The sequence below is a fragment of the Trachurus japonicus genome, chromosome 13 (genome assembly GCF_045865225.1).
Source record: "Trachurus japonicus isolate A0001 chromosome 13, Traja_1.0".
Lineage (NCBI taxonomy): Eukaryota > Metazoa > Chordata > Actinopteri > Carangiformes > Carangidae > Trachurus > Trachurus japonicus.
In genome coordinates, this window is record NC_140919.1 from 30411492 (window position 1) to 30664807 (window position 253316).

The 253316-nt window shown below is 41.3% G+C and overlaps 5 protein-coding genes across 16 annotated transcripts in view; 1 reads left to right on the forward strand and 4 right to left on the reverse strand.

Annotated features, from left to right (window-relative positions):
* Nucleotides 1-5302, forward strand: part of yap1 (Yes1 associated transcriptional regulator) — a 25345-nt gene extending 20043 nt beyond the window's left edge. Inside the window, exons 6-8 of the mRNA XM_085795890.1 lie at nt 492-619; nt 1805-1917; nt 2443-5302. Coding sequence (XP_085652016.1) covers nt 492-619; nt 1805-1917; nt 2443-2678 — 477 coding nt within the window. The 3' untranslated portion in view covers nt 2679-5302. The remainder of the gene's footprint in view (nt 1-491; nt 620-1804; nt 1918-2442) is intronic.
* Nucleotides 5303-7416: 2114 nt separating this feature from the next.
* Nucleotides 7417-40259, reverse strand: maml2 (mastermind like transcriptional coactivator 2). Of its 2 annotated transcripts, none has more exons than XM_085795891.1 (5): nt 38705-40259; nt 14062-15270; nt 9188-9352; nt 8969-9077; nt 7417-8879 (listed from the first exon to the last, which is right to left on the reverse strand). In XM_085795891.1, the coding sequence occupies exons 1-5, from the start codon at nt 39116-39118 to the stop codon at nt 8032-8034; spliced, it is 2745 nt and encodes a 914-aa protein (XP_085652017.1). In that variant the 5' UTR covers nt 39119-40259; the 3' UTR covers nt 7417-8031. The 2 variants fall into 2 exon arrangements, with proteins under 2 accessions (XP_085652017.1, XP_085652018.1); XM_085795892.1 differs by having other exon boundaries at nt 7417-8873; nt 8966-9077; nt 38705-40068.
* A 2385-nt stretch (nt 40260-42644) lies between these two features.
* gab2 (GRB2-associated binding protein 2) lies at nt 42645-77176 on the reverse strand. 2 transcript variants are annotated; one of them, XM_085795895.1, is made up of 10 exons: nt 76780-77176; nt 61051-61351; nt 50089-50317; nt 47739-48334; nt 46864-46961; nt 46410-46689; nt 46162-46252; nt 45895-45997; nt 45640-45759; nt 42645-45171 (listed from the first exon to the last, which is right to left on the reverse strand). In XM_085795895.1, exons 1-10 carry the CDS (start codon nt 76849-76851, stop codon nt 45028-45030), a joined length of 2034 nt encoding a protein of 677 aa, XP_085652021.1. In that variant the 5' UTR covers nt 76852-77176; the 3' UTR covers nt 42645-45027. The 2 variants fall into 2 exon arrangements, with proteins under 2 accessions (XP_085652021.1, XP_085652019.1); XM_085795893.1 differs by having other exon boundaries at nt 45640-45762.
* A 638-nt stretch (nt 77177-77814) lies between these two features.
* On the reverse strand, nt 77815-82904 carry nars2 (asparaginyl-tRNA synthetase 2, mitochondrial). 2 transcript variants are annotated; one of them, XM_085795896.1, is made up of 14 exons: nt 82552-82904; nt 81311-81420; nt 81098-81218; nt 80842-80982; nt 80678-80758; nt 80423-80517; nt 80137-80269; nt 79773-79871; nt 79615-79652; nt 79450-79516; nt 79211-79348; nt 78976-79073; nt 78128-78154; nt 77815-78043 (listed from the first exon to the last, which is right to left on the reverse strand). In XM_085795896.1, exons 1-14 carry the CDS (start codon nt 82711-82713, stop codon nt 77899-77901), a joined length of 1455 nt encoding a protein of 484 aa, XP_085652022.1. In that variant the 5' UTR covers nt 82714-82904; the 3' UTR covers nt 77815-77898. The 2 variants fall into 2 exon arrangements, with proteins under 2 accessions (XP_085652022.1, XP_085652023.1); XM_085795897.1 differs by having other exon boundaries at nt 80423-80510; nt 80674-80758.
* Nucleotides 82905-96677: 13773 nt separating this feature from the next.
* tenm4 (teneurin transmembrane protein 4) lies at nt 96678-241726 on the reverse strand. Of its 9 annotated transcripts, none has more exons than XM_085795898.1 (32): nt 241360-241726; nt 208886-209172; nt 207361-207633; nt 187322-187543; nt 176699-176948; nt 174022-174096; nt 173688-173786; nt 172581-172816; nt 166677-166841; nt 164467-164681; nt 163088-163298; nt 159061-159162; nt 158008-158202; nt 156380-156580; nt 152175-152360; nt 146858-147004; nt 145754-145970; nt 141028-141147; nt 137089-137350; nt 135368-135635; nt 135120-135263; nt 132307-132556; nt 131900-131920; nt 128208-128440; nt 127220-127374; nt 120173-121050; nt 115671-115843; nt 112422-112657; nt 108388-108684; nt 105786-107400; nt 103470-103612; nt 96678-99700 (listed from the first exon to the last, which is right to left on the reverse strand). In XM_085795898.1, the coding sequence occupies exons 2-32, from the start codon at nt 209106-209108 to the stop codon at nt 98942-98944; spliced, it is 8571 nt and encodes a 2856-aa protein (XP_085652024.1). In that variant the 5' UTR covers nt 209109-209172; nt 241360-241726; the 3' UTR covers nt 96678-98941. The 9 variants fall into 9 exon arrangements, with proteins under 9 accessions (XP_085652024.1, XP_085652025.1, XP_085652026.1 ...); XM_085795899.1 differs by lacking the exon at nt 241360-241726 and adding an exon at nt 240849-240868; XM_085795900.1 differs by lacking the exon at nt 131900-131920.
* Nucleotides 241727-253316: the final 11590 nt, after the last annotated feature.

Sequence of the window (253316 nt, forward strand, 5' to 3'; positions counted from 1 at the left end):
TCAACCACAACCAATAAAAAGCTTCTACTAACCACACAGAGTGTGTAGCTGCAATTTTACAAAACATCTCATCTCATTGGCTGCCTCCTTTTTGTCATCTATGACCCTGTAAAATTTTAATGAGATCTCTCCGGTCAAGTAATTCCAGCATCCCGTTCGAGAACTTGGAGGGAAGGAGGTGAAAAAGAACAACATGACTTCATATCCTCCAACCTTATCTGATGCAGCATGTGTAGAAAACAATTGTCTCCAACTGTGGCTGGCCCCTCATGTAATCTGACACCCTGTATGGGGAGAAATGGAGAGCACCATGTTGGCGGTCTGTGTGTAATTCCTCAGTTTAACATGTTATGCAGTGACAGCGGAGGAGCAGGCGAATAAGGCCGTTCTGAAATATTTTCATGACGCTGTAGCTGTGTATAATTAGCCTCTGAGGTCGGGGGTGGGATTGATTGTGTTGCTTATAAGTTTTGTTGCTTTATCGTCCGTAGGAGCTCGCATTAAGGAATCAACTGCCCACCAGTATGGATCAAGATGGCAGCACAAACCCTGTGTCCTCCCCTATGGCCCAGGATGCCCGGACCATGACTGCCAACAGCTCCGACCCATTCCTCAACAGGTTGGTTTCACACAGAAGCCTGAGCATCCCTATATGCAGCAAATGGAGGATATTTTCCCCAAGTGCAGTACAATCGCAGCTGAGGTGCACTGAATGACGTCAGGGCCTCCCACTCTGGTTCAGCTCATCAGACTCTATGTATCCTGTCTGAGGGGACTCTGTGTGCTCGGCTGTTTGAGTTTGCGCTCTGGTGAGAGCTCCCTGAGTTACACAAGTAGTAAAAACACAAGGCCAGTCTCTGGGCTTAACCCTCTTCACATGGTAATGACTCATTCAGACCAGCAGCTCTGTGCTGGAGTTCATTGCACAATGATGACCTCTGGTGTACAACTGCGGCACTGAAGGCGATTGGAACCTAAATGGTGGTGTTACCCTGAAAAGTACAACACCAAGCATAATTCAAAGTGCAGACAGACAGGCAGACAGAGTCCACAACTTGAGTAAACGGCACACAGGACCTGATGGGGTGAAACTAGCCCTGAAAAGAACCGTGATCAGGGCTGGAGGTTTTCTCCTCGCCATCTGTGAATGCTGCTCCATGGCATAATTCCTAGCAGTTCAAGCTCTAGTTCTTCTGTAAGGGGACGGAGTGAGAAAAGGGCTGAATAGCAAGCAGGCCATGAGAACATGTGGTCCAGTCAGTAGACAGGCCAACCTAATCTCCCCTCCTCCCTGTTGCCTCCACTCCCCTGCTCTCACAATGGCCTCATTCATCCTGCCTCTGCCATACTCTGCCTACATATTTTTCCTCTGCTAATTAGTATAGGCTTGTCAAATGTCCTCTCTCACTCCCTCTTTCTCTCTTTTGCCCCTTTCATCGTTGCTCTTTTTCCTATATTCTGCAGTAAAGGGTGAAAAGTGTAGCACGGTTTCACCACTGTCACTGTGGATTAGTCGCCACAGTCGTTCAGATAGATAGAACCGTGGAAACGTGCCTGTGTGCAGAGTGTCGCCGAGGGAATTGAGGCCACACTGTTACTTTTCAGCCTGTGGGCTTTTAATAACCAAGTGTGTTTGTTTTGTGGGATTGTTTAATTAGATTCACGTACTTCCCTTTCAAAGTAGACTTGCGAAGGTCGTTCAGGGCATCCTAAACCCTGCCCAGACCCTATGATGAAAATCATGATGTTTATTAGCAACTGTGCAGAGTTTTTAACCTACATTTCTTCACTTGTGTGCTTTCAGCGGGACCTACCACTCCAGGGATGAGAGCACAGACAGCGGCTTGAGTATGAGCAGCTACAGCGTCCCGCGCACTCCAGACGACTTCCTCAACAGCGTGGACGAGATGGACACAGGTGAATATAATCACTTACAAGACCTGTATCTGATTGGAGAGAAGTGTAGGGAGATGTGGTGATATTGAACACTTTTGCATTATACAGTATTATTTATCTGTCCTCATAAGTGAGGTGGGACAACATGGGTGAAAAAACACCAGCATGATGGAGGGATAAGAAAATGTCCCATTGTTAACTTGGCTCATTACTGCAGGATGGTTAGCAGCCTGTCTAGCCCTGTTGTCATACTTTGTAATTGGGAAAGGATCCTAAAATAACCACTGCATTGCATAACAGATTTCTAGACATTCATCAGCAAGTTATCAGATATAGCCAGACTCTCTGAATCAACTATAGCAGTGTTAATGGTGGATTGTAATTACACTGAACCACAGATAATGTCAGTGACTTTGAATTCTCCATTATGTGGAATAGGAGTCTAATTCAGTAATTAACTCTTAGGTACCAAGCTGACCATGGCCCCAAAACATCCTCTAATTTGCTCTGTCACATATTTATTTTTATTTTTTTCCGGTTTATTAGGGGACCCACTTCCACCCTCCATGGCGACACAGCCCAGCCGTTTCCCTGACTACCTGGACGCCATTCCAGGAACAGATGTGGACCTGGGCACCCTGGAGGGCGAGAGCATGGCGGTGGAGGGCGAAGAGCTGATGCCCAGTCTTCAGGAGGCTCTGAGCTCCGACATCCTCAATGACATGGAGTCCGTGCTGGCAGCTACCAAGATCGACAAGGAGAGTTTCCTCACATGGTTATAGAAGACCCGGGCAGGCTGCTCCTTACTCCTCTCCGTACACTCTGAACTGCTGCCTGCTCTGATCTGTGAAGGATTCATAGATGCTTTTACAAGACATTTCAGCAAGCCTATCTGGACTTCTATCTCTGTGTCGCCGCATAAGGCCAACCTCCTTTGAGGCAGTATTGTTCTGCTCTTTTCTTTTCACTAGCGTGTTATCTCTTTATTTTGTCTGTGTCTTCAAGGCTGGCCCATGAACAGACAATTAAGCAAGGGTCCCCAAATCTTTCACAGTGAATCTAGGGCATCTTTACCTAGAGCAGGGGTCGCTCCTTCCCCTGGTCTCCCCTCATAGCTGGGCGGGGCAGATCCATGTACTCCGCTGCAAGGTCTGCCATCGTCAGGTATTGCCTGGAGTCTCTGGTGCCTCTTTTTCTTGCAATATAGCGTGAAGCAGCACTACATAACTGTGTTTGGGACTATTGCATCTAGCTTGAGTAGCTTTATATTTGGCCTTGTAAGTTTTTCTCTTTTTTTCTTGTTTGTATTCAACGAGCCTGAGAAACCAAAAATGATGTATTTGAAGCATAGAGAACAATACTGATTTGGAGTAAAGGTAATGTGAGGCCCAGTCTGGACATGTTGGCTTTGCTGGGGGAGGGGAGGGAGGTTGGGGTTGGAGCCTGGGGACCGACTACATTGCTGCTTGGCTGTGCCAGCAAGTCTAAGTTAAACCTTTGATAGATCAAGTGCCTTCAGTTGTATTTTTTGAGATGCAAGCACCACGAACAATTATTACGTTTCTGTAATGCAGCAATAAGCATTAAGGCTGTATTCAGCCACACAAACATCAGCCACACTTTCCTCTATCTAATGTTCAATAATCAGAACTGTATTTTTGTTTTATAAACACATTATGAGGGGATTTAGGGATTTTTTTCAACCCTAACTTCTTTTTATCTCAGTCTTATTCAAGCCTAATCCACGATTCATCTTTTATCTTTTTAATATTCTTTTATTTTTAGGTTACTACATATGTATGATAGCTTAGAACAAATGGCATTTTGCTTTCGTTTTTAAATACGTCATAGATGAATTTATACATTTAACAGGGTCGACTGTTATCACAGCACCTCACTTCACCAAGATGAAGTCTGCCAAGGCACAGATTGATTCAGTTTAGACTATTTTTTAACCATCTAGCTGAGTCATCTCTTGTCTCTGATTTACTATATACATATTAGTGTGATTGTTTATTTGTTGATCACATGCAGCTTTTGCTATCGTTCCTAAACATTAACCAAAAAGGCAGATCTCTTGGCTAAACAAACTATAGCTCTTTGATCAATTACACCTTATGGCAACGTACAGTATACAAGAGTTACAATGTTTGAAACTGTCTTCCTAAAGAGGGAGCCGAATTCCTCTGCGCGATGCTGTGCTGTGTGTTGAAATGAGGGGTGTATAGACTACAGCTAGGACAAGTTTAAGCAGGTTTAAGAGTCATGTCGAGGGGTATTGTAGAAGGCCAGGGTTTGACTGACGGTGGTGAGTTACGTGGATTGTTAAAAAAAAACTGTGGAATAATTAAGAAACAATCAGTTATTATCTCAGTCAGGAATTGTTGTAGCAGATTCCAAAGATGTTTTTGTAACACAAACACTTATTTTTGCTTCCATTTTCACAGTCCAGAAACGGTGTGATTTGTAAATCAGCGTCTATATGAACAAACTGTATAAGCTAATGAGAAAATGATGTAGGTTTTAGTGTTGATGGACACGTCTTTAAAAGGTCTAGCTGAGAGATTCTTTTTTATTTTTTAGACAAGATGGTTGTTTTGAGTGACTAACCCTGAGATTTAAGGATGAGGTTTCAGAACAGAGACGCAAGTGTTTCTTCTATTAAGCGCTCACATGTTTACATGCTCTCTGATTAAGAAACTGCTACAGCCACAGTGGAGACAACAACACACATTGACAATTCTCTCATAATCACATTATTTTGATGTTTACACCATGACAACATTTTTTAATTACTGCAGTAACCTTTGAATAATCAGCCTGCCGTACACGCCCTTAGTTGAGGCCTTGCAGGATGTCACCATGATTCTGTTGCCAGCCAATACTTAATTGGTAGCATTAACTTGACGGAACAATTTCTTTTCTTTTTTTTTTTTTTAGATCCGAGAACATGAACTTTTTTTTTTTTTTATTCTGTGTGAGAATTTTTTTTAGTTTTTATTTTAGTAATCATTAAATCATGTGTTGATGGTGGATTAAGATGGATAAACAGTGTTGGTGAGAACAATGCAACTAAAATGACTGGTACACTGCGGTGCTTGTATTGCACGGCTACAGAGTTTTCATTTTGATGCAATGATGCATTTTGTCACACAAACCTGATTTTATGCTTTCTTAGTGTGTAATTGTCAGAGCATACTAGCTGTTGACTGTCATAGTAGCAGTAGAACTAATCACACAATTTAAAAGATTTTGTATTTAGAGTTTTCTAAATGCACATGAAATGATTTATATTCAGTAATGATCTATTCATTTTTGATAGATATGTGCATGTGTTTTAGAACAATAAATTGTTACATATATCTTCCTTCATATGGCCTAAAATAAACTATATACTTTGTGGTAATATTTTCCTTGTGTGGTAATTCATTGTTTGTATTTTGTAGAATTCTAAACTTACTGATACATACCTAAATCTGCCAAAGGATATTTTTATCTGTACCTTACCTACCTACCTTAGCTTTTATTGTTCTCACAGTAACATCATCTTAAAGTCAGTCAGATGCAGAATTGTATTCTAAGTAACTAATCAACAGTTAATAGTTTTATCATCACAAATGATAAAATATATAATAAATAAAGCATTATTGTTGATTGTTGGTGTTGTACAGTAGAATAATATACATGTAATACAATATTGCATCTGGGTTGATTAACTATGCTCTATGGACTTGTGATTATTATTCAGACACTAGATTTTCCATCTAAAGCTTACACCTAGCCACGCCTTAAGTGATCAAGTGTGAACAAGTGTTACACGCTCTCTAGTGGCCACAGTGAGGAACTGAGACGTTAGTCAAGTAGGTAAAGACTTTCAAAACAGAACTACCAAAATTAAGCGATCCATTCAAATTTTGATTTGTTATGAATTGTGTTTTCTTCTATGTTCTTTCAACTGTTCTACTGTTCAATTTGTATATTGAAGCTTTCTTTGTAGATTTTTATTGTCTGTGTTTCTACTAAAAATAAAGCAAAAGAAGAAGAAGAATCTGGTCACATGATCATTTTTTTAATTGTGCAAAAAGCACAATAATATTTCCAGTTAGTACCAAGAATATAAATCGGATCACTACCTACTGTGGCTATACAGAGTAGTGCTGTGTGTGCTCAGCTCATGTGTGAACGCCTTGGGTCTCTTACTTTTGCTTTATTTATACAATATATTGTTCTTAAAGCAAATTCATTGTATATGTATTGTATTTATTTGTATTATTTTTTTACACTGCTTCTACTGAGTGCTTTCCAAATAAAACTCAAAACAGATGAATTGGGAACAATGAACTCCACCACCATCAAGGCAGACATTATAACTCTTCTGGTGAAGACATTCATAATAAACTTTCAACTAGTACTAAAATGTAGATTGGCCATTTTAGAACAAGAATATTAAATGTTTGAAGCAGACGTGCAATGGGGCCTGTGTCAGAGTGGTGAGGTGATGCAATTGGTTTTTGTTATGTAAGTGTCCATTGCTCACCTGTCACGGATGTCACTAATGGAATTGGATCTGCTCCTCATTTAATAATATACATTTCTACCCCACTCCAGACTCTCACCGAATGAAGGAAAAGAAGACACTTGTGTAAATATAGACATGCTTGTAATTTGCTTCAATCAATACAAAACATTTGCGTAACCCTGACACAAGATCATACTCAAGACCTGTTTGTGGACTCATACCAGAAAGTGAGGATTCCATGTAAGAGAGAGGAAACACACATTCAGGAAAATATAAACAAGAGTCAGAAATGTTTCATTCATGCCATAGCTGTACCATCCTCCATGTGAATAACCCTAACCCTTATTGTAGTTTTGATACGGTTAATGTTGCAGTGGAATTTTACAAGCAAAGAGAAGGATAAATTCATTTAGAGATGAAGACCTTTACGTAGTTTCATGTTTATGCACATTTAGCATTTAACCAAATTGTTGCTTATATGAACACATAGCCCTACTGCAATCATTATTTAAGTTTCTTTTGATCATTGAAAGGAGAAGAGCGAAAACATGACAGTTATTTGAAAAAGCTATTGCACACTTTTGCATCATTCAGGCAGGTATGTCAGCAGTGACAGTATAAAGAAGAGTCTCTCGTGATTTGCACCAAATCTACAACAAAAGCACACAAGTTATATTACTCCAAATATTACTCAATGATGTGTGTTCATACACAGTAATCTTGGTATTATTTCAAATCAAGATGGCCAGTATATCATGTCTGTGCAGCCTCAGGATTCACCCCTATGTGGACCAGGGGAAACTGTGGTTATGACCATTCAAATATAATATTTCAGCAAGTTCCTCATTTATATCTAATGTCATTATGATAAGATGAGCAACTTACTGCTAGGAAGCATCATTTATATGTCTGGATTCAAAAATCATGCCATACTAATGACTAGTAAATATAGTAAAACTATGTAAGCCACATAGGAAGAAAACAAACAAAAGCAACACATTATTCAAATCAAGTTTATTAATTGCATGTATTATAATGTTTCATTACTATCCCAATAATTATTAAATATCACATGAAAAAAATAATGGTTACATTATTTGTATTTCATCAAAAACTACCACAGATCGAAAAGCTTGAACAGTAAGTAAGAAAACATTTGTTGTGGCAAGATTCTCTGTGTGCATGGTAGCAAAACTTCTGAAGGTAAATACCATATCATGCTAAATAGTGGATGGAGATTTAGAAACTTTGATTACCAAGATGAACTTGAAAGCAACACAGCAATGTTTTCTCTTCACAGTGTGAATTTGGTATTTTATCCTATAGGACAGCACTACAGTTTGAATAAGACAGACCACAATAACTGTGACTGCAAAGAAAAGCAGTTTCTTGGACAATATACCAGGAACAAAATATGCTGAGTACTAAGGACAGAACACAAATTCCTTTCACAGTAAATACAATATAAAACAATACAGTATACTTGAATAACAAACATTATGAGTTTATAAAATTCCATTTTGTCATTATTTACAAATGTTATTTCTTCCACCTTGCATACATAGCCTCTGTAATTTGAGTTTGGGGTTCGGGTTCTGGCCATCTGTGACCCAAATTCAAGAGTGACTGCCTAGAATCTCGTCCAAATTTATGTCTTTCATCCAGTCGTCATTCCCAGAGCCAGACTTGAGCAGAGAGTCTATAAAGTCTGAGTCTGTGTTGATCCCAGGAACTGTGTTGTCTCCCTCGGGCAGGAAGTCAAAGGTCACGCGGTTGGCTCTGTTATTCTGGTAGCTGCTAGAACTGGGACTGGGCTCCACAAAGCTGCCTGCTGGTACCCTCTGTTCGGGAGAGGCCTGGTTGAGGTTTCCCACTGCTGATGGAGAACCCATGATTGGCTGGCTAGGTCTGGGGCCGCCTGTGTCTCTTATTGAAGGGTTAAGAGGGAGCATCCCAATGTCTGGTGCTACCTGGTTCGGTGGGCCGATATGCCTCTGTTGGTACGGGTGGTTTGGCATGTCCAGCTGCGCTCCCTGCGACTGTAGTGGGTTGGGTAACCGCCTAACACCCAGTCCAGTTGTCACTTGCTTGTTGGCTGAGCCCCAGCCCATGTTGACATTTGTCATCAAGCTCCCGAGACCCTGCCCTGGCACCCCTGAGGAATGCAGGTCAGCTGTCGTTCTCGGATGTTGCACACCTGCTACATTGTTCATCCCGAAGGACCCTCCTTGCGTATTTGGCCCCAGGAACTTGGGTTTATTTTGATTTAGTCCGATTCTATTCTGGCTGTTATGCTGCTGGAACTGGCTGATACAAGGATTCGGATGACAGTCGGGCCCAATGCCAAACCGGCGGTCTGATGGGGACGGACTCATCTTTGAACCAGACCCACTTGGGAGGTGACAAGACATGGACTGGAGGTCGTTCTCTGGGCCATTGCTGGTAGACTGAGAGGAGTTCTGACCTAAAGAGATACCAAGAAAAACTGATTAGAAAAATATTGTCACTCATGAACACCAAAATCATCTCGGTCTTATCAGAAGTGTACAATACCTGTGAAGATGTTTCCTTGCTGAAGTCCCACCATACTCCTTGACTGCTTATAATCAGGTGGTGGCCTCGTGAGATGACGACTGAACTGATCGTGTGTATTGTCTTTGTCCTGCAAAGGTAAGACAATGCTGTGAGTCTTAATTATGTGATTAATCAATTCTTACAAAATCTGAACTGCTTCTTATTTGGTGATGGGTGTACAGCGTAAATGTGTCTTACTGAATTGTTGATGGCATGCTGTTGTTGGTTAAGCTGTCGCTGCATGGCCTGGGTTTTGGCGGGGCCTTTCTGCTGGGTGTTGGGTGCTGGGGGACGTGGCTGCGACTGGCCTGACATGACTCCTAAGCTTCCATTAGTGGGCAGCCTGGGACCAGGGGGAACACCCTGAGAAGGAGACACACACACGACGGTTTTACATTAGTGTCATTGGTGGTACTTTGACATTTTTAAATGCGTCTTTTTGCTTCTTCTCTACTAAGTGCCAGGAGAGCGGAGCTAAGTGCTGTGAAAGCTGTTCTGGGAAAACACAAAAAACCAAAACAATGTAATAATATCAGTTGACCACTAGAGGGCAAAACTCTACAAGACATCACAAAGCTGTGTCAAAGATGCTATTCAACCTCCAGAATGTGGTCAAGGCTACTCCCTCTGCAGATGAAAAAGGGAGACTTGGAGAGGGGATTTTTTTTTTTTTTTTTTTTTGGAGGGGGGAGTGCAAGTCCTCCTCAAGGCCTGCTTCTCCCTTGATAATTGTGTCTAAAGAGAGTGGAAAGAATCCCTGAGACAGCAGGAAATGTGTGCCGATGGGGAGTTAAGCGCCAGCACCATGACTACCTCCATTTAATAAGCTCTCCTTTACTGATCACTGTGTTGTGTTTGGCAAGGAGGCATTCCATCCTCTAGAAACCCATTTGGCTCCTGACACTATCACACTGATTAAAACGTTGTAGTCGTCAGCACTCAAATGAAATTGAGACATCCAAACTAGCTTTTTATTTGAAATCTTGTCCTGAATGTATGCTTTTGCGGACAAGCTCTTACCATTATTCCTGTTTTGAGATGTTATACTTAGTTGTAATTCATATCTGTTTGAGCTTTTTTAGGCAGCTGTGCGGGCCGTCCAGGCACTCCAAGTAAAACCTGTCTGGCTTGTGGACACAAGGACACTCTCACTATGGTCGAGCTTCTACAAAGTACAAGCATTTGTCATGAAAGAGGTTAATGTGCACCAAATCCAAGTCAACACACGCTGTGTATACAGTGTCAGTCATTGTGTTGACTTAAAATATTTCCCATGGTGAAATGGATTAAATCCAACAGTGCATTTAGTAGAAGCTATTACTTAGAGGACAGATTCTTTGCAGAGGACGAATCTCTACAGGGTGGGGACTTTGTGGTCCCAAAAGAAAAACAGAAAGAAGACAGAAGGAAGTGATTGTGTGTGTGTGTGTGTGTGTGTGTGTGTGTGTGTGTGTGTGTGTGTGTGTGTGTGTGTGTGTGTGTGTGTGTGTGTGTGTGTGTGTGTGTGAATGATAATGAATGGGGCTGAAATATGGAGAACTAACGAGACCGGATTAGAGAATGAGGGAAGTTGAAACTCATCAGGAGTCACAAGCCATTTCACATGAGCTAATATTCGCCTTCCCTGCCTGAGTTCAACCCACACAGCAAACCGAGCATGGCAATGAGGTTACACAGGGACTAAAACATCAAAACAGCGGTTTCTCCTCTTACTCTAGAAAGCAGAGTCACTGGCTTTGATTCACTGTATCCAGTTAGTGAGACTGTGAGAAACTGTGGCCATCACAGACATTTTCCCCACAGAGGTACCCTGGAGTGGGCTTGTTCTATCTTTATTGTAAGACAAACCCATTGAGGGGTCTTTTAGCATGTACAACTGACTAATCCTCTCTGTCACCCTGATGTGTCATAAAGCTGTTTTCCATGTTTTTCCCCCCTCTCATTCTTCACAAGCTTGTTGTAAATGAATACCACATGTGGCTCGGGCCTCAGAGAAGGAGCAGAGTGATTTAGTCTCCCATCCTGCGGCAGTGCAGGCAGCTGACAGTGATCCAGGCCCAGCCTTGCCGGCTCTCACACTGCACTTCCTCCAGTCTGGACTCAGGACGCTGTCCCTGGGGAGCGCCTCGGCATCTGGACTTGGCCGCAGCTCCTTTTCCCAGGAAACAAGTACTCCCTTCACAGCACTGCCTGAGTGACCTGGTAGGCTCAACCCCCGTGGCCCAGCTCTTCTACTAACTGAGGGACGTGGTGGCACAAGCTCATCAACAAAGGTTGAGGAGTCATTTATTACAAGTAAACATTCAGCTTCAGCTGCAGTTAAAATCTGGGTTTCTGAATAGTTAAAACAGAGAGCACTTTGTTAGCACAAGCTCTGCAGAAAATGAGCCGAAGGTAATTATTGCACAGTGTTGTCTTATGCTGAGCAGTCACTCTTGCCAAATGTTTAGATCAAATTAGAAATACATGTGTACATTGGAGACCAAGAGTCAACTATACAAATAGTCATTAGATGCTTAAAACAAAAAACTTAATGTGACTATTGGCATTAACACTTTCATAATAACAGGTCCAATTTCCATTGTGAGAATTCTTTTTTTTTCCAAACCTAAAAGACATGTCAATAGCTTAAAAGCTCCTCTGTGTTTCCTTAAAAATTGTCATCTCTGCACCTGCATAGCTATACAGTTACCAGAAAAATCCAACAGATTTTTCATGCTTTTCACAGTAGCAGAAATTAGACATCAATTTTATTTCAGACCTCATAAATAAAGACGATGTGCAATACATCAGGATTGTCTTTGTTTTCCTATTGATGCTTTTGTGTGTGTGTTTTTTCTCTCTCTAGCTTCAACACACAACATAGGCTACAATAGTGATGTGACGTGCAGCACAAAACCTTGTCCTTGAAGTAGCACTGCCCAACAACCACAGTAACTCAGGTTTCATATTGCATTAGTGTCCTCTAGTGTACAGTATGCTGCAAGAGAATGTATTTCTACTGTGTGTGTGTGTGTGTGTGTGTGTGTGTGTGTGTGTGTGTGTGTGTGTGTGTGTGTGTGACCTCGCAGTTAGAGGGTTGCAGAGCGGTGCATTTCAATTTTGACATGTTTGACTCAGCAACTGATTATTAAACTTCGTGAAGCTTCAAACAAGCACCAAAGCTCACATCTCTGGCAGTGTTAGGAAGGTCTTCAGCCTCACTCAGTGGGAGGAAGCCCACTGCTAGTCGCTAGCGTTACACAGGAGATCAGGGAACTCTTTCAGGACCTTTATTTTTCTGGCATTACTAATTCAGGTCACTGTGGGAAGAGACTCCACTCTTATTCGCCTCTCTGTGAGCTGTCCTTTCCTCATTAGTTAGACTTTAACCCTGTCCATGCTGACTACAAAAGGCAAACACCATTATCAGCCTTTTTAAGCACTTGTTCTGAAACTGTAAGGTGGCTCTAATTTCTTCTCCTCAATTCCTACACTATCACCACCTGAGCTTCATGCCTGCATATTTTATTTGTTCAAACTAACTGCACATTAAAGCACAATGTCCTTGGGAAAGTTGTCTCACCAAATCTTTACCCCTTCTGAACTGGAGCACAGCTTCATGTCCTCAGCATCTTAACGACAAGAAGTGACTGAGCTTTTACTTTCAGGAGATTTGGGCTTTGGAAAAGTTTTCATTTTTAATAATTTATCGACATCCATTCAAGGCATTTTCATTATTTGATATCCAGATCCTCTACGTCTCTTCCCTTGCCCTTTCATTATTATTATATTAATTATGCACCATTTTTTTATTGCTTATAATTAAGGGTTTAGAACCAAAGAAATATTATCATAACACATTATAGTCACTAATTCTCATGCTAGTGCTAATGCTAATTCAGGCATACTTTTGATTAAAAACTAAATAAATAATGGAATGCTTATAATTCAGATATGTGAGATGTTGTGAGATGTGGTAATTTATAGTCCCAAAAATGTTTGTTGATCATTTTTAACACACATCACACCTTCATGGGAAGCCACGGATAAATAGGGACTTGAAGGGGTATTTCAGACAACTAATGAATGAGCACAGCCACATGTTCTGTTTAGAGTGTAAATGGCTCTTTCGTATAGTGGTAAAACCGGTTCTGTTACACCCATGCCTGATGATGTGTTTGTCATCCTATCTTGTTTACTTCCATGTCTGTACAGCTCCCTCCCTCTCTCCCTCCTCCCACACTCTCCCAGTCACTCAAGCACTTCCCTTGATCTGTAGAGGTTAGGAGTGCTCTCTTGTGTGGCTTGTATTATCATTTCACAAAAAGACAGCTACAGATACTGTTAGTGCAAAAATGAAAGAGGGGACGGTCTAAATCTCCCCAATCATAACAAATCAGTGATTCAACCTCCGGCACCAGGCTAAGCAGATTACTGTCATTTTCCACCACTTGTCCCTTGTAGCTAACAACCTCCAATTAGCAAATCCCGCTGTGCATATCTGTGCCCTGACGGGGAGCCACCATGACAAGCAGAGAAATTAGAAGTCCTGCATGTTAATCTACCATGCTCTGGCAATCTGTGTCATCGTCAAAACACTTTCAGGGGAAATACATATTCAACAGCAAAGGCTCAGACAGCAGCTAGAACAATGACAAGAAAGTCCCAAAACAAACAGTGTTGCATTGTTGCTGTTTCAGACAGCAGGTTTTCTGCTGCAAGCAAAGTGAGGAGCCCCATGATGAGAAAGACTAAAGTCAGTTAGTTTGACTGTGCTGTGTATCATGTTACCTTACCTTTAGCAAGGAAATGACAACCTATTATCTATTTCATACAGTGCTATGAAAGACACCAGCCAATTATTCACCATCTGCTACAACATAAAATAGTATATCCCTATTTGCATAAGCTAACAGAAAATAAGCCCTCAGTTTTGGCATACATACCATATTGTATGTTTGCTCTGACATATGATATACAGTATATTTCTTAGTATAAGCACATGTTTGAAAACTCTGTTACTCCAATGGCATTTAGCTCCATCTCCATTTATTTTTTGCCATACAATTGCACATATACAGAGCCCTTACCTGTCTCTGTTGTGACAGCTTGAACGGCAGCCCAGCAGGAACAGACTTGGGTTGCAGACAAAGGGCTCCTGACGTAGAGATCTGATGGTTCTGGAAATGCAGAGCTGAATGTGGCTGATTCTGGCCGGTCGTAGGCGACTGTTGCTGCTGGGCTGCGGTCTTGTTCACTGAGCCTCCCATGATAGGCATCGGCTGACCGGCGGAGTGGGACGCTTTGGGGCTGAAGTGCAGTGTGGGCTTGGTGCTCAGAACCTTCATGTCCAAATGATGAGAGCCACTGTGCCCGTTTGACTTAAAGAGGCAGTTGTTGATCCCTTTACTCTGGGTGCTGATCCTCTGTTGGTTAAGTGGGGCCGGGCTGGAGACCTTGTCCTGGGGGAAGGTGCTGGTGGAGGAGTGGGTGCTCATAGCGGGAGCCCAGCTGGTCAGTCCCACAGGTGGTGGTTGGTGGTGGTGATGGAGCAGAGAGCTTGGCTGCTGCTGGTTTGCTGCCATCTGCTTCAGCTGCTCTGCATGAGATATTTCTGGCCAGCAGGGCATGGCTCTGGGGTGTCCCGCCTGAGTGTTAGCTTTCTGTGACGTGGTGGTTGAGGAGGTGCTGGTCAATGTGAAAGAGGGCCCAGCAGAGGCCGGCCGAAGCTGTGGCGAGCCACTGTGAACCTGCCCATAATCTGGAGAGTGCTCTGTCTTGATGGGCTTCTCCAGTGGAGAACACAGACTCGCAGCTGCACCCGCTGAGTTTGGACGACCTAGATCCAAGCCAAATGTATCATCCTGCTTCAGCATCTTCTCAAACTCCAGGTCATTCAGTGGGGGCACTGACTTTGTCAGCTCATCAAATAGATCCTGGAGATCTGGGTCGATCTGAACACCACCTTCCTCTTTAAAGTCAAAGATCATCTCTGTGTTTGACTGGCCACACGACTGGACCTCAGTGGGCTCTTTTTTCATTTCTTTCAGGGTCATGTTGAATATGTCTGACCCCACTCCATGTGGCATCATGTAATTCTTCCTCTGCATGCCCATGGTTGAGGACCCTTGAAGAGAGTGAGACTGGCTTAGGTTGTGGTTGCAAGGCCCATGTCCCAGACCAGCATCCACACGGACCCTCTTAAAGTCTGATCCGGTGAAACCACAGGAGAGCCCATTCTGCTTTGGTATGTGTCCTGGTGCATGTCCCTCAATCTTCCTCCGCAAAGATCCTTGAAGCTGCAAAAGACAAGAGAACTGAATTTTAAAATCAATTAAGAAAGAGAGAGAAAAACCTTCACTTTACCTTCAGTTCATTATTTATTGTTTAGGGTTTTGAGAAAAAAACACCCACAAAAACAGCCTGCTAGAGGATGTTACTTATTGCATTTGACTGTAAGCTGTCTTGTGAGCCAATTTAAATCTTGGCGATAGTTCTGAGTCTCTGTTCATTCAATCTTCCATCCAGCTCAAAGTATCACCATGTAAAGTAATCAAATTTCACAATTTGCTCCAAGGCCTGCAGATGCTGCACCGACTTGTGAAATTTCGAAAGATTACTTTTATTATTAGACAGTGTTTTTTTTTTTTCATTAGAACAACTTTTGATTTGACAACAGTGTTGTTTTCTCAAATGCTTTATACAGATTTAAATTATCCCCTCACAACACTTTAAAAAGACCACGCAGATACATTCATATAATACATGCAAAGCTTAGATTACATGACTTCATTTGACCATTTGCAGTGCAGTGCAGCAATGAAGAAAACGCTGCTGCAGCACTTACAAAATTGTTTTTATATTATGTAGTTTGAGCGCGGAGGATGGGCTGAGAAGATAGTTAGGAATCTGATACAGTCGACAGACCTCAGAGAGAAGAATAGGGCCTTTGTCTGTTTCCCTCATTTGCATACATTATATTTTTGCCCATTGTGCTTCGTTAGATAGCAGAGTTTCTCCTTTGTGGCTTAGATTCTGCTTAACATGCCGGTGCAGATATCCTACTTCCTTTTGTCCTATCCCCATGTCTTCATTTAAGGTACTAAGCACATAGAGATGACTCACAACTCCAAACACCCCGTAAAACTGAGGCATTAAAAACCTTAGCAAAAAGCTTATGGTAACACAGAAAAACCTGTATTATTTATATTTTCAGGTATAAATGTAATTGTTAAGTCAATAAAAATATGCAGTTTCTTTCTTCAACTGAGCCTTTCTGTCAACTCACTGAGAAAAGAAATTGTCTATGCAGAGTCGCTCTCAGGCACACTGTTGTATACACATAAAGAAGTCTGATTATCTGACCATCTCATAATGCGATTCCTGCATGGAAACAAAATGGCTCTGATTATACACCAACCTGATCACAGGAGAGGAGTATCAGTGTGTTGCATATTTCACTGTGGGAACAAATTTGAGTCATTTCCACCTGCTGACACACATTGCATTAAGATGATTCATAGCCTGAGGGTTTGGAGTGAATCTTGTAGTTCACTACATTTCTACCCTGTTCATGTCTGTGTTACTCCTGCTAATGCAGTTGTTCAGAGATACATCCTCACATTTTAATCAAGGCACAAATATCTCTATGACTCACCAAGCCTCCTATATTAAAGCTAATAAGTGGATGGATGATGATGATTATGTTGATGGTGTTGTGCTAAGAAGGAGAGGAGCATACTGAATTATCTATTGTATCCAGAGGATTACACCAGTGGCTTTGCATTTAGCTTCGTAAGTATAAACTGTTATACTTAATATTGTGCAGACCATTTTCAAAGCATGACTGCAAATAGACAGATTAATTTCCCTTTGGTTTATTTTAGTACAGTAGGTAAATCAACTTGCAGACAGTTTAAACTGGAATGAGCTCCACCACAATCACTGTGTGAAGGCAGGAGAGAAACCCAAAGACAAGAGGAGAGCTACAGTACAGCACCGAAGACTAATGTCAAACAAGAGCAGCCAGTTTGTTTCCTTTAGTTTATGCCAACACTATGTTGTCATTGTGTACTACAGCTAAAGGCAAAACCAACACAGTAGACAAACAATAATCATCCACTTACACTGTGCAAACTATTCCATTATTTTGTTTATTAAAATCTGTTTGATATGTGATTCTTAAGTCATCGCATAGCAGTGTCTTTAAATGCTACCAGAGAGACTGTCAATCTAATTTGGTGAAATGAATGTATGTAAATGGATGTGAGAAATAATTCATAGTGTTATATGAATGGTTTATTGATTAACTATTAATGTAAATGCATACATGTTCCTAATGGGCAGCCAGTAAGTGTCCTCTAAGTGTAGTGTGATTTAACCTTTGCCTAACAGCAGCCAAAACATAATAGCCAAGTTAACATTTTGTACATTAAAATGTAAGTAAAAAATGCAATGTTTACAAAAGAAAAGCAGTAACTAAATTAAACATACTTTGACACAGGACTATAGGTCAGTTGAAAAATTGTTAACATAAACTAGAGAGAAAGGAATCTTCTCCAGTGATGTAATGACTGCCTGCCTGGCTGATGCCAAGTTAACACAGAGACACAAACCGCTTTAACTTGGAAATCCTCCATAAGTTCATCCACAGTACGTCTCATTCACCAGCTCCCTTTTGCCATCTTTACTGAGATCCAACCTAGCAAACTATTGGACATCTGCTTTTTGTCCAAAAAAAAAAAACTGATGAAAACTAGTGTGTGCAGCTCATGCACACTTTCTCCCCAGTTTCAGAGTACTCTTTCTGGAGAAGACAGACACGAGTAATCCTCATGGTTCAGGGCACTGTCTGAGAAAACACATCATGAATAATGGAAGGGACAGTGGATGTGTTGCAAAAAGCCACTGTGAGACAGGGTTGCCTCACTGCTGCCTCTGTGCCATTTAAAAAATGGACGATGTTCAAGAGTAATTCTTGGGTTCACAACTGAAAGCAGAAGCTTCTCAAGACATTTTGAGATTTTGTTAAGGTCAGATCGCAGATTCCCATCCTGATATTATCTTCATTTGGAAATAAAAAAATGATATCCAAGCCTTTCTTTTTTTACATTTTACATTACATTTCCAACAAATACAGTATCATCCCATTCACTCAGCGCTCAGCACTCAGAAGTAGTGGCCTCCTAGCTGGCCTGAAATCCTCATGACAGATCTCCAAGTGATCTGAAAATAGATTTTCTGATTAACATTTAATGAGCTTAGAAGCTCTGAATCACTTTGAAAGTGACTCCTGCAGCATGAGAGGCTCAAACATATGTAAAATATACAGATCATCTCAGAGATGAAAGCACAAATGGCAAATGGAATTCACTCATTTTTAATGTCTATGTAAGTAGTGAGCAGAATGTTCGTTTAGAGATTTTATTAATACAAAACCAAGGCGAACATTTGTTTTGCCAGGCGTTCTTATAGCTACAATAAAAATAGCTACAAGAAACACAAAATGACACCTAATACACAATATTTAAATCATTTTGGGGTGTAACTGGACTTACCTTCACCCACTAGTGGATGCAAACTTACCAAGATAAATTCTAATTATTTTAAGAGCTGCTTACTTATTGGCCTTTGACTGTGGCAGTGAGGAACCTGACCTTGGCCCTGTCAACAGAGGCTATGTATTCCTGGGAGCTGGGAGGCTGGTAGCTTGTGTGTCATGGTGAGCAGTGTGGTGATGCTGAGCACTGTGGATGGGGCTCCGGGTGAGCCATAACAGGGCGAAACACCAGGCCTCCTGGTACCATCTGTCAGACCAGTGGCAGAGCCCCTCAGAGCCATGCGTGCTGCAAGGGTATAGGTTTGAAATTGTACGAAGGTTTTGTGCCTGTGCATGTGTTTGAGTATGAAAGCGCGGCTCAACAAAAGCTTGAGCTCGCCAGCCTTTAATCTATTCACCAGAGTCCTGAAACATGTTGCAATCTGCTCCTGCAAGAGTTAGAAACCTTCCTCTCGGCATTTGACATGGAAAAAACAGCCCCAAAATAAAGGAATAAATACGACTATTGTGTTCCTAGGGAGACATAATATTTATGCGGTTCTGCAGGTTGCATACTGTTGCAAGAGGGGATTTCAGCTCGCTTATTGCCAGATAAGAAACAAGAGCCTTCAGACCAGTGCCAATGATCAGCTGTCATACAAAACTCAGATATCTGCTTGCAGAATGCTGACAAAGTGTGGAGGGCTCAGTTTAATTATAGGGTTTCCACTTGCTGTCTAAAGTCGTAAGCCATGATCATATCCACAGTAACAGAATCAAACATCCTGGATAACTTGAAAATGTAAATAATTCAGAGGAAGGTAGGGAAGCTGGGGCTGAATCTGCTGCAACACTGTGTACATTCACACACTCATTCAAGACAATTTATGGTTTTGGTCAAATCAGGTCAGATTCTGCTTTGTTTGTACTGCACCTTTTTTTTTTTTTTTTTTTTAAGGAGGCCATAGTTTCTTTTTATTCAGCATGTGTAAAGTAATTACCAGGTGTGCATGATGCACTTGACAACAATGTGTTCCTGGTTAACCATGATGATTCCATCAGTACAGACAATGCTGACAATTTAGCATTTTCGGTATGAGTTCAAGCAGTTTTTCAATTTTAAGGCTCATATGCATTTAATTTAACGACGTGGGTAAGGGTTAGAAAGAATTTTCACAACACTAACACTAGGAATAAATACATATCTATTGTGTTTTATGGCAATCCAGCACTAAGGAACAACATATCTGTACAGAAGAAAAAATGTATAGCTTTAGTATTAAAGAAATTCTTAAATAAAATCCAGACATTATGATGGCTGACAAAATGATAACATCGAGGCTTAATCCCTTTTACATGAGGTAAATTACAACATTAGGTCTGGAGCAAGAAGAAAAAAAAACATATTTAATCTGTTTCTATAGGGCATGTGCCATAGGGTTGCACAGGGATGTGAGCGCAGGTTCATAGCGTACTTTCCTAATCAGGCTGGCGCGTGTTGGGACGAAGCAGCACACTGCAGAGGTGGGCTACTTTTGGCTCATCAGCACTTTGCATCCCCACACTTCCTGACACAGTTGTATTAGATTGAAGCTGCCCTCCAGAGAGCAAGCAGGAGAGAAGGATGAGCAGCAGCAGCAGCAGCAGGAAAAAAAGAGGCAGCTTTGTGGCAGCCTCTGGGAAATGGGAAAAGATGATAAGAGCTCCTTTGAAGAGAAATCATCCATTATGTTTACTGAAGGCAGATTTTTTAACAGTTGCTGTAGCTCAGCTCCAACATTCCATAGAGAAACTTGCTATTTTAACAAAAGGCAGCCTGCGCACAAAAAAATCCTGTCCGAGACACTTCCCATTCAAATATCAGCTCTCCATTATCCAAATGCACAGATTAAAGCCAGTATTCCAATCAGCCTTTGCTTTGGCATGTCCTTTCTTCAGAATCAAACAGATGAGTTTAATATGATATCCCCCAAGGCTAAAGGAGGCAGCAGGAAGCTGCTCTGAAAATATGCATGGACTCGAGAAGATAATATGTGGGGCCCCTTTAAAAAAAAAAGTAACAAGCAATGCTGGTATGTCTGCAATCACCGGTCACTGAACAACCATTACAATGATGAGGGACCTTAACTGGGGGTGAGTGGACAAGGTATGGAAAACTGGTTCATTTAAAAGCTCATTTAAAACACAACTGTATTGCATCCCTTTCAATTAATTATCTACACAACATTAATTATTCCTGTAGTGGCCAAGTAGAAGAAATGCCCTGTTGTAGATAATATACTGAGTATATTATCCTGCGAGGTACACAGAGTTCACAAGCTGTTTTTCCTGGACCACAGATTCTCAGGATGGCAGGACAGCGGTGATGTGTTGCTAGGAACTGTGTGAGTGTGTGTTTGGTAGGAGGGAGGGAGGCTGAGGGTGGGGGGCACGCTCTGTCAAGGCATCACGGCAGCACCAGCTAGGCCACGCCACTGCAGACGTACCACAGGTTACCAACATCGCAGTGACAAGCTGTCACATCACATCACCCATGGCCATGTGGCTCACAGAGCTCCTGACACTGCTGTCGCCTCTCATCTGCATGTCATTCTTTAACCACAGAGACATTTGCCGAGGAGGACTGAGGGCTCCCCTGCGCTCAGAAGCAAATCTCGTGTTGCACGTGTTGCACGTATCACTGTGGCTTCCAGAGCAAAAAAGGATCCCTTCGATTAATGATTTAAAGCTGGAATCTACAAATCTGCTGCCTATAATACGATGAAAAAATCATTTGCAGGATTTAACCGGACCACAGCATCACTTTTACTTAAAAGACATCCGCCACCTTTGTCCTCACTTAGTCACTGTTAAAGAGAGAAGAGGCAGGATGACATCCCACCATTTAACAAGCCTGGAGCTACTCATAGATAACCATACAGGCTTTTGCACATCAACTAGCCTACATATAGGCTAAGCTGTAGCTCTAAGGGTTTCATTTAGTGGTAACGCAGGCTCAAATTCGCACTCTTAAGTTGTGGAAACACCCTCTATCAATGCTTGCTATTCCACCCCACATCTAAAGTGCTACACACTGAGCCCCAAAAATGACAGGAGATGATGTATCTACCATGATGACATGTTTCTTTCACTTGGTGTGTGTGCTCTGCCTTCTTAAGTGTAAGAGGCAGGAGGTAAGAAACAATTTTCAGGCTGGGAAACTGCTTGAGGTGGGAGGGTGTGGGAGGGTTAAACATAAATCAAGACATTAAAGGATTCTTACCAGCAAAGTCTCAAGAATAAGAAATTTACAATCCTTGCAGACACCAGAGGTCACTGTGAGCATGAAAAGATTGGAGAAAAAAATCCCCAATTTAACAATCGTGGTTGCACATTAAGGATTACTCATTTGCTACATGAGAGAAGGTAAAGCAAGATAATAGCAGCATTGACACCTGGATGCAGCCTGGAGCTATATGGTATTGGTTAACATATCAGTAACTCTCCATGAATTCTTTTGTTTAACTATCACATTACACAAAAAAGCCCAGAGTGCAGAGGTGAAACAAAGACATAGAAATGTGGCCACAAGATAGATGGTCCTGTGATTTTTCGCTCCTCTGCGAACAAATCCCCTGTTAAAACACATCTAAGGCTTTCCAAGCATGTTTGTACCCTTAAAAGGCCATTGCCATACAACCGCAACTACCTTTTCCCAGCAACTGTCAAACACAAGGCCTGCCTCCGGTCATGCCACAGGAAAAGGCCCATAAGCAGGGAACAAGTTCCCTTCCTGTTTTCAAAGACGATTCCTATGGCATGCAGAGCCGTTTCCTGCTCGCTAGGCTCATTTCACCATCTCAAACATCTGGCTGCTCTTCAGCATGCAGCTGCAGCACGGTGAAAGCCAACAGTGCCACTGCTGAGTTGAGCAACACAGTCCTGAGCCATTCCAGTCATATCTCTGGCACAACAAAGAAGGCCATCTTTTAGCTTCACTTGCTTATGTGAGGCATCCTGATAGCGTGCATTATTCAGCCTCTGCAGTAACTACTGATGAGATTATCTTTAATTGTACCGTATTTAATACTTAAAACCTGTTTGCGTCTCATCATTCAGTCATGAATTCCTTGATGCTCCACTTCAAGTGTAGAAAATGCATTTCCAAATCAGGAAACAACATTAGTCAATATCTGATAGGATTGCAAAGTGCTCTTCAGTAACATTGCTGTGGCGATTTCCCACTGAAACAAGGATCCATTTTATATCCCATGGGAAACCTGGGCTGAGTGGTTAATGCTGTGCTAATGCTGCTTCATTCAGCCAGGTTTTGATAAGCCTCATGCTTTTAGAGAAGGGAAACACATTTAGTGCTTTAAACCGCTTCAATGGAGAAAGCTCAGAACGATCCACTAGTTGAAAATGGTGTTACTTGTTGAGTTTTGTCATCTCTCTCAGCTTTTACTTAAATTACACACAGGCGCACATAGGACAGGCACGCAGTCACACTAATCTGCACTCATGCTCTGAAACAATCCTCAGCTAGTTGGGTTTGAAAAGAGACTGCTGCAGCTATAGAGTAAGAAGAAAAAATAAATGAGTGGGAAGCTTTGTTTGACTCCCACTCCTATCAGTTCTGACATTCCAAATAAGGTCTGTGTGGACCAGCGCGAGCCGAGACGCACACAGAAAACACTGCAGAGCTCTCACTGACTCCAACCAAGGAAAAGTGTGTGTGGAGGGGGAGCATTGGGGGATCATGGAGCAGAAAATATGTGACCTCTAAAACTTTATCATCAGCCTGACATTTCCCAGAAGGACAAAAACAAAACACCACATGATATTGATATACTATATCTTAGATATTAGTTAGATATCATCGTCCATGAAAAACAAACAAGTCAGGTTGATTCAGAGTTGTTTGCCTTGATTCTGGACAGCTGTGCAAGAGACAACAACTGGTTTCACACTGACTAGACTAGTTAAAAAGTCTCCGGATTGACATTGCCAAAAAAAAAAAGAAAGAAGAAGAAGAAAAAAAAACAGAAACCCATGGGAATCATCTGGTAGAGCACTAAATTAATAGCTACACTAGACAATTTTACACGCTGCTGGCTCCAATGTTGGTAGGAGGTAACTGTCTGATTTGAACCAAGATACTAGGAAATCATGAAACAAGCTGTCAGTTAACTGCAGATGTAATATTCATCTACAAACTCAGGGCGCTTTGTGATTAACCTTGTAAAAGGAGCTGAATTCTTCTCAAGTGAGAAGCCATCTTGCATTTTTCAAGCAGCAGAGGTTCGGACCAAACAGTGTCTTTGGAGAGAGGAACTGCTCCAGATATGAGAAGCGTCTGTTTTCATATTTGTAAGAGTGTCTTTTGATTTTCCCTCTGAATCGTCTGCAAATAAGCTAAATAACTTCAAAGCTCCTCAGACTGCAGACAGCACTACGTCATATGACAGACAGATGGTTCATCCAATCACCTGCCAAATACTTTTTTGAAAGTGCCTGCCAGTTTCCAACGAAGCCTTCCCAGATGGTTCTATGTAACAAACCATCTGGCATCAGGTTGGTCTGTGATCAGTATATTTAAAAAGAAAACACTGAACCACATTGAGTGTGTGCTTGTTGCTGAGTTTCTCTTTCTATCTATAAATCAATATTTTCCTTATTGAATCAGATTAGAATAATGTGAAAGCACTTGCCCTTACAGTGTTTCCCTTACATACATTCTGCAGCAACAGACCACAGCTGCAAAGTTATTACTGCAGCTGCAACATCATGAAGTCGCAATTACACGACTCTGCAGAGGGCTTTTAATTTGAAACGACTGATAAAGTGGAGACATGTGGCGACATCTGGCCAATGGAGGCCGAGAGGGTGAGAGAGAGAAAAAGGAAAAAAGAGACGAGAAAAAGGTAGACCTAAACCTCCTGTCATCGAATTCTTTTTTATCTACTGATATTCACTTCAACCACCACCCAGGTAGTATAAGACACGCCTTCACACTCGACAAATCATGGCGGGCCAGAAAACTATTGGGCCAGTGGACCGTCAGAAAAATCTATAAAGTTTTATCATCCCCATTATTTCAGTCCCTCTACCAATGCCCAACATTTCCTGTTTTTATTTGCCACTTCCTGTGCGGACAGATATACCTTCTTCAGAACTGCATTTAAGAACAAGCCACTCAACTGCATTGCTGCCCCGTTTTCAAATGTAGGTCACCAAGGCTAGTTTTCATCTGCAACTAAAATGCGTATTCTCCTGCACATGTAGAATGAAAAAGAAGACATTTCATTTCAATTGCTTTCGAATAGAGCCCTGCAGGTACTGAGCTCACAACTGTCTGAGCCAGTGATGGCTCTTACAGTGGCAGGGAGAGTTCAAGGTTGCAGCAGAGCTTATGTCTCTGAGCAAGTCTGTGCATGTTGGCAGCTCCTCTGTGTGTCTAAGTGGGCCTTGTGAACCAACGCTTTAGGTCTTTTTACATGTCGCAGCTGGTGAGACAGAGAGACACGGCGCGCTCTCAGGTAATCTGTGGAAAAAAACAACTTTCCCATAACGTGATGATTGAAATGCATTCAGAGTTAAAGGAAAAACAAAGAAAGCGTTTTGATCTCCATCTGATTAAGAGGCTTTTTGCTCAATAGGCAGATCTCCTAATCTCATCCCAAAACAGTTGAGAGCAGTTAAAAGCAGGTCCGCTGTACCTACAGTGGCATCTGGTCAAATAAACATCTAGTCCGTTGCTTGGAAATAGGCAAACTGTTCTAACCAGGGGACATTTTGTTAGTGGTTTAAAGTCCATGTTCCCATTCTACTGTTCCACTGTAACCAAAACCCATCCACTTTCCTAAATCACTAATACCCAATCACTAATACCCCTAATCATATGAAATTTCAAAAGGACATTTATTATGAAAAATAAAATTTGGCTGCTAATGCGTCAACTTAGATCACAATATGTGTAGGATAATAATACATGACTGATAATTAACTAAATGGACAGTTAGCCCTCAAAATGTAGCAGGACTCGCAGCCATGTGGCTATCGTCACAACATCTGCTGAAGAGGGAAGCGCAGAACATGGCCAGGCTCCCTCTGCCCATTCTGCAGGAACAACAATAACCTAACCAGACGGAGGCAGTCACATGGCAGATAAACCAGCAGCTCACAGTGACAGTAGGAATGAAAATACAAGCTAATCAATCTTTTGCTTGGAGTCTCACTCTCCATAAGTTCCCCAGCGAGCATAAGGTTGTTACTGACAAACTGGACATTTTGTTCAATAAAGAGTAGATATGTTGGAAATGTGAAAAGAAAGTCATTTTTCAACACGTTTGTGTGACAATGTAACAAAAACCTGTGGAAATTGTGTTTTTCAGTTTAAAATGCAGCAGTGTTAGGTTACCCTTGTACACTGTTGGTAGAAATGGCATTCAAACAAAAGCAACATCAAACTTTATTGTCAGTGTGATGAGATTCAGGACATCATTATACATTATGCTGCTGTCACATTATATTACGTCCTGTTGGGTCAAGGCTGTGTACATGGACCTATCTGCATTTCCATCCCAGGATGATATGGTCTGGGTGGAAGAGATTATCCTGCTCGCTTGCGTGGATTTCACAGCTCAACTGGCAAGGCGTCCCTTCACTAGCAAGACAGCTGTTTTCCCCCCTCACTTTAACTACTTCAGGCAAAACAGATGAGCCGGGTGACTCAAACTCAGCCAAAGCAGCATCATAAAGGGGAAAATTCCTTCCAACTAAGGGAATTAATTCATGGGGAATGAGAACTGGGACAAACGCTGATGAGTGTTAGTATTTAAATCATTGCTTGAGTTGTTTTGGTATAATGTGCTAACTATTGTAACTACTGAAATAAGTCTTGGACAAAAAAACAAACAAACAAAAAACAACTCTGTAGGTCAGTGGCCCACTTGAGACCACCTGTTCACTTACGTAGGTACGGTAAAATAAATGGTTACAAATTCAAGGTGAAAAATTGCAGCTAACTTTTACTGTAACATGAACTTGGATGTGTGGAAAGCACAAGCATCCAAGCATATCAGTCAATCATGAGTTATGAGGCATAAGATGATCAATTTGAGGTTTTAATGAACAAAAATCCAACAAAAATCCCCTCTCTCAGGCTTCTTGCTGAAGCTTTAGTAACAACAGGTTAGAGAACCAATCAGAGGACAGGTGGCTTTGGGTCTCTCTTTTAACTGGCTATTTTCTCAGTTATCAAATAGAAAAATAGCAGATAAAAAAATGTAATCATACAAGGTTGAATGATGGGTGGGCCCTGCTTTGTAAGCAAAAACATAAATTTCACTTACATACTCCAGTATACAATATGGAACTATTACATTTCAGACACTGAAACTGAATTATATCCCAGAATTTGCATGTAACATTGTGGCAGGACACTGTTCACAATACAATACACAATACTATTTCTGCTCTTAATGGAGACAGTGCACCCATGTAGGCTGAAGTCAAGGAACTGTGAGCCTCAATTAATTTATCATGTTTGACCATGCCTGTGTGTAGCTGAACCACAGAACACCATGCTGTTAGGTTATGGCATAAAAAAGGCTGGCTTTGTTGCCGGATGTGGGAAAAACATCCAATAGACTCTAAAAAAAGCACAGGAAGGAAACTGGGGGTGGGGTGGCAGTGAGTAGCAATGGGGGTGTGGTGGTGGAGAGTGGGAGTGAGAAAGGAATGTTCTCTTCACTCTCTCTTTCTCCTTCTTGTTATCATGCACACGCACACATAATAACCCCACTTTCTCACTAACAGCTATGAAAAGAATGCAGCATCATGTTTTTTCTCTGTAAGCAGGCGGCAGAAAAATGAGCCTTTACTTGTTTAATGACTGTTGTAACATATAAGACAAAATAATAACATTTAATTGAACCCTGATACAGATATCATACAAACCATAATCATCGTCTTAGTGAATTCAGTTTAGTATGGTCACTGATCAAGTGGAAAAAAGGCATGAAGTTGTATAATTAATTGATTAATGATCGTTGAAGGGGCAGCACTTGACCTACCACATGCTTTCCCTCTTGTGCTTATATGACGTAAGCTTGTTTTAAGGGTCCAGTTCACTTACATAGGTTTAATCAGAATTTATTCCGGTGTAGACAACTCATGCCGGGTGTAAAGGCCAACGAGCGGAAAACACATATGCTCTGGTCTTGACCAAACATTGCAACATTTTGATTTGCTAATTGAAATGCTTACATGTTTATGTTACTTGGATTTACTCCATAGACCCACTCAGAAGTTGTTCCCATGTAGTTACAGGATTTCACCCCCTTGATTGCTGTAAGGCTCAGTCTCATCTTCTGGAAGCCGCATTTACCACCTGGCTTTACCAGATGGCTTAAACATACTCTGCACTTTGAGAGTGGAGAAAATGAGATAAAAACTTCAAAAGCCAAAACAACAGTTTAGGAGAATTAGGAATGCTTTCTATAAAACCACAAGAGAAGAGTTCCCAGGAAGAAAATAAAAAGCCCATCCTGAGTTTCATTTTCACTTACTTTTAGGTGAAAGTGCACTAAATAACCACAGAAGTACACTATAATGCAAATCAGTACAATACAAGCTACAGTCTAAAAAAATGTTTGGGTTTTCTGTTTCTCAGTGCAGCTACATATCAGATACTTACAAAAATCATAAACTTACACAAATCATACAACAGTTACATATGTTGACACAACAGGGAAATCTCCTCCCATCAATCACACAGACAAGACTTACTGCTGTAGTCTGGTACATGATTTCAGTCTGTGAGACATATTCCTGCTCATTATTCCTCATGTAATCCTTTCATGGTAGAAAAACAGATTTCTTTCACTTGTCACGCAAACAAGCAGATGGAGCATTGATGCTGTAAAAACATGATGCAGTGTACGTTTTAATGAAAGTTTAGAATCAGCTGTTTGTGGACATCTCCCTCTTGTAGGAATGCGTAACTTTTGTGTCACGCATTCCTGCAAAGCAAGGCTGCAGCATGTGAATGTTCACACTATGAGAGTTTGACTCATTTGAATTGAGGAACTGTTTCTGTTGGCGGAGCAAAAAAACAGCCTTTGACAAAAAACACACAATAAAGGTTAACGCTTTTACTTGGAGCACCTGGTCTATTTCACATCAAAATTATTACCCCGTGAGGGTAACCCATTAGACCAGTTTCTATTATGTGCCATACCCAGTACAAGCTGAAGCTAGTCTAAAATAGCCACTAAGCCATGCAGCACCTCTGTCACTGTTGGCCTGCTTCCTGTAAAAAGCAGATTGTAGATGATTCAACGGGGCGGATAGAGAGCAGAGATCCTCCCCTAGTTTCACCTCCTGTGTGTGCTGTCGATGCAACAGCAGTGTCTGTGTGCCTCTAGGCAAGGTGGAGAGAGAGCAGGCGCCAGAGCATAGCTCAGCACCGTGACACCTCACCACAGCAGAGCACTAACACAAACATTCCAGCTGCCACTTCTCAACCTTATTGGCAGAGCCGAGGCAAGAAACAAGACCATCTATGTTCCTCTTCTAGACCCAAATCTTATGCTCTGGACTGGCTGGTCTAGCAGTCTGAAACATTTGACAGTTTTGAAATCTCAAAGGCTCATACAGCACAAATCCTTTATTTTGTACAACCAGACAAATATTGTTATGATGTATAAGATATTTAGTTACTCTAAATCTGACCATGATGTCCACAACCCAGCCAAAAATGACAAGCAAATAGAGGGTTTGATCTAAAACTGTCTATGTTCAGTTCACTTGTTTAACCTGTCAAACCATATTTCCAAATAAACTTATCACAACTGTCCAAAATGATGAAAAAATATCCAACGAGTACCAAACCAGTGAAATCCCCTCTAATAACATTGTTTAAATGAGCTGATTGCCCCATTAAGCAGGGTGAAGTAGGACTGTCACCCATGAAATCCATGCTGCCACACTGCATGTCAATGATTTAAGGTATCTCTGGAAAATGAAAACATTCAAACTATATCCAATTCCTGTGTTAAGGCGTGAGTTTCTGTTAAGTTGACAACAGTGACAAGATATGATACTTCCTTACATACAAATATTGGCTCAGGATGTGGGTTTAACTCTAATTCAGACGCTCGTGTTAATGATGGGGCTGGTTTCACCTTGTGTGCTTTGCCAGATATTGTTATTGTCACTGGTGAAACAGGGAGAAGGATGTGCATATTAAAGCTCTTTTCTTCCTCCAAAAAAGAAAAGGAGACATGGACAGAAAACAACTGTAATAATATACTTTTGTGCTGAATTTGCTATTAGTTCCCGACATCCGTTTCTTATACAATGTCAGCAACATGCAAACACTGTCTGTATGAAGTAGGCTAGTGACTTTCACCTTTCATATTTTTCACGTCTATTATATTCCCGAAGGACAACTGTAGCAAAGAACAGAACATTAGAACGATGCAAATGGAGTTGAACTCTGACTTGGACCCCAGAGCACGGGAGCGAGGGGGAGAGAGGAGAAGAGAAGAGAAGAAAAAGTGAATGCTTGTGCCTCTTTTCAGCACTCTGCAACTTTGGAGCCTGGGAACTTCAGCAGCTTGGCCGGGCTCTGAGAAATATCCTGAGCTGTAATGTAAACATGTCTGAACTCTGATCTAGCATGGCCCTACCATCCCTCCCCCCCTCCTGGTTTAACCCAGCATTCTGTGCAAAGGTTTTGCCAGTGACATCAGGAGCCCACTTTCTCATTTCCTGAGCAGGGTAATGACCCTGGGGAGAATAGGCTGTTTGAAGTCCTGCAAATAAAGCTGCTTTGCTATGAACCCGATTGTTCCTCAGCAGAGGAGTGCGATGGTGGATTTCATTCGTGCTTCGAGTGGTTTTGTCTGAGAAACAGATCTTGTTGTGAACTTAAAAATCCTTACGGGAACTCAAGTAAAGAACTCAAGTAAAGAATTGCAGCAAAGGTGAGGACAGAGACACTGTGTGAGCACGGTAACACGTAAGTGGACATCCACCACACCCAGTTCCCCAGTGGCAGCTGGGATAATCAGATCTGTTTACAACATCAGCTACACAAGTCCAGGAAACTCTGACATATCAGGTAGCTGACAGTCAGATAAGTGTGAGAACAGTTATAGATAAGCTCCTGTTTATCTCAGCACACAACTGCTCTAATTCAGCTCCAAAACAAAACCCTCATGTCGTATATCACAATAAGAAATGATCCCAAACCAAACACACAAAGACAAATCAGTGTCTCTTTCCGAGGCCTTGTCCACTTGTAAATAAGGCAAAGTACTTGTGTTCAGTTTTGTTTTGCAGGCATATACCGTCCATGCGCGGCACATAAAATACACCTGAACATGTTTGTTCCCACAGGGTTCCAGTTTCAGCGCTGAGTAGCAAAGCACTTGTGGAAAGACACTCCAAGGCAACCCCCCTCCTCCCCTTCTGTCTTTTTCCTCACACACAATCCTGCCCTCTCTTCAATTAAGTCAAGCAGGAAAAACCTGACAAACCTCAAAGAGCTCTCTCAGCAGAAGAAATCGCATCAGGCATGAACAGAAACCTCTACAAGGCCCCTCAGAAGATATAGATGTATGTGGACATGGTCTTCTCGTATTCCTCCTTGAAGATATATTTTTTTTATGTCCAAATTACAGATGATGATAAGCCATAAATAACATGTTTCCTCCGTCAAATGGATTTAGGAATTACAATACGCTCTAATGTATTAGTCCTCCTAAAATTCCCCATTGACTGCAGTGGCACAGATAATATGTTTCGTGTCCTTAGGTCCACATAATGCTTGAAAATTCAAACAAAGTGCTGGCAACAACGGGAAGCATGCTGAAAGCACAAATCAACAACAAAGGGATACAGTGGGGACTCTCTAATCCGAACCCTTTGGGAATGGAGGTATTTCAACCGAGTGAAATGTTCACATGGATGAAACACTGAATACTGGGGTAATTCATATTCAAAACATGAAACAAGTATCTACGCATATTCACAAGAGTGTACTGCAGAATCTAATTTGCAGTTGGAAGATGAACAAGGAAATTTAAAACAACTGAGCACCATTTTTGGATTTCTCTTTTAAATTTAATTTTAGGTGAACTCATCAGATTACAGGTTAGAGTTCTAGATAAATATCATGTCATAGACACAATTAAGGCCAAATCTAATTGACTGCAAAGTACTTAATCAGGCTTATCACAGTTTCCCAGACCACATGTTATTCAATTAATGATAACATGAAGTTGAAAAAAGCAGCAAATTCTCACACAAAGAAGATGTAACAAACAGATAAGACACTTTAACAATTACCAAAAACAAAGCTGCCATAGATTAATTTTCAATTCATTAATCAAATGTCTCAGCATTAGAGACATCACATCATCTGTGGGTTTTTTTGTTTTGTTTTTGGTCATGTTTTTTTTTTTAAAGAACAAACAGACATAGACGGCCGTTTATTCATTACCACAGTTAGTGGTTTTCCTTACTGAGAGTAAATTAGCAGGTTCAATACACAAAAACAACAAAGCCTGACACCACCAGGGAAGAGATGCAAGGTTGATGTTGATCGTGTATTCTCTGCAGCTTTCACATGGTATCTGAAGGTAAAGCTGTTACCTTGCAAGCTCTGCTAGAGACAGGATACAGGCTACAAGGACAAGGACAGTAACCAGATATCTACAGAGGGAAGGCTTTTTAACCCAGCTAAGGCTGCGGCTCCAGTACAACTACTGGTTAAATTTACCCTGAAGCCCGAGCTGTTGCAGACCTGGCCCACCTGGACCGTCAGAGGTCTGAGCATGTACCCACTTATATTGTATCATCCCTTGAAGACTGAGGATGAGATGGGTCTACTACATGATTTCGGCAGCACTCTTCAAAGACAGATACAGCCTTCCCATAGGCTGCTGAATAAAACATGAGGCATGTGCAGCAGGGTGGGATGTGTGTGTGTGCGCATGTGTGCGTGTCTGTCTGACGGGCGGACGTGTGGTAGAGTGTGTTGGAGTGGGGGATTGTGAAGAAGGAGGGAGGATGAGGGGGTTCTTAAAACACCACAGAGATACTGTATAACAGATGATCCATGAATGCCTTTGATTTGACACACGTCCTCACTGCCCTGCTGAGTGTCTGGAAACTTCCATCATCCTTGAGTCATATGTTGTTCTTTGTTTTCTTATTTCGCGTGTTTGTTTGTTTTGCTGTCATTTCAATGTGTGTTTGGAACTTGTTAACAAAATCTAAATTAGCCCAGAAAAGAATGAAAGCGTACTCATTTCAGGGGAAGGCAAATACAAATCTTGCCAGGTACAGAGATGTCCCAGATTCACAGAGCACTATTTCCACCACACTGCTGCTGCATGGCGCCACATTTGCTGAGCCTTGTCCTTTTTTTTAAAAAAAAAAAGAAAGAAAGAAAGAAAGAAATTATACTGGATTTCTTTTTCCCTCTGCTGACATTAACACTGAGTGCATCATCCAACACCAAAATCATTTCTTTTATCAAAATGGTGACTAAGTGTTAGTTTTATTAGCTAACTCTGATTACAGTGTATAAAAGGCCTGACTGGTCATCTTAACAAAAGACATGAAACTCTTTCCAGCTCTCAGATTTTCCATAAGCAAATTTTGAAGCTTTGACTGAAAGAAATTGAAAAACCAAATACATGGGAATGATAGATAATAACAGAGTTCACACAAAAGGGAGTATGATGAGAATAGTTGAGCCAGATGGGGAAGTTTTTGCAGATTACTCCTGAATGCCCGTTGGTAATCCCACCTGTTTTGCTGCCAATACACCTGTGTCACATTTTTCTTGACATTTTTACAGTTGTTTTTCACTGACTGATAAAGTCTACACGTGGAAGTTCATGTAAACTCAATAAAAGCTCATGGAAGCTTTTACTGTAAATCTGTTGGCCTTAACAGCCAGTGTCTCATAGGTCTCTTCTGGGAAAAAATCCACCGGTGCACAGGAAGTGATGCATATTTTCTGGCATTAACAACATTGTTTAGAGCTGGGTAGTCAGCAGAGCAGCTAGCAAGAATGGACAGACAAATAAAAGAAAGCCATGAAGAAATCCACAGATACATGGTTTGATCTCCGTGAGGTAAAGAAAAGCAGCACTGCGATGACATGCTTAGCTTTGAAGACGTCCTAGAAATCAAAAACCATAGTCCTTTGGACCACACACTGAATTTCCTCTGACATCATCACGCTGTCCTGACCTTTTGCCATAATGACACTGGATGAAATCAAAAGCTGTAGTTTACAAGTCTGGAAATACACTCTCTGATATCTTTAGTAAATGTTGTCATAACTGAATGGGATTGAAAAATAAAGCTCCTCAGAGAAAAGTCTGTCATCAGCGTTCTTTGTTAAAAATCTGGTGACTGGGTTGGCTACCAAATAAAAGCTTGTTGAAGCTTGTACCCTGCTCTCCCTCGAGGACACTGCAATCATGATCACAAAATTTATGTGTAGCTAAGCTGTTTAGAACACATGTACGCTGATGTTATCATAAAACTATGTTTACCGGGGAATAGAGACATTCATTTCATGCACGACTTAGCCAGAAGATGATACAGTAGCTATTAACGAAGTCAGAATCAACATACTGTCCAAACAAATGTCCTGCAGAGGCAGTAATTTCCTGGAAACTGACAGGCCACAGCATTAGCCTTGTGTGTGCGATATTAACCTATACTTCCCTCTTCCTTATAGGCAAACTATGCTTACGTAGTCTAGTTGGTGCTAAAAATTTATGAACTGCCCTTGGATATGACTGTGGAATGTCCAGAACATAATGTCACGTGGCCCCAACTTTTATGACATAGCCTAAGTCAGTAAATCTGGCTGATGTGTATCAGTAAAAAGCCAGCAAAATGTAACAGTGGCCCCTCTCTGTTTATGTGCTGTCAATCAGAAGACAAACAGAAATGTATGCACAGAGAGGTCATAATATCCACTTTTATACTTGAATGAATGAGTATAAAAAGAACAATTTCATAAGCAAACATCATTAAACTTCAATCATCCTCCATAACACATTTTACTCTGGTGCCTGTGGGTCTCATTTTGTTAAATGAGATCTATGGTAACTCTACAAATAGCTGTTAAAATCTGTCAAGCTAACAAGTTTACAGCTTTTATATAAAGTTGTATAATATTCTCAACCACTTACAATCCAGAAGTGCTCACTGCCAATGAACACTCTTCATTCATTAATGTGTTTTAAACTATCATAATAACTAAACATTATCTGGAAACAGAATACTGTCACATTCAGAATGTAATAAAATAAGAAAAAAATATTGAACACATATTCCACAGCAGGAGATGCACTGCACATAAGCAGAATTGGATTGTGGCTGTGTTTAAACCATATCTTGCAATGATGACTAATCCTAAATAGAAGAAGGAGATTAGCAGATGGCTTTACTACAGTATATGGAGGCCCATTTTAATGTCTTTTAATCAGAGCACTATGTGATGCTCAAGTCATCTCACAGCTACAGTCTACACAATGAGACAAGCTTAATCACATCAGGCTTTACAGTGTAGCCACGCTGTCAATAAACAGCACCCGCAGCAATTCTATTCCACACTAAAGGGGACTTAAAGTAATTCAGCATTCACTTCAACTGACAGCCAGCTATCCCAAAAAGAAAAACTTCAGCCTTCCCATGACAACATGGAAATGGTCTGTGGGCTGAACATGGGCCCTTTTTGCATCCACTGGGTTGGGTAAAGCTGTGGGCTTCACTGTGGGTGGCCCCCATGGACCTGGGCTAATTGTTTCACATCACAGCCGAGCCAGGCTGAAATCAGACCACCGGCAGCTCTGATTCAGGCGGTTCAACGGCCAAATAGGGTATGCCAGGAAACACTTACAGTGCACACCCCGCCCCATACTAGCACACATGCACACACTCTTCATCCATCATATATGACCACAAGAGAATACAAGGAATTTCTTTTTCTCCATACTATTTGAGCAGGCTGTCAATCCGCTGGAAGTTGCAGTTACCTCAGTGATGGTGGATACAGAGGTCAGCAATCATGTCATGTTGGGTGAACAAAGTGAAATAGAGAAGGTGTCACAAACATTTAGCAGTGAGAAGAAAATATCTCTTTTGTGTGTGATGATTTTTTAAATTATTATTATTACAGGCTATATAAACATAAACGTTTAATCCTTCAGTGCAGTAGTTCTCCGCCTTTTTGCTCCTGACCCCGATAACTCTCAAAGTCTTGAGGAAAAAAAACAACAACTTTATTTTGTGTTGCACACATTCTTTTTTACTTTCCTGTTAATCAATCTTGCAAGCCTTTCACAAGATTTCTCTTGTAGCGTAGCTGCTTCTGGGGGTCCTGAGCACAAGAGCTGCTGCCATGTGGATGGCACATAGAGTCACGAGTGGGACAGCATAACAAGTGAACACATCACGATACAGAGCACTTTGTGCACATGCTGCTCTAGGCCTATAGTTCCCAGATCTGTTACTACAAGACAGGGAAATAACAAAATCCTCCCAGTGCACACAGGACTGTTAATCACCAGGCATCCCTCGCCTACTGCTTTTTCAAGGCCTGTTTGACTTTAAGTAAACACGTGCAGGAAATGTATTCAGTGGCTCTAAACATTTATATGGGGGCCTTGTGCTTCAAACAGCTTCATGGCCAGCACATCTTTCAAGAAGGTGCTTAGTGAGCCATTTGTTAAACGCATGATAATAGGGCATGACAATGGCATGCTACATGCAGCAAGGCTGTATCAGGCTTATGTTTGTTAAGCTTTTATTTTCTGTACTCACTATCTGTATTGTTGATAGACAATGTAATATGGTTGTTGGCTCCTGATCTGATGAAACTGAATGTCTGTAGATTGTAATACAGGGCTAATGTTTTGTAAGCTCTCCTCTGTGACCTATTTCTATGATGAATGCATTTTCTGATACAGGTATGAAGGGAAATATTGAAAAACTGCTTGTGAATAAACATAATGAATATCCAAAAGCTTTGGGTGAGTTCATGCAAGCATTAAGGAAAATCACTTCCTGAGTGGTTGGATAAGTAAGCTCTCATCTCTTCTTCTTTCCCATTTCTCCAATTTCATCTAAGAGAATATCCTTTGTTAATCTGGTCTCAATGAGCACCGTTGTTAAGTGCTGCTCACTCCGCGCTCCCAGCCGGTCATAATCCATTGTGTTGTTTGCCCCTCACTTGGTGTACATTTCCATCGCAAATTCCAATGTGAACAGTCAATAACATGCACAGATGTGGCCATTGTAGAAGCCTTACTTTTTAATTCAGAAGAATGTAGTATGGTGAATTACAGCTGCACCCCAGGAAATATTGGAGACAAAAGTTTTACTGTCTTTAGAACCAGAGATGATACAAAAATAAGTCTTTTAAATATTACGAGTAATTGCACTTTTTACACATTTCGAATGAATTTAAAAATGAACTGTCTGCAGTGCAAAAGCAGGGTACATGCCATATAAATGCACTGAAGGGTATTTCTGCAATTGCTGCTGTTCTGCTTCACCCAATCATGGTGAGCTGCAAAAAACATATTAACCTCAGGGTTGATATAAACATGTACGCCAGGACTTCATTTCCTCCACACCATCTTGCTGCACTCATCAGTTTTCTGTAGAACACGCTACTCCAGAGTCAACATCAGTTGAAAATGAAACAGTACATGATAATGATGTTCCCTGACCTCTTTTAGACAGTCACTGTAATCCATTGTGTTTCTGTGTATTGCCTCCCATCATGTTCCACAGCTGTATTCTACACAACGGCATGAAAACTAGCTAGAAAGCTAAACGGCACTTTACTGTACTTTAAGACTGTATGGAGAATGTGCTTTTTATAAGCTGATCTCTTGACAAATAAGCTAATTCAGTTACTTAACATGCAGTAGACTGCAGGCCTATCCTGTGCCCAATTCTAATGATAACAATAAATGAACTAACAGTCATCGCTGCCCTTTTATGGCTTTAATGGAAAAAAATATTACATTGTTTATTTTTCCATCCTGCATCTCAAGCAAATCTAGTGCAGGAACATCTGCAAGCTTTCACCCTTTTGACATCATATTGAAACACTGCTTGGGAAATAATTCATAGCCTAGCTGCTGAACTCCCTCATGCCCAATGAAAGAAAACAACAAAATAAATCTCACATCTCACTGGCTGTGCCCTTAACAGATGCTATACAGGAAGTCGGTCCTATCAGCACCAGCAGGCACACAGAAAGCTGTGCTGTGTTTCACAGTAAAGTTTCCCTACCCTATGTTCTTTGTGAGGCTCTGCTGTTCAGGGAAAACATGCAAACTACATTATCCTTCACTCTCAATGCGCTTCACTCAGAGGATTCTCAGAATTACAGACACTCTAAGAGATAAAGAAACCAAAAAGCCTGCTGTACAAAACGCCTTCAGAAACACACTGTTCAACAACAGGTAGCCTTGAAAATCTGCTGATTAATGTCACATACAAAGGAAACTGAATTATCTGTGCTGCAAAATGAGATAACAGTGCATAATAAATGGGTTAAACAAGCCACAGACTGTGCCTGCATCCATCTGTTTGGATCAGTTGCACAGTAGAAGATGTTGACATGGTTTGCACTAAACGTAAAACATCTCCATGACCCAGTGACCCCAAAACGATTTCCTCTGAATGGATTGCTTTGCAAACAAGCTTTGTGATCCTGCATCATCCCATCTACTTCAGGTCTCCCTTTAATCTGTAAAGAATCAGGAACCCAGAGTTTATTACTCTTGTTTTAAAACATTGTTTCATTGCCTGCAGGTTGTGCCATTTGGTCAGGGTTTGGTTGTTCTGTAAGTTTGGACAAAAACCTCAACTATTTGAACAGCAAGTCCCAGCAGAGTAGTTGGAGTAATTTCATGGGAACATTACTTGAAGCATCACTGAAGTAGGCCTAACTACAACTCTCATCTGATTGACATATTGTGTGGCATATCAAGTGCCATACAGAAAAAAGGGTTGTCACCTCTCGTTTTCTGAGTTTTGCGCCCATGGACTATCCTCAGCATTGCCACCGCTTTACCAACATCATATATTATTGGTGGTTATTCATCATCACCATCATCACCAAATGGGATGCCCACCCCCAACCCCACAGAACTCACCGCTATACGTGTAGACAGCTTCTGCTCGCCCTCTGAACCCTTCTGCTCCCCGTTGGATCTGCTGTACTCTGGAGGTTGCTGGTTCGATCCACCGCGACTGCCCTTCGCCTTTCGGTTTCCGGGTCCTTGTTGGACTATGTTGAGCAGGTGAAGCGTGCTCTCGTGCTCCCGGTCTGAGCTCTCGGCCTGACCTCTCTGGTAGCGGTTCTCGCAGGTGGAGTGGTGCCTCCTGCACAGCTCTATGCGGGCGCGCAAACGCTCCACGATGGCGTTGTGCAGCTGTGGCACCGCCGAGCCTCTGGAGGTGGCCACCACCTGCCCGTTCCCGACCCCACCGGGAATAGGTCCTAAACCGACACCCAACATGGGTACGAATGCCCCTGGAGCAGACTGAGCGGGGGTCGCCTCTCCCATGCCCACGGGTCCCCGACAAGTTTACACACACACACCCTGAGGTCCACTGAGGTTAAAATGGACCACAGTACGAGCATGGAAGAAAACAACGCGTATGGACTCGGCTATGATCCCATGTGGAAAGAGCGATACTAGACTGCACGCAAAAACTCACCAGAGAGAAACACGATGTAGCCTATGATATTTGTTGACAAGACACTTTACACAATGATCTGGTCAGACTGATACGAAACGTTATAAGGATATTAAAGGTTATAAACACTTGCCTAAAGTAAGATAAGGTCAGCATGAACTCATGTTCCACAGAGGCGTTCAAAAGTCCCAGTGTTGCAGAATTTGATTAGTGATTTCTTCCTCAAGGGTCGCACCGTGTCAGCTTCTAATTAAAACTGAAATGATTTACCAACATGAAAGGCTCGTGGATTCACAGCTGGAATGGATCCGCTCTTGCTTAACGACTCGACCCCTGCTCACAGTTAAATTATATTCCACATGAATCCCTCACTTCAGTTTCACCGATGGGCTGCCTCCTACATCCCTGGCACATTTTCAGCTTTACTTTACCCCCTTAACGTGCCACACTTATTAAACAGTCCAAAAAAACAGTAAGGCTGCCAGCAATGAATTCAAAGTAAGCGACTGGTCGCCAAAAAAAAAAAAAAATAGGAGAACCTACGAACACACGAAAGCCACTAAACTTCAAGACTCACGGCATTTTTGTTAGGAAATTAGTCCTTTCTCTCTGTGTCTTTCTCTTTCCACCCGGATAAGAAGGATCTGGTTGCCAATTACAAGTGAAAAACCGCGCAGCAGAAACGCAGGGAGCCGTTGCATAAACCGATTGAGATCCGTCTCAAATAGTCCATTGACAATCGTTTGTCCGTGTGGTGCACCGCGGCAATAGCGGAGCCACTATACACAGACCCTCATTGTATGAACATTCCTCTTTTGACATGATACACTCACATGAATGTAGCTGGGTCCAAATGCACACTCTAGCGGAGTGAAGGGTGAACTGTCCTGCCGAGCATGGAGCGTGACAGGAGGAGGGGGCTCATAGCTAATGTTTGAAAATGTGACACTGACTCTGCATCGGTGTCATATAGCTGATGAAGCAATGGCAGATTTAGTAAAAGCCTGTTGAGATAATGGTAATGATAATGGCTGCAGTAGATGCTTGAGATGTTTTGTTTTTTTCCTTTCTACAACACGGTTCCATAATACAATATAATATTATATAATATAATACTATATAAATGCAAGTCACACAAGGCCTTTAGTTTTCTTTATATATAAACATATTTTAGTTGTAAAATATTCATGAAACCTATGCTAATCATGCTAAGAAACAAGATAAACATAAAGAAGCCTAGCTGCAATGAGAACTAACAGGTTTCAGGTTCATCTAAGGGTATTTTAAATTAAAGAAAAATATGAATTCTCTTAACCACTTAAAGCAGCTGATTGGCTCTTGATCTGATGGTATACATGTTGCCCAAATGATGTCTCTTATGTTCTGCTGTGCATTTCAAACCTTTATTTAAGCCTCGAAAACCTTTGAGGTTTCCCTCATTTGCAATGATGTTGAGGTACAACAACAGAAAAATACAAATCAAACAAGATTAAATTAAAACATTAGGAGACAATACCAAGCGCTCTGTAAAACAGGTGCACACTGAAGTGAGGTAGTTTGAGAGCAATGACTGTAATGAGAGTGTCAATCATGAGTATGTTTTGAAGATGTTTCCATGTGGTTGGTGCACAAAAACTAAAAGCAGATCTTCCTAGTTCAGTGAGTGAGTGAACCCGTGGGACTTGAAGTGTGAGATAGTCCTGCATGAAATCTCTCACAACTCTCTTGAAATGTTTCTCTAATGCAGATGGTAATTGCATTAACACTTAAAAAAGTGAAGAATGTCTAGGCTCCTGAAGACCTTTCAAATTAAAACAAGGGTAAAATGTATTCAGTTGGTTTTGCATCTGTTCTCAAGTTAGTGGCGGACTCTCACCACCTGATTATTTAAGTTGAGGATCATAGGTGGCAGTGAACTTCATCATCAGAGTAGATGAGGACTTATCCAGGATGCCAGCACACTAGAGGCTTTAGGCTGAAAGAAGAGACAGGCAATCACACAGACACCCACAGAAACAAGGATGAATGTTTTCATAAAGCAATGGAAACTGAAGCGGAAACTGAAGAGGAAAACCACAAAAACATGAGGGGAACATATAGGAGCCCAAGGAGAAATCAGTCCTGTGGGATGATGACTTGCCTTGCTACCCTTTTAAATAACACTGATAATAACTGTAACAGCAAAAGAGTCATTGAGGGTTCAGCATCCTGCCCTGAGCTGCTTTGACATGGGATGAAAGATTGGCAATTGTCATCACCAACCTGCTGACTCTACAGTTACGACACAATCTCCTACCACACCCAGACCACCTTTCTGACCTGGAAATGGGACCTGACCCACCAGACATCACAATGACTAGCCTGGCCTTTCTGGTTACGATTAGTCTTTAAGACATGAGGTTGTCATTACCACAAACATATGGGGATGACAACAGATGATTTAAATTTGCAGTTTATAGCAGGACTCCAGAAAAACACTCTGCTGGTGGATAACTAAATAAAAATTTATGTTCGAGCCATTTGAACTACAAGTTCAATAACAATGGAGCTTCAGATTTAACATAATACTTTATGGGATCATGAAATCCAATGGGGTTTTGACTTTAAAAATGATTACTGCTTTTGTTGAAAATAAAATAAGACCTCTACAATATAATGAAACTTGTGTAACATTTGCAAACATGTACATCAATACAAATGGATTTTTGAACACAATGTCCCTATGGATCATTTTAACATTGTAAATAAGCAGATTTCTTTCCTGCTCTCTAAACCAGCAGCAGACCAATGTTTGCCTCACTCTTGAGGATCACTGTTGTGCTTGAGAAGGCTTCATTCTCCAGTTGGTGAGTAGCTAAAGTAAAGAAACTGATTTTCTTTGCTGCTTGTTGTTCAGTTAGTCAACTAACCTCTTCTTAAGTTGACTAAGAAATGTTTAGACGATTCGTCTTTTTTTTTCTTAATGGGAAATGACGCACTAGTCATTGGTCATTACTGGAAAATGATAGTAATACCATGAGGCACAAATCTTTCAAAAGGTGGGCAAGTGGACTTATAAAATCATTATTTTTTTACCTGCATTCCGCCAAAATAATATAGTAATACATGGGCAATTTCCAGCACTAAAATTTGTGAGGATTTGGTATGCAAATATTCAATATGCTGGCATGAAAAGTGGTTATTGTATAATACATCTAGCTTTCCAGACCCATGTGGATTGAATTCTTGACTGGTTCGTCATCTAATGAACACCAATGGATGCAACTGCTGTCTTAAACAACAGGGGGCACCAAACATCAAACTTCTGCATACTAATTAAAATCTGTAGGGGAGGCATCAGTTGTGGTCCTTGATGTCAAAAAAGATATTTAAAGAGGAACTTTCACATCAAACTTTCACTTCTTGATTTATTCTATGTCCACAGTTTTAGTCTACCATAATACAGGAATAACAAAATCTTGCATTCTTGTGAATCCCAAGTTAACTGTACCACATTACCATCACACTGGCATTATTTGTCATATTGCTTCACAAAATCAAGACAGTTTGCATACATCAGTGTTAGTAGAGAGAAGGTTTCCTTGTTTGTTTGTTTTTTTTTTCCTTTTTACAATTATCAACTCCAAAACACACAATAAATTAATAAATTAAACACGAGCAATCAGCAAATGCTTTACAGTAGTAGCAATAAAAGTGGTTAAAAAATGAATTCTCTACTAGTACAGTACGTCAACCCAGTGACAGTCTGACAGTAGATCTGAGCAGTGTTTTCAGTGTCGCCCAGCCAGGCTGTCATTTAACATACTACAATTCACAATCTACCACAACACATACACAGCTCTTCTGCTTACGACGGGTCTCTCTAGATAATAAATTACACATCCATTTCACTTCAGAGACTGACAGGGAGACAGGCTTTGCTTCAGTCTTTTCTTTCCTATTTTCGCTCTCGCTCTTCATGAATCACAGTTCACCCAGGAAGGGCTTTGCAAGTGCAACTCAAACCGCCAGTCTCCCCATTTCATATATAGATCATAAAAATGGGACATTAAAAAGGAATAAAATACATGTCGTAACAAACTTAGCTTAATTTAGCCTGACTCCATTCTTGTGAGTATCACTTGCTTACACGCATCAGTAAAAAATAATGATAAAAAGAATACAAAAAGCTGTAAAAATGGTAGAAAAACATTTGGAAGTAAATCTTAATGAATTAATCATTAATACCATCTAGCACTGCATGGCCACGCAATTCATATTAAGATCAAACAGGAATTCACCCTTCAGTGGTTCCAGCCCACAATGAAATACTGGACTCAAGTTGAGAAACTGATCATTCAGTTGTCCTAAATACAATATGGCTCTTACTTGAATAATATGGCAAATAATTAAATTTCTTTGAGGCAAAATTTACAGTTTAAACTGAAATGAAACATAAGGCAAATTAAACAAATAGAAGAGTTTATGAAATAAAAAAAAACATTCTTTGCTTTACTATTTTTAAGTGACTATGATCACTGGCAAATCTTCATTGTGGCAGGTTATCTTTGCAAGAAAAGCACAATATTAAGTTACTGTGGTGCACTTTTTGTCTCAGACAAGTGCATCAAACAGTCAACAAGATGTGCCGCAAATATGTCATTCTATTAATAATTTACATAGAGGAAACAATTACTCTTCAGAGACGTAGCTGTAGTGTGTGGCATATCAAAGAGCTAAGACATAAATCAGTGAATGGCTGGATTCAGGAAAACATAAATAAGCTATTCCCCTTCTACTAGCTTGTATTTATGGTCTTTAGAGATTTATTTTTACTTCCTCCAACTTAATAATTTTCTTGGTCAGTGCACATTAAAATGAAATGTATTAGAATATAACCTGAAACAGCCACCTACAAAGATACAATATACGTCTTCATGTTTCTCTTGTTTTCTTCATTCTGTACATTTGGACGTTACAGACTTTTTGTACCTGCATTGAAATAATTGGCCTGCCATCCAGCCTGACAGCTTTTAAATATGGTTTGGGCTCATACTTAATTGAAACTGAGGCAACAGTCATGCACAGTTATCATTAGGGCTTCTGACACAGGCCTTTGTATCGCTGTATTTTCCCCCCCTCCTCTTACCAGACATGCACTGCTAAGCTGAAATGATTGCCTGCAGTGAAAATAATCTCCTTGCTGCTTCTGCAAGACTCAGCACAAATGATAGATTGAAGTGAAAAGAGAGAGTCTGCCTGCATGCCAAAATTGGAGTGCATCTTGGCATTCCTGAGACCAGTAAGCATACCCTTACAGTTTATTAAAATGGTTATTGACCAGGTAGCCTCTGCTTCTGTGTTAAATGGCAGCAATTGCGCAAATTATCTACTTGATTCAAGAAAGAGAAAAATGATAGACTGGTGCAGAGCAGATGGGCGGGACAGCTTTGACGACATACTTTCAATTTGTAAAGGATGGATTGATAAGTAAGGATGATATATTTCATACATTTTATCAATTGTCCATACACTGTTATAACAGTCTGCATGAAGAGCTTTGGCAGGGCGCTTCACCTATATGGCCTGATATCCTGCAAGTTAGCAGTGCACTGCAGTAGTAATCATCACAGAGAACAGGCATAGGATAGGTTATGGCTTTTTGTCCAAACATTTCAGTCTTAATCAAGCCCAACCAGTATTCATAGCAATGATAGGAACATGACACTGGAGATGCTTGATTTAACATTGGAATCTTGTTTTGTTTTGTTGTTTTTTTTTTGTATAGAAGTCAGTGTCAGGACTTGACCCCTTTGGCAGGTTCAGTAGACTGCCGCACATCGGTCCACTCCTGCATGGTGCTTTGCAGTGCTTGGGTCTTCTCCTTGTCGACTTGCACATAGTCCACCTTCTCGTCAGAGGTCACAGAGGATGTAGAGGGCTGTGGAAAGATAAATAAATAAGGCAGGAGTGAGATTCTGGCCGCCTGAGGGTGGACTGAGCTGTGGTAGAAATAAAACAAATACTGTAACAAATTAAGTTTCCTCTGCTGTCGAATGTGTTTTCTTGCCGGAAGCGGTTGGTGGTGGTTGTTGCTTGACAAGAGACTTGGCCGTCGCAGGCTTTATAAAACAACGGGTTAATAGCAGCACTATTCCAGATGCTGAGCGAGTCACTTTCAGAGTGACAAGATTGACTGGGGTTAGCTGGCTAGCATGCTAAGTTCAGTAGAAGAAAAGAAGGGATAGACACAAGAGTAACATGTGCTTTCCACCCATGGAGACTGCTCTCGCTGAGTAAATAAATCAGGTTTGATGCTGAACTTGCAACATTTGTTTTTAGAGTTAACAACGCTGACTATGTAGCAATAACAAAACTTATAAATAGCTCTTTTAAATCATTTGTTTACTTTTCTGTGTGGGCTGGGTGACCCGGGCTGGAAGTCCAGTGCTAGGTAGTCCACGTTACCACACTTCCTGGGGGCCGGGCTGCTGGTGCCACTCACGGCTGGAGAGGTAGATGCTGGGTTCTGCTAATGGGGATAGAAGGGAGGGTTTTACTCACACAGGGTGCAGTGAGTTAGCGTAGCATGCAAACAAGTGGATCACTAAAACAAAGAACACAATGTGCTCTCCTGATCTCCCCTTCAGATATTGGGACTCACCATAGCCACATAATTCTCCTCACTGTCTGCAGAGTCGGTGCTGGTGATGCTTTGTGTAGAGATGGGTCGACAATGCTGGGAGGACATGGAGTTCATAGCAGGCCTGAAGCAAAGTAGAAAGGACTAAGTGTTTCTACCTTCTGACCTCAGGCAGAAACAAAATACAGCACCAGTCTGTACCACCAAATTGTGTGTGTGTGTGTGTGTGTGTGTGTGTATGTTTGTGGCCTTGGGTAACATAGCTTGAACGACTGATATGAGACTCACATGGGCCGTATCCAGGACATGGTGACTGGGCTCTTAAATGGCAGCTCATCAATGATCCCATTGTTCTTCAAATCAAGAGGTGTTGGCTTCGCTGTGGAAAACAAGAGCAGACAGTGTCAACAAAAAACATTGTCTTGGTAATACAATTAACAAAGCAGACTTTGGGCCGGATTTGAAGCCAGAAAATGGTGAAGAAAATTAAAACCCATGCTTTTGGATCTGTAAAAACTCTACTGCCAAAAACTCACATTTCCTATTAGGTTTGAGGTTACGGTTGATGGGTGGCGGTGTAACATCGCTGAGACGGCTCGGCCTGTGACACAGGGAGGCACTGCTCCCCTTACGGGCAGGTAATGTTGCAGAGAATCCTGGAAAATCAAAGTGATGTGGCCCAGGGCTCATAGGAATGTAGATATTCTTAGGACTGTCAGCCTGGGCAGCGCTGAGTGGCGAGGAGCCAGGATTCATGGGCACATAGTTGTCATCTGAGTTGCCACTGTCTGAGCGAGTCAGAGGGGCTTTGGTTCGCTGGTGTTAGAAGACACAGAAGTCACATGACTCTCTTAAAACACTCTGGGTGTAATATAACAAGAAAACCGCAACACTCAACGAGAGTAAATATAATAGAAATGCATTTTGTGATAGTCCACTGACAGCGTCTGTCTGAGCAGGGAGTGCAGTAAAAGGGAGATACTGACTCACCAGGTACGAGCTGAACCCATCATTGACAGACTCCACGGACTGGCCTGAGCTGCTGAAATGGATGGGTCGGTGATGGCTGTTAGTTTCAAAGGAGGAGCCTGTGGAGGGAGGCAAAGAGAAAAATCAATATCTACCACTGCCATAGTGTCTAGAAGGGGAAAAAAATCTTCTAAAGTGAAACAGTACAGTAACAAGTCTACATGAGTCAGTGCACCGCAACCACTACAACAGAGGCAGATTTAGTCAAAAATGTCTGACATTTCAACAAGTAAACTCATGTTTCTAATGAAACAAACAGAACAAGAGTGACATTTAATTAAATGCTTCGCTGGGTTATAATTGGTCTTTGCAGCACAGGTGTGTGAGCAGCCTGTAGCCTCACTAACAAGGGTTGCAGGTCAATTCTTGCCTCTGGCTATACGAGGCCTGGGCATGGACTTTGCAAAGCAGAGAACATAGCATACTAAGAGGCTATGCATTGTGTCTTCAAGTGCTTTTTTTTATTGCTCATCAGCCTGGAACGAAACATTCTGGAGTAGGCTGCATGGCTTGAATTTCATTAGTGTCTCAACAGAACAGTGTCTGCTAGACTGGCCCCTTTGTTTCTGCTCAGCTGCTAGAGTTAAATCAGTAAAAATGAACGATAGAGGAAGAGGGGAAGAGTGAGAGAAAGTGGGGGAGGAAAAGGAAGTGCAAAGTCACTGCAATACCACAAGAGGATGAACTGATTAAGTCAGACATGCATTTGAAAACAGGAAACAGGTAAAAATGTGTGATTTCAAAAGATCTGCGTGACTCAACTGCAGAAGAAATCAACAGCATTCAGAAGGAACTCATTAGGAGAGCAGTTAAAAGTCTAACTTTAGTCAGTGTACCTCTGTGCAGCCTGATGTTCTCCACAGCTGGGAGAGTATTCCTGCGTGGGATAACTGACACCGCGGACGTCATCTCTCCGTTTTGGCTCCCTCCTGACTGAGGACTGCCCCACTGCCCCTCTGAGCCCTGGCTAGGTTTAGGGGGCCTCGGAGGAGGCGCACAGGAGGACTCAGAGCCGGAGGGTGTCAAGGCATTGTGATTCTTGTCAAATGTCCGGGGGATTTGGTAGAAGGAGCCAGGTGTCGTAGGAAGATCGTAATTGTCGGTTGGACGCTCGTTGCTGTGCATGGTGGCAAGGGCGTTGCAAGGCGTTTTGAAGGTGTAAACCTCCTCGTTCTCCAGCTCAGAGTCCCCTAAAGCACTGTTAGCCGGTGCCTCAGAGCTGTAACCGCGTGGAAGCACATAACAGGCCTCCTCGGACGAATCATCATTCACTGGTAACTGGTGTTTTCCTGGCTTAGGCAGACTGTAGAAGCCATGCAATTGAGCACCCATGCCGTTTAGACAGTGAGAAAAGCCATGGGACAGTTTTTGCACAGCAGAGTCGCTCCCCATAAACAGATTGCTTCGTGTGGCCTGGGAGAAACTGGCACTCCTGCAACATGAACAAAGATGAACACATATAAACATTTTAACTCTTTAATATGCTCATATTCCACCGTACCAGAATTCTCCCTCATAGGCAGAGGCCATCTCTTCTCCAGTTAGTTAATGCATTTTCAGTGTAACTATCCAAAAAGCCACTAGATGGCACTGTAGCACTTCAGGGGAAACTGTCTCTATATGTGGGTCTCAGCATGCATTTAAAACAACAGCTCACCTCTGCATCAGTGTATCATCACCTCTGTGCACCTACAGCATAAACGTTAGTTTTCAGGATTTCTGTCATTGAGTTGAAAAGCTGATTTGTTTACATGTTTTCAGCATGTTGACAGGGAGAGGGCTTTCATGATGTTAGGAGTGAGAATGCTATGACTTTCCCACAGTTTGTCAGCCTCTGTTAGGCACCCTAGGGACATGCCTCATTTATTCTGGCTCCTTTGTAGGGCTTGACCTTGAGCGCCAACTACAGCAACCGAACAGCTTAGACATTTCTAGCCAGTTAGCTGAGCAATGGTCCATCTTAGCTGGCCAATGCAATGATAAGATATTCGCAATGAATCATTTCCTCATGCCTGTGCTAATCTATTCTCTCTTTAAACTTGATTCACATGTGGTAGCTACACTGCAGGCCTCTGATGGTTGTGCTCAATCTTGATTCTAATTGTAACAATTTAAATGAATAATGCATCAAGGTAATACAATTAATATTGACAGAACATTTTGCTGTTTCTTTTTCACGTCAGATGGCATGCTGGGTTTCATGAATTCCTCTTTTTTCTCTCTCCTCAGGATTTCCAATCATCAATCAATAATCTTGTTCGTCTCTCTGCCCTCCATCATCGTGGCTCAACGGAGGCTCTTTACATAGATTAATTCATACCATTGGTCATCAGACCAATTTTATTCTGACGTGAATCATACCCTGTCACCAGATGCCTGTCTTAATTAGCAGGACCCACGGAGCAGAAGCAAGCGAGCGAGTGACAGAAATATCTGCATAAAGCTGATGAGATGGACTGCAAGGTTTGATTTCCTGGGTTTCACAGGGGCCCAACACAGCAGATTTATGTGCAAATTGTGTAGCTGAGAGCGCAATTCTATCCTGGGCGAGTCTGAACACATAGGAGTGATGAATTGCAGCCTCAACCTCATTGATCATCTACTGTGATGGCTATCTACTGAATGGCATCATTATTAAAGCAGCATTTTGATTCTTGGGAGTGGGCATTATGGCAACAGGAGGTGAGGTGAATGCTAATGGAAAACAAGGGGATGCATTTAATATAAACACTTGTCCCTTTGTTCCCCCACCCAGCACATGGCCAAGATATGTTGTACAGTACATACATACTACATTATCCTCCACGAGGATCCACACCTCTTGTGCATATTTTGTTGTTTCAATGTCACTATTCTGCTTCATGGTGTTATTGGATTTACATGGATTTAACATAATGATGAAATAGCCAAAAATCTGATCATGTTATCCTTAAATAATCATCAACATATCTTCGCTCATTCTTATTTTTAGTACATAAACAAATCTTGCTTGTTTGTAGATTTTATCTGCCCCACACACACACACACACACACACGCAGACAGCAGTTAGCTCATTTTCCCCCTGTAACAGTAGTTCTAACCCTCAGGGGCTTCTAAGCTGAGGAAGCGCCATAAACCTGTATGTTGACCTGCATTAACGGATAACAGGAAACTGACACAGGACGCCCGTGGGTCATGACCTTTACCGTGCACTCTCTGTCTTCCTGCTCATGCACTGGTGGAGGAGGAGGTAGTCCTGGGGTGCACTGTTGGACAAGGAGCTGTGGTGTGAATGGCGCACAGGCACATCGAAGGTGAAGAGCACTGGCTGGCTGGAGTGGATGGGGGCAGAGGACTTGCGTTCTCCGGTCAGAGGGGCCATGGAGCCGGTGACATCTGCACCGCCAGAGCGGGGCATATGATGTAACCTGCCATCTGCAAACAGGAGAAAATTGAGTTATTGATTGTTTAACTCACAAAAGGTTTCCCCCCCCAAAAAAACAGCTCATCTTGAGATTTTCTCTTCAGCCTGGACATGCTGTACAATCTTTACGCAGCAGAAAGTAATAATCAGTCAAGTAATCATACTTAAACATTTTCCTTTAATTGTCAAAATCCTTGGAGTCAAAGGACAGTGTGTAATTCATTTGAGGGGTTTAAGCCTCTGCATGACCTTGCCTTGCAAGGAGTTTTGTATTCAGGGGCTTTCAGTCCGCTCTCTAATCAATAGAGAAGAGGGATCTGTCTCAAGGGAGGAGAGAAAACATTATCCATCTGCTTTTTTTGGGCTTCAGGGAGTGAGTGGTTCAAAAGCACATGATCCAACTTATCCTTTTTGACCAGGGTCAATGTGCTTTGTTTGATTTTATTGAGCTGACCAGTGTTTTGCACAGTGGGACTGTGAGAACAACATGGTCTTATTGTTTCTGTGTGACATCCCTAATATCTGCATTGAAAGGCTACAAAAGAAAAAGCAAGTCTAAGAGGGGGATACTGCAAATAGACTGGGCAGGAGGCCAAAATGAGGAGGCGCACACTGAGATGTAGGAGTAGAGAGTGGGCGGCCCACTGATCCATCGACCCATGGTGCTGTGTGCAACACTAGCTGATGGAAGAGAGGAAAATTATCCTCTGCTGAATCTAATCTCTCTATTTCACTGTACACTATATGCAAGGTTTTACACAAGCATATGAATATAATGAGATTTAATGCAATAATTACCCTTTATCATCGATTAATCTATAACTCCACTGATTTGTAAATGTACACAATGTCAGAAATTGTGAAAACATGCTAAGATAACAATAAACTGTACATTTGGTCTGCCATACGTATTCAAAGCTCTCATTTTTTAGGCTGATGCCACTGTATGTTTGGCATTTCTACCTAAATACTTAATTGATTATGAAAATTGGCTAAATTCTGCCAATCAGTTACTTACAGTTCTAATTTAAATTACATCTGAAAAAAAAAACCTCCCACTATTTTACTATTTTTTACTTTATCCTCCTCCTCCTCTTTTATCAAACCTTTACAAAGCAGGCTAAGGGTCAAACAGCCTCTTAAGAGGAGGACAATGTTCCATGAGTCATGATGTGAGCTGACCATACAGAAAGACCACAGCCACTGAGAAAAACAGAAAACACACACAGGCGTGGTGTGTGAGCATTTGTGTATGCATGTGGAGTGGTTCAAGGGTGGGGGATATTCTGGAGCCCAGTTGGCTGAATGAGGTCACATCCATGCCTCGGGGAGAGAGGCCTCTGCAGTGGGGTCTCCAGGCCAGTGGACATCAGTGAGATGCCCAGGCCCACAGCCACACAAGCAGGGACTCCCCCCAATGATCCTCAATTACACCATTGTTCTGAGTGATCCCACTCTCCATAGGCTGTTTAGGCATCATCTCCTTTCTCCACAAAAAGCTTTGTAAAAGCTTTCATCCAGTATGGTGAGTGCAAGGCCCACTAACATGGGTAGATATATTGATTTACTGTAGAAAGTCAGTTCCTCCACCCTGCCAGAGTGGAGAGCACAAGCATGGAAAAACACAAGCAGGCCTGATGCTTTAAAAATACAAAAGATAAATATAATCTTGTTAATAGTGTGTGTGCATGTTTTCACAAGAGAATGTTTTTTTTCTGTGTGGCCTAAATAATTTTTGATTAACTGCCACACATGACATGTCAGGATCAGAACGAGATGAAAGACGAGTGGTCTGGTCTGCTGATGGAGTAGCCTACATGGCTCATCACTGACACTAATGGGTCTGATGATGTATGTTACCGCTGGGAACCAATTCCATCAAGTCAGTAGAACCACAACACAGAAAAACAGAGAAGAGCAGAAAATAAAAACACTGGAACTTTGCCCTAGGTGGCTCCAGTAATATTCCCTCCACTGGCTAATGTACTGTGACGCTCAATGTAAGGTGGAAAAATGTTTATTAACCAACGTGAGAAGTGATTTATAATACAACAACCTACAAAGAAAAAGTAATAAAACTGAAAGGAACTGGCACAAGTAGAAATACGGGGGGAAAAAAGGCTTTTTTTTTTTTAGTTACAAGCTTGATGCTGTTTCCAGAAACAGCATTTTCTACAACCAAGCTGAAATATTGACATCAAATAAGGGACTTAAAAGACACAAGGAGTTCTTCCCACGACATTCCTCAGCTGGAAACAAACATCAGACTAGCAATGCATTAAAAGACCCTTTTGGTCGGTGAGTGACATATGGCTATTCTGGGTCAAAGTGCTCCTAAGTTCATGAGCAATCTTCCAATTATGCTCTATAATACATCACCTACTGTCTCATCTGCTCCGTGACCATAATCTAATAGAAGCTGGCTGCTGGTCTCAGGGGGCCAAAATTAGAACCTTGCTGGATCACTAAGGACAAGAACGTCTTTGTAGGGTGCTCATTTCCTCTCAGTCCAGCCAGAATTAGCCGAGGACATATGATAATCTAATCTGAAATGAGATATAAAAATAGAAAATACTGCTGACCTATTGAATTGAGAGGGTGGTGTGATGGAAACATGAAGGAAGAGGAAACATTTGAATTTTCCCAATACAGCAGTTGCATGCTTCTCATCAGGATTGCAATCATTCCTTAAATACTCCATAAAATATAATAATCTACGGTGCCATCCACCTGCCTCCAATTTGAGCACTAGAAAAATGCAATTTCGTTAATGGTTTCATAAGAGATTGTACTCTTATGAAACCATTGGCCTGAGACGGCGACAATGAATTCTAACCTCAGATATGTGATGGCTTTGCAGGGAGACCTGGCGGTGGAGGAGGCCATCTTATGACACAAAGGTCAGGCAGTGGGTTTGAAGCGCCCTTGAAAAGTGCATCTACCTGAGTAAGTCAGTGTTTGTTCCGAGTATGTGCATACATTATTTGTTTTCTTGCATGGATTTGCTGGACCAGTGGCTCTTTAAAGCAACACTGTGTCCCAGGAGGCCACATAGTGGAGTCCATTTGCATGTGTGGTCAGAGAGGGGGTTGGGAGCTTTCAATGAGACTGACATAAATGGATAGAAGAGATGCTAGCTGAGGCAGAGATGGGTTATAGGCACTGAGGGGAGAGCTGTTAGCTCTGAAGGAGCATGGTGCTTCACAGCAAGAGGGAAAATGGCATCCTCACTCTCTCAGTTAGCCTGAAGTGAACAAAGTGACATGGCTGTTTCATCTTCCCCTGGAAAACAGCTCAGAAGAGCATCAAGCAGAGCAGACACACAGGAGCATTCCCTGATCACATTATTCTCCTGTGCCTGCTCACTCCACGGCATCATGTGAGCACCACCCCTCGACCACATCGCGACATCAATTTTCCTGAAAACACAAGACTGATCAATCACTCCCAAAAGGCTCAGGGCTCGTCAGGGCCGGTGAGTTACAGAGTTCGGCCAAATCTAAAACAGCAGCTCATTTTCAACGCTCTGACCTCATTTGTCCAAGGTGATGGGTGGATATCTACTGCAGCTGTGAAACAGCGCTGAGGACAAGAGATGGAGATGAAAAGTTGAGACCATTCCTGGCGGAGGCTGAGTGTTAGTTTTCACTCTGTCATCGGAAAAAGGCAAGACTCACCTGGAAAGGGCTGTGAAGCTGCCTGAAGCCAACACAGCCCAAAAATCAAAGTGTAATTTGCTCTGACAATGCAGTACATTACAGAATGGGAAAAAACAAAGTTTGGGCTGGGAACACAGAGGTCATGATGAGTGGAGAATGTGATACTTGTTATGCTCTCAACTACAATACACAAAGTAGTAATTCAGTCAGGATGCTCCACAATTGTTCCACTAAACTTAAGTGTGTTTATGAAGACCCAGGTTATTATTTTTGGAGGAAAAAAAACATTTTAGTCAGATAGGTCTGTTTCTGCAGATGTTTGGGCTGGATCAAAAATTGAAAACAGACTTTGATGTTGTACACTGTCCTTCAAATAAACAATTGACAACACAGACCCAGTGACTGATATCAATAAATCACTTAATGAATGCCATTCGATAGATTTGGTAGATTAATTTTCTGTAATAATTATTTTTAAGGATGCACAGACTGTGGAGATGCAGCCATGTCAGTCATCTACAAACAGCTGACAATGTAAATTATTTGTATCTTTTTTGTAATTCACTTTTTATTAGTTTTCAACAAGACATACGCATACATGCCATACCCTAACCCTAAACCAAGTCCAAACCTTGACAAAAAAAAAACAAAGACAAACAAATGCACAGAGGGAGTCCAACAGTGACAGTATACACCTATACAATATATACATACAAATGCAGACTGGTGACAGGAGTTAACCGTAAGGGCGCAACCCACCATTCTATCAAGATGCTGCAGTATAAGGGCCCCATATTTTCATGTATAACTTCCAATCAATCTTGGCCATCCCATTCGTTCACCTACAACTTCCAGTAATAAGTGCTGTTCTACACCATACTATCTGGTGGACAGTTAGCCTACTTCCCTTCGGTAACACACCTAATAGACAAAGCAGCTTGTTGTTGTACCAGAGTAGAGGACATCACAGTGTTAATAAAGGAGATAATCTTAGACCATAGTAAGTCTATCATGAAATTATTTGTATTTTAACAGGAACATGGATTATCTTTATTCTCCTGTACAAAAGGTGGCAGCTATGCAATTACACTTGTATCTGTGCTCACGCTACCAGCCTACAAATTACAGTGAAGGTATCATAGCGTGACAGAGGAGACAGGCCTAGTCGCATGACAGAGAGTGGATTACACTCCAAATTGCTGATTACAAAATGAAGACAGGTATAAACATCTGCAGACATCAGCTGGATGGCATCTAAATATTTGGACAGAGGAGAAGTCCTATTCTAAAATAATGCATTTGCAGCTCCCTTGCAACTGCAGGTTAGATGACCGGCTCCATCTAAAGTGATGTTGCTTTCCAACAGACCGCTACTGAACCTGTCCTTTGAACAACTGGGTTTGATGCCAACAGATACCCAGATAGATGGTGAAGACCAGATAATCTAGGATGAACAAGAATTGAGGGGGACAGAGTTGTGCATGTGGAACATTTTAACATCAGAGGCTTTGAACTGAGGTTACAATATGCTTTTACTTCCAGCAGAACGTACTGTATGTCTAAAAAAAACCTTGATTTCACAACATTGTGCAACTGCATTTGTGTTTTTAGTTTGTTGCATTCAGTGAAAGTCTTGTCTTGTCAAGGAAGGTTTATGTGTTGCCAGTACCAGTCACTTTTTAACTGACAATTTTTAGGCACAGTCAGTGTTGGAAGAGAAAAACAAACACTGGGCACAGCTTCACTATCTTTCCAGCAGGTTCCTCTTTAATCATTGCTGGTAAGTCTAGACTGACACTACAAATCTCTCCCTCTTTTGTTGTAAGACGCAAGAGCAAATAGGGAAGTTTCGGGTAGATCACAATTTAGCCTCAACAGAATTTAATTATGTTGGAAAGTGGCCACTCTGGTGAGGCCAGGATCATCAAGGAGGCGGTTACGTTCACAGACACATTTTTTACGCCATACTGAGATCTGCAGTTGTAGTCAACAAGTCATCAATCTGGCTTCACAACTGGCTTAAATGTGAACCCCCTGTGACAGATTTGGTTTGATTACTTTTCAATGCATGTGTCTACTGAAGCTGCTGCTGGAAATGCTGACTTAATAGTTATTCTTTTTTCCCATTCCTCACCATCTTAAGCTCAACAGTTAAATTGAAAAAGACTTATTCTATTTTTTCCAAAGGATACGCAGGGAAACTGACAAAATGTAGAGGGAAACAAAACAGAGTGGAAACTGTCCAGCAAAATATGGAACAAAAAGGCAAAAAAAGAAAGAAAAGAAAAGAAAAGAGGACTGCTGACAAGTTAAAAACCTCATCCCTTCATTGAGATTATCCTCGTCTCTGAGTTCAAACAGGCGAGAGAGAGCAGAACAAAGCCCATGATTGACGAGATGATGTTCCATTCATTAGATTGTGCTTGGGGGTGGGTCTCCCTGGGTGCAGACACACGCCACACACCCAGCCATCAGTATCTGATAACAACAGCACTATCACCCACTAACAGATTGTGAGAACTAGACAAACGTGTAACTCAGTGCATACATGTGTAAAGCAATCAGAGGTGCTATGCTAATCCCCAGTGCTCCTCAAACGTCTTGGTTTTGGTTGTCAGTTCTAAATTTAGTTGAGGGACAACCACAGATGTGCTCACATGAGGAGTTAAAACAAAATAAAGTGCATCACTAAGCCTAAACCAAATTTGCACTTTGCACTTCCCCAATGCTGTCAGTTTATTTATTTTACAGACATAAATTTCAGCCCTCAACTTTGATGATTTTGATGATGGGTGTGTGCACAATGCATTCTCAAGTCTCTGGTTTCCAGCAATCCTTCAGATGCTGCCAGTGGTATAATGGGATGCACAGCAGTGGCAACAACAGCAAACCATCCTCAGACAGCTCTGTGGCAGCAGAAACCTGACCTTCCAGTGCCATGGAGCCTCATTATTTCAACAAAAATCAATGCAGACAAAGGGCACTTTGGGAGGGGAAAAGGCAGACGTGCATGTGCAGAGAGAGTAAGAAGGCAAAGGAGAGGGCATGTGTTTGCATTTATATAAGGTATGTATGCTTATACTGATTTTTAAATGCACATATATTCAAAGTTATTATACCTTAGGTCTGTCATTTTAATGAATGTTAGTTTTAATAAAACAATTGATCAAAATCAAAGCACATACAACAAAGTTAATGTACAAACACAAATGGATTACTGAAAATATAAGCTATAAATCAATTTAAAAATAAATGTCGACAGTAAAATTTTAAAGTAGGATTTTTGGACATGGAATGATTGTAAAAGCATGAGCACTATCATCACATCGATCTAAGAACTGGCTGGAAAATGCATGTGTGGGAATGAGAAACAGAAACAAATTGAGACAACACAATGAAGGAGAGAGAGTGAGAGTTGCCTTCAAGAGTTGTGTAACACTGAACCGTCATGTGCTGCCCTTGGCCAACCTTCCTCACGGTTCCCACAGGCCGCTCACTACTGGTGGCAGAGGCCAACCCTGACTAACGAAATGTAACTTTAGATCAAGATGCAGACAGAACGTCTAAAGATGTGCAGACTATTGTGTAGCCTAGTTCATCATATCAGTTAATCATTTTCAAAATCATTCGTGACTTCTTATTGGCACTGCATCTTTCCAGTATTTGAACAATAATGAACATAGCCCATATGACATTATGGCTGCAGAGTACAATGAGAATGAATCTCAGACAACCACACCGATGTGTTTTGAGCATGGCTACAGCCTCCTGTTTAGCTTCAGCATTAATACACCTTATCATTGACAGGTACTCTCTGCCAGCCAGATTGGGCAAAAGCTCTTTCAAATGTGCTAAGATTTTCCACATGGTGAGAGTGTTGTTTGAAATGGAATTTGTTGCCACGTGACCCCAGTAACCAGGAAGCTTTCTTTGTTTTTCTCAAAGATGAACACTGCTCTGATGAATTCCTTTTTAAATGTTTATGTGAGAGGAGAGGCCTTTATTGTCACTGCATTAAAATACAATGAAATTGCAACTGCCCATCAAAGTGGTGGCATACATACTTAAAATCATATTCTTCATAAGAGCAGGAAAGCAGAAAAAACAGATAGAGCATAAAACATTATGTGGGATAAATTGCTTGTGCACTTTGCACAACACACTCACATGTAGTGCTGAAGCAGAGCTTAGTCGGTTACTTTATAATTTGATCATTTTAATATGCAGTCCAATCTACCTTCATCTTTTCTTAACTATTACTGATCCATTTCCTCCGTTTAGCTGTATGTATCAAAGTATCTACAGTCAAATACATAGTATGGCTGATTTCTTATGTGTAAAGATTATACAACCCTTTGCATAGAAAATAGATATTGTAATGATTAAAATCTGTTCTTGCATGATCATAAAACAGGTAGCTTTAGAGGAGGTGAGTATTTATTTCCACCAGCACACTGACAATAACTTGATACCACACATGGGAGCAGACAGAAGTTATTCAGAGGAAGATGAGATGTGTGTTTAAGTCACAGCTTATTCCTTGGAAGAGTATCTCCTGCCAAGTTAGTTTTACAACAAGGGCAACTGTTGTGAGCTTACATGTACTTGTTTGTGTACGGGTGTGTCTGTTAAAGATAGAAAGAGCAGGAGCGAGAGCAGAAAATGAAAAGGACACCAGAAGGAAGAAGCACTGAAGTCCAGGAGAGTGAACAAACACACTCAGCTGCTAGGTCTGTAACACAGAGCAGCAGTGGGTCAACTCTAAACGATCTTCTTAACCACCTCCAGATCTATGGCTCCTTCTCTTAATAAATTTCTTTGCCTTTCCGCACACCAAAGACAGCTATAATGATGTAATAGTGAACCAGTGATAAATTGAGCAGCTATGCCCTTGGGGAACAGATATACAATAACATCTACAGTTCTTTTCTAGTGGATGTTTAGTTCACAGCTCAAACATGCACACATGGTAAAGTATTACTGAAGCACATGAGAATATTGAGCACTGTAGGATAAGAAGAGCTTTATATGTTGTATTTCTAGGTAGTAAGAGTTCACAAAAAAAAAAATCCCCAATAATGATCACGCCTATGCAAAGCACTGAATCAAGAGGTGTTTTGGTTTATAATGGATTGCCACTGTCAGTCAGTGATTCTCTGAAAATTACAGCCCCCCAGCACAAATAACACCAGGAGCCATAATTTTACATGGAAGAATTGGTTTCTCTGAGAATACCCTAGCACAGAGAGGGAGGCTTACAATTTGTAACATTTACTTACTATTTGCCCCCTAGAAAATTCATATTTTAAAAATGGAATTGGACGGTCACAGAGAGTTCACAGTTTCTGATAAAGTTTCTCAGAAACTCTGACTTAACATTTTATTGAAAACAGATGAGAAACTGGTGTGATGTTTACAGTCAAAGGACCACAATCGCTAATGCAGCTGTCATGACATAAACTCTCTGACTCCTCCAGTCTCCCAGCCACACCCTGCTGGCTACTGCTGCTGATACAGTTTGAGATTCCTGACAGGACCTTGCTAATTATTGAACTTGGACCAGCAGGATCCCCTCATGATGTGAACATTATTACACTCTCTCCACAGATGTTTTCTCTTTTTTTTTCTCTGATTCCACACCTGGACATATTGCATGTTACAGATGATCAACCATGTGCGCAAAGATTAACGTCCACCAGCTGCCAGATGGAGGGAAAACAACAGCATGAGTGCAATCTGGATGAGCCAGAGTAAGAATATAAGAGGAGCTTTTTCACAAACTCTGGGGGAACATACACTGTACTGAATGTATTTAATTTCTCATTTGTGGCAGAGAGATACATGGATGCTTTGACTACTCAACCTTTAGATAACGTGACCTACAATAACCCATATAAGGTGTAAAAAACCCACTCATTGCTGCTTTGAAGGAGAAGAGTTACGAGGCGTTTTTAATTTTGAGTCATCATAATAAAGCAGTAGTTTTGTTTTCTAATGGCAACAGATCATAGCCTCCATGAATCTCTGACTCTGACTTTTCTGCCCCAAGAGTTTGAACCCATGAATATTACAGCATAAAAATGATTTGATTCGCTATGGTCTAATCTGGCACTTTTACCAACGTGTTGTACGGTGCCACCAATGGATTCTTTTCTCTTTTTTTTCCATCACTGATTGCCCCGAAGGGAACCAACCTAGTCTCATCCACAAAAGCTCTAGATCAGAAGTTGAGGTAAAAAAAAACAAAAAAAAACACAAAACTGAGCCTGTGTATTTGCCACTAAATCATAAAATTGCTCATATCCAGAAGACGAATTTCCATCTTGCTGAACACAAGGCAGAGGCAGAGATGAGACCCTTCTTTAACCAAACAAATGAAGAGAAAAATCAATAACACTCTCAGACACTGTGTCCATTTGTTTGGCAGGGATGTTCCTATTCCACTCTCTCAAATAACAAAGACGGGGAAAAAAACCTCCAAAGAGATCATGTAGCGAGACCTCTGCTGCAGAATTTTTGTGAAAACTAAGATGCAATGCAAGCTGTTCCAAAAAACCAAAAAGCAAAGAGTGAGACAAATAAAAAGGTGTTATTATGTTTAGTTTTGTACGGTTAATATTTATATTAATTCCAAAAAGATACATGATGCACGCATTATATGATCTGTGAATGTTTTACTGTTAATGAGAATCAGTCTTTCAGAACAGTCAAAAATGTGCTTGTAAAGTTTTGCTTGATAAATATTTTGAATAATGATAATCAATAATGATTATCATCATGTTCTGTTGGCACATACTTTCAGTACTTCCTAATGCTGGAAGCATGGTTCTCTTCTCATGTACTGGATATTTAACTTAGGATAAAAATAGACCAAAACAGATTTCTTGGCTAAAATGGAGAGATGGATAGAAACAAAAAGAAAAGAAATCTTTGTGGGTCAATTCAGCTCAGTTTTTCCAACTATCTATTGACACAATGGCCTAGTTAACAAATAACAACAAATACAACAATAACAAATACTAACGTTGGCACGTGTTAAAACAGCAACAGTAATAGAGCAGCGAGAACAGCTCAGGGCTTCCTACCGTGGTTGTCATCCGACTGGTTGAACCCACACAGCTGGCAGATTGAGCGGACCCACTTGTTCATCTCTTCCTCGGTCTCAGCTACAAGATAAAAGGTGCGGTCTGAGGTCTTGATGTCAAACACAAAGCTGTCCTGGAACTCCTTCCTCTTAAAGGTCAGGCCAGCGTCCACCTGCTCACAGCAGTGCAGGTCGATGACTCGGATGGGTTTCTTAGAGTGGTCGTTCTTGTAGTACTCGAGTACGTCAGGGTCACCACTCATGCGGCCGCTGCGAAGTATAAACCAGCGTTTCTTCCATGCCTGGGAAGTGAGATGGAGACAAAAAGGACATGACCACCGTGCTCCCTGCAACCCTGTGAGGCAAATCATGGGTGTGTTGATAGAGGAGCTAACCACATATTTCACATTCAAAATAAACCACCATCTAATAACCTCAGACGACAGCTACATTTTAAATAATCAACAATTAGGCTATTACTGATTCAGTTTGGTTTCTTACTATGTGCCATGTAGCCTAGATGTTGCCATGGCAACAAAGTCAACAGCTGGACTTCAGTTGTGGTGTTAAATGTTGATCAAACATACCTCAGAGAAACTAAAGTCTGCCAACCTTAGCAGGTTACTGTGCTTCAGCACGCATGCGGTTGTGTCTAGTTTGTGTGCCTGTGTTGGAGACTGTGTGTGCGTGCGTGCGTGTGTGTTTGTGTGGGGAGGCAGCAGCAGGTGTTTACTCCCTCCCAACGCATTTCCTGTGCTGATATCCCTCCATGAGCTCAGAGAGAAGCAAAGCTCCTCTGTGTCAACTTCATTACAAAGACTCCTCCCACTCCCAGAACTGGTGATTGACACCGGTTTGGTCCAACCAGAGTCGTGCTGCCTCTGCGCCCGATTGTGTCACTGGAGCTGGAGTTTCCTCACAGAGTGTAAATAAACATCCCTTGTCACAGCTGCACGAAAGGCAGCAGAAGAACATGCTTCGACTATGTACATAGTTAGGATGCAAGAGCGGCTAACATACAGTGTAACATGCGGATTTCACGCCAGCAGCTCCTCTCTTGTACTTGTCAACTGGAAAAGCACAAAGGAAGAACAGTGGCCTTGATTGCAACAGCTCCATACGTTTTCCCAGTGGCTGCCTTAAAGAGACTCTGTGTTCTCTGTGCTCAGAGACAAAAGAGGAAGATAGACCAGGAAGGGAAAGGGGGAGTAAAGGGGGGGTTGGTTGAGTGGAGGGGGAGGCTTTTGGACATCTGCCAGTGATGCACTTCCGCCAGGCAATGTCTCTCACATGCAGGCTGCTGACACACAGGATCCTGCAGGCCCCCCTCTCTCTCCATTAACACAGGCACTGCAAGGCTAACTGCCCCCCGGCTCCCCAGCCCATACACATGTAAAACCACATATGTGATTTCCAGAGAGGTATTCTGACCGTCCTGCTGTACTACTGCACTCTGGAAATAGGCATGTCAAATTGCCCGATGAGTTATTGAAGGCTGAATTAATGATGGCTGAACCACTTTGATTTCAGCCTCACAGTGTTGTGCACCCAAGCTATTTGTCGCAGTCATTACAGTCATCTTTAATGTTACACCTGTGCTTTTCCTGCTGTGACAAGGGTAAGTGTCTGCTGTGAGAAAGGCCTCTCCAGAGCTTTCCTGACTTTACATTAATCTGTAATAAGCATTCTGCTCAGTCACTGCTGTGCTGTTCATGCATCAGTTAAATCAATTAAAGGGTGTGTGGAGCTGTAAGATGCCACTCTCATTTTAGTCAAGCCCAAGACAAATTTCATTTAAATCTGCAAACCCATGTTAGTAAAAACAGCCTCAGGTATGAAGCGTGTCGCTTTTGCATTGTGGAGCAGCACTTTGACACCTTTCCCCCGAAGGTCTGTAATAATAATTCCATCTTATGTTAGGATGTTCTTATTTGAGGTGATCCACACTATTCCCCCATAATAAATTCAGATAGAACAAATGAAAAAAACTTGGACCTGGAAACACACTTAAAATTGACTGCTGAAAAAATACATTCATTCTTTTTTGATTCAATTCAATCTACATCAAAACAGTTTCGGTAATATAATACAATATTTTCAGATATCTATTGTTCCTTATGCACGGAATCTTGACACGTTATCAGTTTTGTTTGTATTTTCCTCGATGCAGCTACGAAGACGTAGCAACACGGTTTTTTTTCCAGGAAGTGCAGATTTTGATCTTATCGTGTAGCTGAAACTGTTTCTGAGGTATTGGGGTAAGAGACTTTCTCATTTCATTCTCTGTCAGACTGATACACTGATAAAAGCTATAGAGGCAGTATAGCTTTAATGGTGTTGGTAGTGGAGCCTTGATCCTGTGTGCATCTCACCACTAGCTCCAGCCTCTCAGGAAGAAAAATAATAAAGTTTCATCAGCACTATGATGAGTTCTGCAGTCGTGTGAAAACTATGCATGAGGTCATTTCTCAGTATGGGAGGTTGTTTTGAGTATTCACTAATGCTGATTACACTGGTAAAGGGAGTGGGACAACATTGTTACTCCTCAAGTTTCCACCTAAAGGATCTCACTGGACTGTGAACTTCCTCATTTCATAAAAGTACAGTCACCACTGCTCCATAGAAACAGACACATAACACATCATACATGTTTTTTTTTTCTTTTTCCATGTCCACAGAGCTCTTTGGTTTAGTGCCATCACACCATTGAGAGAGAATCACTATAACTCTTACAGACTCCATTTAAGTATGATTGCCTTTTCTGGAAAGAGAGAGCATCAGTTAATTGAGACTTGGAGCACTGCCCAGTTTCAAGAGGTCAGTGTGACCCAGCTGGGTTATTCCTGGCATCCTTCAGCTGCGGCCAGCATATTAACCCAGGACAGCAACAGATCTCAACCACGGAAGAAAGACAACTCATTTAGGAGGCCTTATCGTGCTAAAAATAGAATGAGTATTTCCACAGGAAAAGCAATTGTTGCCTAATTCAAGAGCAAAAAAAATAATTAACAGCTTGGTTTCCCTCCATCACACTTTCTGACAATCTCCTCACAGAAATCTTGCGTGGAAAGTGAAGGAAACCATTTGAAGCACATTCAGTTTCAAATCAGCCTTTTCAACAACACAACTGGCAGAGCAGTTTCTCCCCTCTCTCTCTCTCTCTCTCTCGCTCTCATGCACTCTTTCAAATCTGAAGCAAACTTCCCCGGCAAAGTAAATCATGGGGGAGGAGGACACAACAAAATGAGCTAACCCACCCACCGCCTGTCCTACAGAGCATGTCTAAGCCCATCGATCACTGTCTAGGCGCTGGGAAGTGAGGGTTGAAGCTGTAAAACTAGGCTGAACTCTCCCAGCTCACCAACTTTCCCCTCCCCCTTATGGCTTTGGTTTAAGCTACATCACTGTTCAAAAAAAAAAAAGATAAAGAGGGGGGGGGCTCAGCCTAGACACACTGCCCTTGTTAACAACTGGACTGGACAGTGCACTGGACCACTGAGAGGGTTGTGAGCCAGCACTCCAGTCACACCCTCAGCTAAAACGATATCAAAGAGTTACGTTGTTGTGGGAGGAAAACACTGGAAGAAGCACGGGACGTGGTGTTACTCTGATGTACTGGCATTTGTTCATCATGTCAGTGTGCCTTCTTTCCAGACAAGATCAAAGTCCCAACAAAGGTCAAATCTAAGAAGCGACAAAACCACACACAGCACAAAACTTTGCAAACAAACCAGTACTGTCGGCGAGAAAACGGCGAAGAAAACTTCCAGCGATCCAACCCAACTCTAGTCGAGGTCTCAAGTCTTGGCTGTAAAACAACAAAGGGATTGCCTGCCGCCACTTGAAGCTCTCCAAGATTAAGGGCAGCCATCCGTAGCCATGGACGCTCATCTTCTATCCCCCACCGTCTTATTCAATCATCCCATAAAAGCTTGATCTTACCTTGTTCCAACACATTTGTCCCACACCGATGGCAGCCAGCTACACATGCAGAGAGACTAGAGCGTGCTACAAAGGATAACACGACCACATCTATTTTTGATGACTGGGAAGGAAAACATCTAATAACAAACGGCACAAAACAATCTTTTGAGCAAGTTTGCTTCTAAAAATGGGATCAAAACTAGTTTGTCTTGCCAATTCCTTTTGTCTCCTTGCATGTTGATAAATCGACATGCTTTGCTCTATTTCTGGCCATTGGCAAAACAATGATACTGTGGGAAAACAAACAATTTAATACAAAAGCTTGCGGTTCACAGAAATAAGAGGGACACAATTGTCTGGTATGTGCTGTCTTCTACGGTGTTATACCACATTTTAGAAGTTACACAGTGACTGATTATTTACTGTATTTGCATAAATCTAATACAAGACAAAACAAACAGACCTGTGTCACGCAATGAACTCTGAGATGGTTGTGGCCTAAACAATTATCTAAGGTGTGCCATTTACAGCAACAGAGCAATACATGGTGGTGTGTGTAGTAGTAGTAGGCTGTGTCAACAGGCTCGCTGATAGGCATCAGTCAACATGTTTTTAAATGTGCATGAGCAAACATCCAAACTAAACACACATGTTATCCAAGTTAAAAGGTTAGAGTGGTCTTGTTTACCTCTCCTCCTATTAAAGCAGGAGACGAGGGGACAGCAGGTTGTTGTCTCTCGCTCTGAACACACACACACACACACACACACACACACACACACACACACACACACACACACACACACACACACACACACACACACACACACACACACACACACACACACACACACACACACACACACACACACTACACAGCTGCACAAACAACAGCACTGGGGAGCCGTGTGTAACCAACTCGATTGTGTATATTTTTTCATCTATGGCCGGCGTCTCTAAAGGTCATGTGTTGTAGCACAGCGATTTACCTCCAGTGACTTGAAATGCTTGAGTGCAGTTGAACCGGACCAATGCCTCAGGCAACGCGTCTCCGGTTTAATCTGAGCGACAAGCACATTGGCGCTGGTGCTCACACACACACTAAGGCCGTGGCACTCAGCCATTGCTGCTTAATTACAGTAAAAGGTGAGCTGAGAGTGATCCCATCAGTGTTCTGAGGGGATGGGACATGGGCATGCAGAGAGTTAAGAGGTCAGAAAATGGGTTGAGCATTAATTTAGTGTTAAATGTCAGCTGATGAGGCACAATGGGAACTTTACCATATCTGCAGGCTCTATGTAAAATTAAGGTGAGTTCGTGTAAAATGTTATGCACCATTCAAGTAGACTCACATCTCCATCTCACTCAGTCTGGGTGGTTTTGGGAGTAAAATTCACATTTTTTCTCAAAGTTAGTGAAGAACATAAAAGAAATATTTAGCACAATGGTGATTTCATTTATTTCTCCCTTCCCTTGGCTGAACCAGGGTTGAATTTCAACTTTCCAGAAAACTCCTTTCCACAAAGGGACATCAGTGAAGACCACTTTGCGATGCATGAATTAACAAGGTGGGACTGCTAACATAATGGCCACAATTGTGTGAGTGAATGACTAAACACTGATTCTGGTTAGTGTGCTGAGATGGGACAAAGCTGGACGGACAATGACGACAGAGCCCTGATTATCTGGTCCTAATCAATAGCGGGTCACACGTCAGCCCACATTCCAGGAACAGATGGGAGTTTCAGCCAGTCAGGGAATGCAGTGGATTTGCTGACATCCTCGTCATACAGGGGCTGAACCAAGTCCTATGAAAATGTGTCTTCCTTTCTGTCATGTATCCCTGTCACTCGTCACGTATCTGTACTCACCTTTGTGACACCAGTTTATGTAACAGTGAGCTTAAATAAACTTCAAATGGACGTGAGAGAGCATGGAGAAGTTCCATCCTACAGTTTACACAGAGCGAGAGAGATGTTAAGCAGACGGCCATCCCAGACAAAGTTTTTAATGCACGTTTCTGGAGCGTTTCCAATAAATTCAGGTTGCAAACAAAACAGGGTTCCAACAGTGTGCCAACAATGTGGGGCCCTTTTTTTTTGCAATTTCAGCAACTCCAGCCCATTATCTGTCTCAAGTGGTGAAAAGATCCAGATGCTCCTGTGTTGGACACGGCTCTGTCCCATCCGAGTACCCGCAGAAGTAAACAAGAAAAGATGTTAAACAGAGTTGCTGATATTAAAACTACATTTAAGTCCAACGGATGCATTAGAGCACCGTTGCAATTTCAATCTAACCGCTCAGGTTTCCCAATAGTCAAAACACTGACCTTGAAAGCCCGGCAGCTGCAAGACATAACACATGCAGATAAGACCCAAACAGGCCCATAAATTCTTGTGTGTTAATAAAAAAGGTGGGAGGTTAGCCATGGAGCGCCAAGACCGATGCAGACCTCTCAAGGGTAGGAACACTTAACTCCTGATGTTTCCCTCATGTGTAGAAAGTTCACATTCTCCTTTCAAACAGCTTTGAAAGCCATTTAGTGCCTGTGCTGCAGAGTGGATTATGAATAGAGTCCACATGCAGTGCCATCATATGACTGTGATGGAGGGCTCCATTCCACAGGTGTGATGGTGATGAAAAGGGATGCTGCATTTGGTACCTAGAGTCCTCATTCACTCACTTCATGGGGGCAATGATCTGCGAAATCAGCAGCACATCCTATGAAAAACAACCTCTCCAGAGCCCTCGGTAAATATAATCAGCCTCAATTTGCAGTTGAACACTTCCATCATTAGCAAAATGAGTAATCTCTTGCCGTGTCTCCGTATCAGCTAAAGGAGTGAGCCCGCCCTGACAGTTTGACTAACGGGGAGCATTATCTTTAATCAGAACTCTTTGTGTCACTTCCCCTGCCTCTGCCATCTGCTGCAGCTCATACATGTCTGTATAGCGGGTGTGCCGTCAGCCCCTCCTGGCCCCTCTGATTCCTACCACAGTGTTTTTAGATGCAAAACGGCAGATAAAACACAACAATTAAAGAAATGGGTTGGAGGGGTGGGGCAGGGGGCACAAAGTGAAAACGTTTACATTCGGTGGGGGGATATCTTGACCAAAACACCTTAATCTGCACCGCAGCATAAACACTCCAGCTCAAACGTCACAAGCACCCAAGACTACTCTCCTCGCCCACCATTACAGTCACTGCCACTGATGTCACATACGGGATCTCGGGTGTATGACGTCAGCTACGGTAATACAATAAAAATATATCATGTGGCAGGAGCACTAACACCAACACATACAGCCCAACACAGTAGTTCCCAGTAGTGTCAGAATACATCACCAAGGTGTTTATCATTACAGGAAGGAAGATGGAGTGTGCCTGAATAAATGTATTGAAGATTATCTATCTTATTTTTTCTTTTTTTATCAATCATAATTACAAAAATAATTGGAATATATCAAATATAAATGCTAAATAATTGTGTCAATTTACATTTTAGGGTTTAATGTGCTGTCATTTACACACAATACACAATATATTGTTTTAGTAAGCTTTTAAACTTAAAGCAGAAGTAAGCGATCCGGTCGACAGCAGAGCAGAGTGACTGACAGACCCGTGTTTCGGACCAAACACTCTATGTAAGTGATTGCTGTCGGAAGATATAACTATTTAAGACTTATATTAACACAAATATTCTGCTTACTTCTGCTTTAAGTCAGTTTACTGTCATAATCAACCTCGTATTCTGCCTTGATGTACCAGTTGAGCGACTGGGTGCCCAAATTATAATAATCAATAATAATAAGTAGAGTGTGACAGGAAAGTAAGGTGAAAAGAGAGAGGGTGACACGCAGTGAAGAGGCCCAGGCTGCTGCAGTGAGGAGCTGCTGCATGGTAGCCTACACATGCTTTACTGTGTGAGCTACCGGCTTCAAACAACCTTAACCTTAACCTTAAAATGGAGTGTGTAAATGTTGAAGCAGAAGTGATTTGTGAGTTTGTTTATGATATCAGCATCTAAAAGCAAACAATCTTTTCTAAAATTGTAATAATTTAGTCATTAGTTTAATAAACATTGATTGAGTGCATACTGTATAACAACTGGTACATTTAATGAACATTTGTGTCATCATTTAACATTTAAACTGATCATGGTTAATTTTATTATCATAAATGAAACTTTTCATATTAAAATTAACCACTGAAATTGATGATAATAGATAAATATACTTTCTTTTTGTGTCTTCACAAAAAAAGTCCCCATGATGTTTCCTGATGCACTTTGTTAATAGAAATGACATCATGGTAACTGGCGAAACCATTTTGATGCTAAATGAAAGACATTCACTTTGTCAGTTTGGCAGTAATATCAGAGTCAGTGCTGTCTGGTATCACAAGCCAGCGTAGAGCGGTGTCTTCTCCTGGATCACACACACAGAACTAGGTCCAGGAAAACTTCATGTGTTTTGCAACATGAGCTGAATGGATAAAATGTGTGAATGAGGCAATAAAATGCCTAAAAGAGGCAACCACAGAGACACATTGTTGAAACAAGTCATAGTAGATGTGTTAAAATGATAACATTCACACTAATAGCATAACAGGTCTTTACCGTCAGTACTTTGGGGTTGGTGGACATCCAAGATGGGTGCATTACGTCATGTGAAAACTTGGAATTCCAGTGATCGGTATTACCGTCTGTTGATCTTTCGATGTCATCATACTATTTTGTTTCTGTTTGTTCCAGTGAAGTCTGTCTCTACACTGGCTGCATTGCTCAATGTTTATTGTTCTCTGAGCTTCAGTTGTAACAAATTTCAGTTCTTACAGCTGACGTGTACTGACTCATCGCTGTCTGGATTTTCAAAAGAAGTAAATCCTGGTTCCCAGCAACGCTGATAGGAAGCACAAGGAGAGGTTCATAAAAAATAGTGCCATGATTGACATGAAAATAACATTGGCTGCGTGTGTAGTGGTTTGAACACTTAATTTTCCACTGCATCATGGTTCTGATCTGGCATTATGATTTGTTTTTTTCTATATAGCCCCAGGAAACATGTGTGTGTTTGTGGCTGTTTTCAGTTTGACTTCTATAACCACCTGTGCCACAACCTCCTGCAGGAGGCACCTTGTTTACAAGTTTCCAACTACAATCTATCACACCATCTTCTGGGGTTAACATCTTATTTTATCCAGCAAATTTACAGCTGTTTGCATTGCAATTACATTTCAATTCATGTCAAAACTCTATATTTCTTGATGCACCAGCCACAGTGCGCTGGGCTTATAAAACAGCTGTCTACAGGAACAATGTGTCTCAGGCATATTCCGTTAAATACTTTATGGGATGAACATAATAAAATTTTGGCCAATTTATTACGAAACTGCAAGTTAATTTTGGTCAGCGCCATTTCACCGGAAATCTACCCTGCCTGTCATGTTTTCCACGAGTAGAGTATATCTAGTGCATCACCTATGACTCATCAGCTCTGCTTTTTCCAGGACCCTGGAAGCTTCCCTGGATTAGTATGACTATCACAAATGTCTTGAACAGATTAAAAAAAAAAAAGTTTTACAAAACTTAAAATTTTCCCACAATTCTCAAAAACAGTTCTGCATTACAAAAATAATTATTCTGTGATACAGTTTTTTCACATACAATTCCTTAGCAAGTCAGTCTTCATCTTTGTGAAAGGCATCTCTGAGGGGTAACTAAAATGCTAATATGAAGAACACTTTTTATGACACAGTTAGGCTGTTTCCAGGTTTTTATTTCAGCCCTTCGTTAAAGACATGAACATGTTGCCAGAAGATAATGTCCACAACCTAATGTTGGAACACAAATATCACTGTTTAGAAAAAACGCTGTACTGAGGGAATAACACATCCTCCTTTCGAGATATTTCCTTGAGATATTTGCAATCATGTTATGGTTATAATATTTACACAGGATCTGGTAGAAATCATCTGTGTTTCATTTACTAGTTAAAAATATGTTTATCTTTGTTTTATTTCTAGGGCTACGTGATCTCTAAGAACACACAGCTTAGAGCGGGAAAGAAATACAAGTGAACTATTCAAATCCTTTAATGGCCACCATGATTACCAATAAAAGGTCTTATGATGTACTCCATAATATCTGTGTTATTTGTTCAATAACACCTATAAAATCAGCAGGCTTGACTAGAAGGTTACCAATGTGAATGTTTGGAAATGCATCTGAAAGGAGTCAGAAAATATCTCCCATCCCTCACCACCTACTTTCATGGTGCTTCTGAGCTGAACCCAGTTAAAGAGAGGAGCTCTGGGGGCGTCAAAAAGAGCCTGGAAGCTCTCAGGTGTCAGTGACTGTTTTGAATGTGTTGGTCAAAAAGAGCAAGTGTGCTCAGTCAACCATCCCAGGGTAAATACATGCCAAAAAGGAAAATTTGATGGTTGCCATTTGTCAATGACCTTTGCAGTCACCACAAAGTGGAGAGATCAAAACCTCCCCCTGAATTCTCTGATGTCAGCAGCACTGGCATTGAACTAATAATACCTAAATGCCTTACTGCATCATTCTCAGTTAAATGTCTTTGTATGCTGCCGAGCAGGAAGCCAAAAGGCATTTCTGTTGAGTCACGTCACGACTGCAAAGCCCATTTGCTTCAGAGAGCCAATCTAATGACAGTCATATGACATGTAAGCTTCAGCTAGCAGCATGATTCCTGTATATGACTTGGATCTAATCAGCAGCACAGAAACTAGATTTCTCTTCATGTAGAAATAAACCAAACATTCTCCTTCAGTATAACAACACTGCATTACTACATAACAACGCCATTAAGTAGGCGTGTTTTTAATGAAGTAGCAGCACACACTTGGGTGGACATGAAACAAACCGTATCTGATCCGAGGCCATTTTATTCTGTTGTTATATTCAGACTACAACAACAAACTACAGCTTGTAGATGCTAAATCAACTATTTGTTTATGACCTGACAAGTCCAGTGTTTTCCAGAACTGTAATCATTTATGACATCTGGATCAGCTGAGATAAAAATGGACTCATCCCAAAAGTTGTTGAGATCAGCCATTTATGATGCCTGTTGTTGTAGTCTGACTCGTTTTTATTTTAAGCACTATTAAATGAAACCATCAGCTCTGTGATAGTAAGAGCTCAGAAAATAAGTACAGACGTCTCTCACTGCTGGTCCAAATCACAAGAGACTAGAATTAGTGCCTCGTGGTTGTGTGCCTCTGCCAACCAGACAAGCCTCCAGTTTACATCCATGTCTGCCCAGACTCACATAAAATCTATAGCAAACACTTTGAAGGAATTTGATTTCAGAGTATTAAGTGTGCTTCTTTGGTAATTTAGAAGTTAACATTGTGAGAAACAAAAAACAGAGTCAAACCCCCTGTATGTGTTGACATGCTGGCTCAATAAAGCTGATTCTGAGAACACATGACCGCCAACAATGCTTCACGCATGGATGTTTCCGCAGAGGAGCTACGAATTCTAAAACATTTACGCTTCACACAACCAATTGTGGAATATTGTCACAATCTCCCCCTCTGTTCCTGAGTAGCAGCGTTGAAACACTGGCAGAAAAGTGTTTTTTGCAGAACATTAGCACAGAGAAGGTGACCTTTAACCTTGTGGATATAAAAAGTCATTACTTGCTGCTGCTGAGCATTTCACCCCATTAGCCATGTGTCTGAAATCCTGTCTGATTTTGCAAATGAATTCTTGAGTTATGGTCAAAAACATGTTTTGTGAGGGCACAGTGACCTTCACCTTTAACCACCAAAATCCAATCAGTTCATATTTGAGTCCAAATGAAATGTGCCAAATTTGAAGAAATCCCCTCAAGACATTTATGAGATATTGCACTCACAAGAATGGGATGGACAGACAGAATGGCGAATGAACAACCCAAAAACATACTGCCCCCAACCACAGCTGTCACTGTCGCAGAGGCATAAAAAAATCAGTGGGATCTAATTTCCTTCTGAATGGCACTATTTTAAGATCAGCTGATAGATGCCTTGATATGGAATACATTTATATACTCACAGACCAATTCAATTTCTTTCCCTGTCATGGGACCTCTGTCACAACACTTCCTGTAGGTACCATCCAAAGGAAGTCTGGCATCTGCTATTGGTGCAATAATTAAGTTTTGGACAGAAAACACACAGGCTACACCAGAGTTCATGGCACAGGACAGGATATTATGAGAAAGGTTCAAACACGGCCACCATGGGCTTTTCACAATGAACGTGAGAGAATGGATGTAGTTGAGAGAGGATAATGTTGTGACAATTCTGTGACATTTCATTTATTAATTTCTTGATGACTGCAAATTAAAGCTGTCAATGCATATGAAAAGAACAGCCTATAAAGTTGATCTACAGGAACTAATCAGCAACTGCAGAACACTGTCTGTTTCCAGCTCATTTACTGTAAGAACACACTGCTTCAGGTTTTAGACTGCTGACAAGCAATTTGAGGTCACCCTGAGTTCAGAGAAATTGTAACAGGCATTCAATACTTTAACTGACATGTTTAACACCAAGACTAAACAAGATTTTAATCTATGTGAGGTATTTTAGCTGACAAAATAAAAAATAGTCAATAACTTCAACCAGTGGAAATTATCATATGCTGCAGTCTAGGGCCAATCACAAGTATCCCTTTAAGTGAACATATCTAACGATAATAAACTAATCTGACGCTGATACTGCAGTCACATAAACACCCCTGTTTCGTAGCTTGTGGGGAAAGGCCCATATGAGGGCCCACAGATAAAGTGGAACAAGGAAAATGTCTGTTTGAGCGCCGGGTGTCTGTCAAAGCAGGAACTGGGAGGCGTTCTCAGTTGACCTCTAAGGGCAAGGACTTCCCAAAGCCCCTCTGCAAAACAACAGTAGACCCAGCAGCTGACAGTGGGACACAGGCTGCTGCCGCTGCCGCTCTGCTATGCCTGCCTTGAAAACTCTACCCCTCACCCCCCCCAAACCTCTCTTCCTCTCTCTCCTCTTGTGTACCATCCACGCGGGCAAGATGGTAAAGTCCCTTTTGAAACTGGCAGTGGGAGAAAGCAGAAGCAGCTATCACCTTGCCGATATGATCTGTCTGGAATGTGGCAAAGCTTTACTGTATGTGAACAGACACGTTTGTGATGTCAGATACAACAACGGACAGATGGGAGGGTTTAGCCAACAGTAGCTTGATCCCGACCTGAGAACAGGAATTAAGTTGTTTACAGTGTGTCACGTCAAATGCATGATTCATATTGTTCCATGCAAAGTACGATTCACACAGCACGCTCATTTAAATGACTTGTTAAGCATATGTCAACATTAGTAGTAGCGTAGAGGTGCACCCGTCACCTCCTCACCTACTTTTTCCTACAACTTTTATAACTTCATTACATCTATATTTCCACTTCAAGTGAAGGGAAATTAACTACTGCCAACACCTACTGTGTGTTGATCTGACAGGTGGTTGACTAAGCAGCTGCTACGAATAAAAGATGGTTTGGAGGTGAATGTAGCAGACATGATGCAGCATATCGTCTGACCACTGACTGATGAGTAAAATAACCTTAGCAGAACTGTGCAAGAGGCACTGGGCAAGTGCTGGATTAGTCAGTTGTTTTCATGTTCCCTTTGCTTATTCTGGACATTGTTCAAAAAAAGCAACCAAGGCCACTCCCACCTACACTGAAAACACTGCCCACCTCTGGAGCCTCGATCAGCCCCCTAAGAAGAGATAAACTCCAACCGAAGCCATTCATTTAGCAGCTCTCAAGACACATGCGCACCACTGTTTTCCACATACAGTGTAAGGCTGCTATCACATGTTAGGTAGGGGGTGGACTGAATGGAGGGAGGAGAGAGGGGGGGCATAGGACATTTATGTTCATCATGTGTTTGAGCAGCTGTTGTAGGATGAGTGAGTCACTACTCAGTCACCTTTGTAAACAGTTAGAAAACATTTAACCAGGACTAGTCATGCTGGTTACTGAGCTTAGACATGTTGTCTCCTGTCGTCACCACCAGTTGTATCCAGGCTTCAACTGCCACAAACGTTTTGCTCTCTGGCTTTGCATATCATTTGCATGCCTGACTTGCAGTGGTAGTACCAGTTTTTACTCTCTCCTAACCCTGCACTGGATTCTATGCTGCATTTAACACAGTTAGCTGTGTTACATTTTCAGTGACTGTGTCTATAGAGAGTAACCGGAAATAGTTTATGTATATTAACCATTTTCAGTTACTACTGATTAACTGGCTCAGGAAGGACTTCATGTTAGGAAGGGGTGGAATATTGACAGGGAATGTGTTGTTAAGGATTAAAACAGCTTTTCATTGTTGCAAATAATCTCCTAAGGCACAACAGTGGGAACTGTTGTTGCATTTCACTTTGCATGTCATGTAAAGCTCCCAAACAATACATTCCCCACACCTCCTCAGCTCATACCAATATAATAACCGATCAAACTTGCTACCACAGCACACCTTCAGGCTGGAATGCCAGAGAGTATGCGAGAGTAGTATCTGAAAATATCCCTCTACATTAGGACGTCAGCGATGTCAGATGACAGCAAATCTGGTGAGTAAATGGCCCCGATTGTCCGTAGCCTGACTTTAAGTGGAAAGAATTTCAGATGGACAGATTATCGCATTCACAAGTTGCCCTGTTCTGGACACTCCATCTCATGACACTGTTTTCTGGCTGAGGCCGAGTGTGTGCGTAGTTGTTTATAGGTTATTGCTCAGGGTGAGACGCAGGGTGAGAAGGGCTGAGAGGCTGCTCCCTGCTCTCTTGCCTGAGGAAGGCCATTATGTTAGGTCCATTATGCCTTGTGAAGGTTTTTTCTCTTGTTTATACAGTACTGCTATGAACAAAGCAAGTTTTTTCCTCTGTACCATTGCAGCTGCTGTTCCATACTGACCACGGTGGTCTCTATGTAAACATTAGCCAGCTTTAAGTGGAAGACAATGAGGAAATGACAGGACAAAAAGAGGGAGGTGGGGGGGGGGGGCATTTGAAGACATTCAAGGATGGATTTCCAGATGAAACAGAGAGATGACATCATGGCAAAGTCAGCTAGTAGGAACATGGAGAGGCCTGGTAATGCAACACCATACATAAACAGTGGACAGCTGTATTTACAGGAGATTGTCTCATGGTTCTATCTGCCTCCATAAATCCTATTATCTGATTTGCCTCCATTCCCTTGCCCCGGCACCCCAGCGAGAGCCTATAGCAGCTTTGGCTTAATACAGCCTTATCAAGCCACTCAAGTGCTGTGCAGTTATCACTATTGTTGTGACACTGGTCAGCTTAGCCAAGATGAAAACTGGTCCCATCAATGCTTGATCAGACATTACCTCATCATGATCGGATAAAGCAAAATGGCAGTGTGTGTGTCTGAGAGCCATTCAGCCAAAATTACAGACAGCTGTCTGGGTATTACTACACAGGCTTACCTCTGTGTTGTCATGGGACCCCACAGTGTGTGGCCCCCCCACGTTAAACCTGCCTTTTCATTTTCATTGAGCCTGTGTTAGAGAATCAATAATAATGTGTGGTGCCTCCTGTAGGTCATTAAACAGAGAGGTCCAGATGGTGGTTGGTGGGATGCACCTGCTACAACTGCACTTTAAATATCTGACTTTCTAAGCACTCACTTCAGATGAATAAAATACAACCTGACAGAGAAAATGAACCAGAGAAACTCGTTTTCTCCTGCATCGGTCAAACTCTCAGAGAAGCAAAGCGAAAGTGTGATGTAGGCTACTCACATATCTCCTCAGTTTCTTCTCCGGTGGAGACTTTCTCAGCCAACCCTGGAAGATGATTTCTCCGCCGCTCATGTTTGTCACTATCTGTTTCCTCTCACTCTACCGCTGCCGTCTGTCACTAGTACATATCGGCTCCTGAAGGCTTGCCTGTTCAAAGTGCTGTCGGCGTCGGGCTCCCACTAGTGCAGTCTGCTCCCCCCATTTGGTCAAAAAAAGAAAAGAAATATAGAGTAGTGCTAGTCGGAGATGTTGGCCGTGGCTCCTGCTGGTACAGGAGGCAGAACCCCGGTTAGTGTGGAGGAGGGAAGAGAAAAAAAAAAGCGCAACTCGGCTCTCGGGGAATTACGCACGGCCAGCTGACGAAGAGCCGCGGGTAAAAACTCAACTGATGCAGGGTGAGGAAGTATCATAGGGTGTCTGCAGTTTGTTTTCCCAACTCACACCACGCCCACCGAGCGAAAAGAGGGATGGGCTGCGCTGGGATGAAACAGGATGGGAGAGCTGAGGCTGCCATAAAGTAGCTCCAAGAGTTTCAATAATGGAGCTGGAGCGATCTGTTTATACCATTAGTGTACTCTAACAGAAAACTATAACGTTAGTAAAAGTACGCCTTTTCATTTCATTTATCAAATTATCAAACATATGTTGTATGTTATATGATTATATAATCAATCATAAGCCAACAGATAGGATTTCTCATACATTTTTGATATTTCCTGTTTTTTGTTTGTTTGTTTAAGAATATTAAATGAATTGAATCAGCAGCTGCTGTTGTGAACCGAGTCAAACATTTCCCAGTAGGATGAGATGGAGAAAAAGCACCATCTGGTGGAAATCTGGCAGTTGTTTTGAAAATCATTGCTTTATGGAGGTATAAGAGGTAAACGGGCCATGATATGATGCATTTCCCTACTAAAACACAAAAAATAAGAATCAATAGATTTTGTTACCATAGAGATAATGGGATATTCATCAATGGAGTTAAGTTTTCATGGTACAGGTTCAGATTATATTTACACCAATATACAACAGAAATGTACAACACTGTCATCATATTTATTAGACATGTATAGAAAATGACAAACTTCAATGACATAATAAATTGACATGAACTGTATTTTATAGAAGACAAGAATGGGAAAATCTAGGGAAAGGAGTCACATCTTTTATGTTGTCAACACCCAGAATGCACTGCAAAAATCGCTCAAATCCCATTCCAAAGCCACCGTGAGGGACAGAGCCAAAACGTCTCAAATCCAGATACCTGCAAATAAACAAAAATATAATTAGAACCCTATTGATTTTTTATTTCAAAATGTTGTTGCAAATTACAAACTTTTTTTTTTACCAGCTGTAGGTGTCTTCTAATCCAACCCTGGAGAAGTGTAATAATTAATATTAGTGCCTTCAAACAAAGCATACATAATCAGAGCAATAAATCCTCTCTATAGCACAATATTCATGTTTTAAATATTTCTTTTCTTTGCAGACTTTCTCTTGTGAATCTAAATAAATTCACCAACGCAGCTGTCTCAGTTTTGTCCACCATAGACGTGACCAAACCACAACTTTTTTACTTCGCACAACAGACACTTCCATGTTCTGCCCTCTGGTTGGAGGTATAGTTTGCTGATGGTGCAGACAGGGTACCCACAGCTCCAGTAATCCTCATGGATTTTGTGTTGTTTTGTCCATGTTTTTTTAATTAGTTTCTGTTTTGTGCTGTCTTATTTATGTATTATTGCCTATCAGAGTTGTGTGTTAATTGTAGTACACTGTTGTGGAAACTAACTTACCCTCTGGGATGACAAAGTCTAACCAACTACAATCTATTCATTATCCTAATTGTTTTCTAATGTTATTTTATATGAATAGATAACAGTTGTATATGTATATGTATATGTATATGTATATGTATATGTATATGTATATATATGCAATATAAATGTCAATTGTATCCTATTGTTTTTCACCACCTCAGTATGTGTAGTGAGCCAGGAGGAGGCCTAAAAATCTGATAACGCATTTCAAGAAGCTGCAGAAATGATGTTTGTTTGTTACAGAGGGTTACACAGAAAACTGTTTTCTGTGACACTATGGGGGAATTATTCTTGATCTCAATTCATTTAAAGGGACTATGGAGACACGGACAACAAAGGTCTTTTAAATATATTAGCATGGGCCTTAAGCTCTTACTCCTCCAGTCGAGCCCTCAGCAGATCCAGCCTCTCCTCTCTCAGCGAGCCCCCACAGAGCTCTCCAATCCCTGGCACAAGAAGGTCCACTGCAGCCGCCTGCAAACACACAACAGTCACAGTCAGCTCACATATGCAAATTGCTGCGATAACCCAACTGACATTACAAGGAAAGAACTGAGTGGCTAAATTATTGATTCACTCTGTGTTTTTTTAACAGTATAACCACTTCTTACTGTATGCTTAGGATGGTCCTGGTTGTCTCTTGCATAAAAAGGCTTGAGATCATAGGGATAATCAGTGACAAAGACTGGAATGTTGCCGCAATGTTTCACCAGGTACTTCTCGTGTTCAGTCTGAAGGTCACATCCCCACTGTAGAAAAGAGGAGCTGGTGTTACGTGTCAAACCTATACAGTAAAGGTAGATATCAAGTCTGATATTTGAGGGGGAGAAATAAAACCAGTGTCACTTACATCTGTTGGGAAGTCAAACTTCTGAGAGGTGCGGTTGAGGATGTCTATAGCCTCACTGTAGGTTATCCTACAAGAAGATTGAGATAGTGTCATTCATTAGAGGTAATTTCATTTTTACATCATTATATAAATACATATTCCATGTTTACAAAAACTGACACTCACACAGGGAACCTCCTCTTCACCATCGCCTCTATAGTTTCCTATACGATATACAGGAGGAAACAAAATATAAGTTGATATAATACTGGAGTCACATGAAGTTGTGGCTGGTTGGTATAAAGGGAGTCAGGTAATGTATACAAATGTCCTTCAGGACTCACCCTGTGTCCAGGAGTCACATGCTTGTGAAACAAAGCCACATCCTCTGCACAGTGAGCCAAGACATGCTCTGTGGCTGATCTGAACATGTCCTCCATGACCTAAGGAGGGGACGCAGTTTAATAATTAAAGCTCTCCTGACTAACTGTGCCCAAGGTCAACTTTAAAAGTCACATAAGGTAAGCGTGTATTTCATGATTTATCGATATGTTCAAATTTGTAGAATACAATTGCTTTCAGAAAGGCAGGAGATTAGTCTATAGTATGTATTTGAGTGAAAAGCAGTAGGCAGGCTGTAACATGTTAGTCATATAGTCTTCGATCTATATCACAGAGCAATACTTTGAGGACAATGACATGGTGTACCTTGGTGAGATCCTCTAAGGACTGTGTGAAGGACACCTCGGCCTCCACCATGTAAAACTCAGCCAGATGGCGTCTGCTTTGGGAGTTCTCTGCACGAAATGTTGGCCCGAACGTGTAGACTCTGGAGAAAGCCCTGCAACGGCATGAGTGACAAGGCATAATTAGAAATGTACTCCAGTGTACGTGCATGTGTCTCTGAGGCAGAACATACAAGAAGGATACTGTATGTGATTTTTTTTTAATGTACGTACTAGAAAAAAAAAAAAAAACTTATACTTCATCTCACCCTGACATCACTTCTAAATGAAGCTGTCCAGACACAGTAAGGAAGGCTGGGACAGAGAAAAAGTTCTCCTCCTCATCATGTCCCGGGCCTGATGGCTGTGGTTAAAGCAGAAACTTTCAGATTTCAAACAAGATCACAAATTCACCCCGTTTTGAGTAGAAATCAGACACTGGAGATCACAACACATGCAGTACAGATCGTCAACACTGATACACTGAGGGCTAAAATACTGAAAAGACATCTTAAGACACTCACCTCTACCTGAAAGAGCTCTCCTGCCCCTTCACAGTCATTTGAGGTGATGATTGGTGTGTGAATCTGCACAAAGCCATTATCCTGTGGGAAAATGGAGTGGAGTAAATAAATAAGAAATAAAATCCTCTGAAATCTATTAGTCTATCCTCCTCTGATGCTCTCACCTTGAAATATGAGTGAACTGCTGTAGTGGCCTCACTTCGTATTCTCAGCAGGGAGCTAAACACATTTGTTCTGCACCTGAGATGAGGAAACTGGCGAATATACTCAAGGCCGTGTCTCTCTTTGATTTTAAAGGGAAAATCCTAAAAGGTAAGGCCATAATATTAAATGATATTTTTGATATAATGGCTAGTTGGCTACATAAAAAGTTAAACAAGGATGATCTGTAATTTGTGCTAGTACAACAATCATTCTTACCACAGGGTTACATTCTCCGACTAGATCGATTTGGTCTGCTTCAAGTTCAACTGGCTGTTTTTGGTTTGGACTTTTCTTAAGAATACCAGTGACTTCAACAGCGCTTCCAAATGTGAGCAACCTTAACATGACAAACGAGATAAAGACAGTCATGAGTTTATATATTCTGTATATATGTGCTCCCCACGTACTTGAAAAAGTAAAAGTTCTTACGGATGATTCAGCTCTGCGCCAGCAACAATCTGCAGTGACTGCAAGGAACTCCCATCATTCACATGGAGAAAGAGATTTGCCCTCTGAGGTCTGACAGAGCGAACCCATCCCTACAACACAGACACAAATCAAACTGCACAAAGCTGCTCCATCTGATATTTTCTCTCTGCTTGCATCTCGTTGGTGGCTATTTTAGAATTTCACTCCTCTCTCGATAAAATGTCGGCTACATGAGCAAAGTTGTTTGCAGAAGTTTGGTCACCGCTGGGAAGACTGCACACTTTATTGATTTTTTTTTCTAAGTAAGGGAAAAAGTATGTTCAACCCTTGCAGCAAAAATACATTCAAATGAGCCTTCAAATATTGAGTGCAATCTTACACACAAGTTTGGTGCTTATTAAAGTCAACACTTAAGTCTCCTTTGGCAGATATCACAGCCTGCTAATGCTTTTTGTAACCAGCTGCAGTTTGACCAGTGGAACAGGGGGCTTAAGAGTCTTTATATTCTTGACTTTGGAATTTTCAACCACTCGTTCTGCAGATCGCTTTAAATCCTGGGATATTTTCAGCTGCCTTAGGATCTACCAGCAGATTTTCAGTGATGTTTACATGAGGTGACTGTGAGTCCTTTCTGAGAGATTCAGTGTGTTTCTTGAAGTGGTTCACGGTGGACTGGACTCTGAGGTCTGCTTTGGATCATTGTGCAGCTGTCGGAGCCAGCCTCTTTTCCAGTTTCACTCTCTAAATCCTTCCGTCTCTCTATCCATAAAATATTTTCTGCTCAAAAATCTAGATTGCAAGAAAAAGCTGTCTGTTTGATACAGTGTTTGTTTTGTTATGTTATCTCTTTTCACTTCAAACGCCTACAGATTTTGCATTTTGCATACCACACTTGATACAGTGTATCAACATACAGTTAGCTACATCTCAAGTCATGGAAAAGTGGGAAATAAAATTATCAAAGTAAAATAGGTCGGCCTATCATGTACTAGCTAAAGTAGGCTATTATGAGCAGGGTATTACTGGTTTAGTGATAGGGAATCGGGTTCATATGGTACTATATTGTAAAACATTAAAATGTCTACATGTAGCCTAACTAAAATATGAGATGAATTATCATAAACTCAAGTTAGCAGGCTGATCCTCAAACCATCAGTGCAGGGTGCTGCTGGTATGTCACTGCAGCTGCAGCACAAAATGACCAGAGACTATTAGAAGATTAAAGCAGAAACGGACGTTACCTGCACTTTGACATTTGCTCCCAACTCAGCACCTGAAAGCGCCTCAGAAACTTTCAGTTTCGTTGGTGTCTTCTTACAATAATGTCGAAAACTTAACAAAATCCCTCGAGAAACTGAGGCGGTCGAGGCGACAGAAAACGTTTTAGCTGCAGCCTGAAACATGGTGAGAGACGTCGCTGCTGCTGCCGACACTACAAACACAAACAGCACAACACGTTGCGACAACTTGAAGGCTCAAAAACAACACACACACTTCATAATATTTCCACATTCATGTCATTCTCCTCCGTCCTGACTTTCACGTTGTGCCTCTTGTCTGACAGAAACACTTCCTGTTTGGGTCTCTCGTCATTCGCTCAAATCAGTCACGTGGATTATGATAAACCAATCAGATTCGTGTTCTTTCGTCAGGTCTTTAAAGCATTAGGGAGATGTAGTTTTATTAAGAGAGCTTCAAAAGCCTACTACTTGAGACAGAAGTCAGATGTTTAGAGCGATGCCACGGTTTATATTCAACAGTTTTCACAAATACTATAACATATTTAAAAAAAAAAAAAAAAAAAATATATATATATATATATATATATATATATATATATATATATATTATATTAGGCTATAATATGAAGTGTAGACTGGATAAGTAGCGGAAATGAAGATATCAGATTTGTCCAAAGAAGAGTAGTAGTGGTAGAAGTTTGGGAGGTGAAACAGAAAGAATTTGTAGTATTAAAGAGTTTTTGTTTTGTTTTAAGTTTACTTGGTAAACTCTGTTCCCTGCTCCATTAAAATGATTTAGTACTCCAGTGTTGAGTTAGTCACTGCCTATATCCAAAGTAACTAGGGAATATGTGGCAACGCATTGTGTCTTGCTGTAAAAAAATGTCAGGTTTCCTACTGGATGCTAAAGCCTCTCTTCAAGTCCACAGAGCAGCATTTTTCATCCAAAGGGCCACATACAAGGCTCCTCTCCACATATAGGCAGGAATGAAAAATATATTTTCAGCCCATGTGGAGTGATTCAGTAGTGTAATGAAGCAAGCAGAGCAGCTATCACGGCCGCATGGAAATCTTCTTTAATCTTGCATGAGGTATCTGCCTTCAGTGTGGGGTCCATTTGTGCGCAAACCTTGTTAATTCAATACCCACAACGGCACTTGGTCTATTCCCACCATTTGCTACTGGGGTAAATCAGATCATGCCAGCAATGTAATAAGATGCCATTGACAATTATTCACCTGGTCTCGCCTGTCAGCTTTGGAGTCCCTGGTCTGGCTCTGGCAGCAAACACAGAGCTGGGTGTCTCCACCTCCGGCTGCTTATGACACATCATCATTAAAGCCAACATGATGCATTTGAAAAGTCAGCAGGGTCATTGATATTAATTATCTTCAGCATGGGGGCAACAATTATGCACATGGGCTCCTCCTAATGGGGAGCAGAGCAACTCTATTTTCTGAGTCATTGACAAAGACTGCAACATCTAATGTGAAATCTGTAGAGGTCATGGACGTCTATCATATGTTTCAATGAGCAAAGTTGAATCATGGTGACAATCAGACTTAAGCCTAATGAAGCCAACAATTAGGAGAAAGTTTACTTAGATTTGATGGTGGGGGAAACAATACAGATTAGGCTACACATGTAAGAATTAATGAATAGCCTAAATAAAATATCCCTTCCAGGAAATGTACATTATTAGAGCTACTGCTGCAATCTGTCTTCCCCTCCTCAGGCCTATCATCATGTGCAGTATCTTCCTCTTCCACAGGGTAGTGCTGTAGCTCCATAACACTTCCCCCTCACCTTCCCAGTCCCCAGCGACAGTAGGTTTATTCATTTACCCCTCAGTAGCCTCCAGCATGTTATTTATCTGCAGCTCCGAGGGCTGCTGAAATGGAAGCAAGCTGGCGTTGCCATGTTCCCTCTGCAGCTCTATCAACAACCATGCAAACGTAGCTGCTGCCTTTCACCGGCAGCAGATAGTCCAGTGAATACACAGCTGCATCCAGGAGATGCTTTCTTTCCACGCATCAGTAGGAAGAACAGGGGAGCAAGGTTGAGGTGAACCTCGGTGTTCAGCTGTAACTTGAATGGTAATTTCCCCCCCTCTTGTTTGCAGGCTTGACATATTCTGTGACAACATGCACGTGGGAGAGACGCGTCGCATGGAGACTATTTATATTTCTACAGACACATCTTCCCACGCAACCCACAAGGCAATGCGTACACGTAACAAGGTGAAAACTGTCTACTCTGCTTTCTACATCTATACAATTCCCACACAATCTAAACGAAACACCCTGAAGTAACTCGTTCTTCTCCTCTTTATACCCCACATGTGATACATCAAGAGAAGTCAGGTGGAGGAGGTCCTGATGGGAGGTGCACCGCTCTCTGTTCTCCACAGGTGGATGAGTTGCTTTGCAGTGGCCTGACAACCTTATTTGGGCTTAACAACTTGTTAGAATCAATAGGCGATTAGTCAGCAAAACAAAGGATTGTGCTGTAAAAGCTCGGATCTCAGGAGGATCACTGAACTCAGAGGGCAGGTGCATCCACTGCTCTCAGCTGTCTGCGCGGCGACTGCAGCACCGCACCGCATTGACAGCATCTCCTGCACCTCCTGCACCCCCACCCCCTCAGTCCACCAGCCCTCATCAAGCCCCTCCAAATATTCTGCATTCTCAAATGGACGGCTGCATTGATTTTATGTAACATGGCTCGTTAAGTGCTGATTAGACCATTATAGTGATGTGATTTCAGGGAATGGGTTTGGGTGACACTCGGCCAAACACAAATCAAAAGGAACTAACAACCCTCAATGAAAGAGATTTGGGCCGTTGTTCTGCTTCACCCGCAACTCTCAAGTTACCAGCAGAGCAGTGTGTGTGTGTGTGTGTGTGTCAGCTCAAATATGAAAGAGAAAATCTGAAGTTCAGAGAAAATATCATTAGTGCTGGAGACATTTACTGTGGAGAGGATGATGTTCAGAGTAATCACTTTAATATATTTGTAAAATCAAATGAGTTTGTTTGGTTCTGAAGTGATTCTTTGATTATAATCAATCAACGGGAAATTAATAGTCAACAATTTTGATAGATTTATTTTATTTTTAATGCATAAAAAGAATTGCTGTTTTCCTGCTTTCTCTGCCTTGAAGGATATTGGGCTGCATCTGGGTTTTGGGTTGAGTGAGTTGTTGAGACAAAACAGGCTCCATTCATGCTTTCATATTAAAGCTAATTTAGCACTAATGAAAATAATGATTAGTTGCTTTCCTAATTTGTGCAGTTTGAGTTGCAGAGCAGCTGCTGAAAGCCACACGGCGACAACCCTGATGACGAGAAGAGGATTGTGTGACATCAGCTCTGACAAGAATAAATTAAACATATTTAAGAGGAGGTAATGACACTGTCCCCTTGAGGCTGTCTCCTTGGGGTACAGCTTTACTGTAATTATCATATTGCTTATATCCGACTTTTCTTTGATTCAGCATGTTTTCACTCTGTGTACTGACTGTACTCCTCACAAGCCATTTTTCATTGACCATTGACTCCACTGGCTGAAGAAGAATGATATACTTAAATCTCTGATTACACTATTGTTCTCGTACCACAGTGAGTCACAATAACTGTTTATTTTGATGTTATTTACAGTGCTAGCCTATACAGTCTTCAGATAGCATACTGACTGAGTGGATCCATCACATTTATGTACAGTATTTCAGAAAGCAGTAATCATGCGAGGGTGGTGATGATTACTGTGCATCAGGTTACGTTTTGATTTAACTCATCACAGCGTATCCCTGACAGATTTAGGCTATTTTCAGTTTTGCAATGAAAGGAAGTTCTGTTCTCTGTTGTGCAGAGGAGAGGGCAGAGTCGTGCCATCAGGAGCAGAAACAACATTACAGCGTCTACCTTAAAAAAACAACAGTTTAACTGATCTTGAACTTATATATTTTCTTTCATTGAAGGTAGTCACAGACAAGCCTCTCCCGAGATGGCTAAGAATAGATGATGAGTAATAGGAAAGCGGAGAGTTAATATCAAAATATTGTATCTCATCACAAACTGTTATTCTCATCCGGCGCCGCAGTCAAATAGAACAATTCATTCTCATCCACTCTTTGCAGCAGCATCACCTCTGGGTGCCTGCAGTGGGAGGGTACAATTTGGGCCCAGGCTCTTTAATTTAACTTCCAATAAGGATATATCTCCCTTATCCTCGTTTACAGGATCATTTACACAAATGATCCTTAACGTTAACTCTCAATTGTGATGCAGGATTTCTAGTTTTATCTAGGTCACCCCAGATAAAACTGGACTTTATTCCCTTATCTTGTAAAGGGTGTACAGTGTGTGAAGACACTTACACTGTACATCCAGTGTTTGCCTAGTATTTGTCTGACTACATGTTGCCATAGCAAAATGATAAAATCAGACTAACTCTGTATAGAGAAAGAAAAATTATTTTTTTATTTCATTTTTTCACTCTGGGTCTACAAATGAAACAGCTTTCTTGGTTTATTTTCTGTGATTTTTTGAAAAGGAAATGCCTGCTGCGGGTTTTCTTTTTTATCTGCAGCTTCAGCTGAACAATGTACAGCTCCTCTGGACATTTACAGCTGCCTAACATTACTGCAACCTGCTATGAAGGTTCAGAGTTGACTTCACCTGTTCCACATAGCATACAAATGACAAATTACTTCCTCCAGAAAGGTTTCACTTGTATGTATCCATCCACTGGCTCTTTGTCTGTAGCAGCAAGAGTGTTTTTTTCAATAATCCATAGGGTTATGATGACCTTTCATTTGCCACCATGTCAGACATTGAAAGCTTGTTGCCATTATTTCGCAATCTGTACCAAATGTCTGTCTGAAATGAACAGCTATTTTTTTTTGTCTTTTGGCCAAATTTTGCTCTGTACTGAGTGCCTTCTTGTTCAACAAGCGTTTGTTTAGAGTGAAGACACAATGAGGAAGCCATTAAAATGATGAACAATTCACTAACAGCAAACTACAAATGAGCAGAGAGCCGTTCTGTTCTATTTGTGTGGGAGCATTCCTCCACAGCCCTATCATTAATGTGTCCTTCCCCTGCTGATTTATTTCATTTACCTCCCCTGTTGATGCAGGAATGATCTGATGATACAGTAAGTGAATGATAACTGGTTTCATCCCTGATGGGGAAGCGTTACTGCAGTGGAACAAAAAAAAAAACTTATTATCCATGACACACGGTGCAGTTTTAATTGAGGTAACTTCGGCAGGTCCAGTTGACATCAACTCTTCTGTAGGCAAGACAGAGTATCTGAGACATGTACATTTAATCAGAAAGGTCAGAGTGCTGAGGTAAGTGGTGTGACACCCCTGGGGCGGGTACATGTCTTTGTCAAGGGCAGTTTGGAGAGTTAGATAATGTTCTACTGTGTTAAAACACATCCATCTGTCCTTGTTGTGTCCTACTGTGCTGCTCTGAAGATGTGAAATGATTTTATATTTTATCTGATCATATTCTCCTCTTCCTTTGCTTCCCTACAAAGGCAACAATCCCCCTCAGCAGAGGTTACAAACTGCTGCCTCAGCAGACGTCCAACCATAAATCTATGACTAATTACTTTAGTTTATTAAGACGTACTGTACCAACTACCCCCCAATTAGCTAAACAATGAATGGTAATGTCTTGGTGGTCCATGTGGGCTTTTAAATTTCTCTCACTCATCAAACTGAACATGTGCGTATTCAACCAAATATTTTCTTCTTTTTGTCAGTGTATTTATGAAAACAAAGCTTGGGCCATATGTTGTTGTGTTAATTATAGAACAATATGACCTATACCTGAACTATCCCTCAAAATTAAGGGGCAGTCTCTTCACACCCACACAGCAGACGAGGTGTGAATTTTGTGATAGAAATGACAAAAACTAAAACACGCACACAAAACAGGAAAAAAAAAATGAAAATGACAATTTTACCATAATTTTCAGGGAGTTAATGATTCTCCAAATCCTAGGTTTCATACAGACCAAGATTTTCAGTTAATTTCCTGGGGGTCTGCAACCTCTTATTTACTCTTTTCCATGCTTAGCTTATTAAATGAGTCTTTTTTCCACAGCATGAGGTGGTGGTGGACATTTTGAGCACTGTTTCACTTTTGGTGTCAAAATCATAACACCCCCACATAAATTTTTTTTAACAGCAAAATGCTGTCCTCAAGCTGCATCTGATTTATTTATACAGCCAGTTCCCATTCAAGCACCTTTGTTGTAGAGCAACAGAGAGACTGAAATATCATCTTTTTTTATCCGAAAATAACGAAACACATGCAGTGTAACCTGGGAGCTGGCACTAAGCTTCACTGCCACGGAAATATTATGTCATGATGAAAAGAGCTGGCATCTTGCGTGTTGAACAAACATTGTTTTGTTGTTGATCTCTTTCTAGAGCAAATTATATGATATGCCAACTTTTTGTGTATCTAGTCGTGTGTTTCACAATACATTTCCTCTTTTTTCTGTCAGATTGTTAATGTTCATCATTAAGGGGAAATAAAAAGCTGAACCAGCTGTGGTAGCAGCTCTTGAAAGTTGTTGTCTTCTTTAAGATTTCTTATGCAGATTTGATTGTTTCTGACTGAGTCCCCTGTGTCCTAATGAAATCTGTTTCTGCTGCATAGGGACACTGACTATCAAAAAGTGAGTTTTCTGTTATTGTACAGTATCGTCTTAGAAAGGTACATTGTATTTTTCATGTCTAAATTTTAGCATAGTATCCACAGAGAGGCTGGTGGTAGAGCCAAGGAGTGTACAGTAGCATTATAATCTAATTCTGCTCCACTGCACGCACATGTACTGGTCTGAGGTTTCTTGCCAATAAACAATGAATTTGCACATGTAGAACAACAGTGTAGAAAAACTCCACATAAGCCAGGAGGGATCATAGAAATCTGAGTCATACAATAAAAGGATTTTAGTATGTGTGTGTCTTTCTCTTTCTGTTTCACATCAAAACGATGTTCAGCATGTCACACAACAGCAGCATTCAAGCTTTTCTAAAAAAAAAAAATCATTCAAATAAGAAGTGACTATGAAAACCCGAGGTTAAAAACATTTTCCTACTTACAGCAATAATCATTGTGTTTTTATGCTTTGCCTGTGGTAGTGGTGTGTTTCACAGAGTGTGTGCCTGTCTGTGGAAGAGGTGTTGGACAGGAGGTCAGCAGTTTTATCAGTTCTACATTTTAAAGAAAATTTGGTTAGGGAAAAATATGAAAGAAAATAACTCTTTCAATGAAAATGTGCTAAAAAAAAAATCTCCACAACTTTAAAGCATTTGGATTGGCAGGCTTATTTGTATGGGTAAATGAAATGAGAGGCCAGGCATGTCGCAATCCAAATGCACAACGTTGAAAAATAAATTCCCCAAGGCTGATCTACATACTGTAATAGTATTCGTAATGGGCCCAAAGGTTCTGTAACCAAAATAATTCTGTCAGACTGACTTCAGGCTTTGTGTTTCAAACTGAAACCACAGTAGCAGATTCAAAGGAGGACAAAGGAAACAAAAGTCTCTGCTCATCTTCTGCAGTCTTGATGAGAGAGGCATCATTCCCACTGAATCACATGGGTTTCTATGTTGTAGTTAGAAATGTAGAACAGTATCAACCACAGAGCATTTACACGTTTCTGGAGCTTTGAGAAGTCAGGTAAAAGTAAGTCTCTCCTAACTCATTTTTCTGTTATTGTCTGACATTTGTTTTGTTCTTTCAACTGAATGTGATTCACAGTGTCCTTGGACAGTTGCACTGCAGGTTGGGTACTGTAGCTCACAACAGCTGCTCTCACATTGATGACAAAGCAGTTGTTAAACAATTGTGTGATGCAATAAGCACAATGGGGATTTTGTCCTACCTCAAAGTGGGTGCGGCGACTTCCTTTTTGGAAGTCTTTCCACTACTACAAAAAGTTAGGGATATTCAACTTTCAGGTGAAATTTATGGAAAATGTTACAGTGATATTATATCATCAAAGTAGGGCTTTTCTTTTAAGTATAGGGGAAGCAGAGAGAGGGGGAATGACATGCAGGAAAGGTCTGCCCGACGTGGGATTCGAACCGGGGCCGCCTGTGTTGAGGAGTGTAGCCTCTACATGGGGCTGCTGCTTTAACCACTGTGCCACACACCGCCCCAGTTAAAGTAGGGCATTTAAAGCAGAAGTAAGTGATATATTTGTGTTAATATAAGTCTTAAATAGTTATATCTTCCGACAGCAATCACTTACATAGAGTGTTTGGTCTGAAACACGGGTCTGTCAGTCCCTCTGATCTGCTCTGAGCCGAAGAGAAAACATTTATCGTATCCTACAGTTTTTATCCAATGAGGAGAGAGAACGGCATGCAGGGCTGTGTGTGCAGCCAAGGGACACCGTGAATGTGGCGACGTAGGGACGAGGACTGTTATGGTGCGTTCAAGGAAACTCGTATTTTTCCGACCGTGAAGTGGTACCAGTTCGATCTGGTACGAGTTCACCGGTCGGAAGTTACGAGTGGCCGTTATAGTGACTTTCACCGGTAAAACAGGTCGGAAAAACACGAGTGGGTTGCCTGAAACGCTACAAAGTCGTAAGTTGTGACTTGAAGCTGTAATTTACGATTTCAAAAGCCTGCCTGGAACGCAGCATTAGCGAAAACGACCGGACCACTTACTTCTGCTTTAAGTAGAAGTATGGAATGGTAATCTCTTCATCTCAAACAATTTATTGAAACAAAAGCTAACAACAGTGGTGGCTATACCACAAAAAAAAATGTCCATGCCTCAATAACTTGTCATGCGGCCAAAGGACGTCCACTTCTCTGCCTTTCTGCGACTCTTCCAGTCTCTCGGTGTCTCTGCTCAACCTGCCGATGATACTCTGTGACACTCTGAGCTCAGTGGGCACTTCCCTCTGAGAACATCCTGTTTGAAGCCTTGACATGTCCAGGTACTGTGCTGTTGATGGACTGTTAGATGTTGTCTTGGTTTAATGATGACAAAATGTGAACAGACTGGTTCAATACAAACTGTCATTGAACATTTAGTAGTTGATTCATGGATCAGACACTTGTGGTTTTTGCGGTTAATTGCCTTGTTAAAGAACAGCATGTGGTGTTATATGTAGTGAAAGATTGAACAGCTGGACATGTGCATTCAAAAGTTTAGAACATGGTCAAATTAAGTTCACGTGTAAAGATTATAGTGCATTTTTGGTGCATTCTGAAATTTCATACAAAAGCCAGATATCCTTACCTTTTTGTGAGTAGTGTCTGTGTGGCCAGGCTCAGGAAGAAATATAAATTGCACAGTAAAATAGGTTTTAAAAGGTTCTCTTTAAAGTCAGGTAATCTGACAGATTTATGAAGATGGATTCTTTTGTTTTGCCTGTGTCACACATCCAAAAGTCCCAGCAGTGCAGCAGCTGCGTCAGGCAAACACAAACAGATCTAAAATATTCTGTCACCAGTTTTGTGACTTATTTAAAGATTTAAAGGCTTAAATCACCTCAGATGAACAGCACACAAAGCTGACTGTAACTAACACAGTTATATGTGGGGGAATCTGAGGTTTTAAGCATGGGAGGTGTTGAGCATCCTAACAACAATTTAACCTTTTGACCTAAAGAAAGCTGTCTAATTTAAAGAACACACAACCTTTCCTACTGCTTTATGCATCTTTAATACGGCCTGCTGCTAAATACTTTGCAGCAGCTCAAGCTTATTAAATATGCATATGCCTTGTTTCAACGCCGACAACAGAGTATCTCCACTGAGGACAAACCCTACCTTGAAGGGGTTCAACTTTGCCTCCATCTGTGATTAATGTCTTCCCTCTTTTGTCACACTTTCACACTTAAAAAAAAATCTTTCCATGCCTCTGCTATTTATTACTGCTGCCGTGCTAGACGGTGAAGACAGCTCCTGACTGACCATGAGTGGTGCTCATGTCATAGACAGAAATCAATAACACCTATTTTTTTCAGGAACATGAAGTGCTACATGATAAGCTGTCCTAAGACATTAAGCATTAACTAACCTTTCAGTCAACCTGAATGCTCCTAGACACTTGGTTTAAATGGGCACTGATCCTTTGCTATGAACAGATTTGACCTTAGGCATAATTAGGCTAATAAAAGCATTAGATATGCTGTCAATATGATTTGCATAATGTGCAAAGGCAGTTTCATTCCTGAATGCAAACAGTGTCCAAGTGACTTAAAAATGCTGCAGTGACATTTCTCTGGGTCCTTTGTTCACACCTGTCAGGGGAAATGTGATGGAAGACGGCAGCTGCAGCTGCGGCTTCTGCCTCCAGTGAGTCCAGCAACATCACCAATACCCTGCTGGAGTCCGATACTCATCAGCTGCACTCGCACACACACACACACACACACACACACACACACACACACACACACACACACACACAGTGTGAATTTATGAAAAAAGAAAGAAAAGAATTTCACCTTGCGCTGACAGGATTAATTTCTTACTGCGTCAATTCCAACATAATCCGCAGAGATCAGAGTGAGAATCAAAAGTGAATTGTCATTTCTCAGTTGCACAAGCAGAGGTAACCAAGGAGAAAAAATAATGAAAAACACACATCTAAGTTGCATTCACATGAAAAGACATGCAAATCAATTTCTTCACAATATCTATTTTCGTTATACTTTCGCAAAAAGAGGTTGAAAACAAAACAAATCGTGACCTGGTGCTTGAGTCTGAAGCTGCAGTGAGCCTTACCTCCAATAAGGAACTAGAGACTGTGAATTTGTGAGGCCAGCTTTGATGTGGCTTTTCACTGGTTATTGATTATCTTGGTGATGTGTATCTCACTGAAAATTACTTCAACACTGAAAGCCATATAATGAGTTGCTCTCAAACTGGCACAGAGGTCAAGCCTGTCAGGTTGTTTTGTTCTACAATGGGGGAGAGCAGACTCAGACACTTAACTCTTTTTGGAAAATAATGCCTCTCATATTACGAGCATGCAGCATTGTAATGCTTAAGGTGCTAGTACTGCACATTTTCCATTTTCCCTTTGCAGGCCACTTCTGTGAGAGGCAATGCTGGCCTTTATATGACCCATAGAAATATGACACTTTTGAAAACCATCACCCCAGTTTTATTTCCGAAGCTTGCACTTTACTGAGCGGCTCTGTTGCTGGTGTGTTTTGTCATAGTAGTGGGCATCCAAATGAGACCCAAACCTTGAGGAAAAGTCTGCCTCACTTCTCTATGGCCAGTTGGTTTACCATTCCTTGCCCCATTAGCTTTTATGATTGGTTCACCATTTGCATAACTGGTGGAGAGGGAATGTGGACTTGAATGATTAAAGACAGAATCTGAGGCTGTCCTCTCCATTCAGGCATATGGTGTTATCAGGCTACACAGCAGATGTGGACCATCGTACCAACCAGTTTTATTTTACGACTGTTGGGACAACTTGAACGAGTGGCCTTTCTGCTTCGAGTTCATAGAAAACTGCAAAAACAGTGGTGCAAAGCGGTGCATCTTGGCAACAACATCGCTGATCTTCAGGGGGAAGATGTACAGCAGACAGTCACGTAATTACAGTACCTGAGATTGACAGACAGAAGGAAATGAGAGACAGCAGGTGTTTCATTTTTGTGGTTATTTTCGGAATATGTAAAGCGTTGGTTGAGGGAATGGGTGGCTGGCCCTCAGCAGGAATCAACCTTTTGCTGATTTTCACAGCAAATACCTTTGCCAGTGTTTATCCAACACTTGGGCTCAGAATGTTCAAATTATCAGTGAGCGGAAACACATGGAGTGTGAAAGCAATGTACAGATATCTCTTCTCATCAGTCTCAGCACAAGTAATGGGAAATAGGTCATGCATGGTTCTTAAAGAAAGGTCTTGCCTTCCATCGCCTGGCATAGTTGTGAAATCCACCTAAAAGCAGGGCTCTCTCTTCTCTCACACAAGTATGATGAGGGGGTCAAATTTGAATGTAATGGCAGGAGTTAAGTGAATATGAGATCAAATTCAGAGTTCAGCCGCATGCTGTACAAATGGTGAGAGTGCTGTCTCGGAATGAGTTCTGTAACCAATTCCCGCAGAGCCAGCTGACTGGAAAAAAACAACAAAAACAAACACACTCAAGAGCAACAGAATTGAAAATAATATTTCTGTTAAAGGTGCAGTAGCCTAAGCATGTTTTCTCTGGTTCCAAATACTGTATGTTTCTAGCTAAGAGAAGGTGGGTTAAAAAGTTATAAAATGCCCTCTGCTTCCTCAGGACAGGACAGTGACCTGCTATCTGAATGTGTCAAGATGGGCCAGCTCAGCTAATGCTCGGTGATTAGCATGCTAACCTCAATAGAAGAAAAGCGGTAATAAATATAGGAAGGAAAACAAAATTGGTGTCGCTTTCAACCAAGCTTACAGCTCCTTTAATTTTGTTCTGATTTATGTGACCTGAATATCTCATGTGAACCCATTCAAACACACTGGTCTGTTTTGTGTCTTGTGTTCAATCAGGGTCAAAAGATCACTTGTTATTTGTAGCTGTCATGATTTGTTGCTTTAATCGATTTAAAGTGCAATTAGACAGATTTTCAGTGCCCCACAGCACAAACAACAAGAGCAAATGTGTGTGAGGGTTTAATATGCCATTCATCAAAAACCAGTGAATCAGCCATTTCTTTCTACAATTTGTGGCCCACCCTGTTTCCTCACTCTCTGCTCACATTTTTGAGCCACTCAGTGATGGAGCATGGTGCATCAAAGGACATGTTTGTTGTTCTCAAGGCAAAAAATGAAAACATTGCAGTATTATACATCATGATACTGCATCAATCTATGAATAACCTATCATTTGAATCTCATGAATTAGGTGAATTATTTGTGTCGCAAACAATTGGCCCTTGTTAAAAACTGTTGATGCTGCATTGTCCCTTAAATAGGCCAACAGCTACAGTATAATGAATGTCTGTCCTTGATGACCTCAGTCTAATGATCAGTCAAATACAGAAACTAAAATTCCCTCTTTCTTAGTCAGAGAGCACTGTGGAGACTGCCTCTCTGCAACAGGGAAGGTGAAGTTATTATTATGATTCTGCTGAAAGACTACAGTCCTCAAGGCTAAAGGACATTTTGCCTCTCTGCAGCAGAATTCATCATGCTCAGCCTCTCTGCTCGCAGGACTTTCTGTTCCCCTGTAAAGAAATCCTCTTTATCGGAGGCATGAGGGGCTCCGAGGCTCAGGCTGTCTCAGGAAAGATGAGAGCCGCAGATTTGAAATTTACTTTGCAAAAAACTTGTGTAGTCAGACTAGCTAAAGCAAACATTTGGGTGTGATCGTTTCATGTGAGGCTCGTCCGTCATGCAGAGGGCTCAGTGGTATCCTCAGCTCACATTAATGCAAAGTGGAGAAGAACAAATGAGATATTGCTGTCTGCTTAGGTAAAGCAGGCCATGGTGCTTTCTTCTGGGCACTGAGCTCAGCTCTGCCTGCAGTGAGTGTAAATGTTCCAGGCTCCCTCGCTGCCACCACATACTGGCAGGAACTCCCGCACCAGCCTGCCCGCTAACAGGATTAGCCCCTGAGCTCCACTTGTTTCAACAAAGTTATCAAGTTTAAAAACACAGTCTCCTGGTGGCTTTTGTAACATCAAAGGATTGTTCCTCAACTTTGACAGTTTAATTAATTGTTAAGTTTTGCCCAGAGTCCCTTAAGGCTTCCTTATCTTACGACAGTTAAATACATTTACTACTTTTATTAATAGTCTGTATTTTATGTGCTGTGATTGACCACATGTCCACTTCATTTGAGAATTTAATAGACTAAAGATCTAAACAGGTGGTAGCACATGTTTAACTGGATAAACGCACATGGTGCAGTGTTGCATTATCATATTACATTAAATCAGCCTCATTAAAATCTCATGAAACGTTAAGTAAGGTGAAAATGAATGTATATAACATGCTGTATATGGAGATGAGCAGAACATATGCCCATATTAAATAAGCTGTGCAATATTGATGCTAAAATCTACAACACTATGAAAATATATTTAAGGCAATACAGAATATACCATTTTAGATAAAACAAAACACAGAAAATAAACACAAAATATTCCCTTTATTTTTTTTCTACCTTAAGACTACACAGGGTCACCGATGTAGCTCTAAGAGGTATCTACATTTGCATTTTATTTACAGCTTACTTTGATGTCTTCATATTTACATAGTCAAAGAGAAGCGCTAAAAACACAGTGTTGAGAACAAACCCAAACTCAAAATGAGTCCAAAACTTTAGAAAAAGATACAGTCTTATGACGCAACAGTTCTCAGTGCAATATTCCACAATGCAAATATCCTTCATTCATATTATGCTGAACATACATTTTTTTTTTGGAAACAAAACATCATCACTGAATCAACCAACAGCAGAGGAAAAAAAAACAACAACCGTGTACTGTTTGCTTTAACGTTTGTACAGATTGAGACACTCAATCATGCTCCCACCACCCCTACACACACAAACAAGTTCATATGTCTGATGGAAAAAACGATAAGAAGGTCAATAGTGTGCAGTGGCTTGGCATAGTTCAGAAAGTACCACAAGTCAAATCAATTTCACAATTTCCAAAATAGTCTCGAGTCCTCTTGAGTTTTCACATAATGATGGTTTTGAATGCGCAGATGTAAATTGTCCTTTGCAGTCTCCACTGAGGTGGGTGGGTAGTAGGTAGGGGGAGGGAGGGGGGGGGGGTCGGCTATACGGGAGCTAGAATGTGTCCACGGGTTATTTCCAAGGTTGGCGTGTATAGATGACCTTTAGTCTGTAAACAGGAACTAGTACATCTGCAGGTCTAATGCATTTCAGCCAGCCATGGGACCAAGTGGAGCCCTATTCTGGGGTATGAAAGCACTTTTCGATGCTGACCTGCAGACAGCCCTTAGGGCAAAGGCAATTTGTATCTTTCATCTCACCCACAATACAATGTGAAGCCTATCTATTTCAACAGACCATATGTTAATGTAGTATATATCACTGACGAGACTGGATCCTTTATCCATCTTTATACTCTCACTTATTAAAAATATTTTCATCCCAAACTTTTAACAGACTGGACAGACTGGTGGTGAGGAATACTGACTTAATCTCCATGATGAACAAACACTGCCTTTCATATGCAATTGAGATCAGTAAAATGTAGCTGGTCTAATAAAAAACACAGTAATTGATGTAACTAAACCACCTTTCATAGTTTATTCCATGTGTTGAAACACCCTTAAGTATTGTTCAAGTACAACAATTAACAATAAAAGGGACAATAGTTCACATTTTTTTTAAATTCACATTTGTTATACTGTTAATTCATATAGCTATTTATAAAACAAAACTAAAATGTAATTCAAAAACCATTCCTGTAAAATACCTTTTGTTGTTTAATACACACATTAATTCCACAGTATTTTTGTTGGCTCCTCACTATTTTCATAATTGAGTTGTTTGACCACAGTCAAATAAAAAGGACAATTTATTCTATGTTTTTAATTTTCTTCCTTGGATAAAAAAACAATCCAGTTAAAGAAAATGCACACAAAATTAAAAAAAAAAAAAAAAGTGACCTCATATCCCTTTGTTGGCTTTACCATACAACTGAAGCATGATTAAGCAGTTTTGCTAATTTCGTATTTCATATAAGGAAGGCCATCAACATGCACTGTCAGGGTGCACTGGAGCCTTCTGAGCTAAGACCACAGATGAGCATCAAGCCTCCTGTTAAAAAATTACAAGACATCAAACAAATGAAGGTGCCCTGACAAGTACAGCTAGTGTTTTGATGAAGGGCTCTACCGCCAACAGAAATCTCTCTCATTATTTATGGATGACTGGGGCTATGAGGGTTTCAAGTATAAAAAAGAAGTGATTAAAAGAGAAGGAATCTCCTTGGCTGAGGCGCAGAAAAGGCAGAATGGAGCAAGCTTGTGAATAACAATCTGCAAGTCTGGCAGCAGAGTGAACCACTGAACATAATGCATTACCAATACTCCTCTTGGATTCCTTTGAACAGAATCACCAACAGGGACGAGGAAATGGAGTCACAAAAATAAGTCACAGACATCGCAAATTTTCATCCTCTAGCAGCCGCACTTGAAGGGCAAAGACTGTTAAAGAATCTTCAAAAGGAGAAGGGCACTCTTCTATTAATACAGTGCAACTGATTGCAACCATGTTTTTTCTTCTTTACAGTATATTAAAAACCAAGTTGAGCACAGTCAAAACAAAAAAAAAAGTGGTCATGTACACAACTGTCTTTGGCAAGAAGTCCCATGTCCTACATCTGAGTCTGTCGCTGCAGAGCCTCGTGTTCATGTCACCTTCGGCCCATTTCGCTCTGTCTCATGAAATGAATGTTGTTGACACTGTCTGCCAGCTCAGGGTATTGGTCAACTGAAACCACGTAGTATCCGTCGTAGCCCTGCACCTTCCCTGAGCCCAGGAGTTGTTGTTTCTCTCCCTCAGTCCAGGTCCGCGAACCCTCCTCTCCGTCCCTCAGTCTCTGGCGCTCCCGGGCCCAGGCCTGGGCGACGGCCCTCTGCCGGGCCAGCTCCAGCACGCGAACTTTCTCCTCGTCCACGCTGCTGCCGTAACGTGTGTTCAGACACAGGGCGCCATATTGTAGCAGAATGTCAGTAATGCGCCTAGTCCTGCCATTGAGCACCGTGTTGACCTGAGACACCGTCACGTTGACGCCGGTCTCCAGCGTGCGGCGGCCCACCGTCATGCCGATGAGGGCCAGGTCTCCCTCCACGGAGCCCAGTTTGACAAAGTAGTGGGTGTCTATTCCCGCCACGGTGAAGTGGAGGTCCTCGAGGTAGAAGGCGTCGTTCAGAACGGCGGCCATCCGACGCCCGTCCTCGTTTGCCAAACTGATGATGTCGGTGCTGATGCGACCATCTCGTATGGCGAACTTCACCCCCTTCCCGAAGATGGAGCCACCAGAAGCGAAGATTTTCTTGCTCTCGCCTTGAGGACATCCGGCACTTTTGGCTCTGTAGATCTGGCCAAAACGCTCCAGCTTCACAAAGGCCTTCAGCTGCCTCTGAACCTCACACTGAACACCCAGCAAGGACTGCAAAACAAAGACAACACCATTCAGTCACACAGCATCTATACACACAGTAAAGTATCCTTCATTTGTTCTCGGAAAAAGAAATGGATTTGCACGTAATTACTTTGTCGCTTGTTTGAAGACATTTCACTAGATATTTACCAGATATTCATTTTTGATTGCCTCACACCTTTGTTATAACCTCTCTGCTCATCCTGCTGTGAATGGGGACTAAGCAGGAGTGTTTGCTTTAAGATGCACCTGTTTTGTTTTTTTTTTCAAAAAGGAGATTCCTACTGCTTCATTTAACACTTCAAACATTTTAAATTCAGCACTAAGCCTTTCTTTTTTGTATGACTGAATGAGAACGACTCAACACCTTTTGTGGAAAGTGTATTAATGTGACAGAAATCAAAATAAATAATAACTCAAAGATGTACACAAATGCTCGCACACAGTATGTATAGAAATATGCCTATGTATGTGTGTACAGCCATTACACGTGTACATAAATAATGATGTAATTACATCCATTATCAATGGCAAAGTACAAATTCATGATAACTTGCAGCTGTGAACGCATCACACAGTCAAGGTAGGGGCAGAGATGTTTCTCAGCAAATGCAAATCTCTCTGATTATTTGTGACAAGCATGATATTTTGAAAAAGGGTGAAATTACTGTCTTCTGACAGCCATGCTGTGCTAAATATGAAACAGGAATCTGCTGGTAACTAGTATGTATATCTCATTCCTTAAGGGACCAAAGCTTTGTATAGATACCACATTCCCATCAGGCAAAATTACTCCTTCGTCCTAATAGTACATGACAAGAGCACTCCTCAGGAAGAAAGAGAGATATTAAAATGAAGGAAGTGAGATGAAATGGAAGCTGGTCAACACACAGCGAGACAGTCGCCTCAACAGATCTGAGCGGCGACAAAAAGGCCCCTTAAACACTACGTCTTCATGCCATCGCCCAAGATAAGAGGCTGTGAGCGTCCTGAGGAGTTTTTGTCAACCAGTCACATTCAAAGTCTTCCTGACAGTTTCTTATTCTGTTTCTCTGGGCCTCCACAGGCTACACAGGCTACAGGCTGGGGGACTGGGTGGGGTGGAGTCAGAAATGTGGAGCGGTGACCGGCATATCTGCCCACACTTTGATCTGACACGGCATCAGATCCCACATGAAGGAGGAAACATATGACAGGGAGGGGGCAGCTGTGCTGTTGGGCCCCTCAGGAGTGATGGCCTGGGGGGGCACTTCACACCATGCCACTTCGTGTTTGTTTACCGTGCCAACAGTGTGACCCGGTCAGCTGTCCCAGGGGCACGAGGAGGAAAGGGGGCGATGTCCTCCACTTTACTGCAACAGCCTCCTGGGACACCCCCAGAGAGGCATCATTCACATCGCATGGGGTGGAATCAGCCTCCAGCAAAAGCCAGAATGAGAGATCAAGTCTTGTGCTGCACAAACCTCATCTGTCTGGCCCCTCACGGCATTTTTCAATCTGGGTGCGGATTCAGTGGCATGGCAAAATAGGGGCTTAAATGAAAAGAGATAGAAAGGCAGGCATACTTTCCCCCCCATATAAAATAAAGTGCCAAGTGCACAGGACATATACCATGTGTAGTTTTAAAGCTATATTTATGCTTCAAAGAACCCTACATTTAATTAGGTTGGCCTGACCATCTGCAGCGAGGATCAACATGGCATTAACCAGCTCTGAACACCATTTCTGAAGCCGCAGCTCCAGATAAGAATATCACGCCTGGCCTCGTACAAGGGGTAAAGACTAATTATCTCAATCTATCCTTACACATCATACAACGTACAGTGTACTGTAAACGACGTAAATGAGAGAAGGAGGAGCTCCCAGGCAAACATGAGCAACGCCTTCAAATCTAGGCTTAGTTTTCTATTTAAAGCTTCCATTACAGGAGTTTTTAGAGATTTCATAGACGTTATTGAACATACACTTCAAAGGCTGGGTGAGCAGATATAGAAACAGCTTTCAATGGTAATATCACTCAAATGGATCTACCTCTCCTTAGTGTTTCAGGGTGAAGCAGAATATAGATTCATATATGACTCATTTCCTTTCAACATACAAAGTGCTTGAAAAAAACAACAACCTAAAGACTTGTTTTGCCGTAGAGAAGATCTTTAACCTCTACAGTGGGTGATTACCTTGGATGTTTAATAATTTATTCTGTATTTTTTCTTATATAAAAAAACACTGATGTCTGAGGTGAGTGATGATTTGAGGATTGCAACTGCATAACTGAAAAAAAGAGAGCGTTGCATTTATTCTTTCTAATCTACGAAACCATTCCATCATATCTGCACTCAAATATTTGAAATGGAAATTGCTGGGATGTCTTTGGATTAAATTAGATATTTTCTCTGTTGCAGCTCCTTTGTGAATGGGTACCTTGAGTTCAGAGATTCTCTGTGGAGCGTCAGGCACAAGCAGCATGCATGAGTCAGACCTTGGGGGCTTTGACAGAAACCCTCCCAAAGCGGTCAGTGCTACATGATGTGAGATCTCTACTAAAATAACTTTACACTCACACAGCATATGGTGAGGAATTTATGAAATCAAGGGAAATCAAAATGTGAAACCTGAGGTACACATATATTAATGTTTGGGATTTAATTTTAAATGTTTTAAATCCTCAAGTGTTAAAGGGACAACGAGGAGTTTTGGAAAAGCGAAGTGTTTTCACACTACATTTATGAGCCTCCGTGCGCACCGTAGAATTCTTCGACCGGCACAAGACAGACTCATGTTTTCATTCATCAAGAATTAAAGTCAGAGGTTCAAAGAGGTTCAGTTACCGTCGTAGTCCCGACCATAAACGGAAATACGGCGGCGTTATTCTCATGAGCGACGCGAAACCGAAAGTAAGGAAACGCTGGTCGGCTCGCCCAGCATTTCCACCATTAATTAAAATAACAAAATAACGATAGAGACAAAACAATATATTTATCGAAAATGGAGCCATTAACAAGTGTGGGTAGCGTAGATTCATCCACATTAACGTGAGAGTTTTTTTATAGCCAAATAGAAACTCCTCGTTGTCCCTTTAAAAGATGAAATTCCTCTTCTTAGTACCGCAGGACCTCTTAATACACGCTTCTTTCTCTGTTTAATATGCCAGGTTGGTTTGCCTGCTTAATATGGTTGGTTGGTCAGACCAGAGGTCACAGACTGAGATAACCTTGTATTGTATCATCCCAAAAGCTTTTAGGTTTACAAATAGATGAGGAAACTTTTTTCTTTTTTTTTAACAACAAATACTCTCTGTGTCGAGGTGGCAGCCAGAGTGTCACTCTACATGAATCTGACCTCCTGAAGGGTGCCATTCACTAGTCTGGCTGTAACCAAACCCAAGACAACAACAGAGGCCTGTTCAATAATTCAGGTGAGTTGGAGGTAACTTAAAAGGCCTGATAAACGTGGGAATCAGAGCATGTCTACTACTTCTCAGACCTTGGCTAACGGTGTAAGACTGAGATGAAATCAATGGCCAGTGGTGGAGGGAATGGAGAGTGAATTTCCCTAATGGCAGGACAATTACAAGAGCTGTTTAGCCTGAACCCGTTGGGTTGAGGACGAGGGGCAGAGACCTGGCTCACTGGGCCGTGTTTTGGCCTGATAGTTGGCAGCTCCTCTGGGAGTCTGGCTACACAGAGCATGTCTATTTGCTAATGATGTTGGCAGGGGGATGGAAGAGGGTGATCTGTGGTGGGGTGAAAAGTGGGATAAGTGAGGGCCTCTGGTTTACCTTTGTGCTATCCCACTCCTGCGTCTTGATCTGGGTGCTGACTAACTCGTAGGACGGCTCCATGGTCTCCGTGTTGGGTTTTCGATAACCAGGGATGACGTTGTAAAGCTGGAAGCCGAAGGTCACCAACCAGCTGTGCACATCTGCAAAAGAGGGATCAAAATAATGAAACGGTGACACGCACGTCCTTTTGTGCTAATTGACAAAATAATTTTCAGCTGTCGAGGGCTCACAAAGAACACTAACACTATTGTTTAGTTGTAACAGATGAGATTCTGCAGTCGAGTGGCTGTCTCCTTGAAACACCCCTCGCTCGGTCTGAGCTCTTTATTTGTTTGTGGAAGTGGACATGCTATAATAAACACTCGAGATGGTGTCAATGATTCCTGCCCACTCCTGCAGGTGCCACACTAATGACACACAGCTGGGGCCCAGACCCGCCAAGTGACATCCGAGAGTGTCTGCTGTGCTGATAATTACATACTGTAACTTCATGTCATTTTCGAAGCCGCTGAAAACCTCAACCCGAGATATTGTGAAGACTCAGCGGGTTTTGCTGCCATAATTTCTTTTTGTAATGAGATGCTAAAAAAGAGGAAAAGTAAAGTGTGTGGGATCTAAATCCATGCATTCATGACAACGTGGTTAATCTAAAGGCAGCCACTCCTGCTGTGGATGTACTGTAGGTGCTGCTGCTGCTGCTATTCCTGTGATAAGCTGTCATTAATTCTGCAAATCACAAAGAAGGCATGAGACATGACTGTTAGCGGAGCAGGTTCAATCGCAGCCATTTGTTTCTTGCCTCTTTCAATGTGTTTGTTATGGACAGCAGAAACATTGCTGTGACACTTGGGGGGCAAGTTTGTCACAGACTGGCACTGCCATATTGTTGCACTTGACAAAGCTTTTTTAAATAAGAATTTGTTTGAGGACAATGAAAGGACCCTGGTAATTTAGTGAAAGGGATGGAAATGTCAGCGCCATCAATCACAATTGAGGCGGACCCACTACAGTATATCTAACAGTCTACTTAGCATTCTAATGCCAGTCAGCTGCTAATGGTGGACTGTGAAGCTGAATGCCTTTCTGTTTGGCAGACGGCTAAATGGCTTTGTTGATCAGAGACCAGTAGAAGGATCTACGACCTGAACAAAAAGTGACGTTGCCTCTCAATATTGTCTATGGGGTTAATGAATGAGAGATTAACAGGTAGAAATTGTCTTATTTTACTGCCAACATAAGTGTTATTGAGCAAATATGATGCATAATGATTGAATAAAGAGAATTATATCTTCCACCTGTGAATGAGATCTGGCTGAGGCCTTTTGGTTTAACCACAGTGAATATCCTTCACAATGCCATTTAACTTCCAGCCAAAGAGGCTGATACAACTGGCCCTGGCGAAGGTTTCTAAGGACTATTGTGCGCTCCTTCTCCACTGGGGTGCTTTCACTGCCATTTACCTCCTCCCCACCACAAAGCAACACGGACCGATGTGATATTTTCTGGGAAGGAACCTGAGTGTTGAGCAACAGAGGGGGGTTTGCAGTACAGCATTGTTCCCTTTGAGCACTTTCAAAACGATAGCCACTGGGCACATGGGCAAGCACATATGTGAGCATGCACAGTAACATGCACAAACCACACACACATATGCCAGAGTAGGAAAAAAAAAACCCTCAACATCCCAGCATGAAAGCTCTTAAAACCTTTCTAACACACTAATCTTGGCAGAGTCTGTTCCTCCAGTTGTGGCTTGCTGTTAAAAATAAAAACACAAATTCAAATTTGACATTAAAAACCTGAAGTGAATCCAGTTTCCTGAACTGCGAGCAATAGCAGCTTCACATGGGCTCTCTCCTCCCCCTCCACACATGTAATTTTAGCAGCATAAAAAAATGATATGCATTATTGATTGCACCACTGAGACTCACTTAACATCTGCCAACTGCTATTTATATATGTACAGTTACTTACCCGTAAACTGTTAGAAGAACTGTATTATTTCATTGCTGCTTCCCAAGTTCTTTGATATATATTTGTGAGGAGAACATCAGAGAAAATGTTGCCTGAGTATCACGTAGATATAGCCCAAAAACATGAAATGTGATCTTGACCAGTGTGTTTGCTTTTTGCTTTGGAGAGGATTGCAGCTGTGGCTTGATAGATTTCTATGAATATAGATTATTGTGTAACGCAAATACATTAACATTTTCCACTGATGACTCAGGCCAGTGTAACTACTCTGAAACCAAAGAACTGGATTAAAATGGAGAAAAAAAAAAAGTATCTGTGTAAGACATTATGTGAACTTACCAGTCATGTAGCACTTTATCTCCTCATTGTTGCTGAGAGGATTGTTATTCTTGAACATGTACAAGTTGAATGGCACAATGTGGTTGCTGTTGAGACGTTTCCAGATGTCATGGTTGGGTGTCGTCCAGCGGCCAGCGAGGACGTCATAGTCTCGTCTACCCATGTGGACCAGTCTGCTGAGCGGCTCGTACAGGCCGCCCTGGTAGCCAATTATGAGCTGGAAGCTGGGGTTAGTGTCGAGATAAACCTCTCCAAAGGCTGTGTGGAGGACCTGCTTGATCATGAGGCCTGAGCCACTGAACACAGCCAGAGGGGTGCCTATGTTATCGCAGGCCACATAAAACTCATCCCCGCTGCTTAGCTCCATGGCAAACAGGTGTCCCTGCAGGTCATAGTACAGAGATGTGATCTCGGAGCTGGAGTGGTTGTACATATGGGTGACTCGAGTGGGACTGGATAAGTCAGCGTAGAAGAACTGCAGGTGGTGGCCCATGCTGCTCCTGCTCGACACCCTCCTGCCCAAGCCATCGTAACGGTATTTGATGCTCCACCCGCTCACTCTATTGTACACCTTGACCAACAGGCCGGCTGAGTTGTAATCAAAGTATTCGTTCCCTCTCTGCTTCAGGAAACCGTCCTCGTCCATCCTGTACTGGACGTCGCCCAAGCGAGTAATGCGGTCTCTGATATCGTAGCGTAGTGGCGTGAGGCGCGCGCTGTTTCCGGGGCTGAGGAGGTGCAAGTTCCCATTCAGGTCATAGCTGTACCTCCACAGGGGCTTGTCGTTGATAGACACTACCTGGAGTTGACCGTCGGCGTCGTACTCGTACGTATATCGTGTGGTGTTGGCATACGGCCCGACTTTTAGCTCCTTCGCCACCACTCGCCCCATGTTGTCATACTGCACCATCATCCAGTACATGAGTGAGCGAAAGATCTCATATTGTACCTCCTTCACCCGGCCGTAGGCATCGAAGTGCTTGGTGTGGGTCATCACTGCCGTGGTGATAATTTGATTTATGTCATAGTAGATTACTCCAAATTTGCCAAACTGCTCGGTTTTACCAGACACGTCGTCATAGCGATACAAGTCGATTGGCAGCGGTGTTTCATTGATGACAGCCTGCATGCTGGTGACACGGAAGCTGTTGTCGTAGACGTAGTCAAACCTGGCGTTGACCATGCCCTCTTCGCTGAATCTGAAAATCTGCCTGTCAATCAGTGGGCCGATCTGACGGTAGCGGATGGTGCAGGTGAAGCCCTCGCTCTGCAGGTTGACTGTTTTCAGCATGCCCGCCACCTCGTCGTAGGAGAAGCCGATGCGTGTGGTGTCATAGAGGATTTCTAGCAGCTTGGAGAGCTTGCCATATTTGTAGATGACCCTGCGGCCTGTGCCCAGGTAGGTGGTCTGCAGTAGCTGTCCGTCCTCACTGTAGTCCTGGAGCACTGAGGCGTTACCTTCGGGGGGCCGGTAGGTGTTTCTGTAGTAACCAATGGAGCGGGAGGTCTCTAGGGTCTGGCGTGCCACGTTGGGCATGGTCACAGAGGAGAGTCGGTCATTTTTATCAAATTCAAAGATATATTGCCTCTGGCTGTAGAGCAGTAGAACCATGGACTGTGACGACAAAAGGAAGCAAACACTCAATGAGTCATTTCAATGACATGGCAGTTCATAAACATTTGGATACTGAAAAAAAATATTACATAACATGAGTTACATAAAACAAAAAAATATTTTTTTAATTGACTGATTCATTCCTCTGGTGTTGTTGCCTAAAAATGTGTAATCTCACTAAGTGTAGGTTGGAGACTGTGCAAGACATCATGCTGGTTTACCACAAAAAGATGAGCAAAATGTCAAAAGCAATAACACCATATTCATGCAAGTCTGAGTCAGTCCAAATCCAATTTCCATCCTGAAAGTGGAGTATTCCTCTGACATTAAGGTTTCCTTGAGAAATTATTTCACAAACATGCTGCTACTTGTTTCGTGTTTGTGGGATCTTTTGATTCAAGCAGCATGAGAGAACTTAACTTATCACAACTCTGCAAATAAAAAAAAATCTATTCTAAATCTATCTATGTACGCCTTGGAATTAAATTATCTCTTTAAATCAGTTCTAAGGCTGTCACATCATGTGGCAGGAACCTCGGCACATAAGTGAAAACTGACTATAGACTATTACAAGCTGCCATTTTCATATAACATGTCTGAGGTGGAGAATCATGGCTCCTCACCTTTTCCCCAACAATTTTACCTTCAATTAGTGAGCAGAAAGTGACATTTCACTCTGTTCTTCTCATCAGAGCTATTTCGGGTTGAACTTTGCTGTCAGACTATGGTTACAGAGTATAACGTCTGTGGTGCACCAGACAGGTTTTAATTACATTTCTGCTGATATCTGTGCTAGAGCCTGATAATGCAGCACAAACACTGCGGGGGTATAGCAAGTTAACTTTTAACTCCAGTTTCAAGATTCTTGTCAAGGGTCTTACACAAACACAACTCAACAATTCATCTGTAAATCATGTCCCTGCTGTCTGATATTAAAGTTTTTTTATCCTAAAACCATTTAACTAATATAACAGCAACAGTTTTTACCTTCTCAAGGTATGTGTAGCTCCAGGATTTACCATCAGCAAATATCTGGGAGGTGATTCTGCCATTCTGGTCATACTCCATGCGCACAGACATGGTGCCTCTCTGAATGCCTGCCACGTGCCCCCCAGAGGAGTAGGTGACATTGACTCCATTCAGACGACTGCTCGGCGCCCACAGAGTGGGTCGTCCGGCGTGGTCGTAGTGGATCCGTAACGTAAACTTCCTGTGGTCATCGTAGACCTTTTCTGTTCTCGTGATTCGATCAAAGTCCAACGACAGTAGGTTCCTGTTATGAACCTACAGGAGAGGAAGCACAGAATTAGAAACATTTAATTTGACCACAGCCGTTCCAGCAAAAGGGAATAAACATGTTGCAGAGGCTGAAATGACGGAGAGGAATCGGTGCATTGCTCCTCAAGGGTGGGACCTAAGGAGCAGAGCTTTAATCACAAAGTGATTATACAGCAGAGGAGCTGTATCTCTGGACTGCAGGAGCCATTGAAGTGATGAAATTATAAGAATTACCATATTTCTTTGTTTGTATAAAAATTCAGCAGAGTCTTAGAGGGAGTATGCCTATTCATGCATGAAACATTAGAGCCACATTGATCATTAAATTCATTTTCACTGCTTACTGAAAAGAATTACCAGGCCAGATGACTCTCATTTTATTTAGCCATTTCCGTAAATTGGAAAAGAGGAGAAAAAAATCAATTCTTCTCCTCTGTTACTCAGAACATTGCTTAAATGACACTTCACATTGCTTGGCTCCTTTGAATGTATGAGACAGCACACGGTGACCCTTGGCTTCACTGTGACCAGAGCAGAATGACACTGCTCTGAACAGTGTCATTGTTATGGCCAGGGCCAGGTCAGCACAGAGACAAATCCACTGCCTCGCTTTACTGAGGAGGCAGCTCCTGTTTCTCAGTCAGCAGAGGTCAGAGAAGAAAAATACATCAAATCAAGAGACACAATGACCTCAGGCTGCAGGTCACAGCAAATCTTAATACAAAGAGTTACTTAAAAAAAAAACATCTGGTTAGGAAAATGTGGTGGAAACGGTCTCGTATATCTTCCCCTCTGATTCTGTGTCATATTCATGGTTGTGTTTTTCCTCAGGTGTGTCACTGTTCAGATTGGTAAAATACTTGGCAAGGCTTAAAAGCATCTTAAAGCTGCCTCTGGCTCCCTTCCAGACACATGCCACAGAGCAGGTCACAGGGGGGCCTGCTGGGAAGCCACACTTTTTCAGTTTCACATTGAGGAGAGCATACTTAGGTCTCTCATCTGTGAAGGGACAATTACACCAGAGGCAATTAAGGTCACTGATACCTAATTGCGAGGATTACTTTACACTAAAAGCAACAGATTTGGGAGGAGAACATTTCCATGAAGGTTTGGAGAATCATAAGCAATCTGAGCCCCAAGACTGGAGGTGGGGTGGGGTGGAGCGGCTGGCTCCTCCAGTCGATTCAGTGGATCTAGGAATAAGAACAGCGCACACACTCTTTGCCCTGTGTTTTACCTTCACTCACTGTCATAACAAGTGTTAGACTTTACTGACAAAAGTGAAATTACTGCACTTTTTGGACATGCGTCTCAAGCTATCTAGATTCTTAAATGTATGTGACTGGATATCAAAGGCTAAGACCCCTCCTGTTCTGGCATTTCCTGAAGCACTGGACAGTGTGTCAGACTCTTTCATAGGCAGCACAGGCCCGTCGCCTGTCCAAAAAGATTGTTTTGAGATTTCTTCCAAAAGAAAATAAGGTGTAAGAGAGAGAGAGGGAGAGAGAGAGAGAGAGCTCCTGGATGTGGTTCGCCAAAGACTCAACAGGGTGGAAAAAAAAACTCTACAGCAGAGCTCCCAAAGTCCCGTGAGAATGGAAACCCACTCAAGAGGAATTATTTTAAATTGGACACCACCTCTAAAAGGAATCTCTCAAAGAAGGCAGACATGTAGTAAAAGAAAAGGGAGCATCACACCACTTTAAATTGACATTACGTTACTTTTTAAATTGTGCTCAACACAAAATATTACATCTGTATCAATGTGTCAAGTGACAATCTGTCATTTTGCAAGTGAAAAATGTCTTTTATCAGTTCTCATGATTAATTCAAAAATTACTGTATTCTTCAGTAACAACCGTAACGTTTATTTTCACAAAGCAATCAAAAGAAACTAATTGTTTCTTTTGTTCCCAACTCAAATCTCTTGAACAAAACGTCCCACATCATCCTAAAATGTTAAAACATATCAGCCGTGTGGTCGGTTAAAGATTCTTGTTAGGATGTTGTACATACTGCCCTAAAGACGGCTTGTTTATTGTGTTATTGTTTTGTGTTATTATCGTGACTCAGCAACATAAATCACTAACGCTGTAGGCAGCCAGGAGGGGTACAGTAAACCAGAGTAGCACATGTCACTGTGAAAGGGGACAACTGAGGGCCGCCAGTACTCTGCTCACCCCCAGGACATGATAAGCAGAACACTAAAACCACGTGCACGCGCAGTTCCATGATGTGACCAAGTTCACAGTCGGATTAACAAACTTGAACACAGACGGCAACAGACCTAAATAATCGCCTCTGCATCTCAGTCTAAGCGTAACAAGGATCTGTCAAGTCAGACACGCATCCCTCTGTTCTGTTTTTGAGACCCCACCCCCACCCATTGTGCACTGCCACACACTCACCCAGCCACCCACGTAATATCACTTGACATGCCACTCAAGGTCGCTCAATGATTCCAGCTCTGTTCATCCCCTCTGTTCTTGCCATTAGGCTGCTCCCATTTCCTATCTCACCCCTGGGGCCATTGTCTGTAACATACATTAGAAGCTTTCGCTTCCAAAGGGGCGACATGGCCATTAAATGAACAGCCAATGACAGACATAGTGGCACCTCCCCATTAGCTGTGTCACCTCCCTGGGAATGTGAAAGACAACTTAACCAAAGTTGTTGTTTGCCTTACATAGCTAAGAAAAACAATGCAAGCTGACTGTTAATAGTAATTGTCTGGTTTTCTCTGTCTATGTAGATGCTTTTATGGTCAAATGTTGTTGTTTATTATGCAAAGGGACCTGTTTATATAGTGCATGTAACCATGTTAGCTAGCCGAGGACATTTACCCAATCACATATTTCTCCAAAATTTTGATCCCATCTGTGTTTTCAGTGTTTTACTGACTTTTCTCATCAAAGTAAGAGGAGTGCACACAAGAGTGAGTCCAATTTATTTATTCTGCATGGGTTTAAATTCAAACCACAAACAGCCTTGTGCTTAAGGTCTCATATTCTTAACTTTTTCTTGTGTTTTATTTGAAGTGGTGATATCCATTAAGGTTACCAAAATGTATTGGCTGACTCTTTTCTGAGCAGGATTTCAGTTAAACACATGGAAAAACCATGGATGGGGGTCAAGGTGGGCGTGGCTTGGGACAGTGACTGCTTTGTTGAGACATCCCGAAGTGACAGAGGCCCTGATAGCTTCTTTCAGGGCTCCGTATCTGAAAACAGGCCGTGCACATTTCTCTGTGGACTCTGAAACCCTCATAGTTTAGTATAGATCACAGACCTGCTTTATAATCGAAAAAGGCATAGGATACATTTAGAAAAATGCACTGGTGTGGTGGGGATGGCAAGGTGATAAGCTGAGCAACACCTCTGTGAGTCTGATAGGCCAAACTCTCAAAACATTGCACAGGAATTCATAGCTCTGAGGCAAGACGTTTCATCTTTATAAAGTTATTACACTGCCCATATATTTCTGGTCTGTGTCAATGATTGCAAGATTACTGATAGAATTACACAATTCATGTTACCAGGTATTCCACAGCCAATGTCAGTCTAGCACAGGGCATTGTTAGATGGTATTGCACTGCATTGCACTGCATGTTCAGGAGGTAGCTCAAAGTCAATGCCGTTTTGAGCGACAGAGAAATTTGCCTTTTCGCTCTCACTCAGTCTCAAGCCGTCACCTTGCAATCCTTTTAAAGTGTGTACAAGCACAAGCCACGGTGGCATGCTTACCCTTAATCTGCGTCCATAAACAGTGACCTGGCCACGAGCCTGCTCCTTCCTCTGCCTCCACTCCACCAGGTTAAGGCCATTATCGATGGCCAGGGTCACGTTCCTCTTGCTGACTGTGGGGTTGACAGTGCCTGCCAGCAGGTGGGGCTCGGTGTGCAGGGATACCTCCATACCATTGGCCAACACTAGCCGCAGCGAGCCGTCAAGACCAATGAAATAGCTGTTGCGAACTTGATCTGAGGATGCAGGGGGAGCATAGGGGAAAACGATTATGATTAGGATTAGGGGGGGAAAGAAACAATCAGAGCCTCTTGTAAGAGGACTAAATCTAATATTCATCTCACTGAGACACAAACATAATGACCTAAAATGGCTGCTCAGCAAAAAGAAAGCCTTTAACAGCAGTATTTAACCGAACCTCTGCGATAATGTTGGGTCTGTGACAACAAAGATCAATACAGAGAGGCTTCACAGCGCCAGTAAAGTAAAGTTTTACAGCTGTTGCAGCAGCCCGGAGGATATGGAGGAATGAAAACTATCAAAGATTCTAGCTTGCCTGTGGCCACAGAGAAGGCAGAGTGAAACTCAAATGCGCGCACATCCACACATTTATACAACGACACACACACTCACAGGGGATAAATCTGAGCCTGTCTTTACTGTCCCTAGGTGACGACAGCCTGTGTTCCTGCTCCAGACCAGTGACTAACGTTTCCACTGAGCGTCTCATGTACATTCATCAGAGAATGCCTCCTCCTTGCCTACTGTCACTCCACTGACAGGGACCAGGATGAATATTATTCTCATTATGAACAAAGGAAAATTAATGGCTTGTCAAACACTACATTAATTAGTTGACTTCATTTAACAGAAAAAAAAAATCAAAACATACACTTTAATTTCCTTGTGTTGACATGTCTGGTTAAAGTGGCTGTGACGATTTCTTACAACTGTAAACATCATGTGATGAGATGGAGTTTTGCATCGACATCTATACGCAGAGCGCCAGAAGATGTGTTGTGTTGCTGAGACAAGAGAAATAGGCATAGGAGGCAGGGCTGACCTTGCACTGGCCCTTACCTCTCTCCATCATACAGACACTTCAGGGGATGACCAAAGGCCTCTGGGGTAAATCCTACCAAAAGGAGGCCTCTGAGACCAGATGAAGCTGCAAATACTGCTGAACTGGAGGGTTTATGGTAATGCATGTATACAGGAGGGATCTGCCCAATACAGACATTTAATGGGGCTTATGTAGGTCTCATCATTTTCAGTTATTAAATACAAATAAAATGTTTTAAAACAACTGTTTTTGTTGAGGATTAAAAACACAATGAGCTCAGATGTTTACACAGAAGCGTTACAGTTAGTTTTATTGCCTGCTACTTAGTTGCAACTACACTTGTGAAGACAATTACAATAACGCTTCTTTGACTGTGTGTAATCTGACGGCCTTGAGGTACATTGAAGCTTGTCCAGCAAAGGACAAACAAACAAACAAATGACCAGAAAAGAATCCTGAAGGCTGTGCATTCATGTGTTACGTGATCACCCAGTTGCAAGCTTACAAAGCAGACAATGGTGAATTAATTAACAGCAGAGTTCCTGGCGCCGCTCCTCTCACAAGCAGATGTCTAAGACAAGGTCACCATACAGAGGTGACCAGTCCTTTGAGCAACATTGAGAAACCGGAGATCGTCAATCGTCATCGTTTTACGGGGGAGGACTCATTCATCTCCATATCAGACGTTAGCAGGTGAAAGTATACATGTATAGGCCAGGTGGTCCTTTAAGAATTAGGTGCGGAAAGTTTAGAGGCAATCAACGGCATCAACAGGCAATCAATGAAGCAGTCAGGCACAAAACAGGAACTCAGGACATCTAAGACAAAGTCACAATATCACTCGCCTTCACCTTCATTGAATTTCCAAAACCTAGAGGATCTTGTATGGGCCACCAGTACTGTGTTTTATGGTTTGTTTTTATGACAGGAAATCAATTCCATCTCCCTTCTGGTAAATGGGAATTGGACAACTCATTTTTAATGAAAAAGAAAAGAGTGACAAATATTACAGAGTGAGGTCTCTAACTGATCTGGCATTACAGCTTCATTTAAGATCAACTCACTCACCCAAAAAAAAAAATCTAATTTCCAACATAACCCCCTGATATAACCATGCAGGTAGTTTTGGCTGTATTTACCTAGGTTGTGATATATCTGTGTCCATTGTCTGCCTGAAAAATTTAATTTGGAAAAGTCAACAGCTATGTAACAGTCCAGAAACAATGACCCAGTAATTCTGGATTATCCCGGTTCTACTTTCAACAACTTTTATTGAAACTACCTGCCGAATACTTCCAGTTGAAACTGTTGCATTGCCCAGATGGCAGCAGCCCACATTAGTCCTTGAAGCTGAAACCAACCAGATTTAGCCAGAAAGTGCCTGCCTGCTGTTACAGGCATTCCTAAATTGAAATTGGTTGATCCCAAAGTGAGGTCTCTGAATTACCCACTGTCTGGTCCCTTATCTAACACGAGCTGGGACGTCCTCCACAGAGCTATTGATCCCTACAACACAAGTTCCAGGATGCAAAAGATAAAGAAACCCATTTGCCACGATTACATGGGGATTATTATCTTTCGTATCTTTCGCTTTTGTCATTGCTACACGTATGCAACTGTGTCTATAATATTTGAGAATCCCTTCTACAAATTGCATACAGTACATACATACATGTGATCACAACTTAGAAAAGTGAAGTAACGGATAAAAAAAAAGTTTTGCTGTTAAAGGAAAGTTCAAGTCTTTGGAGGACACTCACACTCACTGACACTCATAAAATACATATAGGAGCACATGTATCTCCACCAAGGACAAACAATCTGTCAGACCTGAATCATTATCTGAATACACATCAAACTAACACATGTCAGTACCATAAATATATCTGTTCTTTCCATCGAGGTCTATATATTATTTTCTGAGAAACTGACAACAGTGTTGAAAAAAAAAAGTCATAATAAAAAGGAAAAATGATAAAAACACAAATCTTTAAATGTATCTGCACTAAAATTTTATGAGTTCTTTTCCCTGGCTCATGCATCATCCCTCCACCCAGTTTGGTCCGCATAACCCTGCCAAACAAACAAACAACTGCCAAACAAACCGACAAACAGGTAGACATAACCGCCTCGGCTGAGGTAAAAATCATCGGCTCCACTTATGCGATACAGTAAAAGACACTCACCCTGCATGAGTGTGTAGAAGGTGCCAGAGGCTGACAGGTTGGTTGTGACGGTGATATCCTCTTTGTTGGAGCCTTCTGTCTGGATGCGGACCGAGCTGTCGGCGTCTGCACGGTAGCTGCTCACTCGGCCCGTGGGGTAAGTGATGTTAGTCAGACGCCCGTAGCTGTCATACCTACAAAGAAATACACTGATGTGAGCCAGCGGAGGCAAAAGGGGGCACGTCACCTCAAAGTGTGTAAAAGAGCAACTACAGCAGAATTTTAAACAGTGCTGTGGCCTGGAAAAAAAATTACTGAGCGTTGTTGAAATTTGTCGATTCATAAGGAAGAAACCATCATCGCGAATGCAGGTCAGGTATGCATAAATTCATGTAGGAACATAAATGTGACTAATGAGCCGCTCTGTCATCTCAGATTTACGGTGATTATGAGTCGCTATCTAGGATAAACTGATCCAGTGGTAATTGCAGAGGGAATTTGACGTTTTTTGTAGAGTGAGATATTTCCCTCCCTTGGTGTCACAAATTGTGAAAATATGTCAACAACTGGCAGTAAACACAGAAACAAATCCATCCATGTTGGCAGCCTGAGGTAATAAAACTCAACACTATCTGCTTTAATCACTGAAGCACATTCAGTACAACCTCTAAAAAGTGTGAAGTGTCTGCTTCGGTTCACTATTAAGGTTCGGACGTTTCCGGCTCTTCCAGTAGTGTGTGAATGTGACTTTAACATCAATGCTCCTCAGTTTTTAAGTAACTTTGAAAGGAAATAGAAAGAAAGAAAAAAAACACAGACAAAGAAAAACTGCTACGGCCGAGAAAGGAATGCATACACCTTTTCACATTTGGAAAAACTGCTTATTATCTTAAAAGATTAGTGATATCACCTAATCTCATTATACAGTCTATGAAATAGGAGCAGTGAGGTGCGACTCCTTCAAGAGATGCAGGATCCGCCTCGCCTACAAATCAGTCAGTTCATCACACACAGGAACATGAGTGGCCAGATTGTTTCATTTCGCTCAGAGAGCACATCAGCATTGAACAATTTGAAATCTTTCAGATTGCCAGTGTTCCAGAATGGGACTGAGTGAACGGTACATTACTTAGAATGAGGACTTTTATCAGCGTGCTGAATACAGAATGGAAAGCCCTCTTCGATGTTGCTGCCTGCCATAATAAAGCCTCTAATAAATGAGATGGCGGGTGCTGGTTTACGGATATTTCCTCAGTGCTGCCATCTCAAATATCCAATATGGAAAAGGAAGAGTGAGAGAGGAATCATCTCCCTGAGATAAATGTTATCTGATCGGAGCTGTAGGGACTGAGATACATAGATGCATTTCAACTCATGTACTCCACTTCAGGAAATGCTAACTAGCAGAGTAATTTATATCTAAAGCACTTGATTTCTTTTGATACTGCTTATGTTTTATCAGCGAGCCGCTCTCTCTGTGTTCATCACCCAAATCAAAGTTTCTGCCGAGGAAGCACTGCAACTTGCACGTTATCAGCTTTGCACCACTTTTAACTCTTCAGTCCGTTTGACAAAGGCAGTGTTCCTGTTTGCCTTCACCTCTGCACAGAAGACTGAGTCCACAAGACAGAAATCTCATTCTGGAGCAATGCTGCATGCCCCAGCTTGATCACTGACCCAAACCCTCTCTGTCTCAATTAGGGCCTTGAGCTACAGCCATTCCTTGGGCTTCACCGCTGAGCTCTAATGGCTCTGGCCTGCTTCAACTCAGCTGCCTATTAGCTTGCATTCTCTGGACAAGAGGGGCATGCGGGGGCAGGCTTCTCAGCAGAAGGAGAGGACTGCTTTCCCCCTGGATGGTCACAAGTCCATTCAGATCGCATCACCTCTGTGTCACATGCTAGCTGTGTGACCTTTCACGCTGGGGCCCAACAATAGGCCGAACACTTCATATCAGCTTTCCCTCCAGCACACCTAACCTCTGGTTTATGTAGAGTTATTCTCATATTTTCACTTCTTCTCGCTGCCTGTGAATTTTCAGAACACATGTGACCGATGACTGTGGAGAAACAATAAAAGGCAGCTGCCACGTGTATGTGCCAACTTCATTAACAGCTGTTTTAAACATGTTATTATTGATGTATTTAATCATCTGAAGAACATTTTCTTGAACCCAGCAGCTTAAGTGCATTTGTTACTAAACAGAAGCATTACTGCCCTGTTAATTGGAGGCTAAGAAAACAATTAGGGCTCCTTCAGATGATTTAATAGATATACAGTAACCCTTAAGCATACGCACTTATCATTACAACAAAAACATTAGGGGGTCAACGGAGCATCTGCGTGCCGTGTACAGTACAGATGAGGTCGCCATGGGAAGAAAGACAGTGAAGCAAATGTCTTTTGTGTTGTGTTTTGTCCTGTGTGTTGTTTTTGTTTTTGCATTCATCCAAATTAGTTTAGAACTGCTGGCTGTGTACAAGTGTACATTAATTAATATGGATAAAATGTTTAGCAGTGCACTTTGTTGAGCAGAAAAAAAATGAGGTTCCATTTTCAAATCTGATGGTAGCAAATTATGGTTTTGACCCTGTGGTGGTGGAATGACCTTCAAAGCTAATTATTAAAAAAAAGCAACAAAAAAAACAACCTCTCTATTGGGCCTGAATGAAATGTGGATGATCTAACTTGCTCGTAGGAAAGTATGAGGTCTTTTTTTTTAAGCAAAAATCAGGAAATTGGGTAGTTTTAATAAAAATAAGGGTGATAATGATAAATGTCCTTCGTTTTATGCATAACATATTTCTCATAAAATAGCTAATTACATTTTTATAATTATATTAATACCTTATACCTAATTAGTTTTTGAAATGAACTGGGATTATTTTGCGCTCTCTGTTTTTTTAAAAAAAAGGAAATGAACAGGCATGGCTCCACATCCTAGTTTTGTTCTGTTGGAGTGCTGGTATCTAACAATGTCACCTTATTTTAAATTAGTTTACACAATAAATGCAGAAATAGCGTATGAACTAGATGCTTAAACACTATGTTGACACTTTTATTCAAAGCGCTTTACAATTTGCATCTCGTTCACTCACAGACTGATGGCAGCAAGCTTTTGGGAGCAATTTGGGGTTTAGTGTCTTTCCCAAGGGCACTTTGACATGTCGACAAGAGGAACTGTAGATCAAACCAGCGACCCTGTGATTAGTGGGATACCTGCAATCCCTGCTGAGCACAAGCAAAATGATGATCCAATTTTAAAATAATATGTGTACACACCACAGTGTCCCTATTTCTCCATCTCTAAGTACATGTGGACTTCAAATAGCCTGGAAATGCTTTTCGTTCAATGTCACAGCACAGGTGAGGTTTGTGAGAAATTTGCATTCGTGAACATACAGTACATTGTTTGTCATCTCACAAAAGGAGCTGCTATACTATCTCTCTTTTTTCTTTACGTAACACGTAAGACTTTGCCCAACCCTGATTATAACAGCAGCCATTTTACAGAAAGTTAAAAGGGAAATCATTCAGAATTCAAACCACCCACTGGATTTGTTTAAGCCGTAGGCAATTCACTCTACCTTGAGAAATGCCTATGCACGGCTGCATTAGTGCCATTTCCGCTGCATCGTTTTTTCAGTGCGACCGTCTCAGATGACAACCAAATCAAACACAGGTGATAAATGTCTACCCAGATTAAACACAGCATCTGATTATGTGTCAGAGTGTTATATTCCTCCAGAGAGGTATAACAGATGTCTGACCAGCCAAACTGCTTAATCACACTTTTTGGATTGACATCCAGTTAGCACAGTATCCCTTGGTACGGTATATTAAGCTAAAGGACAGATTGCACCATTGAAGTCACAAGAACATGAAATCCTAAGCTCAAATGCGGCAGCATGTGGGAGTGTTCTCAACTGCTCACTGCTCACTCACAATGTGTGGTTTGCCTCAATCAATTACTACCTCCGGCTAATCTATTATGCTTATACCGCCTGGTTTCGCTGCAGGCCTCCTATCAAAATGTGCCTGCCAGCAGATATATGTTGTTTCTGTATCTTACAACTCGAAAACAAGCGATGGTCTGCAGTCTGTCACTGCAAGCAAGGGTGCAGATGAGTAACATATCGTGCAGTAATCCTATTTGGTATGATAACAGAAAATAGGATTACACCCATACTTCCACAGGTCTTGTATTCTGAGTGACATAGACATCCGGGCGTAAGAAGGTAGTTCATGTGCCAATAAACTCAGATGTCAAAGAACTCTTCAGCTCTAAACATTCAGTCACTAAAGCATCTTAGCATTTAGTGCTATCACAGATACAGTGCTCCCGGTTCAGATAAGCCTGGAATGACTTTGTACAAACTTTATTTTGGATTTAAGAGATTTAACAGATCTATTTAGTTGCTCTCTGGGGTAAAGCCCTTATCTATAATCAGCTCAACTAGGATCCAGACTCTGATTAAAAGGATTATAAAGGTGTTTTGCAAATGTGTCTTTAAATTACTTACTCAAAGAAGGTTGTCCATCCATTTTCATTCGTCTTAGTCGCTAGAAGTCCTGAGCTTCCATGGTAGGTCATTACGGCTAGTTCTTGACCCTGGGCAGCGACAGTTTTAAGGGCATTGTTGGTGCCAATGGTGAACCAGAAGGTCTGTCCATCGGGGACCATCAGCCACAGAGGCATTCCTGTCGTGTCTCGTCGGATGATCACTGTGTTCTTGTTCTTATCAGTGATGCTGCTCACATCCCCTACTCCTGTGTAGGTCAGATTGTAGAGGTGGTCTCCTGTAGTCAGACTTTGTGTGAAAATGTGGCTGCCGTTGGAGTCGAACAGATAGAGTTCATCGTTGATGGGAGATGACACCTCATACATGCTAAGGGGATTCAGATAGGGCTTGTTTTTGCGCACATAACGGATACGAATGTTGCCCAGATCTGCAATGTAAAGCTCTCCATCTGGACACACAGCCAGGGAGGAGGGTGCATTCAGCTTAGCATCCTTGGCATAGCCTTCATCTCCAGAGTAACAATCACAGTTGGCATCATTCTTACAGTCACAGCCACTTGGTGCCCCAGCGACCAGGGAAATCTCTCCATTGGTGGACACCTGTCGTACTCTATTTATTTTCTTTTCATCTGACTCTGCAATGTACAAAATGCCACTGTGAGACACAGCTAGGGCGTTGGCAGACTCCAGGGTGGCGTGGATGGCCACTTTGCTCATGAGGAAATGATCGATTCCAGGCACTTGGCAGTGCATGGGTCGGCCTGCTACAATACGGACTTGGTGGTTTTCTGAGATCTGGAGTACCACGTTGTTGTCCAATACGTATAGGGAGTTGTCCATGGGACTCACTGTCAGGTCTGTGGGCCACTCAAGACGTACCTAAGAGGGAAAAACACACCAAAAATATCAGCTTCAGGTCACAAAACAGGCCATGCTCTTATTGATCCACACATTTTTCAGTTTATCAGAGGGAAACAGTCCCTCAAGGGAAGAATCATTGAAAACTGCTTACAAAAAAAGATAGTCTGCTGTGAAAAAGGTGGGCTATCTCATAGTGTACGTTGGGAGCAAAAAACATTTTTTTGAAACGATTTATTATCTGATAAGGAGGAAAATAACAGCTGGTGTGCTGTTAAAAGGGGAAACACAAAAACATGGAATTTAAGATCAAAGATGATAAGATTGTTGGTGAGGAGGTGCAGGATGGGGAGAGATCATTCAAATGATCAGATTAACTGAAAAAGCACTACAACTGCAATTGATCATGAGAACACTGGACAGCGAAGGACTGTGCTTCCGCATCATTCACCTCTACCGTGCCTCTACTGTGCCTGTGTGTTTCCTTGCTTTGGGTTATTACTTTTGTAATGACAAGAGATTGCATGAGTCCTTGAAGAGAAACTGGAGCACACTTACAAAATGAAAGTCTTGCCTGCCTCTGGCCTCCTAAATTATGACTTATTGTTCTACTAACAATGTATCAGGCTTTTAACAAATTGGAATGATTGGATTCATCCAATTTACTGGTCTGCCTCTCACTTATGATCCCGGGGGGATCTCTTAGGAACATAATATGAAGTGCCATATTTCAATAGAAGCCTTGGAGCACCAACAAAAGAGACTGATTAAAACCTGGACCAACATACAAAGATGGGTTCCGATTTTAGGTAACTTATTAGATGATGAGTTGTTTTGACCACTTTGTCCTACATCCGGGTAAGGCGAAGGTGAATGAATTCATCTAGCTTGTTATATGGTTGACTACATAATTTGTTATAATGACCTGGAAACTGGAACTGCACAAACCTTAATCACAAGAGCTGACAAAGGTGAAATCCCCTGAGCATTAGGACATGTGCACTTTAACATGAGTATAAATTGTCTCCTTGACGATCATATCATACTCCTTACTGTGTTTTGGAAACAAAATATCCACTCAGTAGACAGCTAAAAGATACATAACATACTGTACTCTATTTATTGTGAGTGTGTATTACAGTAAAAAGGTAGAGACACAGATGACATGAAATGAGTGTCGCTTACTTATTTTCTGTGGTTCAACAATAAATTTACCCACATTGTTCAATAAAAATGCAAGTTTCTGACTTGTGAGTCCCAAAACTTTGAGGGCAGTGGTTTCTACTGATAAATGTGGAATTGAGTCGAGGTTGACGCGTCACATTTAACTTCATTTGACATGCAACTCTGCATCACAGAGCACAAAACACGGGGGTCCTGAAACACAAAACATGACGCTCGATAGCGTACAGGGTAGCAGCTTCCTAACAGCTAACACCCAGCCATGCTGCGCCTTTTATCTGACTGCAATCTGCACATATTCTTAATTTTCTAGGAATTAATTCTGAAATATAATCAGACAGGGGATTCTATGGAGAGTAGACAATCACTGGACTGTTTGTTCCCACACTCACACCATTGGTTTTCTTCCTGAATCCCTAGAACTCTAAACAAGCAAAACATTTGTCCACCTTTGATTGAAAAAAACCAAAAAGATTTGAGCATCACACATCCCATAAACCTCCTGTCATCCCCCACAAAACGGAGGAGGTTTATATAATACTACATATCTTTGGCCACATACAACAAACAGGGGACTGGCAGTGGATACATGTCATCTCTCAGTGAGAAGAAAATGCATTTACTTGGGAAATGAAGGGGAGACTTTCAATTTCTTAAAACCTATTTCTTGTCAACACTGGCGGTTAAATATTTCATGAGCTAGAGTGTGGAGTGGCTCGGGGGAGCTGCCTGTAAGGAGGTTTTCACGCCACTCTGACTGATGAGGGGATATTTCCCGAGCTGCTGTCCCATATGCTGTAACCCGATCGTACCCTCCCCTTTATACAATGGGGCAGCTGTCAGTAGTGGCTGCCTGACACAGCCGCCACCAGCTAAAAACCCAAGATGTGCTCATCAGCCAAGAAAGTGAGCCATGGATTTGGAGCAATGTAACACATAACTATTTTTAAATGTATTTGAACTTGCATTAGAACTATAATGACATTTTCCATTAGAAATATCTTTACTGAGACCAGCATGATGCCTGTCTGAAGAAGAGTAATGTGTCATTATTTGAAGTCCCTCTCATATTTGAATTGAATGTCCCAGTCAGAGCCTTGATAAAGCTTTCTGAAGCTGCTAACATCCTTGAAATATGTTCAAGTGATCTTGTTTTAAGACATGGTTTCCCTCTATTTGAGTTTGAACTCAGCAGGGGACACAGAGAAGATTTTCGAGACTTGAAACAGAAAATGGAACAAATTTCTGAAACAGCAAGGCCACGGTATAAACAAATTAAAAGATTCAGGAATGAGGTCAAACTCTTGTCCTTTTTAACGATAATAAGAAAGCTCAAAGAAAGAAAGGTTAGAGATGCACATTGAATTATGAGTGAGTTTTGCTGCAGTGTGGTTTCTGCACAGATGGCATGGCGTAATAGCAATGACCTCATCAGAGGTGAGAGAGAAAATTGACATTATCCTTTTTTTGCCTTAGCCAGCTGAGGTACAGCTAAAAGTAATGGCCACTGTGACGAGCCTCATTCAGAGAAAGTCTGCTCCCAAGTGAGGACTCGGGGAGTGTTTGAAGTGGGAAACTACAGACAGGTGGCAAATAAGGGAAAAATCAAATAAACAAGAGAAGAAACACAACATATGCAGATGCTTCTGTGCAGGTGCACTGCATGTTACAATTGATCAATTAACATCTAATCATGCTCTGTGGCATGTATAAACACACTGAACAGACTCATTTGGTTCTCATTTTGTGTCAAGATGACGAGCAGAAAAGAGCTAAGTGACTTTGAAAGAGGGTTCATTGTTGGGGCACGGATGGCAGGAGCTTCAGTCACAAAGATGCTCAACCGGCTGGTGTTTCAATAGAGACACTGACATTTAGATCTATGAGAAAGACATCAGTAATTAGAGTCAGAAATGGTGGTGATGTTTGTGCGTTTATGTGACATGTAAGGAGTTACTCAATGTGGGACATGATCAGAGTATATGTGGAAGAACAATGTAGAAAACCAGCAAAAAACCTCAATTTAGGATGAATGTGCAAAGGTCTACACAGACGTGGAAGTGAAGTGGTCAGATGAGTCATTCATCGTTCACCATATTATTGACAGGTGGGCGAGTGCAGGTGCTGCATGACAGGCCTGAATACTTAAGCCCTGCAGGGAGGGGACCAGTGGCTCTTTTGTTCTGTAGGAGGTGTTTTAAAGGGGACATATTCTGGAAATATCACTTTCTGAAGGGTCTTTAACATATATTTGGATGTTTGGCTTGCCTTCCGGCCCCGTAAATGTGAGAACTGAAAAAAAAAAGTCTGTAATTTGCTCGCTCCCGAGATTGAATTGAATTTGCATAATACCACCCCTACCTGTGAGTACCGGAAAAAGGGGTGGGGCAGGGCTAGCAGTGGTTCATTTGCATTTAAAGGGACATGCCCTGAAATCAGCTGCTATTTTGCAGGGCTATTTTGAGCAGATGAAAAGAGCTGTGATGTTTGATCCTTGGGGAATTTTGACCGAAGCATGTCACAGACATGACACCTGGGAACTATTTTAATTTGTAGAAAAGGGGCATAATATGTCTCCTTTAAGAGTATGTCTTGGGACTGTTTGTCCTTTAGAGAGAAGGGTCACAGCTGATCTATAAAAATATAAAACTGTTCTGAATGATCACCTCTATCCTGTGATGAAATATTTCGCTCCAGTTTGGGAGCGGTCACTTCCACGACCCCATTCATAGGGTGAGAGAAGTCACTGACTGGTTTGGCTATGAAAACGGTGTAAATCATATGCTGTGAACTTCACAATCACCATATTTCAATCCAATTGAACATCTATGGTTGATTTTAGGTTCATGTCAGGAAGTGCTCCCACTATCACTGAAACACCAAATGAGGGAATAGCTTGTGCAGAAATGGTGTTTGTCCCTCTGGAGGCTTGTAGAATCAATGCCAAAGAGGACTAAAGCTGTTGTGGCGGCTTGTGGTGGTTCAACACTTTACTAAGACACTTTATGTTGGTTTTTCCTTTAATTTGTCACCCGCCTGTACGTGCCCTGGATGAATTTTTAATGGAGGCTTTCTACTGTCTGCGTGTCTCTGGCAGTGCTTGTGTGATTTGTCATCATTGTGGGGCTGCAGACAGTTTCCCTGTGTCCACTCTGTTGTGGAACTGGGATGGTGAGTATCTATAGGCGCTTGTGTTTGTGTGGATAAAAGAGCAGCAAGCAGAGGTTGGGAGGGGAATGGAGTCCCTCCCAGGGGGCTGGAAATGGGCAGCTTGAGGCTTTGCTCCCTTCACTGAATACATTATTACACACACACACACACACACACACACACACACACACACACACACACACACACACACACACACACACACACACACACACACACACACACACACACACACACACACAGAAAGCCTCTTTCCTCTGGCATCTGAGGCCCCTGAGGACCTGTTTGATAATTGTATTCAATAACATACACGATGTGGAAAGAAACAAACCATGCGTGAACATAAAGCAGGTCTTGGACATTACTAGAATCATATCAGCCAAGCTCAGGAATGGTCTTTTTATGGGCATCAAAATAAAACAATTATAGATCTTGTGGACGACGCATCTGCTGCAAATGAGTAGTTTCTGGATTGCAAAATACTGTTATGTCAAGTATAGCAAAACATCTCTCAACCTTTGATGCTGAAAATTACAATATGAGGAAAACAGCTATACAGTACTACAGCAGCTGGAGTACGCATAGGTCTGTCTTGTCACCTCTGAGCTAGAGAGTGGTGTGACCTCAGTGCAGTGTCCTTGCCTGGGGGATGTATTCTGTCTGGTACAGCAGTCTGGGTACATATGAGTGCATGTGTGTGTGTCTGCGTATGTGTACATGGGTTCGCGTGCATCAGTGATCATGTGTGTGTGAATCGAGAGGGAGTGAGGTTATAGGTCATCCTCGTCATCCCCCTTCAGCTGTAGGTCAACGGCCCTCTGCATGTGGGGATATGAGGCCACTTGACGCGGACATGGAAACTCCCGGGATTTGCAGTGCCACCGCTGGTTCTCAGATTGGCTCTGTACTCAGGTGCTGCTACAGTATGTTTATTCCAGATGCTCTGGGTTCCTCCAGTTTGGTCCGAGTCCAATCAAGTGCTCGTTTTCATTTCTTTAATGGTATTGGCGTGTTCGCCATAAGATGATTTAAATTTGTTAATTTAGCAGCCTGGCACAGCTGTGTTTGGAGCTGCTTTCCTTAATTCATAATCTCACACCAATTAAATCAATCGCAATGAATCCATACCATCCTAAATTTAATGGATTTAACGTCCGTCTTTCTATTTAGAAGTGCAGGTTTTTGGTCAAATTAAGTGCAACATGTTTATAATTTGAATATAATCTACATGCATTAAACACATGTTATTAAAATACACCACAAGCTGCCTTTGACTTAACTGCAAAGACTAAAACTTTTGGTTATTTTTATTTATTTACTTTTTGCTTATTTTGTATTGTATACATAGTATTTTCATGTTTGAAGATACTGTACTCTACTATCCAACTGCATGTTTATGTTTTTTTGCTGCCTTGCAAAAGGAATTTCCTCTTGAGGGATAAAAAAAGATCTGAAATAACATTAACTATTTAAGTCACCATCCTTTTATCATTCATGACATATCTCAGGTGCAGAAACTTCACTGACATTGGCTTAGGTGAACACAGGAAAACAGGATTTAGTCTGAATACCAGGAGTGGAAACCTAACACAGTACTAAATGCCTGTAAGCTCCAACTTTCTTCCTTAGTATCCTTTGTCAGTAAATCTAAAAACTGGTATCACACAGCCAAAGACAAATGGGTATCAAAACTAAAACTACCCTACCGGACCAACACTAACAGTGGTGAGCTACAGAAACAGAAGCGCTCACGGCAATGTGAGCACCTTGAGACCATGGTCGGTCAAGGACACTGGTGTAGGTTTAGAGACCAGAGAACACATGCTGGTCTGAGCAGTACCTGAGAGATGTCCATCACAGCGTCACAGCTTAGAGGTCGGGCAGAGGTCAGGTCATTGAAGCCCAGAAAAGTTGAGATGATACCATTCTGATCAATCCTGCGAATCATGGTACCATCCACAAAGAAGATTACGCCGTACTTATCCACCGTAATGCCTGCAGAGGAAATATACATCACTTATTCTGTCTGTATGTGACTTAATGTGAGGACAAAGCACCACTAAATGACAATTTAGGGCTATTTGCTACAATGGAAATGAAAGACTAATCATGGCAATGAAAGCTAATGCTAGAATTGATTTGTTTAATCAATAATGGAGAACAATAGAAACATCAGAACAGATGAATAGTACTGTAGGAATTGATTCAATTACACAACTAAAATACTATCAATACCATCTCTGTGTCTTTTGTTCTTTAAGCCTCCAGCAACAATGAAGCTGGATTTACAAACCTTAGCAGTGCACATTTCCATATATTTTTAATGCAGGAGGGTCTGACAAACAATATTTAAGCACCTATGAACATGTAGCCTACAGACATTAGAGCAAAATGCTCTATCGTGAACAGAAACTTGGACGATACATGTTGCACATTCCAGAGGGGCTTGATAGTTATTTCAGTACATATGAATCACAATTCCATCCCAGTGGAGGACAACAAGTAAGCATGTGATCTAATGACTAATGCATCATCCAAATATGGAAGCAACAGAAAGAAGAAAAGCACATGGAAATGTATGCTTTAAAAAACAAATTCAGTTTTAAAATAACTAAAGCTAGCAGGCTACATGTACTGTAGATAGTGATGGGGAAAGAAGAGAAGAGAAGAGAATGTGTGAAAGCTGAAGAATAAATTGATCTGGCCTCTGGGACAAGTGTCTTCAACAATGCAGCCATCTAGTCTACTTGGAAAGAAAGGAGAAAAAAGAGCCCAACTGAACTGACACACTACACGCTACATTGGTTATAATAACATTCAATCATTACCTCTGGGGTTAGTTAGTGTGGCCTCAACAGCCTTTCCTCCATCCCCACAGCGAGTATCATCGTATGGGAAACACTGGTCACCAGTGCCTGCCACCAGCTCCAGATTCTTGGCCACATCTTTCACAACATTCAGGGATTTCACCTTGAACACCTTCTTGCTGCTGGTGTCCGAAAGATACACAGCACCGTTCACCGGACTGGTGGCCAGGTAGTACTTGTGAGCGGGGCTGTTGCTGAGAGAAGGGAAAAGAGAGGAAGACGTCCGGTCAATAAAGCTGGGAGGGCTACAGTGCTTTCAATAAGAAACATTGTGTAATACAATTAAAATGGATTCAAAAGCCATTTAGCAAGTCAATTGGGCACAATTACAGTTTAAACCATGGACATGGAAAAAGAAAAAAATAGAATGAGATTAAACATGGCAAAATAGAATGAGATTAAACATGACAAAATGGTGGAGCTTAGAACTCATCTACAATACGGTCAGCTTTGCTAAAAATCCCCGTTGTCAAAAGAGAGTGGATATTCCACCTCCACTTTTGAATATATTTGTCGTGAGTCGTGACAGATACACACTAGACAGATGTGAAAAATATGGTATGTGGTATGTGTAAATACAGATTTCTACCTTTGTTCAAATTCAAAATAATACAAAATTGAAGGGGTGTACCGTATATTTAGTTAGACAAAGACAAATGAGGGTCTAGTGGGACTCAGTCACTGGGGTACACTGGATCCTTTGACACAGATCCTAATTACTACCCCATCCCTGACCCAAGAAATCTTTGTGATATCTGAAAACAGCACGATGAAACCATTCTTTCTATACAGTAGCTGCAGCCTGGTTATTGCTAGAAGTACAAACAAGTATGTTTTCCGTTTCCCTTGGGACTTCTCTTAGAAAAATACAAATGTACTGCAATCCAAACACATTATGCATCCCTCAGCCAGAGATTCCAACACAGAAAAATATCCCATTAAACTCACAACTCAGTCAACAAAGTAATCCTTCACATCCACAGGAGGTTGCCCAACCCGACAGACAGACAAAAGAGCCAAATATAGCCGATCCTGCTGTGGCGGGATGCATGCAATCTACGGGTGTACTCCAGTCAGGATAGGTGTCAGAAAACAGAGGAAGCAAAGATAACTGTAGACAAATCCATAGTGGTACAGATGAAGTGACAGAGAGGATTATTTCCAATAAGAAATCTCTTGCTTCTAATAAACACATGAGCTGCTGCTGGAAAATCAAAGCATAAAAAGCCCCATGGCATGATACACTCAAGACATAAGGCGGGACAGATCTTACTTTGATTTCACAAGCTTGTCAATGCTCACATAAATACAGCACTGGCCACAAAAGGTACTTGGATTAAAGTGGACTTTTCTACAGGTGTCAATTACATGAAACAGCAGCTGAATGATCCCTTTCATTTGTATTTACCTTAATTGATTGATTAATTGATTGATTGTCAGAATATGCATCAACGTTTTGACTAATCTCTCTATTTGATAAATCATTTAATCACATCAAGCTGAGAAACTAAAATGCAAAAATTGTTGAGACAAGACAGAACAAGGAATTAGCAACCAGTTTAGCGATACAGCAGTAAGCGCCACCTTAAAGACGACCAGAGTTATCAGGGCAGGATACAACACAGTTCTGCCAGACCTTATAAGCATTATGCAGAAACCTGTCAGCAGGACATCATTCAAAGTGGATTAAGACAGAATTTCAACCATAACCTTGAGGGTTTCTTTTTCAGGCTTATGGTCGGCGTGACGATGCCAAAGCTTATATTTTTATAATACAAGATCAAAAGACCAGTGGGTCTGTTGAATTGTCAACTCTAGTACATAATTTTAAATGACAATTGACCTTCAGTGAATCAGTGATGACAGCACACAGCAGCAAACCTCAGGCGCACATGTCACAATCAGCCCAGAGACCACGTTGACTGATATGTTGGTTTACAGTGTATTCCAGGTACAAGCGGCTAGTCTAGGAAAACCACTGCTGTCTTAGAGTAGGTCAGTAGCAAGTCTCAATAACTGGATTCTGCTTTGTATTCTATCTGCCATGTGCAATCAGCTGATACCTTATCAGCTCCTGGTTGCATGTAGAACAGTTCTGGACCCCCATAGTGTTTGAAACTAAAAGGCGTTATTCCCTGACCTTGAGCTATGGCCATATCCTCCATCTACAGTATATTCACTGACAACATCTAGTTTGTGGAGGATAATTGGATTTTGCTGCATGCTGGCGTGGCAATGGAGGGAGTGTGGTTGGAGAGGATGGGGGGACATCCTTCGTAGGGGGTCAATGAACATAGCCGTGAGATCACCCACCACCCAGCACTATCGCTAGCTCACACACGAACAGGAGGCAGCCACCCGTTTTATACAGAAACATGCTGTGTTTTCCTGGATAAATCTCCTTTTTAATATGCAAATGTGTTTGGAGTGCTGAGGCCGAAGAGATTGAGCTTTGACGCTTCTCTAGTCTTGCTCTATAGCAAACAGAGAAAGTGTGTGTGTCTAATCGGATGTATAAGTTAGAGTATATGAATGTACTGAACAAAGGCATTTGAGATGTAAAGACTGAGAACAGGTATTTAAACAGACAGAAAAAGCAATAGAGAGCTTTTGGGTCTTTTGTTAATGTGGTCACTCTTGAAAATAGAGGCCAGTGACCAGCATCTCTAGGCTTTTTATCCTCACTTGGACTACATGTTCCCCTGCTGAGGTCATGACCCAGTGATAGAAAATCAATCAGTAGCCCTTTTCCTGAGACATGGTATCTAAAGACAGCAGACAGAGACTCTGCCATGGAAAATTAGGTCTCTGTATCTTAAGCCACTGATAAAATCTACACTGAGTTGCCATTTCAGGGGGGTCACCTAGCGCCGTACATAAGGACTTTATGACACTTCATCATATTCAGTTTCTCTGTTCACACCTTCAGGAAGGTGTTGATTTTATTTTTTGAAATGTATGTAGGGCACCTTTTACTTTTCAATATGATTTAGATCTACTGTAAAGCAGCACACACTTCAGTTTCCAGATGTTTGCACAATGTTATTAACATTTCTCTGACACTGTGAACAAAAACTGATAATGATGCATACTGTTAGGTTGGATTTCTTGCATTGCTTATGTGTTGGAGTGCAACGGACGTGGCAAACTGTACTGGCGATGCGATGCATGCGATGCATTGAAATGATGTGATTCCCTAGACAGGCGGAAATTCCACAGCCATTTTAATTAAAGAGATATACCGTATTAAAAAGCCCCAAGTGGTTCATATGTTTGAGGCAATAAAATAAATTGCAATATCTTGGACAACTTGATAACTTGACTCTTGTTATAAACCCTGAGGAAAAAGCGTGTCCTCTTCAGAGTCAACAATTGTCTGCATTCTCTCTATGCGAGCACACATACAGATGCAAACACACTCCAGTGAACAGGGCACTAAAACCTGAGATTTATGTAAACTCTGGCGTAATAAACCACTGAATCTGCAGCTTTATAGAAAGATGAAAACTGAGTCTGTATTTTCAGACAGCTGAAAATACCGACTAGCCGCTCACAAGCACATGCCTGAAATGGGCTCAAAAGGTCACTCTCACATCAAGCCTGTGGACTGTCCCATTTCCTATATTGATTTAGGCAGATGCCGTGCAGCTTACCTATGCCTGAAGTCTTTGTTTCTGTCAGTTTGACAAAAGCAGCAGAAAATGAGAAAGGAAGAGAAGGAGAGGAAATGTTAGTTGTTAGTAAACAGAAATAATTAAAAGAGAATCATGACAAAACATTAGTCTTCGTATCTACTCAAAACTGTCTTTGCTAACGCGGACAGAGAAATTAATCATCTCCAGGAATGTCTTCTGTTAAGACCCAATTACATCCTGTTCAGCTTCTATCACGGCCAAACTCCAGCTGATACAGGTGGACGAGAGAGGCAAGACCATCAATCCTGGGTCTTTAGGGCATTTCTGTCTATCTCAATCGACCTCGGTGGTTTATGACCTGTGCGCGAGCCCATCTGAGCTCATGGTTCTGAGTGAATGTTAGTAGGCTGCTGTTCCTCCGTTACCTGAGCTCCAGGACACTGGTGACATTCCCCGTGGTGAAAATCCTCCTCACATAGTTGAAGTCTCCCACATACAGACTTCCATCTGAGCCACAAGCCAGAGCCACGGGGGCCAGCAGCTTGTTTCCATCAGCCAGGCCGTTGCAGCTGGGGCAGGAGATGCTGCGCCTGCGCCCGTTCCCCATCACGCTGCCGATTACAGGAGGCTGCTGGGAGATGAAGACGTTCTCCCCGTTCCCCATGTGAAGAATACCTGATGAGGGCACAGGAAAGGAACAAGTAACACCTGCATCCCGTTTAGGTTGAGCAGTTTGGAAACCATGGGCTCTATTTTCCTAAAATTGGATCAAAACAAAAACCCAATTGGAAACTTGGCTTTGCTAACTGGTTATTGCCATTTATTGTAATTTTGATAAGAGGTGGACTTGAACAACAGGCAGTTTTCTAATCATTGTTGAAAGCAGCAGAGTGTTTCCTAATAAGCTTGGAAATAAATCCAGGCCAACTTCTCTCAGGAAAAACTTCTTATGGCGGTATAATTACACAGCAGCCGATAATGAATATACAGCATCCAAATATGTTACCAAAGAAACATGATGTTTCATTTGAAGATATATTTACATTTTCACACTGACCCTGTGTATTGATGTGCAAAAAAAAAAAAAATCCAATTAATTTATGAAAATTAGATTAATGTTATTTAATATGCAACAAAAAAAATATAAAATGTTTTAACATTGCTAGTAACTGATGAGTGTTTTCTACCACAGTGATTACAAAGGTCGCACCCAATTAGTCACACTACAGTACTACTAGTTTTACTTGCATGCATGTATTCATTCCAGCCCTGCAGTTGTTGATGTATTTTATATCACTGCTTATCCTGTTTATACAACAGAAATTCCTCTTTGATTGTACTGAAGAAATACTGTTTAAAGTTTTACTTAAAAATGTTGCTAAATTACCAATGCAGCTCAGGACACATCCCAATTTTGCCTTCTACATTTCTAGATATTTGCAAATCAATTTGGAATCTGTAGAGAACAGATTTGCAGTCTGGTGTGTAGAGACACACAGAGGGCTTGGTGAATAAAATGGGATGACTATTGCACATTGCCCTGTTTCTGCTGAGTGGGTAACGAAGCTCTGATGCTGCGAGTCCCTGGCTCCTAGTGATTGCTTAATGCAGTTTAAAATGTATATTAGATGACAAATTTAAAAGGAAGGATAAGTCAACACACAGATAGAAAATCTGATGGGATTTTGAATGTGTGTGTGTGCAACTCTGCCAGCTAAAGCCACGAAAATTGCTCTGCGTGTCGGTGTTTGAGAGGTATATCTAGTGGATGGGCACACAGGCAAAATGTCACGTCAAAATGGAGACCAGAAAGCCCTTGGCACAAGTGGAATCTCCTGGAGATAGAAAATTGCCGCACAGGCTTTATCACAAAAAAATGACTCGCCCCAATTAAAAATGGCATTGTGTCTGCCTTTCTACCTCCACAGGCTTTGTACATGAGCAAAAAATAGAGCAGCATGAGTACAGTTGATGTGCTGGCATTCAGGTATGCGCCCACACACACACACACAGACAAACTGTTTCCATTTGTATTGCCAATCCATGCTTGGAAAATGTTCAGATATGTAAATGTAAAGATGTTCCTGCTGCCCAATCAAAGTAATCATATTTGAAATTCAGCATCTGCATGTCTGTGGTAGTTTTTCAGCCTCTGATGGTACTTTGGTGACCTGACTTCTTTGAGCAGCACGGCATTTGGTCTATCAGAAAAGATCAGCCAAGCATCCCTTTCCTGGGACATGATTTAATCTTAGGGACTGCTGCTGCTGGGAGTAGCAGACTGATAGCAATTAAATTAGGGATGATTCTAAAAATTCTGGGCATGAACAAGACATGGATGTGCCAACGGGGGGATGGGAGTGGAGGATCTAGCAGTGGAGGTGATGTGCATGCAAGAAGCAGACTCTCTCCCCTGGACAGCACATTCAGACTCAGCAGGTTTAGTGTGACAGATCAAAGTGCCACCCTCCTGAGCATTTTTCATATAAATATGCCTCATCTCCTCTGATGAGCCCTTCCAGATACAAACAGACTGTGAAACCGAGCTAGTGACAGGTACTGCCCAAAGTTTCCCCCTCTTCAGTCCTCCTCCTGCCTTTCAGGAGTAATTTGCTGGCAATAAGAAAATTGACCCCCTCACCTAAAAAAGGACAGTGGTAATAAAAATAGGTCGGATCTATCTAAGGATACACGACTGGTGTATTGAAAAAGCCTCAGAAGGCAAAAGACAGGGGGACAATTCGATGCCACACTAAAAGCATCATTTAAGGCTCTGGGTGGACACAGTGGTACTTATCTGCACTCTTGGGCACATCCTGAATGATGTGTATACGAGCAGCGAACTTAAACTTGCACCACAAAAATGTTTTCAATTTCACAAATCACAAAGTCGGTCATTGAATGAAAACGATGATAGATGAGATGTTTTTTTCCATTGTAAATTAGATTAAATACTTGTGCTCACATTTGTAATTTCCTAATGTATGTACTGTATGTATGTAATAGTAAACTGCATTATGCTGATGAAATTCTTAGAAGATCTGAAAATTTAAGTACAACTGCACCAGAACGCAAAGGTATTATCTTACTGTGCTAATTTCAAAATTCGACAATGGCATAAATACTAAGTTAAAATAAAGATTTCTTGCAGTATAAAATTATCTTTAAGTAGTTGTTTTAATGCATGAATGAACAGGCTGACAATAGGAATTTAAAAAGGAATTAGAAGCTGACTCACCACTCTGGATATTTAAAGCATGGTGCTTGTCTAAAGTCCACCCTCCCAGTTTGGAGGCTGTGGTTTCGTAGCCCTGCAGAACAGCAGTCCTCTTTTCCCAGAGAATAAGGTCTGGACATGACTCATACTCAAAACCCACAGATACTAGAAAAAGAGGAAAAGATAAAGCCAGAATCAGTCAACCACGTGTGTTTTGGTTAAAAGAAGCAAAAATACAGACAACATGCAATGTATGCGTCCGCACTCACCGAAAGCCTCAGATAGGCCGTAGACCTTCTGGCTGTAGACGTCAGCCTTGTCCCACACAAAATCATACGAGAGGTTGGGCGATGCTGGAAACCACTTTCTGAACAGCCTGCCTTCCACAGCCACCATAAGGTGAACCTTCATCAGGTTGAAAGGGATTGTGGAGTGGGTGAGGGTCACTCTCAGTATTGACTTGTAACCTGGGGTCCTGCTGCTTAAATAGCCCAGTTTCATCTCAGTCCCTGGTATAGGAACTTCTTCCTGCAGAGACTATAGGCAAAGAAACAATGTTTATCAATGACAGGAAGGGAACATAAATCTTTCAGACAGCTGATGGGAATAGTACTAAACTGATTAGAAATCATCTTATTCAGGGTTTACGCTGCGACTAATAACATGCTGCTGTATGTTGTTGTTGTTTTTTTTTTTACAGAAATAATCAATTTGTCAATTTTTCAGCGGCCACTACAACCTAATTCTCATAAGCCTGTCCCCAGCCAAATATATGGTCCCAAGGGTAGATTAGAAACATCAATTAGAGGACAATTATACTCATTCATTAGACAGAAACCGATGAAGGATTTCTTCATTATAGACTCCAGTGAGTATTTTTCATAACTGATTTAATAATAGCAGGTCCTTCATAAGGACAATAGCCTTCACTGCAATCCATATGACAATAGCATCACAAGAGTGCCCTTGGGCTCAGTGCTTGAACAGTCTGATAATATGAAAGTAAGTTTAGTAAAAGACAACGTTAAAGCCTGAGGAAATTGACAGACTGAGGTCAAACCTGAAACCTCTTGCTGATACAACCGCAGGTCAGCGCTCAGACACTGAACAGTGTTTGCATTTAAGATCAAGGGGGGTACAGCAGCACAGGTTTGGTTGACCAACTCCTCTATGCTCTAATTAAGTCACCTCTCGTTGCCCGTCTCCACAGTACAGAACAAAATGACAATTAAAACAACTACCCGCAGCAACACTGCTCAGAGGACATGTCACTTATGGTCTGTTTCTCTTTAAATGTTCACAGAGAGTAGCTATGCCTGGTTAACTGGTCAGAGTTCCCTTTTATATGAACAAATGTAATTCGAATGGGTTTTTTTCTGTGTAGTGCAATTACAGCTCAAGGAATAGCAAAGGCAAGGCTGCTATAAATAGCCTGCACTGCATACTAAATTCACTGATATGCCATAAATCTTGTGAAGCAAACTGGGAGACAAAGTAATTAGAGAAGGGCACAGAGATGTCTGCTAGACATACAGTTGCCACACATTCAGCTGAACACTCGAGCCCATACAAGAGCATCCTTGTACCAACAAGACACATACACATGTAGATGCATCAAACTATATACACTCATAAAATATAGAAGAAAATCCTTCCAAGTGGTACTTGTATGCTTAACCTGGGTGCCTACAACCCAGGAGGAATTAAAAATGTCAAGGCTGTTTTTTTGGAGTGCGAGGTAATCATCATCACTCTGTGGCGAGACAGTACAATGCACACTGTAAATCGCACAAGATCCGGGGACCAATTACACCAGAGAGATAAAATCCCAGGACTGCCCTGAGCCAGATTTACTATTACACTTGTACTTGATAAATAGTCTTCATAGTCTCCCCCAGATGCGTGGCATGAATCATTTGGAGGAGAGAGAGAGACCCATGTAGTTCACAACCTGCAGGGCAGTGAGGGGGGTGAGGGACGGGAGGATCACCTGGATTTCGGGCACCACGGTTCCCCGTTCGGAGCAGGAGCCAGCGAACGCGGTGAGCGGAGCCGGGGACACCATGGGGCTGGGTCTGGTAAAGCTGCTGAGGTCACAGCTAGGGATGTCATTCTCCTCATGCCGCATGACGATGGTGTCCATGACAAAGAAGCGTCCCCATGGCAACCAGAGAGTGTGTTCTTGGGTGATGAATGGAGCGCGCTCGAAGTGCAGGGCTATGGCTATGCCCCCGTTGGTTACCAAGTCAAAACTGGAACACAGACATAACGCAATGTCAGAGAGGAGGAATATTGTTCCACATACAGCGAGGAGGAAATGTATGTATTTCATATAAATACTGCCACCAATGCATCAAATCTGTTTTGTGTTGAGGATTAAACCACACCACAATTTGCTGTGAATATAATTATTTTCTAATTAAGTGTTGTTATAACAGATCAAACAGTAATAAATTCTGTTTAATTCGTTTTAGTAAATGAAGGCAATGAAAGGATGCCAATGCATTATTTAGCTTTATCTGTCAGGCACACACAGGCTGAAAATTCAATAGGATGTTTGATCACAATCTTAGAGGCACATCTCTTAATTAATGTCATAATCTGTAGATTTTATTTGAAGAAAATAGTACATGCATGCTTTGAGTTCAGACATAACTGCCTCACCCCCGCGTGTATGTATGCGTGTGTGTGTAATGCACTGCTCCTGTGCTCACATTTATATGTGAGAGAGGGAGATTTGTGCCGCAGGATGGAGGCAGCCGCCACTTCTCTATCGATCCCTTAGACGAAGGCTGTCCACTCTAACATCAGTCTAAAAGCCCTGCAATGCAATCCCATCTAGTGTTGCATTAAAGGGCCTCTGCCTCTGGACTGACCTGAGCAGGTCTCAGTAAACAGGCTGAGCTCAGGCGATTTCATCACCTCTAACTGCTGCATGGTGACAACAGCATGCCTGCACCTGCACCGGACTTCTGCAGCGCTTGTCAGATCTCTCTAAAAGCCAATTAGCACCCGGTCACCTGCAGGCTCATGGGACCGGGCTACATCTTCACACAGGAAGCATCTTTTTCCACATTACAGGTACAGAAGCCAGTGCAAATACTGGCTTCCAAACTAGGTAACCTCCCTCTTGGTTTAAGCTCCTATATTAAGAATCTGCTCATTCTAACTTCACTTGCGGGTGAACATCTGATAGGCTGTGGCGATAAACAAAGGTTTGTTCCGCCCTTGGAGTTTCGCCCTTGGCTGCGTGTGAGAAAAGTGAGTTCGCCCGGCAGTACGCAGGCTGCGGCGCTGATGGAGGCTGCGATAGTGCTAACCTTGTGCTGCCGTGATCCGTCACTAACAGTGCAGCTGTAGCCGGTCAGTCCTCATGACACCTGACTGGCTCAGGCTATGCATGCTCAAAACACTTCTGGACAGATACCCATGGGCAGCGTGGCCAATCGATGATGGGATTCACCCGCCGTTATCAGTCATGACAACAGCCTTCAGCCATGTGACAAAACTTATTAAGTTACCTACAACAGCCTTACTTGCTTTTGCCCTCAGGGAATGCATCAAGCTCAAAGAGTTAACCCTGCCAATGAACTTGGACCGCCTCATAAAAATTATACACAATCATTTTTCAGCCGATATGTATTTATAATGGACTGAGTGGTACCTACTTGATGTTAAAGTGAATCATGGACACAGCCAAAGTTGGTAAGAATAAAAGGGCTGTCTGCCGTAGATGATATGTAGTAGGCACTTCATGTATTATTGAAAAAGATTAACACTAGTGTAAAAAGATAAAAAGATAAAGTATTGAATAATGACTTTTAATAGTAATAAGTGCATGCTGAATGTGGCCATTATGCAGGGAAATTTGGGGTCATTAGAACGGCTCTTTTCAAAAATTGCCAAGTCATCAAGTCATGATGTATATGGATTACCCATATACATCATGGCTCCTATAGAGATCCTACAAGCACCTGGTAACGTAATAAGCTGGAATCCATGTCAGCATTTACTTATTATTGGAGAAAAGCATAAAAGGGAATGGGTTTGTCTCAATGCTCAGCCAGTCAGAAAATGGCTACATAGCTGTATACGTAGAAACAAAACTAACCTCTTTTGTTTAGGCTAGAAAACTTTTCAAGATGGTGGAAAAGGTAATTTAAAAAACTAAGCCCTTAGACAATAAAGAACACATCATAAAAATGAGTTGAGACAGCTTTCCTATTTCTAAGTGGCTGAACAGGTGCATTTCTGATTTCACGCTGCACTGAGCGTGTTTACAGTGATTGCAGGGGAGTTGCAGGAGACTGGGCATGTTTACAGGGGAACCTGGGAGATGGAGTAGTGTTTACACATATGCTGGGAGGGAGAAAACGGTATAGAGGTTTGGAAAGGAAAAAAAATGGAGTGATGCATAAGAAAAATGGGACATGCATAAATGGGAAAAGGATAGAGATGAAGGAAGCCAGTGCAGTGGAAAGGACATGAAACCTTGGCTCAAGAAAAAGCACAGGAAATAAGTGAAAGTAGTGCCCAGAAAGGAAAGGCTTAAGGGCAGTGGGAGATTAGAAGACGAAGAGCATGGAGGGATGGAGAGCAGATGAAATAAGTGAGGAAGATGAAGATGATGAGGTGGAGATGAAGAGAAGAGAAGAAGAAGAGGAGACTGACAAGAAGATGGAAGGAATGAGTAGAGGCAAGAATGATCAAGATCAAACCGGCGGCAAAAATGTGGGCCTTTAGAGTGTCAGTGACTGATAAAAGTGTCAGGAGGAAGTGGGGCTTGGAGAGCAAACAGCAATTCATGCTGTGCTGTGATAGAGGGGCTTGGCTTGCCACAAAGCCGCACTAACACTGACTACTATGAGAGATACCGGGGATTGGAGATTGAGAGTGTATACTGTATGTGTGTATCTGATCCAAAAAGCGTATTCAGAAAAGAACAGAAGCTATGGAGACAATATTACCCAAAGTTTTTCTCTCAGGTATTTCTCTTTGATTCTGAGAAACATGCCGAAACCAGTCGGAGGTTTTTTGTCTGCATCTCTCCGAGAAACTCTCCTGGTGCCACAGTAGCTGGCACAGAGTGGCTCAAAGAAAGCCACACAGGGAGCTCACACTCTTACCCACTTGTTCTTCTTAGAAAACTTCACCACAACAAATGATCTCTCTCCAGAATCCCTCTATTGTTATTGTAACAAATCAAAAAAGACATTAGATGATGGATTTATTGACAGTTTCCCGTTTGTTGCAGTGGCAGAAGATACAATATGTGGAACTGTCTTAAGAAGATAACATTAATGATCCGTGTTAATTAGTGCATTTGGAAAGTATCATTTCATGGATGTAACTTCAGATCCACAGCATAATAATTACAGGTCAGGATTATTTCTTCACCAATGACATTAATGTCATTCAGCTGCAACACAAGGAGAAAGATGCAAAACAAATTAATTGCACGTCCCCAGACTAAACTTAAATGTCTCACTTAATTCCCTAAATCCTCCATTGTCAAATAAACACTGTCCATCTGTACTATGTTTCATAGCCCCAGTGAGCTGCTTTGAATTGGCATATTTTATTCTTTCCCCTCCCCTGCTGCCACTGAAGCATAACTTATGAGTGTACCAGAAGGGCTTTGTTTGATTTCTTTGGGAATTGAGCCGAGGACGCCGAAATTGGACCAAATGAAAGCACAAAGCAGATCAATGGAAGCACAGTTTGCAGTGGCAACTATGTTTTTTTCCCCCGCATCATTAGAATTCAGCACAGCTAAACAACAGTATTTGACAATAATATAAATATCATTGTCACATCTCGGTACTGCTTATTTAGGTAGTGGTTTGAGGCATTTGCATTCTTTGTTTTTGTGTCTGTGTGTGTGCCTGTGTGCGTGTGGGTATGTGTGAATGTGTAAGAGGGCTCTTACCTTCCATCCTGCCTGGTAACTGTGTAACCATAGGACGGGTTGTTGATGAAACTGATGTTGACTCCAACCAGTGGCGTTCCATCTGAGGTCACTACTTGTCCACGGATGACACAAGCATGACTGTGTGGAAGAGAGATGCACCAACACAGTTACAATCACACAACAGACCAAGCCTAGTCTGGACACATGTAGGTACATCGAGGAAAAGAAAAACAGGCCAAAAACGTTATTCCTGTAATAAATTCTGTAAATGACATTGCTGCGTACTGCACTCTTTCTAATATAGTCTGCCCACTTCACACATGAAAATTGGGATATAAACAACACAAATATAACATCACCAGAAAGTCAAAACAATACCACAGAGAAGAATCTAGATCTGTCTGATTTTAACAAAACTGAACATTTTAAATCTGACAAAGAAAGCTGGGACTGGATTGTACGTGTGTACTTATTGGTAATCTAATGTAAACAACAATATGAATAAAAAACACAACATATTTTTTCTCACAGCAACTTAAATGAACCAAGAACTAAATAGTACTGTGAGTAAATATAGTAATTGTTATTAAAAGTAAATACTTTATACAATAAAAGCATACAGCCATGACAGAAACAGAACAAACTAACACCTCCGAGCTTGTCTCCAAGGGTTTTTCTATCCAGGATGGCAGGATAATGAGATAAGGAAGCTTTACTTTGCTTTTGCTCTAATTAAAAAAAGAGGATTTATCTTTTCCATTATGGAATGCAAGGGAGGGACATAATAAGACTGCAGATTGCAAGACTTGCTTGGCTGGTTATCAAGACCTCAACAGATTTCCAGACTGACATCGAGTCTCAAGAACCTGCATAAATTAGATCTGATCATCAGTCCCCACCAATCAATAGTGGGAAGCCATTCAAATTCAACTCCTAATCTTACTGAACTGATGAGTTCAGACCTTGCTGTATCACATCTCCCTTGTTGAGTTCTGCCCTCATCATTAGTGAGGTCCAACTCATGGTCAGCTGTTGTTTCTGTAGTCGTTTGCAAAAATCGGTCCCCTAACAAATGCCTTCCTGCCACGTCTTCATTAGACCATGGCTATTTTTAATACATTTGGGTCTTAAACACTGCCACGTACTGGAAACAATTAACACTAGCGTGTTAGTAGCTGCCCTCAACATGTCCTTACCAGAGGCAAGATCATTCACCCCACACTATCCTGGTCCCCAGGAACCCACTTTTATGTTAATTAGGCCGAGTCTCCTTCAGAAGACCTTGGCTGTCCACCACTGCACTGTAAACAAGCAAGGATATACTACCCTCGATCCTAGGCTCATTCCCAAAGATTTGCCTAGATGCATTTCCATAGAGTTACTACTAAAGTTAACCTAGCACTGGGCTGGCTGTCTACGATTAATCATTCATGCCTGCAGTTTATTTAAGAGCCTTGTTTGAAGAAGCAATCATCCACATTTTCTTCAGATGGAGGTGTGAAAGTGGAACTATCTCCTTCCTGCCTCTGTGAACCACATGGGGAGATGATTCCTCGCTGTCAAGACAAATGATTTAAATATTGACATCAAATACAACAGAGAGAAAGAGCAGCAGAAGAATCATGAAGCATTCGCCGCGGAAACTTCCCCTCCTGAGGAGATTTCACCCAGCCCAGAGAATTCACAGAGCCGAAAGGGACCACTCACTATCTGCAGCCTCCAGTTTATCATACATCATGTAAACAGAGGGCAAGGTGAAGACATGTTGTGTCAAGTAACCCCCTGACTCAGGAGGATATCATCTCCAGTTTAGGCTCTTTTAACAGAAAGTGTTAGTCTAGTCAAGTCTTATGTGAAATGTGCCACAGAGTTTTGCCACATGTGAAGCAGACACACTTGCAAATTCAAATAAGCCATTTGATGTCAGAAATGGAAAAAGAAATAGTGCTAGATTTGGGTGTGAATTGAGGTTGCTGATAGATTATGAGTTTTGGATATAGTATGGTAAGAGAAGAGGGCACCAGTAATTCTAACAGCTAATCACAACAAAGATTCATGGAAAAAACAAAAACACTTTTATACCACAAACTAGTTGTTTTAACAGAAATGGGTATGCGTCACAAAAGAAAACATTGGTGGAAAAAGAGTAACACAGAGACAACATGGGCACACAAGAGTTCCACAGGATACATTTGTCACAAAATTGGAAAATAGCCCCCTTCCCTAGGATGTAATTGTGAGGAAACTGCACTGCTCAGTGGTCTTTCCAACAAAATAAAAAATGCATGCCAGACTTAAGTATAGAGAACTTTCAATGAGTAAGGCTAATAAATGGTACCATCAGCACAGAAGCAACAAAAACATCATTACCCACGCAAATGACTTGATTATAGGGTTAACCCTGCTGCAAATCTGAGCATGGCACTGTGGTCCTCTCTTTGTCTGCCTGCATGTTACCCAGCACATTGTGGATTGTAAAGTGAGGACACATCAAGGTAATTTTTTTGCTATCCAAATATATAATGCTGATAAAAGGCTTAGTGCACAGTGAAAAGAAAACAAACAAGTTATTTTCTGCCATGAATGGCCTAATGCTAATAAAAGTTATAAATAAAATAACAAAAGTGCAAGCCTGTAAATGAAGCGAATGGCTTCTGCCTTGCTATTATAAGCCAGCTATCAATCTTTACCCAAATTGTTCCATGGACAAAGTCCCTGTTTACTATTCTGGTCAGCATCCATTGCTGGGCCTTGGCAGTCTCTTGTATTATGTGTCATGGTAAAGAGTCGAGACATTTTATGCAGTGACAGATGCTTTATTCAGTGGCACCTTTGCAGCTTTTTGTGGTGGGAAACATCAGAAATAGCACTCCAACATGTCTACTAGCATGAGGAAGTGGTTAGTGGATCAATAAAGGGATGATCAGGTGACCAGGGCAGGCATATCATGAAGATACTAAGACTGTGCCTGTAAGGCTCATCTGAAGCCCTGAGCCCCCTGTCATAACCGCTCATATCTGTCAGTGGGTGGGGAATGAATACCAAGCATGAATAATAGATTAACACTGATATTTTTAGGTGAGCCAAGGCCTCCAATCTCTTACAGCTCATCTCGGGATTCTTGATTTTACTTATTTATGGCTGCATCTTCTTGTGAGAGAGACAAGAGTATCACTCAACCCTGTAACGGCTCTTCCTCTGTCCACTGAAGAACTGCAAAATGTTGAGTGGTTCTTCAAAGCCAGAAAAATGTCAATGAGCGAAAATGTCACAAAATGTGTTACGAGTGCTTTTTCTCAAGTATTAGCTGACATGACAACTAAAAGTTCAATAAGAGATTTGAATTTGAATTCAGTGAAAGATGATACTGATTACTGCATTTCTTTTCTTTTCTAACTGAAAAATGAGCGTGACTACTGACATCTGATCACAAACACATGGGAATAAAACAACAACATGCTAATTATGCACAGTGCAGATTTGAGGACTTGTTTTACTGCAAACAAGGTGCTGAGGTGGACAGCAAATGGGATAGTAAAAAACACATCTCAACCTCTAGCGCCCAATACTAAGATGTGTTCGGTTGCAAATCATATTAAAAGGAAATGATCTTGCTGCAGCAGGGACACCTGAAATTGATTTTCCCTTCAAATTCAAAGCAACAGCTCTGCTGGACTAAAAATAGTGATGTCTGAAACCACAACCTTCTGCCATAATCTTGAAAAAATAACAACTGCATGCTCAGAAGTTTGTCTTGATTTGCCTGCTGTTTTTCCACACTGCTCTATAAAACTGTACACCAGATGACAAAAATATTGAAATACTCTCAACTCACTTTATTCACTATTTTGTTTTGATTGTTTCACAATATGAGATGAGAGAGATCCATAAGCAAGCTGGATGCAAATAAGGTGACACTGCCTCACGAGCGATTAAAGATGAAAAGAGAGGGAGACAAAGGCGAAGAGAGGCAGGGGAGTCATAGGGGACTTTGACAGCCATCCTGCCTGATATGAAAGCATCTCAGATTCCACGGCTGAGGTGTCGTGAGCTCTGCCTGTGGGAGAGGGCCTTAGATGGATTACAGTAGGAGTAATCACAATACATGAATATGAGATGCCTTTCTTGCCGGGGAATGCTCTTTGCTTTTTGCCACATCCCATGTTTGTCCATCACCATCTGTCCGTCATCCTCCTAGCTGTGCACGCCACCAGTCACTACCCATTTCAGTCTCCAATCCTGCCTATAGCTGCCCTCATGCAGACATTTTGGTCGGGGGTTAAAATAGCAAACATTTCACATTCCCTTAAAATTTGTCAGTGCAATTACCATGAATAATTGCACTAGCCTGTATTAATAATGAAAAACACAGAATAATTTGTGCCTGTACCTGAAAAGTCATTACTTGTGTGACGTTAGCTGTAATGTGGATTCAAACTGGATCACTGTTAAATCTAATGGAAATGAGCAAAGTTACATAACTGTGTGTACAATCAAAGACAATGATCCTGAGCAGCTGAATTAAAATCTGAAACATACTGAATCCAGCAATTACTACTTTAACCGACTCAACAAGAAACTGGTGAATGAAATACCACTAATGATGATGAGAAAAACTGAACTCAGTCTAATATTGATAAATTAATAATAAAAAAAAATCCCTTCCCTGAAAATAATAGCTTTTGACTGGTTACAGAGTGTCACACCGGGTGGTGTTGGTGGGAGCTGTGCCCAAGTCACTCACTTGCCATCGAAGGGGTTAGCTCCAGGGATGAAGTGGGTGCTGTCCTTGCCCACCAGGAAGCGTACCCGGTCATAGAAAGTCTGCAGGTTGGTCTGTGTAGAGGACATCTGTGTCTCCTGGATGATGTCCAGGGGGTCCGGAGAGCCCACACACAGAGAGGTGGTGTGACAGGTTGCCTGCAGACAGCAGTCTGGATCCATACAGTCCACTAGGCCATCTGACAAGGTCAAATAAGTCACACACACACACACACACACTTCCGTTAAACAACTACCTGGACACACACCTGGCAGAAGAAACTACGCACATTTATTTGAGTCATTGGGGCGTTATTTGTTTTGACAGCTGTTTTACTACATGACTGGAGACATGTCATGTGCATCTCATCCTGTAGTGTAGAACATTCAAACACCTCCAGCGATGCTTGTGGTTCTCTTTCTGTAATTTAGATGAAATAATACAAGACAGAGAGAGCTGCTGTGCAGTGCACTTTACTTTGCCGAAGTGGGTCATCAGACTCCCTACCCTTTGCTTTCAGGGGCCTATCTGGCCAGATGGGTGATAAAAATAAACCCTGCTGTCAGGAGTCAGTCAAATCCCCAGCAGCACCCAGTCTTTGCCACTGCCCTGTGGTCCCTGCACAGTGATGGGGAGACAAACAGCCTCTGCATAAATAAGGGATGCTAGCACATAGCTCAAGCCAAGAATGAGGTCTGGAAGAAAGGAAGTCACGTCTCCCACTTGGCCTTAAGAGCGGTGCAGCCCCCTGGCTGACTGTGTGTGTGCCTGGCTCAGCTCGGGGCTAGTTAGAGGGCAGAGCAGGGACTTCCTCCTGGGGCCAGCGCATGCTTAGGGCTTCAGACCAGCTAGTCTGCTTTTTAATAAAAAACCTGTTGTCCAGGTGACTGACTAGAAGCCGTTCCTCCTCCTCACCTGCGTGAGAGTACTGTACAACTGAGCCTGGAAAGCATTAGCAGGTACAGTGACCTCTCATGCACCGAGGTGGTTAATTCTATAGTGAAATGATGTCTATTTAAGAGTCCCTGCTGATGCTTCGCCTGTGTCAGAAGGTGCTGTTGTGTGTTTTTTTGTGTGTGATTTTACCTCCATCGTTGTCCTTGACATCACTGCAGGCAGTTTCCATAGAGGTGTCACAGCCAGTGCCCCTCCAGCCCAGCTGGCACACACAGTACCAGCCATTGTTACCCAGAGTGCACCTACCATTTCCATTGCACAAACCAGGGCAGCCCTCTGTGTAACAAAAAAGGACAAACACAGAGGTCGGCACAGAATATCAAATAAAGTAGGTTTAATGGGAAACACGGATACTGTATATTGTTTGTGAACAAACGCCCACACTAAAACAATGACAACAATGCAGCTTGTTGATGACAATGGATTGTTGTAAATATTTCTCTGGTGGCAATAGACTAAAGTCATTTCAAGATTTTAAATGGGTGAGAGTGGCTATAATGACCCTCGGCTGAAGTTGATTAATATGATACACCTTTTGTGAGGCTTCTAATATCCCTTTGCAGTAAAATCAGATAAGAGGGATCTTCTAAATCAATATTCACTCATTACTACAGTAGATTGGCCCTCTGTATCTATGCTACTACAGCTGGGTAATGAGAGCACTGTTGTCCATGCTGGCAGTCTTCCACATAATTGAATCCGTGTTTATGTGATTTTCGAATGTGACCATCATTATGATTATAGCATCACTGCTGCCGTCGTCTGCAAAAAAGAAAAAGAATGAGCTGCATCAAAACTGCATTAGTTATCAGAAATGATCTATATCAGTACTGGCTCTCTCTTTTTTTGAAAGTGGTTTCCACACTCCTCTTAGAAATCAATAAGATTATCCCTTCAGGAAAAGTGTGTGTTCTGTCATTAACAGAGGCAGAATGCAAATAAAATAGTAGGAAGTAGATACAGCTGAGCTCAATAGTATTATGCAGGCAGGGGGTGCTTTGCTTGCACTAACTGTGTTCCCAGGCTGAAAGGAGCTGAAAGCCAACTGGAAAAGAACAACAGGTGAAACATTCCTCAGCTTCTCTGTGGACAGACCCTTAGAAGGACACATATCAGGGGGTTATCTCGCCGATTTTCTGGGGTTGCTTCAAATTTATCTGGTACCTTATGATTCCTATCCCCTCACTGAAGCCGATGCAGAGGGTAACATCTCAAGATATCAGACGCATAAGTCTCTTCACAGTTTGTGTTTTTAACAAGATGCCTTGATGGGAAGAATGGTAAGCTGACCCATTTTAGCAACAAGAGAGACAGGGGTGGCCGTCTCGGTGCTCTTACATCACACAGGGGGGAACGAGGGAGCGAAAAAGAGGGAAGAGAGAGGTGCTGGTGCGGTGAACAGGAGACATTTGTAGAAGGGAGAAAGACCAGCTGAAGGTAAGAAACAGCGCTGAGTAAGAAACTGAGATAAGCATTTAGGAAGATAAAGGCAGAAGCAGCACCAGGAAAAGATGAGTATTGTAGAACACAGGGTTAGATGAGTAATACATCAGCTGCATTTCAGCTGTGGCAACACAGAGTAAAATCAGTATCATTACAGGAGTTAAAATACAACTGCGACTCGGTGAACAATGCACATTTATACATGTTATTGCATCTTATGCCAAAGCTTAAATCTCCTGTCCCTCTGATACGGAAAGGCACTTTGAATACTATAATAGAAGCTTAACACTAAAATGTAATGAAACTTTTAGCCATGTTTACAGGAACAAACTATGAAACATGACAAGAGCAACAATGCTACAGCAATGAATGGCTGTAATTGAGGAAACACAGTTGCAATGTTTCCTCAATTACTACCATTCATTTCTACTTACAGTAAAACATGCAATATCCTCTGGAGTAGAGACATTGGGTTTTTGTTGAGCCGTGTCTGTGTCAACATAGGTAAATATGAAAAGAAGCCACGGGCACACAGACTGTTCAATAATGGGGATTAAATTACAGTGCATTAAAAATTTGCAGTAAAATAAATAATCCCATCTCCATTTTCTCCTCTTGTCCCTGAAGAAATGGACTCGCTGTTAAAGGCCGGTGCCATTAGAAAGTGGCCTGCCTCCTAAACATGTTTTTGTCCTTTTATTGAGCAAATGGACAAACAACTCCGGTTAGACCAGTGGAGACAGATGATTAGTAAGCTCTGAATGTTTATTACAAGGATAAATAAAGATCCGCTCTCTGTTGGCACCAGTTCAACTTAATTGGCAGTGCTTTCAGAGAGGAGCCCCTGCTGAGCGCTGCCCAAGTCTGCCTGTAACAGCTCCAAACGTGAGGGCGCAAGTGTTCGAAGGACTCCTCTGGCAGCCGCTGTCATGCCAGGTGGTCCATTACCAAGGACACAGTGAGAGTGAAAGAGGGTAGTGGAGGCAGAGAGGCAGGGCTGCTGCAGAGCCTCCACCCCCTGCTTGCCCTGCACCAACCAGACCATGAACTCTTTTAATTAGATAGGATGCGGCCTCAGCACCTATCAGACCCTGCTCACAGCTGCACACTCATCCATAATGCATGACACAGGTTATGGAGCCCCTTTCCCAACATCCCACTATTGAGAAATCAGGCTGCACACACACCACAAATTCAACACAAATTCAAAGGAAGCAGCACAACTTGACTCATCGGGTGCGAAAGTGCTAAGTGGAGATTACTGTGTGACAATATGGCAAAAAGTTGATGGGAGGCGGAGATCTTTAGAATGACTTGTTTGGGGCGACAAGAGGTGCACAGTGTTTGCATATGTCAATGTAGGGGAAGAGCATGGTGTGTGTGCATGATTTGTTAATGCTGGCTGGAGTTACAATGGAAGGAGGGCAAAAATAGAAGGAAGGAGGAATGCCATACCTTTCACTACCTTATCCAGATAGTGAGCTTGGGAGATAAAAGACAGGACATATAAGGGAGGTTTGAACAGTGCCACTTCCATGACAAGACAGCAAGGCAAGGTGTTAGTTTACATTACAGAAGGTAAATAAAAAAAAGAAAGGAAAAACGCAGTCATGAAGCGAAATCGTGCATTACAAGCAACACAACAAATACAATCGAACACAGAGGGAGAGGAATGGAGACGTAGAGAAGACACGGAGGGGGGTGGAACACAGAGAAAGAGAATGATAGAGAGACACAAAGAAAGAGTGAGAGAGAGAACGAGATAAAGAGTAAAGAAAAGTGATATGTTCAGAAAGAACATTTCAATCTGTCCCCATTTATCAGCTGCCAGGATCTGCAGAATATCTCAGGGGAGTGTGTCAAAAGCGACGTGATTGATGCACATATTACCACCCTTAAATCTCCCAAGCAATATCAAACAGGAGGTCAGGAACGAAAAAGTGCTTTTAATCTTGCAACACCTCTATTGACGCTGAGGTCACCAGAGGCTTTGGCATTGGTTGGGCCATATTGAACCTCCTGTGCTCCACAGCGTGGGGCTTGAGGCCAACGTGGAGCTCTCAATAATGAAAATTGATTTAAATTGAGATCTTTGGCTTCTTAATGGATGACACTGAGGAATATTCTTGTCGAGGGAGTGGGGATCTCAATATGGCACTTATAAAAGGCCTATCAATAATGTAAGGCCAGCATATAAAACATTCACAGACTGAGTCAAGGCTCTGCACTCAGGCAGCTCTGCTTCAAGCTATGCATGAGAATACTGTGAGGAAAATTATTTTTTATCCATTTGAATATGTAACAAAGCTCTCACCTATAGGGCATTCTCCTCACTCTCTCTATTGACTGCAGTGTGTGGAGGCTGCACATTTCTGTTCACTGAAATGCTGTGGCAGAGGGAGAAGAGATGGCCATTGTGTTTCCACCTCCTCTGTGATGCATGTTGACTGTGTGGATTATAGAATGATAATGAATGGGTGGCCATGTTAGGCAACTCTCTACAAAGCAATGGTGGATCCATTACTTGTGCATGTTTACTGGTAATATAGTTTAGTTTGTAGTTAACACAATGTTGGTCAATATGAAGCTTTTTTTAATATAAATATATATATTAAAAAAAACATGTTTTATGGTGGGTTATTTATTCTACATAATGCATCACATTTTATATGCCACATATTTTGTATGTGAAATATTATAGTCATCTTAAAAAGCTTAACTGCAACATCCAAGCAAATGTGGATTTAAACAAATTCCCTGTGAAATATAGAAGAATAGAAGCAATGCACTAGAGAAGAGAAGAGAAGAGAAGAGAAGAGAAAAGAAAAGAAAAGAAAAGAAGGGGAGATAAGAGAAGAGGAGAGAGGAGAAACAAGAGAGAAACAGAAACGCTAAACAGGAGTAGGAACAGGGACAGAATGGTAAAGTTGCAATCTTGCAGAGCAGGCATCATATAGCATGTCCTCTGGATGGTCCCTTCTGATGTTCAGGGGAGGTTTGACAGACCAGACAACCCAACCTGATGAAGCTAACTACATTCAAACTGCCATCTGAATGAGCTTTTGTTAAACTTTAGCAATGTCACTGTCAAACCTCAGAACATCTATCACCATAGCTCAAAATATCTTCATGCTGTCCTTCTGGCAGTGGGCATTTCAAACAGAGGAGATAGTTAAAAAAAATGGAGGTCAACTACTGCGTACCTATGAAAACAGCTCGGCTGCATCTGTTGTTGTTATTACTTACATATTACATTAGAACAGTCTCTACATTCCTTACAACAAACAAACACTAGAAAAGAAATGTCACCCAGTATGGTGCTGCGTTCACTTCACAAACTCAAATTGGCTCCATCTATAACTACTCTATCACTTAACTATTCACTCTGTGACGAATTTGAAGTAAAAATAAAAGGATTCTATTGAAGAGATTATCAAATCCACTACAAAACACGCAGTGCTAAACAACTTTACTCTCTGGCAATGCAATGGGAACTCAGTTAGAACTTTGGGTTTAAGTGAGTCGAGGTGTTCAAGAAAGCTCTTGACATTCAGTCAAGGTCTTGAAAACTTAACTTCTGCCAGCGTTCACAGAAGAACAATTGTTAGTATAAATATAGAGCTGAAAGTGGTGGTTGACTTGCTCACAATGACTCACATGTAAGCATTTGAAATTAATAGTAAATGGAAAGGGGGCAAAGAAAGAGATGAGGAAAAGGGTGAGTAAAATGAAAGGACACCTTAGCACATTCCCACATTAAAATGCATGAAGGCAAGCCTCAGATCCTTGAGTAAACCTGTTCATGCTTTACCGAGTTGCACAAATTCAATTAAGCATGCTTTTCCCTCTCTTCTCCAACTGGACCCTTCCCCTCACACCCAGCTCCTCATACACACTCCGGCAGACAGACAGCCTCTGCCTTTGTTGCCCCCCCCCCCCCCCCACACACACACACACGCACACACACTCCCCCACCCCAAACCGAAACCTCTTCCCATCCTACCAATAGTGCAGTGTTCTCCGTTCCAACCCGGGCTGCATTCACATTTGCCGTCCTTGCAAGTGCCATGTTCGTTGCAGCGAGGGTGACACGCCCTCTGGTCACACCCAGTGCCCATCCAGCCGTCGTCACAGCGACAGGTGCCCGACACACAAATGCCATGGCCACCACAGTCCGCTGCACAAATCTCTGTGGGAGACAGGGATACAGAAAGAGACAAAAAAGAGAATGGGGGAAGACAGACAGAGAGGAAGGAGGGGGTAGAAGTGGGATGGAAAGGGAAGACAAGGCGGTGACGGGACAAGGCAACAAGGGTGAAGAAAAGACAAATCCAGGAGTTATTGTCAAGGAAAGGCGGCCACGCTCCACTACCTTGTCTGATGGCAGCTGAAAAGAAATTCCTGCACCTCATAAGGGGGGAATCCTTTTTGACAATACAAATCTAATAAGTCCATTACAAAGAAGAGACATGGATTGCTGCGGCCTTAGTAGACTTATTCTTCTCCCTTGCCTCCTCTCTTTGTAAATTCACCTCTTCCTGTTACAAAGGAGGTAAAGAGGAAAAAATACACCGCTGGAACTTCTAGTAGGAACAGCAACAATATCAGCTCGACCGTTTTGATTAAACAGTAAATTTTTATTTCCTTTGTTGCGCATGCAGCGCTCATAGCTCTGCCACATGCTTTACTGTCGGCAGCAGGCAGGAGGGAAGGCTCAGCAGATTTGAGGCAGGAGACGTCAATATGCTGTTTTTTTTTAATTCTACCTAAGTGCAGTGTGCCAGAGGAAGAAGTACATCCATGAAACGAAGGATACTGAGAGACACAGTAAAGCTTGGCTGGTGCTATTGTGTGGCAGCTGAAAGACCTCCCTGACAGGCTGTGATAGAGCCTGGGACATTACCCCCGTCTCATGAACTCGGGGGAGAGTATGACAAGACCAAGGCTCAAAGAAATTAAACACTGACAGATTACTTATGAATCTCATTGAAATGTTAACCTCTTTATTAACCATTCTGTTATAAAAGAGGCTTAGCGGTATGGGCAACGAGGAACAATAGCGATGTATTCGTAGCTTATTAGCCAAGCCAATTCAAATATGACCACAGGGGACCAAACTGGAGGTAAAATCTTTTAATAAGTCAATTACTGCCTTTACAGTGCCTATTTTGTCATTGCTACAAATTAAATTTGAGGGGTATTTTCACCCACAAACCATAACACGACATTACCAGCTTAAAAGGCTTTTTAAAAATCACTCTCCCCTGCTAATTACAGCTCAGCACTTTGTTAAACTATGCAAATGCTAATTTTACATCTGACTTTTGATTTAGAGGTACAGCTAGCAGCATTTGAATCAGTGCCCCTCATGACTACTCAAACACACACACACGCACACACCAACTTGTAGCTCTATCTTTGTGAGGGCACTCATTAATATAATGCATTTCCTATAGCCCTCACCCTAACTTTAACCATCACAACTGAAAGCCTAATCCCAACCTGGACCTTTGTAAAACAAGTCTTAACACTGAGTTAAGGTTACAACAGCTAACCTGGTGTCCTTCTTAGGACACCGCCTACACACCTTTACCCTGATCAACACATTAGCTTTAACCTTAACCTAACCTCAATCACACCTTTCTCCTAACTTTACCCAGGACCTCAGAAATGACATTTTGCCTCATTAGGACCAGGCTTTGTTCCCCATGAGGGATACTGGTCTGGACAAGGTCACTGTTTTTACTGAAAAAGGTCCCACAGAGGGACAGGGACACACACATACACACATTCACCCTTCCACATTCAAACATGAAATATCTGAGTAGTATACAGCAACAGAGATCTGTTCATCAATCATTTTCTAATAAACATTAATTGTGGAATTCTCTTCATCATCTTTTAACACTTTAAATGTGAGGTGATAATGAACATAATAACCATCTTGAGTGATCTCATTAGCACATATTTTGAAATAAGATGTACAAAGTGACCCTTCTAGTTCTTTTCTCACATACTGGTTGAGGAAAACAGACTCAAACTGACTGTGAGACAACTGTTCACTTGGAACAAAGGAGAAACCTTTAACGTGATAAAGATGCAATTACAGCCTGCAGGCAAACCCTCATTATCCGTGGCCAGAGGAGTCCACAGTGAGAAATGCCCCCATCCCCATGATGGCCATTACCATTTGCACTAAAGGATTGTGTAAACAAACTTTCCTCTGGGTGGGAGAATAGCAGAAATGGCATAAAAACACACATATTAAAGGACATAAAACCTCAGGCATTGTTTTATGGCTGGTAACAGCATTACAACCAACTGCAAGCCCAGGTTGTACTGCTCCATAGCTACATGAGAAAATGAGTTTGTGACTTAAAACTACAGGGTATAGGGGGATTAAAGAATCTTGAAAGATATAGTGAAAGCTTTCCATCTTTTTCTTGCCCCAGTCTCCAAGGTTATAGGCTACTAGCTGTACTACCGCACCACCGAGCTTAGTGTTGTATTAGACCACAGAAAGCTCGACAATGAACAGGATAAAGGAGGATAAAGAGCCAACTCATCATCATTTACAGAGCTCTTTCTTTGCGAGGCAGACTCAGACTAACTGCCCATTTCCCTCAAAATCCCTGGGATTACCTAATAGGTCATTGTGTCTGCTTGGAATATAAAGAGATTCGTGGATCCCAGTTACTGCCGGACTAAAACTCTCATTTCTCAAATATTCTGTGAGAATACAAATTATGTTGTTTAAATGAAGGCAGCTGCAGGCTGCAACTGTATCAGCCTCTGCAAAAACAGAGCTGATGCACTGATTATCAACACATCAGAGACCTGCTGAACCAGAGCTATCCGAAGCTTTAATCTATCAGAGAATAACCATAAAACATAAAAACGGTCTTATATGAGCATTTATATGTGTGGAAAATCGTGAAATTCTTCAGCTTGCTTTACAGTAAAAAGAACCCACTCTTTCTCTGGAGCCTTTGCATGTGCCAACACTGCAAGTCAGACACCTTGACAGCTCTTTAACAATCTACCACTGAGTTCACTGAGGTTTTTCAGTAAAATACTTCTTTGGTAAATGTGAGCAGGCGTGTTGCTGTCAGAGCAGAAGCTAAATTTTTGCAGAACTTTCATTCCATCCTTAGAGACTTGGGAAGGTATATTCAAGCTGTAAAACTGTATCTAACGTTCGGCCCGTTCCTGACTACCAAGAGAGAACATTCCCCATGGACAAAATGAACACAATGGGAACAATCCTCCAGAGCTGAAAAAAAGTTACCATCAGCTGTGAGCCTTGTGCCGAGCTAGAACTCAAGAAACAGCATTAACTTGCATCAGATCACGGCTCTGACAATATCACACCCTCCCACCCCCGTCCCCCTTTCTATGGCAGCCTGTTAAGTATGTGCAGATTGAGGATGAAAACATTCGTAAAAGAAATAAATTTACAGCAAAATCAACCGCAGTTTGATTGCTAGCTGTGGACCTCCAGCTGATCAACGATGTGAATAACTGAGGTTTTTATGTGAACCGTTTCCTTTTAACATCATCAGAAATGTTGTTTCTGTGAGGAGCCAAGCAATTACCAAAGCTATACTGAATCAAGCAGTGAAAAAAATTCAGATGAAAAGGCAAGGAAGGACTGACTGCAGATCCAAGGTTATTACATGGTTCTGCAGTATTTGAGATATTAAACCTTTGTTGCAAATACTAAAGGATGAGAAAATATACTAGATTGTGTTTAATATTAACTAATCGTGATAGCCATTGTATTGAACTGAGGGGTAACAATTGTGAAAGATTACACAACGGAGAAATACGGCCACAAATTGATATAGCTGAGGAATACAGCTGTGGTAAAAGAAATGTTGTATAATAGCACATTCTTCATTTTTTCAAAGCGAAATTATGTTTTGTTTTCTGTTCCGTGCTCTATAATCATCTGTCTTTAAGAAGCTGCGGCTTTCATAAACACATAAGATCATGACCCAAATTGTCTTTGCTGCTAAAAAACCCCACCTCTACTCTCCTTATATTGATAAAAAAAAAATCACACACACATTCTCACAAGTTTAATTTAATCTATGCAATATTCTCTGCTAATGTTCTGATGTTTCATCTTGGTAATTACAGCTAAATCAGCACCAGCCAGTGACAAGGAATTCTGCCAATGTTTTCTCTCATTTGAGAAGTACCCACCTGTAGAGCAGTCATGGCCTGTCCAGTTGGGATCACAGCTGCAGGTTCCCACGTCTGCCAGGAAAGCTCCGTGTCCAGAGCACTGGTCCATGCAGGAGGCCCTGGAGCTCTCACATCCTGGCCCTCCCCACCCCACAAAGCAGTGGCACTCTCCCTGGACACATACCCCTCGCCCTGAGCATGTTGGGTCTAGGCAGTCCACTAAAAAGGGGTCCAAAAAGACAATGTTAGACACACCAGCCACCTGCTGTTACCCTCTTTCAGAGTCAACCTGCTATTTGAGTAAAGTGACGACGGCAGTGGGCAGTGTAACCGGCTTATTAAATGTATATAGAATGTAGAGACAGGACAAGCAGAGGATGATGAGAGGAAACCCACTTTCTCTTGTGCTGGACACAAACTAAATAGGTTGGCACAGACCTGCAGGTACTGCCCATGCTCTTGCTGTCACTAGATACTGCTTATACTTCTTAAATAGAGAAGGCGCTTTGGCAGAGGCATGTTTATAGAAAATGAAGGAGCAGTTCATAGCTGAAAATAACCAAACCCCTCCCCATTAAGAGATTGTGAAGGAGAAAAAGGGGTAAATTAAGACAGAGCCTGAGGCAGGAGCATGCTTGACTAGGTTACAGACAATCTAGAAGATCACTGTAGAAGGCTTGCACTGTTGCAGTGTATTCACTCTGTTCAATCAATTCGTATGCAAATATAAAATTCATGATTGTTTTCATAGCATTTCTTCCCTTGAAACGTTGTTCATTGAGTGCTCACTTTGTAAGGCACAAGACTTGTGGGGGGACACAATCACAATAATATCTGCATGATACACACAGATGGCAAATGGGCGCGAAGCAGGAGCAACGTCTAGCCACTGAGAGCAGCAGGCCGCGCCATGGCAGCTCCCCTTTACCATGACATAAATGGGTATAAAGGCAGTTATAGTAAGACAAACAGGATCTCTTGCCTCTTAGCAGATGGTTTGGGCACAAGGCACAAAGATCAGAGGCTAACTGACAAGCAACTCTCTCCTGGCAATTAATCATTGTGGCTGAAGGTCGAACGGAAGAAAGGTAAAAATGTTAAAGGGCCCGGGTCCACATTCCCCTCCACTCCTTATGGCTAACTCTCCACCCAAAATAGAATTGGGGCCTATGGATGTCACAAAACCCCATTTATCAAACTCCCAGGGTCCATTTTTCATCTTGAAATGAGAGCCTTCAAGAGCTGACAAACACAATGGCTCCTTCAATCTTATCTGGTCAAGCCTTATCCAGTATCATGAATGTGGAGTTCCTATTGGATTAACATCAGACTTGGTGTCTGAATTTCAAACTATGAATGGAGGGTTTTTGATTAAAGTAATGCCTCGTAACCATCATTTATACAGGACAAGTCACCTAGAATGCATATTTTGAAGTGTTATGGCTATGATGCCCGTCATGGCGGATGTCCTGTCTTTACTGCTATACAGACTGTTAAATAAGCCATACCAACTTAATAGGCATTTCCATTATGAGTATCCTTTTAAAATGTCAAGCACTAACGAGCTAAGATGGCGATAAGAGCGGCCATATATAGCAGAATTTCAGAGTTTAGGATACATTAGCATGACTTATTAAAACAATTACCTTCTTCACAATTTTCCCCTTTGTAGCCTGGGTTGCAGATGCAGGTTCCCACGATGCAGGTCCCATGGCTACTGCATGTGATGTCAATGCACTGGTTGGTGGGAACGTCACATTCAGCGCCCTTCCAGCCACTGTGACACATGCAGCGACCTTTAAGGTATTGACCATTCCCACTGCATAGCACTGGACAGGCGGCTTTGAAAAGAGCAGACAGCATACATCCATTTGAATGGACCCCTCCAACCATAGCTTCAAAGAATAGTGAGTGTGAGCTCAATGTGGCAACGAGCCTCTGACCAGAATGATTAAAGGTTTGCTTTGCTGTGAACAATATGCAACACAAATTATCATTACACCCTGGCACCCAGCGAAGATGTAACCAAAATTCTAACAAAATCAAACCAAAAGTATCGAATCCCTTCACAATCATTGCTGTGACTGTCGAAAATTTAAAAAAAAAAAAAAAAAGAAAAGGAAAAAAAAATGGTCTGCTTTGACTCTTCTTTATGTACTAGCGGAAGCAATAATTAGGCCAGGCCAGATTACTATATGTTACTATTTGGTCTATTTATCACTGTGCTAGCAAAAAAAAGGAAGATAGATGAATAAAATTGTAAAAATATGCTGCTGAACAACACATTGACAACAGATGGCAATATGTGTAAAGATGAAACCAAAACAAACACACTACTATCATTCTAACACATTGCCTAAACTTTTTTTTTTTTTAATTTGCCAAAAAAGCCTTGATTTCAGTAATTGGAGGAATGAGGCATTACTAGTCTGTCAAGCTAAAGCTTCGTTCTGTAACCAGTTATTCAAGTCTTTATCTATATGTAACACAATAAGACTTATAGAGGTAAATTATGAAAAAGCTGAAGCTGTAATGCCTGTTATAATAAGATAGATCTGAAAAACAATTTAAAATAATTGTATAATTAAAAATGATTAGTTCTGGCCAGGCAGTGAATAGAATTTGATCAGCACCCTAAAGAATTATGTATCTGAATGATGGAGATCTATTAAGTCATTATGACAGAAGGATTGACTCACCTCGCCCACAGTCAGGTCCTTTGAATCCTAAAAAGCAGTGGCATGTTCCAGCGATGCAGTCACCGTTCCCGAAGCAGTTACTGGGACAGTCATCAATAGATTCTGCAAGAGGGTAATCAGGAGCCTTTCTGAGTAATGTGGTTTGAAAAACAATTTTCCTCCCACTCATTTTCTGCGGGTTGATTATTATCCCTTTGCTAATGACAGTGATAAGGACAGACTCCAATCCTGTCAACATTTCTATTTCACTGGAAAACATTTTGAGTGGCGCTAATGTTTGGGAGATTTAACAAAAGAGTAAACAAGCTCTGATCATCTGGGCTTCTACCAAAAGTAGCAAAGCAAATCAATTCTGAAAAGTTCTGAAATCACTGGTTGTGATATCATACATCATTTAACAGACCTTGTAAGGTACACCGCAACCAGGTTATTCAAAGTATCAGCAACACTGGAACTTGCATTTCCTCCACTGCCAAGGGTAATGACACTGTATCACATTTTCCTCTATGGTCTGCTTTCACTCTTCTTTATGTACTAGCAGAAGCAATGAGCAGGCCAGGCCAGATTACTTCATGTTACTATTTGGTCTATTTATCACTGTGCTAGCAACTATACAGCCATATAGCATACATTTATGTATATAAATATGTGATTATATGTACGTGCCTATATATACCCACATGTAATTTAAAAAAAAAAGACATGTGAACAACTTGTGCTCTTATAGTACTCATAGTACACTCTAATAACACCTTGACAGGCCTGATGTACACATTATTTTGCCTTTCACATTCCTTTCAGACTCTCTTTACCTTTTTGTGTTTCCCAGAATCATAAATGTTTCTCCCCCTTTTCTATTAACACCCGCATAGAAAGCCATAAAGAGAAACCACAATCTAAATGAAGGTTATTCTGTACACATACACAACATAACAATGTTTACATCTTGTAAATTGTTGTAATTTACCTAATTGTGATTTACCTGGCATCTCTGATTGAATTTGTGGTTTATTACTTTCTTTGCTTCCTTAAAAACTGAGGGCATTTTGTGTGATGCAAAGAATTAGCAGAGCATGCATAACACTCACCATGAATTACTCCACTGATCCCTCAAACTAAATCTGATGAAAATAATTATTTCTACCTCTATGTCCTGACACTTGCTTTTAAATCAGAATGACCAGCGATGTCTGAGGAGCTTGACAGCAGCAGCATTTTGAAACATGATGCTCACTGAATTAAGCCTGAAATGGTGCTGAAAAATATTCAGTCTTGTCCGTTGCCTTCAGGCAGCAGAAGCTCTGAGGCAAAACTTACTGAACAAAGAATCTCTTGTGCTCCACAAAGGGCTAGAAATGAGAGCCATGGATTCAGCTTCCCTTTACTCTGGAGAGTCAATCATCAGTGAGGATGCAACACAAGACAGTGAGAACAGACAAACAGAGAGGGAGAGAGGGAGAAAGAGATAGAGGCAGACCAGAGGTATAGTGAAAAGAGAGAGGGGGGGAGGCAGTTAGCAGAGGGATGCTGCTGATGTTTTCTCTGCTGCAGGCTTGCCTCTGCTATGTTGGGTTAGTGCAGGGATGCAGGGGAGACTGTCCTCTGGCGTGGTGGAGGCATTTTGGTGGGATTTTGATGGCTTCCAACAAGAACATCTAACTACAGTGGGAGGCCTGGGCTTCTTTTTTTGCTCAAAGCTAAGGAAACCAGCAGAATGTGTGTAGGTGGGGTCGCGGGTAACGGTTAGGAAAATTAGGTGTGGTATGTGTAGATACACTTTCCATTAGAAACCCCCCCTGTAGTACAATTATGCAGGAGAGATTCTTGCAGCTCAAGCAGCACATTGGGACGAAAAACCTAAGTAGGGTTGTAATTTAATGTTCACCTAGCAAGGCACAGAGATCTGATTTAAACTGCGTTCCTCTGACATTATTAAGCAGGCAGCCATTCGACATTAATGTGCCTCTAATTAAGGTTATCTTATCTTTATCTATCATGGGTAATTCTTTGGTGAACAACAAACCGAACACGTTTAATTGAGTAATCATGAACCGCAGTGCTCCAATTCCGAAAGCTGACGCAGTTTAGCAGACTTCACACTCCCCACGTCTATTGCCTGTGTTTCCTCTGAGAGCATGAAGGGGAGGCCATGAATATCTCTTAGCCACACACTCGACATAGGCCAACGCATAAATCATGGATTCAAGCAGAGCTTCATTGAAATTCATTACCCTTCATATCAGGGGAGCTAACTATTGTGCGAGTATCTCCAGTCGGTGAGGACAGAGTAGCGTGCAGCAGGCAGGTTTAATCAGCGCCTTGCCATGCTCTCAGAGGATGCTCAGCACCTTTGAATGATGGGCGGTTGTGTACTGAGAGAGACTCTTTGCTATAGAGTGAGACAGGATACAGAGTAAGACATTGGTGCTGGCTCTTTGCTTCCCCCTTTTTTTTTTTGCTTTGCCCTCCCCTGTACAGGCAGCAGCCATGTCTGGGTTGAAACATGTCTGGCACCAGGCAGCAGGGACAAATGGCTTCATGCTCCAGAGGGCTGTGATACAAAACATTCAGTAGGACACATTTCACATTGCCATGGAGCCCCAGCCAAGTAATGAGGAGTAACCCAGATTAAAGACAGGGACACTCTATCCCCCAGATGTATTATGGCATGGGCACGTGCGACGAACAAACATTTCATTTAATACATGTGAAGAGCACAAGGTGTCTCGCTGGCGGTAAAATCAGACATTTTCTCTCCGACGAAGTCTCAAGCACTAATACAATTTTTTACCATTGGTGTCTTCTAAACAATGCTGCCTTGTGTCTCTCAGTGCGCCTGTTCTGGATATTGTTCACATATATTTCTATACCTGGGCTACTCTATTTGAAGGTCAACTCCATCTCTCCACGGCTCAATACAATTCAGGCAGTTGGTGAGATTCAATTTCTGCTGAAGGGCACTTAACCGGTGACCCATTTTAGAAAGGGCCCCTCTGCCTCCCTCTGAGCTCCTGTGGGCAGATCGGCTCCGATACAAATGAACAGAGGTAGAATCCTAGCTCTGACTAATTCCGCCCCCACCCCTTCCTGTCTTTGCTCCCGTCCCCATCCGCTGCACAGAATACCTTATCTGGACGTGATTTCTCTGACGCAAACCACAGGAGGCCTCCATGCACACCCAGTCAAAAAAAAAAAGAAATAAGTAAACACGCTGTCTGGACTCCCCCTGCTTGTGTCATATCATATATTAAGTATTGAATTACAGCTGTTGTTGGCACAGCAGGGGGGGGCATGGTGCATCTCTTGCCTGTCTGCGCTTGGTGTTACATTGGTGTTGAGGACAGCTTCTCATCGATCTGCTGCCTGGCACAGACCCTGTCACAGATGGACTCTGGCCCAGGAGCTTTTAATTAAAGAGCATGTGAGAACAGCTCCCAGCTGCCTTCCCTGTGAAAGTCGACACCTCGGGCCCTCTCACACCTTGCTTGATACAGCAGTGCTAATCAAAGGCGCTTTAGGGAGAACAAAGAGGAGCGTACAAAATGAAATCACCTTCACAAAGAAAGACGTATGTCTGAAACACAGCCGTGTGCCACACAGAGATAGTAAGAGGAGAGAAATGGCTTTCTCACTTTGATATATGGAAAGTAGATGGAAATTGGAGCAAATCATGATCAAAAATGGCACTAGCAGGAGGGTACAATCATACTTTGAATTGTATGCAAATGGTTCCCAGAAGCTGGACCCCTGATTCGCTCGGAACACTCAGGCTAATGAGGATATTATGATCTCTCAATGCCCTACTCAGGGGCATGGCAGGATAGCACTGATGTCCTGATTTTTGTAATATTCAACTTCACCTTGATTAACCTGCACTTTCCTTGGCTACTGAAATCTGCCAAAAACTATCTCTGACTCATGCCCCGGGTCTGGGCTGTTTGCTGTGAAGTGCTGCTGGTTGGTATTATAGGGATTATGTGGATTGCTATTACAGGTTTCAGCAGCAGGTCATGCCCAGGGCGCTCACCTATGGCGGTAGTGAGGAAGGAGACAGTTTCAGTTTCTTTGCCGTCGTTGTAGATGGCCAGGTGCCAGATGCCCGAGTCCATGTACTGGATAAAGCCTGTGTCGTGGGTGGTGATGGGCACCAGGCTCCGCTGCATAGCAACAGGACCCTCCAGACCGTGGATGTCCTGGGCCAGAAGCCGCCGCCCATCCAAAAGCTCCACAAAGTCAAACTGCAGACAGACGCACAGAACATGAGAAAGACTGATGGATGGACCACAGAGACGCCATTAGAGTGACATGTGAGACTTGAGTGCTTTCAGCCCTCTTTATAGTGGAGCATCATTTGGTCTGCATGAATAACTCATCATTCCAGAGGAGCTTGGGTAAGTCTCAGCACATCATGGCTGGATAGGCTGTGATAATTTCATAGTCCACATATTTTATACGAAAGCCTGTTTAAAACTATTAAAGTGAAAAAGGGGAGCCGGGGTAAAAAATTTAAACTTACTGTTTACCAAATAACATCTGCAAACGATTTGCTTCGTTATCAGTCGTGACTCGATGAATACCAATAAGGCTGCATTTCATTTTCATCTACATAAGGAAGGGAATCTTGACTCATCTGCCACTCTATGTGTAATCCGTCACAGTGTGAAAACTCCACTCTAGATTATTTACTACTATTACTATCTTTGAAGTAAAAATAGACTGAAGAGACAAATGTGATCTTTTGACCGAGAAATAAATCACATTGGACTTTAATGCTAACAAAAATTATGCTATAAACAGTTGGTTGAACTACAGTTACATTTACAGCAGAAATCTAAACTCTGTGAACCAAGCAGCCAGATATGATTAATCACATGATATATCTGATTCTGTGCTGCACATAGATGGGAAATTAGTGTAAAGAAAAATCTCCCATTCTCGGGCTCTCAGCCGTGTATTTTTCTGTGATTCATTGATGATATTGAACCTGAAAGAAATTTGCCATAAATCCTTTCTGCAACAAAGAAAGTGATTCATAATACAATAGAGAGATTTATGAATTGGTTTGCATTCATGACACGTTCCTACATGGTTAGATAGATTTTTTTTTAACTGTATCCCACTTTATATTCCGTGGCAGAGGGAAAATGGAAAAAAGAGGCTGAATCCTTATACTACACAGACATGATTATAAATCGTTTCACACAGAATCACATTTACAATTTAAAATTGTCTCTCACAAACAAAACATGATGGTTTCTTACAGAAAACACAGAAATATGCCAAATTAAAGCCTGCAAAACATTTAGATTTTACACTCTACTATGACAGAAGAAATAAGAAAAACAAAACAAAATAATTATTCTGCTGTAACAAAATATATGAGTATTTATAGCAAGTATTTCCCACCTGTGTGTGTGATGGAGGTAGGCCTCTCCGTCCATAGATTCCAACTAAGGCATCTTTGCTCAGGGACACATTAAACTTCAGATACATGGGATGATCAATGAAGACCTGGGACCTCCAGAAGATACCAGGAGGAATCTGCTGCGCGACCTTGCGCCCCACGTCAATCTCGCCCATATCTATATAGCTGTCATCTGGGAACAAGCTGTCCAATTTGCCTGCATTGCACACACAAAGTAAATCGGTCATAGAGATCACACCATTAATCCAGTATGTGGAGGGCAGAGTGAGTCTGTCTGCTGAAGCATGATAGTCTGACCATATCACAGATATTCAATCACATCGCTGACAGCCACAGAAAAAAAATATAATGGATGACCCCTCTGACCACCGCCAGCAATTCCAGTCAAGCCAAAGAGGAGAGTATGAAAGTAAAAATAATTTGACTCAACATCAGTCTGATGATCCAAAAAATTCTAGTCATGTCCTGAAGTGTTTTGTGCCGATTTGTTTGAATGGGGGAAAAAAAAAATCTAAATTAAACAAAGAAATACATTTTGATGAGATAATATCAAAACACTGACATCATCAATCCATCACTGCCTATGTTAAGGTGGCTTCCTCAAACAAGTTGTTATTTTTTATTATGTAAATACATTTCATAAATCTTGTTGATCCAAGTAATTGAAATTAAAAGACTAAACATATGGTGCTGCTATGGCTATTAAAAAAAATACTTGAAAATACAAGTGCTTCAGTACCGTTATGAAATACAGTTATAATTAAAGTAATAGTAATAAAGTAAAAAATTGTAGAGAGGGATCTCTAATGCTTCTACCCGCTCAGGTACTAGCACATTCTCTGCCAAAGATTGCCCATATGCTCCATAATACAACTTATATTGGACTCCGTGGAAATGGCAACATCTGTTTGCCCATGTAGATGAGCTAATTTCAGCAGCAATGTTGACTATAGCAGACGCCCATACAAACTACCCCCAGGACTTGGTGGCAGACACGGCTTTAGGTTACACGTGGCACGGCAGATGGCAGTCTTCTCAAAAGTCCATCAGTTGCAATGGTTTTTATCAGAGCAGACAGGACACACTCCCCTCTCCCAGATCTGGGCTTTACATAATGCTACAGCACACAGGCTCGCTTTCCACGTGTTGGGTTGAGTGTGTATTTATGCAGCACATTAAAGGTGTACTCATCAGGCTGTTTAAATAAATCATAAGCTGAGACCGGTGATAATGGGCCTCATGGTTAAATAAATGGTTGTTGTTGTGCAAGCTAAACTACAACAGAACGCTTTGATGGAACGACAAGATGCAGAAAGAGAGCAACACTGACTTTCAAACATCTGCATCACCTTGATAAAGCATTAGATGCCTCATCATTGTTTCTGGTGACAGCACTGCAGAACGAGACTTATTTAGAAAACTATCACTATTGATTTCCTATCAGCAGCGGCTGCTATGTAGGGTCTAAAGCTCAGCTGCCGTCATGCTTGTTGTTAGCTGAACACACGATCTTCAATCTGGTAAATGACAAAGACAACTCCTGGATTCATCTATATGATAATGACCCCATCTTCTACCTATTGTGGTGTGCCAGTGGCAAATCACATGGTTAAATCTGGGCCCATTTGTTCGAGAATAGGAACAGAGCAAACTTTCCTCGAGTCGAGCTGTTGGTACCGTGGGGTGAGCACATGCCTTCTTTGGCTGCCAGGAAAGGCAGCCCAGGCTAGGAGATGAAAGGATCACATCCGTTCTGAAGGGGACAGAGTGGCTAATCCCCCTCCAGCCCCTGGATACTCAGTCCCTTAAGCTGTCCCATTTTCTCCCTCCAGGAACAAATAACACTTTCCCACTTACAACAACTTTCACAGGATTACAAAGCAGATCTCTTTGCATACCATGGAGACAAGTGAACACAATGGGAAACTGCATGACAATATAATAACAAAGTTGCTTGAGCTTCAAAATGTCATCTGTAAACTTTAAGATTAGAAAAAATTAAACTTATTTTTTCTTGTGCAGTGTTTTCTGATGTGTACTGTATGCAACAGTGTACTACTTGAGGGTGACACATTATTCTGAAAGCAAAAATCAAGTGCATGTATTGACATATGCTTTGGTTTAAAAAAAAAGATTGTTATGTATTTCATGAAATTAAGATTATCCTTAAATTTAGAACATTTGTACTTACTTTCATCTTTCCCCTTGCGGTCAGGTATTTCCAAGCCCGTGTTGCCTAGTGGTGGCAAACTCAGATCAGTGGGGAAAGGCAGGCCACTTGTATTGTCCTCTGACAGCTGGTACAGCTGTCTCTGCATGGGCTGCAGGTGCCAGTTTAATCCAAAAAGGTGCATGACTGAAATATTAAACACAAAACAACATTGGTTTCTATAAAGTGACTTTTAATTCATTTCATCTCAGCAAATAATTATGCTTTGTGAATTAAATGCAAAGTAACACCCAGACTTTTTGTTCCTTTGGGGTAATTATCCAAAGGTGACAGCTGTGACATGGGGCAACAGAGAGTAAATTCCCAAGAACAAAGAACAATACGTGGTTTAATGGTTAATGGCATTTCCCTCTAAAAGTGCTGAGCAGTGCGATCAGAAGATGAATGTTATCCTGACCCCTTGGGACAACATCTGTCTCCCCACACCAGCACTGGCATGGACCATCCCCTGTGCCCTGTCATTTTTCCAACCCTGGTGCCTTTCCCTTCCCCTACTAAAGCAGTAGACAAAAGGAGATGAAAAAAAAAACACATCAGCAGGAAGACACCAGGGGTGTTTCAGTGTGAACACAGTGGATGAAGCATGCTGATATTTTACAAGGTCGACAAAAGAAATGTCCTTTGGAACAATGGCAGTAGAGTGCCGGACAGAGGAGGAGGGGCTGACCATGACAGATCACCAATAAGAGAATGGACAAGACCAGCTTAGCAAGGCAAAAGCCACCTTGGAAGGCAACAGTCAGCAGAACAGGCCCAGAAACTCAATATAGCTATTTTATGGGTTTGTTGCTTCTCTTACGTTCCTCAAGTACAAAACCAAGCAATTCAATTATTAAGAGTGAAATTATCTGATGGTTTTACAGCAAAGCTTGGAGTAAGACCTACCCAGACCTTTCAATGAGAGTGAGAGTGAGAGAGCATAACCTAGTTCATGTCACCAGAAAGATGAGACATTACACAGCTACAGAAGCAAGACAGTGTCTGATGTTGTATATCTGTAGATTAATCTATAACTGAGCCTAATAACAAGTGGATAAAAACAAAAGTGAAACAGACTCACACTATTGGACAGAATTTTGTTGACCAGGAGGTTAGAGATGGACATGAGTTTGTCCATCAGAAATAAAACAAAGATGTGATGTAAACTCATACTCTAGTTCCTGCAGCCTCATCTCTGCAAAGGATTCTTTTAGCATGTTGCTTACAATTCTAGGGTTGTTTCTTCATGGAAATGCTTGGACAAATGAAGGTGACAGTAGAGTCTCTGTGCATCTTCCAGCAATGTGCAGAGGAAACAGGTACTTCTCAGATCAAGGACAGTGAATTTCAAAGGACAAACGGTCTGGAGGGCACTGATTGATTTTCTGGCTTTAACAGTGCATCAGACCAAAGCCTGCTTCCTCCATGTAGATCTCTATAAGAGGTGGGCTTAACTTTAAGAGGTTTCTTTTTACAAATCTGTTATTCGTATATGGATATTTTAATGATGCACACTAAATAATCTGGTGCTCATTGAAATATGCCTTTGTGATGAAATATGGGGTGCAATAGCATAGTTATCAGGCATACAACACATACATTTGCTAAGATGATGAAAGTTCAACTGCAATACCAGCAGCTGTTCTGTGTCTGTCCAGTGCCTGTGGAAGTGACTGTATCAGTGGAGGACAACCAGTGAAGAGACAGATGGCTTTGTTTGCCATTTCATAAGCTCCAGAAAAACATTCTTTTTGATTTGTAGCACCACATCGACTGGCGAAATGGAAAAAGAGTTAGTGTATGTCACTGGCAGAAAACCACTGCAAAGTCACCATGCAGGGTGTCGTTCCAAGTGTCCTCGTAATCATGTCTTTGTGAGCCTCGCTCTTCATCCCATCCGTCCCTGAGGCCTCTAATGGAAAATGGTTGAAGAGCCCCCCCCCATTCTTAAAGATTTACTTCAGCGCCTTCTTGGTATCTATGATATGCAGAGCATTGGACCTGAGCCAGTGAAGAGCCTCCTGATTTTGTTTTGCTCACTTTTCAAACTTTGCAAACACTGTGCAATGACACTCAGCTGCTGCAATTGGCTGCGAAATGAAGACAGGTTGTAGGAATAACAAGGTACTTCTAATGAGATGGCCACTGGCAGAGACATCACTGCCCTGTCAAGAGAACTGCACTTCGTAGCATCGCCCATTTTGTCCTGAGCACATGTTGTGCCCTCCTTTCGCTTATCTCTTGGCAGGAAGTTGGGTCACGCCATGTGCCAATTAGGGAACAGAGGTACTGTAGTAGAAGACTTCTCAGCCAATCTGAGGAAGTCAGAGCTTATTGCTGTGGGTCATCTGCCAGCATTCCTGTGCTTCTATCCTCTGATCTGAAGAGCTCTTTCCAACTAGCGCACACTTCAAGGGAAGCTATGATGAGTAGAACCTTTTTTTTTCTTATCTTAGTGGTCAAAATCATCAAATAAAAAAAGCAAACCATCAGGAGCTATTTTAGAAAAAAGACAGCACAGTACATAGTCTCATTTGCCTTGGTGTGACAATGTTTTTAATTATATGGCTAATTCATCTATAAAAAAAACCCTTCAATGATCTTAAATAAATTCAAGTATATTTCATTAATTAAATTATTTTATTTAATTCACCAAATATCTGCAATATCATATTGTGATAATTTTATCTTCAACACAATTCAAAATTTCTAGGTCTCAAGGTAAAGCCACACTTCTTTCTAGAGCCAAGTTGTTCCATCACTGACAGGTTGCCTTTCTTCAAAAACAAAGCACTGTTACAGGCTGTGGTAAATATAGCACTGAATGATACGAAATCTGAGTGTGAGATTCAGATGCCTTTCAACATCCAGTTTGGGGAGAACTTAATTAAAGAAATTAAACATTTCAATGTAACCACAGACACGGTAGAAAACTAACCAGTTCATAGAGTTTGTTTAGTTTAATATTTCCTCACACATAATTGTAAAATTGGTGGTACGATGCATTAGAGAGTACGGCCCTGCAGTGAGGAATGACAGAGATAAAAAAAAATAGTATGAATTCTAGTCATTATAAAAAGAAACAAACAAACCTGGATGGTACATAGAGTAATCATACAGACATATAATTTCCCTGTGTGGCCTGTGAAAGTTTAGTGTAGCTTAAAAATCAGTGCAGTCTGACAAGAACTTTGTGTTCTGTCTTGTGGGAGATGTGAATAGAAACGGGAGACAGGAGAACAAATGCTTTCTCTGTCTTGACCAATAAAAAGAACCGATTGCATGAATAGATTAACTTTTTTTTACTTGAATGATTCTTGGTCTTTAGAAAAAGGAATATTTCTCTAAAACTTCCTTAAGCACCTTTTCTTTTCATATAGACTAACAGTACTGATGTCACACTGAGCTAATGAAAAGTCAAATCCAACAAAAAATATTATTTTTAAGTGGTTCAGACATAGAGGCAAAATCTATGCTGCAGTTTGGAGGCCCAACCTCTTTGTCCTTAGCTAGGTACCCAGAGTGAATGTCAGTAGAGGATACTGATGACCTTAAAGCATATAACAAATCTGCTGATGAGCTAACGACCATGGAGAAAATAGTGTCATCTTTAACCCCCCAACCTTTTTGGATCTGAAAATGTGTTGATTTGCAAAGCTGTGACAAAATAAAACCATGCTACAAGTCAAAACATCTGTCATGGGGCATAATTGGGTTCATTAGACATCTCACCCAGAGTTCCCAATTACAGGCCTCAATAATTAATTGCACTTCAAATTAAATGTATTTTCTCATCAGCCTTTAATTAAATATGGCCCTCCTTCTTGATTGGAAATTCCAATCTTAGGATGAGGCTTAGTCTCCAGCATGTTTACTTGTGGTGCATCGGGAGATGGTCTGAGTTTTGCAGGGTATAATTACACAGCCTGATTAAGCACTATCAGGCTGATGGTGCTCTCTGGCTTTTAGCCAGGTCACAAGCAGTAAACAGGAGACCCATACTGTATCTCTACTTGTACATCCAAACCACACTGCTGATGCCAAATACAAACTAAGGCAGAACTTGCTCACACCCACTATCATTGGTTTAAAATTACTGAAGATGTAGATAATCCAGCGCCGTTCTGAATTTCAAGTGAAACCATTTAAAAGGCTGCGGTGACAAAAAAGAGAGAAAAAAAAAAGAATAATCAGATTTTAGTTCGTTTGGCCTCAAGCAGAAACAGAAACGATAGCTTTCGCGATTGTATAATACATATCTATAACAAATGTCCTCAATGAAGAATTCATTTATCTCACTGATGAAGGCCATACAGACCGATCTGGCTGTTCTTTCATTGACCTGATACAAATGAACTGCAATGTTCTCACCATCCCTCTATACGTGAGAAACTATTTCTTTTTCAGTGTGAGACTGAATTCAAAAGTGAACCCATTTATATGTTAAACAGGTATCCACAGTCAATCAGATGTATATTATATGGTAAAATATATTAAATAGAAGTGTGTATCAACTCCTTATTTGAATGTGTTACAATGGACCAGCTGGAACTTTTATTACTTGAATAAAAAAGGTACTGCTGGCTTTTTCAAGCACATCACCACATCCTTGGAAGTGTCTGCCAACTGAGGCAACAGAGATATCCAACCATTTAAATCCAGAGCTTAAACCACTCATACCTGTTTGACATTACATTTTCAGGAGCTTTACCTGTCTTCTCTCCCCTCACTGCACTACAGTAACCCTGTGTCCCATGTGTCATCCCTCCTATTTACATTACTACGGTTTTGCTCATCATATCCTCATCCCCAACTGTAGCCAATTTCTTAGCACTATTTCAATCAACATGTGGTCTCCTTAAGTCAAATAAACATTTTGGTATGTCACCTTAAATATCCTGAAACCAACTGCACCAACCAACCACTGATACTGAAAGCAGCGCTCCTTTGTATCTCCTTTCGGTTCAAAGCAATAATAACAAAAGACAAAAAAAAGTCATATTTTCCTTTGCTTCACTATGATTGATGGATTTAACAATAGTGATTCACCCTCTAACCAGCTGAAATGTTGAGAATACTTGATTCAAACACGAGGTTTTGGGGAGATTTGTTATGAGGAACACAACAGAGAGACAATCAATATAAAATCCACAGAAGACCACAAAGTTGGTTTTCTGTCTGGTCTATGGGAAACAAGAAGCAACAACATCACAGCAATAACCTGCAGAATGCACTTACACGTTCTTTTTAAATTTACCACTGAACAACGTGTTGCGTCAGTTGTCATGTCTCATGCTGTCTCTGATTTATAGTACAGTACACAGATAAATAAGAGAGAGAGAGAGAGAGAGAGAGAGAGAGAGAGAGAGAGAGAGAGAGAGACTGTGTTAACAGGTATAAATGTCGTTCCTCAGAGAATGAAATGATTCAGAAAGAGAGCATCTGGTTTGCTAGTATAATTCAGATATCACAGTTGATAGACCTGATCCAGCTGAGACCTGGCTATGCTGATCAGCCAATCTTCAATCAAATGAGATGAATATTTTGAACGTGCAGTCTTCTCTTGTGCGATGTCTTTTTAATTCTTTCCCTATCGGACCTATTCACAACTGGATTGCCCATCTGCACTGATTCAGTCAACCCAATCTATGAATGATAATGATATTTTTGGACAAGGAGGGGCGAGGAGTCAATCTGTGAGGCCCTATATGACTGCACTCGCACAAAGAGCAGAGCAGATTCAACACTATTGCAAACGGACAACGGAGGGAACAAAAAAAAAGAGGTCGGACTCATCCTGTGTCTGTAGTTAAGTGAGGGGCGAGGCTGGAGGTGGCTAGGTAGAGGTGCCCATCCTGGTGTGTGGGAGCATCGGAGGTGACTCACCAATGAAGTAGGCCAACAGGAACAGCAGTGTTACTGAGATGAGAATGGCACTGAGAGCAGCACACTTCCAGTTGCAGTGCTTATAGGGTTTCTTCAGGCTGAAGGCAGGGCGGGAGAAGGTGTTCCTTGGCAGAGGCCGTGGGGGAGGCGAGTACACCGTGCTGGAGGTCAAAGGGTATCCTGGTGATGTTGTGCAATACATTGGTGATGTTCCGCCTGGTTTGAACAGGAAGTGCCTGGGAACAAAAAAAAAAACACAGTTTCTAGAAAGAAAAACCATCCACTTTCTCAGGGATCACAATATTGTAGGTGACTGTCTATCTGAGTGCAGTCCCTTCAAGTGGAAGATTAGCAGAGAGAAGACTTAAGCACGCTAGATTTTGCCCGGTCCAAACTGGGAGTCGATATTAAATCATAGTGACCGCAGCTGGCTCTTGTTAATGTATTCACGCCAGCCTGGTGAAGGGTAATTCCCTGTGACTGTGTGTCAAGGCTGTCCAGAGGAGAGATACGGTATATAAGGCTGCAGCATGGAGTTTAGCAGATTTATTTGTCCTTGAAGAACATGACTGGCTATCTCAGAAAACATGTGTAGGGCTGCATGTCCAAGTGCATATGATCAGCTCATCAGAGAGTCAGTGGCAGCAGCGGCTCTGTTGTCAAGGCCGTTCCCCTGACAAGTTTACAAGAAGCTCTCCCGCGACAGTGACATGAACGTGACTGAATGTCACATTACAATGTATGATGTGCAAAGTCACTTACACTATATTTTATTTATAAACAAATATCAGGATAAATCACTGACATATTCGGTTCTAGCAACAAGAGATAACACGGGCAAGTGTGTTTCATAAAGCGGTCAAGTTTAACATTAATCAAAACCAATGGAATCCAACAATGTGACTTTATGCAAATTGTTAGTTGTATTAAACGGAGATGGGACAAACAGGGCAAAGCTTCTCACACTGTGGGAGACGTACACTGATGATTGACAGCATTTCAAAACAGAGGATGTTTGATGGAAAAACAGCGCAGGCATCACAATTGTTTTCATGGCAGAGCAGATTGTGACAGTGGTGCGAGCCAGATAGCAAACATGCAACATACCCGTCGTTGTACGAGGCATCGTGGCGTGCCGATGCCAGAATGTCCATCTCAATGAGGTTGTCCTGTAAAGTCTCTAGGAATGTCTGCTTTGCTATGTTTCTACACACAGGTGGAAAGATGGATATGAAGCCGGTGTGAGATGTGCGTGCAAGGAAAAACACAGAAATGCCAATACAGTACGTGATCACCAAGCAACAACAACTGACAAATGGAGATCAAGACAGACAGCGTGGGGAAAAAAAGAAACCAAGGCCCTTATGGAACTACTTCTACAAAAAAGTGAGACAAAAAACATCTAACTCTCTTATCCCCCTTCGTTTGGGCACTGCCATACCTTGTTTTGTACGAGCCCTGCCCTTCTCTGCAAGCGTCTTGCTCCTCTCTGATAAACATTAGAGTATTCTGGCTCCTTTAAGGGTTGTGGTTGGGAGAAAACAATGCATCACTTACAAATAAGAACCTTAAGGTATCTAACACTTATTTCAGACAAAACACTTTAATATCTTTACTTCATTTTCAATCAGAAAGCTGTTTTCACACTGGATGGTATGTCTGAGAACAGTTGTTTTTCATCGTGTTGTTGTAACTCTCGGGGAAAAAAAAAATCACATTTTCAATTCATTCTAAAGTTTCGAGAGGCACATGTCTCATTTCACTCAAAATGCACTCCTCCCTGTGAGAGCTCTGGTTCCATAAGGAAATACTGCAGCAATGCAATGGAGAAATGAACTGTCCACATGCAATGGGCAGGCTGAACATGTTCAGTGTTACAAGAGAAAAGCCTTGTTTTTGATCCCTGCCCCTCTGAGGCCACTAGTGAAGTCTGTTGATGGTCTCTCAAACTTCTGTTTGGGAGAAGAATACAACTTTTAATGAAGAGAGAGAAAGAGAGAGACAGAGACGGAGACGCCTGGCAAAAACTCTAAAGAGAGTGTCGAGGCTTGATAGGGCCGGCCAACTGTTGGCGTCTCTCCAGTGGCAGAGCAGGGTGAGACCTACCAGTGCAGAATTTATCAGGGCCATTAAATTTCACAAAAGTGACGAGAGAGGGCCATTGAAATACTATTAACTAAGTAAAAGTGACATTTAATATTTCAGAGTCCGTGTGGACGTTACTAATGATTTCAGTTTCATTATTGGAACTGTGGCGGTTGATCTTTTTTTCACAGCGACAGGTCAGAAAGAATACATACATATGTGGCTTTAGCAGCATTATTGCCTGTTGCAGTACCACTCTCCTTACCATCTGCTTTCTGCTCCACAGGGAGTACCTGTGCAGGATTAATTTTGGAGCTGGATGACGCATAATCAGTCATTATGGCACTAACTGTCCTACCAGCTGAAATTGGTGCTCATTTTCCTGTTGACTGAAGCGTCGCACAAAAAAAAAGAAAAACTACAGGACAAGACAGTGAGTCTGTTCATGGCTGGTTGTTTAGCCAAATTAACTATTAACTATTCCTCTGTCAACAATAGCCTCATTTATGACAGAGTGTTTTGGTCTGTAAGGTTTATTATATACATTTTCCTTTTTTTTCTTCAAATATATGATAAGAGAGCAATATCTATAAAAAATATTTGATGTTTAAAAACAGGTCAGGAGTTTTCCAGGACCTCAGCAGTCACAAAAATAATGAGAACAAGCACTGGAAGGATTTGACACAGTAAACAGCGCTGGAAGAAATGCTGATACACCTCAGGCCTCGACACAGTCAGAGACAATTGAATCGGCGACGACCAGCAAAACTAACGTCTGGCTGAACGCTACCCAGCTAACAGCTTAGCAGACACTTTCTGGCTGCTTGTGGATATCCATCATTGTGCGACAGGCAGCACACTCGCTGAGGTATTGCACGCACCTGACATCATATATGACAAGAGACTGCTTGTCAGTGTTCAAAGCTGTGGGGTGTATTTTCCTTTCCCCTATCAGAGAGTATGAAAGCAACAGCCAGCTCACAGGGCCCATTATAATGCCTACAACCTTTTCTGGATTTATTTGCTTGTTGTTTGTTTGTCTTATATAAAACTATAGAAATTTTGAATGAAGGAGAAATTGAAGATGTACAACACATAAAACTGGAAGTTTCACGGGAATGTTTGTGCATATACTACCGCGTGTCATATTGGGTGTTGTGTAGCCTGGTGTGACATGACAAAAAAAAAAAGGTATTTTAAAGAGTGTTATAAAAAGTTTGACAACCACTACCAACTGTGAACTGTGCTTTCTCTCTGAATTGCTTTGAAAATAATGAAATCATCTAAATAATGAGATTTTTATTTTATTTATTTTTTTATTCATGCGAAGTTCTTTAAACCAAGGTTCCACAATGGTTTTTCATTTAAATGTGCTCAGCAGGCAACCCTGTCACACTGAGATGAGAGGTTTTGTTTGGGGAATTTCTTCCAATGCTAGCCAGGTAATGTGATGTGATTATTAGGAGGCTTGGGATGTTTCTGGTTTGCTATTCTTGGTTTCAAACTGCCTTGCAATAAGACCAGCCAAAAGGAATACCAACAGATATTCCCTTTGTTACAATAACACTTGACAGATCTACTTCACACAAGGGCCTCCTATTGAGAAATGTGCAAGAGAAGTGAATACTGATTAATATGAAATAAATAAAACCACGCTGAAGTGGAGGAGCTATGAAGCCTGCTCACGGGAGCCTGAATGTAATTTTGCGAGAACTGTTTCACATCCAACATGATTATAATTACTCTATTTAAAGTCAACAGCTTGCATGCTCTGTATTGCTAACATTAGACAAAGACCCAAAAGCAGCACTTTTCTCTTGTTTGCCACAAAATCATGTTCATCACAAACGTAGGCCTTTGCCCCCCTAGCAGGATATTTTCCATCTTATTGCTTCGCTTCTTGTTTGCACATTGGCAATTTTAACACCAAGCAGACAGCATGAAAAAGCTACGTTCAATGACACCAGGTCGAACTCAGTCTTACAGATGCCAACATCACTTTACAGATGTCAGGAAGACGAGTTGCGCATTACCTTGTTTCCAGGGGGATGTTGCTGTTGAGGAGCCAGTTGTCCTGTGCGCCGCCAGAGTCTTGCCCGTTGGCCGGACCCTCGGGAGGAATGGAGCTGTCTGTGGGCGCGGGACTAGGGTTGCTCCGTGGCGTGTAGTTGCCCCTGTTCAAGGAGTTAATGGAGGCCGCATGGTGCTGAGGATTGGGAGAGTGGGAATGGGAGAGTGGTAGAGGAGGTGTCCGCAGCCGAGAGTGGTTTTGAAAGGCTCCGTCTAAACACAGAAGAGGGGAGAAAATAAGTGTTAGGGACAAAAAACTATGAAGAACAAAGAATGCTGCTCATTTGCCTTGTGTTTTTAGGCACCATCGGCGCACACCAAGACCCCCAGATTATTTACTGGTGCATGTTTCAAAAAGACTTCAGAACCACTGACTGTGTGTGTGTGTCTTAGCAGGTTTAATTTAGCGCCTCACTGTGTTATTTCAACTCCCCAAGCCTCAATATTCCGGCTGATTAATAATTAGCTGTCGTTCCACATAAATTCACACCAAAAGACTCTTCTGACTGAAGAGCTACAAAGCCTTTACACTGACCATTTTAGCTACAAAGCCTTTACACTGACCACTCTTAAAAAAGTCCTTCGTCTGCTCATTATTTCTCCCAACTGGTCTCAATCAGAGCGCTCTCTGGCTCCCACAGAGACCTGGGACAGTTTACTCAGTCAGACCAGATACAGGCTCCTGTGTAAACAGACAAGCAGTCCTCCTCTTGAAACTGACCACTTCTTCAGGCTTTATTTAGCCAGAAGAGGTTGATCGAGTCTGTGCAACCTGTTTCACTCTGTCTTGTGCACAACCCTTCACCACAGCCACAGCCCAACTGAAAACAAATTAAAGGTCTGCACGGGAGAACCAAAAAATAATGGCATTAGCTGTGTCTTCTTCCATGATCGGCTGCATGTTGGAACACATCTGCAGTTTTTTAAGCAAACAAAACCTTTGCTTGGTTTCATTTTTTTTTTTTTACCACATCTGTTGTCACTTTTCATCAGAGGATCTGAAACTATTAGATATGAAGCCTGGAAGAACAGATTGTACCCAGAGGCCTTATATGCTATCTGATACTCTGTGCACTTCACAAGATAGAAGACCAGTGTCCTTGTGCACTCTGTATCCATTTATTTCCACATCTGCTAAGCCATTCATCAATCAATGAACTCCTGGCTTTACACAGAGTGAAAGAGTGGCTTTTCTTTATAGCAGTAAGCCTCCTTTATTTCACAGATATCCACAACACTAAATTGCCAATTCACAGCAGACAAAGTGGAATATAGACACACAGAGGGCTTATTTTGTATAATCAGCTCCTTCATTAAATCAATACCTGCTCGTGCCAGTCGAGAAGCTTAGAGACTTTCCAGATTTTTTAGGGGACAGGAACATGAAGCTGGCATATCAACATGTGTCAATCAAGGCAGATAAATTAACCGTCAAGGCGCAGAACCAGTTGTGCTTAGAACAAAAGTAGCATTATGTTTCAGTGCTTGAGGCATTTTTCCGAAAATTGAAAGAAAGCCCATTGTGTTCACAGATAATGTGCTAACGAGAAGCCCGGCAAGAAAAAACAAGGGGAAAATATAGTGTGGTGCATCTAATCCGCAGGCACCTGTTTAACTCTCAGCCTGTAAGCCTTTCAACATGCATGGGCTTCACAGGAAGCTTGGCAATTTCACACACATGACAGTATTTCAAGTCTTTTTTTTCTATTTCTAGTCTGTACATTCCACTTGCCAACGACTAAAAAAGCAGAGAACACCAAGGCCCCCTTCAGACCTGGTATCAACTAAATTAATTAAGATGCAGAGAGGATGCGTCTGCGATCCGATCTCATTTGGAGCTGGTCTGGACCACATGTGGCCACAACGTTCTGTTAAAAGTGTGGAAGCAAATGTGTCCAGGCCACATTGATGGACCGTCTCCTCAACTGACATCCTCTGCCACAGTCTAATGGCTAAAACCTGATTTCGTCGTAGAGCTGTGCGCAGTGCATTGATTTGCTCGACCTCTCCTCGCCCCCTGCTCTCTCTCTCACACACACACACACACACACACAAACACATGTCTGTCAGTCACACTGCGATGGCTTAAAAACAACAACACGTTTGTTCTCTGTGAACAGAAATGATGTGCAGTGAGGTCCAAAAGTCTGACTCCCTGTTCGGTGATGCCGTACGTACGTGTTTATTTGCATATAGAGCGACAGAGTGAGATCAGATCACAAGTGGTCACTGGAGACGCATGTGCAGACGCATTCTAATGCCAGATGTGAACTGACATGCTTAGAGCTGTCCACTTGTGATCGGATCAGCCGGGAAGCATGTCACTGCCAAATCTGAACAGGACCTAAATTTCCCCCTCAGATCTGATTTTAAACCTTTACCCACAGTCAACAAATGGAGCAGAATCGACCAGTGACAGAAATTGGGTTTCATTTCTTTTCATTTTGGAGACAGAGTGCTGTATCATGCATCTGCTGCTCTGACAGATGGCTCCATACTGAGCACACTTTTGCACAATGCTGCCCTTGTAATTAGCTGAGACACAGCGAGAGGCACACCACAGTCCTGACTCCTGATGAACAATAGACTAGTGTGTGGTAAAAACCACGTGGTTGTTGATGACCTCCCTACTGCTCAGTAATGTACCTGATCCCTACAGCCATCAATAAGGTTATGCTAATTTGATACGGGGACAGCAGACATATGCAGAGAGATATATCACATGGACAAATGCCTCACTGCTCTGGGAAGTCTTTACTGCTTGGTAAACAAATACTTTACTTCTCATGACAATCTAGCAAATGTGGGGAAACAAGTCATTTGTTTTTTTAACACATGGTTACACTTTTCCTCTGTGAACCATACCTGAAATACATCAGAAACTACCACCACAGGAATGAATCGAAATACGTATATACAGTTAGCTGATCAGATGTGTAGTATTTACTGCAAGTCTGTGTTTTTGTAATGGAAGGGAAGAGATTCATACATTTACTTTTAATTAGACAAATTATCAAGTAATTTGTATTCATTCTTATTCATCTGTGGACATATGTGCATAAAGAAAAAATATTTGCATATTTTGCATAAGAGCCTCATTTGGTTATTTTAATATACAGGACAAGCTATGCGAAATGCAGATTTACTCAATTCTAACATTACAGTCATAAATATCAGATTGCAGTAAAATCTAATTTAAACCAAGTTCCCCAATGTACAAGGATTAGGTTTAGTGTTAATACTTAATGCAGTGCTCTGCAGGAAGTTAAAATATTTGTCAGTAACCGGGCAGTAATATTAAGTATTTAATATAAAGTTGTACAGTTTCCCCCAAATGCTCCACACTCTGCACAAAGCTGCTCCCAAACTCGTCCACTTCACTTGTCTAATTATTTGCACATAAGCCTTGATCATTATAATACATAAATGAATATGTTCTACAGAGAAAGAACTAGCTGAGCTGACTGTATGCATGGTTGCCCTTGTCCAACCAACAACCCTTAAACAACTGTGCAAGTAGTCTGGTAATTTCTGCAGAGATAAATAGAGATAAACAGGAAGACAAGAAACAAGACTGTTTATGAGACAAAGCACAGGGCAACACAACCCCCACAGACTGTGGTGAATCAGCAACAATTATTCACCACTATCCAAAGGACAGAAAAAAATAAATGGTTTTCTATTGACCTGCTTTGCACAATGAAATTGGCAAGAAAAGGAGATTAATTTGTTATCACAGAGACAGAGAAGGGGGCTCTGCTACAATAGCCAAACTTTCACATGGCATTCAAAGCAGAAGCCTGAAGATATCTATTCAGTCTGGGAATGTGTGTTTTCATTTTTCTTTCTAACAGATGTATGCACCGGTTCACCTCCTGATGCTATTCTAGACAAGTAATTAAGGCGAATCCACTTCATTAGCTGGGACCTCACCCCCTACCCTCAGAGATAACGGGGATGTCTGTTTAATGGTAAGATGTTATAATTGCCAACTTGTGAGGTATCAAATCACTACACAGTAAAATTAAAAGTGATTGTACCTTTCTAGAGCATTCACGAACAAAACAAAACGCAACATATATTTATAGCACCTTATATATCTCAACTGATGCAAATTTAGGTCATGGATTACAAGGAAGAAGTTACTTTTTGACTAAGGATTTGTAATCCAGGATTTTAACAATTTAACGTTAACTGTGAGATTTCTGAGCACGTTAACTATTCATGAACTTAACAACTTAACTCGCTTAAATGAGGAAAAACCTGGAACATGTATCTCATGAGTGTGAGACACTATTCATGTTTTGGTGCTGATATGCTGTCAGCAGAGTAGAACTTTTCCAAATCTGTTGTATCATAAAAAATAACAAATCTTACTGTAGGAACTATGCAGCCTTGGCAGGCGGACTATATGAGCTTCCCATTTCTAAAAAGTTCATGGTGAATTTATTCAGTGCAATTACAGTATCATACACAGAATGCTGTATATATTGTTGTGGGTGCTGTTTGGAGTTGTAGCTAAAGGTGATACAAATCAATACATCCTACAAAATAAATAATTCAAAACATCATAAATATTAAAATTCACCTTAGGGTTGGTCGTACTTCTCTGACTGGTAAAAGTGTGTAGTAGTCAAGCTGACGAACAGCCAATAGGTATTCCAACTAAAATGTACCATGTGCAGCAATGGAAACTGAAACTGTGTTAAAGCTTTTATTTGAGTCGCTTTTCTTAATCTCAGTGAATTAATTTAACATCAACTGTCTGAGTTACAAAACTAGATAACTATTCACCTTGCTTAAGGGATTGGTTAGTGGAAAAAAAATAACTACAACAACAACAAAAAAAAACCTATCCTGTTTCTTGGACTATATGAAACAGCAAACTCAAATTGACTTGTCAGTAATGATAACCTGAGGAGAGCGCCTGCAAATCTCACCCTCCACATCAGCTGGCGTCCCACCTGACTGAACTCACTGATGGTAGTCATGGAAACAGTTCAGCAAACTTCATTCAAGCAGTAAATCTGTATGTAAAGGTTCAGACTTTATTTCATTGGATAGATATCTCATAGGATACTTTACTTAGTAACCAGATGGTACCAACTCTAAGTGTGCAGCTGAAGTTTTGGCAGTTCTTACAGTAGGAGCAGCCGATGTAAACAACGTGAAATTGCATGTTATGTGTGTATTTATTTATTTATTGTAACGGGGAACTGTCATCTGAATTTCCCATTTGGGCATTAACAACATTTTCTGAATCTGAATCTGAATCTGAACTGTAGTGTGCTATTCAAATATATCAACTTATTTGATAGCTATTTGTAAACCACTGAATAATTTACCCTCTTGGTATAGTTCTTCAATTACACATACACAGATGCCATCTAAGAATTGTCCATATTTGCCTTTCTACATTTTTAAATGTCAACACATCTAGCCTCTCTTTATATATTGAACGGATCCCACTTGTAATAGGTTCATGCACAACTTTTTGCAACGGTTCTTATTTTATATATACCTACAATCTGTATCTGGAAATTCAGTATACAGTACTGTATGTATTACATTTGCATACATGAAAAATATTTCTGTGGGAAATGTATTTTGCCACATTTAGTAACATAATAGAGGAACTGGATTGTAACTCCATTTGCCACCCTGTGCTGCATCAGGGAGGAGGTCTGACAAGGACAGCGGATAAAATCACAGAGGACTGATGGTCACACCTGATGAAATAAAGTGATATGACATGCCCCAGACACCCGATCAAGGCACTGAGGTGTGAGCCATTCGATACAGAATTAATCAAAAGCTATCCAGCGCCCAGATAAATCATTAAATCTTGCTTACTGCTACAGCCCCTATGGCTAATCATAGGAGCAAAATTTCCAGTTGAGTACCATTTGTCTATAAAAATACAAATAGAATTTGTCATGAAGGCAGTGAAGCTGCACTTTCTCCTGGCTCCTTGAAGCTGGTTCTCTCTGCCGGCCCTGCTGTTTCCAACACCATTAGAAATGTCTGAAGGGGAAAGTCACGCGGGAATACTAGCTGTCTTTTCTGTACTCATTTGAGAGGTAACAGGTACCACAAACAACACATGGTGGATATAAAGCTCATCTATCCACTGCTTCTCTCTCTGGGAGTGAGGTGAAAAAGATCTTCTGCAATCTGAATACAAGTTCACCTTCATCACTAACAGGAGAAGAAAAAAAGTCAGCAATTATATAATATTTTGTAACATCCAGCAGCTGTCACTGAGGTCAAAACTGTAATACAAGCAAAAGTAAACTCAAACATACGGACCACAAAATATAGAAAAAATATATACTACACATTAAGAAAATGTATCAATTTAAACATTGAAAACTGTTTTATCTCAATCTAAGGTTTACCACAGTTTGCAGCCTAATCCATTAGGACCAGTCCTGGCATATGCTTCTTTCTTCCTTTCTGTGATCAAATGGATTTTCTGTCAAGTTTTTGAGCTGCCTTTGCAAGAACAAGACAAGTGGTTATGTATGCTCTGTTCTGTATGTCACTCTGCTGCATATCCATCAAGAGGTTGAGGATTTTGTTAGAGGGCACAGATGGTCTGCAATTATCATGGAATGAAAGTAATGCATCTCAATTTATGTCATTGAAAAGAAGATATGTAGGTATGCAAAATGCATTATCCATGGTCTCTGTGCGCTGACGAACGGCAAGTTGAATGAAACTGGACAAATTGTCTATTGGCTCCAGTACAACAACTCAACATCAAGAGCAGCGGATTCCGTTTGATACGTCAACTCAAAACTGAAACCTCACATATTCAGAAAACAAGGACATGGCATGGGCACGCCATGTGCTACTCATTAAATTATTATCTAGCCTCCGATAGTTTAATTCCTCATGGTGTCTGTGGCTAAATTACTTTCTGGTGTGACCTCTTTTAACCAGATCCCCCCCTTGCAGGAACAGGGGAGGGAGGGGAGGGATGATTAAGCATTTCAAATGAAGACTTATTTGAATTCAGACACAGCCACATCCCCATGCCTTCTACCCGGCTCAACATTCCTGCTTGGTCAGCTGTGAGGTCGTGGTGTGTTGGCTCGTTTCACCGGGGAGCCCGGCTGTACTGAAAGCCAACACTGGCCGACCCCATGCTGTTTTGCATTAAGAGATGCTAATGCTGGGAGGTTGCAGTGTCTCAGATCTTTCGGCTCAGCGTGGCAGCGGGCTCCCACTGGCAGCCTCCCCAGGAAGAAGCCCCCGAGAGAAAGCCGAGGGCCACACTGAAACACATGCTTCACAAAAGGACTGCAGGCTTCAGCGAGCAGCCTCGTCAGCCACAGAGACCCTGGCTCAGTGTTCTTCCAAATGAAAACAGGATCCCAGAAAAAAATAAAATAAATAAACACTGCTGCCTTGGAGGCTACTAATGTGAATAACGACATGCTGCTGAAAGCGTTTACTTATTCAAAATCCAGCAGAACATTTTAAGTCCTGTATGTGGGCTCAGAGATGACCTTGAGCAAATGTAATCCCAAGTGATAAAAAGCCACCTGTTTTCCAGTGCAACAGATACACTGTGAGCCAATTATTTTAGGCATATCTTTTTTTCTTTTTACCTCGTGGTTATTTACTGAAAATACAAAAGTAGGCATTTCCTCCTCTGTGTCAACTGAATATTTCTTCAATAACTGACCCATGTGTCAAAGAGATCTGATTTGATATTCCAGTCATTTTTGCCATGGTGACTTTTAAATTACTTTTTTTTTTTTGGCTCATGTAATTCCCAATGAAAACCTGAGATGCATATTTAATTCACGATTACATTACAGTTAGCAACATGGCCCTTTTTTCTTTCTTTTTTCTCTCCAGCCAGAACTTAGACATCTGCATCAAACAGAAAACCATTCAAATTTCAGTTTTAGATATTAAAATGGGCAAACAAAGACAGTTTGTTTAAGCCTATTGGATACCTAGATGTGCGTCCATTACTCTGTTCTGTACACCCAATCTGCACCACAACCTATCTGGCTCACTCTAGTTCTGTCACCTTGAAAAGATTACGTTTATGTAGCTGAGGGGAACGGCGTCATGACACATTGGACAAGTATTAATGAAGTCACTTCTTTCCCTGAAATGGTGAAACCAGCTTGGGTTGACAGAGTTATTTAGGTACAAATATTATTTGCCACGAAAGCTTTGGGGTCTGAAAGTAATTTACATACACAGCCATAAGACATCACTGTCTCCTGAGTGAAAACTTTACACACAAAACTGAGCGAGGCAAATAACTAAATACACAAAACAATATCCACCTTAAATGAGGATTAGCCATGCAAATTGTCTTTTTTTTTTCACTGAACCAACTGTGCTAGAAATCACATTTTTCATTAAATTCAAGTGGCTGCTTCAAAGAACAGCCAATGGGAATACAATGTGTTGTTCAGTGGAGTGGAAGAGTAAAAATAAATTTCAACCAAAAAGAAAAATGAAAAATATGCAGATTTGAATAAACAAAATCTACAAGCTTATAAAGTTTTTGGATGTGATGTGGAAAATGCATGAGAAGGCATAGAGCAAGCTTGTGTGGCTCAGTAGGTGGTTTTAGAGAATCAACAATGGAGGTTTTTTTTTCCCTCTTTTTTCTTACTGTTTGTAACTGGCCCCTTCACTGTCAAAGATTTTCTGAAACCACACAATGAAGAATGTCAAAGAAGAGCCTCAAAGAAAAGAGGATTTTGCATAATTTACTGTTTCTTTTTTTTTTTTTTTTTTAATGCAACACCAGCTAGGTGACAGGTTATCAGAGTGGACATCAGCATCAATAGAAAGAATACTGGTTTGATATCTTTTGGAGATATGAGAGTTGGAAAAGGCTTTGCACTATAGCGAGAGACACACAGGAACATGCTGTACTTTGCAAATTAAAAGCCTTACAAAGCCTGAGGATGACTGAGGTAGAGCTGGGATATTCCTCCTCCTACCCCTTACTGACAGCCCGAGGCCAACCTAAACGCTGCACCTATGCAAATCAGTGTCATTGTTATGAGACAAATCTGCCGCGGTAAAGGCCAGTCCTCCCACCCGCGTCCCCTGAAGTCATGTCACTGCTGGGTGACCAGCTTGTTGCTACTGTGGAATTAGGAAGGGAGAGGGAGGGAGAGGGGTGGTGGTGGTGTGGTGGGGGGTGGGATTTGCAACGGGATTAATAACTCATTCTCCAGGCTTTCTGAGCAGGCAGCTGGAGCACTTCGGAGTTTGATGTACTTCAACCCTTTGGGTAGTTAACTTGTAAGCTCGATCAATTATTTAGATCATTTTATTTTGTTTTGTGTTTTTGCAGGGGCCACTGGGAGAAGCGAGTATCTGCTGTAGACGAAAGACATCCACATTTCAAATATCAAAGAACACCTTATTCAGCATGCAAATTGATGAGTTATGGGAGACACACGGCATAAATCGCTTAGTTTGAATGACAACTCTTTTTTTCATGTGGATGGATCATAAATAAGAATATATAACCTGCTACATGTTCAATTGTGACCATGTGGCCATAATAATAAATCTACTTTCCTGAGGTTACCTTGAGGAAATACTTGACGTGATACTATCGCCGTGGCATTTTTCATACGCCATGCACTGAGTGCTTGTGGTGTTATAAACAAAGTGAGGATCAAGACACTGAGCCAGTAATGAATACACAAGAGCCTATGAATCTACAGCAATCAGTTATATGAAAACAGACAAATAATATAATATCAGCCCAGCAACACAAGCCCGAGCAAACTTGAACTGAGACGTGTCGAGAAACATCTTCAATATAATTAAATGAGTACGTTAACTGCGGATACAAAGTGTGGCTGCCACTTAGAAAATCAAACTGCACATGTTTTTACTGTGAGTGAATTTTTGTCAACTGTCAACACAGTGCGGGTACAAATGTCATTCAGTCAGTCTGAATGAATGTTGAGCCAACAGCAGGAGACACTGAGTATTTCAAGAGCGATGAATAGCTGACAGTTATTAATGAGAAACCACATATGCATTTCTTCAAACTTCATTTAACTCTATCTAACTCTATCTACTGTCTGCATTTGAGCTGTAATCAAAGCACACACAGAAAGAACCTACACTATGTCTTCCAGGGGCTAACTCTGTTTTTAATACAAAGTTCAAAGGACCCCTGTGACTGTGTTGCACCTGGTATGCAGTAACCGTCTTTTGTTGTTTCCTATCCAAGGTGCAGAGGATGCATGCAGCTGAGAACTCTACAGAGGGAATGTAGTTGGTTACTCCCACCAGCGTGCAATGAAACTGAAGAGAAATATCTGTGACAAATATCTCCTGCTGAACCAAAATGGTCCATCTCTTTGAGCGAGGCTCTGAACTTTACAGACCTTTCTTCAGAGAGTTCTGTGCATTTCCTGAGGCTACGTATCGACTCAGAGTTTCTACGCTCTCTCATGGTGCTCAGAAAAAAAAAAGGGACATATTCTTGCCCATAGCCATCTGCATGACCTAAACACAAAATGTCCAGGAGCAGGGAGGCTAACCTCTAGAAAGCAACAGTAGTTTGAAAACCAACTCACCATCAGCAGTTGCAGTGGCAGGAGCATACAGGTTCCCTGAGCCAATTTTAACTAAGAAAGAATTTGGGCCAAACTCATCCTCAGAGTCAGAGTCCTGGGCTGGCTGAGCCGCACAGTTACCTAGCAACCCTCCCTGGCTGTCATTGGCTGCAATGGAAGGGGGAGGGTATGGGAGCTGCTCAACAGGGGAGGAGGAGGCGGATGAACAATGCAGCGGAGGACCTGTGGACCACAAACAGAGACAACACATGGGGAGGGGGGGGATGAAACACACCCAAACACAGGCAACATCACATAGGAGCAACACACTCACACACATGCAAGACTTAATTCTGACACTTCAAAAACAAACAGGGACACATACGCCTTTGTCTCTGCCACCTCACCCCAGCGAGGAGGAACAATGCAAACAAGTGAAATGACTTTGAGATACAATAGAAAAGGCAAATGCCTGGCACCGGTTTAGAGAAACACAAACAGCAAAACAACCTTTTGGGATGTTAAACGGGAAAAAAGGAGAACAAATCTAGGTAAATTTGCTCCACTCCTAATAAAAGGCTACCGGTAATTGGTTTGTGTGTATGCTCCCACAAGGCATACATTGAATGCAGAACAAGAGCGTATAAAAGTCAGACAGACCTGCTACATAAAACACAACAAAAAAAACTTTAAATTTAAAGGGATTCTTTTGAAACAATATTATTTCACATAACTGTACTTCTCCAAACTACAGAAATTACACTAGCAGACTTCCATTTGTGTGCTGTGCAGCAAGCATATGAATATGTTCCTAAATGTGGCAGAGTTGTTAATACCCCCTCCTGTGGAAACACATAACCCTCGCCAGCCAAGAAATGAATCCAACCTGAACCAATCCTTCCTATTTCTTCTGTGCTCTTCATCCATCTCAGCTTTCCTCCTCACCAGTAATATAAAATACCACCACGATCGGACTGGCCAGTGGCCACTCACCTCAACAGCAGAATATGAATCATTTACAGGTATGATTGTTGGTAGCCTCTTGTTGTAAGCCAATATGCAGTCCCCATATCTGACATACTAGTGCCATACGACGGTTTCTTCTTTCAAGACTTATTGGCTGCTGCTGCCACGCTGTCATGGGATCTCCACAGAGCTGCTATTAACGTATGATTGACTTTTGATGCAGCCATGCACCCCGCTGAAAATGTCGTACTTTAGAGACGCGACTGCAGCGAACAAAGCCATCAGATTAGCACTCCTACCCCTCTTCCCATCACTCCATTGGTCTTGATGTCGAAATTCCTGCTGACTGGACTGTCATCCATCAGGAGAGATAAATTTCCTCTCGCTCCGTAATGATCCCTATTAGAGTATTAAAGTACGACTCACTGACTCGCATCTAATTAGGAAACAATTAGTGATATTAACATAGCAGCCACGGCCCTACACAAGCAGCAAATGTCCACTGCCCCAGAGAGTCATAGTTTGTGCTTTATATATATACTTCACACCACACACTTCATTTCTCTCTAAACCCTCTAATGCTGGTGCAGTAATGGGTGCAGAGGCAGCGTCGCCATGCTGTGGGTTAATGACTGTGACATTGTTGTGCTTGAATATACAGCAATGTACAGTCTGGAGAGGAGCTGTCGACAACAACATCATTACACTCATTCCCAGAATCCCTAAGATAAATCTATGACACTGCATTTAGCATGTGACACAATAATAACAGTTAGAAACCAAGCACCAGTCACTGAGTTGGTATCTGCCACAATAAAAGCCAGGAGACAAGACTGAAAATCGACACATGAAAGAAAAAAAAGTGAGCTACACCAGGTCCTTGACTGAATATTACAGCTTTTTCATCAATGAGACAGGAAAAGATTAAAGTCCTCTAAAAAATGGACAAAGTTATAACCTGAGTGGAGTCATGATAGTTGTGCTCAGCAGCCATTAGTCTCGTGCACAAAGGTTTTACTGTCTCCCTGTGTTTAATTAATACTGGCTTGTGCAGTTCATGCCAAAGCCTCATGCACAGAGAGTCACAGACGAGGCCTGGCCAGGCAAAAAGCTACAGCCTGAGATAGCCACAAGTTTCTCTGGCTGCCAGACTTGATTGACTTTGCCTTCACTCACTATATTACTGCAGCAAAAAGGGACCTTTACTTAGGAGCCCCCGGACCATCCGTTACCGCCTTGGTTCCTGACAGCTTCAGGAAGCGCCAGTGATTTTGGCCTAACTGCAAATGTAGGCCAGCGATTACTACATCGAAGGTCTTAATCAGCTCATTAGCAATCAAATTCAAAGAACAGCCTAACAAATTGATGTTCCCGTCCCAAAAGAAAATGCTACTTCTATGTCTTGTTATACAATAAATTATGTGTTTATGAATTAACTAAAAGTGTACCAATTTAATTCAGCACTAATTACACTTTAGTTATGCGAGTAAAGATGAAATGATCACGAAATATGACATCCTGCACATTACTAAATTAGATTAATTTATAAAAAGCTCTGTAGAAGAACAAGTGCTGTACAGGTAACATTGTAAAACATAACAAAAGTGTTTCAAGCAATGATAATTCAAGAGACATGAACCTTAAATCAACACTTAAGTTCAAAGAATGACATTCATTTTCAAGGCAAAAACGATAACAGTGTGTGGTACTGGCATCAGACAGAAGCTGAGCAACAGAAACAGCAGAAACGTGAAATGTGGGCGGACAGCTATGCAGCAGTTTTTTCTTCTTCTTCTATAACCCCTCCACTTACAACAAATAAGAAAGTAGGTGTTCTGTACTCAAAAACTTTACAAGGATACATGAACATTGATGTTAATGTAATGGCTACTGCAGAGATACAGTACAGTGTTGTATTTGGTTGCAGGGTAATTTCTCCTCCTATGGGATCACTCTGATATTTTTAGCTACAACATTGACTGCAAAGCAGATTAAATATAATGACCTAAAAGTAGTGGTAGGCAATATTGAAAATATACAGCAGGGTGCAAAAGTGTGAGACCTCTTTCCCGTTTTGAGAACACGCAATGCCAATGGAATATAATAGCAAACAAATTTAATTAAAGATATTTTGTCTGTTTTTACTTTCAACAGATTAATAATTTCTGGATCATTTAACCATAAAGTATTGTTTATATCCTGCTAATTTAATATTACCTAAAACTGTCTTGTTCATTGACTGAAAAGAAAATCTGGCATATTTACAATAAATCATTTTTGTATGTTCATGAATATGCAGAGTCCCATTGCAAATAAATGAATAAATAAAAAAAACAAAAGAAATCTATACTGGTTTACAAGTCTCTAATGTTTTATATCACCCAACACAGAGCCTCTTCCCATCAGTTTCCAGGAGAAAGGCTAAACCACTGACAATGCCATATTTAAAAACATTAAATATTGGGAAACTATCAGCCAGTAGTATTAAAAATTGGTCTGTTAAATGTCTTGTTAATAAGTCTACAGTGACAAAGGTGTAATATCACCCCAATGATAATCATTTTACAGTTACAGATAAACAGAGTAAGGCACATCCTCATGTCTATAAAGCGAGAGGATGCTCACCATTTGAAAATTGCTTTTGTAATTTATTTGCTGTCAATCGACTCATCAATTAATAAACTAATTGCCTCAGCACTAAAACAACCAATAACTAATTACAAACTGGAGAAGGATTTGTGGATGCACCTTGTGCTCCAAAGTCATTTGACAACCTCTAGACTGTGTATTATCTTAATGGGATTAATGTGTTTATGCCTGTGTTCCTCTGCTTGTGTTTATGCAGTGTTTAACAGGTGGAGACAGGAGAGGACTCCGGCATCACTTTAAGATGTACACACCTACGGTAACTGCAGTCATTAATGTAGGTGCTGTGATGCAGAATCATGCATTGGAAACTATGAGCCTAATCACACCGATCAAGTTTGTGCATGATGGGAGACAAGCAAAATTAATCATTATCACTGTGAACGTACTGTACATATAAAAATGAGCCTTTGAATGTATTTGAGGAGGCTTCTCTGGCTAAAGGAGTGGAAATTAAATCAGGTAAATAGAGATCGAGGATGTTATCAAGTGAGAAGAAAATCGAGTAAGGGGAGACAATATCTCTCATCTGGAGAGTCCTGATTTTTTATTCTCTCTGTCTCTCTTTCTAATCATCCTCATTTTGCCTTTAGCTGCTAAATTTTGTAGCTATACAAAGCGATTCAGACATTCAAGAAAAATAGAAACTCATCATTTGTCAAAAGACAACAGTGTAACCATGACTACCTTAGTTAAATGTGCTGCACAATCACAACACAGAGCAAAGCAAGGTGAATCAGACGTGTGGCTCTATGGCGACAGCAGGAATTATCTGTTTGCTCAAGGAATACAGCTGCAGGGCAGCATCTATAAAAAAAATGAAATAAAAATAACTTGAGGCATATTTGCAGATGAACGGTGAAGGAGAAAGACAAACTCTTGGTGCCTGTAACATCAACTGATGCCGTGTAGCATACAAAGCATACAGGACGCACAGGAATGACTCATTGGGGACTGAGTGTCATCATCACACCGCTCCTCTTTTTGTAAAGTGCAGATTGTGTTGCAACCCGGTCTGCATCTAGGATTAATGCAGTCACGATGACAGCACTGTTGCTCTTTGCTAATGCTAAATTCTTAATGTCTTAATATTTTAAAGCGACACTGTGTGGCGTGTTACCAAACCAACTGGGTAGTTGCATAATACTGTTCGTACAGGGGTGTGTGAAAGGTTGGCAGTTTGTCTTTGGAGGATCAGTTAAATGTTGCATAATTTGCTCCTGGCACCAATTTTGTCATCAAATGGAGGAGGAGTGGGATCCACTCCAAGATGTAATGGCGTGTCTAAAGCTTTTGTCATATTTTCAGCTGTTTATGGAATTTCATACTGACTGCTCATACCTCCATCGAGGACCACACTGTGAATATCCAGATCCTTCCTGGGCTTGTGACTGTTTCTTGCTGTATTTGCATGTGGTGAAATCAACAGCCCCATTCTTGTGTGGGCGCATGGTACATGGCATGAAATCATATTTCCTTAGGTGCAGGGGGTTTCATTCTTCGCCTGTGCCTGCTTGGCATTTTGCATTCAACGTCACCAACAGGCTTCCGTTTGACACTTCCCTCGTGACACCCTCCTTAGTGTGAGTGAAAATTCCTCCACAGTCCGCCGGCTAACACCAAGTCAAGAGCCCAAAACGGCTGCATGCGTTTTCTATGGTATTTGGGTCACAAACTGGTTGAGACACACCTTTTCAACTCTCTCCATAACCACACAGACTCCTTTTATGTACGTCTTGCTTGTCTCCTTCACTCTTATTCTACATTCTTCAATCAGCAGACGTCTAATTGCATAGTTTTTTTTTTTGTTTTTTTTTTTTCATTTTGATTATGGGAGCGGTGGCAGGAAGACACGCTCAAGATCAATGTCTGACTCTTACAAGCACCTGTCAGCCACAACAGCTTTCATGTATGAAGGTCTTTGCTTTCAGCTGATTAACTCTCATTGTCATTGGAAGGTGGCAGCTATGTGTTTCTCCTGCTGCTTCTGATTTGAGTGGCACACGTGGTCAAAGAGCACCAGAGACACACAAACAACTTATATTCGATAATTCAGAGCCATAAACTGTGTCGCTTTTTATGGAATAAAAACCCACCTGGAGTGTCGGACCTGTTTGCAGGGTAAGTAATAGTTGAATACAAATAATGGTCTATTAATTGAGTTACATTTGCCTACAAGGTACTCTGCCGACAAGGTGGCTTAATTGGACATTTAATAGCTTTTAAATTGCCTGAACATCATCAATTCCCTTCTCAGCATTCCAGCTCTGTCCTTCTAATGATGTCCTGTTGCTGAGCTCCAGTGGCCATGTTTACAGTGTGCAACACAGAAATGTTCACTAGTCAGGATCAAGTTGTCCTGGAAATGTCATGAGATACAAAGACTTTAGAGTTGCTAAACCCATGAAAGGACGCTTGATGCCTTTTTTGATTTTTTTTTTCTTTCTTTTTTTTTCCTAGACTGACTGGCAGTATTTGAGCTCTGTCATGACTGATTAAATGTGCCCTCTTGCCTACAATATTGCTGCTCTTGGTTTGGATTGAACTTCAAAGTCTGTGGAAAGGCTGTGTTAGTCCTGCCTTTGTGTCACTGACAGTCTTAGAAATTCAACGTCTTTGTGACTGAAGGAAATAAAGCTGTAGAGTGTTTTTACATTGTGACATGAAAGACTGGGTGAACAGGCCAGCACACTGGCAAGGGTTGGGAGACATGACTGCAGACAGTGTACTGTCAAATTAGAAATCTGTCAAACATCAGAGATTTTGATGTGTAATATTTCTGGGGGTTTTTTTGTTGTTGTTGTTTTTTGTTTTTTTTAACACTTTTGCTGTTAGCTACAGGGTATCAAGTACTTTGAATTTTCAGTTATTTAATTCACTGGTTCCCATCTAGTTATTTTTTCAGCTTTTCAGGCAAAGTCAAATTTATTCTGATAGACTTGATTTGTTTTGATTTGCTTTGACTTGTGAGTTTTTAATTCTTAGGTAACTTTCCATGTCTTGAGGCACCTTCATTTGCACCCTGACAGATTTACAAAAAAACTATCCATCACAGTTAATTTTCTGTTTGATAACCTCTCTGCAAAAACAATCAACAAACTTTACAAATCTGCCAAAACAACTGTCCACATGCAGCAAGACTCTAAGGTTGATTGTCAGCATTAAATAATTATTTATAAAATGAATTTGAGTTTTTTATTTGCTTTCCTTGTTTTGGGAACACACTGATGTGTTTGTCAGTTATTGGTGTATGTGCTCAGGTAATAATTACGCATCAGACCTCTCCAGGCAATATAAACATGCAGGCATAATTCTTTTCTCTTTTTGGCAATAATAGGATTCCCAAATTGACATAATTGTTTTCTATTGCACAGCTGCAGGCAATAACTAGCATTTTATGAAATTAATACATGATAAGTGATTTCATCTCATTGAAATGAATAAAACAAATAAATAAAAAAACAGAAAATGTATGAGACAGTGAGCAGCTCAAAGGGACAGTTTTGAAAAAGTCATAAGCCTGATGCAGCAAATGTGATAAGCTGCATTGTAGACCTATGTGTCATCTTTAGGAGTTAAATCAAAGTATATCTACGCAAGATATTCTAACAAACATTGCAGGATTAGAAAATATTTCCTCAGCTGATACGATGCAATTTATCAATTTGTGAGGCAAACTGCTAATCTACAAGACACAGCACATAAAAAACCCTACACTGTGCAAAGCCCAACTAGACACCCATGCAGAGGAAGTAGGAAATGAGCTTTTTACGAACCAACATTGGAAAAATGATAAAAAATTTCTCTGACAGTGCTGTTTACCTGTTAGGAATCAATAACATAATAACGGAGAGTGAACATAATGTATGATGAGGGTGAAAACAAATTGTAAACACCAATAAACTTTTTCTTTTTTGGCCATTACTGAGAAAATGGAAATTATATTTGCGTGTAATAAAAAAAGCATTACCACACAAGAAACTGTTCCATTTAAGGCTGACCCACAACATTTCTATTAGCACTTTAAAACCCAGCATCCATTACTTACAACTACTGTATGCTCCTATAAAGACAACAAATGCCAAATTATAAATGGAGGGCTATTATGAGTCCAGAAAACAAGCCAAAACATGCTCTGACCACCTCTACAGATACTGCGGTGCCTGCACAACAGTTTGGACACAGCAAATTGTCAGGAGGACTGGTGATTTAGATTGAATTAACAGCTGCCATAATTTCCATAAGCCAAGGGTCCCAGACATCTACCCCTCACTCCTTTTTAAATTAGAAGGTGAGTGTTAATCTATTCATCTGCATGGCAGAGGAGGAAAATATACAACTAAGAAAAAAAAGGCAGAAGCAGCATACTGTACAAACCTGAGGACGCAGCAGAATACTGATGCCAGCTTTCCAGAGTATCACCCAGGAAGATGAAAAGCAGGCCAGAGCGGCTGAGTCTAGAGATGGCATGTCTTCTCTGGGTTATTATGTGCACAGACTCCTACCCCAGTCAACCTCTTCTCACATCCCTGCCTGGCTTCTGCCACTCTCATCCACTGAGTCCACTCTATTTCACTGCGCTGGAGAGACAGTGCGCCCTACAATCCAGCCGAAAGACACCATCTGTTTCGACTTCTCTGAGACAAACAGATCGAATCGGCCTGGAAATGTGGAATGGAAATGCAAAAACAAAGCAAATGGAAATTTCTTCTGTTGGAGGAGAAACCTCACCACCGCTACACAGGCAAGTGTTACTCTAAAGAAGTGTTCAGTGAACACCTATAATAACTGGAGAACACAATGTGCTGGCCCAACTGAAGCATGTCAAGACAGTTTAGCTGATGCTAGACAGTGAAAAGTTTTGAAATTGCTCTTTTAGAACTGAGTTATCACTAATTGAACCATTTTCAGGACTCCTTTGTCTTTTTTTTCCTTTTTTTCCTTTTACTTCACTAGTCTTTTGAATCAGTGTTAGTTCTGATGTAGTCTGACACTGCTAAATCCCTCCATGCAGCCCCATTCAAGCATCCCTGGGTCTTTCTTTGTTCTAGGATAAAAGGTAAAGGTTGCAGTCTCCTCACCTCTGGCTGTTAAGAACATCCTGCAGGCATGTGATGGCTGTTTTTGGGGATCTCCTGGTCAACATTGGCGCTCGTAACTAACGTGGTGACAGAGTATCTTCTCCAGCAGCACAGAAATAAAGTGGCGTAAAAACAGGCTTATAAATGCATCCACACCCATCCGGCAAGTCCTCTGCAGAGGATTCCAGACTTCAAAGACATGCACATGGTAATCTGCTTTAAATGGATGTTTCTGGGCCTCTATCATAGCTCGATCATCAACTGAGCCGACTTAAACTATGGCTGAAAAAACAATGCTAATAGTGGATAATTATCAGCTTTTACTCCGTCTGCACTGGCTGCTCTATTCCCTCTCCCATCACACACAGAAGCTGGTGAATAAACACAATGGCATGAATAAATAATGACCCCACAATCCTCTTAAGGTCCCCGAATAGTGGGGGGAAAAAAGACAAAAGTTTACTTTTGGTGTTTGAGAGCAAGCAGAGCCTGAAATTGTAAGCGACTCATTAGGGCTACATGTGGCTTGCCTGGGGCCTTGCTGAACAAAGATGGCACCATCCCCATCCTGCCATTCCTCAGCGCATTTTAGGCCTGGCCTAATAAAATTCTAAAGTATACCCTTAAGTAAAAGCTACATTCCCAATAAAAGACAGTAAAGAGCTAAAGCACAGTCCCAAAAATCTGAAAACCTTCACATCTTCTTAACTTTCTTCTGGAATAAAAGTTTAATAAGGTTGAGAGTGGGAATTGCGAGGGCCACCTTTTGCTTCATTTGTGCAGATTTGCTCTGTCGTGTATAAACATCATAGATTAATATGAATGCTTTAATGCTACAGGAGCACACCTCTGTCAAAACATCATTTCCTCCTCTCATCATGGTCTCCAGATAATATACACAAAAGACTACTATTTCTCATTTCAGACACTTTGTCAGTGTTAAAGAATTGATGTGTGTGTGCTTCCCAGCTCCTACTGAGTGCATGACAGTTCAAAAGGCTATCTAAAATACATGCTGTTAAGAGATTTGTACTTCTGAGTGCTTATATAATTCACACCGTCATAAAACCTGTGCCACAAAGAGTTTGTAACACAGAAAATAAAGTTTTTTTGGAATAAAAGTGGTTGCAAAAATTATTATGAGTAGTACTGGGCTGGTTAGGTGACTGTCCAAGTGCATCTCTCCTGAAATGATGTCCATGTATGCAGTCAACACAGTGGTAATGGTGAGAATGCAATAATAATGGAGGGCATATGCAGATAGAAAACACCTTTTCCACAGTGTAATTGTAGAGGCTTTGGCCAGAACGAGGGTAAGCCAATTTCAATTCCAAATTTCCACTGAGGCGATGAATGGAAATTAAGTTGCCCCGGGTAGACGGAGTCCTAGCAACTGGAGATGGAGGGGAAACAACATGACATGAGCACCAAAATGAAGACCTTTAATACTCTGTCAAACCAGTAGTAAATCAGAATGTGAGATTAATATACAATTGTCACTGATGAATACTGAACGTTATTGTTGTCATGTTAATTTAATAGTTATTGTAGTAGCATCCTGCAATTTGTTAAGAAGGTTATGGGGCCTCTTAACTTGCAGTGTCATGAACATAATACAGTAAAGCATAACTGTACTGTATGTCTGAGCTGTGTCTTCTTCACTCTAACAATATCAGTCAAATATGTTTATCAATGTTTGTTGACATTTTTTCCTTCTTCTTCTTTTTTAATATATAAACTATTTTGTGCTCACAAGTCCTGTGTTGATCTGCAGGATCAGGAATGGGGCCAATCAATTTTATTGATCCTCTGCAGCTATGTAAAGCCATATCCATTTTCAAACCTTTGCCTATTGCTCTTTACTCAGGCTATAGACTGTATTATTACCTGTTCATTATGTCCTTATTTTTCAGAATGAAATGTATCTCTGTTTAATGTATTTTTCATGAACAGTTAAAATGATGATAGGCTGAGTAATAGAGACTAATTAAAATTAATAAAAAGTATCATCTGATGATATGATATACTGTATGATGATATAATGATGATGATATATAACAGCTTTTAACATAATGTGTATTTCTTTTCTTTACAGTCCTTACAGCACAAATGCAACACATAATGCCTTATAGTCCTGTGTGAAAGTCAACATCTCACCGCACCATCCTGCACAAATAAAATTGTCAAAAAAAACCAATATTGACATCAGAGGGAAGATGCAATCCATTACAAAGTTGGCAACTGAATACAATTAAAAAACAATTAAACAACAATCAAAGTCTGACCCGCGATCGAAAGTGCCCTGCATCCATTCAGTGATGTCCTCTAAAGCCTCTTGCTGGGTGAAATATATGAGATGGTTTCTTACAGTAAAACTTCCACAAAGAAAAAATACTCCCAAACTTAATGAAAAATCACGGACATAGGGTCAACACATTATTCGAATGCCATTTAACAAAATAAACAAGGACTTGGCACTTAGCCTTGCCATAGTCTTATCTCCACCGTGCACCAACTGCATTCTGTAGGGTTATACAGTACACATGTATTTTTAATGTAAGTGTCTATCAGGCAGCTGACTGACACAAGTCAATTCATTTTCTATTTCCTGAATGAAGTTGTTCCAATTTGACATTTTGGAAACAACCGCCTCAGGTTGTCATCTATTCCGAAGCTCAGTGGTGTTTGTCTTTGCTGCAGTACATTTCCCTTTGGCACTAAATGCAAAACTTAAACCGTTAAACATCCAACCTAGTGTAAACCACTATTAGTGCTCAGGTAGTAATAAGTCAGCTTAAATTGTCTAGATAGCCCGAAGTGCTTCTATGCCAAAATGTGGTAATTCAGAGAGTGTAAGCACTGGGGTTTGAAGACAGAGAGAATGCAGCTCTGCTGTGACCTGCTTCGGAAGCTGGCCATTTATACAGCTGAGATAAGACTAATGTTTCCAGTGTGACAGCAGTACTTTAAGGGAACCTCTAAAGGAACAGGGGAAAAAATCTAAAGCCTATGTCCTGAGCTATTTTCTCAAACATGCACAGGCTGTGAAATTTCACTGTGCCTGACTACTTTCTCTGGGAGAGAAATAATCCAGGAAGAACCTGAGCTGTCCAGCACAACAAGGTTTTGGAATTGCAGGGTCTCTCTGTCTCTGACAATCCTGTGTGCGCTCTATCCCTGTGCTGAAGCATGCTAACCTAATTTGAGTCATGTAGAACTGACAAACCAAGGGAACAAAAGCAAGAGTGTTGAGAGTCATTAATCGTACAGTTAAGCTCACAGACAATCATCTGAGTTATCACAGTCTACTCCTTTCACAACTGCTTTCAAGTAAAGAAAATAAAAAAGAAACAGTTATTTTGATAGATACCTGTCATCTGCCTCCTCTGAAATGTTACCATTCCACTGTGCTTTTTTTCATGCTGTTTTCATACTCAAAGGGGCTTTGATGCCGAGACTTGTTATGCTGTATTTTTTTTTTTCAGTTTTAAATATTCTGCACATGGCTCTTACACATATGAAGATAACGGCGAGTAGCCTTGCCTTTTATCCAGTTTTGGATGATAAAGTAAAATGTTATTATTCACATTTCCAGAGCTGGTGTTTACTTTTACAGTTTTTTACATGAATGTTTTGTGGGTCGACCAAATCTAAAAGTTCTGTACCTACTTTGGAATCAGAGACTAACCTACGTAACAGAAGTGACCTCTCATGAGAAAAAATCCCTGCACCACAGTTTAATTGTTTGTATGTCGGCAACAGGCAACATTATTATTATGATCTCTGCTTCTCTGGTCGCAACAGAATTCACTAATTGCCTTTCCTTAAGATACCTGGTTGTTCGGAGCTGCCTGTTTGTTTGTTTAGTTTAGTTTTTACAGGTTAGTATATCAATGTTCCCAGCCAAAATATCAAAAACAGTAAGATTGGCTGAAATGAATGCACTCAACAAGAACTCTTCCATAATTATGAGCAGAGAGATTTTCATGCACCAAAGGTTTGCTGAGAATTTTAATCAGTGTTATAGAGGATCTGTAAAATTACATTTATCCAATTTTATAACAAAATCAACTAAGACATTTAATTTGATGAAGAATGGTTCAACTTGGCCAATACCTGACTTGTTTAATAAGGTTGGGACATGTGGATACAGATGCAGAACATCAAACCAGTGCATCCCATTTTAAGGACAGGACGTATTCCTTGAAACTAACATAAATATAACATGAGCATAGATAATTGACTGTATGTTAAATGGATATTGCTAAGAGAGGGACAGAAGTTGTGAGGCTGGGTTAGAATGATCCTCCATGGAGGAGGGCTCATCCTGCTCCATGTTGTGCTTTGAGCTGTAGTGAGGCCCCTGAGCCTTGGTGGTAAGATGGGCCCTGATGTGCTGTTGGTTTAGACTGTCAGACGCACTGGCAGGGAGCGCGTATGCAACTCCACAGATAACAGCCCAAAACTGTCCACAAGGGCTTCTAAAACCCAGCAAATTAGCCTGCAAATGAGCCAGAGAATATCTCTACTAATCCATGATCTGAGCAGAGACTCTGCCAAAAAAGTAAACAAATAAATAACTTCACAAGAAATACTGGGGGTGGAAATAACCACGGCTGTGAGCTGGGAAGCCACTAGTGATTTCTTTGAAGCATCATTTCGCCTGATATTCTGCTGCTGCGATGCCTGCGACCGTTTCAGAACAAGCTTCCATGTTGTGCTCAATGTGGCTGCAGTGAAATTACAGATTCCACTATTACAGCAAACAGCATCCCCTACAGCAAATGATCACAGTCTCTGTGTCTCTGTCACAGATGCCAAAAGGTAATGATGCATCAATATACCACTGTTTTACAAAAGTGATTACACTTGTCTCTAAAGGAACTGTGTAAATGCTGTAATTGTTTCTGTGGCTGTCACAACACACCATGTATGTCACTTATTGTATATCTCAGTTAATACAAATGATGTCTCTGAACATGACGCCTCTCTGGTTATTGTCTCTATAAATAGCTCTTACTGTGTGATCTTGATTCTTTGAACGAGCTTGTGATTTGTTTGAACCAGTGCTATGTAATTTTGGACTATGGGAGTCTGGAGCTAGACAGTACGTTGAATACAGCTGGCTATGACAACGTTTAGGAAAAAGGAGTTCATGAAAAATAAGTTTGATAAAAGCATTTTACAACTAACATGTGGTATTTATATCTGAGTCATATCTGTTGTTACATAAACACATGCGAGCAATTTGTTTTGTAATCTGTTTGCAGTTGGAGCTTTTCGTGTTTATTATGTGTTGTGGTCCACGCACAATGTGCAGTAGAACACAAACAGCTAAAGAATAATGTTACTGGTACTGTAGTATTGACAGTATGTCTGGCTGATCTCAAAGCCTATTAAAATGTATTAAAATGTAGTACACAGATAATTACAAGCCAGAGCTGTGATCAATAATAATAATAATATATGTAAAAAAAAATACAGAAAAATCATGTTTCAGTCTGTTTTGACATCCAAGGTAAACCAGCTCACTAAGGTCTTTGAAAAGGAGGAGAGCACACGAAAAATGAACAGACGGGAAAAAAAAGGGATGTGGCACACTCGTAGCCTCATATGCAAAAATATTTATTCAAGCTGTGTTAAAAACCAACGTTTCGACCTTTTTTTTTTTTTTCCCTCAAACCAGCTCACTAAAACATATTATTTCCTTTGAGATTAACTAAATGTGCCCCTGGAATACACAGATATATTAGGCAGTTGTGATATGTGTCATCACATAAAGTAGTTTTGAGTTAACCACAAATGCAACTGTATGAAAACAATAAAGAGTAAAAGAAAAGCAGGATTTACTGACCTTATTAAATGCACTACTAAATAAACATCAGTAAAATGCTGATCTTTTTGGTCAATATCATTTCAAACAAAAACCTGACAGATCTGATTAGAGCTTACTCTTACATATGAAAATAGTTTATACTGTTCAGATATTTCCTCATTTGATCTGCAATTCTGCATACATCTTGTCTGGTGTGTGTGTGTGTGTGTGTGTGTGTGTGTTTGTGGAGAGCAGAGGAGAGCAGAAATGCTAGCAGTCCACCCCACCTCTGTGATCTTGCCATATTCATGTAAAAAAAACATACTTCAGTGAATCCAGCGCTGTAACACAGGAAATGTCTTGTCTAATTGGAAGTCTGATTTCACTTCACCCGACAGGTTCCTAATATTGTGGCGAAGCTCCGGGGGGAATCAGCTCAAAGATAAAACACATCCTAAATGTGGAGTGTGCATCAAAGAAATTTGCTTATTCACCTCAGGACGACGCGGCAATCAGCAGTGGTATTTCAGCGCGCACTGTCTACGAGGGACAAGATTAAGGTGTGTGGGTTTTGCATCAAAGTGTAAAAGTGCTGCTTGTTCTGTGGTTACTTTTAGAAAACTGTCATAATGCAGAGGGAACATTTCCAACATGAGTCCTGATATTCAGTGCGTTGGGTCTCATCTGTAGTCCAGTGAAAAGTGGTCAGAAAAATACAAACAAAGAATTTGGACAGTCATCTGTGACTTTTGCAGAATATGGTTTTTTCTTATTTTTCTTGGGTCAATTGGAAGCAGTTACGATGACCAATCTCAAGCTCAGTGGGTGTTTTTCTATGCAAAGGAAATGTGGCTTGGGCCAAGAATAACATGAGTGAAGAGAATTGAACAAAGGTTCTTTCAGTGCTTCACTATCAACATGGTTGGGGGACAGGGCTGATGTACTCCTCGCTCAAGTTCAAATCTGTGAGAGATTTGCTTTTCAAAGCCCCTCAGCCTTTCGGGGCTGTGACATGTTTCTACGAGGAACACCTGTCCCTCATAGACAGTCATGGTATCTTCAAAGATTTAGTAACTGAGCACTGCCCTGGAGCTCTTAACCTCAATCTTTCAACAGTTCAAAGTTTTTTTTCTGAGTCTTGAACCCTCCAACAAGCATCTGATATAGGTAGCAAGGGAATAAATCATCATCAATGTGGTGTAGGCACTTAACTGCAAGAGTTGATGCTTCTTAGTTTGTTTTAGAACTCCGTTACGAAGAGTAATAGTCGTTATTGTCATAGTACATGTTTTTAGTTCCTGCAGTATTAGAAGTGCTGTAGAGGCTATAACAAGGTAACAAGGATTAGGTTATTCAAGAACTTCTTTTATGTGTAGGGGGAGTATTGCTATGATTCAGCTCCATTAACAACAATCTAACTAATAGTAAGGCATTTTATATCTGTGCATTAAAATCAGCAGCAACAAAGGCAGAAAAAAAGTCTTATCTTGACAGCTGTATACAAATCTGTATAAAAATGCAGAAAATGGGCTGTGCATGGTAAATCCACATGAAAAGACTGGCCACTTTTCATCCGACAACTCAACATCAATAAATATTGCTCTTACCGCAGCTAAAAGCACGATCACATCAGCACATTAGCCACTATGTGCTTTGAAGGTAAAAATGCTGAATGATGACTGGTGTTTAATCATGCAGAACAAAAAACAGAATTGAATTAAGAAACCCGACCATCATTCATCTTCCAAGCCCTGCTCTTTTCCCCCCCTTTTGCTTTCTACTTCAAATCATTACTCACTGGAGTAGCCTGAGAAGTGTGTTGTCCCCATGGTTTGCTTGGTGTGATAGAGACATGGCTATGTAAAATAACAAAAACTATGGACAGATAGAATATTTTCAGGAAAAGTGTTGCAGATTTGTATATATATTTTTATGAGGATCATACTTTCACATCTTCTACAAACATTGATCAAATTTACCCTCTCCTCATAAAATTGTAATTTGTATATCTGGTGGTTTATTTTAATGCAGTTCCCTTTAAATGATCACACACCCTTCAATTCAGCTCATGCAAAGTGCAGCAGCCAGAGATTCAGCTGGCACTGAATTGATGAGAAGACATCACACCACTCCTTGTACGACTCCTCTGGATACCTGCAGGAATCTATTGAGCACTTTTAAAGCCCAGATGGATCTGGGTCCATCAGTCAATACTTGCCCCCCTGCTTGCTGTGCACATGGATTCACTTCTGTTCTGATGGTTGCAAAGGTGACATCTGCCATCAGCTCTGCTAATTCTGTTACAGTTCATTTTATTATTTTTTTTACCACATTCAGTTTCAAAAGCAATACACCATGTTTTTTTTAACATTAACCATGAAATTATTATTACAAGTGTAGTACTTACATGATTATTAGTAGAAACAGTAATGTCTCAACTTAAGTGTGTATGATGATTTTGTAGGTGCTAAAGCACAGCCAACAGTCAAGGCTGCACTGTAATGAAACTTAAATTAATCAGAGCTGATTTAAGTACTTCAGAAGTGTGGGGAGATCTCAGAACAGAAATCTCCAGTAGTTGCTGGTGTGTGGCAGAAAATCAAATTGTAGCTGAAAGGTTGCGGAGGGACTTTCACAAAAAAGATTTCACTGGAGTTCCTAGAGGCACCGCCCTGAAGCGATGCCTACAGCTACCACGATTTGAGTAATGAGCAATGATAAAAAATAATCTAATTCCAAAAACTAAATATTACACAAATGAGTCCCACACTATGATTTATTCTGTAGCAAAATATAATTCACAGTAAAAACAACAATATTTAAATAAAACTGTAATTAATTGGTATAATTAATACAGTACGTTTAGTGTAAAAAACAAACTGCATCACTAAACTGCACTATAGACTAATCTTGTATGTACAAAATGTGATTTTAATATAGCGCTTTGTAAAACTCACAAACACACACACTGATCATACAGTAAATATCTATATGTGTGTGTGCATGTGTGTGTTCATAAATCCATCCTTGATCAATACAAAAACAGATCTCCGGAATGGAAATAAGCAAATAGAGAAAAGCTAAATCAGTACTCAACTACAGTAACAGCCCGCTGGAACTAATTACATTATGTCCATAGAAATATACCAGTGTCAGTCACACAGGCTTTTTTTCTGCCAGCAGGAACTGTGTAGGCCTTAGCCGCATTATTTTTCTCCGCAGGTTATGGAACATATGAATAACAACAGTCCCTCAGTGGGATTTTGTGGCTATCTCCGCTGCCGGTTCTCATGGTTACAGAAATGTAATAGTCTAGCCTTAACAGTGGGGGAAAGCTGGGATTAGAGCACACATCTGGATAAGCTGTAATGGGCCAAAACTCAAGAACTGGAGCCCCCTTCCAAACAAAGCAGGTCAGGCTGGCCTCCTTGCCACTCAGCCCCTGGAGGATGTGCAGTGACTCAGCAGTCAGCTGCTGGAAGTGTCCTCAAGGGGCTCCCTATGGGCCAAAGGCAGCATGGGCAGGATACGCACACATACCTATACACACTGCATGAATGCACTAACCAATCCATACACATAAGCACCATGTCGACACAACATACCCATGCACACACTGGGAGTCGCTGCTGGACATAATTGCTTTGCCAGCGCTCAGGTACAAAAGGCCAATGACTGGAAGTGATCAGTCTAACGCGACACTCGTTACTTATTAGATTGGAACATCAGTCAAGGTGAAACTTAATATTATCATCACATGACAAATGAAGTAAATCTTAGCAGAGAATATCATTCCCAACAAGAGTTTTTCTTTTTTTTCATTCACAGCACACAGTGATGCCTCGGAATCACTTGAGCATCAAAAAAATTGTTCCAAAATCGCTATCGCTTATTTGCATGCATTAAAACCAGGGTCAAGTAAGTCACATGTGAAGAGGGGGAGAACTGCCCGGCGGCTTGAATACATTAAAGCAGAGTAAATGGTTTGTTGATTTAAAGAGATTAAAGCACACACAAGCAGGTCTGCTCGATGGATTTTAATTAACTTGCCATATATAAATTGTATGTTATCAGGCATTACTGAATTAAATGCTGAATACAAGTGCTCTTTCTGCTTCGGTGAGTGGAATAAAAAGCTACTTAGAATCTCGATTGGGTCTCACAGATGCAGCATGATGCCGCAGCTACAGGCGAACTGAACACATTCCAGTGTACCAACCCCTGAACAGCCATCCAAGGAGATTCTCTTTAATTATGTACAATACAGCCAAATTCAAGTCCCCTGGCATCTCAGATGATCAAGCAGAGGGATGCCACGTTCTCTCCCTGAGTCATTCGGGCAAATGGATTCCACTTCCAAGAGTCATTTCTGTCAGTTATAATAAGAAGCTAATACATAATGTGACACACTCTGAAATGCAAAACTATTCACAAGGTTCTCTGCAAGGCTGTGCAGGGGCAATTAGAATTTTGCCGCTAGGCCCTAGATGAGTTCCTCTATCTCTGAAGTATAATGTATGCATAATATGAAACAGAACTTAAATTTTACTACAGAACACCTCTGTGTCGAAAAAAAAGGAAAATGATCCAGTTTCAAGTAAACAAATACAGAGAGGAATGTGCACTATGGACACAAAATGGCTTGTGAGTGAGGAAAACATGTCTGCCACGCAGGTGCCGCCTCCACAGCACGGAGAGTACTGTATAGACCACCCTAGCAATTAATACGATGATACCAAGTTTACCAGGCCAGGGCAGGGCATCCACATGGCATTTCTGCCTCCAAACAGAATTCTGTAATAACATGACCTTACAGTACACTAATCTACAATTTGAATGAGGGTATCTTCAGCAGAACTGCTATTATCTTCTGGCATTTTCTGGCACTTGAAATGGCTCATAGTTACATATTTCCTGAGCTCCAGTGACCTTCTGAGCAAGCACACAGGCTCAGCAGGCCCTTGGGGGCAAATTAGAAACACCAAGCCACAGAGAGATAAATTCAATACATATGGCTCCCCACTTCCTGGCACTGATGTCACCAAGACGGACCTGCCAAACTCTTTCCTATCTTAGTCCACACAATAATAATTCACACACTGGGACAGAAAGAACAACAGGATCCGGCAGTGATTAACAGCAGCGGTGATGATATGCTAAAATTATTGTTGTACTGCAGCACAGGAAATTTCTTTTTTCAAGAGGTCAATTCTAAATATGTCGGTCTTCTGCCAAATCCAAAATAATGCAAATGGAGATTAAGAAAGCTTGATAAAAATGTCAACTTCAATCTAATCACTCTGAAATAGCTCCAGAGGGTCAAAATGTATCCAAGACAGAAAAGATGTGACTCATCTTGTGGTTGTATAGATGCCAGTTGAGCATTGTCAGAAACTAAATCAATCCAAATAAGCAGTCTTAGACTTGACTGTTCTTGTTTTTGTTGAGACATAGCACGTTGTTCTGCACCAGTGTATAGAGACAGCAAAATCAAATCACCGTGGGAAAAGACACACAGCTAGTCTGAGTACAGTAACAGAAAAGCGCCTTACCGTTCTCTGTGTTCTCGTGTTCGGTGTCAGTCAGAGTTAGATTGGAGTTGGCCCTGCTGGAGAGGCACGAGCTGCGGCCCGACTTGGTGTTGCTGCGGCCCCATAATCTGACCGCATGCTCCGGCGACATGATGCCGTCTGTCTCTGTGTCTGCATCTGAGCCGACGCTGACCAAGTAGTCGCGGTGCGGCATCCCCAGGTCCGTCCTGTACGTGGCTACGTGAGATGGGAGGGCCTCTCCAAAGCCCAGGTCTCGCAGGGAAAACTCTGCCCCTACAGCGAGCCAATAAATACAAAGCTCTGGTAATTAAATGCACCACTAACTACCGTACATCACTTAACAAAATGAACTGGACTCATTACAGAAAAAGATGACAGGTTCATCCTGGCCCTGAGTGCTGCAGTAATCAATTAAAAGTTAAAGTTTCAGTTTTCTCTCTCCTCAATTGTCTACCATATACTAAATATACACTGTATATATGTAAAATTATGTGTATACAGATTCCTCTTTGTTTTGACAATTTTTAAACATTGTAGGAGACACTGGAGAACAACACTAGAGACACCAGAACTATGAAATAACATGTAGAATAATGTAGCAAACAAACAAGGAGCTGTGCTGCTGGTGATTTCTAGAAAATTGACGGAACAATTAACCACAGCATTCTGCAGTGACATGCCATCACATCTGGTTTGCACTCAGAGGGACCCTCATTTGCATTTTAACAGGACAGTGACCCAAAACACCCTCAGGCTATGTAACGCCTATTTAACTAAGGGGGGGTGTCAAGGAGTGCTGCATCAGTTGACCTGACCTCCTCAGTCACCTGACCTAAAGCCCACTGAGATGGTTTGAGAAGAGTTGCACTACAGAGTTAAATTAAAGCTAAAAACAAGTGCTAAACATAAATGGGAACTGTTCAAAAACCAGCAAGAAAGTGCAAAGTTGTCGTTGAAGCAAAATCTGGCACCATTGAAGACTCTACGATCAAAAGCATTTTGATTTGTTGACACTGTATTTCCTACCCAATTCCACATTTGTTATTTCACAGTTTGATGCATTCAGCATTGTTCTACACTGTAGAAAACAAAAAATAATGAAAAACCATTGAATTAGAAAGTGAGTTCACTGCGCACACACACACATACAGTATATATACACTGTATATGCCATCACATCTAATTTGAATTCCAATGATCAATAATATATTTGAAAGAGCAGGTGATGGTATTCATGTCTCTGATGCAGTTTTTAACACTGGCGTGGCAAATTCAATCCCTGGGCACCTCTGTTAATAGTTAAACTATGCAGTGACCTCTACAGCAACTGAATGTGAATTACCAAGAGACCCCTCATTATAAAGCACTGATGCATATATTTAGACCGGGCTGTAATGTGCCCTTAAACTAATAACTGGCCTTTTCATGTCATTGTGCACTTCTAATATACTTATAGAAGAACAATACTGATGTCAATGAAAATCTCCAGCAGAGCATTTCTGATATTGGTTCAGCTAAGCCAAACCTTGCCGGCTGAACTCGTCCACTTCGTGATGAACCATCTCTTTAACACGGCTCCCATAGGCCATCCTGGAGTCATGGTCGAAGGCCTTGAGTGTTTCACTGGAGCTGTAGGACTTGGGGTTGGGTTTGCCATCCTCGCTGTCGGCTGAGGAGCTGGTGTAACGGCGCTCTGTGTCCTGCCGGGCGGTGAGTGAGCGGTAGGGTCTACGTTCCTTCACTTCCATGGCTTCCTCCACACTAATTTCAACATCAAATGCGAATTACTATGCCGGTTTAGTTTGAGTAATTCTGTAGAGGAGAGAAACACAAAAAATAAAGATACTTAATGTATGAATTCATGTATTATTTATTACCAAATCAAATGTTGAAAATATGACTGAGCGACTGTCCTTTCAAGAGCTTTAATGCAAGTTTGTGTTAACATGTTAAATATAGAAATCTCTTTGTTACGGCCGTAGTGTTGCTGTGCCGTGTCCCTAGACCTCATGGGAACAGAACACTCTTTCTCTCTCTTTCTCGCTCACGCACACCCAAACACTTAACCATGCATGTTCCCAGGCATCAATGCATGCATGGCACAGCACGCACGGGGAGAAGAACCACCAGGATTAGATTTAATACAATATTGCACGACAGATCTTGCACCTATAAAGTTTACGGCGCAAGTCTCCCACAAATATTCCATTTTATGTACCATATAGAAATAATGCTGGGCCTCCGGCATCTGTAAAAGTGGCAGGTGTCCTTCCATGAATTGTGTTGTTTATAAGTTGCAAATCATCACCGGTTGAAAACCGAAGAGGCAAACAAATCGAGGACTACACTGAACCAGCAAAGATGATTAAAATCTGAAACATAAAACTACAACTGTCAAATATCACACAAAGTGTACGATCAGTAAAGGGAGGGGATTTTAGCATCATGTGTTTCTTGCCTTGGAGGACACAATATTGAATCACAGCAAAACACCTCAAAATATTTTTTTATGTATTCAAACAACTGTTTTTCTTTAGCCTAAAATGTTTTCTCAAAAATAAAAAAGTGACTCAACTGCCTGTGTGTGCAATATGATATGTATATTAAATAAATTAGTGGAATATGATTTGCCTTGCAAATAGCTCATTCTAAATGACCACATGGTTTAAAGGTATTGAGTTGGATTAACAAATGTCAATGTGGATATGAACTTGATTAAAAGGCTTGGTCACTGTTTACTTTGAAGCTCAATAGGGTTAGGGTAATAGGGTATTAGTGAGCCAATTATTGCTGCAATACTGTATATTTTCCTGAGTCTTCGAAAGGCAATGACACAACGATCTTTCATGAGCTGAAAACCTTATCATACATGCTGCAGGTCACTGCTTGCTCCCACACTTCAAGTCAGAGGATAAGAGAACACGGCTCTTTGAAAAAGAAGTAAAAAACTACTCCTGGCGAATCTGAGGGGTTTTACTGACACTATGCCTGTGTTGTTCAGACAGGGATTTTTGAACAAGATAAGCTCTTTATGAATACTGTATGAGATTTGTGCTGGACACAACGGTAAACAATACTCCCTAGTGAACTATATTTGCCCCTGCTTCAAAATAAAAAAAAATAAAAAAAACTTTTTTTTTTTTTTTTTTTAGCACACCATTGTTGGGTTGGGGGTTTCTTTTTGTTTGTATTGACAGCTGAAAAGATCCTGGTGATTAATGACTTGGGGCCTCAATACCAGGACCTCCGCCACATGGGTGGGGGGAAATGCTCCCACTCTGCAGCCGCAAGAGCACTTCAGCTGCTCCCAAGATTTCAGATGCAGCTTGTATGGGTTGCTAATTTTTACCTTTTGCTCAAGATCCTTCATGCTATGCAAATGTGAGAGTGCAGAGAACAAGCGGCTTTCTAAAGTTTCAAGAATGTTCTGTAAAGTGCATTGTTTTTGTTTCCAAAGAGCTGGGCTCAGTGCTTTGGCCATCTCTCTTCTGCACCGCCCTTCCTCCTCTTTATTAATCGGCTAGTATGCAATGAGATGTACCTCAGAGGCCATGGGAAACCCAGAGGGGTTTTTTCAAAAAAGTAACAGGCCCTACACAATGACAGATGATATGGGATGCAAATGGAGGTCCTGGAAACACATCCACCTAGAGTCATTCAGTCAGAATTTTCACACAAAACATACTGTAAAATAAAAAGCACTGTTCTGCATAAACAGGTTACATCTGGCATTATCGAGGCATTTCAGCGCCAGAGAGCAAAACAGTTGTTCTTGTTCATCTGTCTAAGTCTAAATCCTGGGACAAGGAGCCAAAACAAAGAAAATGCCACCGTTGTATTATTTTAATGTACTGGTACGTGAAGATAATAAACAGAGGGGTTTATTTAACTAAGATGTCTCAACACAGCTAGGTAAGGAACAATGAGAGGACTATTTTTAAAGTGTTATTCTCGTCTCATGGTAAGACACCAGGGACAGGGGGGAAAAAAAGTAGCTTTAGACACTGAAAGAGAAGGTTAATGAGGGTATGTTCAAAGACTCAGTTAGAAAAGTTATTTACAAAGACCAGTGAAAAATGACTGCCATGGACCGAAATCTCTGAAATGAAGATAACAATCACATGCTTTTATTTCAAAGACAATGTTCCTCTGAAGCCTGAGCTGCAGAACCCGAGCAGTGCCAAAAAGCAGCTAACTGTGTATCTATGCAATGATCCAAAATCAATTGAGGTCTCTCTAGATAGACAAAAGAAATGATGGATGGTCTGTTTTCCCCGTTAAAACAATTGCAGAGTCTACGTTTTTGAATTGCATTGTCTACAACTGGCCACAGTAGAGTCAGGTTTGTCTCCGGGTGTGTAAAGCGAATGCATAGCAACTGTAAGCAAAGCAATAATGTGGTTGTGCAGATAAAGTGTTGCAGGGAGCAATGAACCATGTCAATTGAAGTCATCAGATACGGTGATGTTGCCTTGGTGTGAGTTGAAATGTGTGAGTGGATGTTGTGGCCACAGAGTCAAACAAACCATAATAAATTGTGATCAACAAAAGACTTGATTTTCCTGAAGAGCTCGGCAACCCTGTAAACGCAGATGCTGGGGAAATGTCTGAACAGTGATTGTCACCTGAGAGAGGCCGGCCATGGTCCCAGTAGTTACCTGTACTTCAATATTTCTATGGGGTATCCACCAACCAACAACTAGTCGCTACAAGCCAACACACAGGATGTTGTGAATGGGTGATCTGAAAGATTCATGACCATTTGAGCTGCAAAAGTTCAATGAAAAACATTCTCAATGGAGACTTCAGGAAAACTGATCGGCATATTTACACAATACCATAGAAGCCTTGAGTGAAATCACTAGTATAGGCAGATCATGTCTGCTATCGGCAGTTCATTTTTCATGCTTTGTGCATGAGTCTTCTATCCGTGATAAAAGACTAAAGGAAGTTTATGCACAGCAGAAGTAGAGCTTATGCTGTTTCACGGAGAAACTTAAAGGTGCTGCCAGTGGCAGAAAGAAAAGTCACCACCTCAACTATCAACCAAATACACACTTACCATTGAAATACAACCTAGAGTTTTTAACAGCGGATGGCCATGCCACTCTGTTAAAAGGTTTTTGTTTATTTCAAACCCACCCATTATTTCCACAGTTGTAATTGTCATGACAATAAACAGTCTTTGGCTACAGTTAGAATAGGGCTGAACTATTAACAACATTCAGCATTCATTACCATTGGTCAGAGAAGAGTAAAAACACAGGCAGCATTTTTTTTGTTTTGTTTGACCTACAATCTAAATCCAAGAGAAATTCAATTTACTTCAAAGAAAATTGAGTTTTTAGTACTGTTACTTACACCTTCTGCACAAATACTGTATGTGTGTTTCTCAGTAATACACAAGTCCACCAATGCATGTGTCTGCCAAAAAATTGGGGACAATGTTACATTTTGTTGAGTTCCTTTCTGAATGTGTGCAATGAATTCTGAATAATCAGCCCATTTTATAAGCCCAAAAACCAAGGAGTGCTGAAAAAGACTCCACAGTCGTAGAAATGTGAATAGGCTAAAAACTCTGGAGGCTGTAGAGGAGTTCCTCAATGCGAGTTGAGCCTCTTACACCTCTGTCAAACCAATCCATAAAACAAACCCCCCACAGTGTGAATGGCAGGTTACAGAAGCCCCTGTTGAAACACTCGTTGCAGTTTTCGTTGGGCAGGTCGTTGTGACCATTGCTCCAGTGTCAGGAGTTAGTTAAATATGGGATCTAAATAGGTGGGAGGTGTTGGGGGTACAATATAAATGCAAATGGCTCTGTACTATCCATCAAACAATTAGCAGTGTGCTGAGAATTGCTATTCAGTAGTGCTGCATATAAATCTAACCTTCTCTGCGTGCAAAGCCCTGTTTTCCATGATAATTAACCGCTTGCTGCTCTTTACACGTCATAGATCTTTTTCCAGCCACAATCCGGTGCGAAATGTTAACCATCATTTTTAGGCAACACGGGAAACAGTGTAACACACACACATGTTCAGAAAATCCCTAAAATGATCACAGATTACTTGCCTGTGAAATCACTTAATTACTATTATTGACCACTAACATTGAGACATAATGTGCTATCGATTAGCGATGACATTTTAAGACAAATGGGTGCTGATGTACAGTACATAACTTACACCATATCATCATTGTCAACTTATGATTAACGATGTATTGTTAAATGCCAAATATTTTAAGATGTTGTTTTACATTATTTCCAATTTTGTTTTAACCATTATCTACTCTAGTCTCTAGTCACGTAGTCAAGGGATTAGTGACAAATAGCTCACAACACTACAGACAAACATCTAGCAGCCTGTGGAGCAGCATGGAAGAAGTTTGGGCAGATATCAAGAACATTGTCTACAAGTTCCATTGAGAGCAAAGGGAGCTCCATACAGGCACCACTTACTTCTTCTCTGGAAATCTTTCACATGCTTGGGCTCCATAGAAAAGCCTCCTTGGTCAACAGAAAGGTGTGTTTTCAATAGAGGAAAAAAAGGACTTGGGGAGATGGGGTGGGGGGTCTGAATGGCTTGCCAAACAGGACTGAATTCAGTAGCACTAATGCGGGCTGAGGAGGGGAGGGGGCACGTCGGTGGGGCATCTCAGCAGCCGCCTCCTTCTGGGATCAAAAGCAAGCCCCAGTAGTGCATAAAACAGAATGCGTATAAGCCTTACCATAAACAAAAGTAGCCTGAGACCACTGCTGCAGCACGCTCCCTACTACTAATCACTCTAAGCAATTCAAGGTTTAGCCCTGACGGAGGGAGCAGGCGATGGAATAATTTGTTTAAACCGGTCTGCTAAATAACGGGGGAAAGCAGTCTATTTATTCACTCTGTGCCCTGATATATGTCCCTGACCCTGGTTAAATACACCGAAGTACAAGTAGTACTATGGCCAAGATGAAATTTACACCTCTCCATTATCAATATTGCTGCTAAACCGTGAAAAACTATATATTTGTATAAGTATAGTATTATTTGTTAGGTGTATAGTATATTTATGGGATCACAAGTGATGAATGATCCATAATAGCGTTCTATGTTTAATGGAAATAAGTAATCTGGACTCTTAAGATTAACTATAGTGAAGTTCCTGAAGAACAACTGAGGCAACAACATAAATGTGAAGTTTGTGCAGGTTTAAAACGGGACCTCTCCACTATAGAAGGCTGTAGTGCTTCTGTTTCCACACATAGCTGTGAATGCAGAGGTCAGTGTGGTGATGACCTGCCTCTCATTAGGCTACGATTAATACTCATTATATTGCAAAGGCTGGAGCTGAATTTGATTTATAGTTTGGCCTGCAGTGAAACCAGACCCAATACCTGGTTAGCAATAATCAACTAAACATGCTACTGTCAAACCGACTGTTACAAATATGTGCAGTTTGCAGCTGTAGCAACAGTAAGGTCTTTGAGACCAAAATGCTGCAAATTATTGATGCTGTGAACAAGAATATTTTAAGTGCTGTTCAAATGCCTCAAGGGTTCGTTCAGCGGGGGGAGAAAAAAAAAAAACTTACTGCATGGAAATTGTGATTTCTCATATGCAAGGTTTTGCAATATCTGCCTTTGAGATTTCTGCTATTGCCCTTCAGTACAATAGTGGTGATGTGAATTTTGTTTCTAGTGCACACACCACTGAAAAATAACAATTGAAAAACTGAAGAAACATCTTTCCAGGGGCAATGTCTCAGTTAATCTGAATAATTGTAAAGTATCTTTCTTCTTACTGGAACTTGCATTTTTCTAATTTTGTACAAATAATTATTCATACTACATGACAGCCTGAAATTGTATTTCAAAGAAACATTACGTTTGATAGATATTCCACTTCCTTTACATTCCGCTTAACATGATATAGGCTACCAATAGCTTTTGGAAATGTTCCCTGGCTGTAGTGTATATAGCTATACTGCGCATAACTGTTTTGCATTAATCCCTGAAGTATCTGTACAATTTATGTTGCCACTCAACACTGGATGGAAAATGAGGTGAAAACAAATGTTTACTGTGCTTTTATTAGTTTTCCACTAAACCTAGGGAGATCAGGCTGCCTCTGCCATTTAAAAGAGCACTAAAGATAAGGGTATGTACAGATATTGACGCATGTAACTCCCATGATATTACATTTGTGCTGAAATGGTTAAATGGAATGTCTGAGTTGTCTGAAAATCCCAGTATATTTACTAAATGAGTCAGTGATGTTATCACACCTTAATACCACTAATGATCCTGCAGCTCTGGGATCCACACATACTTCCTGAATATTATGTAGCAGTGTAACACAAGGATGTAAGTGTAAATTACACTGATACTGTTAAAAAAGTACTTCATTTACTGATTAAATATTCAATAAATATGGGGGGGATGTGTTCAAAGACAGATAGTAATAAATCACAGACTAATCTGTACAGATATGGTGGCATTCACTGTCCCCCACACAAGATCTCACACACACACACACACACACACACACATCCAATGAGAGGAGGAAAAAGAAAAGGAATTAACAGCTTCACTAAATCAAACATACAGAATTTCCAGATTGTGTATACGCTCAGCCAAGGCAGATTTCAGTTGACTCATAGCGTCAGACTTTGAGTAAAGCCACCACTTGTGTTTAGATTTCACTTCCCTGCCTAATATGCAAATAACAATGTAAATCACTTCCATTTGTGTAGGCTAGAAATAACCGAGTATAGAGAAGAAGTCTGTTCTCAAATGCATTCATACATCCGATATAACTGTACTGGATGTGAATGTCCCTATGTCTGTTTCCCTGTCAGATCAGCTAATGCGTGATTCCCTGGATCCTACGATCAAGCTGCCGACTCACTCTGGGTGACAGGTTACGAGGACCGGGCCAGTAAATGGCAACTGTGCTGCTCTTCAGGAGCAGTTCAGAGTGGAAGAAGTGTCCTCAAAGAGACTATGAGACTATGCTGGTTACCATTTATAATCCACTCACAATTGGGGTCCTGAGATTTCCACATAACTCTCACAGGCCCAGAGCAAGGAAGTGCCCTGCAGAGATCACAGATTTGGTGAGGTCCTCCTATCTCTGATCATCACTGACGTCAGCTGGAGTTCCTGCCTCAGGAGAGGACCCAGTCATTTCCTTTGAACCTCCTTTGTAGATTTTGCTGGCGGTTCTGTGTAAAATATCACATCATACGAAGTGCTTGATCCACGTCACACTATGTGAACTGATTTGAGATGCAGGAAACACGCTACAATGATTTGTATTTGGTAAACACAAACAAATGAATACATCATGATCAACCCCGCACACTCTCCCCCTGATCAAAGTAAACTACCCAAGAGTGGGAAGTGCTCGTTTCAAGTAAAAGCATCAATCAATCAAATAAACCAGAGTAATTAGGTTTCCTCACAACAGCAATAATGTGGATCTCAGCCGGGCTTTTGCTAAAAACGAATCCGCTAACATGGCAGCCCTGAGAAGATGAACATGGGAACCATGTGAAAGCCTGACACACAACAAGCACAACTGTTTTCTTAGAGACAATAAAACCAGCTGCTGTTCAATATAAACAATAAAAAAACAGCACACACAGCAAAACTAGACAGAGGGATCCTGCATGGTAATGATCTTACTCTAAGTGCCTAACTGAGTCATCTCTGCGAGCTCCGCTTTGACAACCACACACCTCCCACATCTCCCATCTCAGCAGCCTCTGGGTGGGGCTAATCACTCTGTAGTTTCATCATCGGCTGGATGACAGCTCCGGCTGTAAAGATGCAATGTCTAGAGGGCGTGGCTGCTGCAGTGGCCAACTGTACTTACACACACACACACACACACACACACACACACACACACACACACACACACACACACACACACACACACACACACACACACACACACACACACACACACACACACAGGCAAACAGTGCTCATCTTCTGAAGCAGAAAAAGAGCATCACAAGAACAAAAAGAAAAAGAAAAAAAACATGCTCTGTAACATTTGTAATAAAGCAAAAGGAGCTGCATGTGTTTTTCCATCATTTCGTACAGTTCAGACAAGAATCCTGGGAGGGTTTTTAGCCGGGGCTCTGAGAGTTGGTGTTTTCTGATTTGCCCCTAAGTGATTATGACATGAAATGGCCGATGGGCAGCTTGGCAGTGCTGTGTTGACCTGCACAACCTCCTCCCTCTGCCTCCAAGGTACTAGAGGTCTGCACTCTCTGATCCACTCTCTGTGCTGAGGCTCGCAAAAAAATCCCTTATGCACAAACGCCTGTGCAATTTCTTTTTTTGGCTCATCTACTATCAGTCTTTAATGCAGCTGTAACTCCCCAATGGAAGCCTGTGTTACATGTTATTAGAACAACCAAACAGAAGTACGGTCTCTCTTCGTTTTTTGTCTTTATCTTGATTGTTGATGCATATGAGGGAAATGCCCTTTCATCTACCAGGGCAGGGCACTGCATCCTCCTATATATAAATTTAATTCTGCAAGTAAATTAGGATTGATCACCACAGCTCTAGGCCACAATCAGCATCCATGATCCAATCAGGGCCCAGCCCTAGACAGAAAAGGATACTTCCATAAATAAAAGCCATATGAGAGCCAGCAAGTGCTCATAACACTGGGGGGGAAATTTGATTACCCTCTCCCTCTCCACAGGTGTGCTTTTAGCCACCTACCTTCAAAGGCTGCCAGTCTGCTAAAATGCCACACTATGCGCGCCCTCGCCGTTGTTTTCCTGCACTAAGGGTTTTACATCATACTTGCATCAGCGGATGCGAGCACCGCACGCTGGAGCCACTGCTAAGCAGGCGATGCCCATGGAAGCCTGGCTGAGGATGATCCCAGTGAGACAGGATCTGTCAGGAGCTCCTCTCCCAGCAACACCCAGGGTAATAAATTACCCAGAATTAACACGTCATCCTGCGCTCCACACAGCAGCCGCACTCCACTCACGCCATGCTGCTTAATGGAGCTATTAACCAAATGGATACCGGGGTAAATTGCTTTTTTTTTTTTCTTCTTGTTTGGTATATGGTATCAGCATAGGCTGAGAGAAATGTGTTCAGCTATTTGATATGAAGTTATGGTAAAATTAGAAAAAGCTTTAGGTTGGTAGGTTTACACACTGGACTCAGACTTGAAGATATATTACACATTATGAAATCAAACATTATTTACTCCACATTAGGTTTTCGTTCACGGAGCTTTTGTGTCCAGTGTCTTGGAAGCAGGTTTTGATGTTCTGGGCTTCAGACGGAAAATCCGTGCAAGCAGAGAGTGCCGTGAAATGACAGCGTGCTCAGGAGCCACCTGCAAAGCTCAACGTGTCACCTGTTTGGGAATTCCTCTGAGACATGTCTCCACGGTCATTAAAAGCGTACTCTCCTGTTGATGCCTGTCACTGATAGCGGGGGATGTTTAGTCGAGGACTCAACATGCCAGCCGTGCAGCCTGTATATCCGTGGCATCTCTGGCACGCACTCTGACGCGCTGACAGGGTGGCACCCAGCACCAGGCAAGTTTTTTGACCAGTGCTCACTCATCACAAAAAGGTAAATACTGATAAGAGAGAGTCACATTTCTTTTGGACTGACCTGACACGTTTTGACTGCGTCTCAGATGATAGACACTTTTAAAATTAACATCATCCTTTGCAAAAGTGAAAAAATAATAACTATATACCATGTGTGGTTATATATCAGTCTACAAATGCTCATCCCTGGTATGGACTACAGTACAAATATTCCCCTTCTGCTCTATCTCTGCTGTTAGGGATACCAGTATTGTTTCTCCCCCCTGAGCTTCATCTTTCCTTTTCTTACTTTTTGCATATTTTCCCTGCATCAAGAAGAAACTAAACCTCTGAAGCCACAATGAAATTTTTATAAGTGAGAAAGCACGAAACCTGAAAAGCATAAAACTATGAAATCTGAATGATAAAACCTTTTACTGAAAAGTTATGCATAATATTGGTAGTTTCTGCAATGTAAAAATTCAAATTTCTGACACTGCTACGTGCACAAAGTGGAAGAGATCAATCACCTGTCAGCCAAGGCTGCTGTAACATTCTGTGCAGTTTAGTGTCTTCTGCTAGTCGAGTCTCTCCGAATTCAGAATTTTTTAAATCCACCACATAAATCCCTCGTAAAGATTTCCTGCAGTACTTTTTATATATATCGAACTAAATTAATTGCCTACTGCTTGCTTTTCTTTCTTCTGACCTGTTCTGACTCAACCTCTGATGAAGTTAAAGCTAAAAAAGGAGCCTGATCCGTCAGGTCACAAAACTTGAGAAAAAGGAATGATGAAATCAGAACAAGGGAAGTGAATGGGTAATTACAATTAAGATGTACGAGCAGTGTCTACACACAGCGCTGCCTTTGAGTTTTCTTACCTTGTTCCCTTTTTCATTAACTGCTTTTGAAATGTCTCTTGTGTTTTGGGCTGTCTGACATTACATGACATTTTTCTAACACAGTTCTAACAGAGATGCACTTTTCTACAGTCATTTCTCAAAAATAAATCCTCCACATGCCTAAAGGTCACAACAACAGATGGCAATTAAGAAATAATGCTCCCAATCACATACACATTAGCAAGAGAGGAAATTTGCTGGATAGACGTAGGTCTCTTAAAACGCTGCAGACATCAGCCAAGATTGCAATGAGTCCAACCATTTCTGAAGAAAACAAAAAAAAAAAACATCTACCACTCAGACCACATCCAATTTGTGAGGAGTTAAGTGGCAGGGAACGGACATTAAAATTGACTTTTTTTTAGAGTAATAACAGCAGATTTAATGTAGCCTAGGGAGGTCAATTCAAACTTTGAGCAACAAGGGCAACATCATTTTAAATTTATATCTCAGCAGTGGTCAGCTTTGCCACAAAACACAGATAGCGGTTTAACATCTGGTCTGCTTCAGTCCAGGTCCTAGTCCATCCACAATATTATGTGGACTGATTCAAGTCCCAAATTAAATAAATGAAGAAAACAAACACAAAAAAATGAAGCCAGAATTAAAAAGAAAAACAATCTTGTACCAACTGAAACATAAAATGTTCCAGTAATTTCTCCCATTAAATATATTGCATTTGGTCAGTCTCAAAATCAGCTCTCATGTTATCTGTTGAAAGTGAGATTTGCAAACCCTAACCCCAACCCTTTACATTGAGTGTACCGAGTTCTAACAATCTTGCGGCACAGTGACGATGGAAAGTGCAGAAACAAACTTTGCATGTAGTGTAGAAAACCAGGAGCGCCAAAGTTCAAAAGAGGGAAGACCTACTCAAGTGCGTTCATTGACTCCTGTTTAAGTGGGGTCAAGAAAGACCATACCAAGTCATGAGTATGAAGCCTCACCAAAAAACAGCTACTCTTAACCCGGCATACCATGCAGCGTCTCTCCAGCACAAAGACAAGCTTTATCCCCCTGCACTTAAGATGCTCTCTCCTGAAACCCTCTTCTGAGGTGGACTCGCTAAAAGTTTAATGGGAAAGCTCATACACGGCACAAGACCTGGTAGGAAAACCTACACAAAACCTACACTCTGACAATCACTCTAGAGCTGACACGGTGTGTTATAGCACGTACTACTACATGAGACAGAAAGATCTGGTGCCAAAGGAAGAAGTGAATAAAAATACTGCACAAATAACACTTAATTGAGGTCAATGTGATTGAACGCTGAGAGGCAAGGATGGCTTTAGCATAGGTTCCAGATGGCAGGCTGTTATTTCACTGTGCCCTGCTAATACTGCAGGATTCGATGCCGGTAACCTGAGTGTCCCTTGGGCCACCCTGGCTCCTCCGCTGTACTGAAATCAGGGCCAAGCTCCCGCCGCTATACTCTGCAGGTTTACTCAACTTTGAGAGGGGTGGGGGGGGGGTGTTTGGATATGGTAGTGGAGGAGGGGTGTGTTTGTGTGTGTATGGAGTTGGGGGTTGTGCAGCAGTGCTGGAACAAAGCATGTTAACACCATCTCTGTGTTTAACAAGTTTGGAAACAAGCAGGGGTTTCCTTCAAATCCTCATTGGAGGGTGTTTCACCACTCCCTGACAGCAGGAGAAAATCCCAGCATTCAACAATCATCTCTCTGCTCCAGCGCTGTCTCACGGTAAATTGACTGAAACCCTCTCATTCTGTCATCTGAAAGATATGGTAGAGGTCAATATCTCTTATTGCTAATTCCCCAAACAAGTAGGCAACACTCAGATCCATGACGTGCCTTTGATAAGGTTAACACCACTCCAGTCACACAAGTTTTCATAAGATTTCAGCCACATTTGAGAGCTGAGGCTATTGCTGGGAACTTGAGTAAGGTTAGTTCTGGGTCTGGTCCAAGTATTGGAAGATATCTTTTACAGATCACTGATCTGGTTGGACTGACTGTGTTGTTTTCTTAAAAATTAGTCAAACAATTGAATACGACTCAGATTTGCATTTAAAATGTAAACCTTTCTCCCTTACTTCCTATGAAAACACGCAGCCCCCCTTTGGTCTGAAGTAATAAAAAAGTAAAGCAGTAATACTTAAAGCAGCGCCTCAATTGAAAACACCTTTTGATAAATTCATGTATTTGTAGGGAATAGGTCTACAACCATTTTCACAGCAGATCAGTGGCCTGTTATTGTTCAAAAGTCAGTTAATTCTGAATCAGCCACCAAACATCTGTAATAAATTCAATACTCAACATTGCCAATTTTAAAGGCGACAAGAATGAAAAGCGTTTGGATCAAAACTATGAACAAAAACATGAGCTGCAATGAAATCCTCTAAAAGTTTTACATATAATAGAGGAAAGAAACAAGCGCTTTCACAGCAGCAGAAGAAAGGTAGTATTTCAATGACACAGCAGAGTTTAGCCTTTTCTAAATAATCTTACTCAGGCTGTTGTACCAGTAATCGCTGCCAACTTAATTAAGCTGAATATTACTAATTATCCTTTATCTTGCTGTGTCATTTGCTCTTTGACCTTCAACACAAGAAAACTGTGAACAAACATTATGTTAACCAATCCAGATTTTATGGATTGGCAGATCATTAATTGGATTCGATTTTCTTGCAGATCAATAGCCTGTTTGAATGGGACTATATCCACATTAAGAACACACACTACACACCACACTTAAGAAATAAGATTGGTGCTGGCTAAGATTTTCCAACTCTGCATTCATAGAATACTTAAAAACGGCATGTGTGAGAGGCTTTATATTCTCCATACTGTAGCTGCCTTCTTGTAAGATTATATCTTCACTATGAAGCTTGGTGCACTGCTCTAATTCTGAAGTACTTTCCAGACAATACTGATGTGCGCTTGTGGGTGTACACATCTTCAAATATTCATGTATACAGTTTATTACATTATAGTCAGCACAGAGTTTTTTTTTACATTTTCCTGAACATCTTTGGTTTGTTTTCTCTTTTCTTCACCTAATAAAAATCTGTATACCTCTTCTTTAAACACCGCAAAAGCAGCTTCAGCTGATCTAGATTTCTTTTACTAAGACATTTCCGGGGCAATGTAGAGAAATGAGAAACTAATTTCACAGTTTTGTTGTTGTTGTTGTTTTTTTTTGTTCTTGTTTTTTGAGAGAGCACCATTTGAAACATGCTGTAAGCACTTTTGTTGATTTATACTGTATACCATTTTACTATTAAGGAACAGATGAGCAGTCTCTGTGAGATGACTTATTTGATTTTATATGCAGGAGATTTTTATAGGCTCTTTCTCATTAAAGCTCCTTCTTTTATAAGCAGGAGCTTCTATGAGGAGCAGATCAGAGCAGACTTTGCTGGCAGAAGAAGGCCAGTTCACTACCTAAAACGTAGGTCTTTTTTTGTTCCTTTAGTTCCTGTTCCTTCAGTTCCTTTTACTGGATTAACTTTTGTTTAGTTATTTTCTATTATGTTTTTTATTGCTAATTGGCCTACATGCCTGAGCCACTTGGTGAGCATGAGAGCCAGCTACTGTAAGCCAAACATCTACTGTAAAATATCCTACAATCCTTATAAATAAAGGTGGTCAGACCTAATCATAATTGATGTTCTTATAAGGGACCATTAGAGCTGAGAGCTTAGGTAAAACCTACGTACTGTACATGCATGTTTTCTTGTTTTTTATCCGTTTGTTTTTTCTTAGAGCTGAGAAAACAGATTTGGTACCTTGTTTTTGGGTTAGTTGACGGTGCTGCAAACTTTCATAGACTGTTCTCAGCCAGCACAGAGCAACAGCAGCCCTTGAAATGACATTAACAAATAAAAATAAATCACTAAAACAGGAGTTACGGACTTTTCAGCTGCCAGCAATAAATAATCCCTGCTATGGGTCAAGCTGTGTACTACAACGCTGCAGTTTCCTTTACTATGATATTCTTCTAACTCAGCACAACAGCAGCCTTCATGATCTAAATCACATAAGCGCCTTCATTGTTTCTGCTCATGTTCAGGCGCATACAAAACACATTTCAGGCACATCCAGGGCTCCACTCCGGCTATGAAGGTACTGGCATGGAATACTGAGAGCCTAAGAGAAGAAAGTACAGGTAACTAATGGCTTTGAGTCATACCAGCACTATTACAGTCTGCACAGAACCTGATCGTTTTTCTTTTGTTTTTTTAAACCTTTTCCTCCTCCATGCTGAACTATTTTGCTTTTCCTTTGTTTATTAGCACAGATTTCCGCAACAGACTTTTCAGTACAGCATTATGTTTTAGTTTTGTATTTTTTTTTTTAAAGACCTGTCTTCTTTTTTTTTCTTCTTTCTGACAATAGTCTATGCCATGTTTTCAAATCTTCTGGAATATACTGACATCAGGTTATTGTAAATTAGTAAATTATGCAATCAAATTAAAAACTTGACCCTAACAATTGATATATTGATTTACAGAGAAATTGGTCATTAAAATGAATCTAACATCCTGGTAGAATAATATCTAGGTTAGATAAAATAAAGAATAAAATGGGACACAGCATTTGCACTTATCTTTAGTCCCTGGTCAAGAGCACTCAACATCCACCAGAATCATGGCACGGTAAGACATCTAAATACCACTGTATGGAGATAACATGCATCAAATGCATGATTGGTTGATCCGTTTGATTCCTGTTTTACATTTAAAGTGAAATGTCTACTGGTTTGCATTGATGATCCTGTGCATGTATCACAGCCATTATTCTGATGAAAACAGAAAGGGTGTTTTTTTCATGGGGATAGCACATTTGCCATGCCACTGGCCCAGTTGGACCATGCACAAAAACTAATAACTTCCATGTTTGCTTCTAAATACTGTGCAATCCAAACAGAGGAAAAAATAACCTTGGAAAGGCGGGGGGAGGAATGCAAAATCCCGGTTAGAAAATGTGCCCAAAAAGCAAGAAACCATTTCCACCAAGTTGTTCATTTTACACAACACTGCATTGAACAATGAGAAGCCGAGCAATAGAGACATGAGGCAGTGTGTGGGTGGCACAGTGGGCAAGAGGGAAAGACAGAGATGCGCCAGAGCTCTTTCCTCTTGATCAAAACAGTTCATTTTTCCATCTACTCAGAAATTAAGGAGCAAAAATCGAGGGAACAGTCAGTTGATTTACTTTCCGAACCTTATTCTTATTCTAAAAGTCATTTTGAGCGAGCTGCAGGAACTGCGGGCTAATGTTTACCCTTTTACTCAAAATGTGACATTTTGACAACGTACCTCTCAGAGCAGCTTCTATTGGACATGTTTTGGGAGCAAACAGCCTCTGAAGTCTGTTGTTCTGCTGGGAAACCAGCAGCAGCGGAATGTGACATGACTTGAACTATACATTCAGTATGAAAATGATGCAAACGTAGGAGTCAACTGAGATCAAGAGGCTTCATCACACAGCATCCATTCTGTTATATTACAGTATATGAATACGTGATTCACCGGTGAGGCATAGAATCAGCAACTAAGACAGTGTAACAAAACACAGATAAGCTGAACTAATTGATTTTATATGTTGGCTGAACTGAAATGCAACATGATGTAAATGAAAATGAAAAATGACATCAATAAACCACACTCACTCGTATCTACCTCTCGTGGTCTGCCATCTCTCTTTACTACACTAAAAGGGGACTAGGGGGTCTTTTATTTGACAGTGCCACTATTATTTGGGCTGATAGGATACTTTTTACAACTTTCAAGTTGAGGCTTCCAACTGGAAAAAGGCTATAAAGGCACTTGGGAAACTCAGTGGGTTTGAAGTGCATTGAGCATCTCTGTTGATCTGCACTGTTAATGCATGCGTACAGTGGCTAAGCCATTACTTATTCAACAGTGCACATGTACTACATATCAGACAGCAACAAAATACTTGAACCTGCATGTAGGATTTTTAAAAATACACGCTGGCTGTGAAATTAAGAATATGCTCTCTGATCCAAGAATACATCGCATTATTGTGCAAAAGGTCACACGCCTATGCAGAAGACTCTCAAACGGCGTCTGTGCTCAGTAGCTTCCTTCAGCAGCAACGCTTAGCTTATTAGTGTTTTCTGTCCAAAGGTCATTCAATTAATCAAAGCATTCAAAATACTGTTTATATATACATATATACATATGAGCTGCCTTACAATTTCTTGAGTTTGAGGGGGGGAAAAAATGTTTTGTGTGATAACAGCAACCTTGACCTTGACCCTTCATCCACCAAGTTCTTAATTAATTCATCTTCCATTCCAAATGAATGTTTGTGTCAAATCTGAAGAAATTTCCATAAGGTGTTTATGAGCTATCACATTCACTACAAAGGGATGGATGGACAGCGAACAGACAGCTGGAACTGGCATGGAGGCATAGAAACGATGCCAGAGTAGATGTGAGATACTCAAACGGCTGATGAATGAGAAATGTTTAAGGATTTATGAACATTTTAGATTCTAAGATCATCTGTAACAAGACTTAAAATAATATGAAAACAAAACTCAGCTACAAACTTCACACTGGAACTTGCCTCTGACAAAGGAATCATTTGACCACACAGAGTTGTAATATTAGGGTGTGTCCAAGATTATTCGGATCGCAAGCCTAAGGGTAGTCAAAACATTTACCACCACTCGGCTTAAGTTTACCACAGCTGCTCTGAGTCAAGTAGGAGAAATCTAGAAAGAATTTCACAGCGGAGTTTTACTCTGGTGTACTTGTACAGATTGCAACAGCACAAACTGTTTTATGGTGTTGTGCTAAAGTATAAATAAACAATGAATAAATTCAGATCTATTCCATGCTTTCGGGTCAACCAACCAATTTGTGACTGAAGCCGTTTTCCCACTAAAATTAGCGGGTCGACGCAGGTTTTTTAAACGCGGGTCGACCCGCTAACAATCGGCATTTGACCCCTTTCCCATTGACCAAAATGAGCCGAGTCTTAATAGCATGGAAGGAGTTGGCCTAACCTTGGGAAATGTTTGCATCTCCCAAAATCACGTTGTTTACATGTTTACATTTCTAACTAAATTGTCACCTCGTGGAATTATAATGTGTATATATTTTTCCACTAATACTAACATTAAGGCTGTTGAAAATGTCCGAGTACCAGAAAAATTACACGTTCTCTATGAAAGAACTCAAGTTGAAATAAATAATATGCTAGACCCCAGAGCTTTCCCCAACTTACCTATTTTGACACATTCATTGGAGAAAAAATGAGGGAAAATACACGGATTAACTGAATAACACTGTTTTCACTTTAGTTCTCTCTCATGCACACACATACTGTACTGTATGTACACACAGAGGAAAATGCTGGTTAGGACCCGTAGGCCTGTTTGAATTGCCTCCTGCTCCAGCTCTGTCATGTCTTAGTTAAGGCATGGAGGTACAAATTAGACACAAGCAGTTTATAAGCTGCCCTTTCTCTGTGTCTCCCAGTCTCGCTCCTCATCGCTTATTTTTACTCAGTTGTACAAACACTCACGCACACACTCAGCCAGACCAACACAGACACACACAAAGCAAGCCTTGCACCAAGACCGTGGTTGTGAACAGCTGGTTGTATTTCAGAATATGCATCTGTGCTGTTTGAACCGAACTGAAGAGACCTAGTGTATCTTTAACCAGGGATTTGAATGTCATTCAGCACATGAGATTGACTTTGTTTTTAGATAAGGAACAATTGTATCTGGGTAATTTAGCACAGTGGCAGCTACAGTGTTAGTTGCTAAAAGTTGTTTCTTAGTGTTTGACAAGAGAAACATCCAAAAACTAATTAACATATAAAACACGCATTTTTTATGTCGTTGTTTTTCTTATTTCTGCAGTTACAAAATGTGATATCACATTTTTTGTCCCCCAGTATCGTTGCAATTAAATATGATAGCAAAACAATCTTTCAGTTTCCTCATTAGAAATAGTATATTTCAGGGTTTTAAACAGAGCAGAATGCAGGGCAGCAACACTGACCCATATGTTCTGCCTAAGAGGCGAGTCACTCACTTTTCACTGCCCGGCTCTGCTGTTGCTTCCCACTACAGTATTTCTCACTACATGTACAACCCGCATCAGAACTTGGCAGCTGAAGAAGAGTGACAGATGATATACAACCGTAATGTTGTTTTTCCACTGGCGGGATATTGCACACTTCTAACACTGTACCGACCTCAATTTGCACTGCATCCCCCAGCAGGAGGTGACCACACTGACGCGCAACAGAACGGTCCTGCCTGGGAGAAGGGCCGAGCCGTGACGGGTTCCTGCCTCCTACTGAAATCTAAGGACGTCATAGTGATTGGTTGGCACAACATCTTTAGCCACAAGATATGGGGTCAAATGATTTTGTATAGTTTGATTTTTGTTGTATTTTGTTCTTTTCTTTTGCTAATAAGGATAAGGCAAATATGATTTACAATGTTTGTTTTGTTCAAGCATTTCTGGTATAGTAGCATGGCTTCCATTTGAGATGTAAATACAAATGCTTCCAACAGAAAGCTTTTATTGTGAATTTGATTGAATGAACATTCATCTTGGGAGATGACTGACTGTTGAATATTGCAAAGAAGGAATGTTAAACACTATGTAGCAACAACTGCAGCTATTACAGGGACTTAATCATCGTATCATGTAATAATTACATTTGGAAGCAATGACAATGCTGAAATCATGGTTGCTCACGGTGTAGTAGACCAACTCAATTCATACCTACCATTAGAGCGGGGACTGGTAACATTATTCACTATTGATATTTAAACCTTGCTCCATGCGATATATTTGGGGACCAAACATTGCCAAACATCGCATTAAAGGTTGTTATATGGGACATACAGTATACATCCCTTTCTGGTCAATATGAAAGCCATGGAACATTTGGATTTATTCTTCCCCTCCATTTCTGTATGGACTAGTGTATAGCACATTTGCTTGCCTTGACAACTTGTCAAGGTAAATATTCCCTGAGCTCTTAAATATTACAGCTTGATCTGCTGTGTGCTGTCATAATTCACTGAGGATTTTCCCCCATTCACGAAACGATCACAAATATTTGGTAAGGTCAAGTTTAGTTGCTCATGAGATACCATGAATACTGCTTATATAAACCTTATTATAGTATTTTAAATAGACACATTTTTGACAGAGATGCCTATATGAAAAACTGCTTACTTAAAGAAATGACTCATACCCAACAAAGCCAACCCACTGACAGAGAGTCAGAGGCAATTTTCTACTGGCTGCACCCAAACCATATTTGCAAAAAAATCTCTGAACATGAGTGGAATAAAAGAGGGGAGCCTCAAAATCCTTCCTGTGATTTTAAAATTAATAAAAATGTATACAGGTACACTGCCTTACATGTGTTGATCGTTGTTCTTATCTGTTTTCTTTGAACTGAAATGTAGAAATCTAATCTCAGGCCAGAGGGATTAAGGAAAAAACTCCTAGAACCAAAAAGATTTTTGTCAACTAATTAACACCCTCATCTTGAATCTTAAATAAACCGCTTAACATCAAAGCTGCTCAATTTTACACCTTACCACACAGGAATTATCTCCTCGCTGGTGTGAAATGCCATTAATACAAATGCTTTGGATACCATAAGCTCAGAGAACAAGGCTTTTGCATAATGGTTGCCATATTGAAGTCATGTCTGTAAATGTAACCGTTTAATCTTTAGATAAGACTAAATTGTGTCCACATGCAATTTATGATGGTTACACTGGGGGAATAACCAACCAGGCTGTCTTAGACCATTAAAGACTATTTCATTTGGTTCAGTAATCTTAATGTGAGATGGGAATGGGAAAAGAAATGTAGAAGAATATGACTGCAGAAAGATACTCTTTTACAGTGTCCTGCAGTTTGGTTTGGCTATGTTAAATTTGCATGAAATTGTTTGGAGTTACGTGGGTGTTAGGGCTGAAAAATATTTCTTTTAGTAGCAACAAACCGTTGCTGTTTGTAGAGCTGGGCTCTATCTGAAAGCATCTAAAGAGATCAGCTCAAAGTGTACTGTAAATTAGATTGTAAATATTGAGGTTGCATCTTTGCTGAAACCTAATGACCTGACAAAAACTGATGGCTAAATCAAAAACAGCTTATCAATTGATAATAATGATATTAATCAAAATCATTTGAGTAATGAATTGAGAAACTCCCAGCAGATTTCTGTCAGTTTATGTTGGAGCAAAATCTGGCACTAAAGCACAAATGCACACACACAACAATGCCAATATTAGCGCTGCATACAAAGTAGTTCAACAGACGATAATAGAAAAGGGTACAATCTGTCAAGCATAATTCAATATTTTCATTTTTTAAAACACATTTAGCCAAGCTATAGTACACACACTGAGTACTTTAGTACTTGCATTGAAGTTAAGGTTTGTCCCTGACTTTTAAGTCACTTTAGATAAAAGCTTCTGTTAAATTAGTTGATGTAAATGTAAATGAGTTTGTATTCCTTTGATATAACAGCTATTAACTTTTGAATAGTTATGGTCCTCTAAAACTTCATCATCTGTCATGTACCATTTAATGTATCCTGCCAGACAAATTAAAGGAAATACCACTAAATCAGGATCTTCAGAGTGGACAACTACTTCTAATTATTGATAATTCATGCTACTCAGATTGCTTCCTGAATCAGAAGCAAGTCCTCTACAACCATGGGGGGTATGGCAAACCCCACTCACAATTATCTAGATTGTGCAGAAAGAAAATGCAAATGCTGTTCAGTGATTGCTATGAACATTTTGTGAGAGACACAACAACCAATACTGTATATTACAGGCCTCCACTGTTGGGTCCAGTATCTTGTCCATCTTGTCAAGCCAGATGCAACGTTTTCATGAAAACCCATTAAGTCTTTTTTTCAGCCTCTCAATACAGCTTTCATAGATGGTTTTGAAATTGTTGTTCTCAGCTCTCACAGAAACAATATCTGCATGTACTGTGCTGAAAAAAGAAATACAAACAAAACACTCCACGTCTATAAGCGTGCCAAAACACCGTGCTGCTGCTTAGGCCTGCAGAGCAACAACGGCAGCAGCCAAAACCTTTAACGCCTCTCAGCAATGCTGGTTCCATTAGTCCTCGAGCTAAGCAGACACGTGGACTGGAAATTGGTCACTGTGAGTTTTGCATATTCCATCTTAAATATAATAATCAGATTTAATGCATATAAGCAGGTCAGATATCAAGGGACTTGTCATATTATTAAAACACACATCTGAAAATTAAGACAGCAGTTGCAGAGTGAAATTATATCAATCATCATGATTGTATCATGATCATACAGTAGCAGTACAACTTAAATGCTCAGTGACAGTGAATGAAATGTAGAAAATATTTTCAGCCTTGCTGCCAAGGATACTCAAATACACTCTCTCGAATGAACCAAATAACCATTTGCATGTGTAAAAATTCACATTTCTTTCTTTGGATACGCCTCCATGTGTCCAAAACTGACCACCTTATGCTTTATCAGCACCCTCCGATAATTTATGCAAATGTATTTATGTTGTGGTGATTTCAAAATAAATAGATATGCCTAACATAAAACCCACTGAGGGGTATTGTTTGTAGTGTCAAGGTTTTGTAAAGGAGAGGTCAGCAGACTCAGCTTCCGTTTCCAGTGATGGCATTTCATATTTGAAAAATGAGGCCTGTCACTAAATGTCATCTTCCCACCTCTTTGTCATCTCATCACTCTTTTCACAACTTGTCACATTGATGCCCAGTCTGTGACATGAGCAAACTGTTAGCTTCCTCCCAGGCAGGCTACTGGGCTTTATTAATATTTATAGAATAACAGCTTAAGGCCAGCCCCCTTGAGAGCTATCACTCTACTTTGCTGCCTAACACTTGCAAAATATATTGACAACTGCTTTTCAGCACTCCCCTGCCCCTGAAAACCTCCCTATGCAGGTGTGCAGCAGGTTTCAAACATATGCCAATTCTCTGCAGGAACAAAGAAAAGACTTTTACTCCCATTTGATTTAATAACTTGCACAACTGGGGGAGCTGATGTCATTTTTTAAAGACTTGAAAGGGACATTTTAAAAAGATCTGGGACTGAAAAATTCTGTTATTGAATAAAAAAAAATAAAAAAAGAGGTACAATCATGATGTCATGTCATGAATGTCACCCTGGTGTCTGGCTGGATGAAAAAAAGCAGGCCCTGTTGGCAGCACTCTAATGTCTCAGAGTACAGCCAGCCAGTTTGATCCAGTTTTCAGTCAAAAGTTTGGCCCAGGACCTCTACCGTACAGAAAGAAACTTCTCGTGTCACTCGTCCCTTGTCAAACATAAACGGTTGAAAAGCCGACCCTTGACGTGAAGTGATATGCACATGGACGTAATCAGAGGGGGATAGTTTCCTTCCTGAGACGGTATCTGATTGCTTGGATTACTGAGACACACAGACTTTAGACCGCTAAATTATATCATCACTCTTTTGGCCAAATAAATGTTTCCAGAGCCATCCTGATGGCTATAGGCAGACTACTGTAAACTATCCTATAATGTCATGGTTACTGTAGCATGTCCACCAAAGCATTCTCTGGTTGTCAAACCAACTTTTTAGCTCTGATGGTTTTAAAAGTATCACACAGTTTGAGACTTCTTACTAGTTTTCTGTCTAATCTTATAAATGCTCTTTCTTATGTCAAAGGGCTCAGGTAGACAGTAAACCCCTGCTGTTAAAAAGTAGTATTTCCTGACGCGGTTTTATCTCACTGACATCCATGAGCTAAATTAACATACCTTCAAGCTGCACATCCAAACGGCAGAAAAAATACCTGTGTAATTGTCTCACTGGGTAAAGGGGAAAAAAGACCCTCACCCCCCCTTCAAAATTAATCCCTTTTTATCAGGACTAAATGCATATATTATATCCTTTGAAATTGTTCTCTAACTCATTAACTTTCTCTACAGTTTCTGAAGCATATAAAATTACTTGCATGCAATTTGTAAGACAAGGTAATAACAGGTGCTGACAAGAAGCTGGTGCCACCTTAGAAAGAAAAAAACAACAACTCTGATGTGAAAATGTTTTAATGTCTTAAGTGGGACTTAATCAGTGAGGGGTATGATAAGCCTCTACATGTCCTGCACCTTCCCTTTAACAGCCCTAATTTGTATCTTTTAAAACCACCTCTGTCATAGCAATCACAGCTTAAAGTCACACTGACAAATTAGCATGAGTTCTGACAAGAAGTCAGGAGTGAAGTCAAGCACTGTGGAGTTGTAATACTGCAGGGTAAGATTTTAGTAGGCCTCCTCAGTCACAGGCGAAAGCCTTGTTTACAAGTATCCAACAGATTCATTTGTAAAGAATCAAATATTTCCATGATCCAATCGAACCAAAAATGACTACCACATTAATTAAATTACAACAAAGTACAACCCAATTTTAAATAACCTGAACATGCTTGTACTTATTCTGTTGCATCAAGCAGAACAGAGCTGAGAGTAACATGAAATTCAAATAATTAAACAACTTCAATTAAAGGGGCGGGGGGAGGGTGTGGGGGGATTCCTTGCTAAAATAACAAAAACACATCAGATTTTATGCACTACACTGCTGAAACGGCAGCACAGATTAGATATCAGGCCATGTTTGACCTGGCTGAGACAATGCTGCTGGGCTTCCAACATCAGGGTATTAGTCTAAGACCTGCCAATAAAAGGGTTTTGAATATTTTAAAAATGGATACAACAAGGAGTTTATGTTCCTAACACATCATGTTTTTTAGAACTGCAAGCTGCCTAACTTGAACAAATCTTTGAACTTTATCTAAAACTACAAGAGCAACTACTCCCTCAAAACACACATGCACATACTGTATAAAAATAATAAAAATGAATAGGGGTTTCAGACAGAAAAAATATAGGTTCTGAACCTGAAGTCTGTTCTCCACAGAACCAAAAAATAGTTGGTTTTTCCTTGCGAACCGTGATCATCAAATCAGTGAGCATGGAGAAGGCAGCGACTAACAACATGGAGAAAAAGAATATTCAGTTGTCTGCTGAAGAAACTAAATGTTTGGTTGCTATAGGGGCAAATACAGAATTTCAAGAAAAGCCTAAAAGCAGTACCAGAGAGAGCAAGTTGTATGCCAGACCTGCGGAAGAGGCTGGGTTCACTCCAACAACAGACCAAATAATCAATAAACTGGTATTACAGAGACGTCAAAAAAGCCATTTTGCCACTGTTGTGTTTACTTTCACCTGAGTAAGGTTCTCCCACTTTGGTTCTACTTAAACTGGTGTGAACTCGGGCTGGTTCACCAGAAAGAACCAAGGTTCTGAGACTCCAACAGAGCCAGGGCCAGAAGCAGAGCCCCGTCTGTCTGAAAGCAAGCACAGTGCTGCTGAAAACAAAGACATGCCACATTCACATCTTTTGATCAGAGGATTTTCATCTTCCTCAGCTGCCACACAACTACCCTGAAAAAATTCTTACACTGTTTCAGATTGAAATAAACCCTTCATAATGCTGTAGTCATATCGTCATTCAAAATGTTACACAGCCATATTGACTGCAGCCTTACAGTATACAGTAAGTTGCTTTTCCAACTGTAAATCACTGGGGTTTAATTACCTGCAAATTAACTGCCGTTTCACTATCTTGCATAAGATTATCCTGGTCATGATGAAATGCCACAAGGGAGGTTGTTCTGATGGGGAGGTTCGAAGATGCAGAAAATATAAAATACCACTTTGTTAGTCTGATAGCTGCAAGAAATGTGATGCCTGTCAACTAAAGCACCCTCATAATGTGACCTTCAAACACTGTCTGGACATCTTCTTATTCCTGTCACTTTTTTCCCATTCAACATCAAGTCCAGCCCTCACTTCACTGGCTTATTCTGCTGTCCCCAGCTGGAGCTGGCCACAGTATACACGCAACAGCATGAGTGGGCCACTTTGCTGCAATGCATTTAACTGGTGGTGTAAAATACACTGACCTGACAGTTGGACAGAGTGAGTCTACAACCAGGAGTTGGGAGCAGTTTCAAATGGTCAGCCTCACTTCTGATCCATCAGTAGTGGAGAGTTTTTAGTGTGTGCTGGGCAAGCAAACACAGAGCTGTTAGGTCAGTAATGTCAGAGATCTGCTCTATTAGAGTAAATTGTTTGATGACACTTATTCTGAGCTTCTAATTTTTTAAGCATTATTTATTTGCTTTGTATTTCTTTGTTAACTTGCAAGTACAGGTCTCTCATTTATTTGCACCAACCAAAAAATTCTGTTTTATGCATTATAATTTAGCAGCCTGATCCATATTTGATTTACTTCTGTAGTTAATTACAAGCAGCTCTCTACAGAGATGCCCAAATACAAATGGATTAGACCAAGCATATTTCAAATTTGACACAATAGAATGTTGTTTGTTGAGTAAATCACAGTATCTGAAACTAAGATTCAAGTTCATTCCCCTTTGGGTTGCATTTTAAGTACAAGAATGCTCATTTCAATCTCATACATGTTTAGTTAGATAGCTAGATATACTTTATTGATCCTAAGCTGCATGGGAAATTACAGTAAACAGTTACACTTCTGTGCATTTGGAAATTGCAAGTATCAATGGTTAAAAAAACACAATAGTATGTGTGCAGAAGGGCAACTAACTTGAGGGAAAAATCACATTTTCTAACGCTTACAGGCAGTAACAGACAAAGATACATTGCCATAATTTCTTTGGCAGGAAACACTCTTGAATGTGCTTGGCTGGGAGAATTACCATCAGAGAATATGCGGATATGCTAAGAGAACAGTGTTTGCACCACTAAGTGCACCTGGTCCCATAAAATCGCCTCATATTCTTAAAACCATGGAAGGCAACCATCAGATGTAATGACCCTCCCGAGATGGCTGCCCATCCCATCCCATTACTAGTCCACAACCATGTTTAAAAGTGGGAGAGAGACTGTGTCAGTCAAAGGTGTATTCTCATGCTTTCTATGCACGTTACCCTACTTTTGTGTATGAAAAATAATGAGAGATGATTACACAAATTTGTTTTGGCTGCTCAAGTGCAAAAGGTCTTACCTGCCTAACACCAGCCAGTATATCTTTTGTATTTTTTGTTAAAATATCAGCTTTGTGAATTTCAAACATTAAGCTTTTTTTAAGACAGTGGGGAATTCTGGGGTAATTATAAGGCGGTAGAGCATCTACAGCTTCTTTAACCACTGTTCAGTTTTCATTTCAACCACTGACCCTCTTGCCACTGGTATCTAAGATTCAGCTTCGTGTTTAAAATTAATTTCCCTTCCTTGGAACTATGCTCGTTATTTGTGCTTGCCAGTGAGAAATCACATGTTAAAACATCTACATATCCACCTAAAAATCAATGCTTCTTTTTGGGTTCATCTAAAATTTCATGCTCAAAAACCCGAGGGAATGTCCTTAAGCCATCATTTACACACCCCGTTGTCGTAATTATGTGCATTCCCAGAAATGGTGATCTTGACATGCCACCTACAGAGGCAGCAGGGAACAAACCCACAATTAGCCAGTGGCAAGACAGAAACGGTCAAAGGCAATGAAGAAGCTATATTTCTTCAACAACCTCTGAATTTTAACTTCCTCCTTTTAAAATGAAATTAAGTGTTTCAATAAAAGACACATCCTTTTGCCCCTTGGACAAAATAAAACCGAGGTTTGGCAACTGGTGAGAAATTTCACTTTTAAAAAAAGTATGCAAAATTGGAATCTCTATGTAACAGACACGAAGGGCTGTTCGTACATTATTAATGTAAGAGATGCAGGATTAATGCATGAAGTGGGACTTTGAACAGTGGCCATCAACATACTGTAGATGTGCTCTCACCTCAACTACACCCCGCCTGCTCTGAGGACAATGTTTCTACTCTGTCAAGTATTCTAAAGCGATCTGAAATGATAGGGGGAGGATGGTCGATTTACAGAAAAAAACAGGCTAAAGCTCTGCTGTACAACGGAGCAGACAAGAATATATCAAAGTAGACTGTGTAAGGATAATGAGTACCACACCTGCAGATTGTCATTAGCTTCCTGTAGAAATGAGAGTCATCTTAAAAACTGCTACATGCGTACTATGAAATGTCGGACACAAAGGGGAGTCTGTTGCTGTGTGCCCAGGAGGAGAAATACTACCCTGTGTCTGGGGGCTCAAGTGCATAATTTCAACCTCTACCTCAGTCCTCAAGTACTTTGTTTGAGTGATTCTGACTTTCAGAGCAGCAAGCAGGTGTAAGATTCCACTTCTTTGAAAAATGGATCTGATAGTTTTAGAGGAAACAGCTTAAACAGCAATGCTCCAGGATAACACAGAATGTGCAGACACATATAACACATCCACCCAAATGGAATTAATGTTTAATGCTGTTAATAAGGTGGCTTATCCCTCATCAAGATGCAAAAAAAGAGAAAAAAATGGCTTTGTTTGGGGTCTCAGAATACCAAGATGGAAGATCAAATGTTTCTTTGTTCTCTTCATATCTCCTTTCTCCTTTATGTTTATTTTGGAGCGAACTACACCAAGGCGAAATCAGCTGGGGAGTGCTCTGCATTGTAATGTTCAGGCTCTTTAGTTATTTAAGAAGTCCTTTGCCTTTTCAACATTTTTTTTTTTTTTGGGGGGGGGGGGGATTTACCATCTCACCACAAACTCATGAAGCTTTCCAAAAGCACAGAAACGCACATACTGTCTCAACCTAACAAAGTAATTCTCTTCTTGAACTGAGGTCAAGTTGACAATAGCAAGAAGAATAACTTTCACTGCAATGCTCTGCTTGTCCAGGACATAAGGCACAAAATAAGAGATTTCATATCAAACTCTTCCTCCTCTTTCGCCTCTCTCCCCCACTTCTCACCTCTCAATCCTCCTGTCCAGGCAGACAGCTGCCCACCCTGAGTCCAGTTCTGTCAGAGATTAAGGGAGAGTTTCTCGTCTTTACCCAGGCCAAGTGCTTACTTTTGGTGGGAACTGTTGGGTTTCTCTTTATAATATATGAAGGTCTTGAACCTACTCTGTGAAGTGCCTTGAGATAATGTATGTCATGAGATGGTGATATATATATTAGGTCTGGACAAATAATGGAAAAAGGTATTTAAAACAACATTTGTAGCTTGGCCCTCAATCTTGTTCATGTTGATTAATTTGGTTCATACTTTCCCCAAAGCATGGACTTGAACACATTTCAGTGACCAAAGGTCACGCCACCAATTTGTGTAATCACTTGAAACACAAACGCCAATGTCATCCTCGTAATTGAGGGTAAAAGTTTTTAAATAATCTGGATGCTGTTTTGAAGTAATATCTCCCAGTTCTATACAGTATATAGTTATACATATATAATTGAACTGAACTGCAACGAAACTGAATGTAAAGTTGTAAACAAACATGAGAGGTTTCTGTTTCTATTTAGATGTAACAGCCGTCCAGATCAAATGTACTGAGAATAATAATGGTGACTACCACGAAGAAAAACTGTTTTGCAACAGTCAATTGGTCACTTGGTTGCACCACATGCTTTTGATTTCTCCACTGTCCTTAACTTATCACACAAAGTCTGTAGCTGTCTATTCAACAATTGAAAAAGATGAGAGGGTTGTGTGTGGGGGAGAGAGAGAGAGAGAGAGAGAGAGAGAGAGAGAGAGAGGGAGAGAGAGAGAGAGAGAGAGAGAGAGAGAGAGAGAGAGAGAGAGAGAGAGAGAGAGAGAGAGAGAGAGAACGGGGGGAGGGAGAAGGAATGCAGTGCCCAGCTTTCATGTCCAATAAAGTGGTGTAATTGTGACAGCTACCCATTAGTTCTATGCGAGATAAATCACAAGATGACAGACTGCAGCTTCAACTAAACATAATGCTCCAGGCTACAAAATTCACCTCTTGTATTGTTGCACTCTGTGTTGTTAAGTTGAACAAGCAGGTACGTATGGATCACAGATTGTACAGATTAACAGAAGAAGGTGATGCATAATTTATCTGTCAATATTAAACTGAGAACGAGATCAATTTAATTTCAAGGTTTTCTGCTGTGTAAAGCAGGTTAAAGCTATTTTGCTGATTATCTTCTATTTTCAATGAACATGATTTTTTTTATTACAGTATTGCTATGCTCTGTCGTCTGAGCCACACAAGATCACGGAGAACGCACTATTCAACATCCGCAGTACATTTCTCTCAAATTCAGCCATTTCCCTCCCTAGATGATCGTACAGTTCTCACAACAATTATTACTTGAAATACACAATATCCCCCCAGAAAACTCCAGAGGGACAGAGGCATTTCATTGTTTCCTCTCTCCCTCTTATCGTTCTGCCCCCGTTCACTGCCAACGTTAGTTCAAACACAACAATCGTTTATGGAACATAACAAGGTCCAACCGCAACTTACATGTCATCCTTCTTTCAGCAATCTGTCCTTTAGAGAATAGCTCTGCGCTCAGTTCACAAGGAAACAACAACAAAGGCAAAACGACATGCAACAGATTTTTCATTTGTGACCACAGAGGGAGGCTTGTTGCCCCTCTTATCATGCAGAGAACTAGTGCTGAGGCTGCTTCTCAGAGCTCATCAGCACGACAAAGACAACTGGTAGAATGCAGCGTTGTTCTACAAAGGTTAACCTCGATGGGACCTAACAACTTCAGACTTCTCATTTGATGCCTCCGCCAAACACTTGCCATGGAGGACGAAGGGCCCCCAGATTCCCCCCGATTTAACCTCTAATATCTGAGGTCACGGGTGGCCAATGGTGGCACTTGTAACCCCTCCACCACCACCACTACACACCCACACAAAGTTGTTTCTCAATAGTCTGGGAAAAGACTGAGAGTGAAAATTTCACAAAACTTCAGTATTTTTATTCTCCACAATTTTTAGTCAAATTATTGTCAAAACATTCACTTGAATCACAATAGAGGAAGTTCCCTTTTTAATGCCAAATACCAATCTCAAGCTTTAAGGTAATTATGGGTTACCGTGAATTCTGAGAACATTAGACTTTTTGATTCATTAGAGTGAATGCTGTGAAATTTAGTTTGACATGAAAGAGTTCAACACACCTAACTTTGTAACATTTCACACTTAATACATCTCTTGGTATTCATTTGCTAATGACTTGATAAATTATATTCAAATAATTCTAATATGTGATGTGGCATGAGCTAAAAATGTACTTCTAGTATAAGTAATACCAAATCTCTAGTTAGTGTGTGGCTCTGTGTGTGTGTGTATGTGTTAAGTCTTACAACTTGCCCAATCAGCGTGCAGGGCTGGTCTAAGCCGTGCATAGGGCCCCAACAATGACTCCCAGGGGTCCTACTCACGCTTTTACTCCTCCGGTCTAGAGAGCTCCCTTCAATTATTTCACTTGATTCAACTGGTTCTATTGTGGTCTCATGTGATGATGCTTTCTCTATGTCAAATAAAACAGTAAACATTTTAAAAAAGGCCAACTGCCAGATCAAACTGTGGTTAATTTTATATTTAATTTGACATTATTGACTTTGATTTGATTTATTTTGGCGTTGTTAAAATCATAGTATTTCACTTTGTGGAGATCTGTTTGGGAATTACTTCACTTTTTTCCAGTAGGCTATTTTCAATCTGTGAAAAACTACAAGTCACATAGTTTCCCTTATCCTTACCATGTGGTTAATTTGGTCAATTTAAAACAGGACCAACAGACAAAGCCACAATCCACTGGGCTGGTACTGAGACAGCACTAGCTACTGTACAGTGTAGAGGGGCTACTACAAAGTTGAATATGGACTCACCTGTATAAAGAGAAGGAGAAAAGAAGAGAAAGGGGTGGGGTGTTTTAACCCTGACCAGAACAAATCTACATTTCCCTCATAGGCCTTTAAATTAAAACAACACTGTGTGTAGTCATGTAACTGGCAGCATATTCAGAGACAGTCGCAGAACACAAGGTTACCAGCCATATGTCGGTCCTCGTACAGCAGAGCACTTTAACCTACCTCTAAATTCAGAAAGCAAGTCTGCCTCCGTCTTCATCCGTTATTTATGTACCTATCTCACATCATTTAGGGCGAGCTGCAGCCGTCCCTGCTCCCGAGGCAGCCAGGAGAGCGGCAACAATGGACTTTTTCATACCTTCCTAGCTATCAAATTCACACGGTGCGATGTTAAGGCGGACCACGAACCCGTTAAGCTGCTAAAACCGAGGAGCAGGTAGCCTACCGTGCTGCGCCGTTCACGAAGCACCGTAAATCTCCCACCCCCCCCGTCCGATGAATAACATGCGGAGTACGGGCAGATTCATCAAGATACAGCATGAACAAACGATGCAAATAGCGTAAAAATAAAACATTCAAAGAGAAAATATCGGGCTGAGGTGAAACTGGTCGCGGCTCTCTACATTAGTTCTCCGTGTATGCTCCGCTTACTGCATGATGCTTGTGTGCAGCTGCCTTGCCTTTTCTGCAACACTGGCAAAAAAAAATCTCATCTCACTAAAATTAACCTTACCATTCTGAAGAGACATCCAATGTAGCAGGCCGGTGCCGTTGACAATTCACCAATATAGTCTTGGGATGCCCCCCTAAAACAGCCCTTTTGCTTCTACTTCGTCTCCTCTTCTTCCCTCCGTTTCGTTTTGATAGTAGCCAGAGCCGAGTGTATTTCCAGTGAGCACGACACGGTACGGTGGAGAGAAAAAAATCCTCCTCCTCCTCCTTCTGCTCTTCCAAGGTGCTGCTGCTGCTGCTGCTGCTGCTGCTGCTGCTCACAGCGCTGTCAGAGAGGCACACATGGAGGAGAGAGGCAGCAGTCCAAGATGCCCATTAACACGCACACACCTAATTGAACGCCGTGAAGAAGGAGAACAAGAAGAAAACCCTCCGGGAGAACTATGTGAAATAGTCCCAGGACACACAGCGAGAGATAAGGTGACACGCCAGGCGCTCTGCCGGGGAGTGACAGGCTGCGTGGTCCCTCACGATTTACACTTACGAGTTTGGAGCAGGGACGTGGAGCTGTGCGTGGTCGCCCCCTTCGGTCCTGGGCTACAGTCCCTGCAAATATGTGCTTTGGTGTTTCTGCTATACTACATTAAATAATCCAAGAAGAAATTAAAGTACAAAGAGATTAGTAATATATACTATATATATATATATATATATATATATATATATATATATATATATATATATATATATATATATATATATATATATATATATATAAAGGGCCTTTCAAAAATAGATGAACTAACTGGATGAATAAACACAATATAAGGTTAATAATAATCAAGTTGTATCAGGACTTGTAAGACAACTCTGTATCCATTATATTAATATAAACCATTTCCAACTGATGTGAAATGTCCTCCAAGAAAACAGGTCATAATTATGAGATACTATCCCACATAGACTGTTTTTTCTTTTTCTTTACTTTCAAGACAATATAATTGTATGAGCTTCTCTGCAGAATTGTTTAACACATTCCTAAATTTCCACCAGTTTATCTATTTGTTCACCTGGCAGGGATATGCTTATTTATTTTTTTGTTTGAATTGGGATTTCCCTTCTTCAATAATTACACTGAAGATTAGAGGCCAATGTATAATCAGCTGTAAATGTTTGACTTGTTTGCGAAGCCTTGATAAATATTTAAGGAGAAGCAGCAACATCTCAGTATTAACTGTAGTATTTAAACAATTTTCAATTTCAACCTTGAGATTTTTCATTTAAATCTAAAGGAACACATTTCGGCATTTGGATATGAAGGGTCTCACCTATGTCTAAATAAATAACTTTAATGTACAAATATACACCTAAATATTCCAACATTTGTCAACGCACCTAAGTGTTTTCTTTAACCTATGCTGAGACCTCCGACACAACAGTTTGGTAGACTAGCGAGGAAAGAGACCATCTGTCTTGTTCCATCTGACAATACTTTTGTCTGGCCAGGTTCTGATCCTAAATCCATTGCCCTATACTTATCTCCAACTCCTAGTTTCTCCTTGTGGGTTAAAAAGACTGGTCAAGAGTTCCTGGCCCTAGAAGTGTGTTTGGTCACCCAGAGAACAAGAGAGGGGCCATGTGTGGCCTTTAATTCACTGCATTGTCTGCCAAAAGCTAATCTTGGCCAGGCTCAGAGTCTTACTGCTCACTCGCTGTGAATGGATGAGTGAAAAGTTAAATATGCTTTCAAATGTAAAACTGAGGACTGGCCTGGTATTGTGGTCATGTCTTTTGGGGAATGTGAGATTTGCCGTTGACCCAGGCAACAGGAGGGAAGGGGCCAGTTTCAGTTAGAGAAGCTGCATTCAGTCCATGTTTGCAGGTGGTGGGCTGTAATTCACTGCTTATGCACCGATTTTCATGTGGCCTCATGTGTGAAAAATAAATGGTGCAGGTTGCACCTTGTAGCTCACAGTTGTTGTCATACTGAACTGTCGACCAGAATTTATGGCATATTGCATGCCGCACACCAAACCCACATTTTAAAGTCGACGTCTATAATGTGACCTGTACGATCCAGACAGCAACTTCAATTACACGCCACTGTCTGATCAAAACCTCTTGTGTTTTATGGAACTTAGCTATCTGCGCACACTCATAAACTATCTTTGGTATCGTGTGTCCAAGACAATGTGAGAGGGGCAGCTAGTAGTGAAGAACCTACAGAAAATCATTATCTGAAACTGCAGCTCCCTTCTGTCTCATGGAGCTTTAACTTTCAGTCCATTGTTTAACTGTCCGAACCACAAGTGCTCTGTTTTGGTTCACTCTCACAGTATTGTTGTGGCAGTTGTTTTTTCAGCGTTAAAAGCTCAAAGAAACCCACTCCACACTGCCTGCACAGCACCAACCAGCAGACAGACACAGTTAGCCAGTGAACACAGTGGAGTATTTAGCTGCCAGATATTTCCCTCAGGAGTCTGCAGAGACCAGGAAATGGAGCTAAAAGTGAGTGAATGTGTTTCCAGAAACGCAACTCCAAATGAATGATAATGTGACTCTGTAACTGCTGGATGCGTAAATAAGCAAGTCTTTGTGCCATATCAGCTTAAAAGGCTGATGATATGTATCAGTTATTGTAGGTTTACAGTAAAAAAAAAAAAAAAAAAAAAAGATGTAAATGGAATCATCTATGTGGTGAAACTGGGCTTGGGGGAAATAAGAAAAAGATAAGGAAATGGAATATAAATAAGAATATACTGTAGCGTAAAATGATCGTATGAACATACACAAATAGCAGAAACAGCACCATAAGGAACATAAAATAAGTGCAGTCGAAGACACTTGGAGGGTGCAAACCTCTGCCAACACTCAACATTATCCCTGTCACTAATTTTTAATTGATAACCTTACCATCCCCCTCGTATCTTGGATTAAGTCAGCATCTCCATTAGTTTCAGTGCTTCATTAGTTACGGCTACAAAACACTCTTGTCTATTGGAAGTCCTGCACCTGCATCTGAAGATGAGAGGATGTCCTGCTGGCAGTCAGAATAAAGCACCAACAAACAGGTGAAAACACCTCAGGCCATGGAAACTTAAGACTGAAATGACAAATATGTGTAATAAAAATAAATATATGAAATCAGCGCTCTGTGAAATAAGTTTCAAAATTATACAGAAAAGCAGCCAAGGAGCTATACATCAACACATGTACTCAGATCACAGCTGTACAGCTGTTCTCTTCATCAAAACTCCAGATGGAGATACAGTACCTGCCCAGATAAGTGACAGTTGAATGAATGCACATGGTTGTCTGCTCTCATAATCACTGCTATAATTAGAATGTGCTGTTTATATGGAGACAGTGTGCACAAAAAACATTGTACTGTGTAATCATAGATTCATACCTACTGACTTTGTCAGAGGTAGTGAACCTAGCAAGTATCATGATGTTCAAACTCCTGATTGGATTATGTGATCTGTGTTAACAAATGAAGCCTTAGTTGTCAATCAATATTATATGGGTGCATGTAGATTTCTGTCTGCTGTGAACAACTGAATATTACACTCAGTTGCTGTGTGAGATTTCTGACTGCAGCATTGTGTTCTTGTAATATCCAAAGAAAAATAAATGTGTTTGCTTTTGAATCAAGGCTTAGTGCTGTGACTCAAATTATATGCCCCATAAAACTCCTAATTAGGGTATGCTTGGTTATGCTGTATTCCCACTCTGTCTTTTTTTTCTCTTCACTTTTTTATTTCTTTGTTAATGAACAAAGGAAATCATTAGAAAACACAGGCATAATGTATGTGGTATGAGGTTCCCTCTTCTTGATATAATGCTGTAAAGCAATGGTGGCATTTTGTTGTATAGCATTTCATCTCATAGCAGAAATATTTTGGGGACATGATAACTTTTAATTTATACATTTCACTGGATTAAACTTTTTGAAATGTAAGGTCATACATACATAAGTGGTATATAAGTAGTTGAGACGGTAAAGGTATGGCTGAAGATCTCTCATTCCCTGTTTAATGCTTAAAACATTCAGGGAAAAATGGTGTCTGTAACTTTGGTTCAGTAAACTCTTACTCTGACTTTTAGGTTTTAAAATACGTGCTACTCTTCAAACTAGACTATGACTAATCAAAAAGGTTGAATAGCACTCACCTTTATATTTTGGCTACATTATTTTCAGGCTTGTGTATACAAATGGAGGGATCTGGCAACAGGTTAAAGTTACACTGAAGATATTTTTGTATAAAATAGCAATCAAAAGCGCCATCAGGCAAAATCAAACTGTAGTGCATAGAGAAGACTTTCTCATCTCCTAACAGAGAGTGTTGATTCACTCATTTTATTATTTAACACGCCTGCAGCAAAATATAAACTATATGCTAAAATCCGCAGCTCTTTACCTGGCTGATGTGGGTCTCTCGTCTCTCTTGATTAAGTAGCAATCGAGCGCAAAGTGTGGCAGCTAAAAGGCTTCATGTAAACTTGAATGTTAGTTATTCAAATTAGTCAGTGTGGCTTCTTCAGCTTGATGAACAAAAATCCAAATCACTTCGAAATCATAGTCAAGTTATGAGTAATGCTCATAGCTTGAACATTAATGAAGCAAACATGTTTGTTAGGCTGGCACAAACAAATCAAAATGGTTTCATTAATAACCTCATCAGATGGGCTGCAAACATCAGAGAGATTTCAAACTTTGTCCTGTGAATTTATCCTGTTTGTCAAGATGCTTTAGCATTTTCAGATCTTAAAGAGCGGATCATTAGGTTTTATATTATGTATATCTATATATGTTTTAAAAGAAAAAAAAAAAAAAATATATATATATATATATAAAGTAATTTTCTGTGTTGATGCATTTCTTTCTTTGGCATTTATTACTCAGCATCCCTTGCAAGTGTTCAAAAGCTCTTAGTAAATAACAACATAATATCACAACAAGGTGAACATGAATAAACCTATCTATAACTATATATAAAATATATATATATATAAGGTCATTTGAAGCTACTCCTCCACTGATGCGTGTTAATACAAGTCTGGTGTTGTTCACTCGTATACACACACAAGAGCAGCGTCACTAAAGTCCTTTGGGAAACACTGAAACATTTCTAAGAACTATCATTATTTCAATTACATTATGCTACACAAACCTGAGGCAACAAGTGTGTGATGGATTGTTTATTCCAGTGCCGCATCATCTGAGAGAAGAACACTCTAATTTACTCTAAAGCACCTTTCCAGCTCACTGGTCTTGATTTGGGCACACATTTGGACCCAAAATGTTTGGTAAATTACTATCAGAGAAACATCAGCTGTGATGAACCACCCATTATTCCTTGGCTTTATTTCTAAATTGCCCACTTAATAGCAACTGGGCCTGAGCAGACTTCGTACATTAAGATCCAGTTTATGTTTGCATTTCGTTTTGCCCTGCTGCCTTGGCGATTGCCTCTTTCAGTGCTGCAGAAGAAAACTATTTTTAGAAACTTCTCTGTCTTTTGATGTTCTCTCAAGATCCTCGTGCTGACAGCAAGTGAAATACCACTTCCAATTGTTTGTTTGCTTTCAATTTTAGCGAACCAGTTTGAGGATTTTCTCGTCAAATTGCCAAGTCAAACCCTGCTTCCATCACAACTTTGTTGCATGGCAAACTTTCACTGCAGTTCTCATGCTTGTCAATTTGAAGCTGTTGCCCTCAAACTGTAATAGGATCAGGGCTACGAGCTGCTTCCACATGATTGATGAAAGATTAAAAGGATTGTTGAGACTGAAGGCACATTTAGCTCCCTGCTGAGGTCCAATTTCTTGTCCTTGTGCTGGCAGTAGGGCTGCCACCATGCAGATGAGAAGATCACTGCAGTGAATGTCGATAATGTGAAACGGTTGTGAGTAAGTCTTGGGAGACATGGCGACAGGGACAAGCAAGCAATTTTTAATCGGACCATTCTCTTTCCTCTGCAACACTAGTGTCAGTAATGGTCATGGAGGTGAAAGAAAAAATGAAAAGACTTTGAAAGGGAAAAGAAAAGTGTGAGGGAAAAAAATCGCAAACAGCACACATACAAATGGCTGTGAATTCATGTTATTACATGACCGTAGTGTTGATTTCTGCTGTTAGTGATCATGACCTGGAAACATATGACAGTTTCTTGATTGAAGACAAATGGCCTCACACAAATCCAATTATCAACTTTGTTAACTTAGCTTTGTCCTTCATGCATAAGCACAGTTATGGTTGATTTAGATCATACAGCAAACACGGATCTCACAACCACTGCACTGTTAAAAATAGAATCAAGAACACCTTGCCTTCTGATCCAAATCTAGTGAATATAATGCATATTTAGGGGCAAATGTATTCATCTGGGCATAATGCTATTCTTTCTTAGATGCAATTTTCTTTCCTGGTTGGCCAGAGCATCGTCACTGGAAGAGTAATGAGCGCGATGTCCAACACAATAATCAAACCTGCTATTTTTTTTAAACACATCGGCAACAGCGACCACTGATCTGGACTGCAATTGTCGTTATTCTTTCATTCGAAAGGAAAACCACACCATGGTCCGTCAACGAGTGTGTTTGGAGCTAAACAGGATCGAAAAAAGGGAGCTAGATGGAGCGGTTGTAGCAGCCGTGCTATGCTGACCCCGTCCATGTTGAGAAGGTACTGAGAAGTACTCATTTGTAATGGAAAATGACCTAAACCAAGTCGAGTCGTATCAAGCTGAGTAGAGCTGTAACTGTGTAGTGGAACAAGGCCAGTAGTGTCAACTCTCTCCCACATGGTATCCATGTCACATAGGAGCCCTGTAATTACAGGCCATACAGCTACATAAAGAATTGGCATTTGAATGAAAGGAGGTGTTAACTTATTATTTGCATAGAGTAGAGTGTTCTCTGTTGTATTATGCAGTTATATGGGACGTGACATACAGTACTGTACCTTTGACACCTTGAGGTGTCGTCCAGTCATTACTGTTGGACAGATTTGATTGATTAAAGCACTTCATTAATGTTTTTATTGACTTTATAAAGCTGCAGCATAGAGCATGTTCTGTCATTGTGCTCACAGTGTGCTTTGTGTAATGGCTAACACACCAGCTGACTTATTTGTCTGAAACAGAAACGCTGGCTGAGTTTTGCCCTTGAGAATCTGTCATCCCCGTGACCTGAGCCATTACTCTGTGGAGGCATATGATTAGTGGCAACCAACAGAAATAACGACTGCATGTCCATCAAAATCAAGTTGCGGCTCTGCGCCCTGACTGTGTTGTCTTAATATGAGCTGAAGTGTGGTGTCAGGGTCTGGGGTCAATTCACCGATTCAGCAGTGCATTAAGTCAGTGCCTAAGCCAGCTCACCACCACTGACATTTATTAATATGTGTCCCTAAGCAGAAAATAGCTGTAACATGTCACCAACGACACGCTCAGAGGCAGGGTATTTGAAAAGTAGAGCAGCTTATGCACTGATGCATGCAAATATATTGAATACCATACAGATGAAATGAACAGTAAATTACAAAACACTCATACAGGAGTGCAGACTCACACATACTGTATGTATGTCATCATAAACTGTAAGCAGTGCAACAATAATACTTTTTTTAATCATCCAATTTCCTTCAACTGTAGAGGAAAGATTAGATCCTTGTTGAGGCATCTACAATTGATTGAGACAACTGAAAGAGACAATATACAAGCAGAGTGTTACCTCATTCAGAAGTAGAGAAAAGGCCCTTGATCAGTACAGTTCACATCTGACTATGAATGTAATCAGGATTTTTTGCTAAGATCCCACTCTGAAGACCACTCAAAGCCATCAGCTATTATCAGTGCCAATGGGAAAAAATGACTGAGTCATAACTGGCAAAGAGGGGAGCTGAGCTGCCTGCTTGTAAATGAGTGTGGTGCATAACAGTCTTCATGCATGTCACGAACCACCCATCATTACTTTTACAGGGGCTGATTTGAGTCACAGTCTAACATATGGCCAACGATGCCTTGGACTGTCTACACAATATGTATAATAAGACCAGATGTTTTCCAAAAATATAAGATGCATGTAGCCTATATGTAAAGTACAGAGAGGATGTGGTTCATGCAACATTTTTAGAAAGTTGTATTCAAGAAAAGCAGTACAATACAACTTTACAGAAGTTCTTCAATCTTATTTTACAAATAAAAATGCAATTATTAATGGCTGGGATGAGTCAGTGTCAATTTGATTATTCCACATCACAAATGAAGTCACATGCTACAGTAGTGCAAATTACTGCACAATTATTTGCTTCGGGCTTTAATTACAATGATTGCATGATTCATACACTGAAGCCATACAGGATGTGTGACATCACTTGGTACTTGGTACACACACACCACACACACACACACACTATACTGAGGTCCTATAAGCCTTTTTAGTCTGCACTTAAATGACCATTTCTTTAAAGCAACACACAGCAGGAAAAGATAATTTCCATAACACCAAATTGGCCTATTTGCACTACATCCAAAGTAGCTGAGATCTGTCTCAGTAAGTAGAGGTGGGACACCTATCTCTAATTCAATTCTACTTTACTGGCTTAAAGCAGAAGTAAGCAATATTTTTGTGTTAATATAAGTCTTAAATAGTTATATCTTCCGACAGCAATCACTTACATAGAGTGTTTGGACCGAAACACGGGTCTCTCAGTCACTCTGCTCTGCTCTGAGCCGAGGAGAAAACTTTTCTCGTATCCTACAAGTTTTATCCAATGAGGAGAGAGAACGGCATGAAGGGCTGTGTGTGCAGCCAGAGCCAGTCTGATGCAGCCAAGGGATGCGCCTGAATGTGGTGACGTAGGGACGAGTGCGGGGGCTGCTAACTCCATCGGCTGACAAGACGTTATGGTGCGTTCAAGGCAACTCGTAACTCGTGTTTTTCCGACCTGTGAAGTCGTACCAGTTTGATCTGGTACGAGTTCACGGGTCGGAAGTTACGAGTGGCCGTTATAGTGACTTTCACAGGTAAAACAGGTCGGAAAAACACAAGTGGGTTGCCTGAAACGCTACAAAGTCTTAAGTCGTGACTTGAAGCTGTAATTTACGGTTTCAAAAGCCTGCCTGGAACGCAGCATTAGCCAAAACAACCGGATCGCTTACTTCTGCTTTAAGCAGGTAGGACAAGGATACGTTTACATTTAATTCTTGCATAAAGCTTGAACATAGCCTGACAGAGCCAACCTAAGTCTTGCAGGCTCTGTTATTCTCACAAAGTCCTCAGCAAACTTTGGCTTTAGTCGCGCTTGTGATAACAATTACCGTACTAGGCCTGTGAATATTCTCATTTGTCCAGATACAGGTATTTAACCTCTGTGGGGGCGTTCACAAGACCGATGATGTCCTCCTAAAAAAATGTTATGACTGCTGTATAACATCTGTTCTCTGAAGGAGAGGAACGAGGTACAACACATAGTATGGGATATTAAGCCCTCGCTTGGTCTAACTACAGACATCTCTATTCACGTCCTTAAGGACATATACTGTAGGCCCTGCACAGACAAACAATTGGTCACATAAATGCACACCCTGGGTGTGGTCTATGTACTAAGTGTGTAGTGCAGGCACAGGGCACAAGGACTGTAACCTCCTCTGCTCCAGATGCAAACGGAGGGGGACAGAAGCTCAAAAGTTCCAAAGTCATAGAGCTATACTGTAGGTTGTGGGGATAATCTTAGGCAAATACGCCGCATTCAGATGCAGTGTAACCTTAGATCCATCTGGAGTGAACTGGGTACAAGAGGGATGCAAAGATAATTCATGAAGGATTGCCCACCCGCTTTGCAGAAGTCAAAGCGAGAAGCAGTGCAGTCTTGCATGAAGGAAATTTCAGGCCTCAGCCTGTGGACTCCTTTCAGGACGGGCATGGCAAGACAGTGAGCACCAGTGAGCGTCACTCCATCGAAACCAATATGGCAGGCAGATATACCGTAGCTGCCAAATAGACTTTAACTGTAGAGAAAAGGAAACGCTTGTCCAGCAGCTCGGATGATGCCCTCACACTTTGGATTGTTGCCACCACATTTGAGGGCAGACTCTTTTAAGGGTTTACCTGCTATTAAACTGGACCTCTCAACAGGTAGGCATGGAGCTACTACAGTTCTGGGGAAGGGCGAATCACCTCTCCTCTGCCTTCTGGCCTGGCAGGTCCCAGCGGAGTAATAGCTGTCAGGGTCTTGCAACAAACAGACTTATTATCTGGGCGTGCCATGACTTCGCTGGCCAGTGAGGGGCCACCAGGGTCAGGGAGAGGCCCTGCTGGCACACAGCAATACTACAGCAATCATATGCCATCATGCCTGTCAGCTGTAAAAAAAAAAAAAAAAAAAAAATGAAATGTTGTTTGCTTCCCATTTTTGGGGCACTTGTGCATTGTGCTTGGGAGACTGTGTGGGTTGTGCTTGGGGAGACTGTGTTTAGGGAGTGCAGTGCCGCTTGGGACTGAATCCCTGAAGAAAAACATAAACAGACAACAAGGGCGGAAGTGTCTCCCTGCTGCTGGAGCCCTTCTCAACTCAATCCCGAAGCTAGGATGACTGTGTCTTCTTTATCCTGGGCACTGAGCTCCATTGGAGGCCTGGTGGCAGACCCTTGCTCTAAGCCGAATGGCATGGATTCTGACCGGATGTTTGTTGCTTCACCAGCTGGGGGCCCAAACCCACAGGTGGCACTGTGCTCTTGGGAGGAGGCGTCAGTACCAGCTCGAATGACTATCCAAATAAACCCTCAGTTGACACTGGCTCTTCCAAATAGACAGCCCTATCCCAATCAACAATGTCAGAGAGTGTCCTGCTGGAGTCTCTAACTTTGTTTAGGAGAGGGGCCAGCGGACTGTTAGGGGGCATACGTGTCCCAAGCTCTGCCAGACACATGGCTTGATATGTCTGAAACATGGTGACAGAGCTCAGTGCACTGGCTGTGCTTGCTTGTGCACTATAAAACTTCTCCAGCTGCAGCATCCAAATACTGCCCATACCTGGGCATAGTGGCACAGCCGCATGGGCAGGCAGCAGTTTGTTCCATGTAGATGTTGGCTCAATGACAAAATCTGAGAACAGAGGCAGGCTGTTCTTGACAGTCATTGGTTCAGGAGGGAGGAAAAATCCAGCTAACTGCAACGGTTTCTGAGTCGGGGAGGAGAGGGACACTCCACTTCCAGCTTCTCAGCTGCATGACGGTACTGCAAAGGGAAGGATGTGTCAACCTGGTCAACCAGCTGTTCATCCAGTGATATGCCATGCATGTCTTTTGGCAAAGCCAAAGTCCAGTAAGTCATTGTCCTCACGGCAGGAGGCCAGTCCAATGGTGTCTTCACACAAAGGCTCCTCGTCGTCGGATTCAGACAAAGCTTGGTCCTTGGTCTTGGAGAGGCAAAGGGTCCTGTTGTGCCACAGCTGTCTTTCCCAGAACTCTCTCCACAAACTTGACTCGCCTCTCTAGGGTTGAGTTCAGGGCACACAAGAATCAGGCTCAGTCAAGGCCCTCCTGGGTGAACAATCTCCAGGCTGATGGGACACGCTTGGTGAAGATGTTTTTCTGGCTAGGACTGGGGACAGTAGACTTTCTCTTCACCTGCTTAGGCTCTGTACTCATACCAATCAACAACCATCAATGACAACAAAGGTGGGGTGTTCATAGCGAAGTGACGAATGGTGTGACGTGGGTATATGCAGGCCCCGCCTATACTCACATAGTACGTCACCAAAGATCATCTCCCTTCAAGGCGTGGACAGAGGTGTCTTCAGTTAGGCCATGCAAGGGCGTGATATCCCATACTATATGTGTTGTACCAAGTGAATCAACTGAAAGGGAACATATGAGTATTTACTTCTAATGAGGATCCAAGATCTATCATAGATATTCCTCACCTCATGCGATTTCATAGGCCAATTCCTTCTTCATATTTCATCATATTTCGTAGTAGCTACCATATATTTTCCAGTTTAAAACCCTG

What these genes read in the sequence shown, in the direction of transcription:
- maml2 (XM_085795891.1), bottom strand. Translation starts at nt 39,118, where the DNA reads ATGGGAGAGGCGACCCCCGCTCAGTCTGCTCCAGGGGCATTCGTACCC. An exon ending in AGCTGTCACAACAGAGACAG is followed by an intron (nt 9,353 to 14,061) that starts GTAAGGGCTCTG and finishes TCTCCTTCTCAG; the next exon opens with GGTGTTCCCCCTGGTCCCAG. An exon ending in AGCATGCCATCAACAATTCA is followed by an intron (nt 9,078 to 9,187) that starts GTAAGACACATT and finishes TTACCTTTGCAG; the next exon opens with GACAAAGACAATACACACGA.
- gab2 (XM_085795893.1), bottom strand. Translation starts at nt 76,851, where the DNA reads ATGAGCGGCGGAGAAATCATCTTCCAGGGTTGGCTGAGAAAGTCTCCA. An exon ending in GAACATCAGGCTGCACAGAG is followed by an intron (nt 46,962 to 47,738) that starts GTACACTGACTA and finishes CTCCCTCCACAG; the next exon opens with GCTCCTCCTTTGAAACTAAC. An exon ending in CACCCAGCCCACACAGAAAA is followed by an intron (nt 45,172 to 45,639) that starts GTAAACAAATGA and finishes ATCTTTCCACAG; the next exon opens with CCCTCTACATCCTCTGTGAC.
- nars2 (XM_085795896.1), bottom strand. Translation starts at nt 82,713, where the DNA reads ATGTTTCAGGCTGCAGCTAAAACGTTTTCTGTCGCCTCGACCGCCTCA. An exon ending in GGCGCAGAGCTGAATCATCC is followed by an intron (nt 81,219 to 81,310) that starts GTAAGAACTTTT and finishes TGTCATGTTAAG; the next exon opens with GTTGCTCACATTTGGAAGCG. An exon ending in ATGTGACTCCTGGACACAGG is followed by an intron (nt 79,653 to 79,772) that starts GTGAGTCCTGAA and finishes TATATCGTATAG; the next exon opens with GAAACTATAGAGGCGATGGT.
- tenm4 (XM_085795898.1), bottom strand. Translation starts at nt 209,108, where the DNA reads ATGGAAGTGAAGGAACGTAGACCCTACCGCTCACTCACCGCCCGGCAG. An exon ending in AGGCCATGACTGCTCTACAG is followed by an intron (nt 152,361 to 156,379) that starts GTGGGTACTTCT and finishes TGTCTCCCACAG; the next exon opens with AGATTTGTGCAGCGGACTGT. An exon ending in CCGTGGTGCCCGAAATCCAG is followed by an intron (nt 135,636 to 137,088) that starts GTGATCCTCCCG and finishes CTTTGCCTATAG; the next exon opens with TCTCTGCAGGAAGAAGTTCC.